At 44.7% G+C, this 288,358-nt stretch overlaps 3 protein-coding genes and 1 long non-coding RNA gene across 12 annotated transcripts in view; 1 reads left to right on the plus strand and 3 right to left on the minus strand.

The window, feature by feature from the left end:
- Positions 1–3,708: 3,708 nt before the first annotated feature.
- Positions 3,709–73,137, minus strand: ANKFY1 (ankyrin repeat and FYVE domain containing 1). Of its 4 annotated transcripts, none has more exons than XM_070772857.1 (25): positions 73,054–73,137; positions 56,739–56,931; positions 51,842–51,960; positions 42,012–42,147; positions 37,569–37,692; positions 36,336–36,485; positions 34,693–34,858; positions 29,404–29,608; positions 27,944–28,012; positions 27,536–27,735; positions 25,379–25,476; positions 21,941–22,172; positions 20,608–20,706; positions 20,215–20,368; positions 19,203–19,371; positions 18,240–18,358; positions 17,424–17,580; positions 16,311–16,511; positions 14,181–14,357; positions 12,318–12,465; positions 11,739–11,829; positions 11,311–11,435; positions 9,525–9,671; positions 8,448–8,538; positions 3,709–7,921 (listed from the first exon to the last, which is right to left on the minus strand). In XM_070772857.1, the coding sequence occupies exons 1-25, from the start codon at positions 73,061–73,063 to the stop codon at positions 7,789–7,791; spliced, it is 3,513 nt and encodes a 1,170-aa protein (XP_070628958.1). In that variant the 5' UTR covers positions 73,064–73,137; the 3' UTR covers positions 3,709–7,788. The 4 variants fall into 4 exon arrangements, with proteins under 4 accessions (XP_070628958.1, XP_070628957.1, XP_070628959.1 ...); XM_070772856.1 differs by having other exon boundaries at positions 19,203–19,374; XM_070772858.1 differs by lacking the exons at positions 51,842–51,960; positions 56,739–56,931; positions 73,054–73,137 and having other exon boundaries at positions 19,203–19,374; positions 41,920–42,057.
- A 3,892-nt stretch (positions 73,138–77,029) lies between these two features.
- On the minus strand, positions 77,030–166,313 carry UBE2G1 (ubiquitin conjugating enzyme E2 G1). Of its 2 annotated transcripts, none has more exons than XM_019980987.2 (6): positions 166,180–166,313; positions 106,537–106,639; positions 96,558–96,655; positions 93,435–93,613; positions 90,581–90,703; positions 77,030–80,078 (listed from the first exon to the last, which is right to left on the minus strand). In XM_019980987.2, exons 1-5 carry the CDS (start codon positions 166,223–166,225, stop codon positions 90,617–90,619), a joined length of 513 nt encoding a protein of 170 aa, XP_019836546.1. In that variant the 5' UTR covers positions 166,226–166,313; the 3' UTR covers positions 77,030–80,078; positions 90,581–90,616. The 2 variants fall into 2 exon arrangements, with proteins under 2 accessions (XP_019836546.1, XP_019836545.2); XM_019980986.2 differs by lacking the exon at positions 166,180–166,313 and adding an exon at positions 143,399–145,328.
- Positions 166,314–189,760: 23,447 nt separating this feature from the next.
- LOC109574316 (uncharacterized) lies at positions 189,761–196,055 on the minus strand. Its single transcript, XR_002183064.2, has 3 exons — positions 195,646–196,055; positions 194,173–194,768; positions 189,761–193,384 (listed from the first exon to the last, which is right to left on the minus strand). It is a non-coding gene; the product is annotated as an uncharacterized lncRNA (long non-coding RNA).
- A 69-nt stretch (positions 196,056–196,124) lies between these two features.
- SPNS2 (SPNS lysolipid transporter 2, sphingosine-1-phosphate) overlaps positions 196,125–288,358 on the plus strand; it is a 109,988-nt gene continuing 17,754 nt past the window's right edge. Inside the window, exons 1-13 of one of the 5 annotated variants that reach the window (XR_011561958.1) lie at positions 196,125–196,281; positions 197,601–197,701; positions 222,444–222,509; positions 227,536–227,672; positions 228,366–228,517; positions 229,221–229,287; positions 230,018–230,166; positions 231,170–231,322; positions 234,649–234,838; positions 251,242–251,307; positions 257,593–257,691; positions 257,791–257,962; positions 284,027–284,092. Coding sequence is in view for 4 of the 5 variants with exons in the window: in XM_070772862.1 (XP_070628963.1) it covers positions 218,501–218,696; positions 222,444–222,509; positions 227,536–227,672; positions 228,366–228,517; positions 229,221–229,287; positions 230,018–230,166; positions 231,170–231,322; positions 234,649–234,838; positions 251,242–251,307; positions 257,593–257,691; positions 257,791–257,962; positions 284,027–284,092 (1,513 nt within the window). In the remaining variant the exon portion in view is untranslated. The other 4 variants (XM_070772864.1, XM_019982555.2, XM_070772862.1 and 1 more) reach the window with 4 other exon arrangements.

Raw genomic sequence — 288,358 nt, forward strand, 5'->3', positions numbered from 1 at the left:
CAGCCCTAACAGACAGTGGGAAGCACAGCATCCAAGCCTGGGAAAGGCTGCAAAAGCCAGTACCAACAGCCTGGACAGTGGGTGGAGTGTCCAGGGTCATCTGCAATCTCCCACACTGGGCCCAGTTCATGCATTACCTCCTGGATTCAAGTTAAGCAGCCGGGGCAAGGAGTGTTCCTACTTTACAGATAAGGAAACGAACCTGGCATGAATCCAGGTCCACAGTCTCCCCATCTGCACCTTCACCTCAGCACCTCCCAATCCCCTCAGCTGTTGACCTAAACATTCTCTATCCTTCCTTTCTCTGTCTCCTCTCCTTTATCATTCATCTCACTTAATAGCTTTCCAGATCCCCTGCCAAGAAAACAGGCCGCCTCCCCTTAATCAGAATGGCTTGCTGCCCTATGGCCGCAGCTGCTCTTGACCCCTGGGCCCTGCTCTGAGCTCCCTTTGCCCCCAGGATCTTCCTCACCTGCCCTTTGGGGCCTCTCACCTCTTCCTGCCTCCCTCCCTCAAGTCTGCATTCAACAGCGCACTTCCCTCCCCTCACGCCAGATTCCTGCCAGATTTCCTCTCAAATACCTATCTACCTACCTCCTGTCCCAGCAAAGATTTTATATTAATTTGAGGAGTAAAATTGCTTTATGATGTTAGTTTCTGCTGACGACGAAGTGAATCATCCATATGCATACATATATCCCCTTCCTCTCGAGGGCCACCGTTCCCATCGCCCATCCCAACAAAGCTTGAAAACGCTGCACATGCTCACTGTCTCTGCTGCTCAGCCCCCATTTGCTGTGTAACACAGTCGCCTGGCTTCTGCCCTCCTCTACTCAGCAGCAGGCTCAACTCTGTGCTGGCAAAGCCATTCCACATTCAATGATTACCTACCTGGGCCTGTCACATTTGAGGGCCTTCATGCAAGCGCCCCTTGGCTTTTTCCTCATTTCCCTTATCTCCCTCCAGCATTCCTTCTCAGCCTCCTGTCCTCCACACACCCTTCCCTCCAGCTTCTCTCCTTCAGCTGTCATCTAGTTCGGCAGCCTTCTGGTTATTTCTGCAGGCACCGCAGACTCCACAGTCCTGGCATCCAATCTTCATCTTCTTCCTCGAGATTCTTCTGATTCCCTTGGCTGGTCCCACCATGGCCATCTTAAAGCAGCCCTGTCACACCAAGGACTCCTCCCAACCAGCCTCCAGGTCCTGGCAGTCCCACCCCCTTACCTGTTCCCAGTATTCCTCTTGCTGAGGCCTTCCTTTCTCACGCGCTGTAACTGGACTCCCTCCAGCTACAACCCCGCAGCCCCCTCCTGCTAAGTCCTCTCCTGCTGATCAGGGCATTATTCTCCAACTAAACCTCTTCCATGGCTCCGGCATCTGTAGAGATGTGCTAACCCTTCAGCAGCACAGGAGGCCCTCCTGTGGTCCGTCTCCTCTCAGCCTCCATTCTCTCTCCCACCACCTCCCTCGTGCTGAGCCCTCCAGCCTTCACCTTGCTGCTTTATGCGTGCAGCGCCTTCACCCAAGCTGTCCCTTCTGCCCGGAATGACACCTCTTGTGCTCAGTTTGTCTAGCTCTTGTTTTGTGGTAACTCAGTCAACTGAGAGGCCTCGCTAACGGTCAACCCAACAGTGGATTTAGATGCGCTTTCCTCTAGGAAAATAATTCTGCGTTCACTTCTAAAGTAACGACTGTCACAGTGCCCTGTAACTATGAACTTCCTGCCAGCCTCTCGCGCTGGACCGCAGACCGTCTTTTGAGATGGGGACTGAACATTACTCGGCTGTGTAGGCCCACGGCTACTGTACCTAGCACACGGGAAGTGTGCTATTCACTCTGGCAGGTGAGGCAAGCACGGCCTGAAGCACTTAATAAAGGCACACAGCAATGAAGCTGAGCCTGGAACTCAAGGTTCTTGTCTTGATTCAGTGCCATGGTCCTGTGTCCACCGTTTGGTGTGTGTCTGCCCTCCTGGAACAGGACAAACAATAGGAGGTGAACTTGAGTGAGGACCTTGTTCCAAGTTCCACACACCCCTTGAGCACGGTGCCTGAGGCATCCTGGTGACTCAGCCCCAGGTTAATGGAGGACTAGTGTCATTGCCACTGCTCTCCTGAGTTATTCAGTATTTACCAAGCACCTGTGTCCCCTGGGGTTCAGGCTGGGAGCTCACAGTGTGGGGGAGTGAAATCCTGGCTAGAGCAGCCAGAGGCCGCTCCTGGGGGAGGAACGTGGGGACAGCCTGGGGGCCAGGTCCAGAGTTGGTTATATCTTTCCAAAAACAAACTGAGAAAAGGAACAAAACGAGAGCCGTCCCAGCCATGTATGGACTAATCTGATTTCCACCCTTGAAAGCACTTCTACTACCTGGGCCCCCAGACTCCTTCAAACGGGCAGCAGACATGACTCCCCCGGCCTGCACCCAGGAGGACCTCGCTGTGCACACCACGATTCGTGTACCTGCCCAGGAGGGAGGGCGCAGCACTCACCGTGCACACCATGATCCGTGTACCTGCCCAGGAGGGAGGGCACAGCAGTCGCCATGCACACCGATCCGTGTACCTGCCCAGGAGGGAGGGCGCAGCACTCACCGTGCACACCATGATCCGTGTACCTGCCCAGGAGGGAGGGCACAGCAGTCGCCATGCACACCACGATTCGTGTGCCTGCCCAGGAGGGAGGGCGCAGCACTCGCCGTGCACACCACGATTCATGTGCCTGCCCAGGAGGGAGGGCGCAGCACTCGCCGTGCACACCACGATTCATGTGCCTGCCCAGGAGGGAGGGCGCATCACTCACCGTGCACACCGATTCGTGTACCTGCCCAGGAGGGAGGGCGCAGCACTCACCGTGCACACCACAATTCGTGTGCCTGCCCAGGAGGGAGGGCGCATCACTCACTGTGCACACCGATTCGTGTACCTGCCCAGGAGGGAGGGCGCAGCACTCATCACGGATCACCTTCCCCAGGGCAACCCTGTGAGCCAGGAAGAACCACGGTCACTTCTATTTTACAGACATGAAAATTGAGGGACAGAAACCATGCTACTTGCCTGTTTTGTACTCACTATTTACTGACATAATATGACCAATTCTCCTCAAGGATGGCTATTAGGATTACTTGGGATTGTTTCACGAAAGCCCCTAACAGTGCCTATTAATTACGAGAAAAGCCACCAGAAAAGATTTATCAATCACTACATCTGGCCTGAACAAGGGATGAGCAAAATGGAGGACGGGTAAAGGAAAGGAAAACACTAGCTCAAGAAGCATGAGGGCCACGTGAGCTACTGGATTTGTGCGACTGCATGGTGGGGGCGGGGAATGGATCACTAGACTTTAACTTGCAAACCCCGATTCTTGCCTTAGTTTTCTCTGAAACCCACAGTAACAGTCCTTTCTTCAGACCACAGCCAGCAGAAACCTCACCATGGATCTTCTTGAGTCGCTCCTAAATAATGGAGTCAGGGAATTTCCAGGGTCTGCGGAAGAGCTGCAGTGGGGTCAGGGGGCTGAGCCGGAGCAGCTGTGGTCACGGGTGTCACCGTGAGCTGAAGCTGGGCCAAGAGCACAGTACATCCAGGCAGCTGGTGGTTATGCCCACAACAGCTATTTTTTCACCACTATCAACAATGTGTTTCTGAAAAAAGTGTTGGAAATTCAAACTTTCCTGGAGGGTAGTTGTTAAAGAAATGTATTCACATGTCAGAAGTTTAAAAAAAATCTGTGTATTTGTTTTTAATTCTTATTGGTACTTTTTGCGTTAAAAGGAACTACAAATGTTATTAAGGTTTCCACTTTAAATGCACAATTTTACCTCATTTTATTTATAAGGACTTGTTACAGAAAATGCAAATATCAATATTTGAAAAATACATTCCATTACACGAACTCCAAAGAAACAATGCTGATAAGCGCCATGGTCCTCCTGATGCCCTCGCCCCACACTGACCACCACCTGGAATGGCTTGGAAGCCAAAGTGACCAACCTAAACATGTGCCTGCGGTTTCTGCCCAGGCCTCCCCCTTGGTAGAGCACACAGGGATGTATGTCGTGGTAACAGCCAACTCCACGCATCTGCCCAAAAAACAATGTTAAGTCATTAAGTTGAGCAGGCTGCCAACTCAAGACTCCCTAGCTACAGAACACCAACACTGTCTGTTTTAAGAAGTTAGTATATTGTTTATGCCACACAAAAAAGTAACTGTATAATGAATGATCTTTCAAAGAAAGTCCTTAAGGCATCTATGATAACTTCTGGAAATTTAGTAAGTGTTTTAGTCAAATAAGTCAGCTCTTCACTGAATTACTTCCACAAAATGAGAACATGGCTTCCAAACCCCTTTAGGAAATTGTTTGCCCTCGGCTTCTTCCTCTCCCTGGCTGGGCGTGGGGAGCTTTGGTGCTCAGATTAGAAGGGGCTGGGCTTGCCAGTTCCGTGCCCACTTCTCCTGGGGCTGGTCCTGAGGGGAGCAAGCCCAGGTCCCAGAAGCAGGCTTGTCTCACGAGCTCCCTCATAGCTTCAAACTGCGAGCTCCAGGCGGGGCTGTCACGGAAGCATCCCACCTACTTGCTCATGCTGCTGTCACATGCAGAGTGAGTTTGCCTTTCAGATCTAATCATTACATAGCTCAATCGGGTTTTCTCCTCCAGATTAAAAATAAATCAAAACCGAGATGGAGATCAAGGCTCTCCCCTGTCCCAAGGCTTTTCGTCCACTTCCTGCTTATGGATAAGATGAGCACAACCCGTGTAATACGACAGGTGGGAGACATGAACCAGGAGTGGCAGTGAACCCACCAGCACGTTGAGCTCCACGCAAGGAGCCCATTCGGGGGGAGCGGTGAGGATGCTGACAAGGGTGGTCACAAACAACTCAGGGCTCTGAGGTAGAGGGCCAGCGGTCATGTGGACCCCCACTCCTGGAGAGAGAGAGGCAGGTGAACTGGGCAATCTAATCCAGCCTCAACTGAATCGGTAACTGGGGTTGACAACACACTGGCAACAAACTCCAGACAGAACACACATTCTAACATGTCATTCAGTGAGACACCACTAAAAAGAACTGGAAATTAAGAAGTCCTAAACGCAGGCACTTAAGTTTGTGGGAAGTTTCCTGTATTCGAGGATAATAGCAAGTTAGTTTTAGCCACTCTGTTTAAACATAGACACAGTTTGTACCTTCATCTTTAAAAAAAAAATGATGTAAGAATACACTGTCTCTCAGATCTGATGAGCAAGCGGCAGTTAAAAAGCTAACTTAGAGTTGACAATGTTGACTGATGAAGCAAATTATATCTCAATCAAGTTTAGTCTTCCTGCTCTACTCACCCACAACTGGCAACTTTCTGAATGAATAAAACTGAGCTTTAATCTATGGATTAAATTGTGACAAGAACAGCCAGGCAGTTTGTTCTAGAGTCATGTTCGATGGCTTGGAGAACACAAAGAGGACCAAGAGCATGTTGAGTCCCCCCAGAGCAGCCACCACGCGAGGAACTGAGAGTGTGGCCTTCCAGCCCATCGGGAGAGCCAGGGAGAGCCTAAGACTATGGAAAGGTGCTTCTTCTAGATCTACAAGAATGCACTCTGAACAGAGCTCACAGAACGTTCCCCCCAACCCGTGGAGGCTAAGTACCATCACTGTCCCTAGACTCTGTGAAGGTAAACAAGCTTGACAACTTCAGACATGATTATAAGATTTTTTTTAGAGTACAGTTAGAGGCAGGATTGTTACTAAGATTGGTATATTACGACAGGGGCAGGACAACCAGCCTCATCCCTCACTGAATTTCCATCCTCCTCTCTCCACCACGGACGGTGAAAGAACAGGATAAAAGTACCGAACACCTCGATTCATAACTGAAGCATAATTGCCTTACTTTCCAGTGACAGAATCAAACCACCCGACTAAGGCCTACTTACTCAGGCCCTGTTCAAGCAACAGAAAATGGAAACTGAACACATGTTCCACATGGTCAGGTGTTTGCCAAGACCAGTTGTTTTTCTAGAAAAATTCAGTATGAAATAGGTCAGAGACTTTGGGGGATAGGGAACTCTTGTAATTAATTTTTTTCTTTGAAACACTGCACAAGCTCATATTAACATAGAAAGCATATATATCTTATAAATCACAGAAATATTAAAAAAAAAGTAGCACTCTGGTTTATCAGCTCATTTTACACACATATTTAGGCAACAGGATGTATAAATTCTACAGTGACATGGAGGACATACCCACTATTCAAACAAAAAAAACAGACTGCTGCAAAAAAATATTTAGTCCCTTTTACACATATATGCACACTTCATTAATGCAAAAAAAAAAAAAATGTAGTGGTTACTAAATGTCTGAAAAAAACAGTATATATGATTGAGATTGTTAATCTCTGAGTATAGCTGTACAACACATATTGTTCATCTCAGAGTGTTTTTTTTTTTTTTTTTCAAAGCAGTGGTATAAGTTTCTCTCTAAATGTGCATTTTTAAAAAACTGGCCAAACCTTCATAAGAGAAAAGAAGTTTAACACCTCAGGGTTAATATATATGTACTAGCAGCGACTAAGGCCTGACAGGTTCCGGGGGCTTTATCAGCACATGAGCCTTCCAAAACGGGGTCACACATGTTTGGCCAGGGCCTTTGGCTGGTGGCTCTCACAGGGCAGATCAAGAACCTACGCAGAGCTGGGACCCAGGCACCCTCTCTGGGGTGCTCACAGAGTAACTGGGAAGGTTTTTAGCAAGAAACACTCATGTCAAGGAGATGGGACCTGCTGGTCTGAGGCTGCAGATTCCCTCTCCTCACTTGGCCCCGTGTGACTCTCTTGCTCCAAAGGACACTCCGAGGGAGTTTTCCGTTTAAGACTTAGTGTGAGCTGAGGTCCAGTCAAAGCTGACTGGTAGAATCACTGATGCACAGATATGTGAGGGTATTTTTGAATATGGATTTTTAGATTGGAATCACCAGTAATGCAGCTATATAAAAAGTGCAGCACAAGAAAAGTGCATTTTCTCTACCACTGCCTAGCGGCAGGTAACTGAGGACTCCACAGACAGGACATGGCAAGAGGAGAGAACAAGACGGCTGCTAGGAGGTGTCAAGCTGCCAGAGTGCAGTTGGACACCCCAGTAGTATGAATACCGGTAAAGCTTTCAGTTGTTAAGGCCACAATTTTTCAGCTCTCATCTTTGAACCCTGTTTAGAAAGATTTCACCTTTTTTAAAGGGGTAGTTCACTAAAAATACAGCTTAGCTTTTCCAAAAAACAAAAAAAAGAGTGAGAGACTTCAGGCCAAGAGGATCCTATTTACCTTTACGGAAACACTGTGCAGAGAAGTCCACAGCCACTCACCCCAAAGGAGAGCCAGCTCTCGCTGGGCAGCCAGACACCGGCTTCCTTCGGTCAGGCTCAGACTGGGAAGTCCGCCCAGGCAGGAGACGTCATGAATGCTCTGAGATGGACACTAAGCTACTGGAAGAGAACATGGGTTTCAAGTGTCCTTGTACATTGCTAGCAGAATGGGGTCTAATTCCTATCGTATTTACCACTTAGGCTAAAAGGCCTGGTCTGACTAGTGAGACACCTAGCGACCTCGATCATGGTCTGACACACTGACAATCATACAGCATCATCTGAAATGGGATCTATCCCCCTGGTCCACAACTGTTCCAGTCTCTTGCCGTGGGAAGACGACGGCCAGCTCCTGCTCTGGGTGGGGTCAGGCTGGTGAGCACAGCAGCTGCTGGGGAGCGACTGAGGATGTGGCCTGGACCTTCCTGGGGGCTCACTAAGAGACTCCCCCCAAAGTCAGGACATCAAAGCAAATGTTGCAAACTCGCACAGGCTTGTTCAGGTCAAACTTTATAATAGGAATCTCCTTGGTCGAGCATTTATGGCAAAGAAGACGTCCGCAGTGACGACTGTGGAGGCAAAGAAAAGAGGTGTGAGGGGTTTCTTGAGAGTAGACTGCGGCTGGGCACGTGAGCACTGTCACAGCAGCCCCTGCAGCAGACACGCGAGCCCGTCCTGGTACTCTGCAGTCAGCTCTGCCCCTTGCCGGCTCACTCACACCGAGGCCTGTATAACTGACAGTCCATGGTAACAAAATTCTGGCCAGTAATTAAGTTAAGTGATCCGGAAAAAGCCTCTTGCTTTAAGGCTCGAGACAGGCTCAGCAAGAGCTAGGGAACTCTCACAGTTGGGGAAGATGACGCGAGGCCTGACAGGCTGCCTAGGACACTGGACCCCAGCATTCCACAGGAAAGCCACCCGTCTGAGTGTCTGCTGGCCTCCCTATGTCTCTAGACGTGGGCAGGGTCCCGTGGTCAGGTTTTTCCCAGGAGAGTCCCAGGCCCTGGCAGGTTCATGGTTTCTCGTGGGGAAAGGCAGAAGCAATCCGCAGAAGCCTCCTTACTCCTCTGGTGGGTGACTGGGGGCGGGTCTTACCAGTGATGTTTGCGCGTTGTGACTCCGAACTTGGCAGTGCACTCGTAGCAGTTGGAGCCATCGCACCACGGAGGCTCCTTGGACAGCATATCTGTAACACAGCACAAGACCAGTTCCTGTCAGATACTGACTGTGTCCGGCCAAACCAGGGAGCAGGGGGAGAAGGGAACTGGACCAGGAAACAAAGGAACACATGGCAGAGGGATGTGAGGGACAAGAGGGCAACAGAGCATGCCTCCTTTCACTGTGCTTTGCAGATACCGTAATCTTTTTCACAAGTCGAAGATCTGTAGTGACCCTGCATGGAGCACATCTATTGGTGCCATTTTCCCAACAGCATTTTCTTACTTCATGGGTCTGTGTTACACTTTGGTAATTCTCACAATATTTCAAATTTTTTCATTATTATTATATTTGTTATGGTAATCTGTGATCAGTGATCTTTGATGTTACTATTTTAACTGTTTTGGCATTTTTTAGCAATAAAGTATATATAAATACATTGTTTTTTAGACAGTGCCACTACTTATGCAACAGACTACAGTATTATGTAAATATAACTTTTACATGCACTGGCAAACCACAAAGCTTCGTGTTGACTTACTTCATCACAATATTCACTTTACTGTGGTGGCTGGAAACTGACTGAGGTCTGCCTGTTCTAACTGGGTCACACAGGGGAGGAAAAGTCAGTGGGGCTAAACCAAAGGCCATTCTGAAGAATGGAAAGATTTGGCATCAGCTGAAGGATGAAGGGTGTGCAGACACATAGCCAGGAGCGCTGGGGAGACCTGCCTGGAGCCAATGGGTTTCCCATAGGATCTGGGAAAGCAGGAATCTGACGGGGCCCCAAAGCAGGACACGCTGTAAAGAGACTGCTAACAAGGACACTCCCCAACCCTGCTCAAAGGCGCTTTGCGGCATTCACAGACAAAATCCTAAACCACGTGGTGCCTCGAAAACTACCATCTCAGATTGTACAGCAAGTCATCCTGAGATTTCAAGACCACCAGTACATCTGGGTAAAAGACACTGCCAGGGTGCCTGCACTGATGCAGCTGAACACAGGCCACTCACCTAACAGTCTAAAGAGCAGCTGCTTGGTAGCGACCTGGTAGTTGAAGATGTTGACTCCTTGGTTGTTGTTCACCCCCAGGCGGGCCCCCGAGCGGACGATGGCACGGCACAGGTTGGCGTTCCCTTTCATGTATGCCAAGAGCAGCACTGGAAAACAAAACCACATGCAGGGCTACTGCCCACCCAGGCCCAGCCTGGCCCTGCCAAAGGGCCAGCAGAGGATGGCCAAGGGCAGGACACAGCCCTGGCAGGACATTCGTTAGCAAAGTCCCCTGACACACAGAGGGCCCTGCGGCTCTGGTAAGAGCTCTGCAGAGGATCTGTAATATCTTGCAGCCAAGGACCAGTCATGAGCCAGGGGCTCCAGAGACACACTCTTGCCCATTCAAAGCTTTGGCCACAAGAGAACTGAGGAGGGAGCAGATGCCGCGGGAAATATGCACCACTGTCTCAGCTGCCTTCCTCCTGCACAGAACACTCTCCACACAATGCAACAAATTCTAAAGACTGGTGAGGTGTGCACACATGGAGAAAATCATAAACCAGTGTGGTCAGCCTGCTCCAGAAAGTTACTCAACCCCATGGAGCCTCTCTCCTGTGCCAGGAGTGGACACCCAGGCTCTGGCCAGCCCACCCTCCTGGTCCTCCCTACAACTACAGCTACCAGCAGCTCGTTTTTACTTACATTTCACAGATACTTTATTTAAATTCTTTAATTCTGCAAATGATTCACAAAAATTAGGTTATTATTTCAAAGGAGGAAGCAGGCATAGAGATATGATGGAGCTGGGTATCTGAAACCAGGTCTGTGTAATTCAGAAGCCTGGGCGTGAAGCACCTGCCTGCTTGCCAGCCCCTGGACCACGCTGCTCACTGGAGCAGGTGCTGGGCTAACAGCTCACTCCCAGAGCTGACCCCCCTGAAGCTTAGGCTTGCCACTGCTGGCTTGAAAACATGTCCATGAATCAAGGCCAAGAATTCTTCCCAAGGTCAAGAAGGAACGACCAAACATTTGGTTCCATGCAGAGGTTTGGGCTACCTCACGGTGACAGCACCGCTGTCAAAGGCCACAGAGGCTCTGTCTGGCATGAACGGGGGTACAGCAGCAGTGAACAGTTCAGACATCCCTGGGCTGGGAAGAGACAGACCTGGGCTGGGAAGAGACAGACCTGGGTTTCATCTTTGTTTCCTTACTTGAAAAGTGGGAACGCACTGCACGTACTGCTTACCTCATATGGTTATTGTGAGGAAGAAAATGAATGCAAAAGTACATCAAAAGCACTATGAAAGCTACACAAGTTAACACAGTGATTGTGGGTGGTGAGAGTACTACCATGAGAGAGGCCTGTTTATTAACCCCCTCAATCAAACATCAGCCCTTATCTGTAGAAAACATGCCTTCTCTGTGAATATGTACTATGACCCATTTCCTCCTTCTGAAGCACCTGTGAGGCAACTGTATTTCCTCTCTCTCTCGGGACCTGAAAGCTTGGGAAGGGACCTAGTTGACTAGATACAAGGTAGATGAGGCCAACAGAAACAGGCAGGACAGCCTGTCTGGACATGGGTATGGCTTTGGAGCACTAGATACGCTTTAGATGTGCTTGTACCTAAAGTCAGACACTGCCAACTTCCGCCTCAGGGATCTGTGATGCCACTCGCAGAGCCCAGCCGAAGTGCACGGGGCTGAGTGTCCTTCAGTAATGACACGTGTGCCTGGGCTCCTGATTTTCCAGGAAGCAAGGAACACCGGTGAGACAGGACCAACAAGAGCCTCACCACGTACCTGTGTTTCCTTCTGCATCCGGTTTATCCAGAGGATACTCGGGCATGCACTCTAAGAAGAGATCAAAGATGGCTGCAGCATTCTCCTTGCCATACTGTCCCAAAATGTGCAGTGGTGACTGGCCTCTGAGAAGACAAACTGGAAAAGTTAGGTGTGTATCTGCCATGGCCATCATGCGTAAAAGAAATGGGACTGTCTGAACTCTGTGATGCTGGATAAATCTAAAGGACACAACGGTCATATAAGTTTACCTAAAACGTATTTTCAAAAAGAAAAGTTCCAGGGCACTAAAGGCTGGTCAAGTGCCCTAGTGATCAGTTCTGCATTGTGCACCTGGGGCTCATGTAAGATGCCTGTGACCACCAGCTCGGAGGGGTGCACCAGGGGACGTGGAGTCCTGGCCTCTGCTCTGAACCACACATACTCACCGTAGATTAAACGCTTCAGCATCCACGGTGCACTCTGTCAGGAGGACCCGGATGTTGTTGAGTCGGCCATGCATGACAGCAAGATGAAGAGCTGGGGAGGAAATCCTCTTACAGCACGAGCCCAGATGCACACACAGAGCATCTCAACTCTTCTCGGCCTCACAAATCTCCCACTGAATGGGACCCAGTCAGAGCAGCCACGATCCGCTCACAGAGCCGCCACCATTCGCTCACAGAGCCCTCCTTTCCAGTCTTCACTGCCCCCAAGAATAATTCTAAATGCAACCTCCTAAGATTTGCTTTGTGCCTCTGCAGTTATCCAAAGGTGAGATTTAACGGTTTCACAAGAAGCCATTCGGGTTTCTAGGGTCACCATTCACATCAGGAGGCTGCCCAGGTCTCCATCAAGGAGCAGGCTGCATGCCCAGCTCAGAGCATTTCCTGTCACAGCCCGGCCCCTGTAAGAGCCAACCTCCAGGACGGGGAACAGACCCAATGGTGCGTGCTGCCCTGCCACCCCAGAAGGAAGGGAATGCTTGAGGCCCTTGGCACCGCACACAGGGAACGCCTGGGAATTACCGTTATTTCCATTCTCATCCACAGCAGCAAAGTCCACTCCATTCTCCAAGAGGACTGAGCAGATGGTGGGAAGGTCCTGCTGGGCAGCAAGGTGGAGGGCGGTCTGGCGGTGCTTGGTTAATTCATTCACTTTGGCACCTGCAAGAAGCTGATGACGTTGGTTACATGAGCAGCTGCTCTACCACCACCAACCAAGGTCTGGCATAAGGGGGCAAGCCTGCCAATCTCCTGCCCGCCAGGGTTTGCCCTCCTGGCTAAGCGGGGAGCTAACTCCTGGGGAGCCTCAGGACCACAAAATCTGTCCCAAGGGGAAAGTGGCAATTACCAAAATGTCCAAAAAGCCACTCCTTAGGACCCAAATATACTAAGACTATGGGATATAATAAAACTACACAGGACTGCAGTCATCTGCACCGTCCTCACACACAGTGGACACAAGATGTCCAAGGAGAGATAGAGAAATGTGTACGTACACACACACACGCATACACGCTGAAGGTGTTTAAAAGCACGTATACCAAACTCAACGCAGAGCTGGGAGTGAAAGGGAGATACTAACCACTTTCTGTCCTTATGTGTTTTAAGTTTCTCCACAATAAAAATATACTATTTTTGTATTTTTTTTTTTTTAAGAAAGAAAGCAACACAGAGAAGTGCAGAATCAAAGCAAGAAGGCCCTTTAAATAATATATATTCATTTATCATCCACTTTCTAACAAAGTTTCAAAAACAGCTACTAACAGAAAAGACTACATAGTGGATAAATACCATAGCATATATTTGAAAGTTGCTAAGAGAGTAGATTTAAAAATTCTCGGGCTTCCTAGGTGGTCCAGTAGTTAAGAATCTGCCTTTCAATGCAGGGGCCACTGGTTTGATCCCTGGTCTGGAAAAATCCTGCATGCCACAAAGCAACTAAGTCCAAGAGCCACAACTACTAAAGCCTGTGTGCCTAGAGTCTGTGCTCCGCCACAAGAGAAGCCTCTGCTTATGAGAAGCCCGTGCACCACAACAAAGAGTAGCCCCTGATCAACCACAACTAGAGAAAAGCCCACATGCAGCAAGGAAGACCCAGCACAGCCAAAAAATAAAATACATAAATACATCTTTAAAAAAAACCGATCCTCATCACAAGAAAAACATTTTTGTAACTATGAATGGTGAAAGATGTTAAGTAGATTCGTGGTGATTATTTTGCAAAATATACAACTATCAAATCAATATGTTGCACAAAATATACAACGAAACACAGTATGTTGTGTTTAGTTGCTCAGTCATGTCCGACTCCTTGTGACCCCATGGAGTGGAGCCCACCAGGCTCCTCTGTCCATTGGATTTTCCGGGGAAGAATACTGGAGTGGGTTGCCATTTCCTCCTCCAGCAGATCTTCCCAACCCAGGGACTGAACCCGGGTCTCCTACATTGCAGGCAGGTTCTTTACCATCTGAGTCACCAGGAAAGTCCAATGTGTTGTATACCTGACGCTAATGTTGTTTGTGAATTCTGCCTCAAAATGTTAAGTAATAAAGACTAGTGACAAAAAGAAAGAGAGCACTCCCTGGAAAGCGCCAGCTAAGAGCCTGGCATGGAGCAGGTGGACAGACACAATCTCGTCTCCTGATGCGCCCGCCTGCCTCTGCCACCCACAACCTGCCTTCCCTCATGACCTCACCTCAGCATCTGCCCACTGGGCGTGCAGGACATGCCAAGACACACTTGCTCTCCCGAGTGTCCTGGCTGCTCCCTAAATTCCCACTGGCCTTTCCCAATTCCTGGCAAAACACCTGTGACAATAGAGTCTCCACACACCCTATAACATGCTTTGTCCACAGCTTACAGCAGTAATGTTTCAGGGACACTCACCAAGTTGCGGACAATAATCTCAGAGCCTGCCTGGACAGCAAGGTGCAAAGGGGTCAACTTGGAAGCATCCTGGACTCTGGAATTGACGTTCGCCTGGACGCTGATCAGAAACAGGACGCTTTCAATATCAGAGTTCTGAACTGCCACGTGCAGAAAATTCCGGCCCTTGTTATCCACCTAAGGCAACAAGTGGGAACCAAAATGTTAGTGGGTGTCCCCCACAAGAATGCCTCCTGAGCACCTGTGAGCTGCACTGACCACCGGAGAGGCTGCACTGCAGTCCTCCCCACCCCAACCCCCAAATTACAGACCCGCTCTGCGTATTTGTCCAGAGGACCGTGTGTGCATGGCCACATCCATGTGGTCAGAAAAAGGGAGCTAAGCCAGCTGCCCTGGCATCCTCCTGCAGCAGGAGCAGACCTGGAAGGCCAAGCAAGAGATAACCTGAAGGACAGGGAGAGGAGGCTGGCAAAACACTGGGCTGCACAGGGAAAGGCACAGGCGATGCTGGCCGTAGGTGTCTCCTGCTTTGGCGAAAACAAACACCCAGCACTCGAACACAGCAGCCGCAACGCCAGTCTGACCTGTGAGCAGCCAAAAGAGCCTTCAGAAATTTCCACCAAAGTCTCCTCTTTCAGTGAGCTACAGGATAATAATTCATGTTGGGGAAGGCCACCAACAGTATGTCACAGACTTTGTTCCACTGATGTACAGCAGACAGCGGGTCATTCAAATCCAACCACAGAGGGCACGCCAAATACCAGGGCTGTCATGTCAGTGTGAGGGCTCGGGAAGAAGGAAGGGAGACATGCTACACACAGCACATTCCTTCACATCACACACACACCCACCCATCCGCCCCCCGACACACACACACACCCAGCATCCTTCACATCACACACATACCCAGCCATCCGCCCCCCAACACACACATACACCCAGCATCCTTCACATCACACACACATCCACCCAGCATCCTTCACATCACACACACACATCCACCCAGCGTCCTTCACATCACACCCACACCCACCCATCCACCCCCCAACACACACAAATACCCAGCATCCTTCACATCACACAGACGTCCACCCATCCACCCCTCGACACACACATACACCCAGCATCCTTCACATCACACACATCTACCCCTCGACACACACATACACCCAGCATCCTTCACAGCACATACACGTCCACCCAGCCACCCCCCGACACACACATACACCCAGCATCCTTCACATCACACACATCCACCCCTCGACACACATACACCCAGCATCCTTCACAGCACACGCACGTCCACCCAGCCACCCCTCAACATACACATACACCCAGCATCCTTCACAGCACACGCACGTCCACCCAGCCACCCCCCGACACACACACACACCCAGCATGTGTCTGCACTGGTTTCACACTACATGAGGAGGAAAAGGTGAAAGGACTGTCTCCATTTAAGAACATTCTACCCCATGTGAGCAAGGGTGAGGTTAACACCTACACAATCAGTCACACCGAGGCAAATGCTGAAGAAAAGGGATGCACGGAAGCCTCAAATACAAAGCCAAAGTCTTCATCCATGTTAGGACTTTTGTTCAGGTCCCAAATTTCCATTTCACCTTCATAAACGGCTACTCAGAGACCTCAGCAGTACTGTAAGAGCTGGATGGAGAGGCACGTATCTGAGGATTGACCTGACAAACCCACGTCAGCTCCCACCTCAGACCGGCTGCCACAGTCTCCTGGCCCAGTCTGCTGCTGCAGGTCCACAGCTTATCGTCTAGAACGAGGACAACCGAGACTGCTAAGCTGAATGGTGGCAGCTCCTCTAAAACCCAAAAGCTCCTCGAGGTCAATTTAAGCCTTTTTAAGATATTCATTGCTAGGGCAAGTAAAACACCAAGAAAACACAAAGCATGCCCTCAGTTCTGCAAGATGAGGATTCCTGTCACCGGGCCCCGTCCTTGTACACGTGGCTCCACTGGGTGGCCGACGTGCAGGGCAGAGCAGGCGCATTCCACCAAGCAGTGAGCAGGCACCCGAACGGCCAAGACTGAAGAAACACCTTGATACAGAAGAGGCCTGTTTAGTCCGTGACTTGTGTTTGGCCGGGTGTCGCTCGCTCACCTGCTCGGCAGCCCCGGACTCTCGCTTCAGGATGGCCTCGGCCGCCTTGTTGTTCTTGTAGGTCATGGCACAGGCAAAGGGGGTCAGGCCCTGCCGGTCTCGCACATTCAGGTGGATGTCGGGGTGAGAAATCAGCAGCTGAATGATGACACTGTGTTGGTTGCTGATGGCCACGTGGACAGGCGTTCTTCCTTCTGCATCCTTTGGGGACCAGGCACAGATTTCAACATCGAGGTGAAGATAAAATCCAGGAAAAATATGACACAGAAAAAGTTTAAATCAAATTCACTTCTGAGAATTAACACTGCCACTCTGAATCTGAAATCATCTTTTCAAGAGGCCAAACACAGGATGACTGACAGCCACTCTACCGCCATGCTCCAGTAGCCCAGGGACACAAACACATTTGGTTTAGAGAAGCGCAGTCAACCTCACCTTTAAGTTAAACCACTACTCATCTGCTAGATGAGTGAAGCAGCACACACAGGCTAGAATGCTGAAAAGCATCAAGGAATGTGACTCAGGGATGTCCCATTGAGCTATTGAACATTTTCTTAAATACAGTACTCAGCTTGGGACTAGAACAAATTCTCAGTGGCCATCTGTAGCTAAAGGGGACAGGATAAGTTGATTGAACAAACCTTCTTCACTTTGTAGAAAGGACAAAGACACAGAGGAAAAAAGTTTTGACCTGGAATAATTACAATTATGAGACAGGCTGTGGGGGCTTCCTGGTGGCTCAGTGGTAAAGAATCTGCCTGTAGTGCAGGAGACGCAGATTCAATCTCTGGATTCCCTGGGTCGGGAAGATCCCCTGGAGAAGGAAATGGCCACCCACTCCAGTATTCTTGACTGGAAAATTCCATGGCCAGAAGAGCCTGGTAGGCTACAGTCCACGGGCTTACAAAGAGTCAGACACCACTGAGAAACTAAATACCAACAAGACATCTGTACGACCCAGGAGACAGTCAGTTCCTGTGTCTGTCCCTTTGGCCCATTCATGGTAAAGCAGGGGTCCAGGACCGGAGACTGCAAGGTGTCCAGACATTAGAGGAGATTCCCCTGATTCTGGGGTGACCATCCCTCTACCCAGAAAAGAGAGACCCTCTATACCTGTGCATTTACATTGGCACCAAACTCCAAAAGACACTGGACTGTCTCTTCCAGCCCCCAGGAGGCTGCCAAATGCAGAGGGGTCTGCCCATCTCTGGCCTCTTCCTCTCCTTCCCCATTAGCACCAGGCTGTCTGGGACTATTCACATCGCAGCCACTGAAAAGAAGGGGAAATGAGAGGAAAGCATGCTGACAGGCGTGGAGCAGCAGCCTCATCCAACCCCACAGAAAGCCTGTTGCCGCCAAGGACTGTAGTCCTTGGTCTCAAGTATTGCTGTGTCCTGCTCCCATAGATTCTTCAGCAACTGGTCCTGGAGGCAACTTGGGTATCAGAACTCTTAAAAGCTTCCCAGGGGATTCGTGTGCATTTAAAGATTAAGAATCATGGCTTGAACGCTGTCCTGCACAACTTCACTCTGCACTCTCCCACACCTCCTGCACTCTGAGGCCGTGGAGGCTGTCATGGCTTCAGCATTGGGATGGAGTCTGGCAGAGGCGATTTGGTCTTCTCCACACCAGCCTCTTGGTCTCACTGTGTGAACAGGTCAGATCTGATGACAGGGGCCAATATGGGTCCCAAAGCAGGAAACCGGCTTAGTTTTTAGACTCTCTGATCTCGGCACACGAACCTCTTTCCTCATCAGACAGTCAAGTCCCTGGCTGCCCTGACCTGACAGAACAGTGACCCTCTCTAGTCTTCAATATGAAGGTCAAGCCAGCTACAGACATGTCAAGACTATAGTTGGAATAAGAGAGAAGAGAGCCAGCTTGCAATAGTCCAAACAGGATCTGAAGGGATACCCAGGCCTCTCAGACCTGCGAATGAGAAAGCAGGTGATGGGCTCGTTGTTCTCATCGATGGCTCTGTGCAGCAGCGTCTGCAGGCAGCCGCTCGGCCCTGGGCCCCAGCACGTGGCGTCACAACCATGCCTGACCTACAGGGAAGCACAGGTCACTCTCAAACGCTGCTCGGCAAAGCTGAACATGCTTATTACCATCTCTCAGCCCTAAGCTACCATTACGTACATTTTTCAGGTAAGATCCAGCTGATAGTTAACCGGTAATTATTTTAATCTGTACCATTCACGCGTTTTACAAACACTGATTAAAATCTGCTTTGGTGCAAGCTTGTGTACTAGGTTCTGTAGGAAGGATTTGAGAAATAAAAGAAAGATGTGTATGATCAGCACCTTCTAAAGCTGTGTCCTAGAAGGGACAGAAAACACAGACTAGTGCCTGCACACACACATACACACATACACACACACACACTCTTACTTATAGCCCCCAGTAACATATACTCTGCTAAGAACTGGTAATCTCAAGAACAACTGGCTAAAACCCTCTGGTGCAAAATGTCTTAAAAACCGCATTTCAAGCCCTTCAGAAAACTGAATGAGCTTTTGAGGTTACATCCGCTTTGGGGCTCTGTCTTCTGAATAAGGGGGACACTCCTGAGGTTTTAGAACTTATCACTGTGGTGACAGTCAGGGCAGCCCACAGCCAGCTAAGCCACCTCAGGAGAAGACCCCGGAGGAGGGGCCTTAACTCTCCTACTTCTTGGTAGTTTTCTTGATAAAGACAGCCTGAGAAAAGATGTGGGCCGTGACTATGTTGAACCCCAAGTTTCCTGAGCACGACTTTAAAAATGCTCATTCCTGACCCAATTTCCTACTTGGCAGATCTCCTGCTCATTATGATCACAGTGGAGGTGCCAAATCCAACTCTGACACAAATCACTCCCACATGCATGTGCAGCGGAGGCTGAGCTTGTCTCACCAGAGTGGATGCGATGTCTTCCAGGTTATTTGCCAGTGCAAGCCACAGCGGGGGGTTCCCCTGCTCATCCGGCACAGACATGTCAGCTCCTCGCGTGCAAATAGCATCCACGACGAGGGGAAGCTGATTCCTGATAGCCAGCTGAAGGGCTGTCTCCCCATCCTGAGTCCTGCTGGGACACGGAAACCAAAATAAACGTGTGGAGCTGGGATCAAATGACAGGGTGCCCTTCTGAGCGTCCCAGAGGCCAGAGTCCACTGTACCCCAAACACGCTTCACTTATACCCACCAATACTCTTCCAGAGAAATTCAACCTGTCAATAGCATCTGTCCCTCCTGCCTTTTAAAAAACGAGTATCGCCATGCTACCCTGTTGCACCCAACTGCTCAGCACACTTATGGCTGCTTCCACAGCCTCTGGATAAAATGCCACCCTGACCACCCACTTGACAAAACACGTTCATCCACTCAGTCATTGTAGGTCAGCTGACACTGAAGATAAATTCGTTTAAAAACAAAAATAATAAAAAAGTTTAACTGTGTATTTTTGCCCTGTAAGCCTTCCCTCCTGTTTTTGTTTTTGGTTTTTGTCGCACTACAGATCTTAGTTCCCTGACCAGGGACTGAATCCAGGGCCCCTCAGTGGAAGTGTGGAGTCCTAACCACTGGACTTCTAGGAAATTCCTCCTCGAGCCTTTTGATAGCTCATTTGTTGGAATGTTCTTCATTATGAAGTGAAATCCCTACTTGAACAATTGATTTCTGGATTGTCCACTTTGGTAAACTTTGTGCCATACTGTGCCCTGGTCTCAAAAGGTTCAAGTAAGACCGAAGTACACAATTCCCCCTTTGAGTTCCCCTTCTCAACACTGTACCTGCACTTTCTGAGAATTACTGTTTCTCTTCCTTTATTTAACAAGGAACAAAACTCTTCCCTACAAATGAGGCCATGCGTTTGAACCACGTCAATCAAACGTGACCTGGTGCAGTGGTGGACGCTGCTCCAGCCCACCTGACATTTATGTCCGCCTGGTGCTCCAGGAGGAAGAGGGCGCTCTTGCTGTCCTGCCTCTGCATGGCCATGTGCAGCAAGGTCTGTCCGTCCGACATGGTGTCATTGATGCAAGCCCCGGAGCCCAGCAGCTGTGCTGCGATCGTGTGCATGCCTGCAAAAGAGACAAGCCCCGATTAATGCTGGCTCAGCTTCTCCCACTTTCTCAGCCTCTTACTACAACAAACACGCCCTCCCGACTTCGCAAGGCCAGCAGTTTTCCACATTACTATAGGCTTAATCCAAACAGAAAGGCTAGTCTACACAAACGATTAGCTCCAACCCTTCCGCCGCCCTCCCTCGCACACCCACCCTCTGGCGCACGCCTGTCTGCAGCCGCTGACACTGCCTTACCAGTCCACAATGCCAGGCCCAGCACAGTCTGGTCTCGAGAATCCTTGAGACTGAAGTCCGGAATAATTTGCAAGTTGTTGGTGGCATGAAGAGCGTTAGCTACGTTTTTTAAAAGGAAAAAAAACACCTGATTTCATCATCCCATGGATCACACTGAAAGTACTCAAGAGAATGCAAGCTCAGTTCCAAACTGACTGACTGATCACTTCCATACAAAGAGAACTGACAGACCTTGTTGTGGGAAGTGGAAGCCGAGACGTTTGATAGTTTGGAGCAAAGCTTATGAGGAAAAGGAATGGCTGTAAAGGTTAAAACACTGGATGTTCACAAAAGGAAAACAGGCTCCGCTATGGAAACACACATTAATTTCTTGATTACCAAAAAGGGATCAAACAATGAACTGGAAACGTTTTTTTTAAACACTTAAGCCCTACCATCTTACACCTCCTGTGTGGGCAAAGAAGAAGGCAAAGCCTACCTAACACCCCACTTCCTCCCACAAGCACAGTGCTAAAGGATGCTGGCCTTAACAAGGATGCTGCTGCTGCTGTTTAGTCGCTAAGCTGTGTCCGACTCTTTTGTGACCCCATAGACTGTACCCCAGCGGGTTCCTCTGTCCATGGGATTTCTCAGGCAAGAATACTGGAACGGGCTACCATTTCCTTCTCGAGGGGATATTTTCGACCCAGGGATTGAACCCTCGTCTCCTGCACTGACAGGTGGTTTCTTTACCACTGAGCCACCCCTGGATGTTCACAAAAGGAAAACAGGCTGTTCATAACAAGGATGCAGGCAAGAATAAAACAAATTTCAGGGCAGGAAGGAGGAAAAACTGGAAAATGACATTCTGAGGGAAATCAGCCTCCCACATGGCAGGGGCTTCCTTGGCCCCCTCCTTTCTGGCTCCTCTCTCATGGTTCACTTGCCAGGGAGGCTCAGAGGTGGACGAGAGGGCTGACCGACTCGTGGAAGACCGGTGGTAACAGTTCTCAGAGACAGTGCTCACAACGAGGCAAAGCTCTGCTCGACCTGCCCCTGAAGTATGTCCTGGGAAAAAACCCCCAAAATAAGAGAGGGGAAGTACAAGGTTTTAACACCTTAACCTCACAGGTGAAGTGGGCAGGCCCCGTCCTACAAATGTACACAGGAAAAAACTGTAGCCAGAACCAGACTATACACTTATCTGGTTGGACCTCAAAGGATTTTTTGGGTAAGAAAACTCACCAATAGGAGAAACATCAACTGTGTCATTGTAGTTAATGACACAGTTCAGAGGTCACAGTGATGGGTAGTAACCCCCATCTTTTGGGGACTAGGACCCCCAAATTCCTACCTTTTTGCTCCAGGATGACAGACACCACATCTGGATGATTATAGGCAATTGCCATGTGCAGGGGCGTCTGCAGGTAGACGCTGCTGTCCGCTGAGCTGGGCAGGGACATGGCCTCCTTTGGGGACGGCAGGGCCTCCTCCGTCTGCAAGTTTGGGTTGGCCCCCTGCTGCAGCAGCTCTGCAGTGAGGTTGGCCAGGCCATGCCGACAGGCTGTGTGCAGCGGGGTTTCTCCCTGAATGGAAACAAGTGGCCCTGGTCAGAGCGCTTCAGACTGGGAGCCCCTTTGCAAAGGGATGAAGCCAGCCTATGCGCTGTGACACAGGTCCCCAGCGCCAGATGCAGCCCTGGGCTCATCCTGTCACCAGTTCCATGACCTCTGTCCCACGTGCTCCTCAGGTCTCCTTTCCCTCCCCCACACTGTGCCATCATCCCAGATTCCTCCAATGTCCTCCCAGCATCCTCCAAACGCCCTGGATCCTCATCTTCTGCATTTCCACCCTTCACTTTGCTTTTATAATTATTTTGCTAATTATAAAAATAATACATGATTGTTATTAAAGAACTATCACAGATGACCCTCAAGCATCACTAAAGTCGTGCTGTCTGTCGACCACCACACTAAGCCCTGCTTCTCTGACCAGTTCCTATCAACTTCATCTGGAACTCTGATGAAGAAAAGACCCTCTTCTCCCACTTTTAAAAATTAGAAACATTGTAAATTGGCATTACAGGTACCTGATTCAATATTCAAAAGGTACAAGAGAATACAGTGAGAAGAAGCTTCCCCTCACACCTAGCCCCCACCACCCAGTTATCCTCCCCTGAAGGAAGCATCATGGCCAGTTTCGTGTATCTATCAAGTGACAGAACAGCCACAGGGAGACATACACACGCATATGCATGTGTGAATACATACACACGTACACATGGAGACACACGTGCGACTTTTCACCCACATAAATGGGAACGACCATCAGTACCCTGCTCTGCACCAGCTCCTACTGAAGCAACACATACTTATTGAACAAGTCGAGTCCAAGAACTTTACTTACAAGGTTTGCTGTGAAAAATAACAAGAACCCACCTTCTTTTTCCTTAAAAAGAAAATTTTCTTTTCCCAAAGGGAAAAAAAAAGTGAAGTAGCTCAGTCGTGTCCGACTCTTGCGACCCCCATGGACTGTAGCCTACCAGGCTCCTCCATCCATGGGATTCTCCAGGCAAGGATGCTGGAATGGGTTGCTATTTCCTTCTCCAGGGATCTTTCTGACCCAGGGATCGAACCTGGGTCTCCCGCATTGCAGGCAGATGCTTTACCGTCTGAACCACCAGGGAAGTTGCTTCCCAAAGGGAACCACTTTGAACTCTCTGAGCTGGGTTTTATAATTTCCTCATTTCTACCTAATGACTTTTATTTCTGCCTCTTGATTTTCTGGGTCCTGGATTTCCTATAGGTCCTGCCACTGTGATCTCACTGGGTGACAAGGATTTGGCTCCTTCCCCTCACCAGCCCCGGGGGACTCCCCTCTCCCCATAGAGCCTCCTCCCCGGGGCAGTCTTCTGCTCCAGCCCTTCTCCCCCACACAGCCTCCCTGGGTTCGCTTAGCTACCCCTGTGGCTTCTACCAGGATCTACAAGTAGGAGACTCTCAAACCCAGCTCCCCAGCCCCTGTGTGTACACCCAATTTTCCCACTGCTTACAGAATACTCCCACCTGAATGTTTAAAAAGGAGTTCTACAATCACAAAATGGAATTCACCCTTTCCACAACAATTCCTCCCCTGGTCAGTTCCCTCCTTCTCTTCTCAGGTCCAACAACTCTCCAACCCTTGCCCCTGAGAGCCACAGAGGTCCCATGGACCATCACACTGCAGTTTCCCCTGAAACCCATCCTGTTGGGTCCAAATCCAGTATGAGAGGTTGGGATAAGCCATTGCTTATCCAGATGATTCCCTCCTGGCTCCAGCCTGGACCTCCACTCTGCCAGCCAAAGGTGAGAAGGTACAGCTGGGAGACATTGTAGGCCTGTGAGAGGATGTTTTTCAAGTTTGAGAAGCAGCAGAGCATGTCTGTAGCTATTAGAAATGAACAGGGGGCAGAAGGGATGATACAGCAGAGACAGACAGAGGCAGAGATACATGATGGCAGGAACAAATCCAAGAAACCAGTCACTGGTGCCTATAGGCCATGCCATCATTCTAGATGGAGAGCAGGCCAGCCGTGGGTTTAGGAGCGGATAGATCAGTAGGTATTTAATGGTGAGAAAAAAAACAGCTCTGCCCTCTCCCCTGTGCTTCCATGACACATTGGATTGTCTTCTACACTAAGCTTACTGTTTACTGCCCTGCCCAGCACTGTTGAAAGAGGTGCAACTGCATGTCCTAGGGCCTGCATCAAAATACTGACTCCATTACTGACAAAGTTAACTTATGGTTAAGCCACTTAACCTCCCAGAGTGTCAAGGCTCTTGACTCTGAAATGAGGGATTTACAGATGGTGTTAATGTCTCTTCAATACATGCTGCTTCTAGATCCACTGTGAGAACTGAAAGGGATAATAACCTTAAGACTCCTGGCACAAAGCAGTTATAAAATGAACATGATCTTAAAGATGAGCACATCCTCCCTGTCTGAAAATTATAAAGTAAAAATAACTATCATGTTGTTTCTAAAATCCCAGATGCTACACTAATAAACACTTAAATTTATTTCTTTTTATCTTATATTAAAGAAATAAATTTCTTTCTTTTTATCATATATTAAAGTATGATCTTTAATTTTACTTTCTGAAATCAATACTAAGCTCACTTTACAGATGAGAACTGAAGCTCAGAAAGGTCGAGCAATTTGCCTGAGACCATGTACAGCAGAAAGGGAAGTGGGAAATCTGGTAAAGCCAGAAACGTCTGACTCAATCCACCACCCTTTAACACTGCGACATCTGCCTTGGCATCAGACGCAGACTAAATAAACATGCACACAGGAAAACCTTCAGTTCAGTTGCTCAGTTGTGTCCAACTCTTTGCGACCCCACGGACTGCAGCACACCAGGTTTCCCGTATATCACCAACTCGCATCCATCCACTTTGCATTTGCTAAGGAAAACCTGAAAACCTTAGCAAATGCAAAATGTTATAAAAAACTAAGATGCTAACGTGATAGGTCTGTGTCCATGTCTGCTAATCTATAGTAGCCGTGAAGTCCACAGTGTACTGTTTAGGACCTGACATCACAAATGCTTAAGAAGTGGTTGAATGAATCAACCAACCAATATTTGAGGATAAAAGCATTGGATACACGCTGGTTTTTTAACAATGTCCACGTATTCTGTTTTTTTTAAACAAACACTGAAGAGACTCTAATCTGTTTTTTCCTACCCGTAGGCCACTGCCATTTCTTCACAGAGCAAAGCCGCTCTGTCTGGCTGCCCTGTCATGCTTACCCACTTGTTCCTGTGGTTGACGTGGGCACCATTGGTTGCCAGGAAAAGAGCCGCTGCCTCATTTCCTGCTTCAGCTGCCCGCTGTAGTAAGCAATTTCCTAGGAGAAAATGGGCATATTCATTCTTTCATTTGCATAAATTAAAAATTAGGTCAAGTTCACATCGCAACACACCCTGCCTTCCCCACCACCTTTCACAGCTGACAAGCCCACACCAGAAGTGGGTACCACTTAAGTCCACACAGGCCTTCTCTGTGTGTGGACAAACCAAGATGAGCCTGGGTGGGGAGCAAACACTTGGTCTGGAAGTCAGAAGACAGGCACTCCTTCCTGGATTTGCCACTAGCCTCCACCCAGGACCAGAGGGAAGTTACATCTCCCTACTGGGGTTGGTAAGAACATCTCTCAGCAGCAGGGCTACTGACTTCTTGGGCCAGCTAATTCTTTGCTGTGAGGAGCTGTCTTGTACACGGTGTGATATTTAGAAGTATCCCTGGCTTCTGCCCAAGAGACACCAGGAGCCCTCTCAACCTTACTGTGACAATCAAACTGCCAACAGGTGTTGCCAAGTGTTGCTTGGGCAGTGAGGGCTGGGACGTCATCTCTGAGAACCTCTGGGGTAGATAACCATTCTCAAGACACTGTGAGCTGAAGTTCTATCAGAAAATGCTCCTTAAACACTTGTTTTACTCCTATAGCCTTAAATATGTTTATTCTTGGCCTAGAAATGTTTTAGGTAGCACTGCTTTCTAAATAAAAATCTTAGGAAAAAAATCAGTTTTTTTTTCTTCCTTTCCTCTCAAAGTGGTTTTAGTCCTAGAACACTACTGTCTCTTTCTATTAAAATTTATGCCCTTTTTGGATAAAGACAAAGTCTCATGTTCTACAGCTATGTTATTTGAAAAGCCCAAATTAAATACCAGTACTAAAAACAAGGTAAAGCAATGAGACAAAATAGTGCTATGTTATTACATGTACGTGAAAACCGCAACAAGGAAAAAATAATATTCCTGAACTTCTATTAAAACTCAAAGTATGTAAAGTTGACAGAACTGGCAAGAAATGTTAACAATCTTGCCTGCAGCACAGTGTGGCCAAAAATAAATGAATTAAATAAAATTCTGTGTGACAAATAAGAAGTCTGCATGAAGTATGAAACAACAGCTGTCACAAAGGAAAGCCACTGTTTTAACTGCAAACTGAACAATTTTTTTTTTCATGGAACACCATTTTTACTTGAAAGAATGACAACTAATAAGCTATGATTATTCAAAAATGAGTATCTGGTAGACATTTTCTTAAAGTGAGCCTCTTTAAGAAATGTGATTCTAAATAAATGATCATTTTGAAGATCTGCATAACCCAGTCAAACAAGATTTTCCAAACTGCTAAAGCATGATGTTACAAAATCATGTACGGAGAAAAGATCCATTCGAAGCACATACAGACCATGGATTTTAATATAACAGTACAAAAAGTTCATTGATATAGCTTCAGATTCCATACTGCAACTAACTTTAAAAAAAGTATCCTTTGATAAATTCTGTTTGCTACAGTATCAAACAAATACATCCACAATTATCTGAAAAGGCTCTTAAAATATGCCTCTCTTTTCCCACTACTAAGTGTGTGATGGCGTATTTTTTTAACCAAACAACGTATCTCAGAAGACTGAATATAGTTGCAGATATTAGAAACCAGGTCACTCTTCCAACTAAATTTTGTTTTGAAAGTTATTTTTCATAAAAAATGTTATACATTAACATAAAATGGTTTGTTATTATTACTAATTAATACATTTTTAAAAAATTTCTCAGTTTAAATTTCTAATATGGTAAATACCAAAGATATCCACTTAAACAAAAGCCCTTTGGGATATGATTTTTAAAAGGGTAAAAAAAAGAGTTCTGAGTCCAGAAAGACTGAATCTCACTGCATTAAACAAACAGAAGTGTTCCAGCTTAACAGGCTTAACTTAGGGTCTGGCTAAATTTTTTGAAGCCCAAGATCAGACTTTTTACTACGGTTAAAATTAAATACAAAATACTTCTCATAACAGCATTCCTCTCAGTTTCTGAAGTTTTGGTAAAAACACTGACAAGTATTTCATGGAGTCTCAGAATTGCGCATCAGCTCTTAGGGGTCTTCTGTGCTTTACCTGTTACTGTATCAGGTGCATTGGTGTTGCTGCCGCGCTGAATGAGCCTGGCTGCAAAGCTGTTTTCATCAAATGAAGTCCCGTTCACCACAGGGAGGTCTTCGAAGGGGTTTACGGACTGGTCGGAAGACACAGTGATGTACTGCACGGCAAGCCACAGAGCTGTGCTGCCCTCGTGGTCTTTCAGCTCTAAATCTAACCTGAAATGAGGAAGCAATGTGAACACCGAGTACAACTGTCTTCAGATGCTTTGTACTGTCAACAGTCTCATTCTGAAGGACATTTTTTTAATCTTACTTTTACTTCTTAAAATTGATAGTGCTAAAAGACATTTTATGAGCATTATCTTTTACTCACAATCCCACCCTCCCAACAGCTCCTTTCATTGCTCCAGGGCTCCCTACGTACTGTTTACACTGCAGCAGCTGATTGAACACGTATTCATTCCTGGCCATGATGGACAAGTGTAAGGGAGTCCTATGGGATGAAAAAGAAGAGGTGTCAATTCTGGACATGCCCAATTCAGGACCACTCACAGCAGGAGGTGATTAGAATCCACAGGAAATTCCACATTTCTGCCACAGTCTTTTTCTACCCTGGCAAACAATTTTCCAAAGCCATGACCAAGGATCAAAGGATGAAAATGGATTTGATTATATGTTACAATTTATTCAGTAGCCAAAAATACAAGAATCAATGAAAGGAAAAGATATTAAAAAAAAACGCTGACTCAATGAACGTGTATATACTCGTGTTTTTGAAACAGCAGTTTCTGCCATAGGTACGCCTACTTTCACCTACCTATCCTCCACAACTTTGACATTTTTTTTCTTCCCACACTTCTCTGTTAGACTCAAACACATTCTGAGTGGCAACAGGCAGGAACTGACTAAAATGGCAGTTTATCACTTGTCACTGCTTTTATTTAGCCCTCATGTGCCCTGAAGAAGACGCCACCACAGAGCACAGGGACTCCCGGGCTGGCATCTATCTCAGAGCTACAGAAATCACAGTTTATTGCAGCTGGAAGGAAAAAAATTAAGGACAATCATCAGAAGGAGAAAAAAAATCTTGAGAAATGAGATAATTATGATATTACATTGAGTCCATGGACAGCCATCTTATATAAGTACCTTAGCCATCACACAAATCTATTTTCCTATTCCAGCCACCTCACGGTTATTTTTTTAGAGGGTTTTTTGAAGGTATAAAATACTGAGCTGCTAGGATAAAAATTGGGTCCTCTATTGTTGGTGCTTCAGGTGGCTTAACTCCCCTTCAATGCCTCCCGCACTACTGTTCCAAAGACAAGCAACCCTTTCTCAGATTCCAAAGTTTAAGGAATCCTCAGTCGAATATTTCTGGGAAGGGACAAAAGGAACAGGACACAACTGTCAGTGCGGAAAGGGACGTGCTGTGGCAGACAGCAAACTATGCACGTAGAGATGTCGAAAGAGGCAGCATGTCCATGAAGGTGGAACTGGGGTTAACAAGATTAGGCCCCACAGAAACGAAACAGACTGCTCTGTGATAGCGTACTCTTCTTCAAGGTATCCGATTAGCTCTGAAAAACACGAGGGAAGAAAGTTCCCTGGAGGAGACGGACTGGATGACCACTCTGGAGATGCCAAAAACTGCTTAAAAACCCAAGGACCGCAGTTACCCAAAAGGGAAACGGCTTCCCCGTGTGCCTCCGGCCTTAGTCGTCTCTCATTTGCAAAACAAATCAGTGTCTGTGACTTCAACAGGATTCAGACTGAGAAATGCTGGACTAAAAACCATGAGGTCCCCATCTGCCAGTAACGTGCCACCAGAAAATAACACTCTGGGAACCGTCCTCAGGGCGGCCGACCTGCACCCCGGCTTACCTGCCCTTGCTGTCCTGCATGTTGGGGTTCGCACCAGCCTGCAGGAGGGCCTCTGTGAGCTGTGCCATCTCAGACATCACAGCTGCCGAATGTTTCTTTGAATTGTACGATGCGACGAGGTGCAATGGTGTCTCCTGGGCACCCAATGTGGCAGCATTGACCAAGGCCCCATTCTTAATGAGGAAAGTGGCAGCAAAGAGATCTCCTTGAAAGTAAACAAGAGAAGAAATGGTCACAGATGACAACAGTCGGGCTGAGCTATTCTGACCAGTGCTTCCTCAAAGGTACTGGTCAGTAAGTGTAGACAGAGAACATCTCATCATTGAGATCGTGGACTTAACATACTCAAATTCAGCCACTGACTGCCTGCTATCATCCGTCCCAACCCCTCGCTGCAGTATCACATTACAATCTTAAGTATACCAGGCTTCTATCCTTCAAATTCTTCTGGTCATCAACTCTCATAAAGAGTTCCAAAGATTCCTCCCCAACACAATTTACCTCCCTCCCTCATTCCTGATCACAGTCTGTCCCTAAGCAGTACCTGCTTGCCTTTAACCTGTTATACTTGCAATGGCTCTCACAAAGGCATTTATGAGAAGTTTTCTATCTTGCAATATCATTTCATCTTCTTCAGCCACACTTTTGTGCTCTGAACATTGAGAAGGGGGTTAGGATTTCAGGAGTGGCCAAGCTCTCAAGTCTGTTATCTGGATTCCTGTGCTCATTTGCATCTGAATAATATGAGTTTTATCTAGTCTTCTTAAACATGGAATTTCAAAATCAACTGGAATTTCTCACCCACTCTATTCCTTCTTCCAAGGGACTACCTTGCTGCTGGAGTGTGTAAGCTCTGGCAGTGAGGGCGGCTAGGCTACCAGAGGCCCCATGTATTCTGGTAGGACCGGGTCTGATTTCCTTTCTTTTTTTATAGTTTTTAAAAAACTTTTTTTGGCTATGCTGGGTCTTCATTACTGTGTGGGCTTTTCTCTAGTTGTGGTGAGCAACGCTTGGGTTTCTCACTGCAGTGGCTTCTCTTGTTGTAAAGCATTGGCTCCAGGGCATGCAGGCTTCAGCAGGTGCAGCACATGGGCTGAGCAGCTGCGGCTCCCAGGCTCTAGAGCTCAGGCTCAATAGTTGTGATGTGTGGGTTTAGCCGCTCTGCAGCACACAGGATCTTTCCAGATGAGGGATCAAACCTGTGTCTCCTACACTGGCAGGTGGATTCTTTACCACGAAGCCACCAGGCAAACCCTGATTTATTTTTGTATCCATCCACTGTCTTATATGTAACAGACATCAGGGAAATGTTTGGGAGGAAAATGGATTAACAAGTTGAGGCTATAAGGTTCTACTTTAACTGAATGGCTCCAATTCCAATCAGTTATGATCTTGGGTAACTGAAGAGTTCTCTAACCAGCCCGTTCTGAAATATTTTCATTTGTGCCTGATTCTTTTCTTGGGGAGGGCAGGGGAAAATATAATCTTTACCAGAATTGTGTGCAAAGGACCAAAGCTTAGATTTCTTTACAAAAAGATGTCGGTAGAGCTCTGAAAGCTCTGAAAGCAACAGGTAACATGTATATCTGGGGACTAGGCTGGTCGCCCTTTGCTGTCCATATGCACATAGATGTTTTGGGGTTCTCATCTGTAATATGGACAAATCCCACAAAGATTCAGTCTAGAAGAGAATATATAGAAACAATACATCAGCAATAGAATCAAATATCTTAGAAAAAGCTACCTACATTCTGAAAGTGGAAAGAAAATTTAGAATTATGAGGACACAGAGCCTTAAAATGACAACCCTGATATATAATGTACTGGACGAGAGGTGAAATATGGTTTACCTTTAAGCTTGGCATATATTCCAAACTAAATAGTTAACAGACAGTAAAGCTAAAGTAAGGTGTGTCAATGAAACACTTACAATACCACTTACAATACACTATACACACAGAGGACAAACTGGGGCGAGACTGCATACAGAAAAGGGTACAGCATCAATGGCCGGATTCAGGTGGATGGCATGATAAATTTTTTTATATATCTTAAGCCCTTTTAAAAAGAAACATAGTTTTTACATTAGATTTATTCTATTAATAGGAGCCAAAATATTTTTTAAAAGTTTATACATATATGAAAATGAAGTTGCTCAGTTGTGTCCGGCTCTTTGGGACCCCATGAACTATAGCCTACCAGACTTCTCCATTCATGGGATTTTCCAGGCAAGAGTACTGGAGTGGGTTGCCATTTCCTGCTCCAGGGGATCTTCCTGACCCAGGGATTGAACCTGGGTCTCCCACATTGCTGGCAGATGCTCTATCCTCTGAGCCACCAGTGAAGCCCTTATACATATATACATACATACAATATATGCACCCCACACAAAGAATTATTTAGGAATTATTGGAAACTGAAAATTGACACTGTTTTGCATTAACAGAAAGTCAGCCCATGGATATAAAACCTAGAGGAAACAGACAACTGACATCAAAAAAGCAGAACAAAGGGAGGGAACAGAAAATGCCCAAAGCACCATTTATAAAGTTTTTTGACAGTAAGAAAACTTGTAATACATTTTAGAACAGTTTCTTTCAGAAAATCGTTAAGAAAAAATTGCTTGGTGCTTAACAGTTCTGGTTACTTCATCACTTCACTCCTCAACACTGCCAAGGAAGGAAATGAGGCATTATTATAATGACTTGTCCATATAAAAATATTCCTAACAATGCGGTTAATGTTTTTAAGAAAATCCACACGCAATTTTTCTTTCAATGAAGCTCTCTAACTGAAGTTTCATTCAGGGACCAGGCACTAACTTTCATTAAATAATTAAATTTCATTAAATTAAATCCAGTGGCTTAAAGCAATACAAACTTATTATCTGGCAGTTCTATAGGTTGAAAGTCTGGTATAGGCATCCCCCATCTAAAAGTTTTTCTGTTGTCAAAAACCAGATCCAGTTTATCAAAGGATAAAGCATCTCATATCAAAGGAGATAGCATCTCTCTGGTCACATGAACATCCTCTAGGCTCACTCACAGACTCATTCTTTTTTCTTTTTTATAACAATCTCCCTCTTTTACAGACACATTCTTGATATAAACTGATCAGTACACTTGGTTATTAGGATGATCACTGAGTCTTCTGGTGAGAGATTCTAATGTGTGCCCACAACCAGACCAAAATCTCATGTATTAAAGAGCTTCACTTATATGATAATGAACTTAAAGTAAGGTTAACAGTCAAATTTTAAGTATATTACTCAATTCAGTCATGTGGGCAGGTCAACAGACTGACAGCTCAAGCTGAAGAAGAAAAGTGAAAAAAGATCCTTACAGTAAATGAAGTTGGTGATGGCATTTCACACAGGGCAAGGGAAGAGCCTACCACATGGCAGTCACTGGGTTGAATGTGTTACTGTTTCACAGTCTCCCAACAACCAGTAAAGCGAAATAATTCTCACTTTACAGGTGAGGAAAGGAGACTCAGGAACGCTTATGTGATTTGTCTAAGACCACAGAGTAAGTGGACAAGCCAGGATTCAAACTGTGGTACCTCAGGCTCCAACGCCAGCACTCTGTCCTCCACACCATGCCACACTCTGCCAACTGAGCAACAATCAAGCTTATTATGCCCACACTGCAACCCCCATGCTTGCAAGCAACTCATAAATTCAGAGAGGAAGACTGAATCATCTGAAAATAAGCATCAAAAATGCATCACCAGTTCTTGGCAATTCTTGTAACCAAGCAATCATCAAAATATTTAATAACTCATCAAAGATGTTTTTTCATCACACATAAGAATTTAAGTCCCTAAGAGGAAATTCTGATACATGATCTGAGATTGTTTTTTTAGTAACAAGTGTATCTGTTTCCAAAATAAACATCTCAGACACTGAACAGTATGGGAAAGAATAGTTCCCGATGCAGTGGAAACTTTTCCCACTGCACACACACTCAGTGTTAAGCACCCAGCGGCTCTGTGCAGTGCAGCGGGATGCTTGGGAAAAAGGCATCTGCTCTTGACACTCACATACTCTAAGGATTTCCTTCTCAATGATGAACAAAATTTTCCTCTTCATCAGCCAGCAGGCTTAACACTCTAACACATGACTCAGAGGGAGATTTATATTAAAACTTGCCCAAAAAGGGCAAAGCCACAGCTGCAACAGGACCATATTTGAAATAACAACACCCCCACCAGCTAGGAGCAACTTGTGAACAGCAAAAGCTCAGCAGAGATAATAACACAATAGTAATGCACAACTGGAAGGTTAAATACACATTATTAAGATGTGGAGAAACCAGTGTGTCCTGATTTTGATGTCCACATGTAAACAAAATGTGGCCATGGCCAAGTACTTCAATCAAGTCATCCATCCCTCTATAAAATGAAGGCTCTGAGTCATCTGACAGCTTTCAGGCCATATTGGAACTCTACCCCTATATGGCTTCTTACTTTCTGTCCAAAAAAATGACTCCGGCAGGGGCTTCCCGGGCAGTCCAGTGGTAAGACTCTGTGCTGCCAATGCAAGGGCTGTGAGTTTGATCCCTGGTTGGGGAACCAAGATTCCACATGCTGTGTAGCAGGGCCAAAAAAAAGAAAAAGACTACTGCAAAATAGAGTCAGGCAGGATCCATTTGGGACTTAAGAATTAAGGCCATGGGAAAGACTGGTACTTTTCCCCCTTTAATTCAGTAAGATGAAAATGCTTTGATTGTAATTCTGCCACTTACATAACTTCCCACTATTAATGACAATGTACTCAAAAAGATCTATAATTTCAAATAACTTTCCTAGAACAAAATGAAATGTTATCACTTTGCCATGCTAGATGAGAAATCCAGTTTGTAGAAGTGAATATTCTGAATCCTAGAATAGGTTTTAATATTCGTGTTCCTGGAACTTTCCTTCTCTGCAGTAACTGATACCAGTAAAGTCTTCCTGGCACAATTTCTGAAGAAAGTAGTATATTGGACGAGCAAGTAACACATTGACTGCTTACAAGTAAAAGATGCTTTTTTTCTGTAAGTACCATCTCTCTAATCTTCTTCTGGGGGTCCTAATGACACTCTGAAGAGCCTAACCAACAAGGCATGAGGCAACAGCTCTTCAGTCTCTCCTGTGACCCACTGATCACAAATTCTGTTTGCTGCCTGCTAAGTACAGACTCGAGAAGGCTTTGAGAGTCTATGGAACAGGGTCAGAGAGTCTTTGAAACTTACTTGGCTAAAAGTAAAACTGCCCGCAGAGAAAAACATAAAATACACTTCTTCCTACCTCTTTGGATTCCTTTATGCAACAAGCTCCAGCCGTTCTTGTCCACCATGTCCACGTCAGCTTTGTGATTAACCAGCGTGGTGGCGATACTCTCCAGACGTCGGGAAAGGGCTAGATCTAATGCAAGGTCTCCGTTATGATCCAACTCATTCAGTTTCCCGGGGAGCTGCATAGAGAAATTCCTACATCAGCACACAGTCAGTAGAGAAGACAACTGAATCTCGGGCCTTGATTCATCAGTATCATCTCATACAATATCAGATTTTAGTCCTATAACTTACTACAGCTTACTCTCCAAATTCAACTGAATTCACAAACTTCTCTTGGGCCTCCTCAGGGCACATGCCTTTCCGGGAGCCCAGGACTAGCAGGGATCACAGAGCAGGTGCAAACACCATGGAAGATGACACAAGAGGGACATGCAGATGATGCTGCAGGAACACAAGTGCCAGGATGGAGGGTCAGACAGCCTGATGGGGCCCAGCTCGCATCTTCATGAAAGACTGCGGCTTAACTACCTCATTCCTCCTGGCAGTTTAAGGTCTCCCCTGATTCTGGATACCCAGGATAAAACACACGACAGACACCTGTTTAGAGCAGCTCCATTTCCCCTAAGGCAGTGCAGTAAGCAGAAGGACCGTTTCCAAATATGTCCATGTCCTAATCCCTAGAACCCGTGACTATGTCACCTCACATAATGAAAGGCTCTCTGCATACGATTAAGGTTAACAACCCTGTAATGGGGAGAGGACCCCAGACCTGCAAGGAGGGCCCAATCTATCTACTCACGTGAGTCCTTAAAAGCGAAAGAGGGAAGCAGAAGAGTAGATCAGACAGATGTGACATGAGAAAGACCAGATCCGACATGTTGGTTTTCAAGAGGGAGGAAAGGGGCCCTGGGTGAAGGAACGTGCTGGCCGCTGGAAGCTGAGAATGGCCCTGACTCAGCTTGCAGCCAGGAAGAAAATGTGCATGCTGGTCCTACAGTTACCAGAAACTGAGTTCTGCCAACAACCCAAGCAAGCACGCTTCCCTAGAGCCACCAGAAAGGAACACAGCCTGCCAACAACCGGACTTCCAACCTATAAAACCACAAGATAATAAATTTGCATTGCTCTAAGCCACTGGGTTTGCAGTAAATTTTCCAAAAATATTTATTTATTCATTTGGCTGCTCTGTGTCTTAGTTGTGGTACACAGGATCTTCAGTTGTGGCATGCAGACTCTTAGTTTGGCATGTGGGATCTAATTCCCTGACCAGAGATCGAACCCAAGCCCCATTGGGAGCAGAATCTTAAGTCACTTGGCCACCAGGGAAATTCCAGTTGGTGGTAATTTTTGTGTGTGTGTGTTTATTTATTTTTGTGGTAATTTCTAACAGCGGCAAAAGAGAAACTAAAACAGGTATCAGTACCTGAAAGTTAAGTACTGCTGAAATGACAACCTAAAAATGTGGAAGTATCTTTGGAAGTGGGTGATGGACAGAGGGTGGAAGAATGTTAAGTATGAGGGGAAAAGCTCAGGTGGCTTCGAACAAACCACTGGTAGAAACATGTGCATAAAAGACCAGGAATGGCTCAGAGGAAGTGAGAAGCATTATAGAGAAGAACAGGTACAGTGCAGTTTGGGGAAAAGGCAGAGTACCTGTGAGTCCATTTCAATTAGATAAAGAAAGACCACGTCTTCTCTCTCTACTTTGATAGCTTTATGTAATGGGTACTCGGTCTTGGACTTGATCATTTTGTATAACAACTGAGCACTCATGCTGCTGAAGTCCTCTTTCCGTAAGTCATCCTGTGGATTAAAAAGACAGTGAAAAGCAGAACAGATTCAACGTATCAACAATAATGACTACGTACATTTCTTAGGAAGCACTTGGAAAGTGTCTGGCCCTACTTTAACATTTCCCAACTCATTGAATTCTCACAAAAACCCTGAGGTAGGTACTCTTATTAGGTACCCCATTCCCAGATGATGAAAGTAAAGCAAAAAGAGGCTGATTAACTTGCCCAGGTTCACACAGAGAGTGAACAGCTGAGCGGGGATCTGGAGCCAAGAGCCCACCCCATTCCCCATCCCCCACCCCCACTCCCAGGCGTGGACTCTTCACCACAGCAGCGTGAGCGACACTGACACCCCACAGGACACAGCCACAGGGAGCCCTCTACGTGACAGCAGATCCTCCCCCCTCAGCCCCACAAAGACGGTAACAGAATTAATCAGAACTTCCACAATTATCAGTTTCTACTGTTGCAGATCTCTAAATCTCTACCTATTTTAGCAGAAAGGTTCCTGTTTCAATTCTTCAAAATCCAGTTAAGACACTTTTTCTCATAGTGTTTCTGAATACCAAACAATTTGCAGAAACTAGGTTATAAAACAGCACTAGCCATGATTTTCTTAAAAGATGCAAAACAGACAACCAAGAACTGCAAAACCTCTTCTTTATGATGAAAGCTACCTAAGGGAGCAGATCTAATTTAACAATGCCCTCCAGACACCGAGAAGGCAGAGAAAGCCCAGAGGGGGCGCTGCTGAGCACACAGGCCTGCTGGCCCCACAGCAGCAACTGCTTGTGAGGCTCGGCCACGGCTCCTGCAGATGGAGGACGAGGGAGGCGTGTGTCCCTTCGTTCCAAGCCTGCTTCTTGGCCTGGGCTAACTTCTGCCCCTCAACTCCGAAATCAGAACTAGGAGGCTTTTAGAGCCAAAAAGAATCTCACAGATCATCTAACGCAACTACTTAGCCTTCAATTTTGTTATAAAAGGCAACAAGGGGCCAGAGAGGTAACTTGCTGTGGAACCAGGTCCCACGCCCTGGTCTCCTGACTTCCAGCAAAGGCACTTTTTCCCCCACACTCCTCAGCCTCACACTCACCCAGTGACTTGCAATAATTTCTGCACAGTAGTTCATCAATGTGCTGGCATTCAGCTCCTCTGCAGTCTGATAGAAGCGAATACAGTTCCTGACGTTCACCAGAGACATCACACCCTTCTCACATCTACGAGAGAGTATCAGTGATCAACAGGATTGTTAGAATCAACACATTCATAAATGAACAAACCAAAGCAACAATCTGTGTACTGGCTGGCCATGTCCAATAACAACAAAGTGTAAGGTTTAAGCAATGCAGCTATGAATAAACTGTAGCTGAATTACTCTAAGTACCAGAATTTCATTACTGTATTGCTCATTCTGGTCAGAATCCAAATAATCTTTAAATAAACATGTTAAGCATAGCACCCCAACTGCCTTCAAAGTAACCACATGAAACTCACTGATCATACACACAGGCGAGGAATGTCAAACATGAAATGCATCAAATTCAGTCCTTCAGTATTTAATTGTATGGGACACACTCGCAGTTCCCACTAGCACAACTCTATCATGCCACAAGTGTGGCTTAGAAATAGCTTCAAATATGAGGCTCCGTGCCTCAAAATGAAAACCTCCTTAAAAGTCTTCCCATATGGTGATCTATATGGTATGTGAATCATAACTCAATAAAGCTGACTTTAGAAAGCTCACTTTAAAAATCTATCATGTACAGAAACAACTGAGTTAAGAGACAAACTACAGAACACCAAGATAGAGAAGAATTGGCTACAATGGTGTCCCACAGAGCCTGGTACCAGTAACAATAATAACAAGATTCTGAGAATCATTAATAAGAGAGCCCCAACTAGGTCAGGGAAGACACGGCTGCACGTAGGTCTCTAGTACCACAAAGCAGGCACACATCCTAGACTACAAGATGCAGAACAGGGAAGCCCCAAGTTTCCACTACCCTAGGATTCCCAAAAACCTTGGTGAGCCTCCACAGCACCGGGCCTGGGAGGAAGGAGGCGGTGACATAGTCGTCCTCCCACCTCCCTTGCCTGCACATCTCCCTACAAGTCAAGAGGCCTCATGTGGTCTCAGGGAATACCCCGACACCCCACTGCTGCCTCTGTCTCACAGTGCCCACAAAACCAAGTTCTCTTCACAAGGGAAGGTAGTGATGGACACAAAGTGAATCATCAGGTAAGTAAGAAAGACCAAAGCTGAGGTCCACTGCATTTGAGGGGCCCAACTACACGGGCTCCCTGTGCCCCCCTCTCCTCTGTGAAATAAGGATAATGCTCTCTTTCAGAGGTTCAGAGGATCTATGAGTGTTTTTCAAGATAAAGGAAAACCATGTACAATTTGCACAGTCTGAGGTATGCTTGCTTACTAGTTGAGGTCTTCCTCAAGGAAGATGCATAATTTAATAACTAATATAAAAGAGATTCAGTCCTACTATAAATAAGAATAACTGGCTAACAGATAACTCCCAACTTTAACAGGTAAGGTTTGAATATCCAGAGGACAGGGGAAGATGGGGGAAGAAAGGAGGAAAGTCACGAGAAAGACCTGAGAAGGAGGAGGAACACATTTTCTAAACCTCACAAATGAGACTTCAGCCAGGAGCAAGAATAACCTTGCAGCCATTTCTCCACCTAGCAGTAAATGCACACACTCATTCAATTCCAAGACCCGTGCTTATGTACTCTGTTTTTAAGCAACATAGCTTGGTGTAAAGCACCTCCCCAGGGCACTTTTAAATCAAACTGGCACCATATCTAAGTAAGTCACTACAATAACGAGCAAGGATGCTCTACTTCTCGGGGCCTCTGCTGTCTGCACACTAGTCTCCCCAAACTCTAGCATGCTGGCTGCAATGGCTGATGCAGTCATTCTGATCCTGGCTGTGAAATCAGAGCATTCCAGGAGAAATGTCCTCTTTTCGGATACGTGAAACTTTTACCACTTTTACACTGACAAATATCCTAATGTCCTAAAACATGGTGTGATCTCAGGGAGTACTGACTCATATGCAGAGCACCTCACAAAGCATTTTTACAGACAAATGCTGAGTGTGAAAATGCCATTCTCTTCCTTACTACCACCAAGAGACGCTGCACCAAGACACTGGATGCTTCATGAGGACAGATGTTTTGTTACAACTGGCAACACTTCATTTTCACTAAACTCTGGGATCCCCAGAGTGCCATTCACAATGTGGATAGCTTATAAATAGTCACTGGCATGACTTAAACAACTGAAGAAGATGTAATCATATTTAAAAATTCAGATTCTCAGTTCACATCTTCTCTTTGAAAAGCAGCAAGGCACACTGACTTTTCTCTAAAGGGATTTTTGTTGCTGTTAATACATGGTTTTCATTTTAGAGTATAAAAAAATACAGATGCACAACACAGTGCACCTCATTCTTAAAGTCGAGTGTATGAGTAAGCGGCCCACAAACTCCTGTCCAGTTTTGTGTCATCTGTGCCTCTGAATATAAGGCAGAAAAATTGCTGAAAGGATAAACAATAAAAGGTTAACGGTAGTTAAATCACAGATGATTTACTTTTGTTATTTGTATAATTCTATACTTCCTAAATACCACACACTGAACATGTAGCTAATAATCAGGAGAAAAAAAAATTAAACTGTCAGTTGTTAGCATACACTATTAATTATCTCTTTTTTAAGAGTATTTTCCTGATAATGCTTACACCCAAAACTTCCTTTTCATCAACCTGGTGACCGCATTCCCAAACCAAGATCCCTACATGATATAAACACCAGCAACACCTGCTTCACATTTAACTGCACACATCCATGTGTCAGAGCCCTTTCACTTACTATTTCAAATGTGTAATTCCTTCTGCCAACAGCAGTGGGCACTCTGTGCTCGTTCAAAAGCCGACATTTGACTCCATGGCTGGGTCTCTTAACAAAGCCTTGACAGATAAACCCACATCCAATAATAAAACACTGAGCATCTGGTAATGTTGATAGTTATGAAGCCTAATCAGTTAATAAACAATAAACACTTTAATTAAAGAATCCATTACACAGATTACAGCTCTCTAAACTACTCTGAACTGCAGGGCACTTTTATCAAAGCGATTCAATTTATAAGCAAGAAAATCAATCTGATAAAGCTCAGGAAATCGGGGCGGGGCGGGGGAGGCAGTGCAGATATCAATCACATTCAATCTAATTAAAATCATGCTCTGATTTCACTCTGAGATGATTCAAAAACTCACCCAAAGAAAGACCTTTACAGTAAAGCTATCCTGGCTAACCTAAGACTATACGTATCTACAAATCCTAGACCTGGTTTGGTTTTTAGGTTATTGGATTTAGGTATTAATATGCCCTCAAGCCCACATCAATCACAGATAATTAGGAGTATCCTGTGTACTGACTCATGTGGGGCACAGTGGGCTATCTCAGGGGAAACAGCCAGCCTCAATGAAAACAGAACAAGCGGCTCTAGGTAGCCAGGTCTCTCTTGACTCTGCTGCTGTGGCTATTTAGTTGCTACGTCATGTCTGACTCTTTGCGACCCCATGGACTGTAGCCCGCCAGTTTCTCTGTCCATGGGATTTCCCAGGCAAGAATACTGGAGTGGGTTGCTATTTCCTTCTCCAGGGGATCTTCTAGACCCAAGGATCAAACCTGAGTCTCCTGATTGGCAGGTGGATTCTTTACCACTGAACCACCTGGGAAGCCCTCTTGATGCTGAGGGCAACACAACAGAGGGAATGCTATCCCTCCACCCCCCTAGGAGAAACGCCATTCCTCCACACACAGAAACAAAAGAGCACTAAGTGATGTAAAAAGCACTCCTTCTAACAAGCTGACTTCCAAGGGCTAAATCACCAACAAAAAATAAGAGCATTTTGTCTGCAATCACCTGGTGAACACTGTTCTCGCTGTGTTCTGTAGTTTATAAAGACCAAGTTAGGAGAGCAACAGAGAAAGTGCAATATAAAAAACACAGCAAGCTGTCTCCTTGGAACCTAAAAAGCAGTAACGAATGAAGTGAGATCTCAGAAACACTATGAAATTTACTGAGACAGATTCTCATGTACTAATTTAGTCATTAATGTGTTTCTAACAAGAGAATATGACCTTCTTCCAAGGTGAGAAGAACTTCCAAGCAGGCAGAAAGTAGAAGTGAAAGGAAATGATATAGGAGGGAAAGTTGAGGGGTTGAACACTGGATTATATTATTTCACATTCGCTTCATCAGTTCACACATCTATGTAATCACAGGTAGTAAATCAGTGAAAGAAGAGAGAAGACCCAAAAGCGTCAGCAAAATTTAGCTTACAAGACAACAAAAAGCAAGGGAGACAAAATTCTCTCCCCACTATTGCCTTTAAAAGAACACCTTGCAAAAGTTATTTACATTAGCAGAAGCAGCTGTTTTCCCAGAGCTTGGCATAATTAAAGCTCAGCCACCACCATCTGAGGTGCTTGACTGTATCTGCTGTGACTTGCCTCTCCCTAAGGAGCTGTAGCTGAAACCGATTAGCTAGTTTCATCAGCTCAGTCAGGAACACATCGTCTTCTTTGAACTCCAACTCATCCGTATAGATCCAGCGAAGCATTGTCATTGTCACCTCAGGGTTAGCATCTGGTTAAAGACAGAAAGCATAAAAACTTTGAAGACAAAACACAGATGACATAGTCAGGCCCTCCCGAGGACCCCTAAAAGCTAAGGCTACAGAGAAAACTGTGGTAGACCCAGCTCAAAGAAATACCACACAGCCATTAAAAAGGGTAATTAAGCATTCTGGGTACCATCTGATTCCAGAAAAGTGTTAAAAGTTTTGCAAGGGGCAGTACATGGGGGAAATGAACCTATTAAAGATGTAAGTCAAATAAGCTGGAGGAAAATATTTTAAATATATGACAAAGAGTTTACATTCTTTTTCTGGGCCTCTGTACCACATCTGTCCAGGCAAACCTTTCACTTCACTGCACTTTACAGGTATTGTGTTTTTTCTCCACAAATTGAAGGGTTATAGCAACCCTATATGGATGTGAGAGTTGGATTGTGAAGAAGGCTGAGCGACGAAGAATTGATGCTTTTGAACTGTGGTGTTGGAGAAGGCTCTTGAGAGTCCCTTGGACTGCAAGGAGATCCAACCAGTCCATTCTGGAGGAGATCAGCCCTGGGATTTCTTTGGAAGGAATGATGCTAAAGCTGAAACTCCAGTACTTTGGCCACCTCATGCGAAGAGTTGACTCATTGGAAAAGACTCTGATGCTGGGAGGGATTGGGGGCAGGAGGAGAAGGGGACGACAGAGGATGAGATGGCTGGATGGCATCACTGACTCGACGGACTGAGTCTGAGTCAACTCCGGGAATTGGTGATGGACAGGGAGGCCTGGCGTGCTGCGATTCATGGGATCGCAGAGTCGGACACGACTGAGCAACTGAACTGAACTGAACTGAGCAACCCTGTGTTACAAAATACACACTTAATAGGCTGCAATATAGTGTAAGCATAACATTCATATGTACTGGGAAAACAAAAAATTCACATGTCACACTATTACGAGTTTTGCTCTTTATGGCTGTGGACTGGAATTGAACCCAAAATCTCTCTGAGGTCTGTCCATATACCACAACTCGGTTCATTCAGCCTTATGTTGGGAAGATAACTTATTCCTAACAATGAGGGCATCACAACACCACCACTGTCAAACATCTTCTCTGTGGTGGTTTCTTTAATTTTATTTTAAAATTTCACTTGGTTTCCTTTAATAACCCTACCCAAATTGTCCAAACCAACGAACTCGTATGATGAATAAACCCAAATCTGAACAGTTTTTAAAAACAGTTTCTAAAAAATGACATCAGCAGAGATGCCCTATAACCCTCAAAATTTCAAATAAAGATTTGAATAAAAATCTTCAAATAAGATTCAAGTGATTACCAAACTTTCCCACTCCTGCCGTGATTCATCCCTTAATCTCCAAACAATAAACTGAGAAGTGATCCACTCTGAGTCTCATACTAAGCAGTGGGCAGAGAACAATGCATCAGGAGGTTAGGTGCTTCTGTGTCAGTCAGTTCAGTTGCTCAGTCGTGTCTGACTCTGCGACCCCAGAGACTGCAGCACGCCAGGCCTCCCTGTCCATCACCAATTCCCAGAGCTTACGCAAATTCGTGTCCGTTGAGTCAGTGATGCCATCCAACCATCTCATCCTCTGTCATCCCCTTTTCCTCCCGCCTTCAATCTTTCCCAGCATCAGAGTCTTTTCCAATGAGTCAGTTCTTCGCATTAGGTGGCCAAAGTATTGCAGTTTCAGCATCAGCATCAGTCCTTCCAATGAATATTCAGGACTGATTTCCTTTAGGATGGACTGGTTGGATCTCCTTGCAGTCCAAGGGACTCTCAAGAGTCTTCTCCAACACCACAGTTCCAAAGCATCAGTTCTTCGGTGCTCAGCTTTCTTCATAGTCCAACTCTCACAGCCATACATGACTATTGGAAAAACCATAGCCTTGACTAGATGGACCTTTGTTGGCAAAGTAATGTCTCTGATTTTTAATATGCTGTCTAGGTTGATCATAGCTTTCCTTCCAAGGAGCAACCGTCTTTTAATTTCATGGCTGCAGTCATCAACTGCATTGATTTTGGAGCCCCTAAAATAAAGCCTGTCCCTGTTTTCATTGTTTCCACATCTCTTTGCCATGAAATGATGGGACTGGAAGCCATGATCCTAGTTTTCTGAATGTTGAGTTTAAGCCAACTTTTTCACTCTCCTCTTTCAATTTCATCAAGAGGCTCTTTAGTTTTTCTTCACTTTCTGCCATAAGGGTGGTGTCATCTGCATATCTGAGGTGACTGATATTCCTCCCAGCAATCTTGATTTCAGCTTGTACTTCATCCAGCCCAGCATTTTGTATGATGTATTCTGCATATAAGTTAAAGAACCAGTCTGTTGTTCCATGTCCAGTTCTAACTGTTGCTTCCTGACCTGCATACAGATTTCTCAGGAGGCAGGTCAGGTGGTCTGGTGCTCCCATCTCTTGAAGAATTTTCCACAGTTTGTTGTGATCCACACAGTCAAAGGCTTTAGCATAGTCAATAAAGCAGAAGTAAATGTTTTTCTGGAACTCTCTTGCTTTTTCCATGATCCAATGGATGTTGGCAATTTGATCTCTGGTTCCTCTGCCTCTTCTAAATCCAGCTTGAACATCTGGAAGTTCACGGTTCACGTACTGTTGAAGCCTGGCTTGGAGAATTTTGAGCATTACTTTGCTAGTGTGTAAGAAGAGTGCAATTGTGCAGTAGTTTGAACATTCTTTGGTGTTGCCTTTCTTTGGGATTGGAATGAAAACTGACCTTTTTTCCAGTCTTGTGGCCACTGCTGAGTTTTCCAAATTTGCTGGCATATTGAGTGCAGCACTTTCACAGCATTATCTTTTAGGATTTGAAATAGCTCAACTGGAATTACATCACCTCCACTAGCTTTGTTCGTAGTGATGCTTCCTCAGGCCCACTTGACTTTGCATTCCAGGATGTCTGGCTCTAGGTGAGTGATCACACCATCGTGGTTATCTGGGTCATGAGGATATCTGTTGTATAGTTCTTCTGTGTATTCTTGCCAACTCTTCTTAATATCTTCTGCTTCTGTTAGGTCCATACCTTTCCTGTCCTTTATTGTGCCCATCTGTGCTTCTGTGTATCTTCTGGCAAATGATGGCAGTCTACCTGCCCCCAATCTATTAAGCAAGTGGCCATAAAAGTCAGATGACCCAATAAACCAGAAACTACTTTTAAAAGGAGTAGACTCTGAGAAGTGAAACCAGCTGGCATTCATCCTGCCTGTGGTATCTGCTGCTAGAAGCCATCACCCCTTCACCAGGCCCAGGACACAAGCTGGTAAAAATCCATGACTGTGAGGATGAAAAGTCACACCCAACCTTTCAACTTCACTGTGGTCCAAGATGCGTGTAGTCATGCTTTGGATAACTTGGAATTTTCTATGTGACCTAGTTTTTTTGTTTGTGTGTTTGACTGACTTTAAATAAATGGTTTTGCAAAACATTTGGAAAGAATGGGAATAAACTCATCCTTTTACAATTAACCAACCATTAAATGAAGCATACTGAGAAAATTAACTTTGTTACTTAAATCCGCAATCTGTGAAAACTCAGAAAGAGGACTTCTCTGGTGGCACACTGGATAGGAATCCGCATGCCAAAGTAGGGGACACAGGTTCGATCCCTGGTTGGGGAACAAAGATCCCATATGCCAAGGAGCAACTAAGTCCATTGCCACGTTTTTCATCATACAACTAAGAGCCAACATAGCAAATAAATATAGTAAAACAAAGCAAACCTGAGAAAGGTGTTCTGAATCTCCTACTATGACTCTGGTTTGTCCTCTAGTTTCCAACTATTTTTTATCTACCTTACATAAGTTTTTCACTCGTAAAATTTCAAAATCATTAGAGACTATACTTTTTGTTGTTGTTCTGTGCTTCAGGACTTGTGGGGTCTTTGTTCGCCAACTAGGGCCCCAGCAGCGAAAGCACCAAGGCCTAACCACTAGACCATCCCCACAGATTGCGTCTTTCATCAGTGAAAACATCCTCTTCGGTTGGTTTAAGGATGTACCCTTAAATATAACTTCTTAGAAATAAAAATAAACCCCATATCGTACTTCTAAATAATCCCAGTGTCAAAAAACAACGGAGGGTCTAGTTCTGTTATGGGAGTGTGACAACCCAAACTATTTTAACTGATTACAACTAAAAACTGTCAACAGAGGGCCAAAAGCAACTACTAGAGGATTCCGAGAGTCAACAAAAGCACCTGAATTGCTCTGGGAGGCACCCCTTGAAGAAGCAATTGCACTGTATCAGATTCTCGAGTATTTTTTTCCTCTTTATGGCTTTGCCCTGAGGGCAGATCTGTCCAGGAGGAACACTGCTGTCCTGACCATAAGGATGCCTAAAATTCCAATAAGAACACCATCTTTCTGGCCAGATGAACCAGAAGATGAGGCCTAAAGAGCAGTGAAGGGTAAGGGGAGAATTCCAGAGAAAAGAGAGAAGGACATTTCCTAATTCTGTGTACGAAGCCACACAGGCCTCAGCCTTGCCTCTGAACCGTTGATGGATGGAACAGTCCTAGCCCAGCTTTAAAAATCGAAGTGAGGGGGCTTCCCTGGTGGCTCAGTGGTAAAGAATCTGCCTGCCAATGCAGGAGACACAGGTTCGATCCCTGGTCCCAGAAGGTCTGGGAACCCTGAGCCTGTGTGTCACAACTATTGAGCCTGTGCTCTGGAGCCTGGGAGCCACAACTCCTGAGCCCATGTGCTGAAACTGCTGAGGCCGTGTGCCCTAGAGCCCGAGCTCTGCAACGAGAAGTGGCTTCTAGAGACTAGAAGACTAGAAACTGGCCCCCTTTCACCACAGCTAGAGAAAAGCCCACACAGCAACGAAGACCCAGGACAGCCAAAAATAAATAAAACTGCCATAAAAAAAACCCAAAAAACTGAAGTGATATTTGAACCACTATCCACAGAAGGTGAAACAGAACCTGTGATTTGCACCTAAAGGGATTCAGCATTTTCCAGAGAATGGCACACAGGACCAGAGTCGACTCAGCATAATGGCAATGTCCAGGACACAATCTAAAATCATCTGTTACGGAAAAAATCTGGAAAATATGACCATTTTTCAAGGGAAAGGACAACCAAAATATGCTAACTTCAAGATGACCCAGATATTGAACTTATCAAAGAACTGAAAACATTGAATATAACTATGCTCCAGAAGGTAAAGGAAAATACACCTGAAATTAAAAGACAAAAATGCTCAGCATATAAACTGTAACAAAGAACAAACACAAATTATAGAAATGAAAAATACAATATATGGAATAAAAACTTACTCAGTGGGCTCAAGAGCAGGCTCAAGTGCAAAAAGTCAGTAAACTTGAAGATAGATTAATAGAATTTATCCTATCTGAAGAAGAGACCAAAAAAAAAAAAAAAGTCAGGAGGAAAAACAGAAACAAAAAAGCCTCAGACACACCCAAACAGACCTGCTGGATCGGAACAAAGGGTCCAGTATGTGTGTGACTGGGGTCTCGGAAGGAAAGAAGAGACCAACGAAGAGAAGGATTTAAGAAATGATGGTCAACAGCTTTCTGAATATGGTGACAGACCTAAATCTTTATAGATTCAACATTAGAGCACCTCAAACCTCTAGCAAAACAAACCAAACCACAGTAAACAACCAGTACGAGTGAGTATGTGGTGAAACTGGAACCCTAGTGCACTGCTGGGGAACATGCAAAATGGTGCAGACCCTATGGAAAACAGCTTCTCAAAAATAGAAATTCTATGTGACCCAGCAATTCCAGTTCTGGTATACTCGAACAGAAAGCAGGATCTTAGCATAACCAGAGATTAGAGGGAAAAACACAAAAGCCATGTTAGGATGGAGTAAGGGGACATGACCACAGATAAAACAGATCACTTGAAGCTCTAAGATAATCTCAGGGTCGGGGGCAGATCTCAGCTGTTAGCAGGAGGCCACAAGGCCATCTGAGTGTCCTCATGACACATCAGCTAACCTGTCCCAAAGTGCGCAATCCACAAGGCAGGGCAAGGAAGAAGTCTCTGAAGTAACACGTTATTATTTACAAGCTCAGTCGGCCTGTACCTAAGAGGAGGGGAATCAGGATCCACCCGGGAAGGGAGGAATATCAGATAATTCATGGACACATCTTAAACTACCATGGATATCAACAAAATACTGAAACCAAACAAGCTAGAACCAGGAGTTCTCACACGATCTAACAGATATTGCTAAATTTCTCTTGAAAACGTGAACTACCACTGTCCTGTAAGTTTGCTTGAGCACCTGGGTGTGCCTGAGCACAGAGTCTGGGACCCTACGCTCCTTTCACAACACAGGGCGACCTCCCAGGTCCGTGTTCAGTGTGCAGTTTTCCTGACTGGACTGAAAAGGAAGGATGATGCTTTCTGGTTTCGGAACGGCTTGACAGGACCCAGAACACATTCCAGGAAAGCTGAATGACTCACCATAAACACTCATGCCAGGGAACCATAAGATCTCTGCTGGAGGAGGCATGCAAGAAACTTTAGCTTCACAGCAGCTATTCTATGGCACTGGAACTGCTCAGTGTCAGCTGCTACTGCTGAAGTGACAGAGAGAGGCTATAAACAAACCACCGAGCCTGAAGCAGACTGCTTTACTTCCCAAAGAAGTAAATATCGTGCATCAAGATTTGCTGTACCGTGTCGCACTAACGTTTATATCCTTTCTCTTCCCAGCTGATCAGTCAATAATTTTATAAATGTATCTTTATACATAAAATAATCAAGAAATACAAAGCTAATTCATACATTTTAAAGCTTTACATTTTGAAACAATGTGAGACTTATAGAACAGGTGTAGAGTTCCCATGTACCTTCCACTAATATCCTCCCCTAATATCAGCACCTTGCATAACCAGGGCACAATGATTACAACCAAGTGGTTAGGACTGATACAATACTATTAACCAATTACAGACCTTTACAAACTTTGCCAATTATCCCAATAATGTCCTTTTATGGTCCAGAATCCAATTGAGGGTTCCACCTTGAATTTTATTATTTATTATCATATCTCCTAAATCTCCTCCAAAATGAAACAATTTCTAAGTCTTACCTTTCATGACCTTGCCAGTAATTCTGTGGAATGTTCCTCAACTTGGGTTAACCTGATGGTTTCTCACAATTAGATTGAGGTCATGCATTTCTGGCAAGAATCTTACAGAAGTGACTGTGACTTTGTTACTGGGTCAGATCAAGCACACATTTTACTTTTTTGAACAAGGTATGATTTAAGAAAATTTTCATTGTGTCCAAATACCTTTTATTATTATTTTTTTTTCCCAAATACCTTTTAAATACTTGGTATATAATGCCTATTTTATATTTCTCAACATGGGCTAAAATTCTTAAAACAATTAACAGAATTAAAGTTGTGCTGGGACTTCCTTGGTAGTCCAGTGGCTAAGACTCTGTGCTCCCAATGCAAGGGGCATGGTTTGGATCCCAGTCAGGGAACCAGATCCCACATGCTACATACAACTATAGATCCTGTAGGCCGTAACTAAGACCTGGTACAATAAGGTAAACAAATTAATCAATTTAAAAAATTAAGTTGTGCTTATTTTGAATTTTAAGAAATATCAATTACAAAAGAATTTCAAACGAAAATGTGAGTCTTAGGATGTCAATCTAAGAATGTAAGTACCATACAAACAGGAATTTAACTTTATTCACTGCTATATCCCTAGTACCTTGCAAAGTGCCTGCCACTGAGCATTTGTGATATTAATGGAATAATTTTGAAGAAACAGAACACCAGTAGATCCATAAGATGATTTCCCCACAAGTGGGGAGAAGGTTCAACATTTAAAACACAGCTTTTACCCTATTTATACACTTGTTTACAAGAGCCTGTTTCCAACCTCCCTCAGCTGCGGGCAGCCATGGGCAGCAGTGCTTCCAGGTGTCGTGTAACACACAGGCTTTTTTGGTAGTTTCAGCTGCTGTGAGCCCAAATTTAGGCAATCACACCTATGCCCATCCAGGCAACTCAGCAGGACTCTGGGCAAGACACACAAACCTGAACAGGTCCACAGGCGCCACCATCTCCTTGGAGCCCTTCAAGTGAAGTGGAAGGCACTCAGCCATGCCCAGCTCTTTGTGACCCCATAGGTTATACAGTCCATGGAATTCTCCAGGCCAGAACACTGGAGTGGGTAGCCTTTCCCTTCTCCAGGGGATCTTTCCAACTCAGGGATCAAACCCAAATCTCCTGCATTGCAGGCTGATTCTTTACCAGCTGAGCCACAAGGGAAGCCCAAGAATACTGGAGTGGGTAGCCTATCCCTTCTCCAGGGGATCTTCCTGACCTGGGAATCAAACCAGGGTCTCCTGCACTGCAAGTGTATTCTTTACCAACTGAGCTATCAGGGAAGCCTTGGAACCCTTCAAAGATAGACTTTATAAAGGAAAGTAAAGATGCCATAAGTTCTACCACAGATATCTTAGTAGGTGCCTGATTTACCAAAGCCACCAAAAATTCTGACTCTGCAGCTGCTCATTTCTCAAAGCAAACCTTACAGCAGGGATCAAACCACGGCGACGAATTTTTTGAACAAAGACATAATTCAGCAGACTTTTCATACAGCCAATCACTTCTGCAAGTAACTCATATCTTAATGCGTGGGTATGCTCCTTACCATATGGTATCAGTCTTTTGATTTTTTTAAAAATATGAAAGTATAACACATTTCAGAGAAGGCAATGGCACCCCACTCCAGTACTCTTGCCTGGAAAATCCCATAGACAGAGGAGCCTGGTAGGCTGCAGTCCATGGGGTCTCGAAGAGTCAGACATGAATGAGTGACTTCACTTTCACGCATCGGAGAAGGAAATGGCAACCCACTCCAGTGTTCTTGCCTGGAGAATCCCAGGGACGGGGGAGCCTGGTGGGCTGCCGCCTATGGGGTCACACAGAGTTGGACATGACTGAAGTGACTTAGCAGCAGCAGCAGCATAACACATTTACAGGAGACCTGTAATTCTCTTGATTATTAACAGCAGAATTAAACTTTAAATTTGCTCTTTTGTAACAGCAGTTAGGCAAATACTAAGTGAAAATGCAATTTTGAAGTGAACTTTTGAAAATGATGTTTTTAAGTTTACTTAACCACCGTATTTACCCAAATTCTACAAAATATATGTGCCACAAAAACAGTAACATTAAACAGTTAAAGCACTTAAATTCTGAAGACAGCTGGTCATCCTTTGATTTTAAAGAATGAATATTCTTATTTTTTGCAGTAACTGTTACTTCTGAATTCAGTTCTTACAGACCAGGAAAAGTATTTTGGCAGCTAGAGTTAAATTTTAACCAGCTGAACAGCAGCAGGACTTTCTCTTAGTGGAAACAAATTTTTTTTCTACATATGCTCTCATATTTATAACATACTACTATATGAAAAGTTATGTGGAGAGATATTCTTATTTTATAAATTATAGTAAGAATACTGTAGTTCCTCAAATATTTATGATTTTTTAGCCAGATATTTAACAGAAGTGTCCACAAAGTACTACCTAATGACTCACTATTTAACTAGTTTATGGTCACCAGCAATTCGTAAGAGAAGCATTCTACTTCCACTAAGCCACAAATACTTCAAAGTGACACATCACAACTTCTGCCAAGTGCTCGTGTGCCGGGAGTTTTGAGTCCCCAGCCGGTCAGAGGCTCACCTGACAGGTCCAGCTCCTCGGTGGAAGACAAACTGGCCAGACTCCAGCTGTCACTGCGGGCCGCCAGGACAAACTTGTGGGCATTGATGTGCCTGCTCCCAACCTTTATCTTCAAGTCACTGAGGAAGAAAAATACCCACAGGTATAAAAAGAAAAAATATCATTATAACTAGGTATAGCTGGAATTCACAGCCAATCAGTATGTGAGTACTGACTGACCAACATACTTCTGTGAAAGAAAAAAAAAAAATCACAGCAAAAGTATATCTCTATGCTAGCACTGATGGGTCATATTTATAATGCATTGCTAGACATGTTTCCTATTTCTAACTTCTAGCTTTTAGTTCACATGGGATGCTCTGCTTTCAAAGACATTCCCTAACATCACCCCCATGATGGTGCAGCCTACAAGTTACAAAGGATGACTAATATTCATATAAAGAGTAGAAGAGGTTTTATGTAGCAAAAATCAAGATAAATCATCAGGGAGAAATAGACTGAAAGACTAAAGACTGTGATAAGAGCTCTCAGCCTACCATGCTATGATGCTCCACACCGTATTAATGCTTAAGCAAGGTTAATCCAAGAACTATAAATAAATTACTTTGATAAAACAATCAAGAATATGAAATATGAAACCCAATATCTGGACTCCTGTTCTCATCAGAAACACTCAGACCTACTATTGGCCATTTTTTAACTCAACCATTTATAAAGAAAAGGGGTGAGGTATCTTTTCTTCAAACATGTTTCCATATATATGACATACCATTATATGAAAAGAGCTTTCCAAATAGTTATTCATACTTAACTCTGAAATGTCAGATGTCAAGGTAGGACAGCATCTGGGCAGTTAACAAACACCTAAGGATGACCCACTAGGCTGGCAGAAGCATGTGCCATATGGCTAACTGGCAGCAACCCACAGTCACACATCGTCATCTCCTTGCTTGTATTTGTGGGGCTTTTTACTTGCATATTTCCCTTGAAAATAACTTGTTAGGTCGGAAAGCCTTTAGAAACTAAATACTTAAAAACTATTATGTACAAGAAAAGGAAGAAGAAAAAAAATTTTACACGGATTAACTCATGCACTTAAAAGGAGACAAACAAGAATACGGTTTCAACACGATGCTTGATGCAGACACATTTCGCCCCACAAAAGCAATCTCTAGAACATACATTATAATTATGTGAGCATATCAACAATTCCAGTTCTATTAAAGAACTAACCAAGCTGCAACGAATTATCTTAGATTAAAAGAACAGGGTATTTATTAATACTGTTAACACAGAACATTATTCACAAAGAACAGAATTGACATTCTATTTAAAGCAAAACGTAAAACTGTCTCATATCATATCCTGTGATAAAGTTAAAAAAATATAATGAAAACAAAGCACGAATAACTTTTAAACTCTGAATGTATTTACAAAGTATTACATTCTAAGAACATAAATGAACAGTCACTGCTTACTATTTCTACTACGCATCTTGAGTTTAGCCACAAAATTATAAAAATGAATGTTTCTATAAAATTCCTACTATTATTCACGAATGTCAAGTCAAAGTTTTTTCTTTTATAGTCTAATATGAGAAACCTATATGCAGGTCAGGAAGCAACAGTTACTGGACATGGAACAACAGACTGGTTCCAAATAGGAAAATGAGTACGTCAAGGCTGTATATTGTCACCCTGCTTATTTAACTTATATGCAGAGTACATCACGAGAAACACTGGGCTGGAAGAAGCACAAGCTGGAATCAAGATTGCTGGGAAAAATATCAATAACCTCAGATATGCAGATGACACCACCCTTATATCAAAAAGTGAAGAGGAACTAAAAAGCCTCTTGGTGAAAGTGAAAAAGGAGAGTGAAAAAGTTGGCTTAAAGCTCAACATTCAGAAAATGAAGATCATGGCATCTGGCCCCATCACTTCATGGGAAATAGATGGGGAAACAGTGGAAACAGTGTCAGACTTTATTTTGGGGGGCTCCAAAATCACTGCAGATGGTGACTGCAGCCGTGAAATTAAAAGACACTTACTCCTTGGAAGAAAATATATGACCAACCTAGATAGCATATTGAAAAGCAGAGACATTACTTTGCTAACAAAGGTCCGTCTAGTCAAGGCCATGGTTTTTCCAGTAGTCATGTATGGATGTGAGACTTGGACTGAGAAGAAAGCTGAGCGCCAAAGAATTGATGCTTTTGAACTGTGGTGTTGGAGAAGACTCTTGAGAGTCCCTTGGACTGCAAGGAGATCCAACCAGTCCATTCTGAAGATCAGCCCTGGGATTTCTTTGGAAGGAATGATGTTAAAGCTGAAACTCCAGTACTTTGGCCACCTCAGGCGAAGAGTTGACTCATTGGAAAAGACTCTGATGCTGGGAGGGATTGGGGGCAGGAGGAGAAGGGGATGACAGAGGATGAGATGGCTGGATGGCATCACTGACTTGATGGACGTGAGTCTGAGTCAACTCCAGGAGTTGGTGATGGACAGGGAGGCCTGGCGTGCTGCGATTCATGGGGTCGCAAAGAGTCGGACATGACTGAGCGACTGAACTGAACTGATCCCAAAGAGACGGAGAAGGAAATGGCAACCCACTCCAGTACTACTGCCTGGGAAATCCCATGGTCAGAGAGGAGACTGGTGAGCTACAGTCCATGGGGGTCGCAAAAGTCAGACACTAAACAATCCCAAAGAGAAATAAATATAAGAATTTCACTAATAATCTCTAATAGTGATAATTTTTAAAAATATAATTCAAAAATGGAAACTTGGGACAGGTCAAGTCTTTGAAGACTATACATAAACAACTGGGAGGCTAGCAATTTTTTAAAGTTTTTCATTCTAGTCATTTAAAGGCATTTCCTTTTAAAATATGGATACAAGGATGTTGTCACTGAAGAGGAAGCATAAAGAAAGAGCTTCTTGCTAGAGTGTCTTAAGCACTCAGACAGGAAAAATTATGTTTGGTTGTAAACAACTACAAAGCGACTAACACTTTCACTTTCAACCATCATTTTTAAGTATCTTATGGGACAAAAGCCTTCCCCTGAACTTTAGCTAAGAAGTGCACCAATTTCTTCCACATTGCTCAATTTAAAAATGTAACACTAACTCTCCAATTACTCTACTAAAATGCACATAAAAACACTAAACTCTTCAACAAAACACACGTTCATGGGACAAAAGGTTTTTTTTTTATCCCTTATCTTGGTAAAAGAGAATCTGCTTTAGAAATTTATATTCTACTTTCAGTTATTCCATGCAAAAGCTCAGTCCTCTTCAAAGTCTCCATTCCCCATCTGATCACTGGTTGTAGATAACAAAGGTATTTGGCCTTTTGATAAAAGGACAGGTTTTAGAAGCGGAAGAGAGACCCACCAGAACCCTGGGACCACACCACAGCTGACCAGGTAAAAAGTTGCCAGAAGAAGAAACTGCCCAGTCTCATTCCCACTGTCTCCTAGAAAGACTACAGTGTAAGAATGCAGTCAACTGTTACGTAATAGGGAAAGTAAACGGTGGGAATTCTAACGGGAAAGAGCCCTGGACAGTGAGAGAGCTGTGTCGGCGTCCTGGAGCCAGTGAGAACAAAGTTTTCACTTATCCATGGGAAAAAGAGGAGAAGGAAAAAAAGAGAGAGAGAGAGTGACCTATATTTTACAAGTAGCTGCATCCATTAGATTTAAAGAAAGGCTCCTTTACTCAGAGTGTGTAATTCCCATTTCTCGGTATTCAATTTTTCTTTTCTTTTAGAAATGATTAAGATGGTAGATGGCAGTTCTGGATTTTGATCGATTTTAAATGTCTTATTTCCCAATTTTACTAAATCATCTATTCCAATCTTGCCTCTCTAGTAGGCAAATCCTGCTAGGCACATTCATGTCCATGTTTCTTTTCCACAACTGCAGCCATCATCCCAGTTCAGTCCTTCATCACTTCTGGCCTGATTCTGCTCTTGTTCTCTTTATAATTTTGCCTACATGATGTTACCAGGCTAATCTGCCTGAAACACTACTTTATGACATTCCTGTAAATTTGAAAACCCTATTTCACACTTCCTAAAGGATCAAGTCCAATTTCCTCACCTTGGCATCCCAATGCAACCCACCCTACCCTTCCCACCACTCCAGTGCTCCTCTGCATGGGTATGTACCCTACAGTGGGCCCCCTCCTCTAAATCCTCCACACATTCCCATCTGTTGAGTCTGTTCTCAGCCAGTCCCTCTACTAGTGACATTACTGTCTTTACTAAATCGTACTCAGCCTTTAACATTTACCATAAAACTCACTCAAAACAGTAGCTTAAAAACTGAGCACTTACTATATGCCAGACAGTGTTTTTCTAAGTGCTCAAACAGTATTTATTAATTTAATCCACACAATAACTCTAGCTCAGTTCAGAAGCTCAGTCGTGTCTGACTGTGTGACCCCACGGACTGCAGCATACCAGGCCTCCCTGACCATCAGCAACTCCTGGAGTTTACTCATGTTCTTTGAGGTCAGTGATGCCATCCAAACATCTAATCTCAATAACCCTGAGGTAAATAGTATTCTTATCCCCATTTTACAGATGAGGAGCCTGAGGCACATCATACAGTTCCAGGTCACATAGCCAGGAAGTGGCCAGCTGAACTGTGTGACCCCAAAGTCCACCCTCAACCATCATGCTACACCAACCAGTAGCTCCAAGATGACTTATTTGACCAGCCCAAGAGAAAATGAATTCCTCCCCTGAATCCCTGAACTTGCAAGCTAATTCCTAATCTGTACCAGGGATGCAATCACCAGGACACCCATACTCTGTGCTGAAGACCAGCAGAAAGCAAGAGAGAAAGCCAAAGGGTCTGCTTCTCCAAACTGGCCCCGTGCCAGAAGCTCACCTATACTGCTCCTGCTCGTAGAGGTCGGCCACGATCGTCAGCAGGCGGCTGATGAAGGACTCACTGCTGCTTTCTTTCTTTGCTTGTGCAGCTAAAAGAGTGCATCTCTTCTCTGTCTCTGCCAATTTCTTCTGCAGCTTGACATACTCTTGTCGGAGAAGCATCAAGTGCTTCTCCAACTTGGCCACCTCCTCTGCAAGGGAGACAAAGAATCAAGTTTACCACGCTAGGTGTAAACAGACAGCAATCACTCATCCCTCATCCCACAGCTAGGATGGGATTACCAAAACGACCACAGCTGATGCTTGAACAACACGGGTTTGAACTGCCTGGGTTTACTTACACACGGATATTTTCCAGTAGTAAATACTATACAGCAGGGGCCCCCAAGCAACTCCATCTGAGGTGGAGCTGATGTAATAATAATAGAAATAAAGTGCACAATAAATGTAATGCTCTTGAATCATCTGGAAACCCTCCTCCACCCCTCAGTCCATGGAGAAGCTGTTTTCCTTGAAACTGGTCCCTGGTGCCAAAAAGGTTGGGGACGGCTGCAACACCATCTGCAGTTGGTTGACTCCAAAGATCTGGAAGAATCAAGGTCACGGAGGGCTCTAAGTTACACGCGGATTTTCCACTCTGCCGGAAGGTAAGGCAGAGTTCCTAGCCACTGATATTGTTCAAGGGTCAACCGTAGTCACATGATGTTCCTACTATTTCTTACTGATACTCCTACAAGACCAAGAATGGTGTTGTTCAGGGTGCCGTCACGTTGCAGGGATTTCTTCTCCATTTCCCTGAAGATCAGTTTTCAAACCGCTAATAGGAATTAGTAAATTCTACATGTCACATGCTGTTTTACAAGTTTTCTGTGAATCTCACAGGGACCCCATGGGGCAGGTACTATTATGACTAGCCACTTTACAGAGGAGGGCACTGGGGTACAGAGAGGCTAAGAATTTGTCCAAGGCCACGAAGCTGGCGAGACGTGTGGGGCTAGGACAACAGCCCAGGCATTCAGTGCCTATCCGCCACTATCCCAAACTACCTGATACCTGCCCTACCTCGGGAAGGCTCAGGGCAGTCAATAACCAGATGGAAGCAGGTCATATCCCACAGGTGTGCTGGGGCAGATTCTAAAGGTTGAAAACCACTGTTTTTGACTCATTCAAAATTTACCAAGTATCTGTGAGGGGCCTGATAGTACAGTACTTAAGCAAAATCAGACATGTCTTTCCTCTGAGCTTTTAGTTACTGGGGAAGTAAACGTTTATAATTATAACAACTGCAACAACTAAATGAAAAGCTACAACTCAGATCAGTACTAGAAAGAACAGAGCTTTGAGAACCTATAATAAAGAAATTTGTGTGTGTGTGTGTGTTCAGAAGTGAGTTTCCTGTTGTTGGTCTTTGCCAATCCCATTCAAAACCTATTTTCACAAACATACATTCTTCTTTTTTTTTTAATTTTATTTTTAAACTTTACAATATTGTATTAGTTTTGCCAAATATCGAAATGAATCTGCCACAGGTATACATGTGTTCCCCATCCTGAACCCTCCTCCCTCCTCCCTCCTCATACCATCCCTCTGAGTCGTCCCAGTGCACCAGAGAAATTTAACTTAGGACATTAGGGAAGGCTTCTCTGAGGAAGCAAAGTCCAGAAACTTCTCTCTTACCTGCAGTCTTGGTGGGGATTCAGGCAATCATGAATATCACATCCATGGAACTACAGTGCTGCTGTGGTCATCCTCTGGGCCACAGAACATTCACTCCTCTACTCCCCACCACAGAAACCCCAAATCTGGACACAGCCCTCAGGGCCATCTCCTACCTTCTCTGACAACGTCTTGAGAAAACTGAGCAACTGCCAACAATCCCCACTGTACCAAAAGCTACTCCCGTCTACCCCCTGCCTTCTCAGAGACTGCAGCTCCCTCCTACGCAAGCTTACGCACTCCACCTCTGCTCCAAACCCTTCACTCTCCCCAGGTCCTTTGCTTTATCATCAACCGCCCCAGCTCCAGCAACTTCAATCTCTTTCAGCTGGAACCCTCTCATCAGCACAAACACCGGCCTAGGTCTCTACCAACAGTAAAATAAAACTCTCCTTTCACACATCTGACCACCCCTGCCCTTCCATCTCTAGCTACCACACACATTTCCTCACACACTATCACCCTGCCATTCCCTCCCTCTGTCCCCACTACCCCCTTGAAGCCCCTCTCAATGATGACCTTCTAATTGCCAAATCTAAGACACTTGCCAGTGGTACTCCTCTCAGCACAGGACACTGCTGTCCATCCTGCTTTTTTCTTCTTTCAACCACCACCATGCCACCTTCTCTCCAATTCTGGTGCTCTGTCACTTCCACATGCTTCTCTGCACATCCCTCCAAACCCTCCACCACTGATATTCCCCAGGAGGTCTACCCCTGGCCTTCTCAACTGTGCCATCTTCCAAGGCAGCTATATCAGATCCTTGGTCTGTGGTTAAAACCAAAATCTAGCGCCAGTGATCCGTAGACCCTTCTCTCTATGCAGATCTCTCTTCTTAGCTTCAAGCAAATTGCTTTTCGTATGGTCCCTGTATTAATAAATGACACACCATCTCTCCCAGTTACCTGCAGAAGAGATGTGGGAGTCATCTTGGATGTCTCCCACTCACTCGTATGGCTCCAACCCTATGCCAGTTCAAAAAGAGATGTTTCCATTCAAAAAACAGGAATAAGTGGTACATGAGAGCGAAGTTATTATGCAACTATTACTGTTTTCAAAGAAATATGTAATACTAAATATGCACATTCAAATTATAGTAACAAAAAATGAGTCTGTGAAGCTAAATATATTTTATAATTTCAATTTTATTATAAACATTCAAATATATGAGGAACAGAACGACAAATACCACAAAATATCAGATTTGTTTTCTTCTTTGCACTTTCTTGCACATTTCAGGTATTCTATAACAAACGTGTTCTGCTTCCATAGTTCAGAGAAGGCAATGGCACCCCACTCCAGTACGCTTGCCTGGAAAATCCCATGGACGGAGGAGCCTGGTAGGCTGCAGTCCATGGGGTTGCGAACAGCCGGACACGACTGAGCGACTTCACTTTCACTTTTCACTTTCATGCATTGGAGAAGGAAATGGCAACCCACTCGTGTTCTTGCCTGGAGAATCCCAGGGACGGGGGAACCTAGTGGGCTGCTGTCTATGGGGTCGCACAGAGTCGGACACGACTGAACCAAGAGCAGCAGCAGCAGCTGCTTTCATAGTTATGAAAAAGTATTTAAAGAGAAACTTGTTTAAATACTTAAATATTAATAGTCTTATCTTCATACATACAAGAGGGAACTTTTTTCTCCTTATGTAGAAGATCTACATTAAATATAAACTAGATATTATCTCAGGTGTAAATCAGCATTCCTGGGCTAACAAAGTAGAAGGCACCTGCAAGATGAAAATTTGCTTATAACTGCTGATCACTGTGCTTATGAGTTATGTATCAGATGAGAATTTCTATAATTTTTTTTTCAAAATACTGCAATTTATTTAGCCTACTAATTTTTATGCCAAATATTGCTTAAAAAAAAAAACCCACTGGCTAAAAGAAAATAGTATTTACAATGATTCTATTGTAATATTTTTCAAATCTTAGCATTTATAACTACAAAATTCCTTTGGCAGGACTCATATCTACACTTCTATTCTGGTGTGACAAATTTACAGGTCACTGGTTTTGAAGAGTTATTTATAGTTACTAGGACTAAAGAGCCAAGAAATTGCAATTATTTACCTGAAATGGAGATGCACAAAGCAGTAAGTTCATGTGATTTTACAAAATGTATACTTATTTTTCCTACAGAGAAAGATATGAAGTTGGTGGCCTCTTTAAAGAAAAACTGGCACTGATTTTCTAGATGTGGTTAACAGAAAATGTAAAAGGACATATAAATTTAGGAGTGACATCAAATTTTGTCCAAAAGTTGCTGTCACTCAGAGCAAAATGAATCTATGGAGTCATGATAATGCTTGTCTTGGGAGGAATGGCAGGAGAGTGGTAACTGGGAGGGCACAGGAGGGGTGCCCTCTGGGTGGTAAGATTATTTTTTTGTTGTTAACTCAGTGGTGGTTACATTTTAAATATGCACATTCAAATTATAAATAATTTTATATAAATTATAAAAGTTTTATTTTGGTAATTCATTGGGCTGTTTTGCCGTTCTTTGCATGTATCTTATGCATCAATTAAGTTTTAAAAAAACTGATATATACACTTGTAGTAGCTTCTGGAGTTTCAAGTGATGGGAATATGAGCCCGTTTAGTAACTAGCTTTGGGTACCATGGGCAGTTTACCTCTCTGAGCTTCAGTTTCTTTATATGTAAAATAAGAAGGGGGATCTTCTACTTGGTGCTGCTGTGAAAATTAAAATTACTATAACTGGCACATGCATGCAAAATTGTCAGCATTTCCTCCACACCCCTTTTATGCTTTCCACAATTACATAATTATTGGTTAAATAATTTAAACTATTGTAACTATTTACACATTTTTTTGAGTCATGAAAAACAGAATGAGTTTCAAATTTTTATTGACCGAGGAATTAAGACCGATCAATTAAAATCACAGCAAATCAATAGGATATTATCAGAAAGATAAGGTGATGAACAAAAGGAAAAACAGAAATGGAAAAACAGTGCTAAATAATGAACGAGCTATCAAGGCTTTAAATGCTTCATCACCTCATATAACAAGTCTGCACTGACAATTCCCAAACCAAAGAGTAAAGCCTAACATGCTTTTAAAAATCGTCATTAGGGAATTCCCTTGTGGTCCTGTGGTTAGGACCCAGTACTTTCACTGCCATGGCCTGGGTTCAATCCCTAGTCGGAACCAAGATCCTGCAAGCCATACAACAAGGCCAAAAAAAAAAAAAAACCACCCTCTTCATTATTATTAATTTGGAAGAAGTGCAAGTTAGTTAGGCTGTATCTTAAAAAAAAAAAAAAAAAGCTCTCCAAGAGGCAACTCTTAACCTATCAGAGGAAAAAGTCAGTCAATGTCTACCATTGATCCATATAAAAAAGGCAGTATTATCACTTAGAGGTCAACAGAGAAGAGGGGAAAGTAGTCTGGGAAGTGGGTTCTGAGGGGTGGCAAAACTTTATTTTTTAAGTCTTGTAATATTATTTGAGTTTTAAATCGATGTGCACTTAGAAAGCAAATATATTATTTTATACAAATTTTAAAGATTATGGAAAACAATTACAAGAATGAGGGAAAATAAATAATTTTCTAATACCCAAGTGTAAGGGTTTTTACACATCACAAAACTTTAGGAAAGGAAGGAACCTAAAGATCACTTCTTCTGGCTCAATTCCCAGACAATAAGCTGAGGAGCACAAAGGGGACAGGCCCATGACCCCTACCCACTTCCAGCCTCAGACTGCTCTTGAGGACATTACTCCCAGACTGGCTGCGTAAGAATCACTTAGGCAATCTGAACTAAAGAGACAGCACCCAAATTCAGCAGATCTGGAGCAGGATCACAGGAAATGTATGTGCTTTTAGATGACATCAGGTGTGGGGATGACTGGCCTGGAGAAAAAGCTCAGCCCCCAGGTCACACACAGTTAGACTGCTCTGGGAATACTACTGTTTAGATAGAAGATCAACAGTACTGCAATTTTTTTTGGTTCATTCATTAGCTTATCCAGAGATGTGCAACTCTTAAGACAGCAACTGTATAACCTAGCAGTTCATTGAAAATTTATAAAGTGCCAGTGTGAAAGTAAAGAAAACCATCTTGGCACACGTTTTTCACAAAGTTGCTGGGTAATGGAGAAGACAGGCAATTAAAAGACAAGCTGAAAACCTGAAAGCACTCTGACAAGGCATATAAATACAGCACAGGGCAAGACCACCTGGCCTTAAGGCGGTGCAAGGAAAGACATCTCGGACAAGTGGCGTTTCACTCCAAAAAATTTAAATAAAGCCTGTCAGTGTTTGCAGCTTACTAGGTCCAGAGAATATAAGGGAAAGGCTTCAGTGATTTACCTTCTTCGTCAGATTTTCCTTTTAAATTAGTATCAGTCAGCCGGTTTGTTGGCTAGGCACAACAGTAGGCTCCAGGAGAAAAACAAATCATTAGAAAGCAAAACCTACTCTTGCCCTCCATAAAGTCACCGGCAAGAAGCCTGCAAGTCACCTGCCTCTGCCTAAGTCAATTTAATGGATAACAAGAGGACACCTTATCTTGCTAGTTCAAACAGGTGGCTATAGTCACATCTTACTTGCCCAAGAGACAGCTGCTAAGTTTTCACAGGGGTTGCCTGTGGCTATGGATTGCAGATTTTTCTTCCCTGAAGCACACTGAACCCATTAACCTTGGTTTCAATTACACCTTATTCTAGCCAAACTTTTGCTCAAGAGTCCCAAAATCCACCAACACTATAGCATCCATAAATGTTCTGCATTTTCATTTCACTTAAACTATCATTCTTATGGAAGATCAGCAGTTGCCCCTTAGAATTTTTTTAAAAGGGCAGTTTAATTTGTACATTTTTCAAATAATACAGCACCAAAGTAGTGCCAACGGAGAAGGCAATGGCACCCCACTCCAGTACGCTTGCCTGGAAAATCCTATGGACAGAAGAGCCCGGTAGGCTGCAGTCCACTGGGTCGCTAAGGGTCGGACACAACTGAGAGTCTTCACTTTCACTTTTCACTTTCATGCATTAGAGAAGAAAATGGCAACCCACTCCAGTGTTCTTGCCTGGAGAATCCCAAGGACGGGGGAGCCTGGTGGGCTGCCGTCTGTGGGGTCGCACAGAGTCGGACATGGCTGAAGCGACTTAGCAGCAGCAGCAGTGCCAAATGTAGAATCTATATAAAATACAGAAGGAGTATCTACAGGAACTCACAAACAGGAGGGACAAGAATGAAACTAACAGTCACAAAGAATCTGGATACTGATTCATGTGCGGGGAACTATGAGGACATTTGCCTCAGAGAGTAGAAAGTTACGCACTCCTCCAACCCTTAAAGATCATAAAAGTTCTATTTCAAAAATGTTCTCAAGGAATCTTTGTAAATTCCTTTGCATACCAGTTCAGTTCAGTTGCTCAGTTGCGTCCGACTCTTTGAGACCCCATGAATCGCAGCACGCCAGGCCTCCCTGTCGATCACCAACTCCCGGAGTTCACTCAAACTCACGTCCATTGATTCGGTGATGCCATCCAGCCATCTCATCCTCTGTCGTCCCCTTCTCCTCCTGCCCCCAATCCCTCCCAGCATTAGAGTCTTTTCCAGTGAGTCAACTCTTCGCATCAGGTGGCCAAAGTACTGGAGTTTCAGCTTCAGCATCAGTCCTTCCAAAGAACACCCAGGACTGATCTCCTTTAGGATGGACTGGCTGGATCTCCTTGCAGTCCAAGGGACTTTCAAGAGTCTTCTCCAACACCACAGTTCAAAAGCATCAATTCTTCGGCGCTCAGCCTTCTTCACAGTCCAACTCTCACATCCATACATGACCACAGGAAAAACCATAGCCTTGACTAGACGGACCTTGGTTGGCAAAGTAATGTCTCTGCTTTTGAATATGCTATCTAGGTTGGTCAGGTACAAACAGGTAAATCCAAAATCTACAGCAATATCCCTAGTAGCTCTCAGAATTACTGACACAAATTTCCACCTGCAGCCTTGACCCTAACACTTGTTTCAGTCAACAGTTCCCTAACAACAATGTGTGTGTGTGTGTGTGTGTGTGTGTGTGTGTGTGTGTGAAGTCGCTCAGTCATGTCTGATTCTGTGACCCCATGGACTGCAGCCCACCAGGCTCCTCTGACCATGGGATTCTCCAGGCAAGAATACTGGAGTGGGTTTCCATTTCCTTGTCCAGGGGATCTTCCTGACCCAGGGATTGAACCCGGGTCTCCCGCATTGTAGGCAGACACTTTACCGTTTGAGCCACCAGGGAAGTCCGAGACATAAACTACGAAGGTTATGATCAGAGAAGAGGTGAGATAAAAGGAGGGTGTTAGGATACAGACTCTCATTCATGAAATCACAGCTGCTCCCCGTCTTGCATCTTTTGCAGGAGAAAACCCTGATCACAAGCACACCAACCAGTGGCACTGCAACTGCCACACCATCTCCTGATATAACAAAGAAAGCAGCCATGGCTGAGACAGTATTCTGTGGGCAACGCGTCTGCTTGCAAATAGCAAGCAAACGTGTCCTTGAAGTACCAGCAAGCTGTAAAGTTCTTACAGGAGGAAGTATACAATTACCATTCTGAGTAATAATGCAGAACCTACAGCTCAGTGCAGTGGTGAGGGGGCGCAGGCTCTGGAGTCAGATCCCAGCCCCAGCACTTTCTAGTTGTCATTCCTCAGGCAAATGCCTCCTTCTCCACCTAGGTTAAGTATGTAAACATAAACAAGGACCTTAGAAGCACACCTGCCCTGCAGTAAGAGGTCAGTACATGTGCGCTATTGTTCTAAGAAAGGCAACATGATATTGCCCTTAAGACAGTGTGCTCTGGACCCTCACTCGCCTGGACTGGAACCCAGGCCCGCATTTACTAGCAGTGTGACCTTGGCAAGTCATTTCTTTCTGCGCTTTGGTTTTCACAAGTAGAAAGTAGGAATAATAATAGTATCTGAGAGTGCTGTCGAGGAGTAATTAAGATATATTAAACTATTCACAACAGTGTCTAGTTTAAAGGTTTACTACCACTTCTTTATCAAGTGACTGATTTTCAGCTGTGGCTTCTTTTTTCTCTTTCTCCAACTTTCCCTTTGAAAAATAAGCCTAGAAATTTAAATAATAGATAAACCTACAGTTTCACCAGAAGAGCTATACTAAGTATCAGTGAAGAATATCAGTACTTGCATCACAATTTCATCATGTTTTTTCCCCAAATAATACCCATTTACTCTTCACCAATGCAGTTGGAGGTCAGATATTTTGATGCGTTCTCTGGTAATTCATCACTCCTCACCTAACCAAAGATGCCTGGGACAAAAAGAAAATCTATATTCACTAGGAATACCCTAAAAAAAGAAACCAACATCAATTGCAATATATATATATAATTTAATCACCAAGTCACAGGACAGAAAAGGACCCAACAAAGCTTCTTAAAAGACTCTTCCTTCGAGGTCGGGAGTTGGCAAACTTTTTCAGTGAAGGGCCAGGTAGTAAATATTTCAGGCTTCACAGTTAAAGCACATCAGTGGTTGCCAGAGGTCAGGGGAATGGGACTGAATGAATGCAAGGGAGTTCGAGGAAATTATTTTAAGATTATAAAAATGTTCTACATCATGATCTAAGATCTCAAGCCAAAGCTCATGCTCATCCCACTGTACCATGCTACCTATTTTCAGTCTCAACGTCAGGACATCAAACAAAAAGTTATTAATTATTAATTCACTGACTTAGAAATTAAATGCTCTTCCCACTCCCTACCTTAAATGTGATTTCTACTCCCTGCCTACTCCAATTCTAACCCACAGTGTATTCGTTAAATCCTTTTAGATGAACAAAACCCTGATATTTCCTTTCTCTACATTTCTATAGTTCTTTCCAGCCCCCAATTTTCACCCTGAATTAGTGTTCTTTGTATAATTCTGTAATTACTAAATGACTTTCTCCCTATGCTTTAACTATGTCCATTAGATGAAAGAAAAATGACTGTAAAACTGGTAACATCTCATTTTGAGAACTACAAAAATAATTTTGTTTCAGTCTTCTACATAACAATATTTCATTAAAGCACATATCATATTCCCAGAGAAAACTGTCTTCCTTGCTGGCATCAGAAAACATAAAATCCTCGCAGGTAATGAATTACCACTACCACTACTTGCCTAAACATGTCGTATTACAGATGTAATTTTTCTTTCACTAGGATTACTAGCGCTAACTACAGTGCTTAATCCTAGGAAAAATGTTTAACAAAAAAGAAATAAGTGGATGTATTTACTGTTGAAATTCAAGTTCACAAAATACCCTAATGAAAAGAGGAAGGGAGGGAGTTCCCTAGTGGCCTAGTGGTTAGGATTCCAGCCTTTCACTACCGTACTGGGGTTCAGTCTCTGGTCAGGGAAGTGAGAGCCCGTAAGCCACAAGGCACGTGCAAAAAAAAAAAAGAAAAAAGAAAAGAGGAAGGGTTAGACAGCAATAGCATCTGGAGGAGAGTACAAAGGAATAGCAAGATACCTCTGCCAGTCTGTACCCTCCCAGTTCACACACACATACACAGACAAGAAGTTTGGACATAATAAAAAGAGTGGTGCTAAAAGATATTTCATATTTTGACTTTTCACCCTTTAAAAAGGCTAGCAATCCTGTTACAACTCAAATGCTTTAACAAAGTCGAAAAGCCATTATTTAACAAAGTTGATTTTAAAAAATCCTTTTACTTCATTTACAAATAACACCTACTACTGAAGACTTCTTAGTTAGGAAAGATGACCTAAGTTTATTTATGTATATGTGTAATATTATATACATGCACGTAGTTATATTTGTTTTAAAAAATGATTTAGTAAAATCCTCTTCTATTCTATACTGATTCAGATTGAAAAAAATTTTTTTGTGGGATATACTGATTTTCACTGAAGCTGACTGATGCATAAATCTTGAGTTTTTAGAAGCTTCCCAGGTGATTCTAATATGCAGGGTTCTCCAGGTTGAGAACCACTAGCCCAAACTACCAGAATGACAGCAGAAAGGAAAAAACATATGTGAGAGCTTTGTAAGACCCACAGGATTTGGTGCTGACTACACAGTTAGAGGGACTTCCCAGGTGGTATGAGTGGTAAAGAACCCGCCTGTCAATGCAGGAGATGAAAAGAGACGTGGGTTAGATCCCTGGGTTGGGAAGATTCCCCTGGAGGAGGGCACAGCAACCCACGCCAGTATTCTTGCCTGGAGAATCCCAGGGACAGAGGAGCCTGGCAGGCTATGGTCCATAGTGTCACAAAGAGTCAGATAAAACTGAAGCAACTTAGTACACACACACACATGCACAGAGCTGGGCGAAGTCAAAAGTAGAGACATTACTTTCAAAGCAATTTTTCCAGTAGTCATGTATGGATGTGAGAGCTGGACCATAAGGAAGTCTGAGCGCTGAAGAATTGATGCTTTGGAACTGTGGTGTTGGAGAAGACTTGAGAGTCCCTTGGACTGGAAGATCAAACCAGTCAATCCTAAAGGAAATCAACACTGATTATTCACTGGAAGGACTTATGCTGAAGCTGAAGCTGTAACACTTTGGCCACCTGATGCAAAGAACTGACTCACTGGAAAAGACCCTGATGCTCGGAAAGACTGAGGGCAGGAGAAGGGGATGACAGAGAATGAGATGGTTGGATGGCATCACCGACTTGAGTTTGAGCAAGCTCCGGGAGTTGGTGAGGGACTAGAAAGTCTGGCATGCTGCAGTCCGTGGAGTTGCAAAGAGTTGGACACGACTGAGCGACTGAACAACAGGGATGACCACTAGGTTACTGACCTTCAGCATTCAGCTGGACAGTGGTACGACTCATCATCGATGCAAAGGAGAAAACTCAGTAAACTATAAGGTACAACATGAGAAACTCTGCCTTCCCCTCTTGGCTGCACTTCCACTAAGGCTGAGACTGTGTTGCTCACTTTGCCACCCCCAGCATAGTTGCCTGTGTGTGTGTGCTGTGTGTTCAGTCATGTCTGATTCTTTGCAACTCCATGGACTGTAGACCACCAGGGTCCTCTGTCCATGGAATTTTCCATAAAATACTTTTTTCCTGATTGTGATTCAACTGATAAGACTTGTCTACAAGTCAGTGGTGTGACTTACACATTTTTCAAAACCTCACTCTGTAGCACTGATCAGAGGTAGAGCTGGCTGCATAGGAAATACTCAACAAATACTAGCTCACTAGCTAATTTTCACACAAACACCAGTCTGACTGGAAATACTTCCAACTGCTTGCTAAGCCATAATCCTCTAAAGGTATACTGGGCATGGTGAAATCTGTCCACAACTGAGGTAAAGACATTTGTTCTCAAATCTGTTCCTTCTCTTCCTGTCAACACCCCAGCCATTATCTGAGTCACCCAGACAAGAACCCTTGAGTCATCTTTGATATTAACCCTCTTGTCAACATGCAAACAGGTTTCACCAGCCCTGTTTTACACCCTCTATAGTGAATGTCTCTCATATCAGTCCTCACCAAGCCCAGTGACCCTTACCAAAGGACTCGTCATCAGTTACTACAGTCTCTGTTCCGACCTCCCTCCCTCCCAAATCCATCCTCTACATTATAGCCTTTTTCACTTGCCTCAGACAATTCTAGTCATGTCACTATCTTGGCTGATACCTTTTAGTAGCCCTACCCCATGGCCCACAGAGTAAAATCTAAATGCTTATTTAAACAATCCCTTCATAATCTGGCCTGTCACATACTTTTCCAACCTCAGATCCTGCTATTCCTTCCACTGAGAATTGTGACCTCTTCCCAACTCACGTCCAAAAGAGGCCTATTTTCCAAAGCCCAGCCCAGAGAAGCCCAGTTTATCTCCTGCAGTACAGGCTTCCCGACACCCCAAACACTCCCCACACCACTTTTCTAAAACATCTCTTCCTAGCCTGAGTATCGTATTTTTCACTCTCTAACCTACAATGCAATTTCTAACACACATGCTCTTCACCTCCTTTCCCGGACTGCTGCATTCCCTATGAAAAGGCTCTAGGTCTGGCTCTTCTTTGGTACCTCTTCCTCCACCCCAACTCCAAGCTCATCCCATCCTCCACCCTACAGTGTCTTACTTACCAGGTGGAGTTCAATAAATACTGTAAGTCCCAGGCCTACTAAGATTTAACAAGAGAGAGACTGTGTGGCAGGTCAAAATGTCTGGCACTGTGATAAAAGGGTTCTTGAGACACTATTTCTTTTGAGATAGAGATGATCCCCCTTTCAAAGCTGAGGAAACTGAGACTGAGAGCAATTCATTGGCTTGCCTATGATCACAGCTTAGTAAAACTAGGATTCAAACCCATGTCCACCTGCAGAGATTGAGCTCTTAAATACTGCACGACTGCTAAGACTAAACTGGGCTGGATGAAAAGTAGGTTAGGCAGCTCCCAGCAGCCTGATATTATTCAGAGCACATTAATACCTGGACCAGGCAGCTTACCGGACAAGGACTAAGGATGTATCCAGACAACTTTTCATTTTTTAGATTTTATGTATTTATTCATTTTGGCCAAGGCACACAGCTTGTAGGATCTCAGTTCCTCAACGAGGGACTGAACCCTGACCCTCAGCAATGCAAGTGAGCAGTCCTAACCGCCAGACCACCAGGGAATTCCCAGTAACTCTTCTTGATGTCTGGTAAATGACACTCAATAATTTATCCATTCCTTCAACCACAGGCATGATTCTAAGTTGGGAAGTACAGCAGTGAACAAAATAGAAAAAGTCTCTGCCCTTGTGGGGGGTCATATTCCAGCAAGGGAATTAAAAGACAAACAAAATCTAGGGACTATCTCTAAAGAGGTGAGAACTGAACAGACACCTGAGTGAATACAAGTCGACTGGCTATATGGAGAAACTGAGGAAGACTGTTTGTGGCCAAGGGAACTGCAGGACAAAGATACTGCAGTTGAAGCATGCTGGGAATGTACGAAGATTAGCGAGGACATTAGTGTGGCAAAATCTTCGTGAATAAGGTAACAGTGTTAACCAGCAGTCAGACTCTGTTGGGACCTGAAGGTCACTGGAAGGCTTTGGAATAAGATCGCTGAGAGCCACAGAAGTGGGGAGGGCATGGAGAAGGTAGGTGTACTGCAAAGAATGAGACAGACATGATCTGATTTATGTTTTAAAGGGAACCCTGGAAACAGTATAAATAGGTTGTGGGGAAGCAAAATGAGGGAGAAAAAGTAAAAGCAGGAAGACCAAGTTGGAGGGACTTTTCCAAGTGATGAAGGACACTTCAATTAGCAGGATAGCTTCAGGGAAGTAGAGTGGAAATTGAAATTAATTTTAGGACTTTACTTAAATATATACAGTCAAAGCAATATCCATGGATGGATGGAAGGAAAGAAGCTTGGTTTCCACACAAGTCCCACTAAGAAGTTACTGTATAAGTCAGTCTAGGCAGGTTGTGTTTACTATTGCTAAGTGCCATTTCCCACAGGCTCACACACTTGCATCACCAAAGGAAAACCATTATCAGGGAGGTTCCCACAGAGTGTGCTTACAGAGCATCCAGTTGTTACATGACACGGATTTTTTGCTATTTGCTTATATGTAAATGAGTGTTTCTAAACAAGCATAGCCAGCTGGATAAATTCTGATTGAAGTACAAGCAGCATTAAACAAGTTAACACCCAGGCAAAACACTGTCCAGCTAATCTTTCCTTCCTGAACATAACAAGCACCCTCAGTTTAATGAGGTAACTGGATTAGAATGATCCACTCAGAATCTTCCCAAAATTTGCGACATTGTTTCCAAAAAGCTTAAATCAGAACACAGAGGAGGAAACTGGAACACAGAAAAGACGATAAAAACTGTCAAGTCAGAACCTCCTGACTACACTTACCTATCTGTACTCCCTTGCCAATTTAACCCTGAAAGGATGCTTTGTTTAAGGTGTGTTCTCCAGGAGCTGGATGTCTCTCAAGGTTACCCTAATACAAATCTCAAGGCACCTGCAGGATTATGGACCAGCATATTCTGCTAGTAGGAGCTCCTCAAGCTGGAATCAGACTGGCAGACACAGCAGGTGCTCAGGAAAACTGCTGAATGAAAACCCAGCTGCTCTCTACAACTTCAATCTCAGTAATGTACTCCCAAAACATTCAACTTCTCTAACTGATGTAAAGGTGCTGGACAATGTCACCCCACCTAAAGCCTTCCTGAACCTTTCCACTCCAATTCACTGCTCTGGGCAACAAGCTCCATTGTGCTGGCTGCCCGCTGTGTTAAAACAATATTAAACAACACTCTGATTTATCCAAAAAACTAGCTTCAGGGGATACCTTAGCTTTCTTTCTATTCCTCTTAATCCTCTTCTGTTTTCATACAATATTTATCTGATGTTTCCCCCACAGCGGGTATAGCTTGGCAGAAAGAGCAGACCAACAGTGGGTACTGGTCCTGGGTATCTCTAGAACTCTGGCCTCAATTCCTTTATCTATAAAGTGCAAATGACACCCATGTCAGACCTCCTTCACAAGGCTGTTGCCAAGTCTAATCAAATGAGAAAAGCTGCAAACTGTCAGGTGCTGCCCAAAGAGAAAATTCAAGTAAAGATGGGTTCAGACAAAGCTTAGCTCAAAATCAATAGGCGAGGCGGGAGCACCAGCCTATTGCATCCAAACGCAATCATTTAGTCGAAGAAGCAGTGTTTTCCTCCAATAATGGGGTGAACACGAGAAGCACACTAGCCAGGTCCGACAGCATCACTTTAGGGTCCCTGGCAGGTAACTCCCATCTCTGGGTCTTCTTTCCCCCAACCTGTACAAGGCTTTGACAATGAAGGATTCTAAGGCTGCTACGTTAAGGCAGACAGAATGGGAGAAGCCAAACTGCCTTTACCTGCAGTGTCATAAAGAAAGCGCCAGAAAGCAGCAAACAGTAAGGATAGGACTGAGAGGCAAAGGAGCCGAGGTCTGGTTTAGCACATCTTTTAGGAGCAGTGTGACCTTGGCCAACTACTCTAACTAGCAAACCTCCTCCTCCTGTCCACATCTCTAAACCTGGGGAAAGAACCCCAGCCGACCCGAATCTCTTGGAGCTGCTGGGAAGCCCAGAGCCTACAGCGCCCGCCCGTCTGGCGCGTCGGCCAGTGACAGCCCTGGCTCACCCCGACCCTCACCCCGGGAAGAGTCCCAGGCTCTTCCGCAGGCAAGGGATATACCCCTTCCGGATGTGGGACCTGCCAGGACAGCAGTTTCGATTTCTTAAGGAGAAGTGTTACTTCCCCAGCCGTCCCAGCGCCGCTGGTAATCAAAGGAGCCTCCCCGGCGGCCCTGGGGATCCCAGCAGCTGCACTCAGTCCCGGCACGCGACCTAGTGACCGGCTCTGGACCCCGCAGCGGTCCCCTGGGGTCGGAGACGCCGGGAGGGGCGTTGCCATAGGAATAGCGCTCGAGACCCCCGCCCCAGGCGCCCGGCAGAGGCTGGACAGGAAGGCTCGCGAGACCCGCTGTGCCCCATGCGACCATGCCCGGTCGTTCCCGCTCAGGGCTGCTTGGCCCAGCCAGCAGCGCCCCCAAAGCTCCGCGCCTTCCCGCGCGGCTCCACAAAAACCCTACCTTCCGCCATGTCGGGCCCGGCCCTGCCTCAGCCTCGCGAGATGTGCACCGCTCAACTGGAGCGGCGCATAACGAAGGCCCTCAAGTCTCGCGAGAGTCATGGAGGCCAGACAGAGGGAGGAGTCGAGACGAGGTAAGAGCAGTGAATGAAAGTAGAGGGGGTAGTTGGATACCCGAGGAACTGAAATTCTGGCTCTCTGCTCCTAGTGGTTTCGAGGCTCTGGACTATCACATCCTGACTAGGCTCTATCATATTCCACGCCCTAGGGAGGGGACTGAAAAGGATGAGCGCAGCGAGCACTGCTGTTCCTTTGGGAAAATATGGCAGTGAGAGGGTCGAGAAAGGGGTTTTCTTTGGTTTTAGGTTTGTAAAGATGTGAGAGGCTGAGAGAAAAGAGCCAAAGGAGACGGAAAGGCTAATGAAGTTCAAGGTCCTTGGGGAGGCAGGATGCCCTGCAGGAATTTAGGGGAAGTGATGCACTGTAGATTTCAGGCAAGTCACTGTTTTCTACCAAGACATCAGGATACAAGAATGTGCTTGCGGATACATGTGAAAGAGGGAAGAGATAAGGAGATTGCTTGATGCCATCAATTTTATGGTTGAAATTCTTAGGCAAGAGAACCAAAAAAGAGTGAAGAAAAAGAAGTTGGAAGGCCTGGTTTCAGGCCTTTCAGAACTCAAGACACCTGTCTGCAGAAACAGAGAATAAGGGGGAAAGGGGGAGGATTTGAAGATAAATTTTAGGTGCTGCTTAGGTTAAGCATTACTGGGTGTGAGATGGAATGGAGAAGGAATTTGCAAACAATAGTCATGGGGTTAAATTTTTGAGGAAGGAGGAGGAATTCTGGATGAGGGATAGATACCAAGGCAATGAAAGGGGAGAGGGTATTGAAATGTGTAAGAATAGTGGTGTGCTCAGGGAAATGGTGTCCTCGTTGTGACAAGAGACTGAAGATGTGGGAGGAGGAATGGACAGGGAGGTTTGTAGAGCTGTATTGAGCAAGCAGCGCTTAGACTAAGGAGGGCAGGGCAATACTTGCCAGACCCAACAGAGGTGCCATAGCTCAGTGCTTCCATGTCAAGAATGGTGAGCCCTTGGGGCCATTAGGGTAGCCAGGCAGAGGCAGCCCCATCTGTTATCCTATGCTGCTAAGACACTTCAGTCGTGTCCAACTCTGTGCGACCCCATAGACGGCAGCCCACCAGGCTCCCCCGTCCCTGGGATTCTCCAAGCAAGAACACTGGAGTGGGTTACCATTTCCTTCTCCAATGCATGAAAGTGAAGTCGCTCAGTTGTGTCTGACCCTCAACGACCCCATGGACTGCAACCCACCAGGCTCCTCCATCCATGGGATTTTCCAGGCAGGAGTACTGGAGTCGGGTGCCATTGCCTTCTCCGTTATCCTATGAGTGCCCTACAAATATATTCTAGGTCATAACCTAAAAGTGGTCAGGAAGTAATGCCATAGCTGATGGCTGGGTTTGTATCATACGATTTATTTTTGCCCCTTCACCAGCACTAGCCTAGTGTCTGGCATACAGCAGGTGCTCAAAATATTTGATGAGCTGTTGCTGTGAGCTATACCAGGAGTCAGGAGAACTGGGTTCAGACTTGGCTTTGTTGCTGATTTGTAGTGTTGATCATGGGCAAATCTCTGCAAGGTGTAGGCTGTTTCATCAGATTCTCCATCGATTTCAAGAGGGAGTTTGACTAGGGGGATCTTGACCTCCTTTTAGAATCTGATGAAAACCAGGGATCCTCTGCTTTAGAGTAGTACACATGTAGGAGTAAACAAATTTTGCTTGGACTAGATGCCCACAGTCAAACAAGAACTCTTCTTAAGGGATTTAACCAACTCAAGGGCTTTACTACCTTATCACAGCCTAACTTCAAGAAACCCTCTAACAGAAGTGAAAGCACTCTAAGTGATGTCTGTAATATTAATACAGCCCTGTCTGGGCCCTTGTCTTTTGAGTAGACTTACTGGCATAAAAACAACCTGTGAAACTAAACATCTGGAGTACTCAGCGAATTACACCCTACAGGCTTGGATGGAGCTACATTAGATGTGATCTAAAATATAGACAGGGTTCATTTTGGACCTAATTCACATCTTGTTGTCTGATATAGAGGAACACTGTGTGGAGTTGTCTCCGACAGGGAGCATGAAGTGCAGGAATAGTTAAATGCTGCCTGCCTTAAGAGCATAGGGGAACAGACTCTTTCTAGGGAGGCAGCGTCATTTCATGGTAGAACGGGAGGGAGGCAATCACGAGGCTGGTAGTCCCATGGATTGGGTTCAAGTACTAGCCTCAACACATTAACTCTCTGTGTGACCTTGGAAAAATTGTTCCTGAGCTAAGAGGTAAAGCACCCAGTAAGGGAGTTCGTGAAACTGAATCCTGGCCATGAAACTTACTTGCTCCAGTCTTGATAAATTACTCTGAACCTGTTTATACCTGTGGACCCTTCTAAGGATTTGACTAGATCCTTTACAAAAAGAATATCTAGCACAAGCCTGCCACAAAGTGGAGGCTCAGTGAACAGGAACTTGACTTCTGGTGCTCATTAGGAATAAGGAGAGGTTACCATGCTACTACAGTTCCTTACATACACAGTACTATTATAGTTGTTCCTAATGGAGACTGCTGGTAAGGGAAAACCAAGTACCTGTCTGTGACCTGTGCAGCTCCTGTGTCCAAGCTGTGTCTGGCTGCCTTTTGTGAAAGCCCTTCCCTTCACCTTCAGTTTATTTCACTTATGTGAATAGGTTTCAAACTCCTTCTTAATCGTTTCAGTGCAGCCCAGTGGGGTGTGCAGACTCAGTGGAACGAGAAGCCTTGTCCCACCTTGGCAGCCAGGTTACACCATCTGAAACTGAGCAACCAAAAATTCCTTATCCTGGAAATACTTAGCTGTGAGAATTGAATCCTGTTGAGGTTTGCAGTCCTCCAGAAAATTAAAATTTTTAATTTGGTGACGTGTTACCAACTCTAGAGAGAGATGGAAAATCAACAAGTCCTTCCTCAAACTTGCACACAGTAGGCATAGTCAAGAACCGGTTCATCTGCATTGGAAATGGCATCCAAATAAAACTCTTGCTATATACCTTGAATAGATCATTATGCTTAAAACTGACATTTAAAGTTTAGGAACATCATCTAGACCTTTCTATAACAGTTTTATTTCAAATATACTTTTCAGAAAAATTAAAACTAAAAAATGAGCCACCATTTTCCCCAAACTTCCCTCAAGGACGATTTTCTTCTTGTGATTAAGAGATCTGGCTCCTTGTTCTTTTCTGAAGAGGCCTTTAAACCACTGGCAACTTCTATCAAGAGAGACAAACTTTCAACACCTCCAAACCCATACAAACTATATTTAAGGATGCAGGGTAAAAAGCTGAATATTCAAATCCTGAATCCTGTTGGAGTTTGCAATCCTTCAGAAAAAAATTTTAATTTGGAAAAATTAAGGGGAAAAAAGTACACAGGTCTTGCCTCATTTGCCACTAACTTACTGATTCTGGGCATATATCAGGGTCAGGTTCGCCCATCTGTTTAGAGAAGGGAAGGTGGTGACTGAGACCTCTGGGTCTCTTCTAGTTCACTCACATCTGAGTCTGGGTTCTTTACCTTTTAGCTTATCTTCATGGTACAGCCAGTTTAGGCTACAGACAAAATCCCCAGTAATGCTCTAACAGGTGCTCATTTTATTTTACATAAGGTTCTAAATCAGCATGCATGAAATTCTGATGAAGAATGGTTGGCTGGCCTCATACTGGAAATTTTAAGACTATTATATGAGATTGGAAGTCAAGTGAACTTCCTATCCTCTGGTTCCTTCTTTAAATGAAGTTTTAAAAATTAGTTATCAAGATTCCCCAGTGGACCCTTTGGTATCATGTGCTGTTTATATAGAAATACCATAACTTACTTTGGAGACCTACATCCTAAAACCAAAACAGCTCATGATACAGCCTCTAAGTCATCATTTATTGATTCATAGAGCACCCATCACATGATCCAGGTGCTTTACATACAGTAAACATCACAACAGAACTCTCATATAAATACAATCAACAAATTACAGGAAAAAAAAAAACTGGAATGAAGCAACATTAGGTCAAATTTCAAAGATGCTGAGAAGTGGCAGTACACAAAAGGTAATTCCACCAACTGGAGACCAGATGGGCAAAGATACACAGGCATGACAATCCCAAATGGGCAGATTTGTAGAGGGTGAATGAGCATATAAAATTTCACAACCAAGAATGAAGGCCATTAAAGATACTATGACACCCAAGTGATCACAGAACTAGTCGAAAAACCTCACAAAGATATTACCTTGTAATGACACGGAAACCAACCTCATTTGGATTTTAAGCTCACCAGAAGAGGCCAGAAAGCCACGGAAATAGTCCATCTCATTATGAGCCCAGACTGAAATCGATAAGCCTTTACAAGAAATTGGAGTAAATTTAGGAAACAGCCAACAGTTCTACAATCCTTAAGACTATACAGGTGTTGTTGATAGTTGGCACGTGGTCAGGGAGAAAAATCCTTTCCCTAAAGCAGAGGACTCACCTCACACAAATGATGAGGCATTGCTGGGACAAAAGCCACCAGAATTAGTGTCACCTGAGTGTGGTTTAATATCAAATGTAGAGCCATTTAGATTCACACTGTCAGATGAACACTGGGAAAGGCACAGATGACACCTCTGACAGAGGAAGCCGAAACATCTCTCGAGGTTTGTGTTTCCATATGTAGCATGGTCAGGGCACCAGGTGGTAAAGGGCATCAAGAGGTTTGCTCATTTCTGGCTCTCCAACTCCCCAAGATCTAGCCCTAAAAAACACACAATCACACCAAAGTAACTGCATTAAAGTGGCACTTAAGAGTTTAAGAATAGTTGTCCCTGAGTTACTTGGTCCTTTGCTCCTCCCTGAAGAGTCAAATCCCAGGTTTTAACTCAAGAGATTGCTAGGAGAATTACAGCCACAAGAGAGCAAAACTCAGACTCCATCTTGCCACAAACCACCATCACGTGGACAATTTAAGAATAAAAGGGATGGCATTCAAAGTCCCAGGTAAGTATGCAGTACTGGTGCTTTGGGGAAACAGTGCTGACAGAGTCTTTGAAAAAGTAAAGTCACACACACAAAAAAAGTAAAGTCACAAGCAGAGTTCTTAGAGAAAACTGGCTGCAGTGACTCAAAACAGTTTCACATTCAGCCATCATACATTTACAGGCTTTTTGTTTGTTTTTTAATGCTTCAGAGTGAAGAAGAGGCTGAGATTTAGAAAAATCACTCTCTACTCTGACTACATCCTTAATTATTTCACTTTAAAAAAGACACGCAAAGTTTGTAAAGGACTGGCTACTTGCAGGAATCCTTTCATTCTGTCAAAAAATTTCTCCAAACCCCACAAAGCAGAGATGTACCAGTTCTCACTGATTCTCAACAGTTAAACACCATGTCTCATCAGGTACTGTCTCAAGTTCTGCCCCTTCTATGCCAGACACTGTCCCAGTCCCAACTTTATACCAAACACAGAAACCTGGGCCTGCCTTTAACACTGCACATGCTTATTTTACCACTTCCTGAAAACTGTTTTAGAAAACTTATAGTATGAAATATATTTATGCTCAAACAGTAAGAAAAACCCAAGTGGACTATGTCAGTGACAGAATCTATATGTCAAACAGCAAAGCATTTATAGCCCTGTAATGCTTTGAGATTCATATAAGAATCCATAGAGAGTCCAATATATATACTGATGGCCGTGTGATTTTCAAGTATTAAGTTTGTTTGCATAAGGAATCAACCTGAGATTTTTCTAAACTGCACTTCTCTGACACTCATTATTATAACCTTCATTCAATACAATAAAAGCCAACAACTTGACAAATTATTGGAAAAAAATTATATTTTGGAAGAACTCACTACATAAGGTGACAGAATTCCAAAATCAAATTACATGAAAATATACATCGCAATTTCTTTGTACAATAGGTGAGAAAATTCTGCAGTATTAGAATAGAGGCAAAGAAATATGAAGGGCTAAGGGGAAGGGTACGAGGGTAAACAGCATTTTTAATAGCAAACCCAGAAGTTAAGTAGAAAGCCTGTAGCTGTGCATGCTTTATTCATCCAACCTTCACATTAGGTAACTGAGGGCAAAAATAAAACCAAATCAGAGTTTTGTGTTGGGAGTAAATTGCAATCATTTTAAATCTGAATTGAATCCAGAACTAACTCTTTTTAGTTCCTAGGGATAATGACTGAATTCAAGAGCTCTCAACGACAAGAAAATGTTATTGCTGTATCCAATCTGAGAGATGGGTGCAGGTACAATACAAAAGGGACAAAGCACCTAGTGATGACCGCTCCTCTGAAGTCATCATTAAAAATCAAGTAGTTGCTTATTGAGTACTTCGGTATTTGAACTAAATGATTTGAAAACTTCCTGGCAGACACAAGAGATAAAAGTAAAGGGGAGTGTGTCAAAACAAAGAAGATACAAAAGTTTAGTAAGTGGAAAGAGTTTAATGAAGCCTCAATGGTTTAAAGGAAATTAAATGGAAACTTTTAATCCTAATTGCTTTTTATCTGACATGCTTTAAGGAGTCTTTTAAAACTGATAAGAAACAATGAATAGGGAAAGAAAACCTGCTAAAATTTTTTAGAATTTACACGATTCTTATTCTACTACAAGAAAGCATTATTTGGTACAAGGTGTATTTGTGGATGTACATGAACAGTATATATATTATCCGGATCATGTTGTGCTATGTACAGGTCTTTACAATTCTTCCTGAAGGTTAAAACAGTTCATTAGAATTCAAAATGCGTAATCATCTGTAAGTTGGCACTTGTTAGGCTCTTGTCAGCATTGATACTGGCATGTTTTATTGCAGCCCAGTTCCAGCCAGTGTTTGCCAACTTGTTACAACAGAAGTCCAGCAATAGGTGGGTAGAGTGCAGGAAAAACAGTGCCATGTTTCTCAATTGGAGACCTACAAGAAAGCAAACAGCATTATATAGTGAATTTAAAAGTTACAGAAGGATTAATTGATTAGCAATTTTTATTTGTATTCCACTTCTTGGGAAACAAATTCTTCATTTCACTTTAAGCTCACTTTTGCCCACGTCCAATATGGTAGCCACATCCAACCATTTCATTTTAAATTCAAATAATAGTTCATAAAGTTTTAAATTTAGTTCCTCAGTAACACTACCCACATATCAAGTGCTCAGTGTGCCTAGTGACTACCATACTGGATACTGCAAATATAGATTATATCCACCAGTGAAGAAAGTTGTATCACACAGACTTAACTTAGAGACTTCTCTAAGTTCAGCCCAAACCTATTTTATCCATCCAGGCTCCAACAAATGATCTTCTCTCCCAATTAGAGTTTTCTATTGTTTTGTATCTGCTGATCTCCTGTCTTCAATTAGACTAGAAGAACCACAGCTAAATAAAAACATCCGTCACCTTATGGAGTGCTTATTATGTGCCAAGCAGTATACAAAGTGCCTTAAAAACTCATCTCATGTAATGCTCATAATTACCATATAAAGGGGTTTCCCCCATTTTACAGAGAAAAGAAAGACAAGGTCAAAGAGCTAATAAATGGCAGAGTTTTCTGTTCAAAAGGTTAACAAAACACTTGTTTCAGTTAAAAAAAAAAATCTAGTGAAATGATTAAACTTTTTAGAGCTTTTATTATATGAATGTGTCCTTTGAAATATGTAAGAGGAGCACAAGAAAGGGGCAAGGGAGAAAAATGCCTATTAGTGTTACATCAGATCAACTGCTTCGAAACTCGGGAGTCTGTATCACCTGCCAAGCCATTGTTGGTCACAAGAAGACTCATACATAATAACTAGGAATCCAAGGGATATAATTTTAAACTCCTAACAAAGAAGCCAAATGTACTTATTAGAGCCAGCATGGCAAATATTTAACTTATACCAGACATGGGAAAAGTTCAATGTGTCTTCTAAATCCCCAAATGAAGTTATCAATATTACAGTCACCCAAATTCAACCATACCAAAGCTCTGCAGTGGGCAGGAAGAAAACTGTGGGATATTTATGGTCAAACATGTGCCTGTTTCTAGAATCTAGACTACCTCCTAAGACAGCTCTTGAGAAGTAGAATGACTGCTAAATTTCTCCCCAAAGGGCTCGTAGCAACCAATGTAAATGATCCCCAGCAAAGCTCTGAATCCACCAAACCTTTCACCAGCACCAGGTTCTATCCTTTGCACACAGATACACATATATGTACATATTTTATTAGAAAATCTAAAGGCACAGACTGATCCTCAAGAAAAATTGTAATGAATAGGATTGTAATTCCAGGTTATGTTACTTAAAATGTTTTTCCAAAGACTATATACCACACTCAAATTAATCCCTGGTCAGTTAACTTCTCAGGGCTGAAAAAGAACTGGGTATAGAACTTAGGCATTCAGTAATCACTCTCTTATGTTATGAACAAGAAATTTCAGGGCCACAAAACAATCATTTAAAAACCATTTCCAGGTGAGGTTTTAAAGAAAAATACCCCAGAGAAGACTGACTACAGAAACTCATTAATTATCTAATATCAGACATTCAAGCCTTTTAATAGTGAGGAACCAGCTTTAAATAGCTTTAGCGTCTTGCAGGCAGAGAAAAAAAAAATCTATTTCCCCTCCTTTGAATAAAATATATTCTAAACAGAAAAAAAGCCTTGGTACAGCAAAAGCAAGTTTGCTGTTCTTTGCTCTAGAAAGAAAAATTCTAGAAGCTGAATTTACCTAATACTCAAATAAATGGTGTTGATCTAAAATAGTCATTTTACATATATAAGATATACATATATCCTATTTACATATATAGGATATATATACATATATATATGTATGTAGATTTACATATATAGGATATATATATATTCTATTTCTGGTTTAAAATCTGTGTGGTGGTGTTAAAAATCACACTGTTTTCATATCAACTTTATGAAATAAGTATCTGTTTTTTGCCTTAAACCTAAGTCTTAACTATTCCTGATTCCTAACCTACAAATCTGGAGATGGTTTAGCTTCAAAGTGTCTTATTCCATTTATTTCTAAAACTAGAATCATATCATTAATTTTCCAAGTGGCTACACATTTTAATCTTTAAGAAGGCCTAAAAAATAAAAAGCAGACAAGCATGCTTTAAAAAAAACAACACACACAAAAAACACTTTTTGATGTTAAAAGGCAATAATGAAAGTAATTTCTCACTCAAGGGTAAGTGTCCCAATAATCTCAACCATTCTTAAGTGAAACCAGTCCATAAGTTAAATAGGTTTATATCAGGGCATTACCTTTCTTCCAAAAGTTCCAATTCATTCTACACTGCCACCAAGTGTGGTGGCACTAAACAACTCTCCCCCATCACCAACCCATCCTTCTCCCCCAAACTGAACTATTCTTATTCTTTCCTTTATGTTATCCACTTTGGACCATTCACACATTTCCTTTCTGAGGTCTAACAGCTCACTCTCCTAGCTCTTCTCCTGGTGACGAACCAGCCCACGTATTTCTGTCCCCAGCGTCTGAAGGATGCTGTCCTTGGCCCTAGTAAGTACTGCTCTCTGTACCAAATGAATGGACATCTCTACTCTGGAGACTTCTAATCTCACTCACAGCCCTACGTTTAACCTCTATCTTAACCATTCAGTACTAGGCATGTGCTGACTTAAAGCCATGCTCTGCTATTACTCCCAGTAAAGCTTTCCATGTGGTTTAACATTCCTGTGCCTGGTCTAACTGGCCAGGTGAACAGTTCTTTATTGGCCTGGATAGTATCTATGGTACTCTGGAGAACCCCTTCTTTCCCAAGACAATAGTGCCTTTGGAAATATTCATTAAATAAGAAATGAAATGAGTTCAAGGTGTGCTGTTCTTGGTGTTACTTCTCATTCCAAGATATAAATCTTAAACCTTAATAACATGCAACTGTTAAAGGGAAGCAGATATATATTACTGACAATTGATATTAATAAAATATCAAAAGACAACATTAACCAGAAAGCTCAGAGTGGACACAATGTATACATGTATGCTATAGACACAGACAAAATCACACTTGTATGTACATGGGTGTTGGGGTAGATTAGATTTCTGAAAGATTAAGCATGGTTACTTCTGAGAACTGGTGGGCTGAGATGGGAAAGAGGTTTACTTTTCCTTACATATAGCTGCAGCTCTAAAGGTAGCAGTCAGATTCAGAGGAAACCAAGAGACAGCCATGATATTTATGGGTAAGAGAAGATGTTTCTAGAAGGGAGATCAATAGTCAATTCAGTTCAAATGCTACAGAAATTAAAAAACCAAAACTAAGGGACTTTCCTAGAGGTCCAATGGTTAAGACTCCATGCTTCCACTGCATTCCTGGTTGGGGAACTAAACCCCTCATGCCACAGGCAAAAAACAAACAACAAAAATACCCTCATCAAAACTGAAATTAAGCCTTTGAATGTGGCAAACAGGCAGCCCCTGGTCTCCTTACTACTTTAGTATTCTATGGAGAAGGAAGGTGAGCATAACATGCTGCAAGACTGACAGTTAAAAAAACAAGGCAAAGTCCTTTTGTTTCCCAGGTCCCTCTCTTCCTCCCTAAAGTACTACTGCAAAATTTAAGAATTTTATGTATTTCTTCTAGTCCTTTCTTTTTAAAAAACTTTCATTCTGTCAGATAACTACAACAGAATGGTGGGTTTTACTTATATATAAATGGTATCATTCTTTTTTCTTGTTATCACATTGCTTCTCCTATTCAAGACTGTTAACTATGTGATTACATATAACTAAGTCTACATTATATATTTTCGTTGATTAACAATATTGTAACTGATATTAATAATAACTGATTACTTCTGATGGGGCTTTTAAAAATTACACACAGTATTATAAGCAATATCTTTGTATCATGTCTCTTTGTATACATGTGCTAGAGTTTCTCTTAACCTATACACCTAAATTGCAGGATATGTGTTTTCAAATTGACTGCTGCTGCTGCTGCTAAGTCGCTTCAGTCGTGTCCGACTCTGCGACCCCAGAGACGGCAGCCCACCAGGCTCCCCCGTCCCTGGGATTCTCCAGGCAAGAACACTGACTAGGTATTACCAAATCACTCTCCAGTGTTGACAGAACAGCCTCACATGCCAGGAAGGAGTTCAAGTATATACCATTTCCTGAAATCCTCACCAACACCTGGGTTTCTTGGACATTTTGATTTTGACAGCCTGATGAATTTGATGTCATCCCCTGCAGCTTTGTATTTCTGCTTATAAATGCAGCTGAGTTACTTGTGGCATGCATAACAACTATCAGCTTTCTTTTGCTTCTTTATCTATTCATATCATTTTACTTTGTGCTGATATTCTCATTGATTTTCAAAATTTTGTTGTAGACAGTAGATAGAAATCCTAAATATTAGATTAGAGAAATATTTTCCCAGTTTGCCACTTATTTTTATTTCTTTTGTCTTGTCATAATATTTAAGTTTTGGGTTTTGATGTAGCCAAATTTATCATTTTTCCCTTTTATGGGTGTTATTTGTGCCTAATAAATCCTTCTCTACTTTGATATTCTCCTGTATTTTGTTTTAGTAGTTTTGTTTTTCATATCTGTCTTATGTTTTAAAACTTACTGGAGACAGTTTAGCCTCCTCCCTTTCTCAGTCAGCAAGACCACTACAGATCACCTGTATCATTGGCAGTGAGATGGGTGTGTCCTGAAGCCCACTGAGGAGAGTTTTCACTTTTCTTCATAATCTTATTGTAGCAAAGGCGATAAGAAAGGCTCAGCATTTCAGGAGCCTTAATTTTTAAGGAGATATGGGTGAGATGTGGAGGCCAATCCTTAAATGATCCAAATAGGAAACCCATCAAGGGTGTGGTCCTATTGAGATAACCACATACTGTGAATGTGGTCTCAAATAAGCAGGGGAGAGAAGACGGCTGCTTAGGACCAACAGAAGCCATATACAGATCCATTTGTACTTCTACTTGTGAGCCAATGACTCTAGATTCACATGTACACATATGCAACTAGGTAAAGCAGTGAGTCTTCTGTCCTGCTGTCTTGGGTACAGTTCAGTTCAGCTCAATTGCTCAGTTGTGTCTGACTCTTTGCAACCCCGTGGACTGCAGCACGCCAGGCTTCCCTGTCCATCACCAACTCCTGGAGTTTACTCAAACTCACGTCCATTGAGTTGGTGACGCCATGCAACCATCTCATCCTCTGTCGCCCCCTTCTCCTCCCGCCTTCAATCTTTCCCAGCATCAGGGTCTTTTCAAATGAGTCAGTTCTTCGCGTCAGGTGACCAAAGTATTGGAGTTTCAGCTTCAGCATCAGTCCTTACTCTCAAGAATCTTCTCCAACACCATGGTTCAAAACCATCAATTCTTTGTGCTCAGTTTTCTTTATAGTCCCAACTATCACATCCATACATGACCACTGGAAAAACCATAGATTTTGACTAGATGGACCTTTGTTGGCAAAGTAATGTCTCTGCTTTTTAATATGCTGTCTAGGTTGGTAATAACTTTTCTTCCAAGGAGCAAGCGTCTTTTAATTTCATGGCTGCGGTCACCATCTACAGTGATTTTGGAGCCCAAAAAAATAAAGTCTGTCATTTTTTCCCCATCTCTTTGCCATGAAGTGATGGGACTGGATGCCACGATCCTAGTTTTCTGAATGTTGAGTTTTAAGCCAACTTTTTCACTCTCTTCTTTCACTTTCATCACGAGGCTCTTTAGTTCTTCTTTGCTTTCTGCCGTAAGTGTGGTATCATCTGCATATCTGAGGTTATTGATATTCCTCCCAGCAATCTTGATTCCAGCTTGTGCTTCATCCAGTCCATCATTTCTCATGATGTACTCTGCATATAAGTTAAATAAGCAGGGTGACAATATACAGCCTTGACGTACTCCTTTCCCGATTTGGAACCAGACTGTTGTTCCATGTCCAGTTCTAACTGTTGCTTCTTGACCTGCATACAGATTCTCAGGAGGCAGGTCAGGTGGTCTGGTATTCCCATTTCTTTAAGAATTTTCCATAGTTTGTTGTGATCCACACAGTCAAAGGCTTTGGCATAGTCAATAAAGCAGAAGTAAATGTTTTTCTAGAACTCTCTTGCTTTTTCGACAATCCAATGGATGTTGGCAATTTGATCTCTGGTTCTTCTGCCTCTTCTACATCCATCTAGAAATTCACAGTTCACATACTGTTGAAGCCTGGCTTGGAGACTTTTGAGCATCACTTTGCTAGCGTGTAAATGAGTGCAATTGTGCAATAGTTTGAGCATTCTTTGGCATTGCCTTTCTTTGGTACTGGAATGAAAACTGACCTTTTCCAGTCCTGTGGCCACTGCTGAGTTTTCCAAATTTGCTGGCATATTGAGTGCAACACTTTTACAGCATCATCTTTTAGGATTTGAAATAGATCAACTGGAATTCCATCACCTTCACTAGCTTTGTTCATAGTAATGCTTCCTCAGGCCCACTTGACTTTGCATTCCAGGATGTCTGGCTCTAGGTGAGTGATCACACCATCGTGGTTATCTGGGTCATGAAGATCTTTTTTGTATAGTTCTTCTGTGTATTGTTGCCACCTCTTCTTAATATCTTCTGCTTCTATTAGGTCCATACCATTTCTGTCCTTTATTGTGCCCATCTTTGCATGAAATATTCCCTTGGTATCTCTAGTTTTCTTGACAAGATCTCTAGTCTTTCCCATTCTATTGTTTTCCTCTTATTTCTTTGCACTGATCACCAAGGAAGGCTTTCTTATCTCTCCTTGCTTTTCTTTACAGCTCTCCATTCAAATGGGTATATCTTTCCTTTTCTCCTTTGCTTTTCGCTTCTCTTCTTTTCACAGCTATTTGTAAGGCCTCCTCAGACAACCATTTTGCCTTTTTGTATTTCTTTTTCTTGGGGATGGTCTTGATCACTGCCTCCTGTACAATGTCATGATCTCCGTCCATAGTTCTTCAGGCACTCTATCAAATCTAATCCCTTGAATCTATTTGTCACTTCCACTGTGTAAAGGTAAGGGATTTGATTTAGGTCATACCTGAACGGTCTAGTGGTTTTCCCTACCTTCTTCAATTTAAGTCTGAATTTGGCAATAAGGAGTTCATGATCTGAGCCACAGTCAGCTCCTGGTCTTGTTTTTGGTGACTGTATAGAGTTCTCCATCTTTGGATGCAAAGAATATAATCAGTCTGATTTCGGTACTGACCATCTGTCTGGTGATGTCCATGTGTAGATTCTTCTCTTGTGCTGTTGGAAGAGGGTGTTTGCCATGACCAGCGCGTTCTCTTGGCAAAACTCTATTAGCCTTTGTCCTGCTTCATTCTGTACTCCAAGGTCAAATTTGCCTGTTAGTCCAGGTATTTCTTGATTTCCTACTTTTGCATTCCAGTGCCCTATAATGAAAAGAACATCTTTTGGGGGTGTTAGTTCTAGAAGGTCTTATAGTCTTCATTGAACCGTTCAACTCAGATTCTTCAGCATTACTGTCTTGGGTTACACAATGCCTTGTGTCCTGGTCAGGTTGCCTAGGAAATAGATTCTGAGACAGGTATTTGTGTAAGGTTTACTGGGAAGTGCTTTGAAGAGCAACAGTGAGGGAAACAGATCTAAGCAGAAGATGGTGGGGGTAGCGCAGCTGAAATACAGACTTCAGGCAATCCAACACTGGAATGGCCTTTCAGATAATCCCCAAATTGAGAAAAAAGCCCAAGTCTTTGTACCAACCCATTCTTTCTCCAAACCAAACAGTCCATGGATGCAAGTGGCTTCTGAGGAAAGGGACTAACTTGGGCAAGTGATCTCTTAACTCCTAGAAAGCAAGTCAGCTATGAGTTATCAGCAGGCAACATTCCCAACAGCCTGGAGTATGATTATTTCCCTCTGGACAGGCAGTAACATCCACCACACCCAGAGACCTTATCTTCTCTTACCATCTTATTTATTTCCTGGTGAAGCCAACCAGTATACTGTGAGCTAACCTATGAAGAGGCCCATGTGACAAAACTTAGAAAGAACCCAGTCAACAGCCTGTGAGGAACAGAAACCTGCCGACAACCACATGACTGAACTTGGAAGCAGATCCACCCACAGCTGAACCCTGAGATAGATGGCTACAGTGCCAGCCAACACCTTGACTGCAGCATTATGATGACCCCAGAGCCAGAAGATTCAACGTGGACGAGATAACAGATGTTGTTTTAGGTCATTGCACGGGGTAATTTGTAAAATAGCAAGGGAATTAATACAGTCCCTCTACCCTTGATACAGAACCAAAAGACAGAATCCTTTTGCCTGGTGGTACAGAATGTGGCCATGTAGCTGATCTGTGGGAGCGGGAAGATTTTGTTTCTCCCTTTGTCCTCTTACTTCATCCTACAATAATAACTTTCTGGTGGCAGGGAAGAATCTAAGACACAGAAAGTAAAATCCATATAGGAAAAAATTAAAATTCAACTGCATTACAATTAAGCACCTCTGTTCACCCAAAGATACTATAAAGAAAGTAAACTGACAAGGATAGAAATCAATAACCTAACTGAAAAATAGGAAAGACCAGAAAAAGCACTTCACAGAGGAAGTATCCATGGTCAAACACATTATAGCATGCAACTGCATTGTAACTAGGGCAACACACATCAAGTCTGTAATGACATCTCATCTGATACTAGATCAAAAACTTTGGGGAAGGAGCTCCCTGGTGGTCCAGTGGTTAAGAATCTGCCTTCCGATTCAAGGACTGCAGGTTTGATCCCTGGTTACAGAAGATTCCACATGCCGCAGGACAACTAAGCCTGCACGCTACAACTAGAGAAAGCCCGTCCACCGCAGTGAAGACCCAAAAGAAAAAACTGGGAAAAACAAACAAGACTTTGCAGAAGTCTGATAATATCAAATGTTAAAGACAATATGGAGCAAATAGAACCCTTGTCCTTGCCAACAGGGGTATAAATAGATCCAATATTTTAAAAAATAATTTGGCATTATCTAGTTAAAGTGATGTGTATACACCTTTAACTTAATTCCACCCCTAGGTATACACCCCAGAGAAACTCTTTTAGTACATCTACAAGAAACAAGGATAGCTACATTCTCTGTAATAGCGAAAACAAAGCAAAATAGGGAAATTCCCTGGTGGTCCAGTGATTAAGACTCAGTGTTTTCACTGCCGTAGGCCCAGGTTCAATCCCTGACTGCGGAACTAAGATCCTAGGAATCAGGCAGTACAGCCAAAAACAAGAAACAGCCTCCCCCAAATAAAAACAAAACAAAAACAGAAACAAGAATAAGCAAAAACAACAATAACAAAAAACAAACAAAAACCCCACTCTAGAGAAATAATGAAATGAGAACCAAGAGTAAATTTATCTAATGAAATACTATGTAACAGAGAACATGGAATATAACTGTATATAACAAAGGACAATTGCAACAATATAATGTTGAGCAACAAAGTCACAAAAGAATATGACCCAAAAAAGACATTATAATTCCACATACATTCAGCTCAAAAACATGCAATATGTTGTTTAGGAATAAAAATTGATGAAATTGTGAAGAAAAACAATGATAAACACAGAATTGGGAATATGGAAAAAGTATTGGTAGAGGAGGGGAATGTAGGAGATGTAACAGTTAATAATAAAGCTCTTTTTCTTAAAATAGGTGGCCGGTACAAAGATATATAGCATGTACTCTGACTTTTTTAGATGCTACGTTTCATAAGTAGGTTTTATCACCTCAATATTTAATTTAAAGAAAGAAAAGCCAAAGAACTTAAATATCACACATTTGGTCAATTCATCTACACCGTGTCTTCTGCTAAGCCAGATGGGTGCCTACTATCTTTGGCTCCTTGATAGACTTAAAGCAGACTTGTGGACAGATGGTATACAAGAAAAGGAAAAATTTTCCTACTGGCCCTGTAAGTAATGAGCAAAGAGATAAAGACCAATTAAAACAAGAAAGGTAGATATTTAATGGTCTTATCAATATATTATAAACTATGGTCTTTCTTTTTTTAAAAAAACTAGGAAAAACTTAAGTCAATCTTTACCATATACAGCACAGTATGAGAAAATATAAGAAATTTCAGTGCCTAGTTTAGTCAAAGATGGCAGACCAAAAGGTAAAAACAAAGAAAATGTAGCAAAAACAAAAAAATCCTCTATAATGAGAAATTTTACCAACAGTGAACTACTACCATACTAAATCAGTTTAACACGGAATATCTAGTTAAAAACAGCTAGATTTACTGAAGGAAAAAGCAAGTAGATGACACTAATCTGCTGAGAAACAGCAGATTACTGGACACTACCACTGAAAAATGAAGCCAATGTAAACAAGCAATTCAAATCCCCAAATCACACATTTTCTAAAAACACTATGTCATGTATAAAAAACGTAAAAGAGTAGGATGATTTTTTTAAATGAACTTACCCTGAAATAAGTGAAGTTACAGCTGTTGAATAAATGTCACTCAAAAGCAGTCTCTTGGCTTTTTCTTACACAGCGGGCAACTTTCCTTTTGAATTCTCCATTTCTGTCTTCCCTCCATTCTTTCTGTAAGTACAAAAGTAATAGCAAGTGATTTTATGCAAACTCCTCAAATACCTACTTTAATTTTGAATGTAATGCTTTGGCAATGTGAACACGTTTAAAATGTTAAACAGTTGATAAGATTGAAAACACTTTTGCAAGGCACTCTGCCAGGATACATACAAATTACTTCTATAGGCAAAGTCTCTTTGAAAAAGGAAAGGGCCCTAAAAAGCTTTAGCAATTTTGTATTACACTGAAAAGAAAGCTGCTGCTTACAAATAAGATATCCAGGCTATCTGGAGGATCACCAACTCTCTACTGGAAGCACCCAGAAAATAAAGTAGACAGAACTGTGCCTCCTATATCAAGTAGATGGGTGTAGTGCATCATATTGAGATGATACTGAGTAGTATTTCTAGTGGGGGAGGGGCCAGGACATGACAGTAACAATAACACTATTACTGCCAGGCACATGAAAAGGGAACACAAAAGAGCACCAGCATACTTTCACATGAGAAGAGAGCTGATTTGTATTTAGCATGTAAATAGCAGGAACTTCTCACTAAAATGCCCGGCCTATTTTTTTCCCTGTATCATCCATGTAGGGACAGCAAAGACTGTAGAAACCTTCAACACTTGTTCTTGCAGAGGAAGAGATCTGAACAATTTTTTCCCCTCAAAGCAAGGCACCCCAGTAAGCCAATCATTATAGTAAATGATGAGGTAAACTATAATGTGGAAATGCAGAGAGATTTGTAGATATTTGATAAAGTATTTGTGAATAAAATGTTATTGTCTCTAATTACCTCATTATCATTTCTAAGACATTTTAAGAAAGAGCAATTCCAGTAAAAAGGGGAGGTCAAAACAAAGGAGAAAAAAAATCACCTAAAAAGCACACTCAGCAGAGAGAATTAAGACTGAGAGCAAGGGGGATCAGGTAGAAAGGTATTAAAAAGATCATATGGAATTATTATTATTTGAGTGCACCATGTAGCATGTGGGATCCTAATTCTAGAACCTGTGCTCCCTGCATTGGGAGCATGAAATCTTAACCACTGGGGCCATCAGGGAAGTCCCTGGAATTACTTTTGTAAGATATAAATCCTCACGACCAAAGAAAATGGCAGTGAAGTCATCTAATAATGGGGAGAAATTTTTCCTGGAAGACCAAAGGTAGATGAAAGAACAATGAAACGTGCAGCAGAGCAGAGAAAGCAGCAGCCTAGGGAAGTCTCAGTGGGACCCCAGCCAAGAGGGAAAGGACCTACTGAAGAGAGCCCCAAAGTTAAAGTTTGGGAATGGCAGCTTGAAGCCACTAAAAAGTGGGGTTGAAAACTGAATGACAGAAAGTTTGGCCTTTCCTTCTACACACACCCCAAATTTTAATACCTTCCTAAAGTAATAATGATGATATACAGATTTTATAAAAATATCTGAAGACCACTAGAATTTGAGCTCCAGGTATGGGTATTTGGTATGGAAAGTAATTACTTCTTCATTTTGGCATTTGACACCTCTCTTCCTCCAACTCACTCTTACTTTTTTTTTTCACTCTTAGTTTAGTATCTGGCTTACCACTCACACACTCCTAAGGAGAACCAATTCTGCACACATACATCCCTTATGTTGACTTGACTAAGCATAAAGTTAGAATGATTTTCTGTCAGTGTTTACTTCAATTACTAAATTCAAAAATTCAAAGTCAGAGATTTGAAAGGTGGTTATAGCGCTTCTTGGCCTTTTGGCTAAGATCAAATGAAAGGTGGTTATATATGTAGTGTTTTTCTACAAGTAAGATTTTTACCCCCAAGTTTTTATGTAGATCTGAATTAACAAGAGGGAAAAAAAAAGGTGAATTTAACCTGCTGGCTTTCACATATCCTAACAAAGGTTCCAAGAATTAGAACAAAAGGATTTTTAAAGAGGGATAGATGACTGAGGAACTAGGACTATTCTAGATTAAAAAAAAGACTAATAAAACATGAATACAGGACTTCCCTAGTGGTTAAGACTCCACGCTTCCACTGCAGGGCCACAAGTTCAATCCCTGATCAGGGAACTAAGATTCCATATGCCACATGGTGCAGGCAAAAAAAACAAGAACAAAAAACAAATAATTTTTTTAAAAGGAAAAGAAGGAAGATTGAAAAATAAAATAAAAACAATAATGTAAAAATGAGAAACCTATAATAAAATGATAGGAAACACCATCCTTTAAAAAATAAAAAACTAAGTAAAAATAAATGAATAAATAAATAAAACATGAATACAAAATACAATAAGTTCCTAAATTCTGGATTCTCCCTCGCCCCCTCTCTTTGTTCTTAAGAGCTACATGCTGAAGTATTTAAATATAAAGATCTGTAAAGCCTTCTCAGTTTAGCAAATAATAATAATGACAATAATGTTAATAATAACAACAACGTTGCAAAATCTCCACAATGGTAAATCTATGTGTAGGGTGTAGGGTAATCCAACGTTTTGTTAGGTCTCAAAGTCTCAAAGATAAACGCTTGCAAATAATATGGACCTAATAGCGACTAGATATTAAGTATAATAATAGTTTTACAATTATGTAGGATAGCATCCTTATTCTTAAAAGGTACAACTATTTGGCAGTAAAATAAGATTTATGAGAAAAATAAATGAAAATAAACAGATATATCAATACACGTCCACAAACACATACATATAAAAGTATATAGTTTAAATCAAGCTTAATTAAAGGGGAGAGCAGATGTGTCCTTACTGCAGCATCAACATTGGCAGGTGAGTCTCCATTGGGGTCTGCCAGCATAGAAATGACACTAATCATGATGGTTTCCACGGTGTGAATAGGCAGCCAGCGCTCCTCTGGCTTTTCATAACCATATTTATCTTCTCCAGGTTCGTGAAGAATAGAAATGCATACATCACCATTTTTATCAACTGCAAAATTAGAGAGTAAGATTCCAGTTTCAAATACTTTAAAAAATTGGCTATACATAAAATACATATTAGTTGATATGATCCTGATTCCCATGGTATCTGTGTAAGATTCAGTACCACACTGTTCCACTGAATACGTACAGAAGTTAATGTCCAAAATGGAACCTGTTAACCTTTTAGGAAGACCAGAGATTTTACCAAATAGGATCCACCTGACAAAGCCAAAAGAAATGTAAGCCATGTTTTTCATTTCTGCAAAATTTCAAGTTAATATGTAGATGGTACCTAGCATTTACATGTAATAAATATAATGAAATAAATGGTATCTATTGAATCTGTTCATTTATACAAAGTATATGGTCCAAACATCAGAACTGAGTTTCTGTATGATTTCCTAGTTTCCCTAGCAACTTACTGATTGAAATTGTTGATAGTCAGAGGTCTAAGACTTTCCTAAGAAAAAAATGAAAAATAACATCATAAAATACTTTTTAAATCACATAAAGGCAAAATTATATTTTCAGGGAAAAAAACACACACAAATCCACAAAGTGAAGTGTCCAACTCTTTGCAACCCCATGGACTGTAGCCTGCCAGGCTCCTCTACCCATGAGATTTTCCAGGCAAGAGTACTGGAGTGGGTTGCCATTCCCTTCTCCAAAAAGACCATGTTATATTGCCAGTGAAAACTCATCAGCATACATTCATTAGGTCTCTAATCTATAAACCTATTTTAAAATCCAAGCCATAAATTAATTGTTGATCAAAAGAGGGAATGGAGTCCTATATTCTACTAACTTCTTTACATTACACAACCAAATCTGCAAATCCTATAAAAACCAATAATAATACTTATGTTCATTTCTGACTTCCTACCTAAAGTCCAACAAATTTATGATAGGTATAATGTTAAAGCGTATTTTTCACCTCTGGGGAACCAGCATCAAAGTTTATATGCATTGTGGCTCTACAACTAATGCTTTCTGAATGCATGCTGTATGCCAGGCACCCACAATTGACACAGAGAGTTTAGCAGTGAATGCAACATTTAAGACCCATGCCTTCAGTGTACTGTACATGAGCTATTCTACAATTAACGCTCCTTATCCCAACTCACCTACACCTTCTAATATAATCTATTAACTAAAATGAAATAACCAGATCAAGAAGCAAGAATAACAACAGTAAAACTTGTAACAGCACTATAAAGTTGAACAGAGAATGATAGTACAGTGTTAAGATATTTTCCTCACTTACCACATAATATAAATTTTTCCTTGAGAAAAGGAAGTCATATGTTTTTGAGAACATTTAATATCAAATGTTTGTATAAAATTCTATCAGAGAATCGATTTAAGATCCATTTTCCTTTTTAGAAATTGTTATAATTTAGCATCTTTAAAATTTTAACCTCATGTCATTTCATTTTAAACATATAGAAAACATTTTAAACCTCTTAGAATGAGGCTTTTATGCTTAATACCTATTACCTATTAAAATTGTAGTATTTTTTTTAAAGGCAAAATAACTGAGTGACATAATTGAGCTGATAATTGAGTGAAAAGGCCAGTGCTATCATTCCTCTTAATAATTAGAGTCCATGTATTACTTTTGTATATGCTCTCATTTAACTCACAAAGAAACTAAGGCTCCAAGAGGCTTTACCAACAGTAACATAGGCTAATTCACGCAAAAGACAGCATTCAGAAACTTTTTGTTACATTTTCCTTTCAAACAGGTGCAAAAAAATTGACTATTACACACTGAATAATTCAAGAGAAGGCAGGGGAAACTGCCAAGAGCCTAGGAAGAAATGAACATATGCCCAAGCAACAACGGGCAGATGTGGTCGATTCATGCACCCATACATTGTGCAGGGCTATCATTAACGTGTTCTACCAGAAAGAAATTCTTTTTTCCCCTTCATACTGGTGCATACTATGTCTTCTGTGATCACTGCTACCTAAGATGTGATGAAATATGGTGGCCTCCTTGATTCCCAATAGTTTTCCATTCATCAGTTCTAGTCTCTTCTAAGACTCAACTGTTTTTCAGGTCACTGAGTTCTATTACATTTCCTTGTAACAAAGCCTTGGTTTATTCATGCATCCATTACTCTCACTGATTTTTGCTTAAACTAATATAGAAGGGTTTCTCTTCCTTGCAACACAATGTCTGGGTTATGAGAAGCAGAACGCAGACTGGTGTAATAGTCTAAAAAAACAACACTGATTACAAAATACTTATAGTCAAAATACTTACGAAAGAAATTCTTGCAAGCTCAATCATACAAAACAAGGCCAAAAGTTCAGAGAGACTATGTATAAACATAGTTTATCTAGACTAGCCTTTGGCTCACAAAGTGAATTTTAAATGGTTGTACAACTTCAGGTAAAAAAGTCAATGTCACCATTTGATGCACAGCACTGTTAGATACTTTCCAAAGATCTAAACACACAGAGTTTTATCTCATTTGACCCTATCAATCATCTTATGACATAGGTAAAACATTCCTTTTCCTTATGAAGAATATACATAAACAGTTAAGAGTGTCCATAGTCTAGGAGCTAAGATGAGAAAATAATAATTAAAAATCCAAGTTTAACTACTTCTATGTTCTCTGTAATAGCCAATGAATCACATCATACCTTAGAAATAATCTCAATTTTAAGAGCTCTATTAAATGCTGAGTATCACCCATGAACTCATGAACATCTCAGCTGTGAACATCATAGCTGAGAACTAAGTAAATCAACAAACTTTTTCCATTTGATCCATTACTCTTTCTTTTAGAAGGAATCTAATCCAAGACCATGTATATAACAAACACAATAAACCTATCATAAAAATTCCAACACAATTTCACTGAGAACTACATCTTATGACCTTGAAAACGTCAGTGACAGGCTGTCATACTTGCAAATGTAAAACCAGATAAACTTACCATTTGGATGCCAGATTTCTGTAATGAATTTCATTTTAGGAGGCCGAAGGGGATAATCTTTTGGGAAAGTGAGATGAGCTTTAAAAACACCACCTTCACTGGAAAAACAAAAACAAGTTCTTGCCTATAAGTTCCTGCTTATAAGTAAGATAATTATTAAAACAAACATAAAACAAGGATGCTAGTGCTAACATTATAAACGAAATAATCTGGATTGCAAGCAGTTTACTTACTCAAATACCAAGTTTAATAAACTGTCATGCCTACCACCTTATTAAACTCTCAAAAAACAGTAAAATGAAAGAAACAGCTTTAAAAAGGCATCCAGATGAGATCACACTACTGTTGGCTACACACATCTTTTCATTGCTTCCCACTGCACTTAAAACTCAAATGTTTAACATTGCCTATCAGGGTCAAGTTGTCAATTTCTCTATATTGATCTCAACCTGTCACTCTTCTCTCTCATCCCAGTTATTCTTCTTTCTGTTCTTTAAACACAACAAGCTTTTTCTCATCTGAGAGCTTATGCATTTTCTTATTGCCTCTCTGGGAACAGTTGTGCTGACCTCCAACCATCCATCCATCCATTTATTCATCTTATCATTTAACAAGTATTTATTCAGTCTTTATGTGGAGACACTGGGAGTTCAGCAGTGAACAAAACAAAGTCTCTCAAGTACTTAATATTCTGGTGTGTTTCAAAGTACTGCTGTGCAACAGAACTTTCTGCAACTGGAGATGGTCTATAGTTACGTTCTCCAACATGGTAGCCACCAACCACTTGTAATATGGCTAGTACTTGGTTCTCAAAAAGTTTGAGAACTTTTTGGCCAACCCAATACAACTGATTAACTGAATTTTTAATCTTGTTTAATTCTAATAGCCACAAATGACTAGTGACTGCTATGCTTAGGAACTGTTCCTAAACAACGGTCAAAACAACGCAAGTCAATGTTGCAGAAAACCAATGAAAAAAGTCAGCCTTATGGGGCAAAAATGACAAAGTTTCTGACTAGTGACCTTGGTACCGCTGTTTCCTCTGTTTCAAAGGCGCTTCTCCCTTTGTTATAGTCAGAACTCAGCCAAAATGTTACCTCTGAGAAAGATTTCACTTGGCTACCCAATTCTAACTAGCCCCTGTGTCCCTCTATCACGTGGACTTCTTTTCCATTTCTTTACTGCAAAAGGAATTCACACCTCTGATTCTTTTATTATAAGATAAATACCCCATAGAGCAGGGTCAGATGCAGGGTCATCTGACTGTGTTTGTTTCAGATCAGTAAATAATAGAATTCTCAGCTCATTAAATGGTTTTCATTCATTAAACAAACAGACATTGATTATCTACCTAGAGAAGGCACTGCTGTACGTAAAAGGATATGACAGAAAACAGGACATCAGAGATCACTGATTTACAGCACTTACCATTCTAGGGTCAGAGGATAATAGCAAGAAAAGTACCAGTAATAAATACTGGAATGAAATGAGCAATCTATTGTTAAGTTTTAAAAAAGTATCTACAGAATGAGCCCATTTGTCTTTAAGAAGAAAAAGTGAGGGTATGTTTGTATAGAAATAGAAAAATGTCTGGAAACATGATACCAATACACCAAAATGGTTAACTCTGAAGCATGGGATTATGAGATTTTTTACTTTCTGCTTTGTACATTTTGCTATCACTTGAAGTTTTAACCAAAGCAAGTACGTATTCTCATAACTTTTTTCTGATCATAGAAGCAAGATGGCAGGACGGTGTTAAAGAAAGGTAGATCATTAACACCAAACACTTCTGAATACTTAGGAAAGGCCACTGGGCTCCGAGTAAGGAACATGTTTCTCTTTATGCTTACATACATGCTTCTTTCTATGAAGTGTATTAAGTATACAGAGGGTCATAATGTAAAATATTTCTGATTATGGGTTGTGGTTTAAAAAAAAACACTTTGAAAGCCACAAATACAAAAACTAGGCAAGAATCCATGTAAAAGAACATCAGAACAGCTACCACAAAGCCCATGTACTTTAAACCATTGGTAAGGCTATTCCCTGATACTAAGTTAGCTTTCCCGGATCCCTAAATTTTGACTGATATCAGATGCACTTAAAAGCTTTACAACAGCTGATTGAAATCCCTACCATGAAAGATTACCTTAGTCTATTAAAAATTTTGATCAAATTTAATTAATTGGATTATCCTTAAAAGTTTAAAGTACACGATTTTTTTTTGTCTACAATGTCCTCATCGTCCATTCTGAATCAATCATGCAAGTCTTTAGTTTTTTTTTCCTATAGGTGGAATCCTTAATTTCTCTAACACCTGTGAAAATCATACTTTTTTTTAAGCCTAAAACTCAAAACATAGTGTACAAAACATGGTTAAATAAATATTAAAATGTCACATATTCACTATTTTTCAAATACATAAAGATGCTACTATGATGAGCAAAATCAAAGTTTTATGAAAAGCATCAATGGTTTAAATGATGCTTTCCTACTTTCTCTTCACAGATATTAACAGTGTAAGAGTATAACTGCTATATATTACAGATATATCATATTACATATATGATTACTAGCATGATATTCTAGGCCAGTTCAAGTTTCTTCTATTAGACTTCCCTTACTGTCTTTGTATTAAATGTATAAAAGTCTTACAAGGATAAGAGCCTATCATTCTACCTTGTCAGATCCTATCATTCAGCCATATTTACTTTCTTTAAATGATATACCATATGTACCATCAACATTGTTCTTTTATATATTCCTTTTCACATCTGTCTTCTGTTTATTCATTTTTACCTGTCACAATTCATCTATTACCTTCATAAAATATTTGATGGCTTCCAATGTTTTTGCTACTACAAACAATAAAACACTGAACATTCTGAACACTTTCTAGGCACAAGGTTTTACCCTAGAAATGAAACAAGATGAAGTTTAAATAACTATTAAAAGTCACACGGATAATAACAGTAGTAGACTCAGGGAGGTAAACAAAGATATTCTCCAAAACTCACATTCTTAAGCACTAAATGATAAATGATACGGTACTGCCATGGATCAATCAATTTCTAAGTCAGGCACCAGGTTCATTCCTTCTGAAAGTTCATACAAAATATATAGCTTGTGCAGCTAAGTTTTAAACAGACTGTATAAGAATTTTGTTACTGTAAAAGAATATTAATCCAAGAATTTGGTTAGTCAACTCTTTGCTTTCTATATCCATCAAGGTAAGGCAATAACAAGATACATATAATCTTCCAAGATTCTACAAATTTTTCACACCATTGCCAGAGGTAGGAAACAATATAAAACATACTTCTTGAGCACACCAACCATGAGTGATGAAAAAGAGATACAGCAAAAGTTACATATCATTTATTAATACAAATTTATAAAATTTATAATTCACAGTGAAACCCATATCTCCTAAAGTTTCTTTCAAAACCTACTGCCGTTCCTACCTGATATTATTCTTTCTCTGGATATGGGCAGCTAGTCACAGTACTTGATAATCATTAGTCTGAAAATAGCAGGTTGTCACACCAGTTTCAGATTATTTTTCATAGAGAGAAAGCCTCAAGAATCTATTTTTAATATCTCCAGAAACATTAATTAATGGCAAGTGTTAGTCGCTCAGTTTGTGTCCAACTCTTTGTGACCCCATGGACTGTAGCCCACCAGGTTCCTCCATCCATGGAATTTTCCAGACAAGAATACTGGAGTGGGTTGCCATTTCCTTCACCAGGGGATCTTCCCGACCTAGGGATCGAACCCAGGTCTCTTATATTGTGGGCAGACTCTTTACTGTCTGAGCCAATGACAAGAACAGCAATAAAAAGTTAATACTGTGTAAAGATAAATGTAACAGCTAAATTAATACTCAAAGCAACTATCAATAAAGTAATGCCTGAATATACCAGTTATTGACACATGGATTGTAAGGAGTGTGGGGTGCCCTCTAGTGGCTAAATGAGGGTTAATGACACCACCATGAACTACACTAGCTTTTAAAGAATTTTAGTACAGCAATCATTCTATTATTACAGAAATGACCTAATTAATTACTAAGTGATGGATCAATCACTTAGGTTTGCTCACATTAACTACTTTCAATACTATAACCCCTCCTCCCATTACCAGTCTCTCTGTTTCTCCTCTTACTTACACTTAAGATCTGTGTCTCATTTCAAGTAACACTCCCTCCAACAACCACGAGAAGGCCTCTGCCCTCTTCACTCCACTGAAATTTCCTTACTGTTAAATCAACAAACAGCATTAAATACTTGATTCTTGGTGGCATTTTAGAAAGCTTCCTTCTATAAAACCTTCTATTAGATGTCTGGCTAACTTCCTCTGCTTTTCTCAGGGCCCTGGCCTAGGCACATGTGTGTCATCCCCTGGGCAAGGCTGTTGATCTCCCTATTTCAGTCCATTTCTTACACTATGCATGCACGCATGCTTAGCTGCTCAGTTGTGTCTGACTCTTTGAGACTCCATGGACTGTAGCCCACCAGGCACCTCTGTCCCTGGGGATTCTCCAAGCAAGAGTACTGGAGTCTGTTGCCATGCCCTCCTCCAGGATATCTTCCCAACTCAGGGATTGAACCCACATCTCCCGCACTGCAGGCAGATTCTTTACTGTCTGAGCCACCAGGGAAGCCCAAGAATACTGGAGTAGGTAGCCTATTCCTTCTCCAGGGGATCTTCCTGACTCGGGAATCAAACCAGGGTCTCCTGCATTGCAGGTGATTCTTTACCAGCTGAGCTATCAAGGAAGCCCCTTCTTACACTATAGATCGCCCCCCCCTAATTTTTTTTAACAATAGTTTAAAACATTTTACTACAAAAATAAAATACAAGTAAGCTGAGGGAAAATAAAATTTATAATTCCAAAGTTATGATACTTAGAATCTGATGCATATTCTAAAATATAAATCTTATAATTCTTGATGTAAAACTCCCCAATGGTTATGCCTGGTCCTCAGGACAAAAGAAAAATTCTAACTCCTTAATAATGTTTACAAACATTTTCTAGCCCTCAACTCTCTAGCCAACCTCATTCTCTGAAATTCCTTATAGTCATTTTGCTCAGTTGCCATCCCCTTGTTCTGTCCCTTATTTTCCAGGCCTATGTACACAAACATTTCTTTCTCCCTATGAAATGCTCAATGCCCAGCTTCCCTTCCACTTACCCCCATCTCCTACTTATTCCCATCTCCTAATCCCACTGCTATGCCAGAGTATCTGTCTAGTTAATCCTTACCCTAGCTATTGACAATCCAAAATCTCTTCAATCCCAGAATAATTAAACCAAACGTGGCAATCTCATTCATCTTGCCAGTTACCAAGTAAGGAATGAAGCAACTTGATTCCAACAAATGAGACAAGAGTCTGCTGGAGAGCTTCCAGAAAAAAGGCTTTTCTACATTGAAATACATAAAAAATTACTTTTTTTTTCTACCTTTTTGACTTTAGCTCACTGAGACTTATTTTTTTTTTAATTGGATTTATTTATTTTAATTGGAGGCTAATTACTCTACAATTTTGTATTGGTTTTGCCATTCATCAACAAGAATCCGCCATGGGTGTACACATGTTCCCCATCCATATTGGGGATTGGATTCCAAATTGGAAAAGAAGAAGTAAAACTCTCACTGTTTGCATAGGATATGATCCTCTACATAGAAAACCCTAAAGACTTCACCAGAAAATTACTAGAGCTAATCAATGAATATAGTAAAGTTGCAGGATATAAAATCAACACACAGAAATCCCTTGCATTCCTATACACTAATAATGAGAAAATAGAGAAATTAAGGAAACAATTCCATTCACCGTGAATTCCATTTATCCACTACAATGAAAAGAATAAAGTATTTAGGAATATATCTACCTAAAGAAACGAAAGACCTATATATAGAAAACTATAAAACACTGGTGAAAGAAATCAAAGAGGACACTAATAGATGGAGAAATATACCATGTTCATGGATCGGAAAAATCAACATAGTGAAAATGAGTACACTACCCAAAGCAATCTATAGATTCAATGCAATCCCTATCAAGCTACCAACGGTATTTTTCACAGAGCTATAACAAATAATTTCACAATTTGTATGGAAATACAAAAAACCTCAAATAGCCAAAGCAATCTTGAGAAAGAAGAATGGAACTGGAAGAATCAACCTGCCTGACTTCAGGCTCTACTACAAAGCCACAGTCATCAAGACAGTGTAGTACTGGCACAAAGACAGAAATAATGATCAATGGAACAAAACAGAAAGCCCAGAGATAAATCCACACACCTATGGACACCTTATCTTTGACAAAGGAGGCAAGAATATACAATGGATTAAAGACAATCTCTTTAACAAGTGGAGTTGGGAAAACTGGTCAACCACTTGTAAAAGAATGAAACTAGAACACTTTCTAACACCATACACAAAAATAAACTCCAAATGGATTAAAGATCTAAACGTAAGACCAGAAACTATACAAGTCCTAGAGGAGAACATAGGCAAAACACTATCCAACATCAATCACAGCAGGATCCTCTATGACCCACCTCCCAGAATATGGGAAATAAAAGCAAAAATAAACAAATGGGACCTAATTAAACTTAAAAGCTTCTGCACAACAAAGGAAACTATAAGCAAGGTGAAAAGACAGCCTTCAGAATGGGAGAAAATAATAGCAAATGAAGCAACTGACAAAGAACTAATCTCAAAAATATACAAGCAACTCCTGCAGCTCAATTCCAGAAAAATAAAAGACCCAATCAAAAAATGGGCCAAAGAACTAAACAGACATTTCTCCAAAGAAGACATACAGATGGCTAACAAACACATGAAAAGATGCTCAACATCACTCATTATCAGAGAAATGCAAATCAAAACCACAATGAGGTACCATTTCACACCAGTCAGAATGGCTGCTATCCAAAAGTCTACAAGCAATAAATGCTGGAGAGGGTGTGGAGAAAAGGAAACCCTCTTACACTGTTGGTGGGAATGAAAACTAGTACAGCCACTATGGAGAACAGTGTGGAGATTCCTTAAAAAACTGGAAATAGAACTGCCTTGTGACCCAGCAATCCCACTGCTGGGCATACACATCGAGGAAACCAGAATTGAAAGAGACACGTGTACCCCAATGTTCATCGCAGCACTGTTTATAATAGCCAGGACATGGAAGCAACCTAGATGTCCATCAGCAGATGAATGGATAAGAAAGCTGTGGTACATATACACAATGGAGTACTACTCAGCCATTAAAAAGAATACATTTGAATCAGTTCTAATGAGGTGGATGAAACTGGAGCCTATTATACAGAGTGAAGTAAGCCAGAAAGAAAAACACCAATACAGTATACTAATGCATATATATGGAATTTAGAAACATGGTAATGATAACCCTGTATACAAGAGAGTAAAAGAGACACAGGTGTATAGAACAGTCTTTTGGACTCTGTGGGAGAGGGAGAGGGTGGGATGATTTGGGAGAATGGCATTGAAACATGTATAATATCATATATGAAATGAATCGCCAGTCCAGGTTCGATTGGGACTGGTGCACTGGGATGACCCAGAGGGATGGTATAGGGAGGGAGGTGGGAGGGGGGTTCAGGATGGGGAACATGTGTATACCCGTGGCGGATTCATGTTGATGTATGGCAAAACCAATACAATATTGTAAAGTAATTAGCCTCCAATTAAAATAAATAAATTTATATTTTAAAAAACTGAGTTATTTTAATTGGAGGCTCTATTCTTATTTCTATATAAGAAATACATAAAACACAAGCAGAAACTACTTTCACTTCTTCCTTTTCAGCATACTCTGAAATGCTCAAAACTGTTGTAACCATTTTACTATCTCTGTCAAGAAAACAAATTTTCTTATATTCTAAGCCAGCTAAAATCAGATTTCTTTTGCTTATAGCCAGAAGCCTACTAATACAGTGACTAACTCTTCAGTTCTCATTTTAGACATGTCCTCCTCTGGGAAAAATTCCCCAACACACTGAAAACTTGCCACACACCCAGTGAGTTCTCACCATATCCCAGTGCCTCCCTCCATCATGGCTGTCCCCAAAGTGTATTAAATAACTACACAATGAGCAGCTTTGCCAACTAAACTGTAACCGCTTTGGAGCAGCACCTATTAAGTGATTTAAGCCCATGTTTGTAGCATCTAGCATAAGAGTGCTCAAAAAATTAGGAAACTAAATGAATGAGTAGTGTAAATGCCTACGATGCTTTATTTTTGAAACAATTCTAAATGGGAAGTTGCTAAAAGGGATGGCCAACACTCAATAAATCTTAAACCCACTTCCTGAAGGCTTTATAAAGAATTTCATAACTTCTAGCATGTGAGTTTTAGAAAAGGTCATTCATAAAAAGGAATCATACCCAGGTAAATTTGGATGATTATTATAAGGTCTGTCAACGGCATTAAGTCTTCATTGTTCACAGGATGCTCAAAGTATATTTGACACTGAGGTTAAACTGTAGCCTGGGTGCAGTCAGTGCTCTCATCAGTAAGGGACAGTGAGGAAGTGGCAGCCAGTCAGCAACTCCAGAGGAGCTGCCACAAACGCTTCTGTTATCCACGCCTCAGATAGACAGTCAGCACTTTTAAAATGTATATGAAATGCCAGAAACAGGTTTTCATTGGTAGGAAGGATGGCCTGTTAATTAGTACAATGAGTATTAAAGTGTCTTTCTTTCATGAAGCTGAAGGGACACAACATGTATACGGACCAGCTAGTAACATTTAGCGGTGCTTGCCACCATCTCATGAAAAAAGCATAAAAATCATGTGAGGTCCTTAGCGACGGGAGGTCAAACCTGGATGCCTCACTTCATTTTCTACTCAGACATTAGTTCAGAAGAACTTCTCTTGTTATCACAAACCAACTTTAAGATCAACAAGATTCTGTCACTGGAATGCTGCTGTGTCTTCCTTGAGTAAACCTTCATGCAATGTGTTTTGATTTAGAAACCCAGAACAGAACCTCATCAGGCTCAGAAGCCAGGCACAAGTATGATTTTGTGTGCAAAACTTGGTAAGAAATTTACTTTCAAATAATATTAAGGTTGTGGGGGAAGACCTCTAGGATGGCTTTCATTGACTACTGTTATCTACCAAACTATCACTGTAGATAGAGTGACTAGATTGAGTTATCTTAGCTTGCAACAATTACCAATGCAAATGTACCATTGGGAAATAAATCAGCAAAAATTTTGATCAGCAATAGTTGTGACAAAACCTAAATCATTTATTTTCAGACCTTAGAAAACCTCCCAATCAATACTACAGCTCAACTATGTATGTCATATATCAGTTTGCTCTGGTATAGAACTAGCTCTGGATTTTCTCTTCCATCAGGTTGGGGAGGTGCAGAGGGGAGGCAAAGGAGTTACCATTCAGAACATCTAAAATAAAACTATCTCATTGTAAAAAAAAAAAAAAGAAAAAAAGTCTTATGTATCCAAATCCTTGCTGCTTAGTACCATCAAGGACCAAGGTTGAGTGACTAAGAATCTCCCAAGAAAGACCCTGCTATCCCTCAGTTGCATGGCTTTGAGAAGGTTGCTGCATTTTTTCCCAACACCTCAACTTCTATAAAAAGCATGCAACTTGTACTAGTCATTGACATCAGACAGTCATGATCCATCTTACAGAACATTAAATATTAGTAAGTTTAAGTTGACCTGCAAACACTTGGAACAGAAAATCAGACTGTGTGTGGTCTCTGAATCTAAAAATGTACTACATATATAAGAAAGTCCATCTTTTCTTTGCTTTTTGATAATACCACACTCTGCTGTCTATCTTTATATCAGTTAATAGTGATTAATTAAGTGATTAACAATCATTCTTATAAACTGGGAAACTTCAGTTTGTCAAAATAGTTTATATTTTAATTATTAAAAGAGTTCCACTTGGATGTCAGTTCCATTATACTTACTAAAGTGTATCTGGAGGACCAATAATAAGCACTTCCCATCGGTAGAGATCATTGTCATCTATTAAACCTGCTGAAAAGCCTTCCACTGGATTTTTGTTGAGCTCTGTGGAAAAAGAATAGTTTTATAACAAAATTTAAGTACATAATCTTCACCCAACATTCATTACAGACCATTAAAAATTCTAAACTATTAAATGAATACACCTGGACCCATTAGCAAAATGCTACCTGATGTCAAAACCTTTCATTTCTATAACACAAGGAGGCAATGGGTAAAGCAAGCTATCCAGAAGATCAACTTCTACTCCCCTTTTACATCTACCCTGGTTTCCAGCAAGGTTCCTACCATTCTAAGTAGCTCTCTGGTGGTATATAGGTATAGTGGGACAGAGAGCTTATTAGAATGCAGTTGTCAGACTCATTCCCCAGAGATTCTGGTTCAGAGGAAAATCAAACCAGTATTTCTGATAATTCTTATGGTATGGTCTTTAGGGTCTTTGGCCTTTCAGAAATACCAATAGAGTGCCTGGTACCTTTTCAATGGAACTTGCTATATAACCAATCTTAATTTATACTAGTAACTATGTATCTGCATGACTAAGTCCTCTGCATTCTTGGGGATACATGTCTGCAGCTGGCGTCCATGTGTGCCCCAACAGACTGAGTACTCAGAGAAGACAGACTCCATCTGTCCTGCCTGTGTATGTTGAACCTTTTGCCACAATCTCCAGCATTCAGGAATGGCTTAAGAATAATAGCTGGGGCCTACAGGAACAACACTAGCAACATGAGATCTTCCTCTTCCAGAGACAGTGCTCTAGCATGGATAGAGAATGATGGGGGCTGGGGATAAGAACAAAGGCAGAGAACTAGTGAGGTAGGGGAACGCAGGCCATGAGGGCCCCTGAGAGGAGCAGGTGAGAAAGAGAGCAAAGTCTGAACAGTTCCTGGAGACACGGGGCTTAATAAAGTAATGACCCATCGATGGTGGGCATCATGTTAGGATTTTTAAAAAAGTTTTAACAAGATATAATTGACATTCAGTAAATTGTAGGCATTTAAATTATATAATTTCTTACACATTGATATATATACACAGCTGTGAAGTCATCACCACTGTCATGATTGAGTGTGTGTGTGTTGTGTATAAATATATGAATCACCAACAAGAGGCACTGGTTGGCTCAAACTGAGAAGAGGAGACAAAGCACCCAAGAGAGCAACTGAGAGAGAAGTTGCTAGGTGGCTGAACAGGTTTCTAATTCTCACATAATTCCTGCCATCCTCCTCAAGAAGCTTGGTCTCATGATAAGTAAGTGCAACACAACTCAGAGTGCCATAAAAAACTGAACAAAGTGTGTTATTAACTAAGAAGAAAATATTTAATTTTTTGAGGAATCAGAGGTGTTTATTTCAACAACTAAGATTTAACACCCCAACATGCCAGTGAAACCCAGAGAGAGCCAAAAGTGAAAGTTTATTTACATTTAAACATGAATGGCTTCTTTTCTCAAAATTTGAAGGAAATTCTTTTTTTTAATTTCTAAGTCTAATATTTTTGCCTAACTGGCAAAGCAGACTTTTATAAATAGTTTTAAATCAGTACCGTGTTGCAAAATATAAGAAATGCAGTTTTACTTTTAAACAGCCATTCTAAGACATTCTTTAAATACTGAAAATGCAAAGAAGTTGTATTTCAATCTGGTTATTTTGTTTATGAATGCAAAATATGCTGCAGACATTCCGGAAAAGATCTGCAAGTCCCATTTTTACTGTCAACTGAGGGGCGACTAGAGCACAATCACTATCTGGACAGGAAATTTCTACACTGAGTTATCTCATTTCTAACCTTTCTCTGGACAAACACTAGTATATTACTCAGACCACTTTCTCCAACAATAGCTGTAAGAGTCTTGCAGAGATTTTATAATTTGTCCAGAAATCACCTAGTTATTGAATCTTGCATTAGAAGTCCAGTGGAATTTTATAAACATAGGTGGATAGATTGTTAAATTAGCATATATGGTCAAAACTACCCTTGAAAACTTCCTTCTACTTTCCATAAAGTATATTATTGCTTCTCATTATATATTTCATCAATACACAAGTTCTAGAAAAGTCTTTTACATGTTCTTTGCATTCTTCTCTTCTACAGGAGTGACTGTGCCTACTGCTTGTTTCATTAAGTAATACAAAAGTAATGCTGAAAGATGTCCATGCATATCGGTTTTGTCATGGTTTTTGCCCCCAGCATGGCTCCTCATAGCCTAGATCCATGGACATTTAACAGATTTAATCTACCTATAGAGGCCAACCATTATCATACTTTTTATGAATGCTCCCTTCAAGGTCCAATTCAAGTACCATATTCCTCCTCCATGAGGCCTTCCCTAAACAATTTACCAAATAATCTTGTCTTCTGCTAAATTCCTATTAATCATACTTGTAGTCTGTAGTGCATCCCCTGGCACTTGACTATTAGCTCCTGATTCTCACAGAAGTAAAAAGGCGATTACAATATGTATTAAATGGTCCAACATTAGCACAGGAATTTGGAGGGGCACAAAGAAGGGCACAATACAATCAAAAAGAGACAAAAAGTCTTCTAAAAAGAGAAGAGATATCTGAAATAAGACAAAGGATTTGGGTAGAGTAACAGCAAGGCTTAGACAGAAGAATATATACTACAAAAATCTGAAATATGGAGATCAGCATGGCGGCAGAGGGGTGCAACACACCATGTAGCTGAAGCTAGACAGCATGTCAGGAGGAGGACAGCAAAGGGGCTTTGTAAGCCATGTTAGTTTAGGTTTTACCCAGAGAACAATTTTTGTTTGCATTTTATTTTGCTTTGTTTTTAAAACAAAGAGGTCATCTCATGAAATTTACATTTTCAAAAACCAATCTCTCAGAATGTGAAAAGTATGTGATAGAGTAAGGCCATGTGATGACAAAGAAGCCAAAAAAGGAAAGGAAGCTATTAAAGTAATCCTGGAAAGTGTATCTTCAGTATATAGTAGTGGGAATAATGATGGAAAACACAGATACATAGGAGGTAGAATCAACCAACCAAGACTGGTGATATAGGGAGTTTAAAAAGTCAGTAACAATACATAACTCCTCAAAAAGTTTATAAGCATATTTACCATATAACCCAGTAATTACACTTCTAGGTATATTCCCAAGAGAAATGAAAACATTTATCCACATAGGAATTTATACTCAAATGTTTTACACTGCAGCATAGTCAAAAAGTAGAATCCAAATGTCCATCAATGAATGAATAAACAAAATATAACATATACATACAATGGAATATAATCGAGCCATAAGAAAAGGAATTAGGTGCTGATACATGCTACAACTAGCTACAACTTCGATTGTGGCATGTTGGTTCTCGATGAACTTCAAGAACATCAAGCTAAGCGAAAGAAACCAGACACATAAGGCCGCATACCGTATGATTCCTTTCATATCTACAAATCCACAGACAGAAAGCAGAACGGGGTGGGGGGTGGGCGGTGAGTGCAATTATTTAATTAGTCTGGGAGTTTTTGTGGGGTGATGAAAGTGTTCTGAAACTGAAGAGAGTAACAGTGGTTGTTTGCACAACACTGTGAATACCATTGAACTGTACACTTTAAAATGGCTAGTTTTATGTTATCTGAGTTTCAACTCAATTTTTTAAAATGAAAATAGAGGTTTCTATGCAGAGAAACTGGGTAGGAGTCTATTCTTTTTCTGAAATGGGAATTATAATAAAGATGTGCTGAATTTAGAGGGAGGGAAAGAAATGACAGGTTTGGTTTTATGTACCTATAGGACATAAATACATTGTTTCCAAAAGAAATTTCAGCTAGAGACCTGGGGATTATCAGAATATTGCTGATAACTGAAGCCATAAGACTGATGGCATTACCCAAGGATGAGCCTAAGTGTGAACTGTGGAATCTAACTGAAGGAATTCTAGAGAATACCAATATCAGGGAGATTAAAAAAGAAACAGCTACAAATAAGACAGCAGTAGGAAGAAAACCAGGAAAAAGCTAGATCAAAGAAGCCAAATAAGATGTGTTCCAAGGAGAAAGTTGCCAACAATAAATGCACACTGTTTAGGAAAGAGGAGGCCTAAATTCAGTCTACTGGGTTCAGTTCAAAGAATGGCCAAGGCTGCCCTGGGCATAGGTGGTTTCAGTGTAATTGTAAAGCCATGCAGATAACATTCAATTGACAAAAAGAAGGTGAAGTAACAAATGAAGGTGGAAATTTCCTCTAGAAGTTTGTGATGAAAAGTGTAGTAGCCATATGTAGATGAAATTCCAGCGAAATTCCATTTTTAAATCCCCTTTTTAATGGGAAAGTCCAAGGAAAGATGTTTAAACAGCCTACTACATTTAAATGCTAACAGAGATAACTCATACTGTATTTGAATACAAATACAAGTAAATAATGAAAGTCAGCTGGAAAAAAAAGATGCAGATTTATTTTTTAACATACTTTTAGTTGGAGGTGGCATTCCTAAGCAGAACACAAAACTCAACAGTCAGAACATACTATACAAGGTATTTTAAATTCACCAGGGCAATTAAGTTTAAACACAAATGAGAGACTAGGAGCGTATATTTACAGCACAATAGGTAAAAGTCTAATATCCCTAATACAAATAGATTTCCTGTTAATCAAAAGAAAGGGGAAACATGCAAAGGGTAAAAATACAATGAGGGGAAATGGAAATTGCTAACATACACAAAAATCTAGCCTGCTTAAGACAAATATTTAAACCAAGAACTGTATATGCCTGGCTTTTTACTTAGATTCCTAAGATATTACAGAGAAGTTTTGAATGTGAAAAAGATAATGATACTTTTTTTCTGGATGCTACCTGGACATGAGTAAAGTTGGAAACAGCTAGAAAGAGCTCTCTTTTTCTCATATCATGAATGCTCAGACAAAATTTTAAAGTTCTAAAGCAGGCAAAACTAATCAGTAACATTAGAAGTCAGGACAACAGTCACATTTTCTTCTTTTTCTTTCAATGGGGAATGAGTGGTATACGGAAAGAAGAAAGAAAGAGATTCTGGGATGCTAGTAATGGCAGGCTGTACATAATATTTATGCATTTTTCTTTGTGCATATTATACTTCAATTTCTAAAACTCAATAATCCCAAAGTATTGCTGATTGGTTGCCATTTCCTTCTCCAATGCATGAAAGTGAAAAGTGAAAGTGAAGTCGCTCAGTCGTGCCCAACTCTTAAGAGACCCCATGAACTGCAGCCCACCAGGCTCCTCCATCCATGGGATTTTCCAGGCAAGAGTACTGGAGTGGGGTGCCATTGCCTTCTCAGTTCCATATATGAGCTACACTTAAATGGAGCAGGGCTCTTCATAAAAATGGGTGATTTCAGGTCTGGGGCAGGAAGTGTTCTAGGCTCAACTTTCATAACAGATAAAACCGAAGCTATCAAGTAATTCCATGGTCATGTTAAAAGAACTCTGACAACTTGAAGAGACTTCCACTGGCCCATAGGGGACAATTTGAGTATCAACAGTTAATAACCACTAAGGACTGAAACATATGTTTCAACCCATGAGTTTATAAACTGATACAAGAAACAACAAATTGACTGATCCCAGTACAGGATGCTAGTAAACCATTTTGTTATTTTGAAAACCACTTTTTTTTTTCCCTCCTTTAAAAAAAACAAAACAAAACAAAAACACAAGATTTAGTCTTCCTTTTCTATACAAATAGCATTGTCAGGAAATCAAACAGTAACTATTATTTGATCAAATGAGGTATCTCTCCCTACAGAGACAGACCAGTTGAAAAATGAAAACTTACTGAAACCTTGCCATTTTGTCATTTTAACCTAGGCATTTTAGAAAGGACAAGCAGACATTAACGTGCCTCCTGATAAATACGCCACCACTTATGAAGTGATCTCACCTGACTCATAAACCAGAACCCCTAGACACAATTACCAATTTATAGAAAACACGGAGAAATATATTTAAGAATATTCCCAAGATACAATTAGTAAAATCTATACTTTGGGAAATTCTAAAAGGCAAGGTCTAGAATCCTCAATAAGTATACTGCAAGGAGCAACAACAGAGAAGACTGAATTCAGACTTTTAAAAAATGTATGACACATGCACAAATTTAGAGGCTAACTACATCTAACAATATTAAACTATTTTTAATTTTTTCAAGTGTGGTCATGCCACATGGTTTTTTACTCCCACTTTTTTAGGAGGTACATAAATCTTTAAAGTTACTGAAACATTTACAGACAAATGATGATGGTGTTTGGGTTGTGCTTCAAAATCACAAGGGAGTGGGCAGAGACAGATAAAACAAGACTGGTTGTGACCGAGCAACTGTTGAGTCTAGGTAAGCACATGCAGGTTCATTGTACAGTCAGTCAACTTTGGTGTTATTATATTCTTAAATTTTTTTTCTCCATAAAAGTTTTTTTTCAAATGCTAAAAAGACAGTTTTAATGTAGTCTAAAATAATGGTTTACAATATTTGGTCAACCATGTGAAAATAAACCTTCACTGGGCTTTATCAAAAATACAAGGTATCTCAGGATAACAACATTCAAAGGCTCAAGTGTATGTCATTTTATACGTGGCTATTAAGAAAAAATAACCTACTTTAATCGTAAATACACTTTGCCAAGACCAACAGTTGACTAAGTTAAGTTACAAAGCCAAACATATTTATAGCACAGCAATGACTTTCCTTTGTGTCTTGATGGTTGTGGTCTTCTGCTCCTGGGAATGTGCATTCCTGTCAAGGTTATTTATGTAACACACAGCTGGTTGTAAGGTGCGTATCTGTAAAGTGACTATTTTTACACTGGCTTTCTTTCAAACTGTTGAAGTCTCAGATAGAACCTTTTATCCAGACACTATCCAATTACTCCTAAGCACTGAGATGGTTTGTCAAAATAATTTTGACCTCATTATTACATGAATAAATTGCCACATAACTTTAAAACACATATATCGCCAGAAAGCTAGTTACCAGAATTAACTGGGAAAATATCCCTGGTCTTGCAAACTTCCATTAAGTAATCAATACTGAAAAGTAGTGTTATCAGCAAACAACCAATGGTTTGCTCATATTTCCTCTAAAGATTTTATAAATGCATCAATTAAATCAACTTAACAGATTTCTGGTAAACTTTAAAGTTTGCTTAAAATCAGAATTTTTTTCTTTACACTATATGTCCTAGGCTAGGGCTGGAAAAGGCAAGCTGATTTCCTAATCGAAAACATTTTCAGCCTAGATGAATTTCTTTTACTGTGCCTCAAGCACATAAGGAATATGAAGCAGAGGAGCAGAAGAGTCCGCAGATCCTATCTTGCAAATATTTGGCAATATGCTTCTGAAAGGATTTGCTGGGCAGAATTCCGGACCAGACTCCTAAAATAGCACTTCGGGAAGTTCTGCTACCTGCAATGTTTCACCTTGCTTACATCCTCTTCAAACACTTATTATCTAAGGGCTCTTCAACAGTAGGCCCTAAATATGGTGTTGCTTGTGCTTAAATACAGCAGCTGTCTCATATGTCCCTGCCAAGATTTAGTATGGCAGGAATTCCCCCAGGGCATAAATTGTTAGGCCCTGACACTACAACTACAGTCTACTGTTTTATATAAACTTCTCGTTTATTTTTTAGAAATAAGTTGATAAAGACACGATGCAGAGGTGGGAGGAGAGGCATGTGAATTTCATCTCACAAGAGAAAACATGGGCCACAGTTTGGGCGCAGAGCACGGTACTATGTCAGTAACACCTGGGTTCGAATGCCAACTCTCTCACTATACTTAGCGTCTTAAACACGTCATGACTCTTTTTTGATGTCCTTTTGCTCGTCAGTAAAGTACAGTAAATCCCATGGCAGTGCTGCAGGACAGAGGAGCAGTACTGCAAGACCATCCACCTTAGAGTACAATGAATGTCAAGTGTCTGTTATTCTCCTTTAAAATTGCTCATTAGACTCGGCGATAAAATGAATACAGTCTTCTTCAGAATCTCAAGGACAAGCCATACTGTAAGTACTTCTTTTGGGAAATACTACCTTCCCCTGAATATCACACACAACTACTTGTTTTGCTGTTGCTTGTTCTGTACCAGTTTATTCTGTACACAGTACCGCTGGGACACACAAGGGAGTGAAGGAATACCTGACACGCCAAGAGAATAAGATCTTGCTTAGAATTTTTCAAACTGGCATTAAACAAAAGGAACTCCAATCCATGGGGTAGGCCCACAGCTCAGATCTCAAGGAGAAAGCAGATACGCGAAAATGAACAAAAGCAAGCAACAGGGAGAAAGGTCCTAACAGAATTCTAGTTCCTTAAACCTGGTACCACTCCTGCCCTCTTCCATAAATTAAGCATCAAATTTCCTGTTTAGTCCAAACTTCAGTTCAGTTGCTCAGTCGTGTCTGACTCTTTGCGACCCCCTGGACTGCAGCACGCCAGGCTTCCCTGTCCATCACCAACTGCCAGAGCTTGCTCAAACTCATGTCCATTGAGTTGGTGATGCCATCCAACCATCTCATCCTCTGTTGTCCCCTTCTCCTTCTGCCTTCAATCTTTCCCAGCATCAGGGTCTTTTCCAGTGAGTCAGTTCTCCATATCAGGTGGCCAAAGTATTGCAGCTTCAGCTTCAGCATCAGTCCTTCCAATGAATTTTCAAGGACTGATTCCCTTTAGGATTGAATGGCTGGATCTCCAGGCAGTCCATTCTCAAGTCTTCTCCAACACCACAGGTCAAAATTCAATTCTTTGGCACTCAGCTTTATGTCTAAACTTACTTTATGTCTAAAACACTGTCTAAACTTATCCTAGTTCAATTCCTCTTGCTAAGAGTACCCTTTTCTCTATTCAGAGAGTCATATTTTTAATCTTACATCCCAGTTGGTCTCTAGGCAGTTTCGCCTCTAATACTTTCTGTATAGCAGTAGTTCCTAGCTTTCCTTTCCTCTCTCAAACCACATTACACAGAGGTTACAAACATTCTCAGCAGAGCTGGTAAGGTATGATCACCCCCAGAGGTAGATGAATGGGGTAATCTGTTCACTCTGCCACCAGCTGAGGGTGAGAATCATTAACTACTTCACTTCATGTTGATTTCCTTAAGTACTACTCAAAATTAAATTAAGGTTTCTAACAGTTCCTATCACCTTATCTATGTGTTTTGTGTAAAACTAGGTAAACTGCTCTGCTTCATATATCAATACATGGGATGTATATATATGTATTGTTTCTCCCCTCATCCTGGCTTATCAATAAGTCAATGGGTTACACTAAAAGGGACTCAAAACTATTTAGAGGTTTTTAGAATTTTCTTCTCTCAGCTTTAGAACCCTTTCAGGAATTCTTTCTGGCAGTAAAAAACATGTTTGTAGTAACACAGATCAATCATATTTATAATAGTATCTGAGTTTTTAGTTTTTTTTTAGTCAAATGCAACCAACTTAAATTAAAAATTTATGCCACATAGTACAGAAAGTGAGGTATCATTTTATACCTTAGTCACTCAAGTGCTACGAACATCAGACAGTTTCTACCCCCTTCATTCATTTATAATACTGCCAAAAACATTTCTGTACTGTCCTGTACATCTGTGGAAGTACTACCTAGAATCCAAGCTCCTGTAAGTTGAATTGTGAGTCAAAGGAACATACATATCATCCATCAAAAGTTCAATTTATATTTCCAGAAACACTATAGGTATATATTTCTCTACAGCCTTGGATATTATCCTTTTCCTGTTGACAACTCCCTACATGCATTACCTACTTGTATTTTTTGCCTTTTTTTTTTTTTTACATTAAGTGATTCAGCTTTTTTCTTATTGATTTGGGTGAGTTTTATAAGCATTATGGCAGTTATACTGCCATTTTTGTTTTAAAATGTTCTTGTGTTACCTCTTTAAATTCTCATTTAAGAATAAGTTCAAAGAGTGCAAGTTTTTTAAAAAATCAATCTTTTTTTTTCATAGCTCTTTGGTTTGTCTTGCTTAGAAAAAAGCCTAACTCCCTCAAGCCCAGACTAAAACAATATTCTCGATAGGTTTTACTTTATGATTTTATCTTTAATTTCAATTCTTGGCCAACTGTTTGACCATGGTTCCTCCTGTGTAAAGTGAGGATAACACTAACACTTCAGAAGGTCTGTCTGAGGAACATATTCACGCACACGGTACACCTGGCACACTGTAAGTCAGCACTCAGAAACTATCCCGGTCCTTTTATAATTCATGTAAACATAAACACATAAATCATCTTCCCCTCCACCTATCCCCAGTATGATAAACCAGTTGTTCCAAGGCATTTTATCAAATAATCCACTTTTCCCCCAAGAGTTAAAGGTCATTGAAATCTAAATTCACTGCTTCTTTCCACTATGGCACTGAATTCTGACTTTGGTTTCATATTTGTATATAACAGCATTTCCTTATAAAGTGTTTGACTCACCTTAAAATCTACCAAGAAAAGAAAAGCACCCAAATTGATAGTTCCATTCTTTTATTTGTTATACACATAGATAAATTTCTAAACTGCCTACAGAACACATAGAAAGAAAGCATGCCAATATTAAAAATTAAACTCCCTACATTTCTCCAAATTTTCTATAATACTGATTTTTATGATTTGGAAAGCTTGTTTTAGGTAAAGAGAAAATAAGAGTTTATTGGCAATGAGCCTTTTCTTTAATAAAAGTAAACTTTGCCTACACGTTCACAAAAGTATTTCAAAGTCTCCAGTCATTTGTGAATGGCAGGAGATAAAGAATCTGGCTGCAAGGCAGAAGGCACAAGAGATTCGGGTTTGATCCCTGGGTCAGGAAGATCCCCTAGAGAAGCAAATGGCAATCCAATCTGGTACTCTTGCCTGAGAAATCCCATGGACAGAAAAGCCTGGAGGGGTACAGTCCATGGGGTCACAAAAGAGTCAGACACGACTGAGCGAGCTTATGATAGAAACTTAAAAAACAAAAATTAAATAAAACTCAGATAAAATGACTGAGAGACAGTAAAACAGACTATTTCTAACTGCATGAAGAACACATCCCTAAAACAATACAAGGAACAAGTGAACTTAGGGAAAAAAAAAAAAAACAAAACGGACTTAAACCCAGAAAATGAAAAAGAAAGAAGCACCAAGACTATAAGTAGATGGTCCATCTAGATGGAAAGTTTAAGTAGTTATTAAAGCAATCTAAGGAAAGAGCTGACCTCTAAGGAATAGAAAATGTTTCCTATGCTAACTAATGGTTTGACTTAACTGCATCCCAATGGCTTGCAAAGAATGACAGAAAACAATTTCTTAGAGAAATGAGATGCAGTGACATACGCCATCTGATGAAGGTTAGAAGAATACACTAACTGAACCATGTGGTGTCCCCTTGCCATCTCATTTCCAGGATAAACTCTAAACACAAAGTTACAAGACTGTGTGATATTTAGGGCCAAATGCATCTGATACTTACAACAGTCAAACTCTCATCATTTACTTAAGTAAGAAGCTAATGGTTCATTATACAGATCTTATTATATGCTAGCATGCAAAAGTCAAACATTCTCTTGCTGTGTCCTTAATTCTGTCACATTAAAAATAAAAAATCTACATATCAGTGTATTATCAACCTGAATGACTGATAGCTTAATCAAATTTAGTTTTTAATTATGAAAATTCATATCCATCTTGTGCTTACTTGTACTCTAAGAAGAAAATCCTTTCATAGTCTTCCTCATAAATGAAGAACAGGTAAGCACAAGAAGTATGAAGTCCTAACCACTGGACCAGCCCTAACCTGGTTTGTTTTTAAGGGTAAAGGATGGAAGCCAAATTTTTTCAAATGCATTTTCAACATATATTATTAGTGACCCACAATCATGGGACTGTTTCTTCCTTAATGTATTAGAAGACATTGGCATCTATAACTGGGATTGGTCCAGAGTATTTCTGTGTGCTGTCAGATTTTGATATTGGACATAGGCTCAAAATGAATCAGAAAGCTTTACCATTTTTACAATAGCGTAACTAAAATAAAGAGGGATATGTACCAGAATCGGAGAAGGCAGTGGCACCCCACTCCAGTACTCTTGCCTGGAAAATCCCATGGACAGAGGAGCCTGGTAGGCCGCAGTCCATGGGGTCACTAAGAGTCGGACACGACTGAGCGACTTCACTTTCACTTTTCACTTTCATGCACTGGAGAAGGAAATGGCAACCCACTCCAGTGTTCTTGCCTGGAGAATCCCAGGGACGGCGGAGCCTGGTGGGCTGCCGTCTATGGGGTCGCACAGAGTCGGACACGACTGAAGTGACTTAGCAGCAGCAGCAGCACATAAGTAGATTTACATTACAGACACAAAAACAGCAATGCACAAAGTAAAAACTGGAATTGTTAACATAAATGTAAGATGTTCTAACTCACAAATGCATATTAAAAAGCGTGATTTCTGATTCTTCTATGTCCTCTAAGTAGGCCCAATCCCCCGCCCCATACCCTTGCCATAGGGGAAAAAAATAAATCTAAGCAGCAGGCTATTCCAGTTCCATTCCAAGCTTTCTTCCAGAAAGGAGAATAACAGGTGGGTTATGTAGAAGCAGCAGTGATAAATTGCTATTAATCCACTTTCTGGTATATCTCACCATCATGCCTTAAACACCTCCTCAAACCTTTACCTAAGATGTGCTCTTTGCAACCCCATGGACTGTAGCCCACCAGGTTCCTCTGTCCATGGGATTTTCCAGACAAGAATACTGGAGCAGGTTGCCATTTCCTACTCCAAGGGATCTTCCCAACCCTGGGATCAAACCCATGTCTCTTGCACCTCCTGCACTGGCAAGCGGATTCTTTACCACTGTGCCACTTAGGAAGCCCGAGATCCTCCTATAAACCCCACCAAATCAGGGATGTAAATTAACCTTCTCATCTGTGCTCCCTAGTTATTTTTCTATTAGTGAATTTGCCCCATTTCAGTTATGAATTCTGTTTGTCCTTATCACTCAAATGTAATTTCAGAGGTTCAAAGGGAGCCATTTATTTGGGGGAGGGAAGAAACAAAAACTTCTATAAAAAAAGCTAAAGCATATGAACCCTGAGTATAAACCATGTAGTTTTAAATAAGAACCATACTAAACATAGTTAATAATTGTTAAGTATTTATCATTACAGTTTGCCAAAATGACATTTAAATCTAGGCTATCCAACTGGATACACAACCACACTTGACTTTGATTATGTAAAGAGCTTGGTGTTTTGACAAGTAGTGATTAGTGTTTCAACCAGATCAAGTTACTCTGTTTCAAAATAGCTTCAATTCTTATTACATTATGACTCAGCTCTAATAGGCACTGCTTTCTAGCTACATTACTCTTAATCCCATTCCCTCTTAATCCTGGACAAAACAAACTACAAATTTAGTATTTTCAGATTTAGACACTCGAAGATTCCCTACTCTCCCTACACCACCAGGCTCTAGGAAATCCTGTCCTATTGTGTCCCCAGGGCTCCAATTCCCTGCATACACACCCCCAGTGCAGTATTCTTCCTAGTACACCCTGAGAAACACAGTTCTGTTTTCTGACTTCAGCTGACAGAATCACTTGATTGGCCATGCTTTAGTTTAATTGTTTTTAAAACTTTACACAACTATTTCTTCACCGAGGTAGTAGCTACACCTTGCTTTATAACAACCCTTTAAAGCAAACATGTTTTATATTGCATACATCACACACAAAATACACTGTTCTATAGATGTGCCTATACAGTTTAAGAATAAAAAAGACAAACATTAGAAACAGATTGAGAACTTTTAAATTTCAAAAAGAGAGAAACCTATGGACAACTGAATCTTTTCCTCAAACAATCTTAAAGAAGAACAAAGTTCCTGGAGGACTCCTATTTTCTAATTTCAAAACTTATTACAAAGCTGTCATAATCAAAACAGTGCAGTGCTGGCATAAAAACACAAAGAGATCAACAGAATAAAATAAGAGCTCAGGAAAAAAAAACCCTGGCATACATAGTCAAATGATTTTCGCCAAGGGTGTCAAGACCATTCAATGCGGAAAGGGCAGTCTTTCCAACCAATGGTGTTGGGGAAAACTGGATATCCACATGCAGAAAAATGAAACTGGACTCTTTCCACACATCAGATGCAAAAATTAATTCAAAATGAATCACAGACCTAAAGCTAAAACTCTAAAATTCTTAGGAGAAAACACAGAGGGAAATCTTCATGACATTAGATTTGGCAACAAAATTACTTGGATAATAAAACCAAAATGAAAGGGAACACCAACATGTAGTATATACATACACTGGAGTATCAGCCTTAAAAAAAAAGAAATTCTGAAAATATGCTACAATACAGATGAATCTGGAAAAGATCAAGGTGAGACAAGCCAGACACAAAAGGACAGATTATTTGTGATTCTTACAAGGTTTCTGGAGTAGTCAAACTCATAGAGACAGAAAGTAAAATGGTGGTTACTAGGGGCCAGTGGAAGGCCAAGAATGGGTTAAACTATTTAGTGGGTACAGAGTTTTTTCAATTGGAGATGATGAAAAGGTTTTGGAAACAGTGGTGATGGTAACTAAACAGTGTGCATAAACTTAATGCCACTGAACTATACACTTAAAAATGGTTTTAATGATCAATTTTATGTTATGTGCATTTTATCACAACACAAAAACGTCCAAATATACAAATGAGATCAACGTGGAACACCTCAAATAGAAACAGTCATCCTCTTAACCACTTTGTATGACAGATCCCTATGTACACATTGAGGATATCATTGTTCTTAATCACTCTCACATCTTGGATGTGATCCACACTCAATGAAGGAACCATTAACAACCAATCATGGAACCCAAATTTTCTTAATACAGTATTCAGGAGTCACTCCAGCCAAAAAAACACAAGATGAAAGACATCTGCTATCCTTGCCTTAATATGTGGCCTTTGGAAACCAATCTGCCCTTCTTTGCCTTTGTGTGAACCCCTTCTCCCTTGTTTTCTGTGAAGCTTCTCCTCAATGAAGGGCCATTTCAGTCTGCGTGAGGTTCAAGTAAGCCAAAACCCTCATTCTCACTGTTAACAACATATATATGAAAAACAACTCCAAATGGATCACAAAACAGACTTCGTAGGTTTGTGAGGGATATCAAATTGCAAGTCATCATTTTTATGGAGTGGGAACTTGAGGCCTAGACTAGAAAAGTAACGGCTAGTCTGGTTCTCCCAACTGAGAACTAGAACAGGAAGATAAACTAGTCTTCATTTAAATAAAAAAAAAAAAAAAAATAGAAATACTTTTCACAAATTATTTAAATAAATATACACATTGCAACTATTTTATGTTCTTCAAAATACTGATATACTGATTTTTTGTTTTTGGGGCAAAGCACTTTAGTACCTTACACATATCAAAAAGCTCTGATGGGCATAATAAATGCCAAGAGAATTAACAAATATTTAGCTAACAAGAGTACAGTAAAGCTAAAGATTGTGATCTGAATTCAATGCCTTGTACCCAGACTACTGGAGAGAGGGGAAGAGGATGGAACAAGATGAAAGGATGCTTCTTTGCTTCCAATTTCATTCCTCTACGTCACTGGCTCCCCGCCCCAATCACCACCTTCTGCTACAGTTATCTGCTTGAGGTAAAGAATCTGAGTCAACTCTGAAACCAGTAATATATTTACTCAAATTTATAAAGGAAATCTAAGCACCCATGTGAAAAACTAGAATTTAACTAAACTTTTCCAAAACATAAACAAAAAATTATGTGATTGCCACTGGGTGGGCTGCGAAAGTGAAGGTCGCTCAGTCATGTCCGACTCTTTATGACCTTATGGACTATACAGTCCATGGAATTCTCCATGCCTGAATACTGGAGTGGGTAGCAGTTCCCTTCTCCAGGGGATCTTCCCAACTCAGGGATCAAACCCAGGTCTCCCACAGGGCTCTAGTGCCACATTAAAAATGAAAGTGAAGACACCAGTGTAGTAAAATGAGAAATATTTATATTACTAAGTACAGTAACACAGGATTATGAAATATATTAAAAAGGTTGGAAGAAAAAAATACAACAAAACCATAAGTAATAGCTTTTGGGTGAAAAGAGATTGACATTTTCTCTCTTTCTCTCTCCCCAATTAATCCACTGCTCATGAATAGGAATTTCTATAGCTTAAAGAGTCATGAAAATTCAAGGCATTTTTATAATGATTAAGGATTTCAATAATCCCAGAAAATAGGGATTCCTTCAAAAATAGCACTGATCTATCTGCTGTAGTCAATTCATAAACCAAGCTTTCTTTTCCTAATATAACTTTTACTATGAAGTCTGGTCCACTGCCATTTAGGCTTTTTTAAGGGCTTTTTTTTTTTTTTTTTTTTAATTTTGTTTTATAAAATGTTACAACGCTACTTATAAATAGCTTAAAAAGTCAGTAAAGTTCTTTCTGTCTAAAATGAAATTAATTTTTCCCCAAAAAGGACTAAACTATTGCCAGCCTAAGTTCCTAATGGAATTATGCCAAATAGTGACAAATTCCCTGGTAACATTCCATGACTCACTAAAAGAAAGCTTAAGCATTATGCCCTTTGTGGAAAGACTAGTTTAGCCAGATTACCCAAGCACAGAGTTACTAGTACTAATAACATCTCATATATACTGTCCTTTGATGGACAGATTTAATAATTTAACATTTTATAGCACAAGGCAACTGATCATATTTAGAAGCAGCAACAATTTGAAATCTAAATCATGATAGATTTTTCTCAATACAAGCTGAAGGCCAAGTGTTTCTAATCGATTGTTTTCAAAAGTTTCTCCCCCCAACCCCACCCATTTCAGAGCTATCTTCAAATTTTCCAGTCTTGTCTGATTTTAGGAACAGGAAATATTCTAAGTGTCAAAGAAAACACAAAGAAAGCCTAATTAATTGGACAACTGAAAAAGAGCGCCATAAAAATTTACAAAGGCACTGGTAATTCCCCAGTGGTCCAATGGTCAGGACTCCACACTTTTCACTTCCAGGGCCTGGGTTCAATCCCTGGTTGGGGAACTAAGATCCTGCAAGCCACTCAGTGTGGTCAAAAAAAGAAAAAGACAAAGAACTACTCTTACAAACCTTTAAAACAAGCCTCTCCTTCTCTCCCACACATACAATTCAAAACTGTCAAGAAGCATTCAATTTTATTGGAAGTTTTTTAAATAAAAATATTCTTTTTACCCAGCAGAATCAAGCCTTTTTTAGAAGTCTCTAATAGTAACAACACAGCAAAAAATGGAATTTTAATACAGTGATAGTGGGACTATTACCTTCTAGGTGACATTTGTTAAGAACCTCAAAAAGACACAAACTTCCAGTTACAAGATAAACTAAGACCTGGGGTGTAACGCACCACACAGCGACTGCAGCTAGCACTGCTGTGTGCTATACTTCTGACAGATGTAAGACAGTAAGCCCTGAAAGTCCTCGTCACAAGCGGAAAAGAAACTGGAGTAACTGTGCAACATGATGAATGCTATTTTACCGTAGTAAGCATTTCACAACATAGTAAGTCATTATGCTATATACCTTAAACGTACACAGCACTGTATATCTATCCTATCCCAACAAAACAGAAAAAAAAAAAAACCCCAAAAACATTTATCTTCTTTGATTCAGCAATGACCACATCTATATATTTATCCTAAGAGAAATAATAAAAAGACTATGTATAAACATTTATTCATAAGGAAAATCCACAGCAGCATTAGCTATAATTTAAATAATTTGTAACACAAAAATAACCTAAAGTCAAAAATTTGGGGAATCCTACGATATTTACATATGAAAGAATGCTAAATATCAATTTTAAATACTTTGAAAAAGTATTTCCCCACACAGGAAAATATTTATAATTTGTTTTTGAAAAATAAAATATTATTAAGTATATCTCTTAAAAACACATACACTACATATATTTTAAAAAATGAGGCCAAAAAATTTGACCTAAACCTCTACCTCTAGTTTCCAGCTCAAGGTGCCAGCGTGAGCAAGTGTTTATCCTTTCTCCTTCACTTAACTGAATAAACTTCTCTAAAGAAATTTAAAAATAACTTTTTGTTTAGTTTTATAGTAAAAAATATACTTTTTAAAGATATTTTAAAAATACCTAGGTGGATTGCCCATGGTTCTGAAAAGATGGAGAACGGATGGAGGAATGTGAACTGATTAGGCACAGTGGAGGGAGACGAGCAGAATACTCACAGAGGGGGAGCAGCAGCCGAGGAAGGCTAATCTTCTGGGCAGAACCCCAGAGAGGCGCCAGTTCTGTGACCGTCGTACGAGGAAGGTCAGTAGTGAGAAGTGGGACTGAAAACATCTGTCATAGCAAGAAGTCAACAGAGAATGTCTAAAGTTGATAAACCAAAAAATAAACACTATAAGCATATTATTTAGAACATGGAGTTAAGCCCCAGGAAATCTGAACCAGAAAAGTTTCTTTCAAAGTAGTTGCCTCTGGGGGAGTGGGGCTCTTCATTATTAGGCCTTTTGTATCACTGATATTTGATTACTTGATTTTTTAAGCTAAGTGTTGATAGAGTACTGATTTTATGTTTTCATCCTTTTCCATTTTATACTTTGTTCATTTTCCTTTAATATGCAACACCCTACTTCTACTTCCTTCCCACCAAGGCAGAGGCTGTGTCTCATTTAGCAGTGTTTTTCAGCTATAAGTTACACAGTCATGAAACGGATCTAGTGGGACATAAATAACATTTCTTTCTCCTTATAAAAAGGGAAAATAAAATAGGGATATCATTGATGACGTTTTCAGTTCAGTTATAAATGTTTACTTAAGAGCGTTTACCAGGGCACTGTGAGGCGTCTCCTTCGTCTATTCTCAACCCAGCATCCAGAGGGTCCTGTTGAACTGTGAATTCTGATCATGTCACAACTCCAACGGCTTTGAGTTCTGGGTCAGGCTAATGAACAGCCTGCATAACGGCCTAAAAGGTCCTTTAGAATTATCCAACTTTCTACGTTCATTTGGCTAACTGCTCTCCTTGTCTTCCTCGACATTCAAGTCTATCTCCACTTCAAGGCCTTTGTGTTTGCTGTAGCCTCTGGACAATTCCCATCCTCAGCTAATTCAATTACTCAAACGTCATCTAATTTAAATCATAATCCCCACACTCTTATGCTGTATTCCCTATTTTACCCCCTTATTCCTTATTATATTATTATCCCCTTTTATTCTTCATACTTCCTACTTTATTCCATTTTACTTCTCCCAGAGCATACAACTTTCTCTTAAATTTATCTCTCCCATTTCCATGAGAATGCATGCTCTAAAAGAACATGGATTCTTATCTGTTTACTGCTGTAGTCCAGCATCTGTTACAGTTCCTGACATGTAGCAGTTCCTGACATGTAGCAGATCCTCTGTAAATTTGAATGAATAGATTAGTTAAAACATATGTATCATTTTATGAAGATACCACACTATTGGCAATCAAGCACAACAGTCTGGAACCTTTAAGATGTTTTGATAATTTCAATTATAAGGATAAGCTATGATTTAGACTCCGAAGTGGAGAAGGCAATGGCACCCCACTCCAGTACTCTTGCCTGGAAAATCCCATGGGTGGAGGAGCCTGGTAGGCTGCAGTCCATGGGGTCGCTAAGAGTCGGACACGATTGAGCGACTTCACTTTCACTTTTCCCTTTCATGCATTGGAGAAGGAAATGGCAACCCACTCCAGTATTCTTGCCTGGAGAATCCCAGGGACGGGGGAGCCTGGTGGGCTGCCGTCTATGGGGTCGCACAGAGTCGGACACGACTGAAGCGACTTAGCAGCAGCAGCAGACTCTGAAGTAGTAAAGTCATTCACAATACTGAGTATGTTGCTAGCATACTGAGTCATACTGACTGTGCAAGTCCACTGAAATAATTAAAATAACCTTTGTTAACATCAACAGTAACAATGAAAATGCTGGTATCTCAGCTGCAATTTTTTTTAAAAAGGGGTGGGGGGAGAACCTACTCTAAACAACAGACACTTGAAAGTGAACAAGTCTTGTACATTTTCTTAATAAGTCACAGTGACTCATGCTCGAGTAATCACAATTTGCACATATTCCCAATTTTCACTGTTTCCTTCAACCCCAAATGGAGATCAAGGGGCACACTGTTGATCACCTTCACTTCTTCAGAATAAAACAATGAGCAAGTTAGCATTCCCGAAACATTCACGCAGCAGGTCTTCACTGTGGCACATGCAGACGACAGAGCCTGTCAGTCATGATCTCCTTCTTCAGTGAATCTTTTTCTAGTCTACATTACAACTCACTGACGGAAGAAAAACATCTTCAACAGATTTTCAATGATTAATAAGAAAAATCCTCGAACACTTTTCCCTCACACACACAAAAGCACACATGGTAAAACAGATTTCTACTGAGCACAAAAGAAGCTTATCCAACCCCAAAAAGAAACGTCTTTGAGCCTGCAAATGAATAATGCTTTTTCCATATTTCATGCCATTAATAAAGCTCATTTAACAGCATGTCTTGATAAAACAATTTCACTAATCACTTGTTTTTTGTGTTGAGAATAAATTTTGATGTTAGCCGCTTTGCAACTGGTTTTACCCATCCATCTTCTCAAAAAACAATGTGGTTTTACTTACTTTTACCACAAGAAGTAAAGGCTTTTTTAAAGAGGGAAATAAACGAGACAAGTTGCAAGGGTAGCTCACAGACATAAATAAAACTGAATCAAGTACACAAGCCACTGGCACAATGAAAACTCCGTCGTATAAAGGAAGTAGCAGACCTGATATTGATAAAAACAAATTTATGAAATGAAAGATAATCTCAAGAAAATTTCCTAGAACACAGCAGAAGAGAACAAAGGAAGCATTTAGAAAAATAATACAAAAGACAGGAAATGAAGGTGCACAATGATAAAACTGATGTCCTTTGAGGAAAGAAAAATAAAAATGAAAGCATATTACAAAATATATATGAAAATATTCCTGAGTCACAGATTGAAATGGCTTACCATGTAACAGGAAAATGTAATAGAGAATCACACCAAGACCGAGATATATCCTGATGAAGTTACTGAACTTCAAGGATAAAGAAAGAATTCTACCAATACCCAGGCAGAAGTAGGTCACCTACAAAGGGAAAAAAAAAGTCAGGCTGGCCCCAGACTTCTCTAGAGTAATCCGAGATGCCAGAAGATAATGGAGTAATGTCTACTGGGTATTAAGGGGAAGGTAACATAGCTCAAAAATTCTATAACCAGCCAAAATATAACTCCATTTGTGAAAGCCACCAACATTTTTAAACATACAAGAATCCTGAGAATAGAGCATTTAAACAACCATTCCTCAAACAGAAAAGGCTATTTGATAAACATAATAAATTTAAGTATATTAAAGCTACAGCTTTATAATAGCCACAGAACTATAAACTACCATATTTCATCTAGCCTAAGATGTACTTTATTTTTTCACATTTTAGAATATCTGAAATCAGCATGCATATTACAATCAATGTCATGTCACAGTTTCTTTGACAGAGTTTAACCATGTTAATGGTTGTCTAAATAAGGCATCCTACAATCAACAGTACCTCAGACATAATAAAATACAGTATATAACTGCCAAAATGAGAGAGAGGAAAGAAAAGAAGCCATGTAGTTTAAGGAAGAAAAAAGAAAACTAAACAAAAAGATAGGCAATGAACAATATTAAAGAAGCAAAACCAAACATACAACAATTAAAGTAAATGATTAAAAGCATCTCAGATTGGGTCTTAAAAAACAAACCTTTCTTTATCCAACTACATGAAGTCTACATGAGACAAATCTAAAACAAGAACTTGGAGAGGTTAACATTAAAAGGTTAGACAGAAGTATAACAGACAAGTATAAACACTCATCAACTGGATTCAAAGTAGAACATTAAGGTAGCAAAAATGGTCATTTTTCAGAATGCTCAAGATTACAATCTATAAAGAAGACATAAAACTATATACACCAAACCTTCTCTCTCTCATTCCCAACATCATATACACATATACATGGATACATAGTAGAAGGCAATCACCATTTCAGTTCTTAAAAATCAAACAGATTAAACAGGTGAACATATGATGTGATCAAATTCCTATGTAACAGTTTATAAAAACTGATCATCTAATTAGACCGTAACATGTAAAAATTTACAAAGGTAGAAACAATAGAGACCATGAAATCTGAAAATGAAGCAAATTGTCAAGTCTCTTCCACTAAGGGGAAGAGACTTGACCATTTATGTACTGTCTCTCCCTAAACTACTCCATTCAAAGATGGATATTAAAATTAATACAGATTATCTAATAACAATTATAAAAACTACCTATATTACAAAAAAAACCTTTGATACACAAAGCTATACTCAAGAGGAAGATCCACAGACTAAATAAATCCTATCAACCGATGAAGAATTAAAATTAAATAATAAGCATTCAAGGTTAGAAAGTAAATAGAACTAAAAAAAAAAAAAGAACAGAGAGAAGGAAAGGAGGAGGATAACTAGGAGTTTGGGAGTTAGTAGATGAAACCAGTTTCGTATAGAATGTATGAATAACAGGATGCTATTGTATAGAACCGTAGTGGCTCAGTGATAAAGAATCTGCTTGCAGTGCAGGAGACCTGGGTCCGATCTCTGGGTGGGGAAGATCCCCTGGGGAAGGGAATGGCAACCCACTTCAGTATTCTTGCCTGGGAAATCCCATGGAGCCTGGTGGGCTACACCCCATGGGGTTGCAAAGAGTGGGACACGACTGCCATTATGGGATAAATCATAATGGAAAAGAACATAAACAAAAATGTCTGTGTGTGTGTATAACTGAGTCACTTTGCTGTACAGCAGAAAGTACTGTATATCAATTATACTTCAATTTTAAAAAGCAGAAGTAATTAAAGAAATTTATAAGTTACTCAATTAGAAAACAGAAGCTAGTAAGTTTAACTCTAAAACCTAGGAACTGCATTTTGAAGGGAAGAAAAATTCCAAACTAACCATTAGCTAGACTAAAAAAACAAATATATAAAATTAAAACTGAAAAAGGAATAAAATGATAGAGGAAACCAAAAGAAGCTTCCAGTAAATTTTTAAGTTACTAAATGTTAAAATGTAGATAAAATAAATGGTTTTCTTGGAAAATACAAATTGTCAATTGGAATCAAGTAGAATTAGAAAGTAAATACCTCAATAACCTTCAAAGAACTGAGTAAGTTATCTCTCCAACCATTCTACCAGTACTAGACATGTTCACTGTAAAAATGTGAAAGGTAATTCCTTTATTAAAGTATATCCAGAAACTCTGGGAGTTGGTGATGGACAGGGAGGCCTGGAGTGCTGCAGTCCATGGGGTCACAAAGAGTCAGACACGACTGAACGACTGAACTGAACTGATTCAGAAACAAAAGTTTTCTACATTTCATGGAACCAATTGTGCACAGACAGCACAAAGGATACTCTGACAAAAATTCTGAACAGCAAACACTAACATAGTATTTACTATATCCTAAACACTGGTCTCTGATGGGCAATTACATAAATCAACTCATTTACTCTCAAAGCAATCTGATGAGCTGGAGAACCAAATATTTAACAGCAGGTCCAGAACAGTCACTAACCCATCAGAAGCATGCCAGACCTTGGCTATGTAGGAATCCTCCTAGAGCCCCTCTTTTTTGCCACACAGTACCCTGTTAGTTGGCCAGATCACAGGCAGGAAGGGTAACAGCCACGGAAGGGACCAAGTAGTTTAAACACCTGTGCATCCATCACATTAGTACTAGTGCCTACTGAGTGATTATAATTACCTGCCTATGAGCTGAGAAGTATTTGTTATCTCCACTTTACAGCTGAGGAAACAGACCCAGATTAGTTAGATAAAAGAGAGGCTAGGGCACGTAACTTGTATGCTATACAGCCTTTCTAAAATAAAATACTAGTAAATACAAGAAGCAACAGTTAGAACCCTATATGGAACAACTGATTGGTTCAAGATTGAGAAAAGATTGTAATAGGGCTGTCAGCTGTTACTCAGTTTAACCTATATGCTGAGCACATCATGAGAAATACTGGGCTGGGTTAAGTTACAAGCTGAAATCAAGATAGGTGGGAGAAACATCTACAACTTCAGATATGCAGATGATACACTCGAATGGCAGAAAGCAAAGAGGAACTAGAGGGCCTTTTGATGAGGGTGATGAGTAGAGATAAAGAACTGGCTTAAGACTAAATATTAAAAAACTAAGATCATGGCATCCGCCCCCTTCCCCATTACTGCATGGCAAACAGAAAGGGAAGAAAAGGTGGAAGTAGTGACAGATTTCCTCATCTTGGGCTCCAAAATCACTGCGGATGGTGACTGCAGCCACAAAGTCAGGAGACAACTGCCTCTTGGCAGGAAAGCTTTGACAAACCTAGACAGTGTTGAAAAGCAGAAACAGTACTCTGCCGACGAAGGTCCGTATAGTCAAGGCTATGGTCTTTCCAGTGGTCACGTCTCCCAGTGGTTTTGAGACCTGGACCATAAAAAAGTCAGAGCACCAAAGAACTGATGCCTTCCAACTGTGGTGCTGGAGAAGGCTCCTGAAAGTCTCTTGGACAGCAAGGAGATCAAACCAGTCAATCTTAAAGGAGATCAACCCTGAATATTCACTAGAAGACTGATGATGAAGCTGAAGTTCCAGTATTTTGGTCATCTGATGCAAACAGACGACTCACTGGAAAAGTCCCCAACACTGGGAAAGACTGAGGGCAGAAGGAGAAGAGGGCATCAGAGGATGAGATGGCTGGATGGCATCACTGATGCAATGAACATGAACTTAGGCAAACTCTGGGAGATAACCAGGGACAGAACGTGCTGCAGTCCATGGGGTCACAGAGAGTCAGACACAACTGGGTGACAAAACAACAGAACAAATACAATCCAACAATGAACTTAAAGGGTGTGTCACTCTTCCACAAATACAACAGAGGCTCAATCTTTTGAGCTAACATCACATTGAGATCAAGTGAGAAAGGGCATTCATTTTTATTGTTGACATTTTTTCATAAAATGACAATACAGAGAGTTCCCTGGCAGTCCACTGGTGAAGACTTGGTGCTTCCACTGCAAAGGGTGCAAGTTCAATCCCTGGTCAAGGAACTAAGATCCTGCATGCCTCAAGGCAAGGCCAAAAAAGTTTTAAAAATAAAAGAAATGCAGCTATTTTTTTAAAAGTGCAATATACACTCCCAATTAAAAGGAAAGAGAATCCCAATAAAATAGAGGTGGATATAGTACCAATATTTTGAAGAAAGACATACCATATAATACACATGAAGTTGTATATTATGATAAAGATTTTACATACACACATAATACATTAAGCCTGTAAGGCAAAAATTAGAAGTAGTCTCACTTAAGTCTAGTAACAAAACAAGGATGCTTGCCATGACAGCTATTATGAAAGTAATTGAAGATGAGTAATAATAAAATTCATTAAAAAAAAAATCACTCATTTTTTTTGAGGAAAGAAAAATAAAAATGAAAGCATATAACATTTATATTTTTAAAAAGCTATTATTAATAAATAATAGTAAAACATTTAGCAAAGTTTTAGAAAAATTAAGCAATGTATTCAGGTTCAAAAATATATTTAAAGAGGAGATTTGAATATGATTATTGTATAGCTAGGAAAACTAACAAAACCAAATGAAAAACTAAACAAAGAGGGCAATTACAAAATTAAATAAATAACAGCTTTCTTATACATGTATAAATATAAACTAATTTTAAAACGTGGAAAAATAATCCTGTACCCATAAGCAACTCAAGTCTAACAGAAAAATGTTGAGCTAGTCTTAAAAATAAATAAAATGCCCACTGAAAGCTGGGATTACATGGGAAGCCAGATTTTTGTTCTTGTCCAACCACCCTTAATCAATCTATAAATTCAATGCAATGCACTCAATCAAAACTGCAAAGTACTGAAGGGCAGGATGAGGGACAGTGGTGAGTAAAACCTGACAAAATGACTCTAGAGCAAAAAGATGCCAGTGTTTTTTCACTTAATATCAAAATACCAGCATTAATATTTGCATTTTAAACTGTTCAGAACTTTTAACAAGTTTGTAGAATTTGTAAAAATAATCATCTCAATACAAAAGTGTTAACTGTGAAATATCAAGAAAATGTACTTTCACTAAAGTATATGTTAAATATACAACCATTATTAACTGATAAAATTAATATAAGCTATTGAAAACTAAAACACTAAAATTTTACTTAAAATACACACAAAAAGAAAAATATTTTTAAGTTTGGGCTAAAAAAATACAGCTATAAAATCATCTGAATTGTAGAAAAATTTTTCTAGCTGCTAAAACTATTCTAACTGCAATTCTGAATAATCCCATCTCTTATTCAGAAAGGCTGAGCTGCAGTCTTGTGTCAGAGTGAGCCTGCTACAGTAAGAGTCAGATCATTTCTCTCCCCTGCTGAAAACCCTTCTCAGCTCTCCACCTCACTTAGAGCAGAGGCCCATGTCCTTATAATAGCCCACATCCTCCCCTTTAGCTGTCTGACTGCATCTCCTACTTTTCTTCCCACTGTTCACCTTACTCTTCCAACATCAACAAGTCTATCATCCCATTAACATAAGTTTCAGAAAGAGATAACATAGAAAACACAAAGGAGGCTCATTTGTTTTTAAGAAATCTAAGAAATACTATTCCAAGAAAATTTGACTTTTTCTGTCTTGTTGCAATTTTTAACAAAACTAATTTTAATTTTAAAAACTAAGAACATGAATTGGCCACAGTATTTTTCTCACTGCTTACAGTTTTTTTCTTCACTTCTATATTCCTATGCTTTTCAAGCATACTCTTTCATAATTAAAAAAAAGTAACTTCTTTAAATGGTTACCATAGCTTTCTGCTTCACCCTCTCAACCCTTTTCCACTTCCTACCCACCTCACCCACAAACTTGCAAAGGATTCAGTGGTGGATTAAAAGAAAGAAGAACGGGGGAAAAACTGCTCTGAGACATTTACTTGGATTTAATTTTAACCTGAACTATTTATAGGACTACTATTTCCTATCTAATACACTACCAACTCTTTCCTATCATTATTATATGTTCTGTTACCTAAAATATTCTCATCAACATTTCTATCTTCCATTTTCAAGAGCCATTACCTAATGCTACTTCCTCCATGAACTCTTTTTAACTGAAGGTACCCTCTTCCTCTTATAAAAACCTAGAGCACAATAACTTTTTCTTATGGTATATTACTTCCTTGATATGGTTTTATTGACTACAAGGTCCATGTCTAAATATTTATTTTATATCTTAGAATACTGTCCAATGTTGAACATTCAGTTAGCAAATGATGGATGCTCAAAGCATAATTTTATGTTTTTATACTTTATAATTTTATAAATACAAAAATAATTTAGGTACAAAGGTGTTTCAAACAGTAAATTTTAAATTCTTACCAATTACTGGCTCTTGATTTAAATCTTTAACTTCCTTTAACTTCCTCTCTTTGCCAGATCAGTTAAAAGCCTTCTAAAAGTTTTTACATTCTAGGTCTTGTCTTTCCCAATCTATGTATCGTAGCTCTATTACTTGTTACACAACAATCTGGTCAGAATCTGGGGTTCTATATGCCAAGATCTGTTTCTCCATCACAGAAACCCTGCCTCTAAAAAGCAGCTCTGGGTTCACTGATCAGACTTCCTTATCTCCTTTTTTAACCTTTCACCCCCATATCACTCTAAAATGATACTGATGTACTTGTCTGTTTTAAGCATACTCCGTCTCATTTTCAAAATATTAACATAATTAAAGCCAGGTGAGAGTCTGAGTAGATTTCCCAAGCATCTCCAGGATCCAGTTCTCCCTCTAATATTCCTAGATTATCTGCCCCAGCTTTACGATCAGTCCTAAAATTGTGATTACAATTTATATAAATATATATTATTTCTCTGTAACTTCTAACCAAAATATAAAAAGGATTTTTCTATTTGACAGTTTTGATAAAGGGACTTTTACCCACATATTAAAGAAAGCGTACCACTTTCAAAACTATAACATAAAATTACAATGTTTCTGATTAGAACTATGAAAATTCTGTCTTTCTGGGATGTGCTTTAAATTAATATTCTGTGTGAGTAGCACCTCTAGTGGCCAGCATCTTTGCAAAGAAACGACAGCATAACCAGAAATTATTGAACTGATCCATCTAGCTCAAATGAACAGCCAGAATTTTCGGAATTAGGGTTTGCACCTAACCCCAACACTTAGGTGTTTATAACTTCCCTAAGTTAGGGTTTGGAACTTCCCTAAGTTAGGGTTTGGAACCCTAAGCACCCTAAAGGTGCTGCCCAGTTTGGAAGCCTTAGCTAGGAGCATGGGCAGCCAGCTCATCAGAGTAACACAAGAGAAGGTGGAGTAATGAGTCCATGGGAAGATATTCAGGAAGAGGGTGGATTTGTACACAATGTGGAAAATTTTAGTACTTATCTCATAGGATAAGTACTAACCCCAACCCAACTTCCAGAATTAGGGTTTGCACCTAACCCCAACATCTTTGCCCCTAAATTATTTTTGTATTTATAAAATTATAAAGTATAAAAACATAAAATTATGTTTTGAGCATCCATCATTTGCTAACTGAATGTTCAACATTGGACAACAATATTCTAAGATATAAAATAAATATTTAGAGATGGACCCTATAGACATGGTCCCTCTTAAACACAAGAGATTTAAATTAACTGGTCAAGTAAATAACCCTGTGACTTTATAAACAAATATTACAACCTTAACAATTTCACACACTAGTTTACAGTTACCTGTACAAGTGATGATACTAGTCAACAATTATCAAGTACTTTGCTATGTTCTATAATCATCCCTTTACAAGTATTAACCTACTGAATACTCACAAAAATCCTATGAGATAAGTACTAAAATTTTCCACATTGTATACAAACCCACCCTCTTCCCGGAATATCTTCCCATGGACTCATTACTCCACCGTCTCTGGTGTTAACTCTGATGAGCTAGCTGCTCATCCTCCTAGCTAAGGCTTCCAAACTGGGCAGTAATTAGATCCCATCTAATTTCCCCGACTCAGACATTGCTGAAGAAATTCCTAACCTCTCCTGTGTCATCAGTTCTTCCCTCTACTGAATTCAATCCCATCAACATACATGCAATCATTTCCAAGCTTTACAAACACACAAAAAAAAGCCCACGCTTGCTCCAGTTACTGTCCCATTTCTCTGCTCCCCCAGTTTAGGAACACAACTTTTAGGCGTTATCTGCACTCCTGGTCTCCAGTTCCTCCCCTTCTGTTCACTCAAGTTCACACCCGTTTGGCTTTTGCCCCACCACTGGCACTGAAACTGTCCTTTGCAAAGTCTCCACTCACCTCTACTAGTCATTTATCAAGCCTTTTCTCACTTGATCTCCTACTTGACACAGCTGATCTTCCTCCTTCCTAAAATGTCTTAACTTGGCTTATAAGGCCACCATATTTTGGTTTTCCACTTACCTCCCTGACCACTCTCCCTCACTCTCCTTCCCTAGTTTCTGATAATTTCTCTGACTTTTTAGTGCTGGTGTGCCCCAAAACTTGGTCCTTAATCCCCTTCTCTTACTGACCCTATCCAAGTTTCATGGTTTGTACACAATCTACACACCAACGGTTCCCCAGTTTATGTCTCTAAGCCATACACTTTACTGAAAGTGAAAGTCGCTCAGTTGTGTCTGACTCTTTGCGACCCCATGGATTATACAGTCCATGGAATTCTCCAGGCCAGAATACTAGAGCGGGTAACCTTTCCCTTCTCCAAGGGATCTTCCCAACCCTGGGATTGAACCCAGGTCTCCTGCATTGCAGGAGGATTCTTTACCAGCTGAGCCACACTCTTCACTGAATTCCTGATCATATATGATAAACTGATCATATATGATGTCTATATGGCTTCTTTCAGTTCAGTTCACTTCAGTCGCTCAGTCGTGTCCAACTCTTTGCGACCCCATGAATTGCAGCACGCCCGGCCTCCCTGTCCATCACCAACTCCTGGAGTTCACCCAGACTCACGTCCATGGAGTCAGTGATGCCATCCAGCCATCTCATCCTCTGTCTTCCCCTTCTCCTCCTGCCCCCAATCCCTCCCAGCATCAGAGTCTTTTCCAATGAGTCAACTCTTCGCATGAGGTGGCCAAAGTACTGGAGTTTCAGCTTTAACATCATTCCCTCCAGAGAACACCCAGGACTGATCTCCTTTAGAATGCACTGGTTGGAGCTCCTTGCAGTCCCAGGGACTCTCAAGAGTCTTCTCCAAAACCACAGTTCAAAAGCATCAGTTCTTCGGCACTCAGATTTCTTCACAGTCCAACTCTCACATCCACACATGACTACTGGAAAAACCACAGCCTTGCCTAGACAAACCTCTGTTGGCAAAGTAATGTCTCTGCTTTTGAATATGCTATCTAGGTTGGCCATAAGTTTCCTTCCAAGGGGTAAGCGTCTTTTAATTTCATGGCTGCAGTCACCATCTAAAGTGATTTAATGTCAAATTGCGCTTGTGCTGACTCTTTGTGATCCCACAGACTGTAGTCTGCCAGGCTCCTCTGTTCATGGGATTCTCCAGGGAAGAATAACTGGAGTGGGTTGCCATGCCCTCCTCCAGGGGATCTTCCCAACCCAGGGGTGGAACCTGAGTCTCTTTTGGCTCCTGCATTGACAGACAGATTCTTTTACCACTGAGCCACCTTGGAAACCAATCTTGTCAAATGAAATCTAAACCTTCCAAATCAGCTAAGAAAACACAAATAAATAAAAAGCAATGAAGAAAACAATCCAGCACAGTCAGGAATGGACAAAAAAGAGATGAAAAGAGACACAGAGTAGAGAGGGAGGAGCAAGAAAGATCATATGGACAGAAAGGAAAAGAAGGTGGGAAAATAAATTCAAATATATTAAGTTATTACTATAAATTTAAATGGTTTAAACATAATTCTAAAATACAAACTCATTAAATTTTTAAAATTAGACATTCTACATTCCAGTTATATGCCGAAAATGACACGAAAGATGGTACGTAAATATGCAAACAATTTAAATATTCATCAATATAAAGATGTCAATTGTCACTCATATGCAGAAATACTCTACAGTAGTTAAATAAGGTCTATAAGTATTAAGATAGACTAAAAGTTATATTAAATAAAAAAGCGACTTGTAAAAGATACTGATAAAATATATAGTGTAAACTATATGATACTTGTAGTATCTTAAAACTCACAAAATACTAAGTAAAATTTTATTTATACATGCATATAAAGTTATAAACACACAGATACATATTAGCTTCAAAAATGATTAGCTCAAGAGGAGAAGAGAAAGTAGAGAATGGAACTGAGGAGTGATTTTTGTAAATTACTACAAATTTTACTTAAAAATATCAGAAGCAAATACAACAAAATGTTATTATTTGCTATTTTAGAATGTGGGTACATTACTGTTTGCCACAGCAGTTTTCTGGTATACTCAAAATAATTCATAATTTTAAAATAGGAAAGGAGAAATAGGTAAGTAAACATGTTATTAGATAAACAAATACCTATTTTTGAAAATCAGCAGGGAAATAAACCACCTTAATAAGATAAAATAATGAAAATATCAATATATATGGCAAATAGTGAGTTATTGAACACTTACTAGGAAAACTAATTGTAACAAAAATATTGTCACATATGTTTGTCACATTAGTTTCAGATGTATTAGAAAAGTTAAATGCAAAATAGGATTTAAAAAATAAGCAAATAATTTTTAAAAATTTTCTGGGTCAAAAATAAAGCAACTTTCAGTCAATATAAGTCATCTTACTCCCCTAAACCTAACTTTTACTTTTGCACTTCAGGCAGACCAGCAGCTTAACCCTCAGGAACCATTCAGGGAAACGAAAGCACATGCTGCTCATACCTTCTATGAAAGGTGAACCTGGTTTAAAATTGGGGTACAAACTAGTACAGATTTTATGATGGGCTGAGGTTCCCTGAAGGAAAGATAAAGGAACCCCAATCAAAATCGGTACATTCAGAACTGAGCCCCTTGTAATCCCTCCATCTTGTCCTGCAGTCTTTTCCACTGCAGTTAATAACAACTCCATTCTTTCAGCTGCTAGGCTAAAAACTGAAGTCATCCTGGATACTTTCTCTCTCTCTCTCTCTCTCTCTCTCTCTCTCTCACACACACACACACACACACACACACACACCCCACTCCACCTAAAATCTAGCTCATCATAAATCCTGACCACTCTATTTAGCAAATACATCCCCAAACTCAACAATTTATCATCTCCATTGCCACCATCCTGGTCCAAGGGAATGTCCTATCTCTTCTGATTTACTGCTCAAGTCTCATGACTTTCTGTCCTTGTCTCCCTGCGGTCTATATAGTAAGCATCACAAGTCAAGTGTGATCCTGTTAAAATGTATATCCAATCATGTAAACTCTTATGCTGAAAACCTTGTAATGGTCTGTCTCAGCATAAAACCCAAAGTCCTTACCTATAAAGACCGTACTGCCAACCCCATCTTGCTGTCTACTGACAAACCAGGCCCCTCCTCCCACCTCAGAGCCTCTCTGCCTGGGAAGCCTGGCCTCCAAGACACCAGTGCTCCACCCTCAACTTTCCATCTTCTTTCCCCACTTTATTTCCTCTTCAGGGTACTTATTATTTAACACACCACATTTTAACTTAATCATCCAGTTGATTACCTGTCTTCCCATACTAAATGTTAAACTCTGTGCCAGCAAGATTTTTATGTTCTGTTCTTTAAAGTACTATAATGCTTACAAAAGCAAGCACTCAAATATTTGCTAAATGACTATAGAATTAAATTTAGACATTAAATTTGATATGTCAGCACTTTGAGTTGAACGTGCTATGTGAGATAGCTTTCACATGATTCAACCACTTAAAAGTGATAAAACTTTAAAACAAGGCCAAGTCCTCTTTTCCTATATAAGAGAGTAAGATTTCACTATACTCTTCTTCAACCTTTTTTTTCAAGAAGGGGAAAAAGCACATATTACTGGTAAATTTCTTTCATTTCAACAGATATAAACTCTAGAGACTAAAGCTCTAGGGATGTCTCTGGAAAAAAATAGCAATGACTATCAGCCAAAAGAAAAAACTGAGGCAAACAAATATGCCGGTGCTCCTGCTGGTTTCTAAAACAGTACTACGTCCTTCATTTACTGAAGGCAGAGCCAAGGTTATCCTTGATAGTAAAGCATGTTAACGAGGAATAAACAGTAGTCAAAGAGTACCTAGTTATTGCTATTAACACTGAGCACACAACAACACAGTCTGTACTTCAAATAATCTCCAAACAAGAAGCCCAATCAATAACCACACAGCTTTCACTGCCAGGGCCCGAGTTCGATCCCTGGTGGGGAAACTAAGGATCCCACAAGCTGTGCAGCATGCTCCCCCCAGATCTTTTCAAACCAAGCCCCAAGCAGATTCAATGTCTTGAAAACATATAAATGTTGCCCAATTTGAATTTTAACAGTACCACTTCACTTTCAGTTTATAATGAAAATGAAGATTAAATTTGATTTGCAAGACTTCTTTCAAATTCAATAACACTGGAGTGGGTTGCCATTTCCTTCTCCAATGCATGAAAGTGAAAAGTGAAAGTGAAGTCACTCAGTTGTCTCCGACTCCTAGTGACCCCATGGACTGCAGCCTACCAGGCTCCTCCGTCCATGGGATTTTCCAGGCAAGAGTACTGGAGTGGGTTGCTTCTTACCTGGAGAATCCCAGGGACAGGAGCCTGGTGGGCTGCCGTCTCTGGGGTCGCACAGAGTCGGACACGACTGAAGTGACTTAGCAGTAGCAGTAGCACTGGCTTATTTCCAACAGTGTAAATATTTCATATGTATTACTTTCATTGATCACTTTAAAAAAGTTTAAAAACTAAACATAAAGAAAGTTAAAAAAAGAAAATAAAGCTTCAATAATACTATAAAAAATTACTTCTAGAAATTACTTATCAGGCATAAAGCTAGCCATTGAATTTATTATTCAGTTATCTTTATTCACAGTACCAAGAGACATACAGTACAGAATTGCTTTTACCGAAAAAAACTTCAATAAATGTTTACTGACTTACTAAGACTTGTTTACTCGTCTAATAGTCACCTATTACACAATTCTCATCTTACAAGAGAAGATCTCTTGTTGATCTTCAGAGCATGAAATCAGAGACAGCTTCAGTACGCAGATCCACAAGTAAAAATAGAACAAATTCCACAGCCTCTAATTGAGAAGAGGGAGGAAGAACACAGCCATCCTTATTTAAGTAAACAACCTATGGCTCTATTCAAAATCATAAAATAGATATTTCCCATAATTTGAAATAGAAGTACTGAATAATTCAAGACTGCACTTTTCAAACTATTTTCACATTATGATTACTAATAGGATGCTCATATCTGCTACTGAGGTTTCAATAATACAGTATTCAGAACTTCTTTATAACTTACCACTTTATTCTCTTTATAAAAATGAATATAAAATACAAGTAGCTTTTACTGCCATAACTGTGAAGACCAATTTTAGTTCTCATCTTAGGTGTATTTTCTACCTACTGAAAAGTCTTTAGGTGTAAATTATTCTTTACACTAATCCAATGAACATCAAATATTAATGCAAGTCAACAGTATGAACATTACACCCAGACCTCAACTGAAATAATCCTAAGTATATGGAGTAGACAGCCAACAAACTCAGTTTTCATGGTCCTTCAAAGTAGGTAAGATACTGTGGTTTCATCTTAACTCATACTTTAAATAAGAATTTAGAAAGGAGGTACAGAGAAAATGAAGAAAGATGCCTGAGAAAAAGATACTAAAGAGGAAGAAATACAACTGTAGAAATTTGAGAAAAGGACTACTTAGCTCTTCTAAAATTGAGTTTAACCTTCTAGCAATTCCTTAACATCCCTACCAAAGATTTAAACTTAGCAGCTACTTGAACAATGCCATCCATTCAAGGTATACTATATGTCAAGCAAAGTACTGTTATGTGCTGGTAATATAATGCAGTAGTCATTAACGCTATTGTCAAATACTTCTGGTTCTCTTCCCATGCAGGCACACAATTAACATACCTTTCTTGGCCCCCTTGTGGTTGAGAGGACCCGTGTGTCTAGAATTGGTTGGTCAATGACTTCTAACTGAAGTGCCTCCATTCACTTCTGGCCAGAGCATTTAACTGCTAATTGAACAAAACCTCCAGAAAAACACCACCTCTCTGGCAATGTTTGAGATGGTAGCTACACTACTACTGAGTAATCTCAACAAGCAGAGACCTCTGGCAACCTGAGCCAATAAGGAATAAACATTTGTGTTTGAAGCCACTGCGATTTTCAAGTCTGTGTGTGTTTTTTAACCACAGCACAACCTAATTTATTGACTAACACAAAAAGTGATCAATAGAAGTCTTTTTCTTTCAAGCTACTTATCGCTAAGCTAAGTCTCCCTAACTTCACCCTGAAAAAGCTTTTTTCTTTTTTTTAAAGACAAATACAATTATTATTTTAGCAAATTTTCCGCCCAACTATAGAAAACTTTCTAAGTCCTGATTTTATCAATGAACCTAATGGTTATTCAATTCCTTTGATTCCTACGAACTTAATATATTGATGTCTTCATTCAAGTGATTATTTTTTGGAGTTGGATCAATTAAGAACCCTGATGCAAACTAGTAGACTGTCCATCATGGTTCTTGTGAATCAATCAAACATCACTACAATTATAACTGTTCAACTATATAAGCATCCAGTCTTCCATATGGTTACCATGGTTGTCGGCAGCTTAACAGAATCACTACAAAAAATTATACGTGACTGAGGAGAGAAGGACAGGAATAGGGATTAAGAAATAGGATACTAATAGCAGACTGACATTTAATAATCATACATGGAGGCAAAAGCAAACGTGTACCTAATAATCATCAAGTACAAAATGATAAGTGCTTTAAGGACAAAGAAAATACTAAGTAGAGAAGGTAAAAGTTCACTAAAAATACTCAGACCCTACTTGAGACATATGCTCAATGCCAACAACCCAGTGCAACTTATTATGGCAAGGGACAGGGATTTCTAAAAAACAAAAACATCTGAACTGGTCCTTTACCTTAAAGGATGAGTTTATTTTACTAAGCAAAGATGGGGAAAAGATAGGAACACCCCCAAATAAAATGTATGTTTGTTATATAGAGAAACAAATAGGACAGAAAAAACATTTTTCCAAAGGGAAGCTGCTAAATCAGAATGTTTAGGGTTTGTTCTTAATATTCTGTCTTGCCCTCAAGAATAAAGTGCTTTACAAAGAAACATAGAACACATAAATGAGAAATAGATGAGAAAAAGGGAAACATAGGAACATTAAGTGAAATCAGAAATAAGAGTAATATAAAAAATGCATTAAAAATACGTATCACAGTCCTCTACATTCACAGGGTTAATAGCCTACAATTTTGGCTCCAAGCTAATAGGTGCTTAATTTCTGATGAATGACTAGTTCAATCAATTCAAGATTTCTAGCAACTGATATGAAAAAAGAAATATAATCAGATGGTCACACAACTAATTACCACTAAGGTTGAAAAATTATTTTTCTGATTAAATAGAATTATCTGCACTGCTAACAAAAACAATGCACTTACTCCTACAGGTTCCCTTAAAAAGGACAGTGTTATAGAACATCTTCACAACTCTCAATGAATTCCACAGGGTTGCTGCTGACAGCATTATCTCCACAGGTGGCGACAGGAGTGATCTCTCCCCAGCCCAGTTCAGTAAAGAAAAACACCTCTGCGGAAAGTAGGTGTGCAGCAGGGTAGGTGTCTGAGGCAGCAGTCTGAGGACAATCTAAGGGTATCCATAACACTGATATTTAATTCGTTGCAGGAGGAGAGGACAAAGGGAGATCAGCAGGCAAGTGGTTTCAAACCTCAGAATCTAAATTAAGAGACAGATCTTCCTCTCCCTCCACTAAATGTACAATTATGAATATAAAATTTCAGAGGATTCCAGACTACGCTATCCATTTAAGAACCCCCTGCACTTCCCTGGCAGTCCAGTGGTTAAGACTCCTCCCATCCAATGCTGAGAGGGAGGGTGATGGAGTTAAGTAAAATTAATAAGTAAAAATTTTCAAAAAACACTCTAAACACTCCCTCTATAAACAGGGAGTGGGTTTTTTGGTTTTTTAAATAAAAATAAAGAGAGAGAAAGAGACTGCAGAGACTTTAGTCAATCCTCAAAAACTGTAATTTAATCTTGTTTATCGTAACTGAATATGGTAGCAGCAAATTTCAGACTATACTCACTAACCAAGTAGAAACAGCACAGATATGTATACTCTGTGTGACCAACAGAGCAAAAACACCTACAGTAGAACACACACATCTTCTAGGGAGCCTTAATGAGCTCCTATTACTAAAGAGAAGATACTCCAGTGGATACTTAGAATGGCTTAACAGGCTTCAGTGACGCATGGCAGCACCACGCCTAGCCATTCTGGATCTCTTTTTGTTGACTCAATTGTCCTGGCCTTTCCAAACATCTGGCTAGTTCCTATAACCATCCTTTAGTCTTAGCTTGGATAGTACTTCCTCAGCAATGCTCTTCCCAACTCCTGCTATATGAACCTGTATATGATGGCAATTACAAATTTAACTATCTTTCACGCTAAACAAATGAACTTCGTTCAAGAAACAATTTTTTCAGTGTCTCCCAAGCCCACTAATATTTAAAGTCAGCATTCAAATACTTACCTGAAGAACAAGACTACCTCTGATAAAAAGTAAATTAGGCCTAGAAGTTTTTCAAAATCCTTTCTTATACACAAATGAGCAAATTCCTATCCCTTATAGTATGGCTTAGCTAACTAGCTAACAACCCTGTCAAGAAACCACCTTGAACATTTCAAAACAAGTAACAAAGCATTCACAGAATGCCTGGTTTTGAGGAGTACTTTCTGCTGTACTCCCCCAAATTAAACTATTTATAAAAATTTACACCCAGGGACTGAAAGAAGCAACTTATAATTAAATGGCAGGGCCACTGTTAGTTATTTAAAACACTCTTTAGAGAATATAACCATATCATCTTTGAGATAACACTGCCTTCCCAATCTCTATAGAGAAAAAGTTTCTATACAGCTCGTTCATAAGTGGAATTAGACCATGAAGGAACCATTAAGAAGACTGACCAGACCATTCCATCTTTTTACTCCAGTGTTAATTATTACCTGGCCCATAAGGAAATAGTCTCCAAGGACCCTAAGAACAAGCCATATGGTAAATAGAAACATTATCAGTCAAGGTTTAGGGTGCAGAAAACAGAAAATATATTTTGTGCTTTAAGGAGAAGGACCTTAATGAGAACTTCGGTGCTTACAAAATTATTGAAATGGCTAAAAGAGTTTGAGTTAGAGAAAGAACTTCCAGTATGACAACCATGGAAATGTAGAACTGACCTAACAGCAGCCCTGGAGCTAAGAACTCAAGAACAGAGTACCGCAACAGTGATCCAGATTTACAACCATGAATCAAAGAGAAACCACTGTACTGCTTCTATGCAACACTGTACTGCAAATCATGGCCAGCATAAGAAAAAAAAGTATTTTAAAAGTATAAAGATTGAAGAAGTAAAATGGTGTTTATGCGGAGATTACAGCTGTGTATTTAAAAACTCTTAAGGAAAATATAAAAAGGCTACTAGATCTAGTAATTCAGCAAGGCTGCACAGTTCAAGGTCAAAATACAAAAATACATATGTGTGATGGAATATTACTCAGCCATAAAAAAAAAAATGAAATGCTGCCATTTGCCAGAACATGATGGACCTAGAGATTGTCACTCTAAGTGAAGTAAGACAGAGACAAATATCATATGAGATCACTTATATGTGGAATCTTTTTAAAAAAAATGGTACAAATAAACTTATTTACAAAACAAATAGTCACACGTGTAGAAAACAAACTTATAGTTACAGGCGGGGGGTGTGGATAAACTAGGAGATTGGGATCAACGTGTGAACACTGCTGCGCACAAAGCAGACAACCAATAAGGAGCTACGGTATACAGCACAGGGCACTCAACTCAGTCCTCTGTGATGGCCTGTATGGGAAGAGAGTCTAAAAGAGAGTGGTTGTATGTGCAACTGATTCACTTTGCTGTACACCTGAAACTACATTTTAAATCAACTACATTTCAATAAAAATTTAAAAAAAAGAAAAAGAAAAAATATCAGTTGTATTCCTACAGGAAATACTTAGGGGTACACTTAACAAAGCTACAAAATCTATACAGCAAAAACGACAAATATGCTAAAAATTTTAAAGACTCTAAATAAATGGAGAAATATACTAAGTTCATGGAAGACTCCATATTGTTAAAATGTCAATTCTCCTCAAATTAATCTATATGTTAACTGTAATTCCACTCAAAATCATAGTAAGTTTTTCTGTAGAAATTGTGTCAAACTGACTTGAAAAGACCTTTAAAAGCCTAAATAATTTTTAAAAGGAAAACAAAGTTAGAAGACTTACATGATTTTAGGGCTTACTACACAGCAATAATCAAACTGTGATACTAGCATAAGGACAGACATATGTATCAATGGGGAGGAAATGGCAACCCACTCTAATATTCTCGCCTGGGAAATCCCACGGACAGAGCGGCCTGGAGGGCTATACTCCATGGGGCCACAAGAGTCAGACGCAACTTAAGAGACTAAACAACAACTGAATACATAGTCTCCAAAGACCTATGACAGGTTGGTCAACAGATTTTCAACAAAAGATCCAAGGTAATTCAATAGGAATGATGCTGAAACATATGCTACAACACAGATCAGTCTTAAAAATATCATGCCAAGTGAAAAAAGCCGTAACAAAGAACCCACATCTTATTATCTCATTTACATGAAATGCCTAGAAAAGGCAGGTTTAGGGGGACTGAAAGTAGATTAGTAGTCGCCTGGGTGTGGGGCTGGCAAAGGGGAGTGTCTCCAAATGGGCATAAGGTTTCTTGCTGAGGCGATAGAAACGCTCTAAAATTACACTGTGATGATGGTTGCACAACTCTAAACATACTGATTGTACACTTAAAATGAATAGATTTTATGGTATTCAAATTAAGCCTCAATAAATCTGTCATAAAAAATAGACTTTCACTGCGAAGGTGGAGCAGAGACTAACCTCTTGTAAATTAAAAATACAATTGCCAAATGAAAATTAAAATGGCCAGTCTAAACAAAACAGGCATGGTTGAAGACTAAGTCACTAATGTGGAAAAAAAAAGTGCAGGATATCTCCATGATATAATAACAAAAAACAGAAAATGGATAATGGTAATAAGGAGACAAAGTGATGGAGCAAAGAAGCTCGAAACACAACGCAGGGGAATTTCTGAACTAAATACAGACCTAAGCCTTCAGCCTAAAAGAGCCCATTGAGAGCCTAAAACAATGAATGGAAAACATTTACACTTAAGAGACACATATGGGTAAAATTTTAGAACTCCAAGTATGAAGAATATCCTTTAGAACTTCAAAAATTTATCTACACAGGAACAATACTTTGACATGAGCCATTCTTTTTCACTGTCTTCTCATAAGGAATTCTGGATACAATGAAATGTCATCAAAGTTCCATGGGGAAAAAATTTTCAACTCAAGAATTCAATTCCCAGAAAACCTATCAAATGTGAGAACAAAATAAAGGCACTTTTCAATATGCAAGGACTCAAAATTCACCTCCCATACACTATAAATTTAAGAAATACTGGAATAGGACAACGTGGGTTATGAGAAAACAATAGTTGCATATGAGCCAGAATAACTAAGTGAAAGTGAAGGAAGTAAGACTTTGATACTTAAAGATTCTCCATTAACAAAGTTTCAGTGACTGGAACTACAGCAGCTAGTTAGGTACAAACCATATTTGGTATTATAATGAATACCCCGACAAATTACATAAACGCTGTTTTCTGGTTCTTCTTCAAGACTACATAAAACATTATTTCAGTTATAAAAAAAAAGAATATAAATGTTATAAAACTTGACAATATAAAAACAATTAAAAGCTGCATGGGGGGGACAGAAACCACTAAACAGTAAGTGAACTAATTTCTTTACCTTTCATAGCAAGAGCTCTTATGGAAAGAGAAAATGAAAGTCGCTCAGTCGTGTCCAGCTCTTTTCGACCCCATGGACTATAGAGTCCATGGAATTCTCCAGGCCAGAATACTGGAGTGGGTAGCCTTTCCCTTCTCCAGGGGATTTTCCCAACCCAGGGATCGAACCCAGGTCTCCCGCATTGCAGGTGGATTCTTTGCCAGCTGAGCCACAGGGGAAGCCCTTATGTAAGGTAGATAAATCATTAATAAAGCCAACCATTAGAAGAGCTACATATATAAAACAAAAATCAGGAAAGGGAATTAGAGTTTAAAGTCTACATCTTTCTTTTTAATGGATTATTTATTCAAGGATCTTGGGGGAGGGGGGCTCAATTATTTATTTATTTTGGGGCCAGGCCAGCACACGTGGGATCTTAGTTCCTCTACCAAGAATTAAACCAGAGCCCCATGCATTGGAAGTGCAGAGTCTTAACCACTGGACCACCAGGGAAGTCTTCATCTTTCATAGTGAGAAGTTAGTCATGAATCATATAAACTATCGTGGTAACCAGAAGCATGAACTAGAAATTCCCTTTGGAGGAGGAAAAGGAGGGAGGTGAATGGATGGGAGACTGACTTTTCATTTTATTCTCTCTGGTAGAACTTATATTTTTGTCATGAATATGCAATATTTTTATAATTTAAATAAGTATTTTAATAAAAACTGAATTTTGTTTTAGCCATAGAATGGCATACTGTATTTGAAAAGAACAAGTTTCTATGTACCAATAAAGATTAAGTGAAAAATCAAGAGGCAGAACAACACATTAGGATAGTATCATGTTTAAACCAAAATGTGTGATATGGTCACTGTGGAAGACAATTTAGCAGTTTTTTATCAAATTAAACAGTCTTACCATACAATTAGCAATTGTACCCTAGGTATTTATTCAAGGTAGTTGAACTGTATATTAATGTTCACAGCAGCTTTATTCACAATCACTAAAAATCAGAAACATCAGTATGAACCTAGGGGTAACTTAATACATACACAGATGGACATACAGAGACAGGATAGATGTGTATGTACCTAAGTTAGTTATCTGTGTGTGTGTGTTTCTGACCTACACAGTAATGAAGTCCAGTAGCTATGAGCACTTTCAATGCTCAGATCTTGGTTTCTGGATATTATTCATGGAGAAACAGCTGACTTGAAGGCTGGGGCAGAGAAAATATAAGATAGGCCTGACACATCCTAGAGTCATCAGAAAACAAGAAGTGCTTAAAAACTAAAAGGCTGAGTGCATGTCAAAGGAACACAGAAGCGAGCCTGGAAGAATTCCCAATGACCAAAGCTGCAACAATTTAGAGACAACATTAATGATATAAGGAATAAAATAAATGTATGATGACTAACTTATGTCAACATTCCTGGGCCATGGTACTCAGATTAGGTGGTCAAACTTACTCCAGATTGTTTCTGTGAAGGTGTTTATTTTTTTAAACGAGATTACTATTTAAGGCTGTGTTGGTCAGGTTTCTCCACTACAGAGTAACTGTTTTTCCTGATAGCTCAGTTGGTAAAGAATCCGCCTGCAATGCAGGAAAACCAGGTTCGATCCCTGGGTTGGGAAGATCCCCTGGAGAAGGGAAAGGCTATCCACTCTAGTATTCTGGTACTCAGATTATGTGGTCAAACTTACTCCAGATGTTTCTGTGAAGGTGTTTATTTCTTTAAATGAGATTACAATTTATTTTATTTATTTTTTTTTTTGAGATTACAATTTAAATCAGCAGACTTTCAGTGAAGCAGATTACCCTCCATAATGTGAGTGGGCCTCATCCACTCAGCTGAAGGCCATAATTCTTAAAAAGACTGACCTCCCCCCAGAGAAATTCTGCCAGCACTCTGCCTTAGGACGTGCACTACCACACAGACTTATCTCCAGGCTTCCAAGCAGTCCTGCAGAATTTGGACTAGCCAGCTCCTACAATCACATGACACAGATATATCTGTATATCCTCCTCCTGGTTCCGCTTCCCTGCAGAACCCCGCCTAACACATATTTTAACCCCTAATTATAAAATATATAAACCTATGCTGAATAAACGATTGAATTAACAAATAAATGGGAGAAGTGACAGATCTTCCTTACAAATGAATTCCAAATAATATAAGTAGATAGGGGCCCCTTCAGGAAGTGAGGCCTAGTCCTTCCTTCCCACATGAGTGGGGAATGAAATTTATAAGTGAGTAGCAAAGATAAGATAGGAAAAAGAGAAAAACAGTAACTCTGCAGTGGAAAAACCTGGTCAACACAGCCTTAAACAAAGGATCAAGGTTCACATCACCAGTGCTGTTGTGTGGTTATCAACTGGCACGTGATGAGAAGGGCACTTCACCTCTGTGGTATTCTTTTTGAAAACACCAGTCTAGTCAAGAAAAAAACTTTAGACAACTCCAATTTGAGGAACATCCTACAAAATACCTGACTGGTATTCCCCAAAATTGTAAAAGACAAAAAACAAGGAAACTGAGAAACTCTCCAAGAACAGACAAGACTTAGGACAACTGAATGCAATGCGGTTATCTAGGGTAGGAAAGAGGAACAGGAAAATATATATCAGGTAAAAACTATGGAAATCTGAGGCTTCCCTGGTGGTCCAGCGGGTAAGACTCCATGCTTCCACTACCAGGGACATGGGTTCGATCCCTGGTCAGGGAACTAAGATTCCCACATGCCATATGGCACAGCCCAAAATAACTATGGAAATTTGAATGAAGTATGGAGTTTAGTTAATAATAATCTATCAACACTGGTTCATTAATTGTGACAAATGAACCACACTAATGTAACATGTTAATAATAGGGAAATCTGAGTACAGGGTATATAGGAACTCTATCTTTAGAATTTTTCTGTAAATCTAAAACTCTTCTAAAATTACATTTATTGCGGGGGGCGGGGGGGTGGGGAAGGCCTATCACAATGGCACTGCTTCCCCCAAGAGCCACACCGAATGCCTTAGACCCTGAAGAGGGCAGCAGGAAGCACAGCATCCTCACCCGTGCCACAGCTGCACCCACAAGAGTTAAATATAAACCAAACTGGATAACGACGGTTTTGTTCTTTTTCCACCAAGCAAATGCTAAGGGCAGAAACTGCAGCAAAGGTATAATCCTAAGGGAGAGATGTAAAAACAACCAGAAGAGACACTGGGGGAAAAAAAAAAAAAAAAAAAAATACAGTATTTCCCTGGGGAATTACCACACCACAGATGTTCACAGCAGTTTGAATACAGAAGTGAGCACAGCCCAAAGTCCTAGACGGCTAGTGATGACAATATAAACCATCCTACGCACTGCTAAACATGAAAAATAAATATTATCGTAATAAGTAAAAGAGTATTAAGAAAAGTCTCAGAGTAACAACCCTCCTGACATAAGCCATGAAGTAGATATTTTAGTCTTAGAATTCTACAGCATAGAAGTTGAGAAAGACAATCTCAAAATATCAGGTGAGGCCACGAGCAATATTAGTTCTCCTTCCAAAAGTCACAAAGTTTTCAAAGTTTAAACATGCTATTGTATAAAAACCAGTAGTCCTGGTAATAAGATGACCTGAATTTAAAATCTGAGTTTAAAATTTCTGTCATTTACTTGCTAAATAAATTTGGAAAAAAAGAACTCCTTGATCTTGAAGATTTCTTAAAGAGAATCAGTATGTAAAAGGAACTTTAACAAACTCTACTTTGAAGAGCGTGATTTTCACTACAATCCTTAATATTGAAGGTTCTTCTTTCAGAATTTCAATTTACAAAAAAAAAGCAAAATGCAATGAAAAGAATCAAATGTTAAGAGGCTGCAAAGGGATGATTGATGTTTGTATCACGTTTTATCTTTTCCAAGTCTATAATAAATAGGTTCATTTTATTAATTAGAAAAGTTATATTTTAAAACATCTGTCGTCGTTGTTGTTCAGTCACTTAAGTCCTGTCCAGCTCTTTGCAACTGCACGGACTGTAGCCCACGAGGCTCCTCTGTCCGTGGGATCTCCCAGGCAAGAATACTGGAGTGCGTTGCCATGCCCTCCTCCAGGGGATCTTTCTGACCCAGGGTTCGAACCCAGGTCTCCTGCCTTTCAGGCAGATCCTTTACCCCTGAGTCACCAGGGAAGCCCCATTTGGTCAAAGCTATACTTTAAACAAGTGAAGGCGGGGATGTAAGAAAGGTAAGAATGTCTATACAAATGTGATGAAGTATATATATTCTAATGATCAACCAGTATTTGTTTATAAAACTCGACACTCTCCACTAGACAGGGAAGCCAGGAATTGTATCATGAATCTTTGGATCCTCAGGGCCTGGCATATAGAAGGAACTAAATGTTTACTTTATGGACGTTTCTAACTGTCTCACTTTCTACCTTAAAAGGTTCAGTTCACATGTGCTAAAGTAATGGGGCGGGGAGACAGGTGGGGGGAGGGTGGAGGTGGATCTAGTACAGTAACTTTAATCCATCCAATAAATACTTATTGGTTGCTTGCTGTTTCACTCTTCCAGGCATCTGTGATAAGTCAGTTAATAAAAATAAAAATCATTGTCCTTGTGGAGAGACTGTAGTCTAGTATCTCTCTCTACTCTGCCCAAAGCAGTGCTAAAGCGTGGTCCATTAACTGGTGCCAATGTACCAAACTTACTGGTCCGTGACCGTCAGCCACAGCAAGCATTAAGACACTCAGAGAACAATATGACAGTCATTTTATCTGATGAACCTAATATTATAAAGTACTGACTAGAATCTATCTTTATTTCATCTTTCTAATAATTTATTGTTTTTTAAAGAATCATTATATAATGAATTGGAAATTTTATTAAACCTGGTCTTTCACCACAGATAAGGAGAAGCATTTGTCCAACACACTTGGATCACATCACTTCTCCCCTCCTTGGTAAAAGTCTATGCTTCAGTATCTTTATGGTCTTCCATAAATGAAACCAACCTTTCCAAATACTGTCTTCCCACTAGTTCGGTTCATCATATACTCCAACCACAGTGACTTATTTTCAGCGCAAGTCTTATGTCTGGCTTGTGCTTCTCTCTCAGCCTTAAATCCTTTCTTAAGTTTGCATGATCAAATTTTACACATCCTTTTCAAGTCAAGCACAAATGCCACCAACTTCTCCGAAGACGTCCAGGCAGAAGCAAACATCCCGACTCCCTCTGGCACAGTGTGCTAAAGCAGCCCTCTGACAGAATTTTCCATAGACTATGAGTTTCTGGAATACAAGAATAATTTATTCATTTTGAGCATCCCTATATAACACACAAAATTGTCATCAAATTTGCTGAGTGAATGATGTAAGAGACAGCATTACATGTGCAGAAGTCTCATTCACGAGATCAGAAAACCCTCTAAAATTATACCCAAAACTGTGTGTGCCTTTTCTAAAGGAAGGTCTAATGCTTACTAGATTCTCAAAGGCGTCTAAGAAGCCCCAAATGTTAAAGAAACCACTGATGAGGAAAGGGTTTCAATTTCATTAGCAGATATATTTCTGCCAGCCAGCTCCATCGGGGTTAGCTCCAGGGAATACCAGACATAATAAAAACTTCAATTGTGCTCAGTTGGTCAGTTGTGGCTCTATGGACTGAAGCCTGCTAGGCTCCTCTGTCCATGGAATTCTCCAGGCAATACTGAAGTGGGGTTGCCATTCCCTCCTTCGGGGGATCTTCCCAACGGAGGAATCAAACCTGCGTCTCCTGCATAGCAAGTGGAATCTCTACCGCTGAGCCACCAGGGAAGCCCTGAACCTCAATTTCCTTATCCCAGAAAAGTGTTTACTCCAAAGATTTGCTATAAGAACTGAATTTGACCACATACGGGAAGTCCTAAGATCATGAAGAATGACTCGTTTCCTTTCTGCCCTCCTTCCACTTTTATATACTCGTGAAGTAAGCAGACAGGTTCTATACAAAATTTCTTAAATTACAAATTACTGCCATCCCTCAAAAGCTGTGTCCAGACTATTTTCTTGGAAATCTTCAGTAGAGTTATCAATTCAGTCACTCAGTCGTATCCAGCTCTTTGCGACCCCATGGACTTCAGCACACCAGGCCTCCCTGTCCATCACCAACTCCCAGAGTTTATCCAAACTCGTGTCCATTGAGTCAGTGATGTCATTCAGCCACCTCATCCTCTGTCATCCCTTTCTCCTCCCACCTTCAATCTTTCCCAGCATCAGGGTCTTTTCTAATAAGTCGGTTCTTCGCATCAGGTGGCCAAAGTATTGGAGTTTCAGCTTCAACATCAGTCCTTCCAGTGAATACCCAGGACTGATTTCCTTTAGGATGGACTGGTTGGATCTCCTTGCAGTCCAAGGGACTCTAAAGAGTCTTCTCCAATACCACAGTTCAAGACCATCAATTCTTTGCCACTCAGCTTTCTTCACAGTCCAACTTTCACATCCATACATGACTACTGGAAGAACCATAGCTTTGACTAGACGGACCTTTGTTGTAAAGTAATGTCTCTGCTTTTTAATATGCTATCTAGGTTGGTCATAGCTTTTCTTCCAAGGAGTAAGCGTCTTTTAATTTCATGGCTGCAGTCACCATCTTAGTGATTTTGGAGCGCAAGAAAATAAAAGTCTGTCACCGTTTCCCCATCTGTTTGCCATGAAATGATGGGACCGGATGCCATGATCTTAGTTTTCTGAATGTTGAGTTTTAAAGCCAACTTTTTCACTCTCCTCTTTCACTTTCATCAAGAGGCTCTTTAGTTCCTCTTCGCTTTCTGCCATAAGGGCGGTGTCATCTGTGTATCTGAAGTTATTCATATTTCTCCCGGCAATCTTGATTCCAGTTTGTGCTTCATTTAGCCCGGCATTTCCAAACCCCTATTTGTTTTTAAGTCTCACAACATTAAATTTCTGTCATGCTAAATAGTTCTAATTACTAATTTTTCTACACTGATAAATGCCAAGAATTTTTTAAATATTTAAGTTAAACTCTTAAAGAACTGACATCTTGATTCTGCTATATCCAAAATATAGCTCTTTCCCTATGATTTTCCAACTTCACTGTACCCTCCCACAATTAATACTCCTTCCTCAGTCTTTGTCCTCCTTCCACTTGTGTTTATGTACTTATACAGCATTATATTGAAGAAATTAGGGAAAACGACTAGACCATTCAGGTAATGACCTAAATCAAATCCCTTATGATTATACAGTGGAAGTGAGAAATAGACTTAAGGGACTAGATCTGATAGACAGAGTGCCTGATGAACTATGGATGGAGGTTCGTGACATTATACAGGAGACAGGGAGCAAGACCATCCCCAAGAAAAATAAATGCAAAAAAGCAAAATGGCTGTCTGAGTAGGCCTTACAAATAGCTGTGAAAAGAAGAGAAGCAAAAAGCAAAGGAGAAAAGGAAAGATATACCCATTTGAATGCAGAGTTCCAAAGAATAGCAAGGAGAGATAAGAAAGCCCTCCTCAGTGATCAGGGCAAAGAAATATAGGAAAATAATAAAATGGGAAAGGCTAGAGATCTCTTCAATAAAATTAGAGATACCAAGGGAATATTTCATGCAAAGATGGGCTCAATAAAGGACAGAAATGGTATAGCCCCAACAGAAGCAGAAGATATTAAAAAGAGGTGGCAAGAATATACAGAAGAACTGTACAAAAAAGATCTCACGATCCAGATAATCATGATGGTGTGATCACTCACCCACAGCCAGACATCTTGGAATGTGAAGTCAAGTGGGCCTTAGGAAGCATCACTACGAACAAAGCTAGTGGAGGTGATGGAATTCCAGTTATTTCAAATCCTAAAAGATGATGCTGTTAAAGTGTTGTACTCAATATGCCAGCAAATTTGGAAAACTCAGCAGTGGCCACAGGACTGGAAAAGGTCAGTTTTCATTCCAATCCCTAAGAAAGGCAATGCCAAAGAATGTTCAAACTACTGCACAACTGCACTCATCTCATATGCTAGCTAGCAACTGCTGCTGCTGCTGCTGCTAAGTTGCTTCAGTTGTGTCCGACTCTGTGCGACCCTATAGACGGCAGCCCACCAGGCTCCGCAGTCCTTGGGATTCACCAGGCAAGAACACTGGAGTGGGTTGCCGTTTCCTTCTCAAATGCAGGAAAGTGAAAAGTGAAAGTGAAGTCGCTCAAGTCATGTCCGACTCTTAGCAACCCTACCAGACTGCAGCCTACCAGGCTCCTCCATCCATGGGATTTTCCAGGCAAGAGTACTGGAGTGGGTTGCCATTGCCTTCTGCACATGCTAGCAAAGTAATGTTCAAAATTCTCCAAGCCAGGCTTCAAAGGTACGTGAACCGTGAACTTCCAGATGTTCAAGCTGGATTTAGAAAAGGCAGAGGAGCCAGAGATCAAATTGCCAACATCCGCTGGATCATCAAAAAAGCTAGAGAGTTCCAGGAAAGCATCTATTTCTGCTTTATTGACTACGCCAAAGCCTTTGACTGTGTGGATCACAACAAACTGGAAAATTCGGAAAGAGCTAGGAATACCAGACCACCTGACCTGCCTCCTGAGAAATCTGTATGCAGGTCAAGAAGCAACAGTTAGAACTGGACATGGAACAACAGACTGGTTCCAAATAGGAAAAGAAGTACGCCAAGGCTGTATATAGTCACCCTGCTTATTTAACTTATATGCAGAGTACAACGTGAGAAACGCTGGGCTGGAAGAAACACAAGCTGGAATCAAGATTGCCGGGAGAAATATCAATAACCTCAGACATGCAGATGACACCACCCTTATGGCAGAAAGTGAAGCACTAAAGAGCCTCTTGATGAAAGTGAAAGAGGAGAGTGAAAAACTTGGCATTAAAACTCAACATTCAGAAAACGAAGATCATGGCATCCGGTCCCATCACTTCATGGCAAATAGATGGGCAAACAATGGAAACAGTGAGACTTTTATTTTCTTGGGCTCCAAAATCACTGCAGATGGTGACTGCGGCCATGAAATTAAAAGACGCTTACTACTTGGAAGGAAAGTTATGACTGACCTAGACAGCATATTAAAAAGCAGAGACATTACTTTGCCAACAAAGGTCCGTCTAGTCAAAGCTATGGTTTTTCCAGTAGTCATGTATGGATGTGAGAGTTGGACTGTAAAGAAAGCTGAGCACAGAAGAATTGATGCCTTTGAACTGTGGTGTTGGAGAAGATTCTTGAGAGTCCCTTGGACTGCAAGGAGATCCAACCAGTCCATCCTAAAGGAAATCAGTCCTGGGTATTCACTGGAAGGACTGATGTTGAAGCTGAAACTCCAATACTTTGGCCACCTGATGTGAAGAACTGACTCACTGGAAAAGACCCTGATGCTGAGAAAGATTGAGGGCAGGAGGAGAAGGGGACGACAGAGGATGAGATGGTTGGATGGCATCACCAACTCAATGGACATGAGTTTGGGTATGCTCCGGGAGTTGGTGATGGACAGAGGCCTGGAGTGCTGCAGCCCATGGGGTCGAAAAGAGTCCGACACGACTGAGGGACTGAACTGAACTGACAGCGTTATAATTTTGTTTACATGTCCATCAACGCCTATTAAATGTAGCACCTCAAGGCAAGAATACCAGGTCAATTATCTTTTGCATTCTCTCTGTGTTTCTCAAAGCAACTGAACAGTAGTGCTCAATAAATGAGCTTTTATAGTGATCCTTTCTCCCATTTTCCAAACAATAGCACAAGAAGTTTAAACAAAGATTATTTAAAATTAAGATGGAATTTCTACCTCAAACTATAGATTTATCTCAATTGCAGCTTCCTATTCCTTGAAAGTGTTAATATGGCAACTATGTTGCTACATTTTTAAGTATGATGTGAAAGTCTCTCAGTCCTGTTAGGACTCTTTGTGACCCCATGGACTGCAGGCCAGAATACTGGGGGGGCGGGGCACGGGGGGTAGCCTTTCCCTTCTCCAGGAGAATCTTCCCAACCCTGGGATCAAACCCCAGGTCTCCCAGGTCACAGGTGGCACTGCAGGCACACTGTGGGCTTATCTAAGTATGATAGTAAGTTTATTAATAAAAAGGACTTCTTTACATGAAAAAAGACTGATAAAAATGCTCTGGTTACAAGTGGCTTTTTTAAACTTTTTATTTTGATATACAGTTGTATAGGGCAATGGAAAAATAGAACAGAAAGATTGCTGTGAATCTAAAACTGCTCTAAAGGGAATTCCCTGGCTGTCCAGTGGTTAGGACTCAGCATTTCCACTGCCAGAGTCCAGGTTCAATCCCTGGTGGGGGAACTAAGATTTCACAAGCTTTGCAGCATGGCCAAGAAATGAAATTAACTTAAATAATAAAATAAAAAATAAAACTGGTTCTAAAAGTAAAGTTTATTTTTAAAAAACTACCACATGGCTCAGAGAACCTGAACTTTTAAACTTTGGAGGTCTGACCTTGACTGTTGGCCACTGCTGGTTCTGTCTGGTGTTTCAAAGGAATATTGGGTGCTGCAAATAGGAACTGAAGGGGTAAACTTATTAAACCCATTAAACTTGTAAAAAAAAACAAAAAAAACTACCACATGAACTAGCAAACCCACTTCCAGCTATATATTCAAAAGAATTGAAAGCAGGGTTTTGAAGAGATATCTCACACCCATGTGCATGGCAGCAATAATCACAGGAGAGGAAAGCAACCCAAATGCACCTACAGATGAATGGATTAACAAAATGCGGTATACATACATACGAGGGAGTATTATTTAGTGTCAAAAGGATGGAAATCCTGCTGTATGCTACAACAAACCTTACGCTAACAAGCCAGTCACAAAAAGACAAATACTGTATGAATTTACTCATATGAATCAAATGCAGAGAAACTGTAAACATAAAACGGTGGTTAGCAATGGCTGGGGTCAAAGTGGAAAGGGAGATTTGCTTATTGAATTTCAGGTTTTCAAAATGAAAGAGTTATGGAGGGTTGTTTTTTTACAACACTGTGAATAAACTTAACACTACCAAACCACACTGGAAAATGGTTGACTGTCAATTCTATGTTTTTTACATCAAAAAAAGCATTTTATATAAATTGAATCACAGAATATGCAACCTTATGAGATTAGCTTTTTTTCATTCAGCATAATTCCCTTGAGATCATCCAAGTTGTTTTGTGTATCAGGTTATTTCTGAGTAGTATATTCCGTAGTACAGATGTACCACGGTTTATTCACCCAATGAAGGACATCTGCGTTGTTTCCAGTTACCAGTTATTACTAATAAAGCTACTATGAACATTTTCAGATAAGTTTTTATGAGGATATAAGTTTCCATTTCTCTGAAATAAATGCCCAAGTGTGTACTTGATGGGTTGTATGGTAAGCGTATATTTAGTCTTACAAGAAACTGCAAACTGTTTCCATAGCGGCAGTACCATTTTACATCCCCACCAGCAACATGTGAGAGATGAAGTTTTTCTGCTTCTCCTGTCCAGCATGTGGTGTTAACTTGTTTTAATTTAGCTGTTCTAAATAGGTATGTGGTGATACCTCAGTGGTTTCAATTTACATTTCCCTGGTATTTAATGATGTTGAACATCTTTTTATTTGCTTATTTACCAGCTGAAATGTCTGTACATGTCTTTTGCCCATTTTCTAAACAGACTGTTCATTTTCTTTTACTGTTGAATTTTAAAGAGGTCTATATTTTCTAGAACAATCTTCTGTCAGATAGTTTGTAATTTTGTTCTTCCAGTCTACAGCCTGCTTTTTCTTTTGTGTTTCACAAACAGAAGTTTTTTTATTTTGATGATGTCCAGTTTACCAATACTACCTTGTATAGATCATGCTTTTGGTGCCATGTCTACCTTGTCTAGAATTACTTTTGTCTTGAAACAGAAACTCCTAGTTAAAATACATCTTATATAAGAATATAAAATTGAAAATATAATGAAAAGCATAAACACATTTAATAAAAGGTAAACATTTCTACTTACAAAAATTGACTTTTCAAAAATTTTCTAGGACTTCACATCATAAAGAGAAGTACACATGTCTACTGCAACAGCAATAAATTACAGAATTTTTCCTAGCAATTTCTCTGAGGGCCAAACTCTATCAAGGGAACAGCACTGATAAAAAAAATTGACTTAGGAAATTCCCTGGCTGTCCAGTGGCCAGGATCTGCACTTTCATTGCCAAGGACACAGGTTCAATCCCTGGTCAGGGAACTAAGATTCTACAAGCATGGCACAGCTGAAAAAACAAAATTTTATTTACCTGAATTAGTCTAATAGTATCTTGAACTAGTGCAAAAAAAAAAAAAAAATATATATATATATACACACACACACACACACACAGATAACATCTTATTTCCTAAAGATGCATTTTATTCTTATCCCCTCATTTATCTGTTCATACCAAAAATTCATGTTCATTACCAAAATTTGCAAAATATTTGCTTTTTCTTATTTGTAATTTTCTGTAGTTGAAACGCTTTCAACCAGATATAATTATATTATGTTTGCTTGGCCAGAATGGTTCCATAAGCATATATTAATACTACGCTTTCTTCTCTGAAAAGTTATTTCCTACAAACCAGTCAAAGTTGCCGTTCAACAGATTTTTGGAGGTCAACTAGTGTTTTAAATTCTAACAAAAATACTTCTCAATAATCTAGAAATGAAAAATTCTTCATCCTAAATTGAAGTCAGTTCATTAAAACAAAAGAATGCTTAGCATTTTATTTGCTTGAAGCAAAAGCATAGCCTGCTACAATTTACAATAAACTAGCATTCCCTGCTCAATAAAACCTGCACTAAAGTAAACAAGATCAAATAACCCAAAGATTGAAAATTTTGATACCTGCAAACACGCTTCACCTGAAAAGTCAAAAAGCAACAATAATATTGAGGTAGTGAAAGGATTTTCAGATTTTCCATACTCAGTATCACTCTATTAATACTTAAGGCATGTTTGGGACTTCCCTATAGCTCAGATAAGAAATCTGCCTGCAATGCATGAGACCGGGGTTCTAACCCTGGGTCAGGAGGATTCCCTGGAGAAGGAAACTGCAACCCATTCCAGTATTCTCACCTGGAGAATTCCACAGATAGAGGACCCTGGCGGGCTACAGTCCACGGGGTTGCAAAGAGTCGGACACAACTAAGCGACTAACATACACAACATCACCATTATATACACACACATCACCAAATATAAAGTATATTAACTTATATAAACTATATAATAAAACCATATACTTTAGTACTACTTTACAGTAAGTACAGATTATACTAATAAACTAATATGTACAAATTATAGGTAAACAAATGTTTACCTCAACATCTTGATATATTCAGTGGTACTTGAGAAAGTGAAATCAACTGTTACACAATATAGAAAGTATGTTCATTCTAAATTTAAAATTAAACTACCATTTATTTTAAACTACCAATACTTATAAAAAACTAAATTGCATTATATATCAAAAATATTCACTGAGCAACAGAAATTATAACTTAAAATATTTACTCCTTAATGTCAAGAATTAAAGATTTTCCTTCCAGCTTTACTGAGATAGAATTGACACATAACACTGTATGTAAGATATACACATAATGATTTAATATATGTATATATTTTGAAGTAAGATTCTGTAACAAAACATTAGATGCTTAATTCCTTGATGCTCCCCCTCAACTACAGGGATTTACAAGTCATCTAACATCCCTTCTTCAACCACAATGTTTGTTTGGTTTATACTTTTTTTCTGACAGCATATAGTAGCTGCATTATATCTGGAACAGTGTAATGATTTCTGGAATTAAAAATTCCCCAAACTCTATTAAAATAAATAGTAATTTGATGCAATATAAGGCTTACTTTTAGGCTTTTCTTCCATTTCTAAATATGTGAGTTTACAACCATTAAGAATAATATTGTGCTCATCACCTTAGTTTCTTCTACCACTAGGGTGGTCCCTTTCAATAATCAATACTCTATTTTTTCTTGTTTAAGATTATTAATGAAATTTTATGTCACAGTGCCAATACATTATAGAAAGGCCAATACGAAATATTAAATCTAATTCCTCCTTTTAAACACCATTCTTTCAATATCCTATGAACACCAGGGTAACAAAACACAGCACCCCACAAAAACTAGGAATGGGACTCCTTGCAGAAGGCCCTCCAGAGGGATGACAAAATAGCTTAGGGAAACTGTTGAAGTGTGGGGTTCAGAACACAGTTTCACAATCAACAAAAACAACTGCTTTAAAGACTTGGCTTTGTTAGGCCCCATCTGGACATGTAGACTAAGATTCTGTGGAGGTAAAGCCAGGAATCTGTATTTTTAACATACTCCCATGTGATTTTGTTGCACATTAAGTCTGAGAAACACATATAATTCATCACAACCTACTTACATAGGTAGCCAAGGAGATATGGGAATGTTCCAGATTACTTTAAAATATACAATCAAACTTTCTACAATAAAAGGAGTTCAATTTATTTATTGTTACTGCATAAAGAGATTCTTCTTCCTAGTTTTGGAATGACAGGTACCTATGAGAAAGCAACTACTGAAAATCTATGTTGTCATTGTTAAAAAACCTCAAGTGATCTTAAAAAAAAAAAAAAAGATTCTTATTCTTTATAAATGCTTGTCATAAAGTAAGTATGGTTAGAGTAGGGAATATGACCAATTAGTACAATTCATTTTCCCCAAGTTAACTGCTAACACCAAAAAGCTTAGTGCTGCTTTCAACCTATGACACTCTGCAGAATGCTGCTCCTAAACTAACAGTGGCTAAAACATCCTTTTATGATTACCTTAAGAATATCATTTAGATTGTAGGGTGCATTATTTTGTGCATAAAATTTTATTAAGATGGGAATATTTCCCCAATCATTTTGGTAGTTAGTGGATAAATTAACCTTGAATATTTAAATTTATAAGACCGTATTTCACAGTTATATTAAATCGCTGCTCCCTGGAAGACAACGCTGCAAATTAAAAATAAAGCTTCTAACAGGAAGGTCCTGAATATGAATAGATTCATACACTTACTACCTGTGTGACCTTGGATAAGTAATTTAAACTCTCTTAGCCTCAATTTCCTTATTAGGAGGATTAAATGAGATATATACATAAAGCTCTCAGCACAATTCCAGGTACATACTAGTTCTCAGTAAACATTAGCCCATATAAACACACAAGACCCCATGGTGTGCTACAATCCATGAGGTCACAGAGTTGGACACGACTGAGCGACTGAACTGAACTCAAACACACAAGAAACTATCAATGATGGTTGCTTCCGAAAAAAAAAAAGTAGTCTGGGTCAAGGGTGGAAACATGATACCTTTTCTATCCTCTGTATTTTTAACCACTGCTTATATCTTTTTGAAAAATTTAAATCATCTCTTTCGCTGTGGAATTTCTTAGTATTTAGCATTATGCACTGCAAAAGCTGAACTGTGACTGCTGAATTCGCAAAGGAGTAAGTCATAGTCTAATAATACCCACAAAGAAATACAACCTATCTGATTTCATGAATGTATTTCTTACTTGCTTCACAACAGCCATTCTGGTCTTAACCAAAACACCTTAAACCAGAGGTTTTTCAACCTCGGATGACTTTGTCCCTCGGGGGACATCTGGCAACAGAGACATTCCTGGTTGTCACAACTGAGGCGGTATACTACTGGCATCTGGTGGGTAGTGGCCAAGAACACTGCTTAACATTCTATTACATAGTATATAGGCCTGCACCACAGTAACTGCAACCCAAGGAACCATTCCACTTCACTCTCAAAGTAACCGGGTTCTTCATTACAATTACCAACAAAAGAAAACAAACCCACAAAATAAATTCTCCCCTCAAGTAATAAAGTAAAATCCTTAAGGACTGGTAGACTAGGGGCTTAGTAAACTAACCACTGTTGGCCACTATTTTAAGTTTCCAAAATTCTACCACCTAGAATGGCTTAGGTTTGAGTGTCTACTCAGTTCAATATATTACACAATTTTTAAAGCATTTATTATTAAGCCTTTCAAAAATTCACTCTAAATGAGTTCAAGAGATAACAGTTTACCATTTTTCCTGTTTTCAAATGATATCTAAAGAACCAAAAAGCTCAAACAATGTACTACTAAAGACTAAACAGGGCCTTTATTTCAGTATGTAGTTATCAAGTCTTTCCAATAAACTTGATATTTTCACATTTCGCTTAATGCACTGGCCTTGGCCTACTTCATATATTCTGAGTATGTTAATTAATATCCTTCAAAAACTTAAGAAAATATTAACAACAGTCCTTGTTTCTAATTGAGAAGGCAAGAAAAGTAATCGGCAGCTAAGTAATTTTATAATAAGGCATGAAAGATTACAAACTAAATCATTCTGTCCTCCAACCTTAAAGCGTATCTTGGTAAGCCTTAACAAAAAGTCATCCGTTAAGAAAGCGTTTTGGAAAATGTCTTTATCAATATTTGGGATTAATCTTTTAAGAGTGCAAAACTGAACCAACTGGCTATCAAAATTTAGAGTCTGTTCACAAGTAGGTTGGAAAGAATTTTGAAATACTGCTACTGCTAACACTGTTATTAGTCATACTTTATTTTCATAGCAACTGCTTAACTTCTTTTACACCTTTAAATAAATATATATATATACACACCTTTCCCATTATTTAAGTTGAGTACTGTTTTAATATTTAATACTGTTTAATAGTTCACATAATTAAAACTTATTCTGATCAAGGAATTCTTAGGGAAACAAAATAACATCTTAATTCCTTCCACCAAAACAAACAAAAAAAAAACACAGAACAGTAAGCTGTGTTTGCAACTACAAGATACAATAAAGTTGTTATTCATTCAGTGCTTGTCCAATACATTATTTGCGATGGACACAGAGATCACCAGAACTTCTCCATTCAGTCTAGATCACTCCCCCTGACCATCCAGAACTTCAGTATGTGTCCAAACTTGCTTGCTCATGGTCTAATAATAAACCTAACTATACAACCTGTAACAGCCCCTGACAACCTTTTCCTTAAGAAGTCACAAAGGTGATTTAACCAGCACCTCAAACTCTTTGTAAACCTATTGCAAAAACGGATGTCCATTCCAGCCTCTAGGTTCTGCCGACGGCTCAGGGCCTCCGGCGGTAGAGAGGAGAGGTGAAGATCCGCCAGAATCGAGAAGGACAGCCGCCGGGCGTTGGGCAGCAGAAGCTAACTGCTGGTTCATTTCTCTTTAAATCTGGCAGCACGTGGGGAGGCATTGTGAAGCCACCAACCCGCCTCCCCCTCTTTCACTCCGCACACGTACGTCTCCAATGCGCATGCTCCGCTCACACAGTCCTAGCAGAGTCGGAGCCAACCCCCTAAAAAGTCAACCTGGAAGCCGCAAACGGCCGGAGGCCGGGACAATGGGGGAGGGGGGACGCAGGCACCTCTGGGGAGGCAGACCCGGCCGCCGCCCCAAGCCAGAGCCCGCGGGCCGCAGCCCCGGGGCCCCGCAGGCCTGCACAGGAGCCAGAATCGCTCGGAGCACAAAGCCCCGAGCTGGCCAGCGAGCGGCTCTCGGCTCGGCCCGCTCCTACCCTCCCCCAGCCGGGCGGCGCAGCCGGAGCCCGTGCCAGGCGGAGGCAGGCGAGGCGGCGTCCCGCGCCCCGCCGGGCTCTCAGACCCCGTGCGCCAGCGACCAGGCCGCAGAGGCCGGCGCTTTTGTTGTCCGCCACAACTACGCGGACCCGGCGCTGCCCGGGCAGAAGTTTGGCGCGCCTCACCTACCCGCCCCGCGGCCAGTTCCTCTCGCCCACCCTGCCCCCGGCTGCCCGCTCCGCGGTTCAGACAGCCGAGCCCGCGACGCGCAGCCGGCCGGGCTCAGATGCTCTACCTGCCTCGGGGGGTCCAGCGGTCTCGGGCGCACCTGAGCCCGGACCCGCCCCTCCAGGGAGGGTCCGCCGGGACAGGGTACCCACAGCCCCTCCCCCGCAACGTCCCACCGAACAGTGGGGGAGGGGACAAGCTCCCCTCCATCCCCGGGGGTGCCAGGCCCCGTCCGGGGGCCGAGGCTGGGGCGCGCCCCCGCCCCCAACACCCTCGGAAAGCCGGGGAAGAAGTGATGGACCCGGCCCGGACCGGCGCCCAGGCTCCCCACTCTCGCAGGCCCGCGCCCGATCTCGCCGGAGCCTGCCGTTCCCCTCGACCGTCCGGCCCGCCAGCCAGGGAGCGCCCTGGAGGAGAGGAGAAGCGGGCAGCTGCTCGCCGCGATCGCGGCCCGGCCCGCCGCCCAGCCGTCCGCTCCCTCACCTGCCAGCTGTCTTCGCAGTAGCAGTGCCGACTGCAGCTCCGTCATCCTCCCCGCCAAGGGCCCGGGCTGGCGCCGGGGCTTCCGAAGAACTGGGCACAGGCTCCGGAGATGCTGGAGCTGGGTGTGCTGAGGAACCCGGGCCCCCACGACGGGAGCGCCGAAGCTGAGGGAGGCTGGGCTGTGGCGGCAGTAGCGGCGCCTCGCTGCCGGTGCGAGTCCGCTCGCTTCAGCTTTCCTCACAGCGCCTCACGCCCGGAAGGGGAGGGTACCCGTGCCGCCGCGGCGCGCACTGGGACTTCGCTCGCCCGCTTCCCTCCTTCAACCCGCCCGTCGGCCCCACCGGTGCCTTCCCCCGCCACAGCCTCACAGCGCGCAGGGCCGCTCCGCGCAGGCGCGCTGGGGCTGCCTACTTCGGAAGCAGCCTGCCCGCTAGCCCGACCCTTCTGCCTCCTGCTCCGCCTCCGGAGGCGGAACCCCGCCCCCTACGCGAATTGGCCTCTGTCGCCGCCATCTTGGGAAGGTCGCCGCCCGGCCAAGTGCCTGGCCCCGGCGGCAGACGCCCCGCGGACGCCATGACAGAGAGGTCGCGGAGTGTCAAGACGCCGCCTCCGAGTCGAAGCAGGTGGTCAGCAGGGAGCGAAGGGCCAAGAGAAGTGATAGGTGCCTAGTTGCTGGCGAGCGCCCAACAGCACACAGGGTGTGCGAATTAGTCATTGTTAAAGCCGAACTTAGTACTGGTGTGCCCCATTTTAAGCACACCCCTAAAATAGACTTCATATATGCTGGTAATTCACTTTACAGAAAGATACACAGATTCTTCAAGAAAAATGCTCTGCATCTCATAGTACAAAATGTTTAAACATCGTTAGTAATCTCTATGTGTAAAGTGAGTTGAGATTAGCAAAATCTGATATACACAGTACAAAATGTCCAGAAAGGCATCTATTATGTAAAGTCAAAGTGTGGGCTCTAAAGTTTGGAAAAAATCACTCTACCTCCTCTCACCCTTATTCCCACAGCCTTGCGTAACACAGTCTCAATAAACAGACAAAGCAGAAGGAAAAAATGATACCTAATGGCATATTCAAAAGCAGAGACATTACTTTGCCAACAAAGGTCAGTCTAGTCAAGGCTATGGTTTTTTCTGTGGTCATGTATGGATGTGAGAGTTGGACTGTGAAGCGCCGAAGAATTGATGCTTTTGAACTATGGTGTTGGAGAAGACTCTTGAGAGTCCCTTGGACTGCAAGGAGATCAGCCCTGGGATTTCTTTGGAAGGAATGATGCTAAAGCTGAAACTCCAGTACTTTGGCCACCTCATGCGAAGAGTTGACTCATTGGAAAAGACTCTGATGCTGGGAGGGATTGGGGGCAGGAGGAGAAGGGGACGACAGAGGATGAGATGGCTGAATGGCATCACTGACTTGATGGACGTGAGTCTGAGTGAACTCCGGGAGTTGGTATTGGACAGGGAGGCCTGGCGTGCTGCGATTCATGGGGTCGCAAAGAGTCGGACACGACTGAGCAACTGATCTGATCTGATCTGAATGGCGCTCAAATTTGTATTTGTTCCTTCAACAAATATTTATTAAAGCCGCATTAACCTTATACCTGAACTGGATGGCTCTGTTCCTCGCCTCAAAGGGCTTACAGTCTCCGAGCTCCAGGTAAGGTAGCCAGAGAAGGAGCAGGTTCTAATACAGTTTATTGACTCAAAAAATTACTGAAAAAACTGTGCTCACTCTCCCCGCAAGAACAAGAATTAAAAAGAACAAATAAACAATCTGAATAAAAACATAAATCGACCGTTTAATAAAAAGGAGTAAGTTTGGACTCCTGTGGGAAACAACTCCAAGAAGCTAACGCAGATTTTGTGAAGCCTAAGGCAATGGCACCCCACTCCAGTACTCTTGCCCGGAGAATCCCACCAATGGAGGAGCCCTGGTAGGCTGCAGGCGATGGGGTCGCCAACAGTTAGGCACGACTGAGCAACTTCATTTTCACTTTTCACTTTCATGCATTGGAGAAGGAAATGGCAACCCACTCCAGTATTCTTGCCTGGAGAATCCCAGGGACAGAGGAGCCTGGTGGCCTGCCACCTATGGGGGTCACACAGAGTCGGACATGACTGAAGCGACTTAGCAGTAGCAGTAACATTTACCCCATTTGAAGGACTCTCTTTAAGGGAAAACATTTTTAAATAGGGTTGGAATATGACTGTCTATTTAGAATGAGAAGATAAACCACAAATAACTGTAGTCTTAGAGAATTGTTCCCTTTCTCTGAGATCTCTTCAGGCAGGTTATCAGAAATTCTGCTTGGCTGCAGCATGGTCTCTTCTCTCACCTAGAACAAATTCCAGCCCTGACAGGGACTCTAAAGATTCTTTAGCTTTACCCGGAAAGGAAAAAAAAAAATCCATTTCTGACACTAACTGTCCTTTCTGGACCAAGAAAGTCTTTCTTTTTAAGTAAATTTTTACTTTTATCAAAAAAGCAAGTATACAGTTCATAATCAGTGTATTAAGGATTATTGTGGAAAGCAAACATGGAGGGGAGGGGAATTAAACAAAAAATGTATTTCTCACATAGTTCCTTCCTCATTCCTAAATCCTGCTTACCACAGGCAATCCTTTTTAACTCTTTTAGTAGTTTCTTCTGGTAGTTACCTTCATTTATTCTAAATGATAGAATGCTTTTTCTTGCTTTATCCATTTTAGACCTAATACATTTATTCTTATTGTAACTGATAAGAATTTAAGGACTCCCCCATGGCTGCTCTCCTTGGGTGCTGAATCTACTGCATTCTGGATCAAGAGTAATTTTTTTTTGTTTACTCCCTTCTTTTGCTGGAGAATATTATCACATAACTTCTGATGAGTACACATGAGGCAGATTTTCAAATATTATAACAATGTGTGGAAAATGACATTATTTTAAACAGCTATAATTAAGTGCCACTTTAGCTGGGTATAGAATTTTATCTAAAATCAAATACATTTTCTTCAAAAATGTGAAAGCATTGGTCCATTGTCTTTTAGCATCCAGTGTTGCTGTTGATTCTTATTCTATTGTCACTGACCTTTTCTTTTTCTTCCCTGGCTAGTCTTAGGATTTTTGTTGTTGTTGTTATTTTTGGTATTTTAACATGTGTTCATATGTCTATAGGGTGTTTTCTTTTTTAATTCACTGTGTTCACAGAGCTTTGTGGTGATAGAATGGTTGTTTTCATACAGAGATAAGCTTAGAATAATGAGATGGTCTGCATTTTCCTGGTATATAAAAATTATTTTTAAAAGCAGTCGAGATTTTTAAAGGAAAACTTTTGTTTTGTTTTTGTTGGCTGCTTGGAATTTATTGTCCACTTGGTGCAAGGCACAGAGTTATGGGATGTGAAGAAGGCTCTTGTGTGACTTGGATAGTAAAGAGTAAGGTCTCTCAACTTCCTTTTTGGTGTTTTGCTGTTTTAATATTAAAAACTGAACTGCTTCCATTGGCTGCAACCTGCTTATTCTTGGGCAGAGGAGGGGAGGGGAGGAGAGGGGATGGGGAGGTCTCTGATGAACCTAGCGTCTTGGAAAGAAGCCTGACAGCTGTGGTGGTCACTCAGGATGGGGGGCCTGCAGTTCGTTTTGCCAGGCTGGCCACCAGGCTGCTGCTTCCCCATGGCTTACAGAGCCAGGTCACAGGTGATCATGCTGGTGGAGGCTGGGCAGACTCTGGGGTGCTCTGGGGACTCCAACACTGTGGCCGTAACGGGAGAGTGGACTTCCTGAAAAAGAAGCTTGCCCACCAGTGTCTTGGGTGTGCCTTGGGGGGACCCTGGTGGTGGGGGAAGACCATGTGGTGGGGTATGGCTTCTGCAGGAGCAGTTACTGGAAGTGAAACCAAGGAGGTGCTGGTAGTAGTCATGAGGGGGATGGCTCCCTTGCTCTAGCTTGCGGGCTAGTGGAAACCTTGGTGGTAACCCCTCATGGGCCTCGCTATCATGGACAGCAGGAACTGGGACACTAGGTGGCAGAGCCCATCTACCTAGGAGAAAGTGGGTGGCTGCTCCACGAAGCAGATGTGCAGGGTTATTTTTTAATTTTTATTTATTTATTTGTGGCTGAGCTGGGTCTTCCTTGCTGCCCAGGACTTTCTCTAGTTGTGGCATGTTGGCTTCTCGTCATGGTGGCTTCTCTTGTTGTGGACTGTGGGCTGTATGGCACACAGGCTCAGAAGCTGTGGCCCATGGCTTTAGTTACCCCACAGCATGTGGAATCTTCCCAGACCAGGGATCAAACCGGTGTCCCCTGCATTGGCAGGTGGATTCTTAACCATTGGACCACCAGGGAAGTCCAAAAAAGCGGTTGATTTTTATATGTTGATTTTACAACTTTACTAAACTCTAAATTAACAATTTATGTATAGGTGATTTTGTATTTATACATAAATAATATATGTCCAAATATTGGCATTTCTATTTCTTCCTTTTGATGTATCATTTCTCTTTTTACCTCACTGTGCTGGCTAGGATGTCCATCACAGTTGCATAGTTCTTTTTTTTTTTTTTTTTTCAGGTTGTAGATTTTTTGTGGACTCTTTTAGCAGGTTAAGGAAGTTCTTTTCTAGTCCTTACTTATTAAGATTTATTTTTACAATAATTCCCAAATTTGTATCTTCAGCCTAGATCTTTCACCAGTTTATGTCAGCACATCCAACTGTCTAACTCTGTGTTCATTGATTTAACAAATGTTTTATTGAGCACTTACTGTGAGCGAGAGTTGATTCTAAGACCTAGGGCCCAGGAGTAAACTAGACAGACCAAGTCCCTGCCCACACGGATGAACATCCAGTGGGACAGGACAGTCAGTTAAAAAGGTAAACAGATATTAAACAAGTCATCACTGGATTATGATAAGTGCTTCCTGGGTGGTGCTAGTGGTAAAGAACCCACCTGCCAATGCAGGACACATAAGAGACACAGATTTGATTCTTGGATCAGAAAGATTCCCTGGAGGAGGACATGGCAACCCACTCCAGCATTCTTGCCCGGAGTACCCCATGGACAGAGGAGTCTGGTGGGCTATGGTGCATAGGGTCACAAAGAGTCAGACACGACTGAAGCGACTTAGCACTCAGGCACACACATGATGGAAATAAAAGGATAAGGAAAAGGATTTATTTTTGATAAGGTAGTCAGGGAGTCCTCTCTCAAGAGATTATACTTGAGCTGAGTTCTGAATTACAAATAGGAGGTCCCATTTGAGGATTCTGGGCAAGAGATTCCAGGCTGAGGAAAAGCTACTGCTAAGATCCTATGGGAAGAAAGAGCTTGGCTTGTACAGAGACTAGAAAGAGGGTCAGCACGTGTGAGGTGGCTCTACAGGAGCCTGATGAAAAGGGTGCTAAGAGCAGGTTAGAAAGGCAGATAGGGGTTATCATACCGGAAGCCTTGTTGACCACAGGAAACAGTATGGATTTTAGTTTAGTTACAGTGGAAGTCTTGAAACGGGGGCAATCAGATTTATATTGTTTAAAGCTCCCTTTGATGCTTATAGAAAAGAGAAGACTTTGCCAGAAGGTCAGTCAGAAGGCTATTGCAAAAGATGAAGCAAAAGACAGTGGTAACTTGAACCAGAATGGGGGCAAGGATGGAAAAGCACGTATGGGGAGGGGAGATTGGGAATGAAGTTGAGATACATTTTGCAAGTAAAATACAAAGGGCTTGATGGTGGATGTCGGTGAAGGGGAGACATGACTCCTAGGTTTATGGAATAACTGGCTTGATTTCAAATAGGGAGAAGAGAACAACAGGTTTGGCAGGGGTTATCAAGGGATCTATTTTGGATGAGTTATATTTTAGCTCTTTATTAGACATCCAAGCAGAGATGGCAAATTAGCATATGAATGCATAAGACTGGAGCTCAGAGGAGAGGCCAAGGCTATAAATTTGGAGAGATCAGGCTTCCTATGGAGAGAATAAACAGAAATTTTTTTTTTTTTTGGCTGTGCAATGCCCAGCTTGCAGGATCTTAGTTCCCCAACCAGGGCTAGAACCTGGGTCACAAAAGTGAAAGCCCAGAATCCTAACCACTAGGTCTAACCATGAGGGAACTCCTCAGATTTTAAGCATACAAATGAATCCAGAACTGCTCAGACATTTAGAGGTCAGGCTGAGGAGGAGGAGCCAGCAATGGACGGTCAGAAAAATTGCACACAAAGGAGAAAAACCAGTGTGTGGTGTTACAAAAGCCAAGGGAGGAGCAAATGTTCCCAGGAGGAAGGAATGGTCAATTGCCACATGCTACTGAGAGACAGAGAAAGATGAGGACTGAAAAGGATACACTGAATTGTCTTTTTTTTTTTTGGATTGATACAACTGGCATTTATTAGAAATTCACTATGTATAAAATAAAGAACTACTTTGATGCATTTGCTCACAGATTCTGTACATTGACCCTATTGCTTCCATTCGAAAGATAAGGAAACTGAGGCTTAGATTCAGTGGACTACTCTTAAACCATAGTAAGTGGTAGAACTGGGATTCAGACCCCAGTCTGTCTGTTGCCAAAGCCTGAGTTATTACCCATTGGAGCGCACAGCCTTCCCTCACGGCAGGTGTAAGAGGCTGCAGTTTGTCTCCTTAATGTACTAAGTTACTTAACAACTCACTCAAGCATGACCATACCACTAGTTTCACATTTCACTACCTGAAAGAGTTTAGTAACACTTCACACCTGGATGTTTGTGCATTTTGCCTTCTATATCTTTTAGAAAAATGTTCAATGAAGCAATTGCCAGTATTAACCTGCAGTTGGTCTCAGTATTACTACTGCTCTATTCAGAAAAATCTCTATATAATCTGTGCTTTTAGAATTTTTTATTGAGGTATAATTGACACATTAGTTTCAGATATAACAGCATGATGATTCCATGTTTGTAAACCCTGAGATCACCACAGTAAGTCTAGTTACCATCCATCACCACACATAATTAACAAAAGAATTTTTTTCTTACAGTGAGAACTTTGAAGATGTACTCTCTTAGCAACTTTCAAGTATTCAATGCAGTATTACTAACTATAGTCAGCATGATGTATATTTCATCCCTGTGACTTGTTGTATAACAGATTGATTCCTTTCACATTCTCTACCACCACTCCCCCAACCATGCACTGAATTTTGAAACTGGGAAACTGTTTTTGACCTTGATAGGATTCTGATGGAGCAATTTTGACAGTAGACAGAGCAAAGTGGGTTGAAAGCTGATTGCAAGATGGAAAAATAGAGATCTCAGTGTCGAGTGCTTATTTGAGGTTTGTGGTCATGAACAGAAAATGGAACCAGTAGGTCCAGCTCAGTAATTTTTTTTTCTGGCAGTGTTCAGTTGCTCAGCTGCAGGCGTGAAAAACTCTGATAGTTGGGGTACATTTAGGGTTGGTGGCTAGCCAGTCAAGTAAATGGAGGTTGAGATGGAGACCGGCGAGTTTGTGGAGGGTGTATGAAGAGAGTGCCTGTAGTAATGGACTCTTTTCTAAGCTGAGCAGAAAAGGAAGTGAAAATGGGTGGGAGCTGATAGTGAAAAAGTGATACAGATAATGGGGTCTTGATGAGTTTGAAGAGTTGTGTGGTATATACACTAAACCAAAGGGCCTGGAAGGATAAGAAATGGTGGTCAGAGTAGGCTTGAAACTTAGAATTCAGTTGAGGTATGGTTATGGGTGGTGAGTAGGTCTCCTGTGAACCTGAGAGAGGCTGGCTGGTGGAGAAGGGAAGGGAGGAAGTCAAGGGGGTAGCAGGCAGAAGTACTGGATAGTTCATCCACATGGGTAAGTCCCCAAGGACAGGAGTTGGAGTAGGATGAAGGGAAAGTCTGTGACCAGGAGACAAAGTCATTGATGTGGGTCCACAGATAACAGCAATAGAGTAGTAAGTGGTACAGCAGAGAGGGCATTAACTTCAAAGAGCTCAGGACTGGGGACTTCCCTTGGGGTCCAGAGGCTAAGACTGCAAGTAACCAAGGCAGGGGGCCCAGGTTCAATCTCTAGTAAGGGATCTAGATCCCATATGTCACAACTAAGAGTTCACGTGCCACAACTAAAGATCCCCTAGTACCACAACAAAGATCGAAGATCCCGCATGCCAGAACTAAGACCCAATGTAGCCAAATAAATAAATGAATGCAAATAAATCTTTTTTTCATTTTTTATTTTGTATTGGGGTACAGCTGATTAACAATGTTCTGACGTTTCAGGTGAACAGTGAAGGGACTCAGCCATACATATACATGTATCCATTCTCCCACATAAAAATATTAAAAAAAAAAAAAGAGCTCGGGTTTGGGAAGGTAAAGGAGAAGAAAGATTAGGAAGCAGCAGTGAGGAACCAGGAAACTATGCTAAGCCTGCTGGCCCTGAGAGCCACGAAATGTGAGAGAAGGAGACAGCCTTCCCTTGAGAAGGCTAAGGAACCTGAGTCTTTAGAAGATCGCTGGGTTCAGATAAGGCCAGGAGGTGAAGAAGCATCCTATGAGCTCCTCAAACTACCCAGACCAGAGCTCACTGCTGGGTCTTCCCAGCAGAGGTTAGGACTCTGAACTTTCACTGCAGAGGCACAAGTTCAATCCCAGGTCAGGAAACTAAGATTCCACAAGCCTTGCCACAACCAAAAAAAAGGCAAAAACAAACAGAGTACAGAAAGTACTCACCCTCTGGATGGAGTTGCAGGAGAAATATGAGGAGTAAGGGATTAGCATATACACACTACTATATGTAAAATAGAGAAACAACAAGGACCTACTGAACCACACAGAGAACTATAATTCAATATCTTGTAATAACTTAGAATTGAATCTGAAAAAAGTATATTTTATATGTATAAACGAATCACTTTTTTGTACACCAGAACCTAATGCACCATTGTAAATCAATTTTTTAAAATGGCTAGTTAAAAAAAAAAAGAACTCATCTTCTCCCCAGCCTGTTCCGACATAACTGACAGTACCCCGTCATCTGTGTTCCCTCTTTTCCACCCCCTTGGACACTCCTTAACCCAGCCCTGGATAACTGCTACAACCTCTGTAAGGGTCTCCTGGCCACTGGTCTTGACCTTCCCTCCCTTCATCTATTTTCTGGAGCCACAGCAAAACTTTCAAAACGCAAATCTGCTATTGTCCCAGTCCTACCTAAAATTCTTCAATGACCTCTCAACTATTGTAGGATGAAGCCCAAGCTCCCCAGTATGATTTAATTGTACTTTCCAGTCTAGTCTTTGGGACCTCTCCACGTTTATCCTAACTCTCATCCTGCACCTCTCCCTGACACTCTCTGTTCCTAGCACAGTGCGTTTCTTTTCCTTCCTCCAAAACGTCAAGGGTTTTTTTTTTAACACCTCTGGGTCTTTCCACTTGCTGCTCCAATGGCCCAGGACACACTTTCCTGCTGTGTACTTGGCAAGCTCCTATTAATTCATCTTTCAGGTCCTTGAAGGGAGCAATTTCCTCCAGAAAACCTTTCTCAATCTTAAAATTAATCTTACTCCTATGTTTCCTATTTCTAGTATGTATTACATACCCCACCCTAACATTTACAATGCAGTATTTCAATTTTTTTTTTCTTTTCAATTGTCTGTAAGCTTTGGGATAGCAGGACTCTATTTTACTTCTCTGTTCTCAGAATTTAATATAATGATGCTCTGCAGTAGGCACTCAACAAATATCCGTTGAATAAATGAGTCAATCCTATTAAATTAACAATCGGATAATCTTTCAAGGCTAGTGTAGGCCTATGTTTTTGAATTTGGGTTTGTGTAGCTGGCAGAGGGTGGTCACACAGTGATGTGCGAAGGTGTTCTTGAAGCGTCAGAACAAGCCTCTTTTGGATTGTCAATTTCACCAACTTGTTTGATATTTAAAAGTTAAAAATACTTAAAGGAAAGCATATAACTTTAAATGCTTATGTTAGGAAAGAAGAAAGACTGAGAACATAATAAGCTAAGCATTTATTGTAAAAAGTTAGAAATAAAATAGCAAAATAAATGCAAAGAAAGGTACTGGGCCAACTGGATATCCACATACAAGAGAATGATGTTGGATCCCTACCTCACACCTTATGCAAAACTCAAAATGGATCAAATTCTAAGAACTAAAGCTATAAAGCTCTTACAAGAAGAAATAATCATAAATCTTTGTGACCTTGGATTAAGCAATAGTTTCTTAGATAAGCCACCAAAAGCACATGCAACAAGAGAAAAACATAGATAAATTGGACATCATCAAAATTTAAAATGTTTATGCTTTAAGGACATGGCTGAGAAAATGAAAAGAAAACCCTCCAAAAAGGAGAAAAGTTTTTTTACAAATCATGTATCTGATATAGGATATCCATCCGTAATATATACAAAACTTGTACAAGTCAATAATAAAAAGACAACCCAATTTTAAAATGAACACAGGATCTGAATGGACATTTCCCCGAAGTAGATATACTAATGGCCAATAAGCACATGAAAAGATATCAATATCATTAGGCATAAGGGAAATGCGACCGAAACCACAGTGAGTTACTACCTCACAACCACTAGAATGGATAGAATCAAAAAGACAGATGATAGGGACTTCCTTGGTGGTGCAATGGATAAGAATCCACCTGCTAATGCAGGGGCCCTGGGTTCAATCCCTGGTCTGGGAAGATTCCACATGCCTTGGAGGAATTAAGCCCAGGCACCACAACTACCGAGCTCTAGAGCCTGCAAACTGCAAGTACTGAGCCCACATGCTGCAACTGATGGAAGCCTCCGCACCTAGAGCCTGTCCTCTGTGATGAGAAGCCACGGCAATGAGAAGCTCTCGAAGTGCCACTAGAGTAAGCCAGCACACAGCAATGGAGATTGGCGGGGGTGGGGGGTGGGGTGGGGAATTGCCCTCTGAAAGATAATAAAAGTGTTTTGGGAGGATATAAGGAAATTGGAAACTTCATAAGTGTTTGGTGAAAGTGTAAAATGGTGCACCACTGTGGAAAACAGTGTCACTGTAGAAGACAGTTTCTCCAAAAGTTAAATACAGAATACTATGCTGCTGCTGCTGCTGCGTCACTTCAGTCATGTCCGACTCTGTGCGACCCCATAGACAGCAGCCCACCAGGCTCCCCCGTCCCTGGGATTCTCCAGGCAAGAACACTGGAGTGGGTTGCCATTTCCTTCTCCAATGCATGAAAGTGGAAAGTGAAAGTGAAGTCGCTCAGTCGTGTCCAACTCTTCGAGACCCCATGGACTGCAGCCTACCAGGCTCCTCCATCCATGGGATTTTCCAGGCAAGAGTACTGGAGTGGGGTGCCATTATGATACAGCAATTCCAATTCGGTAGAATTGGAAGCAATTTCACACAAAAACTTGTACACAAATGTTTGTAGCGTTTTATTCATAAAAGAAAAAAAAGTGGAAATAAGTCTCCATCAACAAATGAAGAGATAATCAAATATGATAGATCCATACAATGGAAAATTATTCAGCCATAAAAAGAGACGATATACTGTTACAACATGGATGAACCTTGAAAACATTATTCCAACTGAAAGAAGCTAGACACTAAAGGCCACATATTATATGATTCTGAAAGTGAAACGTTAAAGTCGCTCCGTCGTGTCCGACTCTTTGTGACCCCATGGACTATACAATCCATGGAATTCTCCAGGCCAGAATACTGGAGTGGGTAGCCTTTCCCTTCTCCAAGGGATCTTCCCAACCCAGGGATCAAACCCAGGTCTCTCGCATTGTGGGCGGATTCTTTACCAGCTGAGCCACAAAGGAAGCCCAAGAATACTGGAATGGGTAGCCTATCCCTTCCGCAGGGGATCTTCCTAACCCAGGAATCGAACTGGGGTCTCCTGCATTGCAGGCGTATTCTTTACCAACTGAGCTATCAGGGAAGCATTATATGATTCTATTTATATAAAATATCTAGAATAGGGGGACTTACCTGTTGGTCCAGTGGTTAAAACTCTGTAGAAACAGAAAGTAAATTAGCTGTCATCTGGGGATGGGGTTGGAGAGAGGGGAATGGAGAGGAACATACGATGGGTACAGAATTCTTTTTGGAGTGATGAAAACGCTCTAAAATTAATTGTGGTGATGGTTGTACAACTTTGTGAATATACTAACAACCATTAATATAGGTGAATTGCATGACATACAAATTATATCTTAATAAACCTGTTTTGGGGCTTCCCAGGTGGCTCAGTGGTATAGAATCTGCTTGCCAATACAGGAGATGCTGGTTCAGTCCCTGGGTTGAGAAGATCCCCTGGAAAAGGGAACGGCAACCTACTCCAGTATTCTTGCCTGGGAAATCCCTTGGACAGAGGAGCCTGGTGGCCTACAGTCCGTGGGGTTGCAAAGAGTCAGACATGACTTAGTCACTAAACAACAACAGCAACAAATCTGTTATAAAAAATAATACATATACCCGAAGAAATAAGAAAATAATAAAAGCAAGAGCACAAGACTGAGAATATAAACAATAAACAGGAAGTCCCTGGTGGTCCAGAGCTTAAGACCCCACACTTCCAATGGAGAGGAAGAAGGTTTGATCCCTGGCTGGAGAACTGAGATCCCATGCACTGTTGGGCGCAGCCAAAATATAAATAAATAAACTTTAAAAAAAATAATATTTGCAGATACTGAAAAGTGCTGTTGAGAAAATAAAATGGGCTATCGGGAGAGGCTGATGGGAAAGATTTCTTTAGCTAAGGTGGTCAGGGAAGGCTTCTTTGAGGTGGTGACATTTGAATTGAGACTTGAGTGGTGAAAAGGAGGTAGCCATGTATTATTGACTTGGGAAGAGTGATCCAGGCCGAGGCGACAGCAAGTGAGAAGACCCCGAGGCTGGTGTGAGAGCATAACGAAGGCTTGTGGGGCTGGGGTGAATGGTGTGAGGGAAGAGGTTGACAGGCTGTGATGTCAGAGGTCCTAGGCTTCCTGGACCAAGGGAAGGAGTGCATTTTATTCTATTCGCAGTGGGAAGTCATTGCAGCATTTGAAGGAGTTTCTCCTCCTTCAAGATGTTTAATTATGAAAAAGAAAAGAAGTGGGGCAACAGCTCAGGGGAGGGACATGAATGCCTAGCCCAGAAGAAGACAATGACTAGGTCTTAAATTTTATTAATATTAATATTCCCTATAGGATGAGATGGGAGAAGACAATGGCACCCCACTCCAGTACTGTTGCCTGGAAAATCCCATGGATGGAGGAGCCTGGTAGGCTGCAGTCCATGGGGTCGCTAAGAATTGGACATGACTGAGCAACTTCACTTTCACTTTCCACTTTCATGCATTGGAGGAGGAAACGGCAAACCACTCCAGTGTTCTTGCCTGGAGAATCCCATGGACGGAGAAGCCTGGTAGGCTTCAGTCTATGGGGTCGCACAGAGTCAGACACGACTGAAGCGACTTAGTAGTAGTAGTAGTAGTAGTAGTATAGTAGTGTAGTATAGGATGAGATGGCTGGATGGCATCACCAACTTGAAGGACATGAGTTTGAGTGAACTCCAGGAGTTGGTGATGGACAGGGAGGCCTGGCATGCTGCAATTCATGGGGTCGCAAAGAGTCGGACACAACTGAGTGACTGAACTGAACTGAACTGATGAATGCCCAGCCCAGAAGAACACAATTACTTAGTCTTTAAGTTATATTAATGCTTCCTCCTCACACCTTACCCTCCCAGCTGTTCTCACAGGTTTGAGCAGCAAACCTGTTCCTTTTTGGATCACAGTGGAGTAATAGTAAGTGCCTATAACTCCCCTTAAATGATAATTAACTTCTTCAGCCTTTGGTGCCTCAGTTCTGCCACCTGAAAAATGGGATGGCACCCATGTGCCTCCTGAAGGTATTGAGTGTGAGGCCTTTGGGTCCCTCAGAGGAAATGATTTCCAGGACTTCAAGCTTCCTGCAGACTCCAGAGCAGCTCACCCATCCTCAGTGCTTGCTGGGTGCCTCACAGCAACCCTGAGAGTCCCATTAGAGCTGAGAGGGGAAGGTCCCACGTGAGGCAGAGATCGATCCAGAAACAGAACCCAGACCTCGGTTCTCATTTCCTGTTGTTATTGCAAAGCACACAGTGGCCAGAAACAGTGAACTTGAGACACAGAGTCTGCTAAGATCTAGTTGCCCTGAAAACCTGACCTCTCCTCACCTGTCCTGGGTATTAAGGACTCCTGGAAGCTCATCTGTCCCAGGTGTCACCCACCTCTGAGCCCTGATCCCTTCACCGGTCCTGGGTGTTTGCCAGCCTCTGCAACAAGGAAGTTGCTGTTGATCTCAATAAGCATGTTGATAATGGAGCTGTGGGAAGATGAGCCAGACGACAGTGTGGGAGGACTGACCCTGAGTGACTTTTCCAAGAAATATGACCATTAAGGAAGGAATCGAAAGACAGAAAGCACTGGGAAACAGCAGAGTCAAAGGAGAAGTTTTTGCCATTGGGTTTGGGTTGCGGTTGTCTTTTAGGACGAGGGAATTGAGAACGCTCTGGAATGTTGACAATAAGGAGTCAGTGAAAAGGATAATAGGGGACTTCCCTGGTCATCCAGTGGTTGGGACTCCAAGCTTCCACTGCAGCAGGGCATAGATTCGATCCCTGGTCAGGGAACTATTAATAAAATCCTACATGCCATGTAGTGCAGCCAAAAGAAAAAAAAAAAAGAAGGATGATAAACTTTCAAAAGCACAAGAGAGTCACAAATTGAGGAGTTGTGCCCCACAGCACAGGTGGAGGCGTAAACTCAAAACAGGAAGGGAAGTACTTCTCTATTGGTAACTAGAGGGAGGGAAGAAGGAACTACCGTGGATGAAGGTGAGTTTGAGGGGGAAGGAGGCAGGAAACCACAGGGAAAGCAGGAAGAGCATGGGGACAAGAGGTGTGGAGGTTTAAGAAATAGCCATTGTGGAGAACAGTGGGGAATTGACCAGGGAAAAAGGGGAAATCGCCAGGCAATTTTGAGGGCCCATTTATAGTAGCACCAACCTGCTCAGATATGTGATTTTGTTCAGCAGTGTCCATTTGTCCAGATGTAGACCCAGAGAAGACGGGAAGGTGGAACAATGTAGGGTTGCTATGAGCCAGAGACAAGTGCAAGAGAGTTGAAAACATTGGTGAAAGGGTTGAAGTGATGAACCAGAGACTCCTGGTATTGAACAAAATAAACAAACCTGCTATACTCAGAACAATCTGTTTTATTGGCACCATTCTTGCAGGTTGATGGGCGCTCTCAGACAACTCTCAGGGGCTTTTTGGCCATGGTTCAAGGCTTGTGGGATCTGACTTCCCAAACCAAGGATTGAACTCACAACCTCTGTAGTGAAAAGTGCAGAGTCCTAACCACTGGACCACCAGGGAATTCTCTCAGACAAGGTTCTTTAAATGTATGTACATATCCCATGATGAGGAACTTTATACCTGGTGATCCACACACTGCCAAAAATGTAGCAGAACAGTGATTGGCGCCTGTAATGGACTCTGTTATATGTGTAGCTCCCCCAGTGTCTTTTGAACCTATTTCTTACACGGTGGTAATTTCTCACCTCCCAAAGGTAGTTGCCAAGACTTGCCGGTCAAACCTCATTTGCAGCCAGGGCTTGAAAGTGTGACTTGATCGCCAATCAGATGCACCTGCATAAACCTTTCAGTGTCACAAGGAAGGTGGCACTGGCCTTGAAGAATCCCTTTTGCCTGCCAGGATGTTCAGGGTAGGGGTCCCAGTATTAGTGAGGATGCTCAGAAACTGCTAAGTGAGTAAATATGCAGGTGTTCAGTGCTTGTGGGCCCTGCCTCCTTCCTAGAGCAGCCCAGCTGCATGACTGGCATATTATTACTAGTTCTAGAGAAGTGCTGTCCAATAGAGATTTAGAGTAAGCCACATAGGCAATTTTAAGTTGTTTAAAGTGAAAGTGAAGTCGCTCAGTCGTGTCCAACTCTTTGCGACCCCATGAACTGTAGCCCACCAGGCTCCTCCGTCCATGGGATTCTCCAGGCAAGGATACTGGAGTGGGTTGCCATTTCCTTCTCCGGGGAATCTTCCCGACCCAGGGATTGATCCCAGGTCTCCTGAATTGCAGGCAGACGCTTTAACCTCTGAGCCACCAGGGAAGCCCCCCACATTAAAAAAAATTTTAAAGGTGAGGTCATCTTATTATTTTATATATATATATATATTTGGCCATTCTGTGCAGCATACAGGATCTTAGTTTCCTGACTAGGGATTGAACCCATGCCCCCTGCATTGGAAGCATGGAGTCTTAACCACTGGACCACTAGGGAAGTCCCGAGACCATCATATCAGTGTATTTTAATATATCAATATATTTTATATATCAATATTTGGTCACCTGATGCAAAGAGCCGACTCATTGAAAAAGACCCTGAGACTGGGAAAGATTGAGGGCAAAAGGAGAAGGGGGTGGCAGAGGATGAGGCGTTAGACAGGGTCACCAACTCAATGGACGTGAATTTGAGCAAACTTTAAGAGACATCGGGGGACAGAGGAGCCTTGCATGTTACAGTCCATAGGGTTGCAGAGTCGGATGTGACTTAGTGACTGAACAACCAATATTTTATTTAACCCAATGTATTCAAAATATTATTTTAACATGTGTTTGGTATACGAAAATATTCTTTACACCATTTTTTATACTAAGTCTTTGACATTCACTCTGTATTTAACACTGAAAGCACATAACTCAGACTAGTCAGTGGCCACAGTACTGTCAGTAGATGCGGTGCAGACCTACAGCCTCCCGGCCGGGCTGTTTGCTCATCCTCCACATTACCCAAGCTTCCAAACAACCGTCAATAAACATCTGAAGAAGTGCTATTGCTGTTGTCCGTAACTAAAGATCATTTGGAGAAACCAACCACAACTGAGAGAAATGCATACAGAGAGCTTTCTGTCTAGCACAGAGAACCCTGTTCAATGCTCTGTGATGACCTAAATGGGAAGGAAATCTAAAAAGAGTGGATATATGTATATGTAATACTGATTCACTTTGCTATACAGCAGAAACTAACACAACATTGTAAAGCAACGATACTCCAATAAAAGTTCATTAAAAAAGAATGCACACAATATTGTAAATCAGCTGTGAAGTGAAAGTGAAACTTGCTCAGTCGTGTCCGACTCTTTGCGACCCCATGGACTACACATTCCATGGAATTGTCCAGATCCAGAATACTGGAGTGGGTAGCCTTTCCCTTCTCCAGGGGATCTTCCCAACCCAGGAATCAACCCGGGGTCTCCTGCATACCTCAAAAATAAAAAAAGAAGAAGAAGAAGAATGAAAAATCTGTGAGCACAAGGACATCATCTTTCTTGTTGACCACACATCCCTGAGGCCTGGAACAATGCCTGGCTCTCACTATTTAAATATTGGTTGCATGCATAAATGAAAGAATGACTGAATGAGAAAAATGTTCTTCCCTCAGTAAATCTTCCAGTATAAATTCTTGACCAAGGCTACCTTTGCCTGGCAGTTGCTGTATCTCTTTAGGGCTTCGTCGTGATCAGCACCAACTCCAGGATAGCACATGTGACTTTTAAAGGTGGCCTTGGTGCTGTGGGTGACATGGGCAGGACAACATAACTTCTCCATAGAAGTCAGCCTCTGTGACATGACCAAAGCCAATGGCTCATAAGGGGCTTGAAAATCACCTCAGGGAGTCTCCTGGTGGTCCAGTGGCTAAGACTCCACGCTCCCAATGCAGAGGGCCCAGGTTCAATCCCTGGTCAGGGAACTAGATCCCACATGCCGCAACTAAGACCCAGCACAGCCAAAGAAATATTTTTACAAATCAACCCTGACTCTTGGAGACTTCTGCAGAAGCCCAAGAAGGAACAGTGCTCTTCCTGGCTTCTGTGTTGACAGCCAAGTTTTCCTCATCCTCCCAGCGTAGGATGTCCCACCTAGGACTACCGGGTTTCTGATTTTTCAGTGATTGCCGAGCCCTGACCCATAAAGGTAGCACCTGTGCTGAAATTGCCCTTGTCTCCCTTTCCCCAAAGAGCAGTGCTGGGACCAAAGGCTGGCTCTGAAATATTGACACCCTTACTCCCTGCCTGCCAATTTTTCAATTTTCTCATCTAATAAAAGAGGAATACAACCTCACAAGATTACTGTGAAGACTATATGAGAAAATGTAGGTAAAAGCTTAGCATGGTGCTTGGCATGCTGTGGATGCTCAAAAATTCCATTCTAGCTTTGTCCTTCAAGGCCTAACGCTAATGTTGCCTCTGTATGAACTTTCTATAATACCTCAGCCCCAGCTGGACAGAGTCCACCCTCCTCTGGAATCTCAGGGCCTTTTGCTTGTTGATAAAAGTGGCTCTCTCTCTCTCTCACACACACATACACACTCACTCACACACAAAGGAAACAGTTTGATGACTAGGAAGAGCCTGTGAGTTGTTTCTCAGTTGTTCAAAGTCTGAACTGTGACTGCTGAAGTTAACATTTCCAGTCAACAGGGTCTATTTTTAAAAAATTGTTTATTTCAGGGGGATCAAAGGAGACTGATGGATAATGACACTGTTATACTCCTGGCACAGTTAAAAATGCACTTATTCACTCGCTTAGTCACCCCACTTGTTTTTCACACATCCATTTGACTGGTGTGTGCACATGAGAAAGTCTGGAGCTGAAAGGTGGTCTTGCCTCATTCAGGGTCGAATTCCTACCCTCCATGCAGACGTAAATCTTGCCCTTAAAACCTTAAAACCACAAGGAGAATCAAAGGCATTTATCCTGATGCTTTAAAGATTCTGCTTCCGTTCTGAGATAGAATTATACTTTGGTTCTTCAGTAGGGCTGACCTTGAATGGCTGTGTCCCCCATGGCTCTGGACAGCACATGCTGATTCGCACAGGGCAAGTGCACACCATTTATCTTTGACAAAGGCCCATAAACGTACTCAGTGTGTTGAAATCCCACCACCGCCTCCCCTCCCCCAAAAAGCATAACAACACCTGGTCAGCTTGTTTCCCTATACCTAGGCAATGTGTATGTTGGCATAAGTAGATGATCAAAATGCTAACAGGAATTCTTCCAAAGGAACTGCAGCTGATGCTACAAAGCCCCACTGAGATTGCCAAGGTGGGGCACTGTGGATGCCGCCGTCTACATCTCTTTGTGGGAGGATCTCTTCCCCTGCCTGGAGTCTCTACCCAAATGGCAGCCAAAGGTGTGGGAGATCTAACATGCCTTTCTAGTTGTTCTCAATGGGCAACTGATCTGATCAGAGTTGATATTTACTCCAGCTCATCACTCCTTGGGGGGAAACGGGGTGTTCTGCACTGACCCCTGAAGGTCCCCTGAAGAATCAGGCACTGTTACCCACAGAAGTCAGCTACCTGACTGCTTTTTACCAGCTTCCTCCCTTTCCTTGCTTCAACTGCTTGCTCCTCTACAGGTGTTCCTGGGGTCACCTGCCAAATAAACCCTCTTGCATTCAAATCTTTGTCTCAGGATCTGCTTCTGGGAGAATCCAAACTAAGGCAGGGGCATGCTGACAAGTATCAACAAAGGTCCTTGGAAATCCAACTGATACTCGTTATCAGAGGCAGTCCCTCACTTACCTCATTAGCTTTGTGGCAATCTCAGAAGAGATTTGTTTTGGTTTTGGCTGCACCGTAGGGCCAGTGAGACCTCAGTTCCCTGCCCAGGGATCGAACCCTGGGCCCTGAGCAGTGAAAAGCTCAGAATCCTAACCATTGGACCCACAAGGAATTCCCTCAGAGTTTTTCACTTGCTCATCATGTACCTCGTGGGAGCAAAGGGGACTGCAGGGCAAACTTGGTGCATGCTTTAGAGCATCTTTCACTTTAACTTTTTTAGGCTGAGACAGAGTGTGACACCTAAGGGTTGGTGGTGGTGAGGAGCAGATACAACCCGGCAGGCCAGCAATGCCATTCTTCACACCATGAAGTTCACTGTTTCTTGGTTTATAGCTTCTTACCACGGAAAATCTCAAACATATCCAAAAGTAGAGAGAACAGAATAATGAACCCCTGTGTATCTGTCATCAGATTGGACAACTACCAACTCACAGCCAACATGTCCCTACATGCATGTTGAGTCATGTCCGACTCTGCCACCCTGTGGATTATAGCCCACCAGACTCCTCAGACCATGGAATTCTCCAGGCAAGAATGCTGGAGTGGGTTGCCATTCCCTCCTCCATGGGATCTTCCCGACCCAGGGAGTGAACCCAAGTCTTCTTGGGTTAGCAGGCAGATTCTTTACCATTGAGCCAGCTGGGAAGCCCAACTCTATACCCAATTATTTTAAAATAAAACCCATAGAGAGAGAATTCCCTGACAGTCCAGTGGTCCAGGGTTTGATCCCTCATGGGTTTGATCCCTGGTGAGGGAACTAAGATCTCATGTGCCTGGCCAAAAACATAAATAAATGAATAAAACAGCCTGTTCCCAAGCTCTCATTAAAAAAAAAAAAAAAAAAAAGTCCCTATTTTTGATTGGTTCTGCGTCTCAAGTCTTCTTTTTCTTTTGAGGAGAGGGGGTTCAATTTTGTTCTATTGTTGTTGTCCTGTTGCTGTGGTTCAGCTGCCCAGTCGTGTCCGACTCTTTGTGACCCCATGGACTGCAGCACACCAGGCCTCCCTGTCCCCCACCATCTCCTGGAGTTTGCCCAAGTTCATGTTCATTGCATCAGTGATGCCATCCAGCCCTCTCATCCTCTGACACCCTCTCCTTCTGCCCTCAATCTTTCCCAGCATCAGGGACTTTTCCAATGAGTCATCTGTTCACATCAGATGACCAAAATACCGGAACTTCAGCTTCATCATCAGTCTTCCAGTGAATATTCAGGGTTGATCACCTTTAAGACTGACTGGTTTGATCTCCTTGCTATCCAAGGGACTTGCAGAAGCCTTCTCCAGCACCATAGTTCGAAGACATCAATTCTTTGGCATTCTGTCTTCTTTATGGTCCAAGACTCCTGCTGCTGCTGCTAAGTCACTTCAGTCGTGTCTGACTCTGTGTGACCCCATAGATGGCAGCCCAACAGGCTCCACCGTCCCTGGGATTCTCCAGGCAAGAACACTGGAGTGGGTTGCCATTTCCGTCTCCAATGCGTGAAAGTGAAAAGTGAAAGCGAAGTCACTCAGTCGTGTCAGACTCTTGACGACCCCACGGACCACAGCCTACCAGGGTCCTCCATCCATGGGATTCTCCAGGCAAGAGTACTGGAGTGGGTTGCCATATGCCTCCTACATATGTAGTATTAGGGACTTCCATCAAGAGGTATATCTAACTGGTTTTTCTTTGTTTTCTAGATTCTATCTTGATTTAAAAAACAAAACAAAAACCTATGATGTTTACACTATCATGGGACAAATAGAACTGTGACTTACTTTTGTTACTTATGTGGGTGATTCCCCAGGTGCTTCTGTAGTATGGACCGGCCTGTCCCTGAAAATTGCAGTATTTTCCTTCAGGGATGTTGAGATATGGCTAGGGGGTCCAAGGAAGAACAATGTCTTCCTGTGAGAAGGCCAGTGAGGGTGGGGCAGAAGCTGTCTTCGTTCCTTTTACCTACCCTACCTCGAGCTATGGACTCTGGAAGACCTTGTTTGAATCCTCTGGGAAGGCTCAGCTGGGTAACCATGGATCAGTTCAGTTCAGTTCATTTCAGTCGCTCAGTCGTGTCTGACTCTTTGTGACCCCATGAATCACAGCACGCCAGGCTTACCTGTCCATCACCAACTCCCAGAGCTTACTCAAACTCATGTCCATCGAGTCGGTGATGCCATCCAACCTCTGTCGTTCTCATCCTCTGTCGTTCCCTTCTCCTCCTGCCTTCAATCTTTCCCAGTATTAGGGTCTCTTCTAATGAGTCAGTTCTTCACATCAGGTGGCCAAAGTATTGGAGTTTCAGCTTCAGCATCAGTCCTTTCAATGAACATTCAGGACTGATTTCCTTTAGGATGGACTGGTTGGATCTCCTTGCAGTCCAAGGGACTCCCAAGAGTCTTCTCCAACACCACAGTTCAAAAGCATCTATTCTTTGGCACTCAACTTTCTTTATAGTCCAACTCTTACATCCATACATGACATATTGTCCCCATGAACAGTATGAAAAGGCAAAAAGATATGACACTGAGAACCCCATGAACCATGGATAAGCAGCTTAACTTCTTAAGAGTCTTAGTTTCCTCAACTGTAACTGTGATAAATAAGAATTTCTCCCAGGGCTTCCCTGGTGGCTCAGTGGTTAAGAATCTGCCTTGCAATGCAGGAGACCCAGGTTTGATCCCTGGGCCAAGAAGATCTCACGTGCTGCAGAGCAGCTAAATCTGTGCACCACAACTACTGAGCCTGTGCTCTACAGCCTGCGAGCTGTAACCACTAAGCCCACGTGCCCCAACTGCTGAAACCCAGGTGCCCCAGAGCCCATGCTCTGCGACGAGAGAAGCCACCGTAAGGAGAAACTCTCACACCACAACTAGAGAGGAGTCCCCATTCGCCATGACTGGAGAAAAGTCCACACAGCAAGGAAGACCCAGCACAGCCAAAAATGAAAAAAATAAAATTAAAAAAATAAATAATCTCTCCCAAATAAGACTTATAGTGAGCCATTTTTTTATGTTGTGGTCACCCAGTATCTTTTTGAAAGCCTCTTCTCCTATGCATGCCAAGATGAGTTCCTATTAGGAAAATATAAGGTAAAAGACTCTTCTATCTAGCCTCCTGTATAGTTAGGGCACAGGAATGTGGTCCAGGATTGCCCAATCAGGTGCAGCTGACTCTGATTCGGAAGAGAGCTATATGGGGAAGAGGATGCTGCAGGGAGTGGCAGAGACACAGAGCTTTTGTGGGGCAATGTGAATACTCTCAGTAGAGATCCTTCCTCCCTTATGTGGGTGAAAATGCCCAGTGGAGGCAAAAAGCATGTGATTTGCTGATAACAGTCCTGGGGTAAAACTGACATATTGTTCCTGGCTTGTAGCCTCCAAGCTTAGTTCTCTATCCTGCTCAGATACTGTGTGAGCTATTTACATGTATATCTTTAAATACATTCCTTTGTTGCTTAAATCAGTTAGAGTATATTCTGTTATTTGTAGCTAAGTCCCTTGACAATTATGGGGATTCCATCATATTGGTAAAGGTGGTGTCTAGTACTCAGAAGGGATCAGTCAAACTTTACTTGAAGCCTCTGGCCTTCCAGGTAGATGACATCAAGCATTTTATGTTTGTGCTACCTAAGTTGGTTTTCCTGTTCTTCATGCTTAAAAGTATCTGGATTGATTTCTGTATGCACCTTCAATGCTTGATTGGACCTAGATATGCCCAACCTACGTTCACTCATTAACACCTTTTAAAAAATTGAGTACCATGGAAACACACTTTACCATGTGTAGAATAGATAGCCAGTGGGAATTTGCCGTGACACAGGGAGCTCAACTGGTACTCTGTGACAACCTAGAGGGGTGGGATGGGGTCGGAGATGGGAGGGAGGCTCAAGAGGGAGGGGACATTTGTATACCTGTGGCTGGTTCATGTTGATGGATAGCAGAAATCAGCACAATACTAAGCAAATATCTTCCAATAAAATTTGTTTAAATTACAATGGACACATAACAAACGGTGCATATTCAAAGCACAAAATAATTTGGGTTTCAACACGTGTAAACATTACTTTAATAAAGGTAATGAACCTACTCATCATACCTAGAAGTTTCTTCATGCCATTATCACTATTATTTTGGCTGTGTTGTGGAGTATGCAGGACCAAGACCAGGGATCAAAGTCGTGCTCCCTGCATTGGGAGCAAGGAGTTTTAACCACTGGACCACCAGGGAAGTCCCGTGCCCTTTTGTAATCTCTCCCTCTTTCTCTCTACCTTCGCCCCAGGTAACCACTGATTCCCTTTCTAGAATTTTACCTAAATGAAATCAAACAGAATATACTCTTTTTGGTCTTCTTTCACTCAACATAATTATTTTGAAGTTCATCCATGTTGTGTGAATCAATCGTTTGTTCCTTTTGACTGCTGAGTAACATTCTGTTGTATGGATATACCATATTTGTTTATCCATTCTAATGGTCGATATTTGTGTTGTTTCCAGTTTGGGGTTATTACCAGAAAAACTCCTACAAACATTTGTGTAACGTCTTTGTGTGGACATGTTTTCATTCTTGGGTAAGAATCGAAGGACACAATGGCTGGGTTGTAAGATTGGTATTTCTTTAAAAAAAAAATTTTTTTTAATTTATTTGTCTGCAATGTGTTGCTTGTATGATCTTGTTCCCTGACCAGGGATTGAACTGGGGCCCCGGGCAGTAGAAGCTCAGAATCCTAACCACTGATGGTAGCAGCTTTCAGAGTCAAGTCCCACAAAGAGGATCATCTGCCTTGTTTCCAGAAGCCCCAGCCTCTTGGTTGCTCACTTCAGACCCTTGGCTTCTAGGGGTACATCCAGGAGGAATGTAAGACAAAGCCTTTCTGGAATGTACAAGACAGCTGCTTCTTTAACCCTGTCCACCCAGCACCTGCCTTGGAACCACCTGGGGGCATCTGGTAACAAGCAGCTTCCTGGGCCCAAGCCCCTCTTCTTGAAGCTGGACTAGAAGGCCCCAAGAAGGAGAGTGACTTCATCACGGGGCTAGGGCTGATCTGGAACAGAAAACCCAGGGTGGATGGGAGAGAGAGAATAAGGGCCAGGAAAATATCCAGCCTCAGTTCCTCTGACTCCCATGTATTTTCCCTTTGGCTCTCATCATTAAGATCATTAAGAAAAAGGCCAGGAAACTCCCTGCTGGTCCAGTAGCTAAGACTCCGTGCCCCCAGCGCAGGAGATCTGGGTTCGATCCCTGGTCAGGGAACTAGACAATTCCACAATTAAGAGTTTGCATGCTGCAACGAAGATTGAAGATCCTACAGGCTGATACCACCAAATAAATAAATACTTTTTTTTTTCGTAAAGAGACAGAGAGAGAAAAGGCCAGTGCTGAGCCCAGCAGGAGGCTTTGGAGAGAGGTGGCTGCCTGCTAACTGGGGCTCTGGGTGTGCTCTGAAGGCTCAGATTGCCAGGTCTCACCTCCCAGGGAGGCTCAACATAGCAGGCATCTCAGGTCTCCCAGCCTCAGGCACAGACATCTTCTGTTAGAGGAGAAGGCTAGACTGGTGGAAGGAGCTGGGTGTGTCAAGCTCCAGCATATATGAGAGCTGCCTCCTTTGAATGGGCACAGGGAGGTGGGGAGGAGCGGGCAGGCAGGCTAAGCTAGGCAGAGCCTGATCTGCCTAGATCAGGGCCGGAGGGAGGCCAGGACCTCAGTTAATAAATGGGGAGGTAGGCGCCTTCCCTCTGCCCCATAGAACTTGTTCCACTGCTGTCTCTAGCTCCTTCCCTGGGTCAGCTCCTCCCTGAGGGCCTCAGGGATAGAGGCAGGTGGGCAGACTGGTGATGGAAGAAGCAGATAGGTGATGGGAGGGAAGAAGCTGCCAAGCCCTAGGGAACTGATTTGCAGGAGAGACAGGTGTCCCCAATGCAGGCAGATGCAGCTTTCCCATGATCACTTGCTCCAAAGCCACAGGAGTGATCCTGTTCAACTGACGGCAGTGCCTCCTACTTTTATTGTTGTTGTTGTTTTTTAGTTGCTAAGTCATGTCCAACTCTTTGTAACCCCAGTGACTGCAGCACGCCCAACTTCCCTGTCCTCCACTATCTCCCGGACTTTGCTCATTCATTAATGCCATTTTATACCATCCCTTCCCCAGCCCATCAAAGGTCATCTTATGGCCACTACATCGGTACTGGTTTGGTTGGTTAGCTGTAAGATTAAGAAATAAGGCAGGAACCTAGTCTCAAACTCTCACTGTTATTCATTTGGTAAGTTGTGTCTGATTCTTTGCAACCTCACGGACCTGCAGCACACCAGGCTCCTCTGGCCTCCACTATCTCCTGGAGTTTGTTCAAATTCATGTCCATTGAGTTGGTGATGCTATCCAACCATCTCATCCTCTGTCACCCCCTTTTCCTCCTGCCGTTAATCTTCCCCAGTATTAGGGTCTTTTCCAATGGGTCGGCTTGTCAAATCATGTAGTCAAAGTACTGCAGCTTCAGCTTCAGCATCAGTCCTTCCATGAATATTCAGGGTTGACTTCTTTTAGGATTGACTCGTTTGATGTCCTTGCAGTCCCCGAGACTGCCATTGTATAGATGGAAAATTGAGGTCTGGAAGGGGCAGGGCCATGCAGTACGCTTATCACCATCTCTCACGGAGCACTGCTGCTGCTGCTGCTAAGTCACTTCAGTCGTGTCCGACCCTGTGCGACCCCATAGACGGCAGCAGGGTAGAAAAATCCTCTCGTTTTAGGGAATTCCCTCGGGGTGCAGGGGTTAGGACTGTGCACATCCACTGCTGAGTTTTGATCCCTGGTTATAGAACTAAGATCCTGCAAGCTTCAAGGCATGGCCAAATAAATAAATAAACATATTTTTTAAAAGGTCCCTTACACTTAAAATTATTCTATACACACACACATACATAATATACATATGAAATACACATTCATGATATTTTGCTGGATTTGATAATATTTCACAAAATTCAAAGGGCACACACCAAAAAGTCTTCCTCCCATTTATATTCTTGGTCTCCCAGCATCCCACTCCACAACACTGTTGTTGATTGTTTCCTTCCAAAGACACTCTATACTTATGAAACGTTTACTTTTTTTTTTTAAATCATAAGCTTTAAATGCTGTACTCACTGTTCTGCACTTTGCTTTTGCACATGATAAATCTTAATTAGGATCACTTAATTTTAGTACTTAGCTGCCTCATTCTTTTAAATAGAACATAATATTTAATTGTATTGCTGAAGTAGAACTTATTAACTACCCTCCTATTTTGGTTCCAAATGGAAACTATGAAAGCTATAGTTCAGTGAATATCCTGATGCATATTATACATACGTTAGGGCACCTGTATGGTGTTGTTATGGTTTAGTTGCTCAGTCAGGTCCAATTCTTTTGCAACCTCATGGACTGTATAGTCTGCCAGGGTCCTCTGTCTCTGGGATTTTCCAGGTAAGAATACTGGAGTGAATTGCCATTTCCTCCTCCAGGGGATCATCCGAATTCTGGAGTAGAACCCGCACTGTCTCCTGCATTGACAGATACTTTACCATTGATCCACTGGGAAAACCCTGGGGCACCTGTATAAGGAAAGGAAAGGAAAGTGAAGTCGCTCAGTCGTGTCCGACTCTTTGCGACCCCAGGGACTGTAGCCTATCAGGCTCCTCCATCCGTGGGATTTTCCAGGCAAGAGTGCTGGAGTGGATTGCCATTTCCTTCTTCAGGGGATCTTCCCGACCCAGGAATCGAACCCGGGTCTCCCGCATTGCAGGCAGATGCATTACCGTCTGAGCCACCAGGGCACCTGTATACCTGCAGGGTAAATTTCTGAAAGTGGAAATGCTAGGAGGAAGAGTTTGGATATATAATTTTTTGACAAGTATTACCAGTTGGCCCTTTAAAGAGACTGTGCCAATTAACTTTCAGACTGTTTTCACACACCTTGACCTCGACAGGCATGAGCTCCCTTTTGCTGGGTTTCTGGTTTCGCTCATCTGATAGGTGAAAAATGGTATCTTGTAGTTTTAATTTACATTTCTTATGTTATGAATGGGGGCTTCTCCAGTGGCTCAGATGGTAAAGAATCTGCCTGTAATACAGGAGACCAGGGTTCAATCCCTGGGTCGGGAAGATCCCCTGGAGAAGGAAATGGCAACCCACTCCAGTATTCCTGCCTGGAGAATCCCATGGACAGAGGAGCCTAACAGGCTACAGTCTGTGGGGTCACAAAGAGTCGGACACGACAGAGCAACTGAGCAGATTTTATGAATGAGGTTGAACATCTAAGAAAAGCAGAGGGCAGTTTGTAAGTGGAGTGGGGTCTAGTCCTTATCCCAGGCTGAGCCACCACCGTGTCCCCCTTCCTCACCTCGGTTGATGAGAGTTGGCTGGGCCAGAATCCTCCCTAAAGCTTCTTCCCCCGCCTCCCCTCCTGGGATGAGTAAGTTTCTCCTGGGTGACTGACTGGAAGAGGCATGTTTTATTCAGGCACCCTGGTTTGTCCTGCTCGTTGGTCCCTGAGGGCTGGGCCTTGGCCTCTGATGCAAAACAGGATTAGCAGCAGAGAAGTGGCAAGCTGAGACCTGCTTTTATGGGGAATGGAGCTGGGGTAGATGGGTAGATGGGGAGGAGGCTACCGCAGTTCAGGTGAGCTCTGATAAGCCTGAGCTAAGCAGTGGAGCTTGGGGAGGATCCAAGCGACTGACTAGGTAAGGTGGAGGAGGGAGAGGCAGACAGGTGATGGGGGCGGAGTCAGGATGGAGGAGGAGTAGCCAGTTGATGCTTCCCAGTGGGATAGACAAAGGAGAGGAGAAAATGTTTGTCAGATGAAAGTCCTCCATAGGAATGAGTGGTCATGTGTCCAGTTGAGGGATAGTTAATTCAGCCAGTCTAGTCACAGCAGGTTAAACCAGCTCTGGGGCGTGTCTTGCTCCCGGCTTTCTGCAGCGACACAGTCCTGGTTTCCTGGAAGACAATTAACACAGAGCAAGCTTTACTCCCGATTTACTACCTCGGTCTAGCTTCTTCTGTGATATCTCTTGCTGTCCTTCTGGTGTAGGGAACGCAGGGTTGGGAAGGGGGTTGTTGGCCTAGTGGCCAGCCCCCAGCCGGAGCTGGAGGAGGAGCAGGTAAACTGGAAACGGGGGAGAAGAGGAGAGACAGGGGTCCACCAAGCCCAGCCCCCATCCAGGCTGCTGGTGTGTTTGCTGCTGGTCTGAGAGCAGAAGGTGAACCAGGCCTGGAGGCCACTGCTACCCTTTTTAGGACCGTGTTCTAGATCTTCCTACTTCAGCCCATATTTCTTTCAAAGACTCTCACCTCATCTTCCCCGGAGTTCTGTCTCAGACAAAAACTCTCCAGTAGCACCAAGAGAATCCATTATCAGTACCTTAGTCTTTTAGGGTTTGCAGATAAATTTGGGTTTCAGATAAGGAATACTTTTTTTTAGTCTAAGTATATCCCCAATATTGTACAGGACATACTTATATACTTAAAAACAAAAGTCTCTTATTTGAAATTCTACTTTAACTGGGCATCCTATTTTTAAAATATGCTAACTCAGGCCACCCTGCCAGCCCTCTCCCAGCCGGTGGAGACAGCCAGCATGCCTGACCTGTCACTGAACCAGGTCTTTAGAGTACAGGCACCAGGAGCGTTACTTTCATTCCCTTGGCACATGGTCACAGGACAACACTCTGAGGAGGGGGTTCAGTCCACTCTGGGTGAGAAAACTGAAGCTCGGAGATGTGACGTGACTTGTCTAAGGTCAGCGGGAAAGGCAGGCCCAGAGGAAGAGTCCCAGCCCCCACCGGCCAACTCCAAGTTCAAGTTCTCTGCTCACCCGTCTCAAACCACCGTCTTCCCGAGCAGGAAAGCAGGAGTGGGTTTCCACTCCGCAAGTCACAGGGACGAAAAAACACCCACGCGGCCGAGGCTTCCAGGCACGGGAACCGCCAAGATTTGGTGCCAGAAAATTCAAAGCGATTTCGAAACCGAGCGCCTCTTAGTAATAACAATACCAACCCCGGTCATATGCATAGCTCTCGACAGTTGACAAACGGTGTCCCCGAGAGTCGATCAGAATAATAGAGAAAGCAGACGGGAGAGGGACCGCCTGCAGGACCCCACGGCAGGCTCGGGGACTCTTCCGGAATTCAATCCGGGAATGGGGCGGAGGGAAAGGCGGGGAGAGAGGGGAGGACGGGAAGTGGGAGGAGGGGGCGTGCAGCCTCTCGGCAGACTTCCTGGAACCTGGGGGTTAGAGACCGGGACCCCCCGCGCCCCCTCGCCGCCCAGGCTCCGGATGCGGATCTGGGCGGTGCTCAGAGTCCCGCGATGCTCCAGGGGGCGTGAGCCTGTGGGGATGATCACTTCTGGACTTTTCCTGCTGGGCTGTGTCCCGGTGTGTGGTCTGAGCCAGCGGCTGAGGTGACAGGTCATATTTCCATGGGAGGGGACTGGGAGCCTGGCCTGAAAGGTGGGTCACGGACGGTGGGTCAGGAAAGGCTGGCTGGGAGGGTTGGAAACCCCGCGCGGGGTGGGTGGGGGGTTAGGTGGGTGGACAGAGGTTGGGGAAAATCTGGTCAAAACCAGACTTCTGTGAATTAGACCTTATTTCCCCCTTGACTCACATGATCTTTACGGATCTTACTCAGGTTCTCACTTGCAGTTACCAGAGAGGCTGCTAGATACTTGAGTTTTGAATAGTTTTTTTTTTTTTTTTTAATGAGCCCTGTGCTGCTGGTGGGGGAAGGGCTTAGGGTTGGGGTGGGGTTAGAAATGAGGGGTGAGCTTTAGGCTCCCTAGGGGCTTAAAGAGCACCAGGAACCTTCCTGAAGCTTTCCCAAAAGCTAGAAAGGAGGAAAGGAAGGGAAGGAAAGGGAAGGGAATGGAAGGGAAGGTGTTCCCTGAAAACTGAGTTCATCCCTTGGTGGGTGTCTGTTGCTGCTAAGTCACTTCAGTCGTGTCCGACTCTGTGTGACCCCATAGATGGCAGCCCACCAGGCTCCCCTGTCCCTGGGATTCTCCAGGAAAGAACACTGGTGGGTGTCACAACCAAGCAAAAGGATCAGAAGGAAGGATTTATTACAACAGCAAGAAAGGAAAACGGGGGGCATTTCCTCCAAGGCAGTGTCTCCCCAACAGCAAAATTGGGGACGTTTTAACCTAAGGTCAGTTCAGTCGCTCAGTCGTGTCTGACTCTTTGCGACCCCATGGACTGCAGCACGCCAGGCTTCCCTGTCCATCGTCAACTTCCAGAGCTTACTCAAACTCATGACGGTGATGCCATTAACCTAAAGGTACATGCATATTCATGAGGGGGCTTGAGCAGAGGAGCATTCAGCACAGAATTGGGGCCAAGGGTGACAGAGTCCACGCTGAAGGTGATTGAATTCAGGAGGGTCAATGTCATCATTCTATCTTCCACCTGGATGGGGGCCTTGGTTCCTGAAGAACTCAAAAATATATTACTACGTATATCCCCTGAGGAACCAGGACCCTGCCCCAAGGATGTATTATGGGGCATAAACAAGTGCAGCCTGCCTTGTTTCTGGCTTCCCTGGTGGCTCAGATGGTAAAGAATCCACCTACAATGCAGGAGACCCAGGTTCAATCCCTGGGTTGGGAAGATCCTCTGGAGAAGGAATGGCTACCCACTCCAGTATTCTTGCCTGGAGAATTCCAGGGACACTGGAGGCTGGCAGGCTATGGTCTACAGTGTCACAAAGAGTTGGACACGTCTTAGCAACTAAATAACAAGTGTCAGGAAAGTCATTCCTGGTTCTCTTTCTCCAGGGACCCCTTAACCTATCTGCTTACAGAGGGAGAAAGAAAAGAAACAGAGAAAGGAAGAAGAAAAGAGACAGAAGAAGGAAGGATGGAAGGAAGGAAGACAGGTGATTGTGGATATAGACAATCTTTCCCTCAATTTCTGTTTTGATTACTTTTTTTCTTAATTTTCTTCTCTAAGCAGCTGTGTTCAAAGTGTAGTCATGTTAAGCTACATGTTAAGTCATGTTGAGAGGGCAGGAGAAGGTACACTGATTTGATGCGCCGCCCCCCACCCCCAAGTTAAAAGGGGCTTCCCAGGTGGCTCAGTGGGTAAAGAATCCACCTGTAATGCAAGAGACACAGGAGATGCGAGTTCGATCCCCCGGGTAGGGAAGATCCCCTGGAGAAGGGCATGGCAACCAACTCCAGTGTTCTTGCCTGGAGAATCCTATGGACAGAGGAGGCTGGTGGGCTACAGTCCATGGGATCTCGAAGAGTTGGACACAACTGAAGCGACTGAACACTTAAGCACTTCACTCCCAAGTTAAAAATTTATTTCAAATCTGCTGCAAAGGGAGATACTTTGAAAAAAATCCAGTGGAAAGATTCCCTCTGGGTAAAACATCCAGTATGACAAAAACTGTTAGAGAATCATCGTCATAAGCTGATTTTAAAAGTCTGGGTAAGTGACCTTAGCCTGTTTCCCAGATGGAAGATAGTTATGTGCACAGATCTAACTTCCAGAGAAGGCCTTCATCTCAATAACATCTACTCAAGTATTTTTTCCAGGAATGCTAATGACCAAGGGATCCAGGCAGTGTGAGATCATCCTCAGGCCCAGGCAGGCCCCAGTCCTCGGGTCTCACCTATAAAAGGTGCCCTGGAGGACGTGGGACAACCGGTCAGCCGGCCAGTGCTGTGTGCTGGGGAGTGGCCCTTGGGACAGCCACATTGGGAAGCCTTAGAGCAATTTCTGCAGATCTCTACATAGTAGCCCACTCTGTACCTGGACAACTGGGCTCCTCAGCACATCACCATGTCCAAGGGAATGGGGTACCTAGGTCCATCAAATGATGCAGCATGGGACTTCCCTGGAGGTCCAGTGGTTAAGACTCCAAGTTTCCACTGCAGGGAGCACAGGTTTGATCACTGATTGGGTAACTAAGATCCTGCATGCCCAGAGGCATGGCCAAAAAAGAAATAAAAATAAAAATTGATGTAAAACAATGCATAATAAACAAACAAAAGATGCAGGCGGCACTTAGTCCCATCAAAGTGAGAATTATCTCTATTCATATACCAATAATGACTCTCTAAGAAGCATTGGTAGGGTTGAATTTGGTGACTTCTGAGGGACTTCAGATGTGAGTGACTGCCATTTTATTCTATTATTGTTATTTTCATTTTTGGCTACATTACATGGCTTGTGGGATCTTATACCCCGACCAGGGATGGAACTCACCCCCTACATTGGGATCTCAGTCTTAACCTCTGGGCCACCAGGGACATCCCTGAGTGATTGCCCTGTTAACATCCATTGTAGATGATATATGGAATTCTGGCAAAGTAAATCCCAAGGGAGAAGATTCAAGGCCTAGGCACACATGGGGTTGTGTATGCCCTGCGGATACACACGCACACTCACACATGCACATACGTTGCAAATAATCCTCTAGGAAAACTCTGACCAGCCCAGCGATGGATGGGTGTAGTGAGCTGGGCAGGAAGATTGGGGGAGAGGGGAGGAGGGAAGATAGGAGAGGGGAGAGGAGTCCTGGGGGCAGTGTGGGTGGAGAAGCTGGGCTGCATTTGAGGACCTCAGGTGGTGCAGCAGTCCCGGTTGCCTTTCTGGGAACTCAGTCTCTCCCTGGCCAGCTAGAATCAAGCCTCTCCCTGGGGCTCTGCCCACCAGCAAAGTGTGCAAAGTGTGGAGCCAAGGAAATGCCATTCATGTTGAGTGATGGAGTCAGCTGGTAGTTGGCTGACACTGGTCCCTTGGGTTGATTTAGACACGTGTCCATCCCCTGCCCCCACAAGCCTCTGCAGTGGTGCCAGGGATGCCTGCAGGCAGATGAGTGAAGGCGCTTCCACTGGTCTGGAGCACCCGCTGCCTGAAGCACTGGCCCTGTCCCTTGTACTCCACCCCCTCCTTACCTGCGTCCTGCTGACAGTCTGCATCCCCCATGCCCACTTCTCCCTGCTCACTGTCCTCCTTGACCATGATTCCCACTCACCTGAGGATTCGGCTGTATGCCATGAACTGTCGTCTCCTAGAAGCCCCAGGAGCTGGTTTCCATGTTTGTCTTGGGCTGTGTCCCTGTGCCCATGGGGACAGGGGTTCAGAATTGCTGAGGCAGACAGAAGCCATGTGCAGTTAATAGCTTAGGACACAACTGTGGTCATTATCAGCACACGGGTACTTTTTTAAAGCATCACATTTAAAAAGCACCACTTAACGGTTCCTGTTCTGGTTCAACTTCCGGAATAGCCCCCAGTTACACAGGCATGTTCACCCACATACAGACACATGTGAATATGCATAGTCCCATGTGGGCACGTGCAGAATTGTGCAGGCACTAACGGTACACATAAACACTCACAGGTGCATCTGTTGTCTCCAGCAGCTCCCTGGGCAAGCGCCCTTTCAGCTCTATCTCTGTACCACTCCCTGAAAGGCAAAGATTGCCAAGCCCAGCTGAAGAAAGAAGAGGTGGGGCATGAAGGGTCTGCACCGCATTGAGAAGGCACAGCGTTCAGGAGCAGTTCTCATCCACCTTTAGGCAGACTTTTCCAGGAGGGAGTAGGTAGGGTGATGGCCTGGAGTTGGCTCTTCGGGGCTCACAAGAGCTGTGTATTTAGTGATGTTGCAATTTTCGTGAGGTTTTAGCTGAGATGGGAGTATTTACCCTGTGGCAACTGGCAGATGCTCCAAGTCCCCCTCCCCACTCAGTGGGTTGCTAAACATTTCCCCAGAACAAGACTGGAACGGGAACAGAATGACCTTATTTCCCACATTCCCGTGTAAGCTATTAGCATGACCTGCTGTGCCCATCGTGGGCAGAAGTGCTGGTGGGCAAGGGCAAGGAGTGGGAGGGGGGTGAATGTGGAGAACAGACATTTCTACACCTGTGGGTGAGCTGGGTTAAGTGGAGCAGGGGCCCCACCCTCCAGCCCATGACGCACCTCAGTACCCAACAGCTGTGTTTTTACCCTTCGCCTGGAAACCTTTCCTTGTCTATCACAATCGGACCTTCAAGGTGCAGCTGGATCCTGCTCGCTCTGGGATGGTTCCTGGATGCCCTGCAAGTCGTAGGGATGGTGTCCAGAGTCCAGCCAGGACCCCGACTCTGCTGCCTACCAGCTGTGTGGCTTTGGGGTACTTAACCATGCAGAGCCTTGATCCCTTTCTCTATAAAATAGGAGTAACCGAGGGGGGAGATAAATTAGGAGTTTGGGGTTAACATGTACACTCTACTATATACAAAATAGATAAACGGCAAAGACCTACTGTATGGCACAGGGAACTATACTCAATATCTTGTAATAACCTATGATGGAAAGTGTTAGTTGCTCAGTCGTGTCCGACTCTGTGTGACCCCATGGACTGTAGTCCAGCAGGCTCCTCTGTCCATGGAATTCTCCAGGCAAGAATACTGGAGTGGGTAACCATTCCCTTCTGCAGGGATCTTCCCTACCCAGGGATTGAACCTGGGTCTCCTGCATTGCAGGTGGATTCTTTACTGTCTGAACTACCATGGAAAAGAATCTGAAAAAGGATACATATATACATAGTCTTCCCAGGTGGTGCTAGTGGTAAAGAACCCTCCTGCCAATGCTGGAGATGTAAGAGATGTGGGTTCGATCCCTGGGTGGGGAAGATCCCCTGGAGGAGGGCATGGCAACCCACTCAAGTATTCTTGCCTAGAGAATCCCATGGACAGAGGAGCCTGGTGGGCTACAGTCCAGAGGGTCACAATGAGTCGGACACAACTGAAGCGACTTAGCTTGCACACACGAATATATATACATATATTTATGTATAACTGAAAAAGTGTTGTTGTATACTTAAAAAAACAAGTTAACTGTACTTCAATTGAAAAAAAAACTTTCAAAAAAACCCAAAAAACTTCTGGGACTTCCCTGGCAGTCCAGTGGTTAGGACTTAAGCTCTTATTGCTGAGAACACAGGTTCAGTCTCCAGCTGGGGAACTAAGATCCTGCCAGCCACATGGCTTGGCCATTAAGAAAAAAAAAATTTCCAAAAAAATAGTAATGGTGTTTATGCCAACACAGTGTGAGCATTGTGCAAGGCCACCTGTGGGGCACACATGGCTCAGGGCTGGCACAGAACTAACATTTGATAAATGGCTGTTCCTTTTCCCTCCTCCCATCCAGTCCATGGCAGATTGCAGATACCTCTGATTAGCCTGAGTCACGATAATTGTAAATGCACCAACCCAGCCAGATTGGCTGTCAGATTGGATTATAAAAAGAGCCCAGATTCATGTGTTTACAAAGAGAAACATCTAAAGCAAGGATATGGAAGGTTGAAAGTAAATAGAAAATACTAACCAAAAGAAAGCTGGTGTATCTCTGCAAATATCAAACAATTATTTAAGACAAAAAATATTTATGAAGGGGGAGAACAGATACGTGTATATGTCGGGCTGAGTCCCTTCGCTGTTCACCTGAAACTGTCACAACATTGTTAATCGGCTATGGCCCAATAAAAAATGAAAAGTTAGATATTTATGGGGAAAAATAAGAATGTCTACATCATAATTCTAGGAGTAACCTACTAAGATGAAACAAGTCACCTTAAGACATATAAAGCAAATATCAAGAACATGACAACCCATGGGAGAATGGAAAAAAAAGTTATGCAAATCATGTAGCTGATAAGGGAGTTGTATCTAGAAATTATAAAGGACTCTTAAAATATAACAATAAAAAGACACAGAGGGAATTCACTGGAGGTGTAGTGGTTACGACTCTGCACTTTTACTGCCTTCTGTGGGGGTTTGATCCCTGGTTGGGGAACTAACACCCCACAGGCCACATGGCCAAAAATAAAGCAGAAAACAAAAGAACAATAAAAAGACAACCCAGTTTAAAAATGGGCAAAGGATTTGAGTAGACGTTTCTCTGAAGAAGTTATGCAAATGACCAGTAACCACACTAAAAGACGTTCAACATCATTAGTCATGAAGGAAGTACCAATCAAACCCCCAGTAAATAAGATACAACTTCACACTCACTAGAATGAATGGCTAGAATCAAAAAGGCAGATGACAAATGTTTACAAGGATGTGGGGAAATCAGAATCCTCGAATGTTGTTGGTGGAAATGTAGAATGTTACGCTTACTCCTTGGAAGGAAAGTTATGACCAACCTAGATAGCATATTAAAAAGCAGAGACATTACTTTGCCAACAAAAGTCTGTCTAGTCAGGGCTATGGTTTTTCCAGTGGTCATGAGTCGGACTGTGAAGAAAGCTGAGCGCCGAAGAATTGATGCTTTTGAACTGTGGTGCTGGAGAAGACTCTTGAGAGTCCCTTGGACTGCAAGGAGATCCAACCAGTCCATTCTGAAGATCAGCCCTGGGATTTCTTTGGAAGGAATGATGTTAAAGCTGAAACTCCAGTACTTTGGCCACCTCACGCGAACAGTTGACTCATTGGAAAAGACTCTGCTGCTGGGAGGGATTGGGGGCAGGAGGAGAAGGGGAGGACAGAGGATGAGATGGCTGGATGGCATCACTGACTTGATGGACGTGAGTCTGAGTGAACTCCGGGAGTTGCTGATGGACAGGGAGGCCTGGCGTGCTGCGATTCATGGGGCCGCAAAGAGTCGAACACAACTGAGTGACTGAACTGAACTGAACTGAACAAAACAGTCACTGTGGGAAAATTCTGGCAGTTCCTCAAACTTAAATATGGAGCTGCCATTTGATCCAGCAATTCTGCTTCTAGATATATACCCAATATATTGAAAACATAGATTCACACGAAAACTTGTACATGAATGCTTATAGCAGCATTACTCACAACCGAAAGGTGGAAACAACCCGAATGTCAACCCAACTGATGAATGGATAAACAAGTGGTAGGGGATCCCTACAATGGAATATTATTCAGCTATAAAAAGGAATGAAGTACTGATCCAGGCGAGGACATGGGTAAATCTTGAGAACATTATGGTTAGTGAACAAAGCCAGATACGAATGGCCACATGGCTGATTCCATTCGTATGAAATGTCCAGAACAGGCAAATCCATAGAGACAGACAGTAGACTGGTAGTTACCAGGTCTGGGGTAAGGGGTAGAAGAGGGAACTCGGGGGGAATGCAGAGTGACTACTCATGGGTACAGGGTTTCTTTTCATGCTGATAAAATGTTATTTATTTATTTTTGGCTGCCCCATGCAGGATCTCAGTTCCCTGACCAGGGATTGAACCTGGGCCATAGCAGCGAAGCCGCAGAATCTAAACACTAGGCCACAAGGGAACTCTCTGAAGAAATGTTTTTGTTCTTGGTATTTATTTATATTTGGCTGCACTGGGTCCAGTAAAGATACCACTGGGCATGTGGTATCTTTAGTTGTGGCATGTGGAATCTTGTTCCTGACCAGGGATCAAACCTGGGCCCCCTGCATTGGGAGTGCTGAGTCTTAGCCACTGGACCACCATGGAAGTCCCTGCGGAAATGTTTTAAATTTGTTTCCTCCCACCCTGATTCTGCAGCAGTGGAAGTGTTTGACCTAGAACCTGGACAATGAGTCTATGCCCAATGGACAGATTGGAAGACTGAGTCCCCGGCCCCAGGGCATTTGCCTGGCTGGCCTCTAGTAGGTGTGTGTTGACTCCCAAGTGTTCTTGGAGACCTTCTTAATGGTGAGCTGATGGTTTAGCCCTCTGGTGCAGCCTTGAAGGGGCTGTGCCATGGAATCACTTCTTAGCAAAGCTGTCTTTAGCGACACCTGGTGGTCACTGACCATCATAGCTCTGATTTGCCTTAAGGGCTATTGGTCCTTAGAGACAAGAGCTTACTCAGTCACATAATTTTTTTGGTGGAGAAAGCTCAGAGAATAGCACTGTTCTGCCTTAAGTCACACAGCAATTCATTCCTTTCTTTATTAAAATGTGAATGAACACGGTTTGAGTGTTAGGTGCTGGTGATGACAGCAGTTGTTAAGACAGGGGGAAGAAAGAAAAAACAATCAGTGATAGGAACCATGCAGAGCATTAAACTGAAGCTGGGACAGAAAGTGACTGGATGACTTTTTTTTAGTTGAAGTATAGAGATTTACATTGTTGTGTTAATTACTGCTGTACAGCAAAGTGTTTCAGTTATACACACACACACATAAATATGCATACTTTTAAAAAATGTCCTTTTCCTTTATGGCTTATCATAGGATGTTAAATATAGTTCTCTGTGCTATAAAGTAGGACCTTGTTGTTTATCCATTTTATATAGAAAACCTTCCATCTGCTAACCCCAACCTCCCTTTGCATCCTTCCCACAACCTCTCACCCTTACAATCTATTCTCTATGTCCATGATTCTGTTTCATAAATAGGTTCATTTGGTCTTATTTTATTTTTTGGGTGTGTTGCAAAGCACTTGGGATCTAGTTCCCTGACCAGGGATAAAACCCTCATACTCTGCATTGGAAGCATGGAGTCTTAACCACTGGACTGGACCACAAGGAAGTCCCTTGTCATATTTTATATTCTACATATAAGTGATATCATGTGGTATTTGTCTTTTTCTGATTTACTTAGTATGATAATCTCTAGTTGCATCCATGTTGCTGCAAATGGCTTTGTCTTTTTTTATGGCTGAGTTGTATTCCATTGTATATAGGTGCCACATGTTTATCCATTCATCTGTTGATGGACATTTAGGTTGGTTCTGTGTCTTGCTGAACCAAATGGTAATTCTGGGCTTCCAGGTGGCGTGGTGGTAAAGAATTAGCCTGCCAATGTAGGAGATGCAAAAGACTAGGGTTCAATTCGGAGAAGGCAATGGCACCCCACTCCAGTACTCTTGCCTGGAAAATCCCATGGATGGAGGAGCCTGGTGGGCTACAGTCCATGGGGTCGCTAAGAGTCGGACACGACTGAGCGACTTCACTTTCACTTTTCACTTCCGTGCATTGGAGAAGGAAATGGCAACCCACTCCAGTGTTCTTGCCTGGAGAATCCCAGGGACGGGGGAGCCTGGTGGGCTGCCGTCTATGGGGTCGCACAGAGTCGGACACGACTGAAGCGACTTAGCAGCAGCAGCAGCAGGGTTCAATTCCTGGGTTTCGAACATCCCCTGCAGTAGGTAATGGCAACCAACTCCAGTATTCTTGTCTGGAAAATTCCATAGACAGAAGGGCCTGGCAGGCTACAGTCCACGGAGTCACAGAGAGACATGACTGAGCACACACATACATGGTAATTCTATTTTTAGTTTTCTTAGGAACCTACACACCATTTTTTTTTTTTTTTTAACAGTGGCTCCTCCAACTTACATTCCCACCAACAGTGTAGGAGGATTCCCTCTTCTCCACATTAAGTGACTTTTTGTTTTTCAAAAATTTATTTATTATCTATTTTGGCTGTGCTGGGTCTTAGTTGTGGCTTGTGGGATCTTTGTGGCAGCCTGCATACAGTATCCAGTTCCCCAGCCAGGGATCAAACCTGAGGCCCCCTCCATTGGGAGTGTGGAGACCTACTCACTGGACTACCGGGGAAGTCCTTGGGTGACTTTTTAAAAATTGAGTAGTCAGGGAGGACTTCCTGGAGGAGGTGACATTTAAGCTGATATCTTAATAAGAAAGAGCTGGTTGTGCAACAATCTCAAGGAACAGCATTCCGGGCAGAGGGGATTAAGTTTCTGAGATGAGGATGAGCATTTGTGTTTGAGGGACAGAGAAAGCGTGACTGTAACAGGATGGGTGGAGGGAGGGAGATAAGAGATGTGGGGCCAAGTCAGCAGAGTCAGATCACTAGAGGCTGAATCAGGGAAAGGAATTTGATTTTACACTATGTGTGGGAGAAAACCTTTGGAAAGTAGTCCCCCCACTCCCAGTGGTTTACTCAAGCAGGGAAGTTACCTAATCTGATATCCATTTTACAAAGATCCCTCGGGGATTGTGTAGCTTGTGGGCTGGTGAGGCAGTGGTGCAAACAGAGGGTCCAGCTCACATCCCACTGTGGTGGTCCAGGTGAGGGCCGCTGGAGATGAGGAGAAAAAGGATAGATTCAAAATGTGTTTTAGAGGCAGAGGGGGCAGGATTTGCAGAAGGACTGAGTATGGGGGATGAAGGAAGAAAAAGGCTCATTTGGTTTTTTACTTGAGCATCTGGTGGATGATGGTGCTTTAATGGTGTGAGAAGACTGAGGGAGGAGGAACTTGGGAGCAGGAACCAAGAATTTCATTTTTAAAAAATGTTTATATTTATTGATTTGGCTGCGTAGGTTCTTAGTTGCAGCACCTGGGATCTTTAGTTGCTACCTGTGGGATCTCGTTCCCTGACCAGGGATCGAACCTGGGCCCCCTGCATAGGGAACGCTCCGCTGCTTGATTGTCCTGTCTACTACCTCCACTAAAATGTTGAGTAGAAGAGGGGAGAGCAGACATTCTAGTCGTATTTCTGATCTTGATGGGAGGGAACATCCAGTCTTTTGTCATTAATTGTGATGTCAGTTGTGGATTTTTTTCATAGATGTACTTTTTCAGAATGAGCAAGTTACTGTTCTCAGTTTGAGTGTTTTAATCAGGAAATGGTGTGGGATTTGCTAAACACTTTTTATTTTGCATTCTTTGAGATGATCATGTGAGTTTTGCTTATTGATGAGATACATTACATCAGTTGATTTTTCAGATATTAAACCCATCTGGGATAAATCCTGTTTGGTCATGGTGCATAAATCTTATAATTAAAACTATTATTATTGTTTTAAGCCACTAAATTTGGGGATAATTTGCTAAGCAGCAAAAGATAATTAGTTCAAGCTGCCTAGTATGGGGCCATGGGCTCCTTGCCACCTTAGCTGCCAGGTGACTGGGATCAAGAGTGGGGCAGTTAGGTTCTCCAGTATCTGCTCTCTTGGGTGCCGTGAAGGCCTTGTTTCTCCAGTGTCTGGGTGGGGGGGTAGTCTCACGTGGAGCCAGGAGCCAAGGACACACTCTTCTCTGTGGTGGCATGAGTGTTACAGCTGGACACAGGATACCTAGAAGCAGAGCTGGAACTAGAACCTAAGCCACAAGTCCCTGCCTCTCCAAATTCTTTCAGTGAAAGTCATGACTCAGCTTGAGTTTCATCTGTGTCCTCCTGTCGCTTTCGGTAACACTTGAATACATGAGGAAGACAGGTGGTGTCTATTTGCATGAGGGCCTGGGTGGTCCCTGGAAAATACTGGAGTGTGTGGCCGTTCCCTTCTCCAGGGGATTTTCCTGCTTCATCGGACCCGGGTCTCTCGCATTGCAGGCAGACTCTTTACCATCTGAGCCACCAAGGAAGCCCCCCACCACCTGGAAAATAATTTGCCTCGATTAACCAAAGAGCCAGGGCCTCCAGCTTAATTTTTTAAAAGTTTTTGACTGCGCTGTGTGGCATGTGGGATCTTAGTTTCTCGACCCAGGATTGAACCTGTGCCCCTTGCAGTGGAAATGCAGAGCCCTAACCCCTGGGCCACCAGGGAAGTCTCAGGGCCTCCAGCTTGATGAGGGCAAACCTCCAGTGCTGGAGGGCAGAGTGATGCCCCGTTGGGCTCCTGCCCACCACTTGGGTTGTGCTCTGCTCCTCAGACCCCGGTCCACACCCAAGGGGGAGGGAGCTGGGAACACTGCTACAGCGATGGCTTCCCCAGGCCCCAGAGAGGTGCCCTTGTGTGCAGAGAGCTCCTGAGTGCTCTGTATTTGGGAGAAACATTTTACGCACAAGCAAGTCTCCCTCTGTATGATCCCCTCAGAGGTGTTTGGGGTCATGTTTTCAAAAAGGAAGAGGTCTAGCTATTTGCTGGTAAAGGCTGCTGCTGCTGGTAAAGGCTAGAGGGACAGAAATACCGCTGCTGAGAACCATTACTCCCAGGCTGGTGCAGCTGGTGGCCTGAGAAGCAAGTTTCATCCACTCATTTACAACATTCATTTTGTGTTTCTCCTCTGGTCAAGGCCAGGGTCAGACTCTGGAGAAGGCAGGCAGAGTGCCTTTCCTTTGAGGGGCTTGATGACCCACAGCGAAGACAGAAAATCTCAATAATAAGCAGTAAGTTTCATGATAGAGATAGGCCAAGCCTGCAGGCTTCCTGGAGGAGGTGACCTCTGAGTGGAGTTTGGAAACACCAGTAGGAGGTAGCATCATGAGGCTGATGGGTGGATATTGAAAGCCAGGGATGGGGGAAGTTGAGAAAATTATCTTCCTATTTTTTTTAATCTGTCTTCTTCCACTTCCTCTTTTCCTTTCTTCTTTTCCTTCTCTTTTCTCATCCTTCCTTCAGTTTGGCAGCCTCCCTCAAGCTCACCCCACCCCCAGTGCAGGCCCACCACTCACCAGGGCTGGGCCCCTATTAATTGCAAGTCCTTGTATTCATAGCTTCTGAGGGAAAGGAGGAATTTTCAAAACTGCTCCCAAATCAAGAGAGCCCTGGTGGTCCAGTGGTTAGGACTCGGGGCTTAGGACTTGGTGCTGTCACTACCAGGGCCCAGGTTTGATCTCTGGTCAGGGAACTAATATCCTGCAAGCCAAGTGGTGTGGTCAAAAAAAAGAAATCAGGAGAGCCCACATGAAGAGGGGATGTGGGCCTGTACAGGCGCAAAATCATGACTTTCTGGTGTAGCTGTACCCACGTGACATCAGCAACCCCTGGCACACACAGCCTCCCATCCCAGCCAGAAGTACAGTTCATGGTCAGCCATGTTTTTCTTGTTTTGTTGCAAGCGTTATTTTTTGGTGTGATCATAAAATCTATCTATGCCACTGCTTTTTTTTAATATATTATTACATAAGTGGGATACTGCAGACAATTTAGTATAAACAAATAAGATAGTAAGATAGTATAAGGATTTCCCTGGCAATCCAGTGTGGTTCGGTTTGGTTCAGTTTAGTCGCTCAGTCATGTCCGACTCTGCGACCCCATGAATCGCAGCATGCTAGGCCTCCCTGTCCATCACCAACTCCGAGTTCACTCAAACTCACATCCATTGAGTTGGTGATGCCATCCAGCCATCTCATCCTCTGTTGTCCCCTTTTCCTCCTGCTCCCAATCCCTCCCAGCATCAGTCTTTTCCAATGAGTCAACTCTTTGCATGAGGTAGCCAAAGTACTGGAGTTTCAGCTTTAGCATCATTCCTTCCAAAGAACACCCAGGACTGATCTCCTTTAGAATGGACTGGCTGGATCTCCTTGCAGTCCAAGGGACTCTCAAGAGTCTTCTCCAGCACCACAGTTCAAAAGCATCAATTCTTCAGCGCTCAGCTTTCTTCACAGTCCAACTCTCACATCCATACATGACTACTGGAAAAACATAGCCTTGACTAGACAGACCTTTGTTGGCAAAGTAATGTCTCTGCTTTTGAATATGCTATCTAGGTTGGTCATAAGTTTCCTTCCAAGGAGTAAGCGTCTTTTAATTTCATGGCTGCAATCACCATCTGCAGTGATTTTGGAGCCCAAAAAAATAAAGTCTGACACTGTTTCCACTGTTTCCCTATCTATTTCCCATGAAGTGATGGGACCAGATGCCATGATCTTAGTTTTCTGAATGTTGAGCTTTAAGCCAACTTTTTCACTCTCCTCTTTCACTTTCATCAAGAGGCTTTTTAGGTCCTCTTCACTTTCTGCCATAAGGGTGATGTTATCTAGGACTCAGCATTTTCATTGCTGGGGCTCAGATTCAAACCCTGGTCAGGGAAATTGAGATCCTTCAAGCTCGCCCAAAAGAAAAGAAAAAGTGTAGCATAAAGGAGAGGAGCACAGAGTTCAGAGCCAGAAGGGGCAGTAGTTTAGCCTTTTGGGGTCTGTTTCTGTCTCTAAAAGATAACTATAATTATCATACCCAATTCACAGGTAACTGGCAGGACCCATCACATGGAAAGTACTATGTTAATATTTGTGATTATTACCATTAGCAAGTAAGGAAAAAAGAAAAGAAAGGAAAAATAGTACCTATGATTTTAGGCGCCTGTTAACCCTTTGGGATATATGCGTCTATGCTTTTGCCCTGGGTTTATGGTCGGTTCCATAATGTGGGATACAATATGATCACAGCTCTTATTTTCCCAGTTGATCACTCACACTTGCACGTGTCTCATTTGCAAGCAATCCAGGATCTTGAGCGCACCCTGAAGTTTCCATGAACTAACTTGGTTGCTTACACAATGCCCAAAATAGCTCTGACTGCTGTTGCTTCTTATGGCCACAGGGTGTCGCTATGGGAGCCTGGTCCCAACCGGTCCCTAGGACTTGCTGGTGAAGGATGCCCTTGCTTTTTGAAAATGGGCTGCACTCAGCTAGGGCCTCCCCAGGCTTGACATCTCAAGACTGTGGCAATCAGTGTGTAGCAGCTCTCTTTCCCGTACACTTTCCTGGAAAAGGGAATGGCTACCCGCTCCAGTATTCCTGCCTGGAGAATTCCATGGACAGAGGAGCCTGGTGGCTACAGTGCATGGGGCTGCAGAGTCGGGACCAACCGAGCGACTAACATTTTCACTTTTTTCCCACTAGTTAGGGTGACCACTAGCTTCAGGAGCCGCAGGTTAGGACAGTATTTCCTTTTCTCCTTGAGAGCCCACACCGGGGGCTTGTTTAAACCCTCCAAACGTCAAGGGTTTTATGACACCCCGTTTTCCTGGGAGTGTGGTTGCTCAGTCCCTCTTGGAGGGTGCTGAGGTGGTTAGCCATCTGCAAAAGACGTTGTTGGCTCATCCAACGGCTACTTTCCTTCCTCTTCTTCACCAACAGAGGCAATCTCACCCCGTCCCCACCTTCCCAGCTTCTCATGCAGCTGGGTCACGGACATTGGCTCAGACCTTGCTGAGGGGTCCTGAGGAGCTGCTGGCTGGGGATTTCTAGGCAAGACTTCCCTCCTGATAAATACGCATGACCGTCTTTCAGGAGACATCTCCTTCCTTCTTATATGTAAAAGGTCAAGCCTACAGATGAAGGCTGAGGTCGCCAGCCTCCAAGAGGATCTCCAGGTAGCTTTGCCTCCTGGTTATCCGTGCCCTTGAGTAGTCCTGTCCTGCAATGAATCAGGGCTGGCCTGTGTGACAGATTAGAATGCAGCAGAATGCAGACTTAGAAAATGAGAGGTTTTGAAGTTTCTGCCCCGGATCCTATCGGATTGCTCCCTCTGAGGGAAACAAGCCGCCACATTATAAGGACAGACGCAAGGGCACATACCCCACTGTGAGGACACTCAGGCAGTTCTGCAGAGAGGAGCCGACAGCCAGCACCGACTTGCCGGCCATGTGGGTGAACCTCAGGGGTCCTGGGAGATGGACCCTCCCAGCCCCAATCTGGCCTTCAAATGAGCGCAGCCCCGGGTGGCATCTCTCTTCACCACACAAGAGACTGACTCAGAACACCCGACAAGCTGCTCTTGAATTCCTGACCCACTGAAACCATGAGGGATAATAAATATAGTTACTTAAGGGCTTCCCTGGTGGCTCACTGGTAAAGGATCTGCCTACAATGCAGGAGACATGGGTTTGATCCTTGCATTGGCAAGATCCCCTGGAGAAAGAAATGGTAACCCACTCTAGTATTCTTGCCTGGAGAATCCTATGTGCCGGGGTCCAGCCCTGGCTGATCTAGGGTATTCGAAGGGGAGACGGCTTAGGCGACTATTTAAATATTCATCAAAGATATAAAGAGTAATAGAATGAGGATAGCTCAGTAGGAAAATTCAGTGGAGAAAAGAGGCTGAGTAGCTTGGTTTACGCGGGAGACCAATAAAACTTCAAGACAAGAAGCTTGCACCACTTACGTAGGCCGCAGGCATCCTTCCGTTCTCCCGAAGGAGAGGAGACACTGAGGCCTCCCAGGTCGGATCTTAGAAGCCCAGGCATAATTAGTAAGCATGGCGGGTTCCGTGCTCCAGATGGAGACTCAACCAGAGTGAGAGAGAGAGCGACATGGGGAGACCAGTATTTCAAGAAACTGATCCCAATTCTTTATTTTCCAGAGTCTGTTTTTATACACTGAGATGTTATACAAAAGTCACGTGGGGACAGCAGTCCTGACTTTTATTAAAGTTAGGTGCTTCACACAAATGTATACAGAGGTCTTAGGGGTGTTACATCATCTTCTGGCCAGGGGGGCCTGCTGACAATTTATGACCCTCTCCTTGTCACAGCAGTCAGTCAACCAGAACACTTTTTTCTCCAAGGGTGATTATTCTTAAAACAGACGCCACACAAATAAAGTTACATTCCTATAGGGTGAGGGTATAGTGGGTTTTAGTTAAGGAAAGAATTTACTTAGCCTAAGGTCTAACGTGATTAATATCAAAGGTTAATACTTATTTCTTCTATATATTCATTAATGTATGTAAGGGCAGGGGATGTGGAGATTTAGCAACAAACATTGGCTCAACAAATGAAAAACCCTTCACCAATACAATTTCTAATCAGCCCATTATACTTATACTAATAGTTTTCTAACTTTTCTAAGGAACCTGTTTTTAGAAGGTTTAAAGCATCTCGTGCCTCTCACGGTTGAGAGGCTGTGAGCAATCACATGTGGCCGGACAAGCGTGTCAGGCAGGCTAGAGAACCTTCAGAGGAGTTTGTAGGTTGAAACACTCCTATCACGCCCAGGAATTATTATTAACTGGAGCTCTAAGTTAATTCCTTCTCCAAAAGAGGTGGTGGGGGACAGCCCCCCGTAAAGTCAGAGGTGTAGGTGAGAGCACAAAGTAGTAAAGTAGGCAGGTTCTGGTTATGGGGGTAGATGCTCAAGGATTTCCAGGGGGACTCCTGAGGCTCGATCCCGCCTTTGCGTATGTCGAGCCTCCTTCCTCATGACCTTTGTCACGGGCGGAGTACCTCACTCTTGCCCCCAACACCTATGGGTGGAGGAGCTTTGTGGGCTACAGTCCATGGGGTTGCAAAGAGTCGGTCATGTCTTAGCGATTAAACCACCACCAACCATAGTTGCTTAAAGCCATATGTTTGTGGGGATGTTATACAGTAAGAGAGTGTGTGTGTGTGTATGCGTGTGTGTTAGTTGCTCAGTTGTGTCTGACTCTTCGTGACCCTATGGACTATAGCTCCTTAGGCTTCTCTGTCCATGGAATTCTCCAGGCAAGAATACTGGAGTAGGTTGCCATTCCCTTCTCCAGGGGATCTTCCTGACCCAGGGATTGAACCCGGGTCTCCTGCACTGGGCTTCTCTGGTACCTCAGTCAGTAAAGAATCTGCCTGCAGTGTAGGAGACTTGGGTTCAATTCCTGGGTCAGGAAGATCCCTGGAGAAGGGAATGGCAAGGGTCTTTCCAGTGAGTGGCCTCTTCGCAAAGAACTGGAGCTTCAGTTTCAGCACCCGTCCTTCCAGTGAATATTCAGGGTTGATTTCTTTTAAGACTGACTGGTTTGATCTCCTTGTTGTCCTAGGGACTCTGAAGAGTCTTTTCTCCAGCACCACAATTCGAAAGCATCAGTTCTTCAGTGCTTAGCCTTCTTTATGGTCCTCCTCTCAACCCACAGTAACTGAACCATCTTCAGTCCTACCAGCTATGTATGAAGGTTTCAATTTCTCTGTATCTTCGCCAACACTTATTTTCTGTTTTTTTAATTGATAAAGCTTAAAATTCTAGTCCATACTAGTGGATATGAAGAACAATATATCATTGTGGTTTCTTTAAGACACTTAAAAATTATTTATTTACTTATTGGCTGTGCTGGGTCTTCATTGCACCACACACGCTCTTCTTGTTCACGTGGGCTTCTCTTGCTGCGGAGCAAGGGCTCTAGTTAAAAACTTATGCGTGTGCTCAGTTGCTCAGTCATGTCTGACTCTTTTCGACCCGGTGGACTGTGGCCCGCCAGGCTGTTCTGTTCATGGGATTTCCCAGACAAGAATCCTGGAGTGGTTTGCCATTTCCTACTCCAGAGGATCTCTTCCCTTCCAGTCAGTCCCCCTCCCCAGGAGCTCCCAGGATGGCTGAGATAATAGCAGCTAATATCTGTCTGGAGAAGGCAATGACACCCCACTCCAGTGCTCTTGCCTGGAAAATCCCATGGACGGAGGAGCCTGGTAGGCTGCAGTCTATGGGGTTGCGAAGAGTCGGGCATGACTGAGCGACTTCACTTTCACTTTTCACTTTCATGCACTGGAGAAGGAAATGGCAACCCACTCCAGTGTTCTTGCCTGGAGAATCCCAAGGACGGGGGAGCCTCGTGGGCTGCTGTCTATGGGGTCGCACAGAGTCGGACACGACTGACTCGACTTAGCAGCAGCAGCAGCAGCAGCAGCCCCATCTCGCAGTAACCATGTTTGTTTTCTATATCTGTGCATCTGTGACTCTACTTCTGTTTTGTAAATAAGTTCATTTGTACCCTTTTTTTAGGTTCCACGTGTAATGATATCATATGATATTTGTTTTCTGTGTCTGACTTACCTCACTCAGTGTGACAATCTCTAGGTCCATCCTGTTTCTGCAAATGGCATTTTGTTCTTTTTTATGGCTGAGTAATATTCCACTGTATATATGTATGACATCTTTTTTATCCATTCCTCTGTTGGTGGAAATTTAGGTTGTTTCCCTGTCCTGACTAATGTAAATAGTACTAAAATGAACACTGAAGTGCGTGTGTCTTTTCCAGTTATGTTTTTCTCTGGATATATGCCCAGGAGTGGGATTGCTGGGCCATATGACAGTTCTATTTTTAGCTTTTTGAGGAACCTCCAAACTGTTCTCCATGGAGACTGTACTAATTTAAATTCCCACCAACGGTATAGGATGGTTCCCTTTTCTGTACATCCTCTCCAATATTTCTTGTTTGTAGATTTTTATTTATTTATTTATTTTTAACTGAAGGATCATTGATTTACAGTATTGTATTGATTTCTACCAAACATCAACAGGAAATCAGCCACAGGTTTACCCATGTCCCCTCCCACTTGAACATTCTTTCCCCCTCCCTCCCCATCCCACCCCTCGAGGTTGTTATGGAGCCCCGGTTTAAGTTCCGAGTCATACAGCAAATTCCCATTGGCTGTCGTCTGTTCTGCATATGGTAATGTGTCTTTCCGAGTCACTTTCTCCATGCCTCCCGCCTTCTCCTCCTGCTGAGCCCTGCCCACAAGTCTGCTCTCAGTGTCCGTGTCTTCACTGCCGCTCTGCAAATAGTTTATCCGCGCCACCTTTTTACATTCCATATATATGCGTTAGTAAAAGATAATTGTTTTTCTCTTTCTGACTTACTTCACTCTGTATAATAGGCTCTAGGTTCATCCACCTCATTAGGTCTGACAAATACTTTCCTTTTTATGGCTGAGTAATATTCCATTGTATATATACACCACAGCTTCTTTATCCACTCATCTGTTAATGGACATCAAGGTAGCTTCCATGTCCTAGCTAGTGTAACTAGAGCTGCGATGAATATTGGGTTATATGTATCTTTTTCAATTTTGGTTTCCTCAAGGTACATGCCTAGTAGTGGGATTGCTGGGTCATATGGTGGTTTTATTCCTAGTTTTTAAGAAATCTGCATACTGTTCTCCATAGTGGTTGTATCAGTTTGCATTCCCACCAGCAGTGCAAGAGGATTCCCTCTTCTCCACACCGTCTCCAGCATTTATTGTTTGTAGATTTTTTTTATGATGGCCATTCTGATTGGTGTGAAGTGATATCTCATTAGTTTTGATTTGCATTTCTCTAATAATTAGTGATGTTTAGAATCTTTTCATGTACTTTTTAACCATCTGTATATCTTATTTGGAGAAATGTCTACTTAGATCTTCCACCCATTTTTTGGTTGGGTTGCTTGTGTTTTTGATATTGAGCTGCACAAGCTGTTTGTATATTTTGGAAATTAATGCCTTGCCAATTGCTTTGTTTACAAATATTTTCTCCCATTCTGAGGGCTGTCATTTTGTTTTGTTTATGGTTTCCTTTGCTGTGCAAAAGCTTTTTTGTTTCATAAGGTCCCATTTGTTTATTTTTGTTTTTATTTATAATTGTCCACACTTGTGAGCCTCCAAGATGCCCTTCAGAGGTGAATGGATAAATTCCAGTCCATTCAGACAGTGGAATATTATTCAGCAAGCACTAAGCAAAAATGAACTCTTAAGCCATAGAGCAACATGGAAGAAACTTCAATGCAAATGACTAAGAGAAAGAAGCCAATCTGCAAGGGCTCCACGCTGTACAGTTTCAACTATGTGACATTCCGGAAAAGGTAAAATTATGGAGACAGTAAAAATTTCAGTGGTTGCCAGAGGATGAGGGGAGGGAGGGATGAACAGGCAGAGTACAGAGGATTTTAGGGCAATAAAATTGTTCTGTAAGACACTATAATGATGTGCATGCGTGCTTAGTAGCTCAGTCACGTCTGAATCTTTGCAACCCCTGGACTGATAGCCGGCCAGGCTCCTCTGTCCATAGGGATTCCCCAGTGAAGAATACTGGAGTGGGTAGTGCTTCTCCAGGGGATCTTCCTGACCCAGGGATCGAACCCTTGTCTCTTAGTCTCCTGCAGTGACAGGCGGGTTCTCTACCACTAGCACCATGGACTCTAGTTCATAATGATAGGTACAGGTGGTACTCATTTGTCCAAACCCATAAAAGGGACAACACCCAGAGTGAACCCTAATGTGAATGATGGACTCCGAGTGATAATGATGTGTCAGTGTAAGTTCATCGGCTGTGGCAAACGTCCTGCTCTGGGCAGGGGTGTTGATAAGGGGGGAGGCTAAGCATGTGTGAAAGCAGAGGGGTAAATGGGAAATCTAAACATTCTGTTCAATTTTCTGTGAACTTATGACTGCTCTTAAGAAATAAAGTCTATTAAAAAAAATAGTGTCCCTCGTTTGGGTTTGTCTGAGATTCTGTCATGATTACACTGGGGCCATGCAATCCTGGTGGGAATTCTGCCCCTCATTAGTCATGCTATTTTATTTATTTGACTGTGCTGGGTCTTAGCTGTGGCACGTGGGATCTTTTAGTCGCAGCGTGAAGGGGTCTAGTTCCCTGACCAGGGTTTGAACCTGGGTCTCCTGCATTAGGAGCATGGAGTCTTAGCCACTGGACTGCCAGGGAAGTCCCTAGAGAGGCACTTTAAGAGCATGCCAATATTTTGCCCCTCATCAAAAATCTCCCCTTAAATTTCACATCCATTGGTGAACTTTGCCCTCGGGCTGCCTTCCTGTCAGCAGCCCCTCATCATCTTTGTTTCTCCAGGTAGGACTTTACACAGGAGCAGGGGTTACGGTACCCTGCTACGGTACCCTGCTACGGACCGTAAGTACCACTTACAGTCCAGTCCAGTGTCGCTCTCCTGGCCAACACCTAGGACCCAGATTCAAATCCCTCATTCACAGTCCGTTTCGTATGTGGCAGCCAGACCCTCCCGCAGCACATGGGACTCTAGGAGACTCCTCTCACTTCCTGTCTGCAAAGCTTCTCTTTCTCAGGGCAGCTACCGCATCGCAGGCTGAGTCAAAAGGACCAGTTACTCTGGGTGGCGGGCCAGGAGCTCTCTTCCCTCACTTTGAGCCTCAGGGGCTGTGGATGGTGAAATCTCACCGGTGAGGCTGCAGTGGGCTCAGCAGAGACCTGTGATAAGATCCTGAGCGGTTAGGGCAGCTGCTTTGAGGTTGGGTGACTGGGAGCCCACAGGAAGTGACTCTGTGCAGAGCTGATGTGTCTTTCATCTCGGCATCCATCCTGGGACGGGAGCTGTAGGCTGGTGAGGCTGGGGGCATGTCTGTGGAGTTCAGGCAGCCAGAGGGGCTTCACGGTCAGTCCCCAGGGCCAGGTGGACCCTCGAGGGCCACAGACACAGATCCTCCATCCTTGCCCGCCCCCTGGAGCCTGCCCCGTTGGAGAGCTTATGTGGCCGCTGCCGTGCTCTGCTACATCAACCTCCTGAACTACATGAACTGGTTCATCATTGCAGGTGAGGCGGGGGCCGGGCAGGCTGGGCAGCACCTGCCACCAGCTGCTGCTGTGTGTCCACAGTGGCCCTCCACCCAGCAAACTTTCTCCTTGTGCGGCACATCTCTGCTATTCTCACCTCCACGCCCCACCCCAATGGTTTCAGGCCAGCCTGAATGGGGAGAGGACCAAACGAGTTCCCAATGTATCCCCCGACTGAGTGTGCCTACAGGTGTGGGTGCTTGATGGCGGTGGGTAGGTGAGGACTCCAGGGAGGGCTGGGCCTCGGGCAAAGCTCTGGAAATTATGGGTGGAACGTTGAGGTGAGGTCCTGGCGTAGGACAGGGTGGCCTGGCCCTGCTTCCAAGCAAGAACAGGCTGGCTGCTTGTTTCTGGGGCAGCAGGCGGCGTGCAAACCTTGCACATTCTGCCTTCCTTCTTGTAGGCCCCAGGGCTCAACTCACTCTGTCTGCATGTCACCACCCACTGACTTCTTCGTTCATTCGTTCAAGGTTCAACCTTCTTTTCTGCCTTGATCATGCGCTCATTCAAGATGAACTGAGTACTATGGGCCTTGGGGACCCAGGGGAGGGGGGAGTCAACTTTGTAGCTCCTGAACACAGGAGTGACCATCTCATGTGGTAGAGAGAGAAACTTGTTAATAGGACTCCTTTGAGACAGAGAGATGCAGCCAGGTGAAGAAGCGTGGGTTGAGGGGAGGGTACCTGGGGAGCTCAGAGGAGGTGTCTGCAGCAGCCAGGCTCCCTGAGGCCAGGATATGGATTCATCAGTTACCAGCTTGCAGATGCAGAATGAAGGTGACTTGGGGATTGCAGACAGCACCAGACCCTGTGGGTCACTGCCTTTGAGGAGCTCAGAGGGACACAGAACACACGTCCAAGTGTCTCTAACCCAGGACAGAGCTGAGTGACCATTAGCTGGACAGCCCCAGGATGAAAAAAAAAGGGGCTTTCCTGGTGGCTCAGGTGGTAAAGAATCTGCCTGCAATGCGGGAGACCCAGGTTTGATCCCTGAGTCAGGAAGATGCCCTGGAGGACGAAACAGCAATCCACTCCAGTATTCTTCCCTGGAAAATCCCATGGACAGGGGAGAGGAGCCTGGTGGGCTACAGTCTGTGGGGTCACAAAGAGTTGGACACAACTGAGCAAATAACTTTCCCAGGATGAAACACTGAGGGTTCAGGTAGAATTCACAGATGAGGGAGGGGCAGAAGGTTTGGGTCTTGAAGGCTGAGAAAATCAGTAAGGCAGGGAATGGAGCAAAAGTGCATGGTCTGATCAGAGAGATGCGGAGAAAGCAGGAAATTATTCTGAAAGAGTATTTGGGCTGTATCATAGGTTTCTCGGGGACCAGGCTGGGAGCTTGCACGTTCTACTGAAGCAATGGGGAGCCATGGAAAATTTTCAAGTGGGGAGACCGTAATCGGGGTTGAGGCTCTGATGGAGGCCAAAGGAGACAGAGAGGTCAGTCAGAGGCTACTGCGATAGATTAGGCTGAAGCAGAGGAGTCCTGCGTTGGAGTGGGGGTGGAGGGCTTGAAGAGGAGGGGAAAGGGCAACGGGGTATGGAGGCCTTTCAGCCCCCTAGGACTGAAAGGACATCCTCTGGCTGTGTGAGTAGCAGGGCCATGGTTATTGGGTTGAGGGAGGCCCGGGGAAGTGAAACCTTGCCCAGGGCCTGGGGACTGTTGAGGCAGGTGGTTCTCACGCACCAAGAATTCTCTTGTGTGAAGCAGGTCTCTGGGAGGCCAGAGTGATAGCAGAAAGATGAAAACAAGGCTGGACCCACACTTGGTCCCCCGGCTGCCTCCAGAGCGGCATGGGGCTCGGAGGAGCCCAGGAGTGGCCAAAACAAGGGGCTGAGTCCCAGTCCCCAGAATGAATGTGATTATAGAGAATTTTTTACTTAGCCATTGACTTAATTTTATTTACTTATTTAGGCTTGGCTGTGCTGAGTCTTTGCTTTTCTCTAGTTGTGGCAAGCAGGGGCTCCTCTCTAGCTGTGGTGCACCGGTTTCTCATTGCCGTGGCTTCTCTTCTTGTGGAGCACAGGCTCTAGGGCATGTGGGCTTCAGTAGTTGCAGTTCCCGGGCTCTAGAGCACAGGCTCAGTAGTTGCGGTGCCCAGGCTTAGTTGCTCTGCGTCATGTGGGTTCTTCCTGGACCAGGGATCGAACCCATGTCTCCTGCATTGGCAGGTAGATTCTTTACCACTGAGCTACCAGGGAAGCCCACCATTGACTTTGCTTATCTGTGTTGTCTCTTTCTTGACAATGAATATATCTAATTCATGTAATTAAAAGTATTAAGAGAGAAGGAAAGACATAGATGTTAGTATCTGGATTTTGTGGCAATTGGGTCCAAAGTAAATATCAGAACAAAAATCTCTTATTTGACTTCTCTGTTTCTTCCATCTTTTTCACCCGCTGGCAGGTCTTCGAGGTGTGAATGGCAGGTCTTCTTCTCCACCGTGGGGGCATTTCTGCAGAGCCCCATTTGTGACACTGGGTGGGCGGGTAGGCTGCCTCTGGCTGGGATGGTCCCAACTGTACAGCCATAGGTGGCTGAGACCTCTGTTTCTCAATCTGTATAATGGGGACAGTGATACTGATGGCCCTCAGCCGTCTCATAATTCAAAGAGATGACAGGGCCAGAGCCTCACAGTTCACATAAGTAGGTGCCTTGGACCCTGACTAGCTTTGATATACTACTACGGACTGATGGGATATCAGCCTAGCAAGATCTTAGAGCAAGAAATTGCAAGCTTCAGGGAGGTGGGGCCAAGGTCAGACCTAAGTGGGACCTATCTCTGCAGCTCTCACAGGCACTCCATGTCGGTGTGTTCATGCCTCTGGAAGAATGTGCTGTGTGTGCACTTATGCCAGGCCAGGGCACATATGTCTTTGCGTGTACATGCTCATGCATGTGTATGTGTATCTATGAATGTCTGGAATTTGTATACAAGTAGGGCTGCTGTGCTGCACAGTTTCAGGGACTTTCATTACACCGTAGTCTGAATGGATGGCTGCCAGTCATTCCGAGGCTTCCCAGGTGGCGCAGTGGTAAAGAATCTGCCTGTCAGTTCAGGAGACTCAGGTTCAATCCCTGGGTCAGGAAGATCCCCTGGAGAAGGGAATGCAACCCACTCCAGTATTCTTGACTGGAGAATCCTAGGGACAGAGGAGCCTCGTGGGCCACAGTCCATGGGGTTGCAAAGAGTCAGACACGACTGAGTGAGCACACCAGTCACTCTATGATGTGAATGGCAGGCCTGCTTATGAGCAAATGCACATGTGCCTGTGAGTGTGTCTTTATGTGTACCTCTCAGTGTACATGTGTGTGGGTGTACAAGACTGGACTTACACGACTGTGAGTGCTGGCTCCTGTGTGTGTGTGTGTGTCTGCTTCTGGGAGTATATATCTCTGGGTGTGCCTGTTTGTATGTGCCTATGTGGATCTGCATGTCTGTGATGCGTGAGTATGTGTGTGTAGTCCAGGCATGCAGGCTTGTGTGTGAATTGGTATGTCTGTGCCTTTGGGATATGCTGGATCGTGTATTTGTGTGTGTGTGTGTGTGTGTGTGTGTGTGGTTGTGCATATGTGTGGGAGAGAGGGACGAGAAGAGTGGGCCTGGGTGCCATGTCTGTGCTGAGCTGGTCAGCTGTGAGCCTGTCCAAGATGCAGAGGCAGCTGCCTTTGGAGGCCTGGCAGGCAGCTTCCTGTTTCCTGAGCACTGTCCATCTGTCCATAGGAGTGCTGCTGGACGTACAGAAGTTTTTCCATATCAGTGACAGCAATGCTGGTTTGCTTCAGACAGGTAAGGAGGGAGTCCCCAGCCTGGGGTCGTCGGCTCACGCTGGGCGGGGGTCTTTTGGCAGGTCCTGTTCTCTGTGCAGCTCCAGCTGCTGGTGGGGGGCCAGCCTGAGCCCCATTGAGTCCCCTGGCACAGAGGATGGGTGGTGTTTGGGTGGGAGGGACAGTCTGTGTCAGAGAAGGAGGCAGTAGAGGCTGGGATTTGGTGCCTGAACAGCCTCAGGGTTTGAGGGTGAGTGCTGGGGAAAGGAGGCTTCCTTGGTGGCTCAGCGGTAAAGAATCTGCCTGCAATGCAGGAGACACGGGTTCTGTCCCCAAGCTGGGAAGATACCCTGGAGGAGGTCTTGGCAACCATTTTAGTGTTCTTGCCTGTGCAGAGTTGGACACAACTGAAGCAACTTAGCATGCACACACGCTGGGGAAAGAAGGGAGGGAGCTGGGGCTTGAAAAGGCTCACAGGCTTCAGATCCTGGCTGGGGAGTTGGTCATTCATCCTTCATGTCTATTAAGCTCAGCTTTGTAGCTGGGGTTAGAATTTCTAACATGTGCTTTCTTCTCATGGATCTGAAAACCCTGGTCACTAGGACCCAGACAGACAGACAGGGGACTTCCCTTGCGGTCTAGTGGTTAAGATCTGTGCTTCCACTGTAGGTGCGGGTTCGATCCCTGGTCAAGGAACTAAGATCCTACGTGGTGCAGCGAAAAATAAAAAAGTAAAAGTAGATTGACAGACAGCGACACATACCCACAGGGGCTCAGATGGGGTCTGGGCCCACTGGGGCCTACAGTCCAGCAGAGGGGAGCAGCCACACCTTCCATGTCAAGGTGGGGGTGGTTGGGGTCACGAGGTGCTAACTTTTCCTCTGTGGGTTTCTGGATGGTGACACACAGATGCACACACGTACCCACATGTGTGCACACACTGTCACAACACAGGATAAACATGTGTGCTCTTCACAGTTTTGAGAATCCCGGTACTCCTCAAGCCCATGTATTTCTTTCCTAAGATAGATCTGCCTGAGAACAAGCATCTGGGTCTTTTCTCCCACCTCCCCTTTAATAGTCACCTGTCCACCATTTTGGGGAGGAAAATAGCTCTCCCCATTCTGAGTTTTACTAGGTGTAAAAAACCTCCAGGGGAGACTTCCCTGGTGGTCCAGCAGCTAAGACTCTATGCTCCCACTTCAGGGGGCCCAGGTTCGGTGCCTGGTCAGGGAACTAATGTCGCAACTAGGAGCCTGAGTACTGAAACCAAGACCTGGTGCACCCAAATAAATAAATAGAATATTTAACGCCCCCCCCACCGCCTCCGTATCAGACAGAGGGACCCCTCACGGCTGCTGGCTTCTGCTGACGAGGCCCTGCGGGCAGGACAGAGAGTCGGTGGAAACCGATCGGGGATGTTTGCTCCAGGCCACAAACCCCAGATGGCAAGGCGCCAAGCCTTATCTCGCTGGCCCGTGCGCGTGTGTGACAGTCTTCTCTTTATCTACAACTGAGAATTCAGAAGTGAGATGGTTGTCTCAGGGATGGGTATCAACACATTTATTTCAATTAAAAAAAAATGAAGCTGTACAGTGGAAACCAAGATATCATTGTAAATCAACAAAACCCCAATAAAAATTAATTAAAAAACGAAGCCAACATTTTCATATCTTTCTCACAGAAAACCAGTCTGATTTGCCCTATTGATTTGCCAAATGAGGACTGACTTTGCCCATAAGGCTCTATGGTGCATGTTTCCCATGCACTTGATCTGCAGCCCTAAGGACTGATGACAATCTAGTTTAAAAATACAATCATGGCTGGAAATCACATCCTTTGCAGCTAGTTAGACTTACGATAAAAAATGCCTTAGATGTCAGCTGAAAACATGCAAAGGGATACACGGTTCTACAAATGGAAGCACCTAACAAAAGAGTTAGATTATTGCGTTAGATGGCAGTCTTTCCCAGTTGCTCATATCTCAGGGCTAAGGTGGGCAGGTGGTGCTCATCTTCCAGTCATACTGTAGCCACAGAGAGGCTTTCTAGGCTCAACACCCAGAACCTTCTAGATTAAACAGATAATGGAAGTTGAGTCAATATTTCCCTTCTCTGGTTCTTACCATGGCGAGTAGGATTATTACTGCAAAGCCCCTGATAAATGAGTTGTGTGGAGGGAGAAGTTTGTGTGTGTGAGAGAGAGAGAGGGAGAGAGAAAGCCTGTGAACACAGAAATGTGCTTGTGAGTGGGTAGTGGGGATGTGCACGTGCGTATATGTGTTTGAGACTGGATGAAGGGAAGGGTCTTTTCTGCAGAAGTAGCCCAAACAGGTATGTGGGAAGGGCAGTAAGCTTGGAGGCCTGACAACCAGGCTTGTCCCTGGTGACTTCAAGTGAGTCTTCTTACTTTTCTGAGTCACCACAGGGGTGCAGACAGGAGGAAACTGATGGCTCAGAGGGCTCAGTGTAGCTATAAGAATGGGGTGGGAGGTGGGGCGAAGCAGTGGTCAGACACCCCCCAGCCCCTCTGCTGCACTGCAATGGGACTTAGAAGCTGCTGGAGTTAGTTAACTGATTTACAATATTTAAAACAAACACTGATGTGGCTTTTACCCTGTGCCAGGTGCTGTTCTAAGGGCTTAATAACATGTAGTCATTTAATCTTCACAACAATCCCACAAGGCAGGGGTTATTATTATTATGCCCATTTTACAGATGACGAACCTGAGGCACAGAAAGGCAGCAGGACTTCTGAAGGCCACACAGCTTGCAAGTGAGAGAGCTGGGATTCAAATCCAGGTGGTTGCTTATAGAGTCCTTCTCTAAACCTTGTGCTCCTTAATGACTTCCACCTTGTCACAGGAATGATTTGAATCTGGAGATGCTGGGAGTGAAGGCGTGCCTGCCTTCCACTTAGGGACGGGCTTCTCCATTCCAGGAGATCTGCTGGTTTAAAGTGTTTATAACCTGCAGGTGGCTCAGTTGTAAAGAATATGCCTGCCAATACAGGAGACGCAGGTGACTTGTGTTCCATCTCTGGGTCGGAAAGATTCCCTGGAAAAGGAAATGGCAACCCACACCGGTATTCTTCCCTGGAAAATCCCATGGACAGAGGAGCCTGGTGGGTTGTAGTCCATGGGATAGCAAAGAGTCCAACACAACTTAGTGACTGAGCATGCACACACACGTACTGTGAGGGATCCCTACCCCTAATCTCATAAAGTATTAGAACATTTGGGGAAATAGAACCTTTAGGTGACAAAGATATGTGTTAACAAGACACAAAGCAACCTCCCCAGAGAAAGACTGATACATCTGATTACATCACAGCTAAATTATTTTGTATGATGGTGATTGAAATTATAAATGCAATTAGCAATAACAATAGATAACATATGCTGGGTATTTACAGCAAGCCTATCTTTTATGTGCTTTATTTTATTTAATCTTCCTCATAAGCTTAGGGGGGAAGTACCATTACTTTTGTACTCTGATAAAAGGGGAATCAGAGAGTAAAGAAAGGATTTTGCCCAAAGTCACACAACTAGGAAGCGGTGGGGTCAGAATGTGAGCCCAGGAATTCAGTCTCAGAATTTGATTTTAAATCCTTAAAACAAATGTAAGGGACTGGAGAAATTAACACAGAGCCAATAGAAAAAAATAGGCTGAGTATGTGAACCCAGGGGCTGATCCTCAGCCTCACTGGGGAAAAGGATGATGCAGATTAAAACGTCGGCGAGACACCATTTGTGTTTTAACCATTAAATGAACAAAAATAAATCGATGGATCCTATCAAGTGTCAGCAAACAATATGTAATACTTCTATTCCAGCGTAAATTGATACAGCCTTTTTGGAGGCCAATTTTGACATTTCATTTTGGCAGTAGTTATTACATTTTTAAATGCCGTTGACATCAAAGATTATTCTCTGCGGAGTATTAGGTCAAACCACATTCAAGTGCCGTTTTCGTAGGTCAAAACTGGCTTAATTTCCGCCAATTGCTTATGGCGTAACCCAATACGAGAACGGGTCAGGGCAAAGTGGGAGGGGCTGGAACCTGAGTTGGGACGTCTCTGGGCATTCATTGGATTCAGAAAACGTCAATCATCTGTGCTTAGTGAATGAAGACGCAGACGCTGGGCGGGACCCCGAAGAGCCCAAGGCCCTTGGGTGGGGGGACCGGGTGGCGGAGGGTTAGACCTTACCCTGGCCACCTGCCGGCTCTCGGAGGCAGCGGACTCAGCGAGAAGGATGGAGGCGATTTTATTTGAGGAACAGAAGCAGTGAAGGTATACCTATCCACGTGGTGTAGTTAAGCAAAAACGTGGCAATTTCTTTGTCTTCGCAGAATAGTAAACGCTTTCATTAATCCAGTCACCAATTCATAAGTGTTAGGTACTTTGGAAAAATGGTATAAATACAAGTGCAGCGTCAGGGGAATGTTTTACTTAGGAAAACCAAGTCTCTTCCAGCCTCCAGGGGCCGCTGGTTTATAATCAGTGTGCTCATTCTTAACCGTGCTCATCTGCTCAAAGCAGGCATCTGGCCCACACCCCGCCCACCTGGCCTTCCACCCGCTACCTCCAGCAGGGGCCTGAGAGCAAAATTTCACCAGGCCCAAAGTCAGGCTCACAGGGGTGGGAGTTCTCCTAAAGACAGGGCCTTGGCAGCTCCGTGCCAGACCCTGTGCTCACTTCTGTCTCACCTTTACACAGCCTGGGAGGAGGGAATGTTGACCTCCACTGTTGGGCTGGTGCTCAGAGAGCACTCCTTAGTCACCTAAGGCTGCATAGTGAGCTAGCCGCAGAGCTGAGATTTGAGTCCGGGCCCAGCCCCTCACCCTTTCCTCCCGCTCCCCCTGACTCTAGGCCGTGGCGGGGATTGGGGGATTCAACTTAGGTTTTTCTCTAGCCGGTTTCTACTCACTTTAAAGCAAGCTGAGTCAGTTTCCTTTTCTGGGCCTACTGGACCCTTCTGCTCCGCACCCACCGCCACCCTTTGTTGGGGTGGGAGCTGCATGCCGCCCTTTGTGTGTCTCCTCCAGTCTTCATCAGCTTCCTGCTGCTGTCTGCACCCGTGTTTGGCTACCTGGGCGACCGACACAGCCGCAAGGCCACGCTGAGCTTTGGTATCCTGCTCTGGTCCGGAGCCGGTCTCTCCAGCTCCTTCATCTCCCCCCGGGTAGGTGCTCTCACTCCTTCCCGGCCCCCGGGGGGGTCCTCCCCTTCCCTCTCCCCCTCCTCCATCTTCTTCCTCTGTGATCCAGCTCCAGCAGAGCTGTTTCTGCTCTGTTCCGGGCTCCAGCCTGGCTGGAGGGGACTGCCTTCCACGGGCTGAGAGAGGGGTCTTCTCAACAGGCCGTTGGACTTTCTTAACAGGGGCCTTCCTCTTTGGCATCTTCCTCCGGACTGAGCTAGGGGTGGGGGTGGGAGTGGGGGTTGGGGTGAGGGTAACTGCTACTGTCTGCGGGAAGTGGCCTGGTGAGCAAAGGCCAGTTTGTTAACCAGGATGCCCAGGAAAAAGGCTCCTCAGGGCAGTGGCTGTGGGAGCCAGCAGGGGGCGCCTGTACGATTTGGGGGAATAGTGAGGTATCTGGAGCCCTGGGTTGTGGCGATCCTCTGGAGAATGGAACGGCAACCCACTCCAGTATTCTTGCTTGGAGAATCCCATGGACAGAGGAGCCTGGTGGGCTACAGTCTATGGGGTTGCAAAGAGTCGGACACGACTGAGCGACTAACACTTTGACTTTTCACTTAGAGCCCTGATCTCCTCCGTGTCACAAAATGCCCTTGGTCCCGCGGACAGATCTTTAAGTCCCCTTTGCCCTGAGGGTGATTTCTGGAACTGACTGTGGTCTTGTGCCCATTTTCCCAGTACTCCTGGCTCTTCTTCTTGTCCCGGGGGCTGGTGGGGACTGGCACAGCCAGTTACTCCACCATCGCACCCACTGTCCTGGGAGACCTCTTCGTGAGGGACCAGCGGACCCGTGTGCTGGCCATATTCTACATCTTTATTCCTGTTGGAAGGTTGGTATTACCCTGGATCTACTTCTCTGGGTGGTAAACTGAGGACCAAAGGGGTCAGAACAGGGGCTGGGCTGGATGTAGGAGACATTGAGCAGAACGGGTTGCATTTGAAACCCAACTCTACCTTCCTCTCTGTGTCACTTTCTCTCTCTGAGCCTCGGTTTTCTCATCTGTAAATGGGGCCACGAGCACCTACCTGTAGGCTATGGTGGGGGTTAGAGATGTGTAATGGAGATGCTCCCTGCATACTAACGCACTCCTGGAGGAGGGAGAAAGAGCAGCTCAGCAGTGTGGGCTACACAGGGAGGGGCTGACTCTGGGAGGTGAGGCAGGGAACTGTGTTAGGGTTGGGCCACACACCCCGCAATGGGATAGGACAGAGTGGGCTTTGCAGTCGGACCCCTGAACTCTGACTTAGGTTTCCTGAAATCACCTGACTTGGGCAGGGCTGAGACTTGGAGAGGCGGGATGAGTGGTCCTTATATAGGGAGACAGTGGATGGTTGGGATGGGCCTGGAGCCAGAGATCACTGGTGACTTACCAAGGGCAGTGGACATCTGGGCCTCATGTGGCTCACTTTCCCCAGTTGGGAGCTGCTGAGAGCTGGCTCCCTGGGGTAGGGGCACCCTGGCTCAGGCTGGCCTTGGGGTCTTGGGGCCACCTGCCTCCCCTCACAGCCCATTCCCCTCCTTCTCTGTTGCAGTGGTCTGGGCTATGTACTGGGGTCAGCTGTGGCAGAGCTGACTGGGAACTGGCGTTGGGCCCTCCGAGTGAGTCCAGCTTCCTCTTCTTCCCTCTGCTTTCCCCCCTGGGCCAGCGGGGACTTTCCAGTCTCCAGTGGCCTTTGCCCCTTGGCACAGTGTCTGGCGCCATGGCGGGTGTTCAGACATCGGCAGCTTCAGGGCTGCGTATGGACCGTGGCCTCTGGAAGTTGTGCCCCTGGTTCACATCCCAGCTGTTCAGTTTGCTAGCTGTGTGATCTCAAGGAAGTCACCTCCCTCTTTGGGGCCTCACTTTACCTATCTGTAGAGTGGGGAAGTAAAGCTACCTTATGGAATCTTAAGGATTAGTGAGGCAAGGGACGGGAGGACGCTTGGACAGGGCTGGCGTGGCAGATGGAGGTGTGGGCCAGGAAAAGAAACCCTTACTGGAGCAGCAAGAACTCTACAGTCAGTGTCAGTGTAGTCAAGCCTCCAGTTCTCAACCATGTCAGTCTCACTGATTCTAACAGAGTAGTGTCAGTACAGGACAGACAGGTATTAAGTCAAATCCAAAGGGGACCATGCTCCCCAGAGAGCCTGTCCTCTCAGGGGTGAGGGGATGAGAAGCAGTGGTATGTCAAGCTCTGTGTATAACCAGCTCCTCCGATATGAGCCCATTTCCCCTAGCCCCCGGGGCACAGAGCAACCGAAGAAACTGGTCCACAAAGTTCAGTCACAGCTGGGATCTCCTGGCTTCCAGGAATGTGGCCCTGAGCTTCCTGGGCCCTCCTGTCCCCAGATCATGCCCTGCCTGGAAGCTGTGGCCTTGATCCTGCTTATCATGCTGGTTCCAGACCCACCCCGGGGAGCTGCTGAGAAGCAGGGTGTCGCAACCACGGGGGACCCACAGAGCAGCTGGTGTGAGGACGTCGGATACTTGTGGAGAAAGTGAGTGTCTCTACTCCTCCCTGCATGTCATTGAAAACCCCTCTGCCCACCCCAGCATCACAGCCCTCCCTCCCTCTGCCTCCAGGGAGCCCTCCCTGCCTGCCCCAGTATCACCACCCTCCCTCCCTCCGCCTCCAGGGAGCCCTCTCTGCCTGCCCCAGCAGCATTCACAGCCCTCTGCTTCCTTTGAGTTCTCTGTCACCAGCTGAGATGTTGCTCCCCTACTCAGAGGCCTCCCTCTGCCTGCCATGAGACAGAATTTGGGCTGGGAGGGAGGGAGCTCCGGCCTTGGCTCTGCCACTGCCTTATCCCTGAGTGACCTGAGACTTGGAGCCTCACTCCCCTCATTTATTCAGCAGACATGGTTCTGTAGCTTTGCCGGCTTCTCAGGTTGTTGGGAAGATGCCCAAGTGTATAATGCTCACCTCTCCGAGCCTCATGGGAGAGCATCCCTCCTCTGTTCCAGGCATGGCTGGGGAGGTAGGTTGGGGTCACCTACCCAGGTCTCATAATTTACCATAATATGGGGCATGGACCAGACTCCACTTCTTTGTTACAGAGCCATGAGCCGAGTGGAGGGCAGGGAAGAGGGACAGATTGCTGGAGAATGTGATGTTGGATTTGGGTCGCTCTGGTGGGGGAGACTTGATCCTCAGAGAGGAGGGAGGAAGGCAGAGCGGGAGCGAAGGTGTGGAGGTGGGAAGGGCAGGCAGCCTGCTTAGGGGGTGTCGGTGGAGGATCAGGGACCACCTGAGTGCCCAGGAGATGGAGGATGGGAGCAGACAGGCTCCGACAGCCCCAGCCCTCTCCCAGCTCCATCCAGAGCACTTTTCCTCGTTGTTCAGTCACTCAATCATGTCCGACTCTGCGACTGCATGGCCTGCAGCACATCAGGCTGCCCTGTCCTTCACTGTCTCCCCGGAGCTTGCTCAAACTCGTGTCCATTGAGTTGGTGATGCCATCCAACCATCTTGTCCTCTGTCTCATTCACTTTCTCTTTCAGCTGGAGTTTTGTGTGGTCGACGCTTGGAGTGACAGCCATGGCCTTTGTGACTGGAGCTCTGGGCTTCTGGGCCCCCAAGTTTCTGTTCGAGGCCCGTGTGGTGCACGGGCTGCTCCTTCCCTGCTTTCGGGAGCCGTGCAACAGCCAGGACAGGTGAGGGACGTCTCGGCTCTTTTTTGGCCACACAACACGGTATGCAGGACCTGAGTTCCCTGACCAGGGATCGAACTGGTGCCCCCTGCAATGGAAGCGTGGAGTCTCGACCATGGGACTGCCAGGGACGTCCCCAACGTCTGGGCTCTTGATGGGGAAGTTCTTGGGGTCCTGAGTCCCAAGACTCAGTCTCTGGGCGGACACCAGGACTTGGGGCTCACTGGCCTGGTTCTAGCTCAGGCAGAGCTCTTGCTGCTGAGTGGCCACAGGCCACTCCCTTGTCCTCTCCGGGCCCCAGTCCCTGTCTTCTCGCTCTTGGGCCACTGTGAGGGTCCGGAAGGCACTTGGGGGTGAGTGAGGCTTCTGTGGAACCTAGGGAATGGTGGGATTTCTAGGCAGCCTTCCTTCAGAGGGACCTGTAGCATGAGGTTGTCCCATTTTACAGATGGCAAACTGAGGCACCAAAGGAGATTGTGATTTTTTTTTTTTTTTTTTTGGCTGCACTGTATGGCATGTGGGAATTTAGTTCCCCAGCCAGGGAACTGAACCCGTGCCCCTGCAGTGGAAGTGCAGAATCTTAACCACTGGACCGCCTGGGAAGTCCCAGGATATTATGATGTTTATCCTGGCTCTACAGCTAGATTCTTATCTCCCCAGAGGCAAAGACTGAGTCCTAAAAGTCCCCCAGCAGCTTGAAAAAGTGGAAAAATAAACCAGGCCTCCATCCCACTTCAGACATTCACTGGCTGTGCATTCCTGGGCCAGTGATTTCCACTTTCTCTGCTTCAGCCTCTTCGTCTAACTTGGCTCCTTCCCAGAACCTGGGTGAGAAACTGACCTGGGAGTTAGTGTTCGGGTCCTAGGGCTGATGGACCGAATGACCGCACACTCAGTAGCTTCGAGCAACAGAAATGTTTCCCATAGTCCTGGAGGCCAGAAGTCCAGAATGGTTTCACTGGGTCAAAAGCAAGTTCATCGGGGCCGCGCTCCCGATAGAGGCTCTCGGAAAGCCTCCTCCTGTGCCGCTTCCGGTGCCTGTGGGCGGCCTCTGGTTGAGGCCGCATCACTGCATCCATGGTCACATTGCCTTGTCCTCTTCAGTCTCATATCTCTCTCTTATAAGGACATTTGTAGCTGCACTGAAGACCCACCTAAAAAGTGGAGGAAAATTCCTCTAGCTCAAGAACATTAATATAGTCACATCCACAAAGATTATTTTGCCCATACAAGGGAACAGTCACAGGTTCCAGAAGTTAGGACGTAGATGTCTTGGGTGGGGGGCATTGTTTAGCCTACCCCAGGGTGGGTAGAAAGCCCTGATTCTGCATAGATTTTAGGTGTTTTTTTTTTTTTTTTCCTTAAATATTATTTATTTGGCTGTGCCGGGTCTTAGTTGTGGCACGTGGGATCTAGTTCCCTGACCAGGGATTGAACTCGGGCCTCCTGCATTGGGAGCATGGAGTCTTAGCCGCAGGACCACTGGGGAAGTCCCCAGAACTTACCTGTTCATACACCCTCCTTGGTTAGGCTAAGCCCTCGGGTGAGGGTTGGATGGGAGCAGGAAGCTGCAGTACACAGGATTCTAGCTCAGCCAGAGGGAAAACTTCCAACATCCAGAGCCCAGAGGGAAGGGGCAGCAAGGGGCTACTGAGTTTCACACCCCTGGGGTCATGTAAGCAGGCGTTGGGTAGCTGCTTGCCTGGGCCACTGCACAGAGGACCAGCACAGAACTTGCAGGCCTTGAGGACCCTCTTGGCTCTGGGAAGGCGATGTGGGGGTGGGGACACTTCATGGTAGGTGTGTCTTCTGTCCACCCCTCTGGTCAGGAGCTCTGGGGGGCCCCCATCTAAATCACTTGTCCGAATAATCAATCCCGGGTCTTAGAAAGGTCTTGAGAGCCTGCCAAGTTCGGCTCAGACCGAGACTCAGAGGCAGATAGCATTCATCTGGATTCGGGGTCACTTGACCAGGCTGAGCTGGAGCCTGGTACAGCTTGGAAGCCTAGGAAGGTTTGGTTAAGCACCTTTAAGCTGCCTAAGGACACACGTGCTTTGTTCAGTAGGAAGAGAGCCAGGGGACCCTGGTTTTGCTAGTGTGGGTCTGTGTGGCCTCAGGCAGGTCCCTGTCTTCTCTGGAGAGATTTTTTTTTTTGGTGACATTCAGTTTGTCAGTAACCATGGTCTTGCATCTGTCGTGTTCTTACGCCTTGGTGGGAGCCATGGAGGTAATGGCAGGCACCTGGCACTTTTGGAAAGGTTTGGCTCTGGGAGAGGATCCTGGCCAGGTGGAGAATGGTTGGCGGGGGGGGGGTGGTGCTCCAGGTAGAGGGAAGAGTGTGGGCCAAGACAGGGAAGCCGGAAAGTGTAGGGTAAGTTTAGAGAATTCTCAATCATTCGTGCAGAGTGAGGGAGGGAGACAGGAAGGGAGGTTACACAGGTCAGCTGGGGCCAGTGCTGCAGTGCTGGGCGGGAGCTTCGAGGATGACAGGAAGCCAGTTAAGGGTTGGAAAAGTCTTAGTTACATTTGTTTTTGAGAGTTCACGCTAGTCAGTCTCAGCATCCCTTTGCCCTTCAAAGGAGGCTTGGGTCCATCCTTTGCACTAGGATGGACCAGCAGGATGAAGATGTATATTCAGATCCTGGTTCTGTCACTTACTAGCTGGGTATCTTGGCCTTGACTTTTCTTAACCTCACCTTCCTCACCTGTTCACTTGGGAATTCTGGGAGAGATCAGTGAGCCATTTGCTTAACATATATTGCTTGTTCCAGACTCTATGCTCCCAGCCTAGAGTCAAGAAAGTAAACCAAGCCTGGTTCTGTTCTCCAGGAATTCACAGTCTAGTGAGTGATCTTGATGATAGAGACGCAGAAGGTGCTATAGTAACTGAGAGTGAATGAATCAGCAAATGGACAGGGGAAAGCATCCCCAAAGAGGAGACATTTGTGATGGGTCTTGAAGGATGTACATGGATCCCTGAGCAGGGTCCCAAGGACCCAGGTTAGGAGGGAGGGGAAGAGGCCCACAGCCACATGCCCTGCAGGTACCAGATCATGTGGCTCAGCTGTAAAGAATCTGCCTGCAATGCAGGAGACTCAGGAGACATGGGTTCAATCCCTAGGTCGGGAAGATCCTCTGAAGGAGGGCATGGCAACCCACTCCAGTATTCTTGCCTGGGGAAATCCATGGACAGAGGAGCCTGGCAGGGGGTCATAAAGAGTTGGACATGACTGAACGCACACACACCAGATCAAGCACTGGAGGGCAGGTGGCTGGACCCCTATCCTGATCCCACTGCTGACCAAGCCCTCTCTGCTCTTTTCCATCAGCCTGATTTTCGGGGCACTGACTGTTGTGACTGGCATTATTGGGGTCATCCTGGGAGCAGAGACTTCAAGGAGGTACAAGAAAGTCAACCCTCAGGCTGAGCCCCTCATCTGTGCTGCCAGCTTGCTCGCTGCAGCCCCCTGCCTCTACCTGGCTCTCATCCTGGCCCCGACCACCCTCCTGGCCTCCTATGTAAGTGAGGGGCCCTTCAGAGGTGGGAGTGGGCTGCGGTGGGTAGGGAACTCCTGTTTTGCGTAGGCTGACACTGTGCCAGGTCTTCCCAAATGTTATATTTATCACTCCTTCCAGGTGAAGCTCTGATATTCCCATTTTACGGATGAGTAAACTAAGGCATACCAAGAACCTCAGCTAGGAAGGGGTAGAACTAGGATTTGAGCCTAAGCTTTTATGACTCTAAAGTGTGTCCTTTGAGCTCTTGGTTAATGCTTTTTTTAAAAGAAAAAAATTATTTCACTGCACTGGGTTTTCATTGTAGCACATGGGATCTCAGTTTTGGCATGCAGGATCTAGTTCCCTGACCAACGATTGAACCCCGGCCCCCTGCAGTGGGAGCATGGACTCTCAGCCACTGGACCACCAGGGAAGTCCCTCCTAGTTAATGCTTTGATTGGAGATAATGGGACCTCATTTCTTTTAAAAATGATTCTTCTACTGTATTATTCTAGTCTAAAAGTATGCAGGGAAAGTCTCAGTCTTTTATCTTCTTCTCTATTTAAAATCAAATGTAGAATATTTGCCTGGAGGAGTGTCATAAGCTAGACCAAAGTGGGTAGATATAACTGTACTGTCCTTGGTAGGTGGCACCTCCTTTAAGGTATGAGGGTTTCTCACCAGCGTCCTCAGCCTTGATTGGGTTTCCACTGAAATTCCTGGGAAATAGACAAGTTCTGTTAGCATTCCCTCCCGCATGTGCTCTTATTTGGTCCTTATCATACCCTTGTCCCTGGAGAAGGAAATGGCAACCCACTCCAGTTTTCTTGCCTGAGAATCCCATGGGCAGAGGAGCCTGGCAGGCTACAGTCCATGGGGTCGCAAGAGTCGGACACGATTTAGCGACTAACCCACCACCACCATATGCCCTTGTTGGAAAGGGTTTTTCTTATCCCCACTCAACAGATGGGAAAACTGAGGCCCAGAGACAGCCGCACCAAGAATGAGACAGATAAGCCTCTAACTCCACCCCCGCAGGCTCCAAAGTCTATGTCCTTCATGCCACATTGACCCTTGTCACCCCCATGGGAGAGAAACAGAGGCTGGCATACACCAGGCCAGCCTAATAAATGCCTTAGTGCTTATTGGCCGAGAGCGTGACTGGGATCATCATCTCCAGCTGGTGGGGACTGAATGAGCCTGACCTTGCAGGGAGGCGGCGGCCCCGGGCAGATGGAGGCCCTGTTGAAGGCCTGTCTCTGCATTGGCTGGGCCCGCGGAGCCCCTGCCAGCTCTGCTTCTGCCACTGTGTTGCTTGGCTCTGGGAAGTGGCTCCTTGGCTGTGTTGCGGGGACACAGCTGTCCCCCCTCCGTAGCCTGGTGCATCTCCAGAGCTGGATGGCTCATCTAGAAATGACACTGCATCTTGGCTGACAAAGCCAGCTGGAGAATCTCTTCTCTGGGCCTGCCCTGGGGCGTGAGGGGCTGAGGGGCAGGAAGGTGGGAGGGTCTGGGACATGTCCACCCTCCTGTGTTGGGAACCTGCTTCTCCCTGTGGCTCCCACAGGGGCCGGACGGGATCCCCAGAACTCCTCATCCTCCTCCTCATCCCTCTGGATGCCCTGACCAGACCCCCTGGCCACTTCCATGGCTCTGTGCTCCTGAGGTCCCGAGATTGAGGCTCCAGCTCCCCCCAACCTCCCCACACCCCACCCCTGCCCACTAACACCAGTCATAAACCCTAACACCTCCAAACCGCCCCTCTTCTCTTTTTCCTTTTTGTAAATTTGTCTCCTTAATGGACTTAAAAAAATAATTTCTATTGATTTATTTATTTGTGACTCTGCTGGGTCTTCGTTGATGTGCAGGCTTTTCTCTAGCTGTGGTGAGCGGGGGTTACTCTCTGGTTGCCGTGCGCGGGCTTCTCATCACGGTGGCTTCTCTTGGTGTGGAGCGCAGGCTCAGGAGTTGTGGCCCGTGGGCTGAGTTGCTCCGCGGCACCTGGAATCTTCCCAGATCAGGGACTGAATCCACGTGTCTCCTGCACTGGCAGGTGGAGTCTTTACCACCGAGCCACCGGGGCAGCCTCTGCCCTTGTCCTCTTGGTCCACTCCATCCCATCTTGGCTCACACCTTGCTGTCTTTCTCTGGGACTGTCCCAAGGACCCAGCTTCCTGGTCTCCTTGTGTTCCTGCTCCCCCACCACAACCTGTTCTTCTCGCACTGCCAGAGTGACACCACAGACCTTTCCTGATCAGAAGCCTTGCGTGGCTCCTTGGTGCCTCCGGAAAACTAAGTCTGACTCCTCATCCTGGCATTTCAGGCCCCTCATGGATGGCCCTGATATCCTTAGTAGCCTTATTCCTATGTGGTCCTGCCATGCAGTTCCCGCCTGGTTCCCAGGACACGCCCCCTGCGCCCTACATCTGGGCTCTCCATCTGCTCTCTCTACTCCCTCCCCTTCTCCGTGTGCCTGAATCATTCTGGGCCCTCACGGATTGGCTGGAGCACTGTCTCTCCATGGAGCCATCGCTCATTGCTAGGTCCTACCCTCTCTCTCCATCCTCGCCACTCTTCAGCACTGTCTTCCTCGGGTCCTGGTTACATATGCTCTTATCGCCCCTCCCAGCTGGGCCCAGGTTGGTTCTGATCTTTCTCAGCCCTCCTAGCTCAAAGCATGGTGTCAGGCTGGTGGGGGTGGGGTGGGGGTGATCATTGCTCATTGTGTGAATGGTTGAGGGACCAGCTATTGTTGTTCGTTCATTTTTTTTTAAACAACTATTTATTGAGTGCCTACCAAGTGGCATGCTGGTTTAAATGCTGTGGATATATCAGTGAATAAAACAGCCAAAAATAGCTCTGTTCTTAAGGAGTTCACGTTCTAGTTGGCAGAGATAGCTAACAGGTAAGATATATAAGTAAAATTCACAATATGGTGAATTATGGGATATTTAGGGGAACAGCGTGCCAGGCAGAGGGAACGTGCCCTGAGGCAGGAGTGTATCTGGTAGGTTTAGGGACCAAGAAAAAGGGCACTGGGGCTAGTGTGGAGTGAAGAAAGGAGAGGAGGACAGAGAAGTGATGGGCCACGTGGGCATTGGGTCGAGCTGGCTTTTACTGAGAGTGAGTTGAAGTTTTGTGTTAAGGAGCAGGTGGTCTGGCTTATGTTTATTGAATCTATTGAGATGATCATGTCATTTGTCCTTTATTTTATTATTATGGTATATTACATTGATTGTATGTTTAACCAACCTTGCATTCCTGGGATAAATCCTCTCTTGGTTATGGTGTAAAATCATATTCATATGTTGCTGAATTTGGCTTGCCAGTATCTTGCTGAGGATTTTTGCATCTCTATTCATAAGAAATATTGGTCTGTAGTTTTCTTGTGATGTCTTTGTTTGGTCTCATAGAATGAGTTGACAAATGCTTCTTCCTCTTCTATTTTTTGGAGGGGCTTGTGAAGGATTTGTGTTAATTCATCTTTAGACATTTGTTCAGATTCCCCAGTGAAGCCATCTGGTTCTGGGCTTTTGTTTGTGGCAAGTTTTTTTGATTACTGACTCAATATTTACTTGTTATTGGTCAATTAAGGCTTTTTATTTCTTTTTAAGCCAGTCTTGGTAGTTTGCATCTTTCTAGGAATTTCATTCATCGTATTCTCTTATAATCTTTTTAATTTCTGTAAGGTTGGTCATAATGTTCATTTGTGATCTTAGTAACTTGAGTCTTCTTTCCTTTTTTCTTGGTCAGTGTAACTAAAGGTCGGTCAGTTTTGTGGCCAACTGTGGTTGTATTGACTTTCTCTATTGTTCTTCTGTCATTGACTTCTGCCAGTGAAATCACTCTGACTTCTGTGCTGAGAATGGACTTCCCATGAGGGTGGAGAGTGCAAGAGCAGAAGTGTCAGGGGTGGTCAGAAACGGTTGGATTATAGATACACTTTGAAGGTAGAGCCGTCGTAATTTCCTGATGGATTCAGTGTAGAGTGTGAGAGAAAGAAGACTCAAAGGCGAGTTCTAGGATATTAGCCTGTGCAGCTGGAAGGAGAAAGAGGCCATTAACTGAGATAGGAAAGTAGGCAGGAACAATGGAATCTGGGGGGAGATGAGCAGCTTGGTTTGGTACCTTCTGAGTTTGTGGCAGGAGGTTGACATCCAAGTAGAGGTGTTAGTGGAGTTGGGTACACAAGTCTGAAGTCCCTGGATATGACATCACCCCTGAAACTTCAGAGGGTGGGAACTGGCTGCAGTTCACCATGAAGGATTGTTAGTAGGTTTTGGAGACCTATGCGGGTCAGTATCAGAAAGGGTGGCCAAAGGGGGCTGAGGAATTGGCTTCTGTTCAAATTAGCTTCAAAATAGGAAGTCACTTGAGTGTCTTCCATCCACCCATCCCTCCATCTATTGATCTATCCATCCATCCATCCACCCCCCCCCCCCCCCCACCATCCATCCTTCACCTTCTCAGATTGAAGGAAGCACAGTTCTTCCTGTACTTTCTCTGCCAGTCCTGGGGAAATTGATAGGCTCCAGGGGAAATTGATGGGACTTCCTGGGAAGGCCCACAGGAATGTGGGCATGTGTGCTAGTGTGTGCGTGCATCTAAGTGTGACTATATGCAGGTCTGTGAATATGAATGCAGATATATGTACTTTCGTATGTGTCCATTTCTGTGTACCCAGTCATGCTCTATGTATATTGCAGGTACATGTATATTCATTGTATATATGAACAGTGTGTATGAGTGTGTCATGGGTGCTGTTTTGAATACATGTCTGTGTGTGAGTGTGCACATTCATGTGTATCCAGGCAAGCAGATAATTGTGTGGGATGTGTGTACACACGTGTCTGCAGCTGCATATAGCTTTTCTCCCACTGCTTTTGTGGCTGCATTGCATCGGAAGGAAGGGTTTGGGGAAGCATCGTGGGCGTGCTCGTCCCCAGTTTGCTGAAATAGGGCCAAGTCATGCTGTATGTTTCACGGTGATGAGGTTTCCCGAGCATCTGAAGTCTGGTCTGGGGGCTTCTGTGGGGGAGCCTGTGCCCTGGGGCCCACCTGCAGGAGCAGAGGGTTCCTTCTCTTCCCTCCTTCCAGTCCCCTTGGCAGGGAAACTTGACTTCTCGGCTGTTAATTGGGATCCAGACGCGCACAGCAGGTCTTGGCTCACACCCTCTTCCTTGGCCTTCTTCCCAGAGTCGCTGCCCTTCAGAGGAGAAGGGGTTTGTATTCAGTGGAGGGACTGAGCTCAGGGTAGGAACTCCATCATCGCTGGCTTGGTAGCTGGAGGCGATGGTTGAACACTGGCAGTACCCCCTTAGGTGGGCTTTGTGGTCCAGAGGGAGGAGCTGGTATTGGGGGATGGCAACAAACATGCATTGAGGCATCTGAAGGACCTGAACCTGTTCCTGCTTCTTCACTACCTAGCTGTGTGAGTTAGGGCAAGATCTTGACCTTGCTGAGCCTCAGTTTTCTCGGCTATAAAATGGGAGTGCTGGTACTTTCCCCTTGGTTTAACTGAAGAGATAAATGAACTCTGGGGCCAGTTGTAGTTACTCTAGATATATAATGGAATTTAGTGGTTTAAAAAAACAGGAACCCTTATTTTGCTCATGACTTTGTAGTTTGGACAAGGTTGGAGTGAGGGTAACATATCCGTTTTCCACTTGGGGTTAACTAGGCAGAAGGGGGGTGGGAACTGGATGTCAAAGGCTAAGAGCTGATGGCTGATGCTGGCTGTTGGCTGAGACCTTAGCTGGACATACTGGCTAGAGCAGCTGCCTGTGACCTCCCCATGTGGCTGGGCTTGCTTACAACATGGTGGCTGGCTTCCAAGGACTAGAGTTTTGAGAGAGCCCGGTGAAGCTGTATAGTCTTTGATGACATACCCTTGAAAGTTACGGAGCTTCGCTTTCACGGCATTCTGTTCTTCATTGGAGCCACAACTTCTTGCTCAGATTCAAAGGGAGAGAGAATGGATTTACTCTTTTTGGTGGAGACTAGTAGTGATCTGAAAGAGCATGTGGAAATATTGCAGTGGCTGATTTGGGAAAATAGTCTGCTCTGTGGCCCAGAGGCTCATCCTTCACTGAGCCCCAGGTCCCATTGCTATCCAGCATTATGGTGCGCTATATCTGGGCACACGCAGCCACGAAGCCCCACAGGTGTACCCCCCCCCCCCGCCGCCCAAGTCGTCTCTGGTTCTGTGCTGCTCTTCTCGTCTCACAGGTGAGAAGCCTGGAAGTGGGGGGTCTTTACCCTCACACCCTGCTGGGCTTCACGGGCTGAGGGAGCAGAGCTGGGGACATGGTGAGGTGGCTGCAAGGCAGGTCCTAGCCAGGATGAGCAGAAATGATGTTCACTCACTTACCCAGTATTTCCCAAACGTATCTTGTGTGCCAGGCTCTGTTCTAGGCTCTGAGGGTGCATCATTGAACAAAACAGGCAAAAATATGTATGCAACAAAATAGATATAAAATAGGGGATTCCCTGGTGGTCCAGTGGTTAAGACTCCATGTTTACAATGCAGGGGGCATGAGTTCAATCCCTGGTTGGGGAACTAAGATCTCACATGCTGTGCATGCGGCCGAAAAAAAAAAAAAGATGTAAAATAAATGGTGAGTTAGATGGGGCTGAGTTCTGTGGAAAAGGACAGAGTGCGGAGAGTGGACAAGGAGAGGGACTGGGCTGTGCCATGAGGTCAGGGAGGCCTCACTGAGATGGTGATGCTTCAGTGGGAACCTGAAGCCAGTGAGGGAAGGAGCCATGTGGATAGGGGGGTAGAGGTGGGGAGAGCCCTCCATGTAGAAGGAACAGCAAGTGCAACGGCCCTGGGCAGGGGAAACATACTGGTGTCTTCTAGGAAATGCGGTTGGAATGGGTCCAACCAGGGTAGAGCAGAGGAGATGAGGTCAGAGGGAGTGGTAGGGGTGGAGAGGGAGGTGCTGATTGTATGGAACCCTGTACATCAAATGACTTTGGCTTCCAATTTAAGTGAAATGGGAAGCCATTAGAGGATTTTTAGCTCAGAGGTGATGCTCTGACTGATGGTTTGTATCAGTTAGCTGTTGCCAAGTAACAAATCATCATACCACTTAGTGGCTTCAGTTAATGATTTATTCTTATGATTCTGTGAGTTGGCTGGATGGCTCACTCCATAGCTGCCTTTAACTGGGAGACTGGGTTGAACCTCCAAGCTGATCTCATTTGTGTCTGGTGGTTGGCTGGGGCTCCTCCATTCGGTCTCTCATCCTCCACTGGCCCAAACTCATTGCTTCCATTGTGGTCTCAGGGCTACATTCTCAGAAAGCAGACATGGAAGCTGTGAAGTCTCTTAAGGCCTATGCCAGGAAGAGCATAGCATCACTGCTGCCTTACTGCATTGGTTGAAGCAAAGGGTAAAGCTGGCCCAGTTTTCCCCTTGGGAGAGGACTGTACAAGGATGTGCATACCAAGAAGCATGATTAATTGGGAATTGTTTTGTTAAATTTTTAAATTTATTTATGGCATGCAGGATCTGAGTTTCTTGACCAGGGATTGAATCATGCATCCTGAAGTGGAAGCATGGAGTCTTAACCACCGGACCACCAGGGCAGTCCCAGCTGTGGACTTTCTGTAACTACCTGGGCTTCCCTGGTGGCTCAGACAGTAAAGAATCTGGTTCGATCCCTGGGTTGGGAATAGCCCCTGGAAAAGGAAGTGGCAACCCATCCGAGTATTCTTGCCTGGAGAATTCCTTGGACAGAGAAGCCTGGTAGGCTGAAGTCCATGGGGTCACAAGGAGTAGGACATGACTGAGCGACCAACACTTTCATTTTCACTTGTAACTCCCTAGCGTGTGGCTTAACAAGGTCTTCCTGGCTGCTGGGATGATAACAACATGAAATAGATAAAGATAAGAGATAGGAAAGCCCATTAGCAGACTTTCCAATAATGCAGGCAAGAGATGCCTGTGGCTTGGATTGGGCTGGTTGTAGAGGAAGTGTAAAGAAGTGGTCAGATTCTGGGTGTGTTTTGGAAGTAGAATCAACAGGATTTCCTGATGGGTTCAGTGTGGGGTGTGAGAGAAAAGGATGAGAGAAAGGATGACTCCAGGGTTTTTGGCCTGAGCCATTGGAAACACAGAGTTGCCATTTACTGAGATGGAGGTGCTGAGTTGTTTTTTTGTTTTTTTTGCTTTTGAAAAGAGTAGGATTAGGAGTTCAATTTTAGACATTTTGAATTTGAGGTGCCTTTTGGGACATTCACCTGCAGATGTTAAGGGGCAGTTGGAAATATATGAGTCTGGAGTTCAGGAGAGAGGTCTAGGCTGGTATTTAAAGCCATGAGGCTGAATGAAATCAGCACGGGCCTGACCTTGAATAGAGAAGAGGAGAGGACAGAGGATGATACTCTGGGGCCCTTGACACATCAGGGATGTGGCAGCCACATGCTACCACAGTGAACTCAAACGTTGAGACCAGCAGTTCAATCCAGCACACTCTATCAGTGCCCTTTCTATTTTTATTTGGGGAAAAATTAAAAAAAAAAAAAGCAAAACCAGAAAAGCCTGAAGAAGAAAATAACAGCTTTCCATTTTCTCATCCTCCAGAATCAGCTACTCTTAACATCTTGGCCTGTTTGTTTCCACTTTTATGTGACCATCCTTCTATATGTGTCTCTCAGTGTATAAACATAGGTTTATGTTTTTAGAAATACTTTTATTAAACTGGGGTTATATGGAAATTTTTCTTGTTTCTTTTTAAAAAATTGTTTGTGCCTTGTGATACATGGGATCTTAGTTCCCCAACCAGGGATCGAACCCTTGCCTCCCACATTGAAAGTACGGAGTCAACTGCTGGACCACTGGGGAAGTCCCTATACGATAATTTTAAAAACAGATTTATTGAGATGAAATTCATGTGCCATGCAATTCACCCATTTAAAGTGCAAAATTTAATGGTTTTTAGTATATTTGCAGAGGTTTGTAATCATCACCACATCAATTGTAGAACATTTCATCACCTCAAAAAGAAACTTACTAAGGGACAACAGAGTAAATGCATTTCTTGGACTTTCTATTAAAAAAGAAACTCTATAGTCATATAAATCATTCACCATTTCCCCCAGCCAGCAGCTATACGTAACTGCTAATCTGCTTTCTGTCTTTATAGATTTTCCTATTCTGGATATTTCATATACATAGAATCACGTAATGTTTCATTCATTAGTATGAACTTACCTGAAGAAATTGAATTGAAATCAAAGGAATTGTTTAACTTCAAATTAATTTGAAAATTTTGGACTTATTGACGAATTCTGACCAGCTTTTTTTCCTTTTTTAAAAATATATATTTATTTGGCTGCACCAGATCTTAGTTGCAGCAGTGGGATCTTCTATCTTCATTGCAGCATGCAAGATCTTTAGCTGTGGCATGTAGGGTCTAGTTCCCTGATGAGGGATGAAACCTGGGCCCCCTGTGTTGGGAGCACCAAGTCTTAGCTACTGGACCACCAGGGAAGTCCTTTGAGCTCTTTCTTTATTGAATTAATATTCAATATAGTTTGAAAGTGCTTCCCCAGTGGCTCAGTGGTAAAGAATCCACCTGCAGTGAGGGAGATCTGGGTTCAATCCTTGGGTTGGCAAGATCCCCTGGAGGAGGGCCTGGCAACCCACTCCATAGAGGAGCCTGGCATGCTATAGTCAATGGGGTCGCAGAATTGGACACGACTGAAGCGACTGAGCACACAGCTGGTTTGGAACCATTATTAGAGATTTCCTCCTGCTCCTCTTCCTGTCCTTTGTCTTCTAGGTCGGGTTCTTTTTTCTTCCTCTCTTTCTTCTTCCTTCTCCATCTTTGTTTCCTCTGTTTCTCTCTCTCCTTCCTTCTCCTTCCCTCCTCCTTTCTTTCCTTCCCTCTTTCTCTTCCCCTTCCTTTTGCCTCTCATCCTCTCTTCCTTTTTTTCTTTATTTTCCCTATTTTCTCTTTCTTTCCTCCCTCCCTCCTCTCTGCCTTCCTCCCTTCGTTCCTCTTCTTCCTTCCCTCCCCACTTGCCTTCCTCCTTCCCTCTCTCTCTTTTTCTGTATGTTTGCAGAGTTCACATGCTGCTTGCTCTCCCCAGCCTGGGTATGGGCAGCTCTGCTCTGATGTCACAGTGCTGTGATGTAGTATGGGTGACTCTCTGTTTTCTTCCACCCTATTCCTGCCTTTCCTGTGACTCTTCTCTTCCCCAAAGGGGCTGCAGCTTGAGAGTTGAGTGTTAGGTTTTCTGTCACTGGAGGGAATTGCAGGGCTCAGGTAAGGTGGGAGTGGCTTTGTTAGAACACCTGGACGCTGCTCTTTCTTCTGGGATTTAGGTAAATGCTCTATCACAGGGTTCATTCTACTTAATGACGGGGTGTATCCCCTCTTCTGGGATGGGAGCTGTTTTTAGGTCTCACGTGAAGTCAATAACTGGTGTCATTCATTCACTTTCTCCACTTCTACCCATTTCTCCCCAGTAGCTTTTGCCATTGGGTCTCAGTTAAGAGTGGAAACAAAGGACCCCTCCTCAGTTTATTTCCCTCCAGATATGGAGGTTTTGGAGAATAGCTTTGGGGAGGGAGAGCTAGGAAGGGCTATATTTTCTACCCTAGAATCATCTGGGTTTTTTTTGCCTTGTTGCCAATATTTAATACTTATCTCATTAAGCTTTGTTCTTTTCTTTGGTGAAAAACATTTGTCCCCCCTGGTGTAAATTTTTTTTTTTTTTTACTTCTGGGGGATGGGAGATCTATGATGCAATTGCAACCTTCCATTTTTACAAAAGACTTCTCAGCCTTTTAGCTAAGATCAAGTGTAGTATGGGAGCTTTCCAGGTTGCAGAGTGGTAAAGAATCCACCTGCCAATGCAGGAGACACTGGAAACTCAGGTTCGATCCCTGGGTTGGGGAGATCCCTTAGAGTGGGAAATGGCAACCCACTCCAGTATTCTTGCCTGAAAAATTCCATGGACAGAGGAGCCTGGCAGGCTCCTCTGGTAGGAGAGCCCCCCCAAACCCCCCCAGGCTCCATCTCTTGCCGTGGGATGGCAAAGAGTCGGACACAACTGAGCGACTGAGCACGTTTTTACCCAGGAGTTGCTCCAGATGACCTTTAGGCTCCTTCCAGCCCAAACCGGGTTATAACTCTGAGTTCTCTAGTGGCCGAAGGAGAGATGCAGCTACCACGACAAAGCAGAGTCAGCATGGTGGTCACTGAGGCCTTCACATCCGGGAGGGGATGCTGCCTTCCTCAGCCTTGGAGATTCCTGAGCAAGGACCAAGGATGTAGGCCCCACATCTGCCCAGTCTGGTGCCAACAAGGGAACCTTGTGTGGTGCTTGGCAGGGAGCAGCCAGGATATGTGTCCACCCTGTAGCTGTGGTCAGGGTCAGCTGAGGGTTCCAGAGTTGGTTTTGGGATCTGCTGTCACCCCTGGCTGAGAACCGAGCACAGTTTAGTGACTCAGCCTTGCTCACCTCTCTGTGATGCTCCAGAGGTCTGGGATGGGGAAGGCCTGGGAGGGGCTGTGGACAGGGCGCCTGGTCTGGGCAGTCTGGCTGGCATGCAGGAGGTGCCTCCTCAGTGTACAGGATCGAGACTGGTGGGCTGTGCAGATAGCCCAGGTTGGGGGGGCTCTCCTACCACTTGGCCCTTGGGGGCTTCTTGGATAATTTTCTCTCGTATCTTGAGCTGAAGTAACTGAGACTTGCCAGGGGCTGCCTCAGAGGGGCTCAGAGAGACCCACCTACCCTTCTTCTGAGGACCCAGTCCCTGCGGGAAGCTAGCAGGTGTCTCTTCTTGGATGGGCAGAAGAGTCCGCTGTGTCAGCTGAGTTCTCCAGGAGGACTGGAGCCCATTCCCCACCTGCTCGCCTCCCAGGCTGCTGGCCCCTGGGAGCCGGACGGTACCCTTGTGCCCTGAGCCAGTTCCTACGGTTACAGGCTGGCAGGCCCAGGGGTGAAGTGTGCCAGCCAGCCCAGCAGCTTGCTGACGACCAGTCTGTGTTGAGGACCTGCATCCTGACTGGCTCAGCCACACTGGGTGAAGAGTTGACCCATGCAAGGGGAGGATCAGCCTTAGCTCTCCCCGAGTCTCCATGAGCCTTTGGGAGATCTTTGCTTCCCCCCTTCCTGGGGGCACCTAGAACCCACTCTGCAGTTCAGAGGTCAGTGACTACCCAGTTGGAAGAGTGAGATGGACCAAGGTGGAGACACTGTCCTTTCTACCACACAGGGACTGAGTCTTCTCTGGAGTAGGTGTTCCAGCTTCCCTCCTGCTCCCTGCCCATGCCCACCTGTGCCTGCACGTGTACACAAGGAGGGGTGATGACGTGTGTGAAGGTATGAGTGTGTGCACGTCCATGTGTATATAGGTGCCTGAGTGCAAACGCAAGAGTATATTTGTGTATCTGTATATGTGTATGTGGGCTTCCCAGATGGAGTTAGTGGTAGAGAACCTGCCTTGCAATGCAGGGGACATTTAGAGACACAAGTTTGATCCCTGGACTGGGAAGATCTCCTGGAGAAGGGCATGGCAAGCCCCTCCAGTATTCTTGCCTGGAGAATCCCATGGAGAGAGGAGCCTGACGGGCTACAGTCCTTAGGGTTGCAAAGAGTCAGACACAACTGAAGTGACTTATCAAGCACATATGTGCTTATCAAGCACAAGTGTGCCTGTGTGATTGTGTGTGCGTGACTTCTTGTCCACATCATGAGACCACAAGCAGGCATGTGTACATGCTAGGCTGTTTTCCAACAGGTTCACCACAGCAAGCCTGCATCAATGTTGTCAGCCACTATCTGCTTGGTACTCTTGCCATACATGTTTTTATACTTGGAATGTCATCCCTGTTACGTGCTTAGGTGTTTCCTTGCGGTGTGTGAGTTTTGCATCTCAGGTTTTGGGTCTAGGTGTGTGTGCCTGGGTGTTGGAGCTCATGTGTGTGTGTGTGTGTGAGATGAGGACGCTTGTGTCTGTGCGTGCTTGTGTGGTTTTGTGTGAGTGCATATGTGTGTGTGTGCATGCCTCTCTGTCTGGGGGTGACTCAGGCTAGAAATATTCACCATCACTGCCCCAACTCAAGGGGGAAATCCTCTTGAGTCTGAGATGGAAAAGGCCAGGGACTGCGGGGCTTCATGCTTCTCAGGCTCCCAGTGGCATTCCCAGGCCCTGTGGCCTGGGGGATGGAGTCAGGGTGCAGGGGAAGCATGTGCCGGTCCTAAGGGGATGAGGGCAGAGTCAGATTTCCCTTTCGGAAGTCCCCTCTGGGGCTGCTGTTGTGGAGGGGGGATACTGGGGCCTGGGAAACCGGTGAGGAGGAGGGACTGGCCCAGGCCAGACAGTGGATGGGAGGAGGGGGCAGAAGGGAGGGACATCTAGGATCAGCATGGACAGGAATCAGTGTCTGGAGGGGTGTGAGGGCAAGCAAGGTGTGGAGGAGACACCCCACCCCACCTCCCCCTGTCTGTGTCTCACCAGGTGATGGGGGGACAGGGGCCATCCAGGAGCAAAGCCCCCTGGGCAGTTTGCTGGTGATTAGCCTGATTTGCACACAGCCTGTGGGGAACACAAACAGCACCCACTGAGGTTATCTCCTAGGTTATTTTTTATTCTTGTTTTTTAAAATGTATTTGGCTGTACCGGTTTTAGTTGCAGCATGTGGGTCTGGTTCCCTGACCAGGAATTGAACCCAGGAGTATGGAGTCTCAGCCACTGGACCACCAGGGATGTCCCTCTCCCAGATTTAGAAGCACAAGCTCTTGGCACATGGAGGCACCTGGTGGGGTGTGGGGCTGGGGAAATCAAGACCCAGTGGGTGGTGATCTCCTCGGAGCGGCCCCATGTGGCAGGGTGGGCCGAGCTGTCTACTCTTAGGGGGTCACACCTCTCTGAAGGAGTGACCCTCCCTGAGCCCAGGCGGCGCCTCAGGAGGCTCTGTAATTATGGGGTGAGGAGGTGGCCTCTCCCTAGCCGGGCCTCTCTTTGCCCTTCAGAGCTGCCGCGTGGAGACAAGGGTTTGGTGGCTTGGGGTGGGTTTCCAGGTGTGTCTGAGGAAACCTGGCCTCCTCTGGCGGTTTGTTCAGCTGAAAGGCTCCATTGTGGCTGCAGCTTCCCTCTGATCGGCTCTATTTTGGGACAGGATCCACCCTGCCCCAGCTGGAGGAAGGAAAAGGTGTATTTCAGCGTGTCCTGTGGGTGTGGGGGGCGGGCAGGGGGCAGAACGCGGCCCCAGCAGAGAAAGTAGCTCGGAGTGGCTGGTGCAGGGGGTGTGGAGGGTAGGACCCCGCCTGTGAGCTGGAGTGGGAGGGGGACAGTGGCCTGGCCGGCCCTGGAGGTGGGAGTTGAGGGGAGGATGGGCGTGAGCGGTCCCCGCTTTCATGTGGCCCCAGGAGACTGGCTTGGCAGATCCTGTCTAGCTGGAATGTGGGTCTGCGGCCTGCCTGCGCCCCACCTAAGGCTTGCCCACCAGCCACTTCCTGATTCCTAGCCCTGTGGATGCCCAGCCCAGGCCCAGAGGAGGCCTGCCGTGCCCTCAAGAGTTCCCCAGTTTGTGGAGGGCCAAGGCCTTGTGAGACTGGGAGAAGACCCCTGCTGCGTCCCCTCCCCAGTGGGTCCTGCCCTCTCTCTGCAGCCCTGGCCACACTCCTGCCCTCCCAGCCTGGCAGGTACCTTCTGGCCTCCTCGCCTCTGCTCACCGGCTTCTCTGCCTGGCGTGGCCTTGGGGCTCTTCTGGTCACATCCCGATCCTGCCCATCCTTCAGGGCTCTGCTCAGTGCCACTTCTACGTGGAAGCCCTCCCTATCCTGAGCTTTCCTCTGACTTCCCTTGTACCAGCCTCGCCCTGCGCTGCAACTTCTGGGACCTTTCAGAGTCTCCCCCCGGCCCCCTGACAGCTTCCTGTCCCTCATCTTGTCACTGGGGTGAGGGGATCACCAGAAAGTGATTTGTGACCTGGGCCTGATCCTTCTCATCTGTAAAGTGGGAGTCATGGTATGTGTCTTACGAGGTGGCTGAGAGTTGGTTGACAAACGGAGACAGGCCCGGCATGTTGTCAGTGGGCAGGTAGTAACCCTTCAGTGCCTCTGTCCTGGGTGCTTGTAGGCCTTTGGGTCCCAGAGCCTGGGCTGCCCTGGGCAGAGCCCCGTGACTCCAGGAATGACTAATTCCACTCCAGCAATAAGCTCTCAGGAGCTCTGAGAAATGAGACTTTCCCCTCCTTCCTGCCTCATTAAACTCTTCTTGAGTGAGTGGAATGAAGATTGTCCTAATCCTTTGGCATGAGGTGGGGGGTTCAGGGAGCTGGGGGAGACAGGCCCACAGCAGCCTCCAGTCACCCGCAGATAGGCAAACAGGTTTTCTGAGCCCCATAGGTGCCCAGAGCGGGAGTGGGCACCAGACAGGGGCTGGAAGCCTCGTGTTTCAGTCTGGCTTTGTCCTTGGCCAGCTGATGACCTCAGAGAAGCCCTGATGCGGGCACAGTTTACTGCCTCAGCCTGGCTCACCTCCCTGTGATGCTCCAGGGAACTGGGAAGGGGAAGGCCTGGGAGGGGCTGTGGATGGGATGCCTGGTTTGGGTGGTCTGGCTGGCATGCAGTAGGTGCCTCCTTAGTGTACACAGGCCTTAGGGGAACGAAGTGGGAGGGGTGGGCAAGGCCAGAGCAGCCTCTGTACCTTTCTCTGTTTCCCCACCTTTAAAAGTGGCCTGGGAGGGACTTTCCTGGTGGTCCAGTGGCTAAAACTGTGCTCCCAATGCAGGGGTCTGGGTTTGATCCCTGGTCAGGGAGCTGGATCCCACATGCTGCAACTAAGATTTGCCTGCCGCAACTAAGGATCCCACGGGCTGCAGCGAAGACCCAGTGCAGTCACATAAAAATAAACAAACATATATATATAAAGTGGCCTGGGAGTCCTGGCTGCTACCCTGGGTGACCTCAAGAACTGGGCACTGGGGCCCTTCCATCAAGGGATGTGCTCTTTCCAGGCCTGGGCCCTAACTCCTCTCTGCCCAGATGGGCATGTGTACCCACTCTGGGAGCTTCTCTGGTGGCTCAGTGATAAAGCATCCACCTGTCAATGCAGGAGATGGAGGTTTGATCCCTGGGTCAGGAAGATCTCCTGAAGAAGAAAATGGCAACCCACTCCAGTATTCTTGCTTGGAAAATCCTATGAACAGAGGAGCCTGGTGGGCCACAGTCTGTGGGGTTGCAGGAGTCTGACATGACTTAGCGACTAAACCATTCCTTCCACCGACTCTGGAGGCCGCTGCCACTGGGATAACAGTTGCAGACCTCACCCACCCCTGGAAGTCTTGATGGGGCTTCCTGTGTGCAGACTAGTCTCCCTCTGCACAGGTGGGAAGACACCACAGGGAGGGGCTGGTGACTGAAATCCAGGGAGCCTCATCCTGACCCCGTGTCCACAGGTGTTCCTGGCCCTTGGGGAGCTGCTCCTGTCCTGCAACTGGGCAGTGGTTGCTGACATCCTGCTGGTAGGTGTGGGGGTCAGGGCAGAGGGCTGGTCCTGGGGCGTTGAACGGGGGCAGCTGGGGTCTGTCCTGCTCAGGGCCGGACTTCTGCTGTTGAGTGGCCCAGAGGTCAGGTGGGGCTTCAGAGACCATGGGGTCAGGGACTGAGGTCAGCAAGCAGTTACCTTGGACCAGGGGCCTCCCTGACACTCTCAAATATATCCTCTGGCCATCACTCCTGTGTTGTAGGTAAGCACATGGAGGCTCAGAGAGGGCAGGGGCCTGGACCAAGGTCACACGGCCCGCAGAGGCACTGAGCCAGGGCTGGGACCTAGGCTTTTTGACTCCAGGCCTCTTTCTTTGCCCCTGTTTCTTGACTGCTATCCTTCTAAGCAAGTGGTCTCCTTGGCCTCTACACTGGGCATGCAGTCAGGGATGCTGGACTTCGGGGGCACCGAGCCCAGGTGGGTTCGGGCCGCCCCAGCTCCCATATCATGGGCTGCAAGGCTCAGGCTACAGTGAGTCCTGATGCTGTCCTGACCACATGATGCTAGGTCCAGAGTCTAGCACGACCCTCCCTGAGCCTCACACTCTCCATCCAGCCTCCCTGCCTCCTTCTTGGAGATTGCAGGGAAGTTGTTAAACACTGAAGGGCTGTGCCCTTGTGGATTACACCAGGTCCCCAACCTAGCGACACCCTGAGAGCCCTCTTCCTACCTCCTGGCAGCTCAGCATGGTCAAGCACTGGGCATTAGGGAACCAGAGCTGTCCTGAGGGTGGTCCATGCAGGGGCATGCAGCCGGGCTCACGAACCTAGGTGTCAGCCCTGTTACTGCCACTTACTAACTCTATGCGACCTAGGCAAGTCACTTTGTGTCTCTGAGCCTCAGTTTCCCTGTGCAGAAAATGGGGATGAAAAGACCTCCTGGATTATGGTGAGGGTGAAACAAGATGATCCCTGTAAAGCTTGTGCCCTGTGCCTGGGGCAGGGAATGCTGGCTGGGGTTCTGGTAATAAATCAGCGGTTCCTACTTTCTCATCTTCCATCTCCTAAAGAAATCCTGGCATCCTGGAATCTGAGTTTGAAAGGGTTGTGGGGAAGTGTAGTCATGTAACTAGCCAACAAAACCTGCTTGAATACTGCTGTGGACAGGAGGCTCGCTCTCTGTCTAGATGCTCTGGCCCTCCCTTTGACCCAGGCTACGGGGTATAGACAGCGCTGTCCTGTCTGTGACTCCCGGGTGAGTGTATCAGCTGCAAGGCTGTCGGCTCTTCTCTTTTCCTCCCTCCAGACAGGAGACTTGGGCTCCAGCCCAGGCTCAGCCACAGACCTGCTGAACGGCCTTGGGCCTCAGTTTCCTTGCCTATAAAAAGGGGCAATCATAACTGGCCTGGCGGGATGAACAAGATGGCCTGAGGGAAAGCCCTCGGTGTATGGGATTATGCTGCCAAAGCTTGCCCCGAGTGCGGCTGCCTACTTGTAGGCACAGGGTGATGACCTGCCCCCACCCCCAACACAGCTTGTCCTCTGAAACCTGGCCCCCCAAAGCTTCCTCCACCACCCCCTCAGCCCTGTTCCCGCTCCACATGACAGCCCCACAGATATGTGAAGACTGCACCCGCCCGTGGTCTGTGTTGGCAGGAATGATTAACCTGGCAGAGCTGGCCTCTTTGTAACGCCACGTGTGGGTTGGGAGCAGGGGTCGGGGAGAGGGTGGCGGGGAGAGGAGAGCTGAGGGGGCCAGTCAACCATAGTCTGACCCATCTGGCGGTGCTGGGCAGTGGGCGGGTACTGCCCAGGGGGCCAGACTGGGCCCAGCCCACCTGGTGCTCCTCCTCCTCCCCTGGCTTAGAGGCGTCCAGCCCCCAAAGCTCAGTGGGGCCTGTCAATCCAGGGAGGCTTCTAGCCCCTCTTCCCCTGCCTCCCCACCTTCCCAAAGCCTCCCAGGAGGGACAGCTTTGTGACACTTTGTTGGCTGGAGCTGGACCACGTCTCTGCCGTTCTTGGAGCTCAGTCTCCAGGCAGAAAGAGGGGGAGGGGTTCCAGAAGGGAGGGGGTCTCAAGCCAAATGCTGGTGAGGGGACCGCTGCGGGGACCTGAGCTGTGGAGTGGAGGGGCAGACCGGGAGCAGGGTGGGGAAGGGTGAGAGGTGACGAGGCTGGAGTGTAGACCAGCGAGTAGACGGTGCCTGTGGGAAGCTCCACAGGGGAGAGGGGAAGAGAGGAAGGTCACTGGAGTTGGGGGGTCATAGGTAGCGAGTGCTGCTTTTCTAGAGATGAGGCCGGAGGGGAGATGGGTAGAGAGAGACTGGCAGGGGTTAGAGTGGGGCCGGGGCAGGAAGTGTGGGGATGCTGGTGTGGCATGAAGTACAGGGAGGTCCTTGCTGGCTGCCCTTTCTTCTGAGCCCCGGAAGGCGAGAGGGCAGCAGAGCCCAGGAGCCAGGATTCTGGCATGGTCCACCTGCTTTCATTCCCAGCTCTGCCACTCTCTCTGGCTGGCCTTGGTGTGCTCAAATGTGCAATAGGTATTTAACAGAAAGGCAGTACCTACCAGTTACACCCAGGCTACAAGGGCTGAGAGAGCTAAGCCTGCATCCCTGAGGGGTTGCCGTGGGCTCCACGGGCCCCACGGTGATCCTGCCTCAGAGACACAGCTCTCTTTGATCTGCTTATCCGCAGGGAGGATAATCCAGAGTCTCTCTGGGGAAGAGACTTCAGGAACTCTTCAGTTCTCAATGAAGTTCTCAAACTTCATTGAGCATAAGAATCAGGTTTACAAATTTCACTCCCTGGATCAGGAAGATTCCCCGGAGAAGGGAATGGCTACTCACTCCAGTATTCTTGCCTGAAGAATTCCATGGACAGAGGAGCCTGGTGGGCTGCAGTCCATGGGGTCACAAAGAGTCGGACATGACTGAGTGACTAACACTTTGACTTCACTTTCATTACAAATTCATTTTCCCGGCCCTCTGTCCTCAGAGTCTGATTCAGTTGTGTATGTGTTGGGGCCCAGGGATCGGCATTGCTCTTGAATTGTCCTGCGTGATCCTGGTGGAGCTGCTCCTCAGAATGCACTGGAGGGCACTATTCTAGTGCAGACAGCTCTCCAACTCATGAACCTTCTGCAAAATTCTGACCAGTGCCGTCCACCCCTTGTTTACATACCCCTCTGATGGGCAGCTCACTCCTTGCATCCTGTGAAACCCCTGCCTCCTGGTGGCTTGGTTAATAAAAAGGATCTTGGCTTATCACAGCCAAGACCCACTTCAGACTCATCTGCGACCTCCCCACTAGCCTGGCTGGGCCTCGGATGGCCTCCCTCCCTGGAAGACTGGAGACTGTGTATCCCCAAATGAGCTCCCTATCTCCCCCAACCCACTGATGGTGTCTTCAGCTCCCTTCCCACCCTCCTCTCTCTGGGCCCCCCTCTAGTTTGCCCATCCCCAGCTGTGGGGAGTCGGGCAGAAGGGGGACTCGCTCCCTCTCCCAGGTCTGTATTCTGGGATGCTGGAATCCTGCCACCGGGATCACCTCCCACCTCTTCAGCAGATCCCCCTTCCCTGGGGGATCATCACCCTCCAGGTCTCCCTCCATCCATGCGTCTCCATGCTTCCCTGCTCTGCCTTCTGCCCCTGGGTAGCCGTCTGCTCACTTGTCTGTCTCACCCTCCCAGGGGTGTCTGGGTGTGAGGGCTGAGTTGGGGCGCGTGAGGCAGGCTGCCAGGAAGTTTGCACCTGGTGACTGCCACTCCGACTTTCTGCGGGCCCTTGATTGGCGCTGGTTATGCCCCGGGCTATAAAGGGAACAGCTCTTCTAAGAAGGGAGAGTCAAAAACAGAGGTGTTTTTGTCTCCGAATAGAGTGAGCCTGGAGTTTTGGGAACCCAAAAGCCTCTAAGCTTCTAAAATTACCTGCCTGGCTCTCCAGCTGCTGGCGAGGGCCAGCCTTGGCCCCTGGCTACGTGGAGACCCTGGGGACCCAGAACAGGTAGGGGGAGACCTACCTCCCTGCCACAGGCCGCAGGAGCGGTCTGGGTCCTGCAGGTTGGAGTTCCTGGGAGGGGAGGAAGGGAACTTTCTCTCTCCAAGCAGCCCTGCCCCCTGCATGGACTTTTGGGGACATCAGAGCCCATGTTCTAGGACTCGGGTCCCCAGCTTCTGGGATCTAATGCCTGATGATCTGAGATGCAGCTGATGTAATAAATTAGAAATAAAGTACACGGGAAATGTAATGTGCTTGAATCATCCTGAAACCACCCCCCACCCCATTCGTGGAAAAATTGTCTTCCATGAAACAGGTCCCTGGTGCCAAAAAGGTTGGGGACTGCTGTCTCTAGGAGGCCCTGCCATTCTGCCCAGAACCACCAGTGAGTAATCACATAATTATGGGGTGAGAAGGAAGCACTTGGGGAAGGTGCAAAGCTGTGGTCAGTTCCTCCTCAGGCCTGTTGGCAGGTCCTGGTGATGGGTGGGAGGCCCAGCTTCTCTCACCACCTGGACAGAGTGGCTAAGTGCCAGTGACTCCAGGACCAGCCGGTCACCTCCTGCTGCTCTGTGCTGCCCACCCACAAGCCCCTCTCTCTAGTCCTGCGGCTCCGGCCTTCACACCTTGGCTCACCCTGTTCCCTGTCGGGAGTCCCTTTCTCTGCCCTCCTTGCCAGTTCCCCATTTGCAGGGCTTGAGGTGAGCTTTTCCTCTTGGTTCTTCTCACTGTTTTCCAAACGTTCTGTAACAAACGTGTAAGTATTGCTGGAAAGGCTCCTTTTTGCTTTTAACAGCAGGATGGTCAAGCATCAGACCCTGGAGAAGAAGGCCTGGGATCAAATCTTAGCCCCACTGTTTGCTGGCTGGGTGGCCCTGGGCAAGTTACTCACCCTCTCTGTGGAGGGTTTCATCATTTGTAATAGTGGATAGGAATTATGTCTCCCTCATGGGTTGCTTGAGTGGATATATAGAAAATATATATATGAGATATAGAAAATGCATACAGGAAGCACTTAATGAATGTTAGTAATTATTATTATAATAATTAGTATTATGTTGTTGTTGTTCTCTGATGGGCTCAGATTATGGCCAACTAGGCCTTGGGAATAAGGCGTTGGTGTGGGAAGCTCCCCCTTGGATGTCCTGTTGGGACCGTGGACCTTGTGGCTTCTAGCTGAACCTCCTGCCTCCCTCCCTGCCTCCCTCTTACCGTCTTGTTGCAGCTCTGGGTTCTAGCAGGGTTTCTCCTGGGGTCAGTCTCCAAGATGATTCTACTTGACTTGTTTAGTTGGCAAGCTGTCAGCTAGTCCCTTCCATGCCTGGTGCCTTGCTGAACCCCCAGGGACCCCAAGAGAAATTAGGAGCTTTGCTGCCAGACCATGTAAGGGTAAGGGGAGGAGGGCGATGAACCCTTCCAGCTGTGGGGGATGTGCCTTCAGTTAGGGGTGCCCACAGGGGCTGTGGGAGCTCAAGGCAGGCACCTGAACTCTGGGAAGGCTTCAAGAGGAGGTGACCTCCTTGAAGGTCAGTCCTGAAGGATGAATGAGGATGCTCCAGTTGGACCAGAGAAGGGAAGGCTTGCCAAGCAGGAGGCACAGCAGGTTCAATTTATTTCAGCCTAATGTCCTCAGGTACCGGATGAGGAATGATCATGAAAGTAACCCTTTATGTAGGTCCCATGATTATCCCCATATAGGGATGAGGAGGCCAAGGCACAGAAAGGTGAAGTGACTTGCCCAGAGTCAGACAGCTAGTGAGTGGGGGCTATGGAATTGGAACCCAGACAGTTTGACTCCAGAATTCATATCTTTAACCTCCCCACCCCCTTCCAGGTGGGCCTTTTCAGCAAGGCTGCCTTTGGTCTCTGCCCAGACGGGCTTCCGGAGAGAGAGACTGAGCCCTCCACACCACCCCACCTGGGTGCCCACATATGTGGGCACCTGGCTGTGTACCCTGTCTTCACTCCACAGCCCACTGCTGCCTTCCGCGCCCCTGAGCTGGGACTTGCCCACCCCTTCACTGAGGTCACAGCCATGCCTGGGCCCCCTGGTTCAAGAGCAAACCCTTAAGAGGGGTGGCCCTCATTAGGGGCCTGGCAGCTCTATCCTGGGAGACTGGGGAGCCTTCCTGAGACTCTGAGAGGCTAAAGTCTCGGTGGTGGGGCTTCAGGCGTTGGGATCAATGACCCCCTGCCGCCCTACTCTCTCGGCCAGGCTGTCGCCCCACCACGCAGGTCCTTGGCAGCAGAGGGACAGGAGAGGGTCTGAGGGGCCACCTACTCCCTGTCCTCGCTCAGGGACCTCCCCTGGTGTTCTTGTGTTTTGCAGTCGGTGGTGGTGCCCAGATGCCGGGGGACAGCTGAGGCGCTTCAGATCACAGTGGGCCATATCCTGGGAGATGCCGGCAGCCCCTACCTCATGGGACTTGTAAGGCCGGGTGGATGGTGGGGCTCCAGGGAAGGGCTGCACTTGGAGGCCTAGTGGCTTCCTGGTGGTCCTGGCAGACCCAGCCTCTCTCCTCTGCAGATCTCCAGCACCCTGCAGGCGGGGCGCCCCGACACTTACCTGCAGCGCTTCCTCAGCCTTCAGCAGAGCTTCCTGTGCTGCGCCTTCGTCATTGCCTTGGGTGGTGGCTGCTTCCTACTGACTGCGCTGTACCTAGAGAGAGACCAGGCCCAAGCCCAGAAGTCTGGCACAGGTACCCTGCTCCTTTGCACCCATGCCGGGCTCAGGGCTGACCCTATAGAAACAAAGAGCACTGGCCACCCCCTGAATTTATTAATTTATCCATTCATTCATTTGTTGATTCATGCACACGTAATTATTATGCCCCTGCTATGTGCCAGGCAAGATTGCAGATCCTGGGGAGTGAACATCAAGTCCAAGCCCACGTGAAGAAAAACAAACAAGATACAAAAAACAGAAGCCATAAAAGACAGAGTGTGTTTGAGGTCATAAGTGCTATGAGAGGCATAAGGCTGGAAAGTGGGAAGAGAGGAACAGGTGGGGGCAGGTTGCAGTCTTTGAAAGGGTGGTCAGAGAGGTCCTCACTGCACAGGTGGCCTTGGAGCAAAGATTTGGAGGAGGGACTGAGTTGTGCAGCTGTCTGGGGAAGGTGCTCCTGCTGGAGGGAAGAGCTTGTGCAAAGGCTCTGGGGTAGCAATGTACCGGCTTGTGTTTGAGGACCTGCAAGAAGGCCGCTGTGGCTGAAGCAGGAGCAAGGGGGGCCAGCGGCAGAGACAAGAGTGACAGTAAGAGGACCAGAGCATGGGGGACTGAAGGCTTTTGTAGGGACTGAGGCCTTAACACTGAGTGAGATGGGAGCTGCTGTGGGGTTTCCAGGGCGCAGGCCCCAAGATATTTGATTGACATCATAAAAGCACCACTGTGGTGCTGCTGTGTTGAGAGCAGACTATGGCGGGGTGGGGGTGGTCAGTGTTGAAGGAGGGAGGCCAAAGGGAGGTCTGTAGCCATCAGGGGAGAGCAGAGGGGCTGGGACCATGGTGGTGGCATTGAAGGTGGGGAGAACAGGTTGGATCTGGAATTTACTTTGAAAACGGAAGCTGGAGGATTTTGTGGCAGACTGTGCCCAGGCATGGTCCCCAAACACCTCTGCCTCCTTTGGGGCTGGCTGAGTGATCTCTGCCCACAGGGATCCTTGAGAGCGAGAACCAACGCCTGATTCCTGGCAGGGGTGCCCCCCCAAAGGACCCCTGAGGCCCTGCCTGGCAGCGAGGAGGTCCCACCTGCCCTGTCTGTACCCCTCTGGGTGACCTCTACTGGATCAGTGCCTCTGCCCACCTTTGACTGTGGCTCCAGGACCCTGGCCGAGCTGCACCTGCCGTTTCTTCGCTCCCAGCTGGAGAGCTGGCAGCGCCTGTGGCTGGGCTGGGAATTGAGCTGTCAGCAACCCCCGCGGGAGGCCTGAGCCTATGCCTGCACCCAGCACGAAGCCACTCACTCCAGCCCCGAGTCCTCAGCCTGGCTGCCAGCAGGCCCGATTAAAGTGTGGCCGGTACAAAGCCCGTGGATATAGGCCTTTAGACAATCATGTTATTTATAGCCTCAAGGTGTCTCTGCTGGGATCAGGAGCCGGAGAGGAGGAGGTGGACAGTCTGGGTGGAGGATGCATGGCTGCTCAGCGTGGGTCTCTAGGGGTGCCCACCCTGGACTGCCCGCTCTGACCCTGCTTCCCCACACTGCAGGGTCGGGAGGGCACGGGACACCACTCTGTGTGCGTCACCCTTTGAACTCAAGGTGGGGGCTGAATCAGTATTCTGGAAGATAGGTCTCTACTTGGGTGCTGGTGTCGGGGTGTGGCCACAAGATCCATGGAAATCCTCTGCCTGCACTTACCCAGCCGCCTCAGACCCATGCTGGGGGGCTTGCATGGCTGTGCATGAGTGCCTTGCTCTGCATCCCTACCCCCTCCCCCATGGAGAGGGCCAGCTCAGGGGGACTCACCGGGTTCAGAGCAGCTGGGCGCAGCAGGCCCTGCAGGAGATCAACAGCTTCCAGGCGGGTAGCAGTGAGGAGGCATGTTCTTTCCGCCATGAGCATAAGCGTCTTGCCCTCTCCCCTGGTGCCTAGCCAGGCAATCACTGTTCACTTTCTGATCGCTGCCGCTGGGTCTGCCTCTCAGCGGCTGTGGGCAGAGCAGTGACCCAGACTCAGGCTCACCTCCTGACCCTTGTTTGCTCCATCCCTGCCCTCTTTGGGTGTCCTCCCTGCCCCTTAGGTTGGAGGGGACAAGCTCCAGGAGCTGGACTCTCCAGCTCAACCCCGACCTGCCACCCCCAACCTTACCAAGTCTCAGCCCTCCCTCTGGAGCAGCCATCATCAGGTTGACTGCCTGCCCCCACCCCCCACTGTCTGATGCTTGGAGCTCATGAAATGGGCTGGCTCTGAGGTTACAAGAAAAACGATTCCTGAGGGTCCTTGTTAGGGTTCTGCTCCTAAGTACAACATGGGCGTGGGAGGGAGAGGGGCATTCCCACAGCCCCAAGCAATCCTCTGATCTCAGCTGGGTATCCTGCAATTCAGTTCAACTCTGACACTGTCTACCCAGTGAGTGAAAGTCGCTCGGTTGTGTCTGAATCTTTGCAACACCATGGACTACACAGTCCATGGAATTCTCCAGGCCAGAATACTGGAGTGGGTAGCCTTTCCCTTCTCCAGGGGATCTTCCCAACCCAGGGATCGAACCCAGGTCTCCCACACTGCAGGAGGATTTTTTTTTTATCAGCTGAGCCATGAGGGAAGCCCAAGAATACTGGAGTGGGTAGCCTATCTCTTCTCCAGCAGATCTTCCCAACACAGGAATTGAACCGGGGTCTCCTGCAATTGTAGGAGATTCTTTTCCAACTGAGCTGTCAGGGAAGCCCTGTCTACCCAGAGAACATCACATTCCACAGGTTAAGGGTTCAGTCCTATGAGACTATCCCCTACCAGGCCCATCCCACACTACAGATGCCAACCACAAGTCCAGGTGGTGAGTGGCTGTAAACCCAAGGTTCTCACAACCCCTTCCTGCTGCTGCTAAGTCACTTCAGTTGTGTCCGACTCTGTGCAACCCCATAGACGGTAGCCCACTAGGCTCCTCTGTCCCTGGGATTCTCCAGGCAAGAATACTGGAGTGGGTTGCTATTTCCTTCTCCAATGCATGAAAGTGAAAAGTGAAAGTGAAGTCACTCAGTTGTGCCTGACTCTTAGCAACCCCATGGACTGCAGCCTACCAGGCTCCTCCGTCCATGGGATTTTCCAGGCAAGAGTACTGGAAACCCCTTCCTGGGGTTCCATTAATGTGCTAGAGAACTTAGGAAACCCATTTACTTGCCGGTTTATTACAAAGGATGGAACTCAGGAATAGCCCGATAAAAGAGATTTGTAGGACATCTGAGCATCTGGCATCTGAGCTTTTGGTCCCAGCCAGTGGATGGTATGGGAGAAGGGCATGGAGCCTCCACTCTCCCCAGATGTCCATGTGTTTACCAGTCTGGAAGCTCTCTGGACATCTCCCTTTTGGATTTTTATGGAAGCTTCATTACTCAGGCATGATTGATTATACTATTGGCCTTTGGAGTGTGATCTCAATTTCTAGCCTCCCTCCCCTCCCCCGGAGGTGGTTTTGGGGCAGGGTTGGGACCGAAAGTTCCAACCTTCTAATTGCAGGGTTTGCTCTTAGCCTTGTCTTTAGGTGAGTTCCAAAAGTCATCTAACAAACTGAAGACACTTTTAGGATCTCATCACCTAGCAAACTCCAAGAGTTTTAGGAGCTCAATGCCAGAAACAGGATGAGCAGCCAAACATATATTTCTTGTTATAAATGACAAAATCATACTTGGTTTCTCCTGAGAAGGAGGCAGTCAGTGTGGGATTCACTGGCTGTGTGACCCGGGCCACTCTCTGTCCTCTCTCAGCTTCAGACTCTCTGGCTCTATTTAAAAGGTGTATTGCATGTGGTTTTTCAAGCCTGTTAGTCACTCAATTGTGTCCGACTCTTTGCAACCCCATGGACTGTAGCCTGCTAGACTGCCCTTGTCCATGGGATTCTCCAGGCAAGGATACTGGAGTGGGTAGCCATTCCCTTCTCCAGGGTATCTTCCTGACCCAGAGATATACCTCGTGATTTCTCATGGACTGGGTCCACAGAAGCCTAGCTCCAGGGTCTGAACCTTCTCCCTACAGTCCTGAGGAGGACACCTGTGAGACTCAGCTCCCAGGAAATGGGCAAAGGCTTCCCGAGGGTCATCGGCTGCCACCTCCCCAGCTTGAGTCCAGGGGCTGGGGAGAAAGATCAGAAATCTCATTTATGCCAGTTCCAGAAACACATTGGTACCAATGAATGCCCATCTAGGTGGTGGGCAGTGACTCCAACCCTGCCCTTGGACCTCACAGCCCCCAGAAGGAACAGGAAAACACTTGGCTGGGCCAAGTAAGGACCACTTACAGGTAGAAGAAGTGGTTCCATCCTTCAAAAGTTGTGAGAAGTTGACCTAGGAGCTGGGAAATAGCCAGAGAAGGTACGGGGAAGGGAATCCCTGGTGGAGGGAACAGGCAGAGGCACAGGGGCTGAGGCAGAAGGTATGTGGTGAGTCATGGAGAGGTGTGTGGTCAAAAAGGAGGGGTGGGGGTGTGTGTTTTGAAGCGGGGGAGAGGAGGCAGGAGAGACTGGCTGGGACTGGAGGGCTCAGGTGCCAGTTGAGGAGCTGGGGCTTGGAGCCTGTAATCAGGGTAGTCCCTTCTGACTCAAGCGCTTCCTGGAGTTTAGGTTGCCAGGCAGGGCAGGGTGGTGCTTTCTGGGACTGAGCTAGACAGAATGCCCTGCTAGGAGTTTATAGGATGTTATCATCCTAAGTGTTTTGAGGCAGGGCAGGAGCGCCGGGGTGGCGGACTCTGGGAGGGGGAGACAGTATCTGTTCTGTAAGCAACCCAACCCTAGCTGTATTCAGCTCCCAGCCCCTGCCCCAGTGGGGCCGGTCACTCAGACCTCGCTGTGCTGAGGTCCTAGCTATAGATCTTTGAGAGCCCGGCTACTCAGGCTCAGCAGGAGGAATGGTCAGTAGAACATGCCTTTCTGGCCGAAAGGGCACTTGCTGGGCGACCCTAGTCTCTGATACTCTGGACTCACTCGTTGGGAATGTCGATGGGGGACTTCACTGCTGAGCAGGATGAGGCCCTCAGACCTGACCTGCTCACATCATGTGTTAATTGTGCTTCCTGGACACATGTCGCATTCCAGCTCCCAGGTGTCATTCCAGGTATGCAGCTGTGCCTGTCAGTGTGCATGCACCCATATCTGCTCATTTGTGTGTCTGAGCATGCGAGCAGGTGTTGATAGGGTCTGGATGATTAATCTCTCTTCCACCCTGACCTCAGGCTTGGAGGGTTGAGCACACACATTGAGATGATCACCCCAATCCTGGCTTGTTTCCCTGCAACACCAGACATCAGTCTGTTTCATTCTCTGAAGACTCTTATCTCTCCTCCATGCCTAGATGAGCCCATGAGCTTGTTGGTTTAATGCAGTCTCTAACAGAGCTGGCAGGAGGCAGTGAGAGGCTGCTGTAGCCAAGCTTTATCCCATACAGGGAGGTATGGGACTACATCAGTTAAGGTTGTAGGCTGGTATGCAACAGAAACTGGCTGATAGCTTAAGCAAGAAGGGGATTTGTTGAAGCACATCAGGAGCTCACAGCATCTATGTGGAGATTCAGGAGCCAGGGCTCTTGGGCCATCTTACTGGGGGACCTTCACCAGAGCGCCAGACAATTTTTCCCTATCCTTTTTCCACCCTACTCAAGATTTAAAGCCCTGAATGGGAGAGTCCGGTTGGATCATTAGCCCATGTCTTGATTTATATATAGCTCCATTAAGACCAGGAAACCAGGATGCATTTAAGAGCATCAAAATAAAACAGCAATGAAAGAAAAAGACCCAAAAAAATACATATACAAATACCAATGACTGTGTCCATTACAGTGATCTTGGGCAGGCCACTGGCCCTCTCTCAGATGCAGCCTCTCATGGGACAGGGAAGAGGCCAGACTCAGTGTCCTTCAAGGGATTCTTAATTTCTGAGAGTCCGAGTCCATGATCAAAGGAGATGGAAGCTTCTATAATTCAGAAAGTGTTAAAAATATTCAAATAACAGAACAGGAACTTCTGTGTTAGTGGGGACTCAGAGCCATCTGTTCTGAGCAGGGGAGAGGCAGAGACGAAGCGTTCTGAGCTGGGGGGTGGAGGGGCTCCAAGTCCCCTGCTTGGCAACAGCAGGAGCAGAGAGGAGCGGTCCTCTCCCTACCCTTGGGTGGTGACCTGTAGAGAAGGTAGTCAAAGGGTGGATGTAAATGGCACATGGAAGCTAATGGAGGGTGGAGTCAAAGAGGGAGAAAATGCCTTTCTCAGAGAGGTCAGGAGAGGGATCTGGCTGGTTTCTGAATCACGAAGAACAACAGATACATGATGCAAATCAGCACGCACTTCCTGAGTTGCGCCTGCTAAATGTCATTTACTCATTCACTCAACAAACATTCTCTGAGCCACCTCCTCTGCCCTGGACTATGGAGATGAATCAGATAGCGTTTGAACCCTCAAGGCTCACGATCTGTTGTTGGGCTGGTGGAGGGGAGCGGGGGACTGATGTACAAACATAATCAGCACAATGAGTTTGGTGCGATGGAGGGGTACACAGGGTACTCAAGTAGCCTAGAGGAAATGACAATTTCAATAAGTAGGTCAGGGAGGGCTTCCTGGAGGAAGTCGTGTCTGTGCTGGGTTTCTGAAGGACGAGTGGGAGGAGTGAGCTAGGCAGAACCAGACCAAAAAGCCAGGGGAGGGGGTTGCCTAGGTGGCGCTCTCCGTGGTCCTGAACCATCATTGTATTACCAGGACAAGACTTTTGTGTTGAGGGTAGGGGGCAACTAGAGACGATTGCTCCCAATTCCTGCCACTCCTCTGAGCTCCAGAAAGTATCGCAACTATGAGTGAGTCTAGGGAGCTCCATTTTCAGTATGGATGAGTGTAATTTTGAGAGATGGGCAGTAGGATCTGAGGCTGGAGATTGGCATGGGTCATGAAGGATTATTGGAGATCATGTTAGGGAACTTTGATATTTTTTAAAAAATTTATTGAAGTATAGTTGATTTACACTATCATGTTAATTTCTGCTGTACAGAAAAGTGATTCAGTTATACATATACATGTATGTATGTATATATATATATATATATATATATATATATACTTCATGTTCTTTTCCATTATGGTTTAGTATAAGATATACAGTAAGACCTTGTTGTGTATCCATTCTATATATGATAGTTTGCATCTGCTAATCCCAAACTCCCACTCCATCCCTCTCTCACCCCCTCAGCCCCTTGGCAACCACAAGCCTGTTCTCTATATCTGTGCATCTGTTTCTGTTTCATAGATAGGAACTTAGATATTTTTAGTCTTATAGTAGTGGAGAGCCATGGAAAGGTTTTATGCAAGGTAATGATAGGGTTGTATGTGTGACTTAGAAAATTATGGCAAGAAATATGAAGAAAAGACTGGAGGGGAATGTTGGAACAGGTGTTGTTGAGCTTTAAAAGGGTCCAAGTGAGACATGAAAGGTTAGAGCTAAGTCCGTGAGCAATGAAGACATTTGAATATATTAAGAAAAAAGGGAATGGGCCCTAAAAGTGGGAGTTGAAGGAGGAGTCCCAAATGGCTTCTAGGTTTCCTGCTTGGTAACAAGGTGGATGCTGCTGCTATTTGTCAGAGATAAATGATACTGGGTGGGAGCAGGTTGAGGGGAAAGGTGAAGAGTTCAGTCTTGGATGTGCTGAGTTTAAGGTGCTGGGGGTGTCTTGGGGGGAATGTGCAGGAAACTGCATATAGACCTACTGTTTGGAGATGAGGTCACATCTAAAGATGGAGGGAGGGATGTCCTAGGGATGTGGGTAATTGTTGAAAGCCCAAGAATGAGTGAGAGGCTGCCAAGGGAGGGTGTGCCACGTGAGCAGGGAGGAGACAGGCTGAGCACTGGAGACACTCCCGTGTAGGGAGACAGGCAGAGACGAGCTGGACTGAGCTCCCAGCTAGCAGATGTAGGGGAGCCAGTATTTCTCTGAGTGTGTTCTGCAAAGCCGTGGTCATCTTCCAAGATGTTCTGTGGCCTCATACACATGGGGAGATGGCAGCCTATACCTCCCTATGGGAGACTCCCAATGTACACTCTCAGATTAAAGGCTCTGAAAAGTTCCTCAGTGAGGGAACCTAATTCTCTATGTTTACCTCACCATTTCCCAAATATACTCACCCTTGGGACATGGACCACTAATGTCCTGTGCCCTATTTGTTTTGAAATTATGGTCTAAACTTAATGAATATTAGAATGCCCTTTAGCCATCATTGACTTCAGCCTCCCATTATGTTGATGAGGAAGCTCTGTCCTGGAGAAGCTAAGAGAGGCTACTGCCCCCATTCCCGTGGGGCAGTAGAGGAAACACTGGATTAGAGGGTAGACACACCCTACTCTCAAGGTTTAGTTCAAGCCTCATCATTTACTGGGCTTCCTTGGTGGCTCAGATAGTAAAAAATCTGCCTACAATGCAGGAGACCCAGAGTTCACCCCTGGGTCGGGAACATCCCCTGGAGAAGGGAATGGCTACCCACTCCAGTATTCTTGCCTGGAGAATCCAATGGACAGAGGAGTCTTGTGGGCTACAGTTCATAGGGTCACAGAGTTAGACACGACTGTACAACTTAACACTTTTACTTCATCATTTACTAGGTATGTGACTTTAGGTATATTACTTTTCTTCCTTGGGTCTCTCTCTCTGGTTAAGAGCTAAAACTGCTCCCTGGGCAGGGCTGTGGCTGAAAGGATGAGGAATTTGGGGGAGTGGGAAGGGGACCATGGTGTTGGGCTTAGAGCCATGGTTCTGCCTTCTGCCAACAGTCCCACAGCTGGCCACATCCTCCGGCTGGGCCCTATCCTCTACCTGGCATCATCACACCATTATGAAGGTCAGTGCCAGGGCTCAGTCCCAACCCCACAGAGCTCCTAGGTCTGTCCTTTCCTGTTTGATCACCTGCCATTCTGGGCCACCCAGTGGAACTTCCCGAATCCAGCTTTGCAGGCCTGCACTCAGCAAGCTGGAAAGAGGCAGCACAAGAACTTTCAGAATGAAATGTTTTCCTAACCCTCTTGTCACAGTCATTCATACCCAACACGACGATGCATATTTTTAGTCACTTCGCAGAATTTAAAACACACCTCGAAGGCGCCAAGAAACACCAGCTTGGGGATTAACTCTGCTCACAAGAGACAGTGGGGCGGACGTGGGGAGGGCTGCCTTGTGCTGCATCACCCGTTGCCTGTGCCATGACTCACTGTGGCCGCCACCTTCACGAGATGCACCTGCCCATGGATGTGGGATCTGGAGCAGCCTGCGGTGGGAACTGAGCTCCCAGCCCAGGTATTGCACCAACCCCAGGTCAGTGCCAACTCTGGCACCTGCTAGCTGCACGTCCATGGTGGGGTCATCTCTGGGCCCTGGAACCTGTATGTGGAACACAGGACATAATTCTGGTTCCCCAGGCTCTGTCTCAGTCTACCATTCTGTCCTCAGCCCTTTGTACAGGATTTTCTTTTCAATCAAAGCTGCAAACTCATGAACGGGGGACGGAGCTTACCAGAACCACAGCACCTCTGAGATGCGTGACAGTGGAGAATGTAATCCCGAATACAGAAGCTAACCCGACACTCTCCACAGGGGATGGGGCTCCCTGCCCCTCCAAGGGAGAACCTGGGGGACTTCCAGACCATCTAAAGCCTATCCTCCTATCTACCCCCAGAGAGAGAAACTGACACCAGTTAGGGTTCTTGTCTAGGGTCATGCCACACACCAGGGCAGAACTGAGTTAGGGCCCAGCTTCCTGTCTCCCATTCAGGGCTTTGTCATGCGCTGCTGAAGCCTGATGCTTGCGGTTACTGGGCCCTCAGGGGACAAGGCCCCCTTTTAATGCCCTGTTTCCAAGGTGTCCCAGTTGGAGCCCTGTCTCTCCCTGCCAGGGGCTGCCTCTCTGTGGAGCATGGGTAGGGTCTCGGTGTGCACACAGGAATGGGTCCAGGGGGAGGCTGGGGGCTGGATCTGAGTTTCCATGGGGAGGTGGGCGACATAACCTTCTGTGTCTGGTGGAGCCCTGGACCAAAACCCCCACCAATCATGCTTCTCGGTTCTTACAGTAGCCCTCCCTGAACTGATTAAATCATGGCGGGTGCGTAGCTGCTGGAGCGGTCACGGGCTCTCCCACCCGCGCTCCTGATTTAACCATCTGAGACCCTCTCTCCAAGATGTCCACATGCCCTGAGCTCCAGCCCCCCAACTGTCCCCCAGACTCTCCGCTGCGGTAGGGGGTGGAGAGGGAGGGCACTGAGTGGGTGCCAGGGAGTCCTACTTCCCGCACGCGGCCCCTAGCTCCGTGGTTCCCCACAAACCCCTCCGGGTCCTCGCCAGCCTCGGCGGCCGCGCGGCTCCAGCATGACTGCGCCCCCGTCGGGCGGGAGGGGCTCTGCGGCCCGGCCCCCTCTCCGCCCCCCGGGGGCAGCACGTGTGGGGCGGGGCTGTGGTTCGAGCCTGGGGCTGATTGGGCAAGGGCCTGGTGGGCGGGGCCGGGCCGCAGCTGTCAGAGCGGCGGCGGCGGCGACCGCGGCGCATCGGGCTGAAACGGTGGCAGCGCTGCAGCCGGGGCCGGAGCGCAGGAGCCGACGGGGCCCGGCCGGGATGGTGCAGCGGCGGCTCCTCGGCGCACACACGCACTGAGTGGGCCCAAGCTGGGCCCCGCGCCCCCCGCGCCCCCCGCCGCCCCGATCCCGGCCGGCATGATGTGCCTGGAATGCGCCTCGGCGGCGGCGGGCGGCGCGGAGGAGGAGGAGGCGGACGCGGAGCGGCGGCGCCGGCGCCGGGGGGCGCAGCGAGGGGTCGGCGGTGGCGGTTGCTGCGGGGCGCGGGCAGCGGGCGCCGCTGGAGTCGCGACCGCGGACGATGAGGTGCAGACGCTGTCGGGCAGCGTGAGACGGGCCCCTTCCGGACCCCCCAGCACCCCCAGCACTCCTGGCTGCGCAGCGGCTGTCAAGGGCCCGGGCGCGCAGCAGCCCAAACCAGCCAGCTTGGGCCGCGGGCGGGGGGCAGCCGCCGCCATCCTCAGCTTGGGCAACGTGCTCAACTACCTGGACAGGTACACCGTAGCAGGTGAGCGAGTGCCCCACCCAGTCCGAGTACCAGGACCCTCTGCCTGGAGGTACCCCGGGGCAGGCCCCCTATATCCAAGCCTTTCGTGGGGTCCCTAAGGGTCTTCGCCTCAGGTACCACTGGGCAAATGATGCCCCCAAGACCTACTGATCCAATCCTGGGACCGCCCCCGCACCCCCCGGGCCAGGGGTAGGGGGAGTCCCCACCCCTGGAGTAGCCCGCGCGTCCCCGCCAGCCCTTGACGTCCCATCCGTTGTCCTCTTCTGCGAGAGTCTCCTTTGCGTCTCTCTGCGTTCTGGCCTTCGCGACCCCTCCCGCCCCAGCCTCAGATTCCTGGGCCTCTCCTCCCCTTCCCCCAGCCCAGGCGGTCTGTCCGTCCGTAGCCGGTCAGTTCCTTCCTTCCTCCGCCGCCTCCACTCCCCTGCGTGCGTGCCGCGAGTGCGCGCGCCCCTTGCGGGTGTGCGCCAGAGGAGACCAAGTGTGTGCTCGCGGGCGGCGCGGATGTGTGTGTGTGAGCGTGTGAGCGCGTGGCTGACAAAGGCTTGGGGCTGCGGGGAGTGGAGGGAGGGGCGGGGCGGGTCCGCGGCGCCTGGGGACCCAGGATGCGGTTTGCAGCTGGCCCTGGCTAGAGGCCTGAAGACTCTTCCCTCTCTTCTCTGTCGCTTGGGGCCTGGGGTAGGGCGCAGGCCACTGGGGCAGGAGAGGGACTGCCTAGTCCTCTGTGAGCGTCTCCGGGAGCCAGCCTCCTCAGGGAGGGATTAGGGTTCGATAGAACAACTGAGTTCTCGCCCGGAATCTGCTCTTCTGTGCTTGGTGTGTGACCTTGGGCCGGTCTTAGTTAGTGTTTAGGTCTCTTCCCCGTTCTGAGGTGGGACCCTCTGGGGATGAAAGAGCCTTCTGGGAATTCTAATCTGCTGGCTTCCCTCCCCCAGTTCTCAGGGGTCTGTGAGCAGGGACTTTTCCCTAAATTGAGCTGCTCCTGGGTGGGAATGGTGCAGCCTTAAGAGAAAAGGACTTGGGCCAGACTTGCATGTGGGGGCTCTCTGCCATAGGAGACTAGTGACTGGATCCCTGACATCCTGGCCCGCTGGCCCCAGAACCTGCCTAACCACAGTTTAGTAAAATCTGCAACTACAAAAAAAAAAATTTTTTTTTTTGGATAGACTCTACAGAGAACTTTGTGCCCGTGACGAGAAGCGAATCCTGGCCTAAACCATAAAATATAATGCCACCTGGGTCCCCTTTGCCAGGACTCAGTCTCCCTGTCTGTTGAATGGGGTTTTGTGTCAAGTGCTTGGAGAGCAGAGGCTTCTGCCTTCCCCGACTCCCACTTTCAAAATCTTTTATCTCTCTGTTCCTCTCTGTGGGGAGTTGAAAGGGGGTACCCCTGGCACCAATTTCTGGGACGAGCTGTCCCCAGGGGACTCTTACTTCGTCTGGTGAGCTGGAGTAGTCAGCACCATCCAAGCACACCAGCCCATCTCATGCATGTGCCATCCTGCCTGGGACCTGGGAGCTTAGGTGCCACCCAAAAGTGGGGAGAAGTCAGAGAACACGGGCGGGGGGGCGGACGCTGGGGGGCGGACCTGCGGATAGTCAACTTCTGTCCACAGATGAGCAAACCAAGGCCTTTGTCCACAATGGCTCAGAGAGGGCACGACAAAACTGGCATTCCATCTAAATCCATCTACCTGGTTCCTACCCTCTCAGCTGGTCAGTGAATGGCCTGCTTCTGGCTCTGTCACACCAACTTCTCTTTTCAGGCCTCAGACCACCCCCCACCCCCACCCGACCCACACTCTAACATTCTTAGGGAAACCGACTCTGTTTACTGGCTGAGGTGGGAGGGTGGGATCAAGGAGGGCTGGTACCTATCTGCCCCCACCCCCACAGGGGTCCCAGAGTCAGAATGGGAGAATAAGATAGGAAACTTTTGGTAAATTGGTAACAGGGAGTGGAGCAGTAGGGAGGAAGGTCCTGAAAGCTCTGTGCAAACACTGTCTGAGCTGTGCATCCCCTTCTGTCCCGCCAGGGAGGGCCGGGAGCTCCTGCTCCACCCTGCCCCCAGCACACAGCACACACAGATTTCCTCTCCGGATGAGCCTGCTCCCTCCCTCTCTCTTTACTGTCATTCTCCTACCACCACCCCCTTGTTGCCAAGTTCAGTTTTCAGGAAGATTTACTGTCTCTATGGCAACTACTATGGCTTGGGAGGTTGGGGGCGGTTTGGGGGGATCACAGGGGAATGGTCATCTCAGGCTTCAGTCCACCTGTTGCTGACTGTCCAGCTGGGACAGATGAGGCGATGCTGACAGTCCATGGCTCAGTCATCTTGGATATTTGCACCCACCTGATCCCTGAAAATCTCACCATCTGGCCCTGGCTCCCCCATCAAAAAAAAAAAAAAAAAAAAAATGGGAGAGTTCCCACACTCTTCCTTTCAATTCATCCTGTGCATTTCTGTTTTCATGGAATAGACCAGCTTGGTCCAAAAGAAATATAAGGCAAACCACGAATATAATTTAACATGTTCTACGAGCCACATTTAAAAAAGTAAAAAGACTAGATGAAATGAATGAACAACATTTTATTCCACTCACTGTATCCAACATCATCAACATAGAAGCTGTTGATGGGATAGTTTGCCTACTTTTCATACTGAGTTTCAAAACTCAGTGTATTTTGCATTTATAGCACGGGTCAGTTTAGACTAGCTGTATTTCAGGTTCCCAAAAGCCGTAGTAGCTTGGGGCCACCACGATGGATAATGAAGGTCTAGAGTCTTTGATGCCAGAGTTCACGTCCAGGCTCTTCAAATTCCCAGCCGTGTGACCTTGAGGATGTCGCCTGGGTTCCGGCTGATCACTTCCTCCCCTCTACCTCCCAGGGTTGCAGTGTAACTGAGAATGTCTCTTATGCCCAGGACAAGGCCAGACTCCTAGGAGATCTTCACTTTTCCTTGCTCTTCCATGGCTCTGCCCAAGCTGTGGCCGCCCGATCATTGTGCCCTCCTATTTCTCACTTTCTCACAGTTCCTTTTAGGATTCCTTGGCAAATCCCCCGCTTCTTCACCATCCTGGGAACTCCAGTAGGTTCTGCCTCCATCCTGGCATTCCCAGCGCCACCGCCACGGGGTGATCGAGCTAATTACGGCTTCTCCTCCTCCTCCTCCTCCCCATGAGAACCCCCTGAGGGCAGCAGGCCTCAGAAGCAGGTGAGAAGGGCCAGGCTCCCACTCTGGCTTTTCTTACTGAGCGTTGCTTCAGTTGGATGGAACTGATGTAGCCCAGAAGCTATCTCTTAACCCTGCCCTCCACCTGCCTGGGTGGATGGGGACGTGGATGCTGGGAGAGAGCTGGCATTTACCCAAGGTCACATGGTAGGGAGGAGCAGGATCAGAACCCTCCAGTGTGGTCTTCTCTCGAGGGCAGGACAGAGCATGCCACCCCTGCTTCTGACCTGGAAAACTGGAGACTCCGCTGGCCAGGGCGGAAGCCCTCCAGGCAGATGAATTTCAGCTCAGTTCAACAGCAGCAGTTTGAGCTCCCCTAGGGCACACGGCTCCCACTCCCAAGGCCCCTACCAGCCTGGCAGCCACTCACTCTCCATTCTGAGCCCACTTGTGGCTGCCAGGTCAGGAGAAGGGGTGGAGCCTCTCATTTGAGGGTCCTGAGTCTCACCTTACCAGCACAGCACCATGGTGCCTGAGAAGCCTGTGCCCCCGGCTTCCATTCTTCCATCTATAGAAGAGAAGCAGAGCTGAGGATGTAGGAGGCAGCATTCTTTTCCTGGAACCAGGCCCAGCAAGAAGGAGTTGGCATGGCCCTGTTTATGGTTGCTGAATGACTATTTGAGAGTTAGGGGACTATTCTCCCCTAACTTCTCTGGGGGCACCTGTTCCCTTCCTGAGACCCAGTTTCCTTCCCTTTGATCCAGCCCCTTGGCAGACCAGGCACTTGAAATCGGGTGGAGCAGGGGCTGGTGAGGAGGAGAGGCAGAGCCCTGCCCTGGGGGAGTCTTTTCTGCCAAAGAAGCTGAGACCGGTATCCATGGCAACCGCTCACTAACACAAACCCAGGAGAGAGGAGTACAGGGACCCAGCCTGGAATGCAGGCCTGGCAGGGACTGGGGGCTTCCCCAAACACCTGAGCTGGGTGCAGGAAGAGCCGCCAAGCATGGGCTCTTGGCTCTTTTTCTTTTTTTTGTCTGCTTTGTTGAATCTGTCCAGAGCTAACACTTAGGGGAACGGAGGCTCCGGACCTTCTGCAGTGTCACCTGAGTGTGTAGAAGCCAGGTCAGTCCCCATGCTCTGTGGCTATCTCTGTGGATAAGGATTATCAACGCCACTCCCGCCCTCCCCCCTCAGGTGGCTTCGTTTGACCCCTTGAGTGGCCCTGCCTTGGTCACCACCAAGTCAGCACTACGTAATGTCTGCAGGGCGGGGTGTCCCAGGGCCACATTCCAGAATGCCTGTCTGATAGGTCAGTGTCCAGGTGCACCGCTGGGCCAGCCTGGAATGCCAGCACCCCAGTGACTAACCACTAGCAGCCCATTTTCTAGCTCCTTTTTCCTTCTTAGGCACCTTCTGGTTGGATCTGTTGGCACCTCCTTTGTGCAGTTGACCTGTCAGAGAAGTGCCTTGAAACTCACTACCTTGGTTTGGGACTCAGGGCCAGTGACCCTCCCAGCCTCTGCGTTTGTTTCTCCTTTGTGAATGGGGCAGGAAGGCTGCAGGGTATAGCCTGGGCTGAGAGGGAGGTTGCGGGGCCAGAGTTGCTCAGAGAGGAGTTTCATGTCTCTTCCCTGACTGGAAGTGGCTTTTGTTTCTGCCTGGGTGTGAAGTGAAGTTGTTCGGCCGTGTCCAACTCTTTGCGATCCCGTGGACTATAGTCTACCAGGCTCCTCCATCCATGGAATTTTCCAGGCAAGAGTACTGGAGTGGGTTGCCATTTCCTTCTCCAGGGGATCTTTCCGACCCAGGGATTGAACACAAGTCTCCTGCATTGCAGGCAGACACTTTACCGTCTGAGCCGCCAGGGAAGCCCTGGGTGTGGGGGCCTGAAATCCTGAGGGTAGATAGGGGATGAGAGCACAGGAGGCAAAGAAGACACTGTCTTGATCCCCAGGCTCATGGGGCTGGGCTCCCCATGGGCCCTGACCATCTCCTGGGCTGCTCCTGGCTTTGTCAGAGTTGCTGTGTGACCTAAGGCAGATCCTGACCCTCTCTGAGCCTTAAATCCACAGTAGAAGATTTTGTTCCTCTTTTTCTGTGGTCAGGGTCTTGCTCCCAAGGGTAGTATGGGGCACGTGACTTGGTCTCAGGGACTCTCACCTGCTGGACTTCGGCTCTGCCTATATCTCCCTTTCCCAAGATAGCCAGGTCTGTTTCCCTGTTGCTTCAGGGGCCAAACTTAAGTTTTTGCTGATGGGCCTCCGTGGTGCCTCTGCCCTCCTTCCTGGAAGTCTTCCCTATGTCCCCTCCACTCTGTCCCACATCCATCATGGCACCTACCCCTGTTATAGGCTAGCTGTCTCCCTCCAGCCTCAAAGATTGCTGAGCCTGGGCATAGGCTTGGCTCTTGTTGGCCGACTATGTGACAGAATTGAGTTGCCCCACCCTGGCCTGACCCCAAAGGCCATCCTTCTGGGCACTCGTAGGTTTGGATGACCCTGGACCAGGATAGGCCCCTGTGGCCGAGGCTGGGGCTTCTCTTGTGGTGGCCAGTGCTGCCCTTTTGTGCTGACCAGGGCTCACAATGAGCTACAAGCCTCGTGTCTCCAGGAAGGAAGTGGGGGCAGTGGTCAGTGTGGTCCCTGTCTGCCCTGCCCGCAGACCTGACAATGGGGCTGCCTGGCCCCATGCTGAGCAGAATGGCTCCTGTACATGCAGGAGGGCACCAGGGTGGTTCTGCCTCTTCTGCAGGTGGGGCACTGGAGGTGAAGGGCTGGTCCCAGGTCACACTGCCAGGTGGGATGAAGCAGGACGCTGGTCCTCTCTGGTCCTGGCCCTCTCTTGGTGGTTGAGGGGTTGGTGGAAGGAGCCCTAGGTAAAGATATGGCTGAGGGCAGAAGCACTTCTTTTAGAGTGAGAAAGAAGCAAGAATGATGCACTAGCCAGAGTTTGGAGGTTAGGGGTGTGGGCCCCATCTCCTGCCTTGCCCTCAGTTCTCTGCCTCCATGGTGACCTTGCTGGGGTCTTCTCCGCTCCCCGACCCCTCCGTTGTGGAGTCTTCATGATCCTTTCCCTGCCCGGCATGAACTTGCCAAATGGGATCTCTGACCACAAGGAGCACAGTTATGCTTTGTAAACTGTAGAGGGCTGTGCCTGGGGTGGGGTGTTGTTCCTTAGTCACACACTGTTTGGAGCACCCAGGTGAGAGTGGCTGGTGTGGATGTTGAGAGGGGGCTGGCTGCAGCCTCTTTTCTGGTGTTTTCTGAATCTCAATTTTCCATCTGAGAAGTGGCAGCGGGTGTCGCCGGTCACCTTAGCCCGCTTGCACAACATGCAGGGAGACGGCTGAGGGTTCGTGGGCTTGAGCCATGCCGTTCCGAGGTCTCTTATCTCTCTCTACCCTCTCTCCCCTCATACATTCTTGGCCTTATCCTGGGTCTGTGTCCACACAGGCCACACCCTCCATGGGTCACGATAAGGGTGTGACCACCTTGTCCCCAGCCCCTGGTGGTCTTGGGAGTCCTTGAGCCAGAACAGGGCCGGAGAGGCTGAGGTGGGAAAGGAGTGGCCCTGCAAAGCCCCCAAATTGCTAAGGCTGAGTCCGGTTCCAGGAAAGCCGGCCCCAAATGATAGACCAGAACCACAGGCCAGAGGCCCAGCTGCCTGTCTCCGCCCACTCTGGGCAGAGAGGCTTGGTGGGGAGTAGGGGATGGGGTGGGGTGTTGGGGGAAGGCTCTCTGCTCTCCTCAGGCTGGCGGGGTCTGCAGGCAGGGCTGTGGGTAGGGAGGGGTGTTATGGGTGCTCTTTAAGGGGCCAAGTTTGGAGTCTAGGTCTTCTAGGGAGAGGCTGAGACTGTGGGGCTGGGGCCCCATCCTCATGGTCCCTGCAGAGATGACCACTAGGCTGTCCTAACATTGATGATCCAGATTTCTAGGCAGATGTGGGGAATAGGAGGGAGAGTGTATATAAAACAAACTCGATTAAGATTTAGGATGGACACAGCAGGGATGTCTAGGGATTCTGGGTCACTCTCAGATGGGCAACCTGGGCCCCAGAATAGAGGCCAGATGCTCCCAGAGGTCACTCAGCTTGTCCCTGGGGGATCAGGGGAGGGTCTTGCCCTGTGGACACTCTGGGGCAGGTAGAAGTGAGCTTTCTTGACGGCCCGGGTCCCTGGCTGAGGAACTGCCTTGGTCAGTCCCTTCAGGCTCAGGAAGGAGGGGGTGGGTGCTGGTGGGGCCAGGCTGTGGTTTCTTAGCCTGAGCCATTCAGAGCCAGGTCAGCAGAGCCAGGCCCTCAGGCCCCTATAATTACCGGGGCGGGAGCTACGGCCCAGTATGGTAGCAGGGGTGAGACTTCCAGACTGAGCCAGCTGTAAGGCCTCCAAAGGGGACCAGGGTCCCTCCAAGAGGGACCGGCCAATGGCAAGCGGCACCGGCCATCTGCCCCCATTTTGGAGAAAAAAACACTGAGATGGGGCTTCCCATTCTCCAGAAACCGATCACAGGACAGGACTCTTGCCCCATGAGTTAATGATCTATGATCGGGTTTATAAGGTTTATAGCATTTATTGACTACCTACTGTGTGCTGAGCACCATTCCAAGCATTTTACAGGATTAACCCATTTAAACTTCACAAGAACTATATAAAGCAGATGTTAAAATTTATTCTTGTTATGGTATATAGATATACATACATACATACATATATATATATATAGGAATATTACTCAGCCACAGAAAAGAACAAAACAATACCATTTGCAGCGACATGGACGGGCCTAAAGATTGTTATGCTGAGTGAAGTGCATCAGACAGAGAAAGACAACTATCATATGATATCGCTTATATGTGGAATCTAAAAAAAATGGTACAAATGAACTTACCCGCAAAATAGAAATAGAGTTACAGATAGAGAAAACAAACTTATGGTTTGTTACCAAGGGGAAAGGCAAGGGGAGGGATAAATTTGGAGGTTGAGATTGACATGTATACTCTGCTGCTGCTGCTGCTGCTAAGTCGCTTCAGTCGTGTCCGACTCTGTGCGACCCCAGAGACGGCAGCCCGCCAGGCTCCCCCGTCCCTGGGATTCTCCAGGCAAGAACACTGGAGTGGGTTGCCCTTTCCTTCTCCAATGCATGAAAATGAAAAGTGAAAGTGAAGTCGCTCAGTCGTGTCTGACCCTCAGTGACCCCATGGACTGCAGCCTTCCAGGCTCCTCTGTCCATGGGATCTTCCAGGCAAGAGTACTGGAGTGGGGTGCCACTGCCTTCTATACTCTAGTATATATAAAAAAGGTAACTAAAAAGAACCTACTGTATAGCACAGAGAACTCTATTCAATACTCTATAATGACCTACCTATATGGGAAAATAATCTAAAAATGAGTGGAGATATATGTGTGTGTATATATATATATATAAACTGATTCACTTTGATATCACCTAAAACTAACACAATATTGTAAATCAAGTATACTATAATAAAAATTAATTTAAAAAATTAATCCTTGTTACAGAGGAGGAAACTGACACAGAGAAGTTAAATAACTTGCCTGAGATCACATAGCAGGAAAGGTGGAGAAATCAGAATTTGAACCCAGAGCCTAGGAATTCAGCTATGCTGCCTGCTACTCTGAGAGAGGCAAGGTGGACTGCACTGGATGACGAGGCAGAAAGAGACCTCGGGATCACGTCCCTACCTTGCATCTGAGGCTGGTCTGAACTGGGGGCTCCTGACATCAGTGTGGATTTCCTCTTACACCGCAGCCTTTTTGAGGACTCAGTGATGTCAGCAGGTTGGGTTCTGGACCTGGCTCCTCTGGGGGGGATTGAGGGGCCAGCAGTGATGGGGAGTCACTGTGAATATCTGTGACCAGCCAGATGGATGAGTCAGGCCAGATTTCATCCAGCTCTGGGGGTACCTCAAGGTTATAGGCATCTCTTCAATAAGAGCCCCAAAGGAGGGAGCTGGGGGGGTGGAAGACCCTTGGTAGAAATGAGCTTGGATCTGGGCCCTGGATGAGGTGGAGGTTAACAGGTAGAGATGAACAGCCCAGGAAGAGGGCACGGCTATGTCAAGGCTTTGGAGTCCTGTGGACCATGATGTGCAAGCCACAGGGGTTCAGACCACCCAGGCCAGTGGTTTCCAGCTACCTGGACAGTGTGTTAATAGATTCCTGGCTTTCGCTTCTAGACAGGGTGATTGTGCAGATCTGGAGCGTGGAGGCCTCAAATGCGAGAAGTCTGGGCTGAATTTGGGTGGTAATGCAAAGCCACTAAACCCTAGTGCGGCAGCCACGCTCAGTGAGCTAATAATTTGGTTCCACTCTCAGAAGAGTGTCTGGCATGTAGTGAGCCCACAGTACATGTTAACACCCATATTACTGTTGTCATTAGCAGTAGTATTATGCACAAGGGTCCGGGGCCGTGTGTTTTGAAGACCCCCTAGGTCTCCAGAAGATAGTGAAGGACAGGGAAGCCTGGTGTGCTGCAGTCCATGGGATCGCGAGGAATTGGACACGACTGAGCAACCAACCAACAACAACTTAGATGACTCTGAGCCCTGGCCAGAGCTGACAACTGCTGGGCCACAGCCTTAGCTCCTTGAGTCCAGAGACTGTCTGTGATCTCTGAAACCCCAGCCCAGGACTTAATAAGAAGCTGATAAGTGCTTGTGTGATCAGGCTGCCTGAGGGGTGCTGGGTGGATGGGAGAGGCTGGAGGCAGGGAGTCCAGGGAGGATACCAGTTGGAGATGAAGAGAGAGAATCCTTGGGACCCATTCATGGGAGGTGAGGGGGTTTCGTGGCCGACTCCCCGGTGTCTGGCCTAGGGAGTGGACCAGGTGGTGGAGTCGTGGAATTGGGGTCCAGGTGACTGCGATGCTGAGGGATGAGAAAGCCTGTGGGACTGAGCCACCAGGAGGCGGTTGGCTTCAACAGAGGATGGAGGTGAGGACATTGAGTTGGGAGGGATGAAAATTCTTTTAAGAACTTTAGCTATGGAAATTCCCTGGCAGTCTAGAGGTTAGGACTCAGCGCTTTCACTGATGTGGCCTGAGTTCAGCCCCTGGTTGGGGAACTAAAAAAAAAGAAACAAGAACTTCATCTGCGAAGTGTTAGTCGCTCAGTTGTGTCCAACTCTTTGCAACCCCATGGACTGTAGCCCACCAGACACCTCTGGTGTCCACAGAATTCTGCAGGCAAGAATACTAGAGTGGATAGCCGTTCCTTTCTCCAGGGGATCTTCCCCACCCAGGGATTGAACCCGGGTCTTCTGCATTGCAGGCAGATAGATTGTTTACCATCTGAGGCACCCTGCCTCCTGCAGAGTCCACAAACGCGCTCACCTCTCACTGATACTGGTGGTAGAAACAGTCCTACCTCATTCCCTCTACCAGCCGTCTTTTTCTCTCCCTCCTTCACAGGGGTGAGGGAGGTGCTGACAGCACAAGGCAAGCCAGCAGCTAACCCAGGGCCAGCTCCCCAGGAGGCAGAATGGGCAGCTGGCCTTGGACAAGAGGCGAGCCCCTTGGAGGCTTGAGAGGGGTGTAATTAGGGTCAATGGGTAAGAAATTCAGGTGCTCCTGCTTCTGCAGAATGTTTTTTCTTGGCTCGGGGACAAGGACCCCGTGGACAGAGGACAGTTGTGGCTGTGGATTTGGGGTGACTGCCTGGAGAAGCCTGGATCGGGGGCTGTGGCCATGGGTCGGGGGAGTTGCGTGTGGGATGGAAGCCCCACCTTGCTCACCCTGGGCTGGTGGAATGGGCTGGGTCTGAGCTGTAGGAGGCTGCTCCTGGGCGTGAGGCCCGTCCTGTGACCCACTAAACCTCAGCCTCCAGGAAAGAGGCTAAAAATAAGGCTGTGGTGAAGAAGGGAGGGGGGTTGTGTGGGTCCAAGCCAGCCTGGAGCCCAGAGGAAAATCTGAGACGACCGTCCGGGCTGCTGTGACACACGCTTCCCGTGCCAGTGGCCAGTGGGATCTCACTCGCCTGCGGCAGTGGCCCTTTGCAGGCCTGGAAGAGGGAAAACAACCCAGAAAGGCTTGGGCAGGGCTTGACCTGGAGTCTTACAGCCCGCCCGAGGCCCTGTTCCCTGGGGGGGTTTCTCTGACTTTCTGCCTGGAATTCAGGCCTTCGACCCAAGGCTGGATTGCAGGGGGCTGCTGGTTTCAGATCTTGCCCCTGACATTTTGTGTGCTGTCTGACAAGCTATGTAATTTCCCAGAGCCTCGGTTTCCTCCTATGTAAAATGGGGATGATAACCCTAGATCAGCATGGGTAGGAGGGCTAGAAATACCCCTTGTAGACTCGCACACAGTGCCTGGAACTTAGCAGGAACCAGCAACTAGGGGCTTTTTGCTCCTGGCCACAGCAGGTCCAAGGAGCTCATATCCATGTCCCTGTGTCTTCTCTGTAGAACAAACTGATCCTAGTGTGACAAGCGCTAAAACAAGGATGGACTTCGGAGAGTGGGGGCAACGAGCTCTCTCCCTTTTGGGAGGGGGAGAAATCAAGGAAGACTTCCCAGAAGAGGAGGCATCTAAACTAGTTTTGAAGGAATGGCAAGAATTAATTCAGTCAACAAAATTGCGCCAGGGTAAGAAGAGGCAGTAATGCTCAAAATTCTCCAAGCCAGGCTTCAGCAATACATGAACTGTGAACTTCCAGATGTTCAAGCTGGTTTTAGAAAAGGCAGAGGAACCAGAGATCAAATTGCCAACATCACTGGATCATCGAAAAAGCAAGGGAGTTCCGGAAAAACATCTATTTCTGTTTTATTGACTATGCCAAAGCCTTTGACTGTGTGGATCACAATAAACTGTGGAAAATTCTGAAAGAGATAGGAATACCAGACCACCTGACCGGCCTCTTGAGAAACCTATATGCAGGTCAGGAACAACAGTTAGAACTGGATGTGGAACAACAGACTGGTTCCAAATAGGAAAAGGAGTGCGTCAAGGCTGTATATTTTCACCCTGCTTATTTAACTTAATTGCAGAGTACATCATGAGAAACGCTGGGCTGGAAGAAGCACAAGCTGGAATCAAGATTGCTGGGAGAAATATCAATAACCTCAGATATGCAGATGACACTACCCTTATGACAGAAAGTGAGGAGGAACTAAAAAGCCTCTTGATGAAAGTGAAGAAGAGAGTGAAAAAGTTGGCCTAAAACTCAATATTCAGAAAACTAAGATCATGGCATCTGGTCCCATCAATTCATGGCAAATAGATGGGGAAACAGTGTCAGACTATTTTTTTGGGCTCCAAAATCACTGCAGATGGTGATTGCAGCCATGAAATTAAAAGACGCTTACTCCTTGGAAGGAAAGTTGACCAACCTAGATAGCATATTCAAAAGCAGAGACATTACTTTGCTAACAAAGGTCTGTCTAGTCAAGGCTATGGTTTTTCCAGTGGTCACGTGTGGATGTGAGAGTGGGAAGCTGAAAAATTGATGCTTCTGAACTGTGGTGTTGGAGAAGACTCTTGAGAGTCCCTTGAACTGCAAGGAGATCCAACCAGTCCATTCTAAAGGACATCAGTCCTGGGTGTTCTTTGGAAAGACTGATACTAAAGCTGAAACTCCAATACTTTGGCCACCTGATGCGAAGAGCTGACTCATTGGAAAAGACCCTAATGCTGGGAGGGATTGGGGGCAGGAGAGGAAGGGAACAACAGAGGATGAGATGGCTGGATGGCATCACCGACTCGATGGACATTAGTTTGAGTAAACTCCAGGAGTTGGTGATGGACAGGGAGACCTGGTGTGCTGCGCGATTCATGGGGTCGCAAAGAGTCGGACACGACTGAGCGACTGAACTGAACTGAACTGAAAAAGAGGCAGCAGGTATAGTTAGGGGGGCCATAGGTAGATTGGGGTGGCTAGAGCATGGGGGTAGGGGTTGACGCCCTGAGAAGTGAGGCTGGAGGGTGATGTTGGCAGGGCTGAAGCTATAGCCCCATGGCTTGATGAAGCCAGGGGAGGCACCGGTGATGGTGATTATGTGAGAGGGCTGTGATCAGATCAAAAAGCTACAGGCCCTGGCTCAGGACTGGGAATGGGCTGTGAGGCGGGGAGGTGAGTGTGGGTGGCTTCCCGAACTCAGCCAAGCCACCCATAGCCCCTGATGGAACTTGAGGCCTCTGAGTCTGAGTCGGGGGCACCTCGGAGGTCCCACTTGATGGCTCTGCCATCCACAGACCCAGGATTGGCCCCTGGTTTCCGCCTTCGAGGTAAAGTCGCAGCCCGCCCCGGTTATTAAGTCGTTAGCTGGGTCTCACACAGCCTCTTCATTATGGGTAATTATGGTGAATCCTCTCTGGGTATTAACAAGGAGGAGACCAGCTGCTCTTGACTGTCAGGCTGCTAGAACAGGAAATCCCTGGGCATCCCAGCCCTGGGTTTTGGGTCGGGGGGACAGTGGCATCTTCTGCAGCGCCGGCCACTGGACGGGACCTTCGTACTGTGTTTGGATATTCCACTTTCAACCATTTCCCTGTGACTTTGAACTTGTGGCCTGACCTTCTGTGCCTCTGTTTCCTCATCTATCCAGTGGGACGATAGTACCAGCCACCCAGGGTTGTGTGAGGGCTAAACTGATAAAGCACTTAATGCTCAGTAATAGGAACCACTGGAGAAGGAAATGGAAACCCACTCCAGTTTTCTTGCCTGGAGAATCCCATGGACAGAGGAGCCTGTAGGTGGGCTACAGTCTATGGGGTCGCAGTGTCGGACACAACTGAGTGACTAAACAACAACAAAACAATATGAACCACCATCATTTTAGATGCTGGCGTCAGCATCGCCGTGTTGAATTGTTCTAGGAGTTCCTGGAAGGCGGGGTCTGGTCCCTTCCTCTGTCCCCTGTGTGGGGAGCTCCAGAGAGAGGCCCTGTCTCCTGTCTCCCCTTTTCCTTCTCAGTGCAGAGGTGCAGTGGTCAGGGGGGCTCTGGCCTGTGGTCCGGCCTCCTGTTGTCCTGAGATAAGCTGAGGCAGAGGCCCTGGGGCCTGTGGGGGCAGAGGGTTGTGCTTACCCAGGAGCCCTGGTAGAGGGCTGGGTGAGGTCAGAGGGGGCCAGGACGTTGCTGGCCCGGTCCGTCCACAGCTGTCGATCGTTTCTAATTGTCCTAGTTACTAACCCCGTTGACACTCCTAGCGGGAGTGCAGAGGTGGTTGGAAGTTGGGTGAAGGGCAGACATGACCTCAAAGGCTCCCATTCCCCCAGGAAAGCAGGCCCAGAGCCCTACCTGCTTCCCTCTGCATCTTGGCTCCTCATTGGAAAACTGGGGGTCCTACTATACTCCTGAGGACAGCTGGGGGGATGTGTTTGTGCACATGTGCAGGTGAGCAGGTATAAGCATTGCCTGCATGCTCTCACCACCCTCTCCTTGGTCAGAGGGCTTTCCCTGCAGCTTTCAGAGGCTGCCTATCCACTCTCTGGGCTGTGGGCTTCAGGGTCTCCCCTGAGGGCAGGGTCCACCTCTGGGGTTCCAGCTCCTAGTCTGGGGCTGGGCTGCAGGTGGGCAAGAGGCCCAGGCTGTCAGTAGGAGGCTTGCCTGCCCTAGGTGGGCTGAGTGATTATGGAGGAGCCTCGCTTGTCTGCTCCTCGGACCCCACACTGGCAGAGTGCAGGGTTAAACACTGCAGGATGGACACTTGGCCTCCATGGCCCCCAGTGGCCTGGATAACTGGGCAGGGTGGAGTTCTCTAGTTGGGGCCAAGCTGGACCCAGAGGGGTGGAAAGAGGACTGAGTGGAGGCTGAGGGTCACTTGGGTGGGCAGAGGGGTGAGGGTGCCCTGGGCTCAGGCGTCTCCAATAATCACCCTCTGTCTTCTCCTCCCAGGCGTTCTTCTGGATATCCAGCAACACTTTGGGGTCAAGGACCGCGGCGCCGGTTTGCTGCAGTCAGGTGAGGCCCGTCTCCCATCCTGGTCCCCCAACCTGGCTTTCTACCTGGTGGGGATTCCCTGCCCATCTCTTCCGTGGTCCTGACTTGCTGAAAAGAACGTGAGCTTCGTGTCCAACATCCCACCTTGTCACTCACATAAGGCGCCACTTCTCCCAGTCTCTGCTTCTATTCTTGTAAAACAAACAGCACCTGCCCTCAGGGCTGTGGGTAAGAACGCAGGCGCCTGGGAATCACCTCTCAGATGCCAAAGCAGGAAATTCTAGCTGGTCAGCCTCGGAGCAGTTTGCAGACCCAGGGCAGGAGCCTGAGAAACCTGGGTCCCAGACTAGACCTGGGTCTGAGGTTCTCGCCCCTCTCGCCTGAGATCCTGGCCTTGGGACTGATGGGGAGGCAGGGCCCACCCTCCCTGGGCCAGGGCAGCACAGCAGGTGATTATGCAGTTATTCCAGCCTCTCTGCCCCTCCCTCCAGGGTCCATGTCAACCTTGCACCTGCCCAGTGGCCCTGTTGGACCTGAGCTCCTGGCCCTCCCACGGGCTGTGGCCCTGCTGGCCATGCCCTCAGCAGGACCCCCATGCCGGGGCAGAGACTCGGAGCAGTGTTACATCCTAGGGCTGGTCCTGACCCGGCCCTGACCTTGCTGTGTGGCTGGTTCCCTTGGCCCTGGTTTCCTCCGGCTGTGAGGCCCAGCTAGATGTAGGGGAGAAGGTCTGTGGTCTGCATTCCAGTCTGGGAACCCCGTCCCCTCCCGGGCTCTCCGGGGAGGCAGGGGTGGAGAGAGCTGGCTCTGTCCAGGAACCTGCCTGACCTGTCTGGGTGGCATTCCAGCATGCCTGGTGCCAGGCCTCCTTGAGCCACAGCCACTCAGCCAGGCTCCGTTTCTCACTTCCTAGGTGGGGTCTTCTGGGCTTAGAGAGAAGGCAGATGTATAGCTCCAGGGTTCAGCCCTAATAGGTGAGAATGGACGGAGCTGGGACTGGGGCAAGTCTTTGGGGCCCAGCTTCTCCTAAGGGCATCCAGGTCCCCCTCGCCTCTGCAGACATCACCTCCCAAGCCCCTCTGTGGGCTCCTTGCCCCCTCCCTGCCCTTGCTTGGCCTCCTTTGGCTGGGTCAGAGCAAGTCATCCTGCTTTGGAGCCTGGGACAGGTTCCTCCAGCCTCCTGGGCTCCGGGCAATGCACTGACCAGCACTTAGAGCCTGGGAGACGGGGGAGACTGAGGTCAAGCCCGATGGGAGTGTGGGAGGGAGCAGGCTGCCAAGCTGGTGAGGGAAGGGCAGGAGGGAGCCTTGTTGCCCATCCTCCTCCCTCCAGAGCCCCTGAGTCACTGGGGACCCAGCCCAAGCCTCATCCCCTTCCAGGTTGCTGACTGATTTTCCTCCGCTTCCATCTCCTCCATTCAACTCCCACTGATGGAGGTCAGGACCAGTGCATCCACCCAGGGAGAGGGTGGGAGGGCTGCCAGGGTCATGGCTTTGCCACAGTTATGTCCTGGGCTGTGCCTGTCTTGGTTAAGAGAGAAGTCATGGCAGCCCCTACTTATCCCTGGTCACCTGGTTGGAGGTGGACAGACCATCCACAGCATCATCTTCTTTGATTCGTCCTCCTCCAAGCTCCCTTTGGTCAGCTTCACTTTCAGGATGGAAGCATAGAGGTCAAGAGAGGGGAAGTGACTTGCTCAAGGTCTCATGGTGAGAGAGTAGCAGGCCTGGCATTGGGACTTCTGCGTATGGGGTCTTCCTGGCTTGGGATGGGACACAGACACTCACTGGATTGGTGAGGCTTGTCCCAGGCGTCAGAATGTCTGGCATCTCAACATTCTTTGGGTGAGTGCCTCTAGGCCGTGGTGAGCATTTCCAGCACTCTCCAAGACCCTCTAGTCTTCGCCCTGTGGTCCTCATCCTACCCCCTACCCTGGGCACCAGCTGGGAGGGCTCCCCAGAGTGTCCTTGCCCTTCTGGCCAACTGAGCCAAGAAGCCAGGTGGGCTGGACCAGGACGTGACTCAGTGGGCTACCAGGCAAATCATCAAATTGGCCTGGGCCCCAGGCACCTGTCTCTTCCCCAAGCACTGATAAGGTCGGAGCCAGGTGGAGGGCGCCAGCCAGGTGTTGGTGCTTGCCCAGATCAAAGGGCCAGGATTGAGGGCTGGGATGCCTGCTTATTTGTGGGCACCAGGGGCTGCTGGGCCAGGAGACAGGGTTGGGGGGCAGGGGCGGAGAGTTCGGCCTGGGCCTGCCCGTGCTGTTTTCCCTTGGGGACCAGAGCATGAAGGCTGGTTTGGGAAGAGCCTACTTTTGGCAGCCCCCTCGCATATTGCTGCCAGCTCTGAGCCAGCCCCTCGGCTGCAGCAGCCATAGCTCAGCCTCTGCGAAAGCCCACAGCAGAAGTACAGCTCTTGGGTCTTGCTGTCTTGGGAAGTCAAGAGTCCCCAGAGCCCACACCTAAAGGGGCAGCTGTTGCCAAACCTACTGCTCAGAAGACCCTGTGCTAGGCTCTGCCTCGGACTCAGTCCTTGCATGCAGGAAGATTCCTTGTATTGATGGGAACAGAAGACATATTTAGTCCCCATCCAGCGGAGACTGTGGGAGCCTGGGGTGGTGGTGGTTGTAGCAGAGAGCGTGGACCTAGCTGTGTCTGGTGGCAAGCCAAGACTTCCCCAAGGAGGGGACATTTGAGTGGGGCTTTGAAGGATGACTTAGAGTTTGCTCAGGGGAAAGCAGGGCTTCCCAGGTGGCACAGTGGTAAAGAATCTGCCTGCCAATGCAGGAGACGTAGGAGACTTGGGTTTGATCCGTGGGTCAGGAAGATCCCCTGGAGGAGGGATGGCAACCCACTCCAGTATTCTTGCCTGGAGAATTCCATGGGCAGAGAAGCCTGGTGGCTACAGTCCATGGGGCCTTTAAAGAGTAGGACGTGCCTGAGCACACACACACACACGTACAGGGGAAAGGACTTCAGTTAGCTTGTTGATTTGTCAGAGTTTCCCCCTTCCAGCTGGATAAAATGTGTCAAGAAAACATATTTAAATGACATAGCTGAGTTTGAAAGCTAAAGCTAGCAGGGACATTTCCAGGTGATAGAAACAAAGAGTTGAACTCGGAAACAGGAGTGGGAGCTAGTACCAAAGCCAAGTGGGGACCAGCATATGTCTTAGAAGCTTGTTACAGTATTTTTAATGTAAACATTTTTTATCACGAAGACTTTCAAATATACACAAATCATAGAATAATGTAACAGGTTTCCATAGAGCCATCACCCAGATTCATCAAAGTATGACTAGTCTGGCCCAGTTTCCAGACTTGGGGGTATTTTTTACTTTGAAGATTGTGCAGAGCAGATTTGGGTCCCTGTGTTTTTAGTTGATCACCAATATCTGGGTGATTCAGTTTCTGCCCGGGGCAAGCTCCCTGATTTCAAGCTATATACCCAGGCTGATGGACAGTTTTTCCATCCGTGAAAAGACATGGCTTCCTTGGTTCAGCATTTTAGCAGGGAGCCGAGTCTAGCTCGTGCTTTGTACAGGCCTGGGAATTCCACCCACTTCCACAGACAGGCATCTGTTTTCAGGAATCCCAGGAGAAACAAGTTCCAAACTGCTCCTTAGGGAAGCTGTCATGACCCAGGACCTGCACAGGACACAGGTTACAATTCCCACTGAAGACAAACCCAAATTCAAAATGAACAGAGCACACAGGGAAACCCACATTTGTGGGAGAGAGTCCCCCAGCTCCGAAAATGGGGAAACCCACTCCTAAAGCATTAGAACAGACTCATTTGAAAGGACTTTACGTTAGGTATGTTTAACACTCAAAGCTCTAAAGAACGAGTAGAATTTATAGGACTAGAATAGCACATTATTTAAAAAAAAAAAAAAAAGAGATGTTTAAAAGCCCTAAATTCGAAATTCCAGAGTAAAAAATATAAGTATTAAAATAAAACATAATTAGATGAGTTAACAAGTAGACTAGACCCAGTTGAAGAGAAAATAAGTGAATGAGAAGCTGGATCTGAGGACACTGGCATAAATGCAGCTCAGGGGAGCGGGGAGTGAGAGTGAGGGCTGTGCTGGCTCTGGTGTGAATTTTGTCGTGGGGAGAGCTAAGGTGAGGGGCTGGGGACAGCAGGTGGGGTCTGATGGTGTGGAGCATCTGGGTTTTGTCTGGAGGCAGCGGGGAGCCAGAGAAGATAGCAGATCAGGGCTGGTCCCTGTAAGGTGTGTGCATCAGGAGGGTCACGCTGAGGCTGAGTGTGGGAGCAGATGGAGGGG

Source organism: Bos indicus, chromosome 19, assembly GCF_029378745.1.
Source record: "Bos indicus isolate NIAB-ARS_2022 breed Sahiwal x Tharparkar chromosome 19, NIAB-ARS_B.indTharparkar_mat_pri_1.0, whole genome shotgun sequence".
Classification (NCBI taxonomy): Eukaryota; Metazoa; Chordata; class Mammalia; order Artiodactyla; family Bovidae; genus Bos; species Bos indicus.

What these genes read in the sequence shown, in the direction of transcription:
- ANKFY1 (XM_070772856.1), bottom strand. An exon ending in AAATTATTGCAAGTCACTGG is followed by an intron (nt 36,486 to 37,568) that starts GTGAGTGTGAGG and finishes TTTAATCCACAG; the next exon opens with GATGACTTACGGAAAGAGGA. An exon ending in TGTCATCCTGGAGCAAAAAG is followed by an intron (nt 20,707 to 21,940) that starts GTAGGAATTTGG and finishes TAAAAAACGTAG; the next exon opens with CTAACGCTCTTCATGCCACC.
- UBE2G1 (XM_019980986.2), bottom strand. Translation starts at nt 143,483, where the DNA reads ATGCTGTCAGCAGCAACCCTGTGGAATTCATTGAGAGTTGTGAAGATG. An exon ending in GGTCCTCCAGATACACTTTA is followed by an intron (nt 96,656 to 106,536) that starts GTAAGTATAATG and finishes TTGTTTTTCCAG; the next exon opens with TGAAGGTGGTGTTTTTAAAG. An exon ending in AGAAATCTGGCATCCAAATG is followed by an intron (nt 93,614 to 96,557) that starts GTAAGTTTATCT and finishes CTAATTTTGCAG; the next exon opens with TTGATAAAAATGGTGATGTA.